The sequence below is a fragment of the Nilaparvata lugens genome, chromosome 3 (genome assembly GCF_014356525.2).
Source record: "Nilaparvata lugens isolate BPH chromosome 3, ASM1435652v1, whole genome shotgun sequence".
NCBI classification, from domain to species: Eukaryota; Metazoa; Arthropoda; class Insecta; order Hemiptera; family Delphacidae; genus Nilaparvata; species Nilaparvata lugens.
Window position 1 is genome coordinate 54,670,878 of NC_052506.1, and position 243,793 is coordinate 54,914,670.

At 35.6% G+C, this 243,793-nt stretch overlaps 9 protein-coding genes across 17 annotated transcripts; 3 read left to right on the plus strand and 6 right to left on the minus strand.

The window, feature by feature from the left end:
• Positions 1-3,125: 3,125 nt before the first annotated feature.
• LOC111053800 lies at positions 3,126-7,623 on the minus strand. The gene is made up of 2 exons (XM_022340725.2): positions 5,344-7,623; positions 3,126-3,443 (listed from the first exon to the last, which is right to left on the minus strand). Exons 1-2 carry the CDS (start codon positions 7,621-7,623, stop codon positions 3,126-3,128), a joined length of 2,598 nt encoding a protein of 865 aa, XP_022196417.2.
• A 31,781-nt stretch (positions 7,624-39,404) lies between these two features.
• On the plus strand, positions 39,405-42,333 carry LOC120350494 (histone-lysine N-methyltransferase SETMAR-like). The gene has a single exon (XM_039424059.1). It carries the CDS (start codon positions 41,890-41,892, stop codon positions 42,298-42,300), a length of 411 nt encoding a protein of 136 aa, XP_039279993.1. The 5' UTR covers positions 39,405-41,889; the 3' UTR covers positions 42,301-42,333.
• Positions 39,779-58,665, minus strand: LOC111058049 (histone-lysine N-methyltransferase set9). The gene is made up of 7 exons (XM_022345548.2): positions 58,226-58,665; positions 56,509-56,675; positions 55,938-56,106; positions 55,083-55,195; positions 54,083-54,269; positions 49,574-49,710; positions 39,779-46,476 (listed from the first exon to the last, which is right to left on the minus strand). Exons 2-7 carry the CDS (start codon positions 56,652-56,654, stop codon positions 45,120-45,122), a joined length of 2,109 nt encoding a protein of 702 aa, XP_022201240.2. The 5' UTR covers positions 56,655-56,675; positions 58,226-58,665; the 3' UTR covers positions 39,779-45,119.
• Positions 58,666-60,277: 1,612 nt separating this feature from the next.
• LOC111061937 (dedicator of cytokinesis protein 9) lies at positions 60,278-169,919 on the minus strand. Of its 5 annotated transcripts, XM_039424058.1 has the most exons (39): positions 169,708-169,919; positions 168,160-168,276; positions 167,046-167,218; positions 166,370-166,439; positions 165,551-165,678; positions 164,954-165,056; positions 158,099-158,270; positions 157,205-157,374; positions 156,397-156,540; positions 155,249-155,431; positions 153,909-154,075; positions 152,965-153,126; positions 152,211-152,290; positions 149,243-149,484; positions 144,850-145,085; positions 142,429-142,516; positions 140,811-140,999; positions 139,621-139,806; positions 136,570-136,761; positions 125,584-125,730; positions 124,133-124,319; positions 121,688-121,866; positions 121,176-121,339; positions 120,664-120,749; positions 119,732-119,885; positions 118,932-119,102; positions 115,453-115,715; positions 114,443-114,548; positions 113,637-113,797; positions 112,801-112,961; positions 112,078-112,198; positions 105,791-105,999; positions 93,952-94,093; positions 92,781-93,043; positions 90,799-90,945; positions 82,005-82,218; positions 79,103-79,275; positions 76,109-76,227; positions 60,278-62,473 (listed from the first exon to the last, which is right to left on the minus strand). In XM_039424058.1, the coding sequence occupies exons 1-39, from the start codon at positions 169,804-169,806 to the stop codon at positions 62,236-62,238; spliced, it is 6,306 nt and encodes a 2,101-aa protein (XP_039279992.1). In that variant the 5' UTR covers positions 169,807-169,919; the 3' UTR covers positions 60,278-62,235. The 5 variants fall into 5 exon arrangements, with proteins under 5 accessions (XP_039279992.1, XP_039279989.1, XP_039279990.1 ...); XM_039424055.1 differs by lacking the exons at positions 60,278-62,473; positions 76,109-76,227; positions 79,103-79,275; ... (3 more) ...; positions 93,952-94,093; positions 105,791-105,999 and adding exons at positions 101,399-101,634; positions 143,754-143,792 and having other exon boundaries at positions 124,112-124,319; XM_039424056.1 differs by lacking the exons at positions 60,278-62,473; positions 76,109-76,227; positions 79,103-79,275; ... (2 more) ...; positions 92,781-93,043; positions 93,952-94,093 and adding an exon at positions 143,754-143,792 and having other exon boundaries at positions 105,764-105,999; positions 124,112-124,319; positions 157,205-157,368.
• A 301-nt stretch (positions 169,920-170,220) lies between these two features.
• On the plus strand, positions 170,221-183,351 carry LOC111063021 (protein phosphatase 1L). 2 transcript variants are annotated; one of them, XM_039424060.1, is made up of 5 exons: positions 170,222-170,747; positions 172,959-173,043; positions 173,365-173,778; positions 174,582-174,712; positions 177,832-183,351. In XM_039424060.1, exons 1-5 carry the CDS (start codon positions 170,283-170,285, stop codon positions 178,201-178,203), a joined length of 1,467 nt encoding a protein of 488 aa, XP_039279994.1. In that variant the 5' UTR covers positions 170,222-170,282; the 3' UTR covers positions 178,204-183,351. The 2 variants fall into 2 exon arrangements, with proteins under 2 accessions (XP_039279995.1, XP_039279994.1); XM_039424061.1 differs by lacking the exon at positions 172,959-173,043 and having other exon boundaries at positions 170,221-170,747; positions 173,280-173,778.
• On the minus strand, positions 183,270-184,640 carry LOC120350253. Its single transcript, XM_039422836.1, has one exon. The coding sequence runs from the start codon at positions 184,638-184,640 to the stop codon at positions 183,270-183,272; it is 1,371 nt and encodes a 456-aa protein (XP_039278770.1).
• Positions 184,641-185,154: 514 nt separating this feature from the next.
• LOC111063062 lies at positions 185,155-188,146 on the plus strand. Its single transcript, XM_022350748.2, has 2 exons — positions 185,155-186,031; positions 186,802-188,146. The coding sequence occupies exons 1-2, from the start codon at positions 185,950-185,952 to the stop codon at positions 188,016-188,018; spliced, it is 1,299 nt and encodes a 432-aa protein (XP_022206440.1). The 5' UTR covers positions 185,155-185,949; the 3' UTR covers positions 188,019-188,146.
• Positions 188,145-217,954, minus strand: LOC111063063 (cysteine protease ATG4B). Of its 4 annotated transcripts, none has more exons than XM_039424065.1 (9): positions 217,770-217,954; positions 213,328-213,523; positions 208,314-208,478; positions 202,193-202,370; positions 201,166-201,245; positions 200,191-200,327; positions 199,122-199,200; positions 190,601-190,927; positions 188,145-188,996 (listed from the first exon to the last, which is right to left on the minus strand). In XM_039424065.1, the coding sequence occupies exons 2-9, from the start codon at positions 213,500-213,502 to the stop codon at positions 188,941-188,943; spliced, it is 1,197 nt and encodes a 398-aa protein (XP_039279999.1). In that variant the 5' UTR covers positions 213,503-213,523; positions 217,770-217,954; the 3' UTR covers positions 188,145-188,940. The 4 variants fall into 4 exon arrangements, with proteins under 4 accessions (XP_039279999.1, XP_039280000.1, XP_039279997.1 ...); XM_039424066.1 differs by lacking the exon at positions 217,770-217,954 and adding an exon at positions 217,523-217,688; XM_039424063.1 differs by having other exon boundaries at positions 188,301-188,996; positions 190,592-190,927.
• A 22,171-nt stretch (positions 217,955-240,125) lies between these two features.
• On the minus strand, positions 240,126-241,252 carry LOC111062470. The gene is made up of 2 exons (XM_039424067.1): positions 241,119-241,252; positions 240,126-240,565 (listed from the first exon to the last, which is right to left on the minus strand). The coding sequence occupies exons 1-2, from the start codon at positions 241,202-241,204 to the stop codon at positions 240,166-240,168; spliced, it is 486 nt and encodes a 161-aa protein (XP_039280001.1). The 5' UTR covers positions 241,205-241,252; the 3' UTR covers positions 240,126-240,165.
• Positions 241,253-243,793: the final 2,541 nt, after the last annotated feature.

Here is a 243,793-nt window from a genome sequence, read left to right on the forward strand (position 1 = left end):
CATTTGCTGATGGTTTTTAGAAAAACTTGTTAACCCACACTTTTTAACAACCGTTCTATTTACTGACGAGGTACACTTTACAAGAACAGCTATCGTTAACGTCCACAACCAACATATTTGGGCAGATGAGATTCCTCATGCCATCAATCCTAATCGTCCACAACATCAGTTTTCAGGAAACATTTGGGTAGGAATCATAGGAGATCATCTACTTCTGTTCGAGCTTCCTCGCAGGTTTAATGGCATAATCTACTTGAACTTTTTGAGAGAGGAGCTATTTATCTTACTTGAAGATGCACCTCTTCAGTTGCACCAAAACATTTGGTTTATGCAAGATGGAGCTCCAGCACACTTCAGTGTTACTGTTCGTGAACACCTGAATCACAGCTTTCCAAATCAGTGTATAGGCCGAGGTGGGCCAGTACCATGGCCAGCTAAGTCACCACACTTAAATCCTTTGAATTTTTATCTTGGAAACACTTGAAAACCTTAGTTTACAATACTCCAATTGATATCATTGAAGAACTCCGATTAAGGATTTTGAACGGAATAGAAATGATAAAGCAGACTCCAGAAATTTGAACGGGTCCGACAATCCATGAGAAGATGTCTGAACATATGCATTAAGAACAACAGAGGTCACTTTGGACATCGTCTTTAATCTCTTGGTATAAGTTTAATGTCATTTAGATATGTTACTTTCATATAAAAATAAAACTCAATAAAAAACCGAATATTTTATTTGCAATCAGCTACAACCTATGAGTTATTAGTTCTCTCCTCATGAAACAGCAATTTTTTTGTGGTGTAATGTACTACATAAGAATACATTTTATTGAACTTTTATTCAAATTGAGTTTACACAGCTTACATGATTCTTTTTAGAATTGAATTCTCTTCAATTTGTATTGAGAAAAATTACTTGTTTACTGGTCATTAAAGAAAGTTATTGGGCATCAAACTTAGAAGTCTGTGTTTTTCTACTTAGATGTTTTGCATATTTCAACTTTTTTCTCGAAAACTACTCACACTACATCTTCCGGACTAGTTTTATTCAATTTTTCAGACATTTTTCCATATGAATCCACCATAAGTTTTTCAAAAACTAGTCCCCAAACAATTCAGCATCGGTGTATTTCACCAGAGGAACTGAATTCCGGGCAAAATCTTTCACCCTGTATAGCTCGCTAATGAAGCGTTTATGAATATATGTTTATAGGAACTTTTTCTCTTATTTCTACCTCTACTATCACGTATTAAATTATTTTACCATAATTATGAATCACTCTGTATATAATTATGTTACAATTATTGGTGTTATTATTGAGAATAGATTCTCCTTTGTATCGTTTGTGAATCGAACTAGGTACCTTACAAGAGTAAAACAAGATATTGGGTTTCATCAATGAAAAATAATCAACTTCGAGCAACATGAATCGCTAATTTTTCTCATTGACAATATTGTTATATTTGCTTACAACTGAACATGCAGGAACAATGAGTTCATCATACTTTCTCTTGGAAAACTGAGTTTATAGAACCGTGCCGACAAAAGCCGATAATATACAGTGATTATTAATATAATAATAAATACTGTAAATTCCAATTCATTCTTAGCTTACAACCAGTGAGTATAGAATGTAATATACAGTATATATAGTAGTATAGAATGTTATATTCCATACTCACTGCTTACAACTCCAATCAAATAGAACAGCTCCATTAACATTGAAATTATACGAAGGAATTGTGGTGACTATAAGCTTATATTTTTCCTCTTCCAGATGATGATAATCTATTATTATATAAATTTCATATTGATAAATAATAAAAGTTTGATTGTTTTTCCACCAATTCTTGTTTTCTAGAGCTCAAGTCCTATCAACTTCCATTAACTAGAAGTATGCTTGAAACAAGCAGATGATAATCCAAATTTTGTATTGAAAACTCTGAAACGTTATGCTGTTCCAATATAAAATATAATATTACTTATTGGAGTACTAATTGTAAACATTGAAATACATATTACATTGAAACTCGAGTAAATGAAACAAACACAAAATAATAGTCTATAGTAAATAAAAATGGAATGAAACTAAATGAAACTGATGAATATGAATGAAGCTAAACTGCCGGAGCGCTCGGCTCAGACGTCTGAGAAATCAACCGACTGGTTTGATCTTGAATCTGTCCGCTAGGCGGAACTACGCCGACCGCCATTGCTGGGTGGAAGAGCCACAGAGAAGAAGTAAACCTATAAAAAAATAGCGCCGCAGTGCAGGATGGTTTCTCACAGCTTGGAGTTGTTGTCATTTGAGATGGGTGTCTGGCTTGGAAGTGTTTCGGCCGCATTGCAGGATGACTGTTAATGGTTACTGGAAGATCAACAGCTGGTTTTTTTTTGTGATAGAGAAATTCTGATTGCAGATTCGTTCTCAGCAGAATGTCAACAATGTTTTTAAATAATTAAAAATCATCATGAAAAGTCATTAATATGTGTTGGAGCCAATGAGGTGGGCTTCTAAACACGTGACTTAGTAGCTCAGAAAATAAAATTGTTACCTTTAAAAGAGTCTCGTTCGGGTATGGCGGGTTCACAGTGGACTGTAAGAGCGTTCTCCACGTTCTGGTAGGCGGTAGCACGTTCAGATAATCAGGACTCACTTGCACTGGTGATGATGAATACATGGGCCCATGTCGCAGCGAAGAGGTTACACAAAGAAGATCCAAATCTAGATATTTAGCAGAGTACTCTCACAATAACTTTTCCTAACTAGTCGCGGTAGTAGTTTAAATTCAAACAAGCGAAGGGGTAATACATTTATAACTTCTTTAAAAAGAGAAACAACCATGTAGCATCAGAACAGCAAGCTTCCTCAAAAGGTGGTTACAAGTAGTGGGGACTGGGGAGCAAAGCGGAAAAGCCAGAGGGAGAACAGTGCCATCTACATATTGAACTAGGCGATCTCAGAGCGGCTGATGGCAGTGGCATGCTAGATGGCCATGGGTGAGCACGGTTGATTCAAATGGCTGGCCCATACATACTCCCCCCAAAAACGAACAGTTTTTAAATCGGGTGAAGCAGCAACAAACACTGTACATTGCGGCAGGGCGGGCAGCAATAACTAGATGGCAATGGGTCTGCGGTCTTGAATACAGTGAGTGGAGAAGTCCAGAGCAATGTGGTGTGAACATGGGAGCATGACGTGAAGACAAGCGGGGCAGCACAGCACAAGTTGCGGAATGCGCGTAGACATGAACTGCAGTGCGGTCATAGAAGTGGAGCTGAGTGTCAACAGAGGTGCGGTCATCAAAATAGCTAAGTGGAGCAAAGCAGCAAACAGCGGTGCAGTCATCAGTATGTTGCGGCAAAGTAGATAACACAAGGCGGCGACAACGAAGCGACGCAGGCAGTCACAGGTTATGGATTGCTTCTTCACATCCTAGGATAAGTGATTTCTTGTAATATTGTAACTAGGATAAGTTCACAATCATTCAAGAATGTCTGCTTTTTTATTTTATTATCTCGTATTTTCTTACTTTTTTTACTTTCCTTCTTTGTATTTTTCCAAATTTAGATGTTAATAGGAATCCACCAATTTTATTTATCTTAGAAATAATTTTGTATTAGTAATAACACTCGGCCCCTGCGCTCAGGTTTTTAACCTTTTTAGGGACTTTCCGTATTTAATAATAATACTATTTTACTTTTACTTATATTGTTAATTGTCAATTGTATTTATGTAATTATACATTCATGTATGCATTGTATGAAGGAAAAATAAACTATTGATTGATTGATTGATTGATGCGGGTAAAACCAAACTATTTACCATAACATTGTTAGATTGTTCTAAATGAGGCGGTGAATTTTACTTAGGTCTCTGACAATATTACCAGAGGCGCATTTGATTGACACTATTCTGACAAGACCATCTCTGCCAGGGTGCAGCACTACAATTCTGCCTAGCGGCCAGCTTAGCGGCGAGGTGTTGATTGATTTGACTACAACCAAATCGTCAATCTGTAAGTTTCTTTCAGAAACCTTCCATTTTGTGTGGTTCATTAGTGTGCATAGATATTCTTTTGACCATTGGCTCCAGAAGAATTGTGTCATTTGGTTACAATGTCTCCAACGGCGAGTTGAAAGTATTTCTTTAGTCTCTATTGGTTGCGGTGGTGCGGTCAGGGGTCCACCTACTAGGAAATGGCCAGGTGTTAGAACAGAAGTGGCTTCTGCGGGCTGTGAAGACAGTTCAGTTAGCGGTCGGCTGTTCAAAATGCTTTCTATGTGGGTGAATATTGTGTCAAATTCTTCATATGTGAGAGCCTTGTCTCCAATACAGCAATACAACAGCATTTTAGCGGATTTGACGGCAGCTTCCCACAAGCCTCCATGGTGGGGTGCATTAGGATGAGTTTCCAATTTATGCCATAGTTGGACAGAAAACAAGTGACATCAGAGGGTAGTGATTCCAAAAGCTTGGCCAATTCATGCATTTTTCTAGTGGCGGATACAAAAGTTTTGGCATTGTCAGAGCATAGCGTATGAGGCGTACCTCGTCGGGCAATGAATTGTTGTAGTGCGGCGATAAAGTGGTTGACCGACATAGAAGACAGAAATTCAAGATGAGTAGCTTTTGTGGCAAAACACACAAATATGCACAAATATCCTTTTGTAGTTTGTGCACGTTTTAGCAGAGATGTCTTGCAGACAAAAGGTCCAGCAAAGTCCAAGCCAGTCACATTGAATGGTTTGTTGATGGTGACCCGTTCGGCAGGTAGCGGGGCCATGCATTGTTGCAAATTTGAGCGGCGAAATCGGTTGCAGATGATGCATTGGTGTATGACACGACGTACCTGATTACGAGCTGATAATATCCAATATTGTTGGCATACTGCAGATTGGGTGGTGCGAGGACCAGCATGACAGCTCATGAGATGCTGTTGTCTAATAATGAGAGTAGAAACATGTTCATTTTTTGGTAACAATAACGGATTTTTAGTTTCACTGGAAATAGGCGCATTCTCCAGATGACCAGATAGGCGGATCAAATTCTCATGATCAATATAAGGCTGCAGAGTCAATAAATGTTTGGGGCATTTTCCCGAGTTTAACTCATTTATTTCCTTCTGAAATTTGACCTTTTGCACGACTTGTATAATGAGCCTTCTAGCAATCTCCATTTCAGAGGCAACAACATCAATAGCAGCAGGGTGCGGTTCACAATCACAAAATTTTTGAATTAATTTGTTACTATAGTCACAGTGGGCGATCTTGATTCTGTTAATGAAGTGTAGTATATACACAAAAATTCGGCATAATTTTCCAAATTTGGATACACATTCACAAGCGGCATATAGCAGGTTTGCTAGCGGTTCATCTTGGGTAGTTGCAAGAATATACAGCAGGTTTGACTTCATCTCAGGTATTGTTTCACTGACAATGTGATTAGACACAGGAAAATCAACAGAGAGGCATTGAAATGTGGCAGAAGCATGCCACCAAGTATGACAGGAAACAAGTTTAGTTGGCAGTAGTCCACAAGAAGCATTATCAGCACAGTTGTTAAGCGAGGACACATGATTGAATAGTTCGGGTTTCACTAATTGAGTGATTTGCTGTACACGATTAGCAACAAAAATCTGCAGTTTGTAAGTAGGCGTATTGATCCAGTCCAAGGCAGTTCTGGAATCAGTGTAGAGACGAATTTCCAGCAGGTTGTATTCTGATAGAGTTGGTAAAATGACTGATACAAGTTGTGCTAACAAGAGACAGCCTTTCAATTCCAATCGAGGGATTGTCAGGGTTTTGAGGGGTGCAACATGACTCTTGGCAGCAATAAGATGACAATCAATAAAGCGGTTTTCAACTTCTTCATGAAGGTACAAGCAGGCGGCATATCCTTTCTCTGAAGAATCGGCAAATCCCAACAGTCTAATTGGGGAATGGGAACAAGCTAACAGTATTGGTATGCAAATCTGGTGTAATTGGTTGATAGTGGTAGCCAAGGATTTCCAATGAGTTAATAGTGGTGCAGGAATTTCATCATCCCATCCAAGGCGTTCAGACCACAGAGTGCGCATGAATAACTTAAACAGTAGAATAAGCGGTGATAGCCATCCCAGTGGGTCATAAATTCGTGCAATGAAAGCGAGTATTGTTCTTTTTGTGCTTTTTTCAGAAAAGGCAGAGATGAAATATCGGAAATCATTGGCAAGCGGACTATACACAATGCCAAGGACTTTGGTGGTTGCAGTATCATCAAACAGGCATTCCTGATTGCTCAAATATTCGGGCGACATATGCTCAATCAACTCAGGTGTGTTGGAATTCCATTTCCTCAATTCAAAGGAGGCGAGTGACAATAGCTCATTGAGTTCTTTGATAAGTGAATGTGCGGTATTCAGGTCATTGCTTCCGCCAAGTATGTCGTTGACATACGCTTGTGACTTCAGTACTTGACTGGCGAGTGGGAAAGCTTCACCTTCGTCCTCCACTAATTGTTGCAGAGTACGCTGAGCAAGATACGCGCTAGAAGATACTCCATAAGTCACTGTTAACAGTTCAAATTCTTGAATTTTTTCTTGGTGGGTGGGTTTCCAAAATATATGTTGATGCTGGCGGTCTTCAGGCCTCAGCAAGATTTGTCTATACATTTGTTTGCAGTCTGCAAGGATGACAAAGCGGTATGAACGAAAGCGGGTTAATACTTGGACTATGTTTGTTTGAAGTTTGGGTCCAGGCAGCAACACATTGTTAAGTGAGAGCCCATTGGCATCTTTGCTAGATGCATTGAAAACAACTCGAATTTTTTGAGTGTTATCGTTTTTCTTGAATATTGCATGATGTGGGATGATGTAATCTACAGCAGAATCAGCGATTTTCAAGTGGCCTAAGTCACGATACTCATGCATGAAGTCAGAGTATTTGGTTTCAAGTTCATCAGATTGACTCAATTTTTTCAGTAGTCCTAACTGATTGCAGTATGCCTTGCTGCGGTTATTGCCCAGAGCGGGAGCGCCAGGTTTGAAAGGCAGTGCCACAACATACCTTCCTTCAGAGGTGCGATAAGTAGTGGATTGGTACAGTTTCTCACACAACTCATCTTCGGGCGATGACTCTTTTCGAATGGGGATGGCCTCTTCGGTTTCCCAAAATTTGTTCATGACAGTGTTGAGCTGTGCTTCCTGTGCAAACATAGTGCAAATGAGCTGCATTTCGTTGAGCGGTGCGGGTGAGTCCTCAATATTCAATCTACCACTTAAAACATAACCAAAGATTGTGGCAAAGGCAGCAGGGTTACCAGGAATAATGGAATTTTCTGTGGATATAAAGATGTTGGAGTATAAATCAGCACCAATCAGTAGGTCGATTTCAGCAGTCTCATCAAAATTAGGATCAGCAAGGTCCAGATGCGCAAACGAATTCTTTAGTGCGGGGTGAAGCGGAAAGACAGGAAGATTACCAGCAATTTGATCTAATACAAGAGCTTCGGTAGAAAGAGCAATATCAAATTGAGGTTCGGACAATATTCTTAACTGCACAATGCCTTTGACAGATGTCCTTTTTTCAGAGATTCCATTCAGTTGGATTTGAGCGGGCACAACAACTAAACCCATTGCGGTGGCGGCTCGGGTGGTGATAATGGAGCGCATGGAACCAGAGTCCAACACAGCACGCAACAAGAAGGGTTGATTGTATTGGTTCAAGACTGTAACGACAGCGGTTCCAAGTAAAGCGGAAGCATGTATGGCCTTCACCTGAGCGCAGCCACTAAAAGTGTGTGGTATAGAAGATACAGAACTGTTTGTTACATATTGTGCACTGGAGGCAGGGCTTGAACTTATGGGCGGAGATGCACAACTGTTGACTGGCGGCGAACTAGGAGGCAGATTAGAGCTGATAGCCAGGTTTGGTGCGCTGCTAGAATGTACATGATAAGAGCTTACTGGCGGTTGCGGTGGGGCAGCGGCAAAAGTCGGCACAGGTAGCGGGCTGAAACCAGAAGGAGGCGCATGGTGCGCGGCGTTTTGGCTAGTACTGGTATGCGGGCGTCCATATTGATTTGGTGCTTGGTGCGGCTCAACAAACCGGTGTTCAGAGCGTTGTTCTGTAACGAGTAATGATTGAGGATTATTAGCATTATTGCACAGAAGCGTATGATGGTTATTAGAGCGGCAATTCTTGCAGCAAATCGTTGAGTTGCAATTTGCTTTCAGGTGAGCCCTAGGCAAACAAAGCACCTTTTGTGTTGCTTTACAATTTGATTGCGTTTGGATACTGATTCTCTTTTGAAAATGTTGCATCTATACAATTGATGTCCTTCTGAACAAAGAACACAAATGCCACCACTGATTGGATACCCAGTTTTAGTTGAAGAGAAGGGCTGCTTTCTCTGTTGATAATGACTTGTGCTAGGTTCAGCTTTAACAGAAACGGGATCTACATATTCAATGCAGGCGCTAATTACTTGGTCATATTTGCAGGTTAGTGCGGTCACTTCCAGAGATTTTTCTTGACTAGCCACAAAACTCAATAAACGGTCAAAAGTGGGAACTTGATCATTTGGTATGGATTCTTCAAATTTGGTGCAGACAGAAAGCGGTAATTTGTGAATACACATCATGGTAATCAAAAAATCAGCTTGGTTCAGGTTCATGTTAAATAGTGATCGTTTGGCTGAGCTGAGCTCGATAGAAAATTTTTTCAAAGTTTCAGCCAGAGTAGTAGAAGGAACAAAGGTATCGAATTTATTATATAAACTATATGCTTGATACCGGATATTGTTGTATCGTTTGTGCAAGCTGTCATAGGCAGCTTTGTAACATTCAGCGGTGTTGGCATAATTTTGAACCAAGGTCAAAGCATCACCACTTAAATATGAAGTTAGAAGATGGTATTTGGCCTCACTGGAATAGTCTTTACTGGTGTGAACAGCAGCATCAAAAACATTTTTGAAAGCATTCCATTCATGAGGTTCGCCTGAAAATGTAGGTATCTGCAACTGAGGTTTCACAAAATTATTAATTGACAGTTCATTAGCGGTAACAGCAGGTTTAGGAACGGTATCAACCAGCTTGATACTATCAAATCTGGTTTGGAATTGGATTTGCAGTTCAGCAAACTCCAAGATTACTTCCTCAGATAGTGACTCTTTATCCATTTCCTCATATTCACTCATTAATTTATCAAATTTTTTATCCAGACCAAAATAAAATTGTTACCTTCAAAAGCGTCTTGTTCGGGTATGGCGGGTTCACAGTGGACTGTAAGAGCGTTCTTCTTGTTCTGGTAGGCGGTAGCACGTTCAGATAATCAGGACTCACTTGCACTGGCGATGATGAATACATGGGCCCATGTCGCAGCAAAGAGGTTACACGAAGAAGATCCAAATCTAGATATTTAGTGGAGTACTCTCACAATAACTTTTCCTAACTAGTCGCGGTAATAGTTTAAATTCAAACAAGCGAAGGGGTAATACATTTATAACTTCTTTAAAAAGAGAAACAACCATGTAGCGTCAGAACAGCAAGCTTCCTCAAAAGGCGGTTACAAGTAGTGGGGACTGGGGAGCAAAAGCGGAAAGCCAGAGAGAGAACAGTGCCATCTACATATTGAACTAGGTGATCTCAGAGCAGCTGATGGCAGTGGCATGCTAGATGGCCGTGGGTGAGCACGGTTGATTCAAATGGCTGGCCCATACAATATGGGAAGTACACCATGTTTCTGGAAACTTTTTACTGCTGGTGACTGGAGTTATTATTGATTATAGGTAACACAAAAATCAAAATAATTGTGAGAAAGAAAACTGCTGATGAACGTGAATAAGACCGCCACTCCATTGTTCTATTGTCTCAGCTTCTTGGCTGAGCCTGGCTGGAGGGATCAAATAACCGACTGGATTGATCTTTCGTCTGTCCACTAGGCTGAACTACGCCGACCATTGCTGGGTGGAAGATGTTACTGCGGCCACTCGCATTCCCACCAACGCTGCTATTATTTGCTGTCTCAGCGCCTAGTCCGAGTCAGACAAGCATCCAGCCTGCACTGCAGAGCTAGGTTAGGGTTGGACAAGGCCTATAAAACAGACCGAACTTATTGATTGAACCGCCTACATGATTTTGAACCGCCTTGACAAGCCGAGAAAAATGAAGTGTAGAGTGTAGTACAATGAGATCCGAGCATTGTGTCGAAAGTTATGTGGTTGAAATTTTGCTCCTTATTTATGCACCTCTCCACTAGGAAAAACTGATATGAAGTGCATCTAACGGGTGATTCTCATAAAGCATAAATTATTGTGACTAAACAATTTTAAAAAGGGTATGGTACTTAGATTTATATTTTTATTTGTACTCATAGAACAAATCTCATGAACTTATATCATCGTGCGAAATATCACTATGAAGACAATTTAGTTGGTGATGATGGTTGAAGCTAAAATAAGGTGTTTTTCACAATACAAGCATTGTTGTCAGGTGTACCTGGAAATCTATATGAGATAGAGTGCACAACCTGGTTCTGGTCTTCTTTCATTTTCATTCATTCATTCATTTATTTTTTTCATGTATCTAAATATATAGGAAAATCAGAACTACAATATAGTGCAAGCACGAATATAAATACCATAGTGACAAATCTAATTTAATCAATGACCGAATAAATTTCAAATCAAATTCAATCTTTTCACACATTGGCCACACAGTGGCATGCAAGCGCCCCTGGTGTCAGGCTGATGAAGCTCGTCCTCAGGAGTGAAATGCATACCTCATCTCATCACAACAAGTGTTTTTTAAATATTTACAAAGATACACAAGTGTCTAAACTACAACAAAGTTATTGTAGTTAGTGTTTTGTCATGGAGAACAACATCAATGAAATTATATTTTTAGTCCAGAATGCTCAAAAAAGGGTATAGAGGGTAAAGTTTGGTAGACAATTTGAGTCCGCAGTTCTGTTTAGGGTAGTAAGGAGGTAAACATATTATCAAAAGTCGCCACCCCTAACCCCTGTGCTAAGGGGATGGAGGTAGTTCAAAGTTACCATTTGTTTGGTTCCTTGCATATAACTCGAAAACTAATTTTTTGGTCATTTTTTGTGTATGTACGGTATTGAAATACTGATTAGAGTACACTAAACCTAGTGCCGCAGTGCAGGATGGTTTCTCACAGCTTGGCGTTGTCATTTGAGATGGGTGTCTGGCTTGGAAGTGTTTTGGTCGCATTGCAGGATGACTGTTAACAGTTGCCGGAAGATCAACAGCAGGGTTTTTTCCGTTATTTTTAGTGATGGAGATATTCTGATTGCAGATTTGTTCTCAGCGACCCCAAGTTTAGCCTGAAGGCTCAGAATGTCAACAATATTTTTAAATAATTAAAAATCATCATGAAAAGTTATTAATATGGTAGTACACCACGTTTCTGGAAACTTCTTACTGGTGACTGAAGTTATTATTGACACACAAAAATAAAAATAGTCGTGAGAAAGAAAACTGCTGATGAACGCGAATAAGACCGTCACTCCATTGTTCTATTGTCTCGGCTGCTTGGCTGAGCCTGGCTCGAGGGATCAAATAACCGACTGGATTGATCTTTCGTCTGTCCGCTAGGCGGAACTACGCCGACCATTGCTGGATGGAAGATGTTACTGCGGCCGCTCGCATTCCCACCAACGCTGCTATTACTTGCTGTCTCAGCGCCTAGTCCGAGTCAGACAAGCATCCAGCCTGCACTGTGGAGCTAGGTTAAGGGATGAATTTCCTATTTTTGACTTATGGTACGATACATGATATTGAACCACCTTGTCGAGCCGAGAAGAATGAGCTGTAGTACGATGAGATCCAATTATTGTTTCACTAGTAGTTCTGCAAACAGTGGACCTCGCTGATGAATACAACTTCCAATCTAATGAGAAGGGCCAGTACAGTAAGTACAGTATATTGTGAGGATTTAGCCATGTCATCTATTATTTTCTCCATTGAAAGTGCTAGAGACACTGTTTCCAGAGACACCGGACTTATCAAGGAGATACCTTTATATTGTCTCCATATTTACTATATTAACATAAATATTACAACTTTTCTAATAACTAATTATAAGAAATTGGTCAACTGACAGAAAAATGGAATATGCAGTAGGCAATTTAGACGATGAATCTCTCACAGATGATGGTCGAGACGGAAAATTATTCTAAATAAGATGGGTTTGTTGGTGACAATGACAGGAGGTTGCTAATGATGTTTTTCATGAAAAGTGGATTCAATCAGAACCTCCTATAAATACTAAATATTTAGGATGACCCAATTTTAAACAGTTATATTTATTTTTTTAAATGGTGTACACAAACCAATTTTACATAAAATTACTCACAGAAGTATCAAGTTAGCCATGTCGTCTCGGACCAAGAATGGTATATAGATACAGAGTAATTCGCATGGATGCCGGTCCAATCGAAAGATAGAGACAGACATGTTGCAACTTCACCAATTGAGATCTGACAGCTTGTAGCTGATAAGGTCTCGTCTAAATACACAACAACACCGTCACACTGATTGATACTATTATAGCTATGTATTAACTTAAAACCCTCTAGACTCACAAGATCACTACAATCTCTGAGCCATGCCTCTGTGAGAATAATACAATTATACTTTATTTTTATACCTTGTAGTAATATTAGCAACTCGTCAAAATTTTTATTATAGCTACGAATATTCAGATGCAGCACTCTGAAACTATTGGACCCACAACAATCACTACCAACACCATTAAAACTGTTATTGTAATCAACAAGATTAGCGAACTCTTTACAATCGATAATCGGTCGCTCTAGATAATTATCGTCATCCATGATACAAATTTTATTTATCTAATTTTATTTATAAATTTTTATCCAAAATTCAATTTTTTTTCTCATCAGCGCATCAGCCAGCCAACAACTGATAAAATTAGGAATGTGTAAAGACTTTTTGAAAGTATTGCATTTAACTTACATGTTACAATCAAGTGAAAAATTATTAGATAAAGTAAACGATGAGATTAATAAGTCTTAATAATGATTTACTAGCACCCAATTAGATAAGGATTGAATTGAGCACGCTATGAAGTAAGTAGAATTGATCATAAATAAAAGACATTCATACAATATAAATATAAAATAAATATGATGTTGAAACAATAATTGAAAAACAAGAATATTTAGAGAAAAAATGACAATTAAAAAGCATCAAAGAGAATAATAAAATTCCACCTAAAATAAAGATATCCATATTTTAAAACAAATATATACATATGATGCTAAATAATCATTGAAAACAAGAATCCATAGGGAGAGAGAGGAAAAAGAAACAATCGAAAACTCAAAGAAAGCAATAACATTTCACCCTGATGTTATATGCTTTCACTATATACTGTATTCTCCCCCCATGTATTACTGTAGTACCTCAGCAATCAGGATGAAATAATAATTATTATTCTTGTTACATAAATATATATTATTGTTAGTAAATAGCTTGAATTTCACGATCTATTGGGTTAAATGCTAGTGATAGTTTATTCAGTTTATTTCACCGCATGGGCTATCTTTAAAACACTCTCACCAATCGTGCTAATGTGTTACTTTTTATAATTATACATATAAAAATATTATTTCCACTGATATCACACTACTCGTGTTTTTGGAATTTTAATGAAGAACTGAGGAAATTGATGTTGTTACCTTGGCTGGAGACACTTGCCTATTGATGTGGCACTCACTTCACTTGACCAGGCTGGCGGTTGAGTTGGCGTTGGTTGCAGTGAGGCGTAGCGGCGCCCCGCCGGCCTGGATGGGGGCGGCGTCTTCCTCGGAGGCGGTTGCGGGTGGAGTCCTCTCCTCCAGGTCCTTTAGACAATTCACTCTGAATGGACGAGATGTTGGAGTTCTCTTGGCCATCACACGTCCATTGTTTGTCCACACGGAAGCCATCTTGTTCTCCTCAATCATGCTCCTTGCCGTTTTGAATAGTACACTTGTATTCTTAGTGAGTTGTTAATTCAAATAAATTTGGACATCTGGAAAATCGTTGTCGATTTCTCTCACCTTCAGGAATCTTTTGTGAAGTCTTGCGAGGAGCCATTCATTTTTAATCAGTCTTGACACGAATGAAACTACAATTGACTGAGATCTCGGCTCGCCCCCCGGACTGGGAGCCAATGGGCAGCGTTGATGTCTGTTTGGTAGTATGAAAGTTTCAGGAGTTCAACTATCTTAATGATAATAGGAAATACATTGGTCCCTTTCGATTGAATTGGGATGCCAGAAATTACTATGTTGTTTTTCCTAGTTTGTATTTGAAGATCGTGAATTTCTCTCTTTGCAACGGCTAATTCTTGATGCAATTTACAATTTTCATCAGCTAGCTGCTGCATCCTTGTTTCTGTACTGGTCGCTTTTTCAACTATTTCATCCATTTTTGTTTTAAGGCAAGTAATGTCTTTGTTCATATTACTCATCTCTTCCTGTATGCTATCCAATTTCTTGTTGTTAATGTCCCACTGGTTCTTCATATCAGTAGATGAATTTCAAGATTTCAGACTGACTTTTTTGCTCGAAATCCCCTCCCCCCTCTCCCCCCTCGTCCATACCGCCTCCCCTTCCAACCGCCCGCAGGGTGGGGGGTGTTCTAAAAATAGATTCCCCCCTCTCTCTCACTCTCTCTCCCTCTCCCTCTCCCTCTCCTTCTCCCTCTCCCTCTCTCTCTTATCTTATCTTATCCAATCTAATCTTATCTTATCTAATCTAATCTAATCTTCCCCTCCCCCAGTGAGGACGAGTGGGATGAAGAAGGAGAGAGTGATCTCTCTCTCTCAGTGAGGGAAAAAATAATTTCCCTGTGAGGGGAGTGAGGGAAAAAATAATTTCCCTGTGAGGGGAGTGAGGGAAAAATTCTCTACTGACAGATTAAAGTGAATCCATTCTCAAATTCTCTACTGTCAAATTAAAGTGAATCCATATTACTACATCTAATAATCTAATGCTGTCAAATTAAAGTGAATCCATATTTCTACATCTAATAACTTATACTGTCAAATTAAAGTGAATGCATATTTCTACATCTAATGCTTAATAATAATAATGGTTTGCTTTCCACCTGACAGTTAAGAAAACTCAATCAATTTATATTGAATTTTTGTGTGCTGTACGAACCGCAGGCGTTATTGTTAAAGTGTGTCACGTTATCCTTTATTTAAACAACGATTAGCCTCCTGCTTGGCATCAATCGGTAGAGCATGAAATATTTGATATAATTATAAAATTAGGTTGTGGTTTTTTAATAGGATTCAGTCTCATAAAAATCTTTATAGGCCCAGATATGAGTTTCCCCTATAACTCTTGTAATTCATTAAAAAATAATATATATATAAATATGATACTTATACTATAGTGTTGAGGAATTAAAATAAATTGCACACCATAAACATTTGATACATATATTAACAAATAATGCAAAAAAATAGATCAAGGCAAAAATATATAAAGAGTGATAAAAATATAATATATAATAAAAATAGAACAATAATTGAAATCAGTAAAATATCACAGGCTAAACTTTATACTCTAGATTTAGGGCACGAATCATTACCATGTGCCTTTATCTTAAAATCATATGCATCCTTTTGCATGTAGCTGCAATATGAGCTTGCTAATACTTGTCGACTTGGACAATTCAATTAAAAATAGGTTCTTCAAGATCAACTTGATAAATTGGCAACTAATAATCCAATATATATATATTAAATTCTCTAGTACTTAGTAGATTTCTTTGTATTGAATATATATTTTATCTCAGGGTGCAAGATTCGGCACCTGATGGAATAGGTAGAGCAATTCATCTAGTGAATTAGAGCTATAACAAACTATCGCAAATTATATTGCAAAAATTAAAGATCATATGAATATGTTTTAATAGCCTAGATTTTATACTTCTTTGATTCAATAGAATTTTCTGAAATGTATTGATTCATTTACTCCTTTAATAAAATACCTTTAATACTATATTTACTTGCGCAAGTATTTTTTATTAAATTCTTAATTTATAATGAAACCCTTTCGACGAGCTAGCTTTGATTATTAGATAAATTCGAAGCACTAGGGCGCCCATCACTAATTCAATATTTCTCACTCACATGTCGAAATCTTCTTATAAGCCGCCGATGTCGATCCAACTCCTGGTGGTCCTGGAATATGGTAGCCGGAATCGTCTCTTCCAAGGGGTTACAAAATTATTTGAAATTGAAAATGACTTCTGCTTTATAAGAGCATCACAAAGTCTTTTAAGAAATTTAATAATTCAATCCAACTTTAGCTTTTACAAGTTATAGCAAGGTACTACGCTCTAAAATATTTAGGGTCCTCTCATGGTGGCATTTGGCTGGCAAGTCTCGATTCTCCTTACTCAATTTTACAATTCTTATTTCCGACTTTCAAATTAACATAAAATTTGAATATCCTAGTCCTCCGCCATTTAAGGTTCAAATAGATTGTACAAAAATATCAAATTATTACTTAGGTTGTGTGTTTAATAATTTCCTTGCCTTCGGGCCATCTCTATAACATAGACTATACAATAATTTAACATAAATCCCAAACATTTATAGAAATATATATAAATATTTTTGAATTGGCATACTATTGCCGCCTATTAACTGCCATTGTGCTATTGGTGCATGCAAATTGTTTCAGTATTCATGCGCTTGGTACCTCCTATTTCCTGAATACACTTAATTATTTTTATTAGGTTTTTTAATTATGCTCTCTACATGCTAGTTAATATTCTATATACTAATATTTATTTCATGCTTCCTAATAGTTAGCCACGTGACCATGTGTTCTTTCAAATTGCATACCGTTTTGTTGCAATAGAGCTCTGCCAAGGGGTTTGGTCAGATTCTACGTTGCTCGATTCGGTCGATCGTTAGGTCGCCGATCACTGAATGTATATACCTAACCTCAACCTTCAAAATATTTTATATAATAATATATTTATTAGCAACAATTCTTTCAATTCCTTTTTAGGTTTTTGTACCGTTTAGCCAGAACAAGCTGATGCTATCTAATCTTTATTGTTATCTATTTGGCGATATTAGCCAGTTACTTTACTCAGACCTATTAATACTTCAGTTAGGGATTTTTATCTACCCAAATTTCCAATACTTTACACGCGCCCCTGGATTTGAATTCAAAATATTTGAGAATCACAATGTTTTTAATGAAAATCCACCCTTCAATACATCGATATCTTCCATACTTTATTTATAAATTATACTCTCAGACTTTTATCACAGTTCGCAGATCTATCTGCTGCACCTCCTTTAGACCTCTATCACATACAATAACAAATTCTCCTCCTCAACACACAAAAAATAAATCATAAATATAATCCCCTAGACACATTCCTCCTTATAACGCTTAGAACATAGTATTTTTAAATTTGCCGCTCGCAGGGCCGCCAACCTAACTACACACATTTCTTGATTCTCATAATTGATTCTTTTCAGACAATAATTTTGATGTACAAAACTTCTGGGCTTATATTTTATAGTAATTCCTAGGTCTTAATATAAATAATTTTCTATACATCAGGTACAATACTTTTCTTTTTCTTTTGCTAATGGCTCTTTGGTTTTGGGTAACTAGCATTCACTTTAGTTTTTTTTTTTTTGGTAACAAACATGGCATAACTAACGGTAATAAATATAAAACATATAAATAAATATACTAACATTAATAAATATAATAAGTAACAGTAATAAATAACATTTTTGGGTTACAATACTTCTTTTTATAATCATGTGTTGAGTGCTACATTTGATTCAGGTGGCTTTGGCCAGCTGACTGCTTGTTCTACATTTATACTGCCTACGTCATAACTGGTTGTCGAAACTCGCAATTAACCTAACTGCTCAATTTTTTCTCTTTAAAGGTAATTTACAAATTTTGAATATTCTATCCCCGCTTGTGTCCTTTTTTATTTGATGTAATTAATTTAATTACATAATTAAAAATTATTCTTTTGCTTGTTGCAGGCTTTGGACAGTTGGAAGGAATCAAAAATCTGATTTGTTGACACGAGGTTGCTTCATCAATATTAAATTTATTAAGAAAGGTCAGTAATTGGCGTGATAGTGGTGTTTTACTTGATTACTTATCATATTTATTTCAAATTCGATGATATTGCATGTAGAAATGTTGTGATTTACTTGCATCTTCTTGCATTCTGCTTGTAGCTATACTATAGGCCGGTTAGGTTATCTGCTGTCCGGTTGTTGAGGCTGTCCTAATTGATAATTTTTTCATCATAAATTTAAAGTCCTTGTATCTGGTGTACTCCTTTAAACAATTCCTTACTTCTTTCATGATAATTCCTTTTAATCCATTCTTTTTTCCAATCATCCTGCACTCTTAACTCATCATTCCTTCCATTTTCATTTAATACTCTCGATTTCGGTTCATTATGAATTAGTAGGCTCAAGACAATAAACATTTTTATAATATTAGCTTCCCAATTTTCAATAATAGATTCTTTTAATAATAACCATATAATATTTTCCATCATATCTACAACACCCTCTTTTATTAATATCACAGCCATTATAACAAACATTAAACACCATAACAAAAACATTTATCATTTTTTCCATAGTATAACTTCTCATCAGATAGTAGCCAGGTACTTCCATTTTATTGACATTATTCCTTATTTCTTTTGATTCTATTAACCACCTTCTGTCCATCAATATCCACAAGTAATCCATTCCATTATTATCCAGGCATGAATCCATATTTGTCCTTCTAATAGCTTCGGTTCTATCCCATTTATTTGATCCGTTTTTCTGGTCACATCGCTGATCGGCTCTCTTGAAGCGTATGTGCCGCAGATGCATACCGTCGGTGGTCTGTCCTCCATCCTGGATTCGGTCCGGTGTCCTCCTTTGCCTCTTGAAGCGTGCATGCGGCCTCCATCGGTGCGCGCGGTACCTCCGTTTCTTCCGCCTCCGGGCCTTGTGATGCATGCTCCTCTTTCTGTCCTGTAGTCTGTCTTCTCGGTACTGATGTCGGTCGGGTGTCCTCGGGCGCTTCCGTCTCCGGGCCTTGCGGTGGGCGCTCCTCCGGTCCTGCATGTTGTCCTCTTGGTCCGGGGTCCTTTGTCTGCTGTGGGGTTGAATGATGCGCAGGTGTGGTGTGCAGGTACATGGTGGCGGTCTCCTCCTGGCGATTGTTTGGGTTCTCCGGCGGTGATTGGTCTTCGGTGGGAAACAGGATACTTAATATGGGTTGATGTTTGCGGGTTGTTTTAATTTTCATGGTGGGCGGCGGTTTTTGATGGTAGGCTGTCTTGTATTGTTATATTGGGGGTATCATGTGGACATAATTGTTTAGATGTAGTTTTCAGTATATCTGGTGGCGGGTCGTTGGGTGCTGGGTTCCGTGTTTTTTGTTGATTTAATCCTGTTGCATGGGCTAATGTATAATTTGTGCTTACTTGTTTAGGTGGTGGTTTGTAATTTCTGTTGTAATTATTCTGAGTGTGACTGTTATTTGAGTTTAATCGATCACGGCCATCATAGTGATTCCTGCGGTTGCTCTGCTGGGCGTAATGGTTGGTTGTGCGATTTTGAAAATTTTCATTATTCCAGTTACCATTTTGCTTGTGCTCATAGCGGCGTTCGAATTGAGGGGCAGATCAGTAGCGATCATATGATACCGGTTCATAATTTTGGCTGTTATACTGATTACTTTTTGAGTTATGTTGATTCCGTGTGTATCTTTGGTCTGAACGGTGGTTTGACATTGCCATCACAGACTGTATGCCATATAAATGATTTATCATCTGTTTGCAATCAGTAATGGGTTGTGTGGCGAGTGCCATTCTAACTTGATACGGTAGTTTCTTTAGAATAATACTTGCTAATGCCAATTCGTTAATGGGCTCGCTCAATTGAGAATTTTTGAACTGTAGGGCAGTGATGAAAGTGGTACATGCACCGTCTAAGTTAGGGTTGAAATCGCATGATATGATGTCCGCTAGCACGTCCAACTGTTTACTTCTGCTCCAATACTGTTCCAGGAAGACAGCTACAAACTCATCCAAAGATGTAAATTCATGGGCTCTACTCCGAAAGAACATCAGGGGTTCGCCAATCAATAAACTAGTCAAACGAAGACGCCACATGCTCCAAGAGGTAGGTGCAAGAGTTTGTACTATTTTTATCTGATCAATGAATGGTTGAGGTTGCAAATGGCGATCAGTATTATCAAATTTGCCCAGTCCTTGCAATATACTATGTGAGTTGATGTTATCTGCTTGAATTCCTTGAGGTCATTGTTGGATATGATTTTCTAATGCTGTTATTTTTTCCTGTGCCATCTGCCATTGACTATTATGTGTAATTTTATTAGCATTTATCTCTTGATCTAATTGAGTCAGAGTGGATTTTTGAATTAGTAGAGTTCCGTTTAAAGCTTTACAGGTTTCTGTGTTTTGATTGATGCTACCTTGCAGTTGGTTCATTTTTGTAGACATATTAATCTGTTTATTTTGTATTTCTTTAATACTGTTAATATTTTTGTCAACTGTAGTTGTTAAATTTTGATTGGCAACGGTAATTTGTTTGTTGATTTCTTGATGGCAATCAGCCTTAATGTTATTTGTTGAATCCTGAATGGGTGTAGTGATTTGTGTGGTTAGGTTATCTATCCTTTCGTTGAGTTCACAGGTAACCGTATCCAACCTTTCCGATAATCCTGCCGTAACTTTATCCTGACTTTCTTTCTGTAGATTTATCATTGCTTTTAATTCTTCCCTATGATTCTCTACTTTAGTCTCAATAGTATCCAACCGTTGTTCTACCGATTTTATAGCGCCTGCTGTCTCTTTCATGCCCTGTTCCACGGTTTGCTTATTTGCCTCTTTTATTGCAGCATTCTCTTTTTTAATCTCCTGCATCATATTATCCATTGTGTTTTGTAACATAATATTGAACATACTGCTAGTTTGTTCCATTATTACCCTTTTAAATGGATCTAGCTCTGTGACTGAAAATAGACTTTGTTTGCTCAGATGTGACTCGGCCTCTGGAGATGCGGGTTCTGCAGGCTGCTCCTCGCCCCCTTCAAAGTTGATCTCTGCTATCCGTTGATTCAATGGTGTGTCAGCGGCGTCGATTCGAGTGGATGATAGAGGTTGCAGACCTTGTGGATCGAAGACTATCGACCCAACACTTCCTGATTCCCTTTCTTGTGGCGTATTGGCATCTACCATGGTGGGGTTTGATGTGCTGGGAGTCGACAAAGTGGGATCTGTGCAACCGCCGTACATATATGAAACTTCAGAGTTTGCGGGAGTGTGATTCATTGTCAAATATGATAAATGCTAATTAAAAAAGTGATAAATAATAAGCGAAAATGCTTAAAAAAGAGACACAAACCGGGACTTACAGTGAAACAGTTATGTGCGAAGTGTTTGGATATTCAAAAGACAAGGTATTTATACTTAAGTTTTTTATAATGCTCTAGCACCCCCAATATTTAATATTAATTCCTGACTAGTTTACAGACTGTGACTTATTTTCCAACTGGCTTAAATACATAATATATTCTTGACTAGAAAGTAATAGCAGTTTAGGCTTATAAAATATAATCTCTCTCTATAAAACATATATTTTTTACAATAACAATAATATAAAATTCTCTTTAAAACATATAATTTCTCTTTATTTAAAGCTATTGATTCCCCAAAAAGTAATACAAAGTTTACTTCGCCTGTTTTCCTCAATACTCATATAAGTTATCTATAATTTCATTATCCATCCACGATAAATTTTAATATAACTAGACTTGTCTTTCAATATTATCTTCAATATGGGTACCTATTGACATCCCTTCTTTTTACTAATTTTTTTACTGGGAAATAACTTCTGAATCATTTGCGATTTAATTCCCCGATTTCGTTCAACATACCCTCTTCGATCTAAATGTATGCCTGTAAGTGTTAAGATTTTTTTATACTTATCCAGATCTCTCTGATTATAAAGATTCGAATTTGGTCTTGAACTGAATAATAACTCAAGTAGACCGTGTGTTAAACGAAATCTTTCATTATTAATATCTATATAACCATCGTCGAATATTACTTGCTGATTTCCAATATAATACACGTCATCTTTAGAATTGTATGAAATTCCATAACTAATTGAATTATTCAATTTTTCCGCATGAAACGTTTTTAGATATTGTGACAGCACATCATCGTTTTTACTAGAACCAAGTAAACTGTTTTCAAATTTAGTCGAGCTTAAAAGATTGTCTGTTGAACTCTCATAGCTTTTATCATAACTCGACTGTTCATCACCAATCTCCATACTCTCCTCTTTTGGCTCTTCCTTTTTTACACCAGAGTGAAAACTAGATTTGTTTTTTCCCAGTTCAATTATGGGCTCTATCAACGGTGAGAGCATTTTCCTATTGTATTCCTCCGATCATTTTTCAAAATTAACTAAGCTTTTATGCTTGTCGCTGATTACTTTTCTCAATTTCTTAATCTTTTCGATTAAACCAACGTTCTTTCTATTCAGCTTCCTGCTGCGTGTTTTAGACAACATGACTGCACAAAGAATTAATCTCTACTGAACGGTAAGAAACGTATCGAGCGAATCTCGGTACTTGCCGCTATTAATTCCACACTCGCTCATAATAGTTACAAAATTATGAGGTTTACGATTCCAAACTTTATGACAAAGTTTAACGAAATCTTTATAAGAAATATCTCCTCCAACATGATCTCTGTGAATTAATTTCAGACTCAATAAATCTATCTTGAAGATTATAATCATATTTGCATTGTCCCTAGTGAAATGTTTCTGTGTAGCTCCATAACTCTGAATTAAATATGCAGTGTCAATATTACGATGTCATCCCATAGTAAAATATTCTCTTATTTGAGGTACATGATTAAGTTCGAAGTCATCAAATATTACTAAAGAATATTGTGATATTTTGTTCGGGTGAGGTATAGATTCGCAATTGCTGTTTATATGAAATTCAACATCTTTCATTTTTGAAAAGACTTTTCTCAAAAACAAGTACTTATCTTGATACTCGCTCTTCGTATGCAAGTATATAGTTTTAAATCTCAACCCATTCTTTGAAAAAATTTAATTAAATAGCAAATTGGTCTTGCCACACCCTGAAGAGCCTATTATAAGGATCCTCGCATTATGAGGTAACAACTTACCATTTTTACACCATGTTGGCATTTCTTTCTCTCTTATAATATTGTCGAAATTTACTATTGGGATCATGTTAGACATGTGTGCAGCACGTGATCTGATAAGGAACTAATCATTTTTCGTAAGTTATCAGTGAGGGAGAGGAGGAAGCGGCTTATCACAGCGGCTTCGCTCGCTCCCCCACTGATAGCTCACTTCAACATATTGTTCCCTCTCTTTCCCGCACCCTCTTGAATGCATCTGTTCCCTTAGCAAATTACGAATCTTTGGATTAAAATGAGAAGCGTTTTTTGAAGGATAAAGAGCTATATATATTTACACCAAATCTTATTTACACTGAATGTATTACAATAGATTATTTTTCATCTAATAGTTGACTACTACTAATATAACTAGGCATTGAAAATCCAATCCACTTAACATACAATCCTTTTTTGTCACACTTTAATATTTTTTCAATCAGATATACTTGTCTCTCCGATTCGTTTAATTCTGTTTTTTCAATTTCTTCTCCGTAAAACCTACCACTAATTACTTCTCCATTTAGATCTCGCAAGCTATACGTTACAGGCTGAGAAGGAAATATAGAATGAATTACAAAATACTCTGCACTCCAATTTATGTTATAAGATTTATCGAAAAGAACTCTTTTCTTTGAGATTCGTACAACATCTCCTAGCTTAAATTTCGGTTTTGAATTTTTCAATTTATATCATCTATTGAATGCAGAATTCAAAGACATTAAAACATGATTACGATCTTCCTCACATCTTTAGGTTTCATTCTAATTGAAGTGTGCATTGTTGCATTATAATCACGAACCAAACTGTCTAGCTCTGATATCCAGTTTTTGGTTCCACGCTCAGTTAAATATCTATAAATGTTTGCTTCAATTGTTCTATCAAACCTTTCAACTATGGAGGCTTTCTTATCGGTAAAAACATGATAATGTTTAATACTGTATCTATCTAATAACGCTTTAACTTTTGAATTAAAGAATTCTGTTCCCTGATCTGATTGAAACAACTTAACTCCCTTATTTTTAGAAATAATTGGCTCGAGCGCATCAAATACAGATCGACTTGTCTTGTCTTTTAATGTTACACAATATGCGAATTTTGAAAAACAATTAATAACAGCTAAGATATACCTATAACCTTTATTAAAACGTGATAAACTGGTCATCTCAATGAGATCGGCTTGAAGCAAGTCTTTTTCACTTTTCAACTCATATTTGCGAGTGGGATAGTTAACGCGTGGTACACTATGAAGTTCTAATGCTATCTTAGATCTAATAATATTCATATTTACAACTTGAAATCAGTGGTGATGGGTGCTTGTCATAGGACATACTGAGCAATCAGTTCAGAGTTGGCACTCTATAATGTCCGAAAGGTAAAGTGTTAACACCGTTCTCAGCAATATATCTCTTATCGTCATAAGGACTCAAACAGATTTTTGCACACTCAATCTGATACATGGTGTGATTATAGGACCTCATCATATTAGATTTTTCAATGTGTTCACAACGTTCAATCAGCGATTTCTTATATAAATTAAAATTGAGTTTTCTACATTTCACTCTGGTCTGTACACCCTTTGCTACACATTTATTTACAGGTTCTTCATTCTTGTTACATACTAAATATGAGTAAACTTTGGATCAAAGCCCTACAAATCTATGGACAGGTTTTGAGGCAGTCTCATCCTTGAACTTTCCTACAACTTTATTTCTCTCCATGGAAAAGCATGGGTGGTAAGGAGAGTAATTACTAGTGTCGAAAAGGCTCAAATTTTCTTTAATCAACTGATACACGTCTTCGACTTTTATGTTTAGAAGAAAACTATCTGTATCAGTCATACAGAGTTATATATGGTCCCACGGTATAATTTTTTGTAATTTGCAATAGAAAAAATCGTACATATGGAATTTACTCAACTCCAGTACAGAAAAGCCGGAATAGACAGGCTTGTTCATTTTTAGTTCCAACTTGCGAGAGAAAACCGCGATCACGTTCGGACTAATTATTTGCCAGCGTTTACATAGTGGATTTGAAATGTACTTATCTAACCATTTTTCATCCGTGATAATTTTAACATTGATTTGCTTACGACTAGATTGAATTGTCTTGCCAAAGATCAGATTGCAACAGACCTTAAAGAAGGATATTTCAAATTTATTTTTTGCGTTCTGTCTATTCCGGATATTGAAGTCGATGTAGCTTTTCAGCCAGGGAGATTGGGAAAAGCTAATGATGCGATGCACTTTCAATAATTGCAAGCTGAGCTGAAGGTAGAGCTTTAAATTGATGTAGTGAACAATGTACTTTTCACAGTCGAAAAGTGTGTTCATGAGCTTTTTGGTTCCAGTTTGACCGTTCTCATTTGTTTGGTAGTTTGACAGCAATTCACGCGGCGGTGTTTGGTGGAGAGGTGCGAGTGGGAAGCTGGCGTGCTTATCATGTAACTCTTGATAGTACTTGAGATCACATTCTATTATATATCCGGTTTCTGAATTGCTGTCCAAATTCGCGAAATCAAGCTTGGAAATTTCTTCCTCAGAGAGGAATTTGAAATTTCCAACAGGTAAGCTTCGGCTCATAGCTTCCGAGTATAAACTGTTTGCATCGATATAAAGCAGATAATTACTCGGTTTTGAAGGGTCGTATGTTTCGGGTAGATGTTTGTTATTCGCTTCACAATAACGTTTACCGATGAATGACACCCCACCCCTCATCCCTGCCTCAAACATAAGATGCATGTCGGGATGAGTAATCAATTCTAGTTCGACTTTAGTGTGTTTCAACATACAATTCCAATTAAAGTGTGCGAGGGAAAGAAAATGGGTGACATCAAGCCCGTATGAGCTAAAAAGCGTAGACCTCATGGATTCAAAAACTTCCGCTAATAGCATCACGTCCAAACATAAATGGAAATCGTGATATTCACTGAGTGATTCCAGCTTGAATGTTGAGAACACTCTTTGCGCATGCTCATATTCTTCGCGAGACAGAGGTGTATCAGTTAAATCATTATGAAAACATTTGATGGGAGGAAGTGATGTTTCCGCGAATTTTTCAGGACAACTCATGTATGAGTAAGAATATATCCCTTTTTTCAACAAGAGTTGTCTGTGTTCGCGTGGGGGGTCATGAAATACTGAAAATAAATGTTCAAATTTCTTTTCCATGTCTGTACTTTGCACTAAATTACACACCAATACTTCCAAGGATTCAGACATAAACTTGTAGGAATCTAAAAATTTAATTTTGCCTACTGAAAGTGTCAAAAATCTCTCTGACATATTTGCGATGCAGGAAATTTCTTTTTTATATTTACCGAGCGCTTTCAGAATAAAATGTGAATCAAACCCGGAGAAATTGTGAAAATAACACGAAATGTACTCCGGAGTACGAGCTGATAAATTACAAGAAACGTGTGCCGCACATAGGTAATTTCCGGTTTTGTGCGCATGGTGACGACATTTAATATCGCTGTCTAAAAACGGTTCATCACAAAGCCCGCAGTTTACCGAATTTTGAAATTCGCGCTCTTGACTTTCGGATAAAGCTTGTATCGGAATTTCTCGTTTCATATCCTCATACAAAATGTCGCCGAGATCTGTAATTTCCTGAAGAAATTTCTCCATGATTTTTTCATCTAAACTACTCGATCTATGGAGTACAGGTCCATAAGCGATTTCCCCGCTCACATCGATAACAACAAAACAATAGCCACAGGGAATATGTCGTGCTGTTTTCTTTGTATAGCTATGGTTGATTTCATCCCAATAGGATTCATCATCATCTCCATTATTATCGATATAAACAACATAAGTTTCTAAATCCGCGTAAATGGTGTACTTTTTCTTCAACGTAGCGCTTAGTTTCTTGAATTCAATTGTCTCTCCGCGTTTAGGATATGAAACTCACTGTGATTGAAACTTGGAACAAAGCTCTTCATGCTTCATCAAATTTGCTTTGTTATCACAATTTTTAGATTTCTTCGATGTAAATCTATGGAAACAAAAATTGCAAATGTTTACTTGTCTGTGGCATTTTGAAAGGTGGGAGAGAAGACGCGATAGCCCGTTTTTCCCGTTCGCGGTATTAACTAAACAGAAATGAGTTTTTCCTGCATTGGCTTTTAGCATTAAAAGGTTAATTTGGTGCTTACGAGTGCGGAAAATGCTTGTGCGGTAGGGGAAAAACTTTTTGTTGTCATACCCGATGACGTAAATTGCAATATCCGGATTTAGCATTTCAAATTTCTTAATATCGTGTGTCGTCACCGGGAAATTTACACCTCACGTATTAAGTGTGTGAGCAAACTTGCTCAAATACTTTACACTCAAGTTGGAGTTCCTTGGCTTCTGATGGAAATACGCGAGCACTGACCATAAAAAGCATTTTTCGTCAGACAGATTTTTGACATTTATAATACATTTTTTGTTTTTAAGAAATTGCGGTGTTTGAATGAAACTGGATGTGAAGATTGGATTAAATTTAATCACGTTCACATCCAGTGACTCAATTTTCTGCAAAACCCAACCGCTGCTGTGTCGAACAAAGTTGTCAAATGATGACATGATTTTTCTCACGGCCAACATGAAATGTTTGTTAAAATCTTCATAGTTCTCAAGCACGTTTAGCGCTATGTTGGAGTAACTATGAAGATTTATTAGAGATGAGACAGTCTCGCTAACCTCATCAACCATCACCACTAATTTATACAGCAAAACATTCAGCACAATGAACCACTTCACGTTCGCGTCATGGCGTGCTGTGTGCTCCCTAATTATATCGAAAACGCGCCGTTTCGATCTCTCGAGCACGTTTTCGATACTGATTTCCTCGGGATCGTTGATGGTTATGTGATGACGCACTGCTGTGGGATTGACACCGTGTAGTCTGCGTTCCCTCGGCATGATGTTAGATTCTGAAAAACAAAAGAATAACGATCAGGATGATATAGAGTACAACAGCAAGTTTAGTTGTGAATTGGCATTGGTAGAAGAAGGCTGTGTGTGAAAATGGTATCTCAAGATCACATAATGTTGTATGAAAGATTAAGATTATTATCTTTTGATAAAAGATGGTCGAAATCTTCTCCGCATTTGTCTATTTTTCCTCTCAAACTGTCCTCCGAGGACAAAGACTGTCCTCCGAGGACAATTTTCCTCTCCTCCACAGAGGATAAAATCAAAGTAAAAATGTACTTACATGTACTGGTTGATGCTGCGTGAATCTCCTCGACTGTGTAGGTGGCTATGGTATGATTGATTCCTCTCAGCTCTAGCTTCCTTTCAGATTGATTCCTCTCAGGTGTGTTGCCTCGACGAGAGCTCAACTGGTTATGAGGTCCGGAACTCAAGTTGAGAAGTGAGAAAATGCTGTGAAAACAATGAAATATTTAAAAACTGAACTGAAATCAATCAAGAGGCGAGAATGCTATTCAAAATATGTTTGAGTGAGCCCTATGTTGAAATGTTGTGGAAACAATGAAATATTTAATAACTGATAATATTAGAAATCAATCGAGAATGCTATTCAAAAAAGTGAGCCCTATGTTGAAATGGTGTGAGAACAATGAAATATTTAATAACTGAACTGAAATCAATAAGCATCATGAGAGCCTATTCAAAATATGTTTGAGTGAGTTGACATGGAGGATTTCAGCTTCTAGCAGGTGTTTTCACTGTCCCATGCAGAGTTCTAGACAAGATTTTTTTTTTTGTCTTCTAACAGATGGATGCTATTCGAAAAATGATTGAGTGACAGTTTTTTGTGATAGGAGAGAGAATACTTACAAATCTGAATGTTGCCGATAACGATGTGGGAGCACGTGTTGTAGGGGAGAAATTTGAATTTTCTTCTCCTTGTAGCACGCTCTCGCTCCTGGAACAGAGAGAGAAACGTATGGTATATAAACAGAAGTGATGAGAGGAAAATTATCATTTACATCTGAGTCTACTTTGAGTGCACTTCACGATGAGTTCTCCATCAACATCTTCTCCATCATACGTGCTGCCGGATAGCCCACCAGCACACCAGCACGTGCTCAACTATTGGCAGCGCAAAGCCGCCATCGCTGCTGCTGAGTCGTCCGCTGCTGCACCCGTCCCCTCACCACTCAACGTGGAACCACCATCACCGGGTGGGGAGATCGTGGTCGGGGACAGCCCTATTCAACGCTTGGCTCCAGCTGCTACCTGGGCACCACGGCAAGCGGTGCTAACTACTCTACCGAACAACAGGCAGAAGCAGGGGAAGCGGAAGTTGACGTTTGAGGAGGAGGCTGAAGTTAGCAGGGATGAGGACGAGTCAATCTTCTCACAAACAAAGGTTAGTTTCAACAAATATTATAAACTTGTGTGTATGCACAGATTTTTTTCCATGAATGATTGTTAAAAAAATCTGTGCACATACAAGTCTTTGATTATTTGATACGAATATTATTTGAAGTGATTAGAAATTGAATGCAAGGAAAATATTATTTGAACTGATTAGAGATTGAATTATGAGATATTATTGTTTAAAGTACTTGATCATGCAACAATTATTTGTTAGCAATATTTCCTTGAAGTGATTAGAAATTGATTGCAAGAAAATATTATTTGAACTGATTAGAAATTGAATTATGAGATATTATTGTTTAAAGTAATCGATCATGCATAAATTATTTGTTAGCAATATTTCCTTGAAGTGATTAGAAATTGATGACAAGGAAAATATTATTTGAACTGATTAGAACAATCATGCAACAATGTTACCAATATTATTTCAATAACTGATATTACTCACTTTATGCAGAGAATGCCAATTCGATGATGTCAAGTTGAGACAATAATCTGATGTAGAGATCAATAATATATTGATCAAGTTCTCTAGTATGATCTGAAACAAATAAGACACTAATCAAATATTTTTCAACAGAAACGTGCTGGAATGGACGAGAACTCGTCCATGCTCCCACTGATGAAGGAGCTGCGACAAAAGGAGGAGGAGGATGAGATGGAGTTCGTAACAATTGTAAATGCACCAACGCCTAAACCATGGATCCCGCTGAGGGAATTGAAGGAGTGCACTCCCCATCCCATAGTTGGCATGAGGGAGCAAACGAACATCCATGGCCGTTGCATAATTTTAAAAATTGTTAATGCAGGAAGCGAATGTGAGGTGTATTTACCTCAAAGATTCGCTTCCTGTATTGACGCGGGAAAGATTCAACATTTTAATAAAACTTGTGAAAATTATGTATTGCTAGTAACACATAAGTCGGCAAATTGGTCGGATATAAAAATTGTTAAGCAATAACAATTTTTATATCTGTATACAATTCGTCGACCTATGTGTTACGAATTGTATAGATGAATGTATGAATAGATGAATGTATGAATAAATTGTAATATTGTTTCTATAAAAATTGTTTTCAATTCTTACCTGTTCACAATGAATAGTAGAAACACACAGAAGAAGAAATGCTGGTTCAGCTGCTCTGTTGTGAATGATATTTAAATAAGGTGAGTGCAGCTTTTATAGTTTGTTGCGAGCATGCTCACTAGTCTTTACCGCTACACACAGCCGTCAAGCGGCTCCCTCCCACATCTGTTTTGGCACGCGTTCCTGCAGATGTGGGTGGGCGCACCTCCCCCTTTTCAAATTGCATTCACCTTTTCAGATTATTTGCTATTTGAAATAATATTCTTATCATTCAAGCAATGTATCATAGCATGTGAATTCATTTCCAACTCAATTGAAAATTAAACCAATTCAATTTTCTTTTGATTAAGTTGGTGTAATGATTAATTAACCTCAGTTAATGTTCAACCATTGAGTTGAAAGGTAAGAAAATGGTATGTAGGAGAAAGCAGAGTTCGAGGAAACGAGGTAAAGGAATCTTGAGTTCAGCGGCAAAACTTTTTAAAGGTGTGTCAGGTTTGGCAGGTAATGTGACATCAACTATTTTAAATAAGGTAATTGATAACCTGCAGGAGGAAATTTACCTCCCGGGGGGCTACCAGTGGTGTGGCCCGGGCACAAAGGTTAATGAAAGGTTAAAGAGGGGTGATCAAGGTATAAATTCATTAGATAGAGCTTGTAAGGGACATGATATAGTGTATATGCAAAATAGTGATAATAAAACTCGAGTGGTAGCTGACAGAGCTCTAGCAAACGCTGCATGGGACATTTTCAAAAATCCTCAAACACCTCCTGCCGAGAAAGCACTTAGCTATCTTGTTACAAACGTCATGAAAGCTGAAGCAGCGTTTGGTGGGTCTTTGAGAAAGAAGAAGAAGAAGAAGAATGAGAGGAGAAGTTATAGTAATGATATTAGGCGCAAAGCTATAGCTCAGTTGAAAAAGCATATTGCAGGAAAAGGGTATTTTTTGAAGCCTTTTCCTAGTATTAGTGGGGGGAGAGTTTTACCCCCTCCAGCACCACCCCCATCATCATATGGAGTGAGTTTATTCCCTCAAGTTAAGAAACGTAGAACAACAAAGAAGAGTAGGAAGAAGACAAAGAAGAGTAGGAAGAAGTAAAAGACATGAATATTGAAGGAGAATTGAGTAATTATGATTTGACTGATTGGTCGAAATTATTACAGATTCGTTTAAGAGGAATATATATGCTAGATGCATTACCCAAAAAAATTCTAAAAAACAAGAATGCCATTGTGAATTTAGCAAGGGAAAGTGAACCGGGGACACATTGGGTAGCATATAAGAAAGTCTGTTCCAATGTTTGGTATTTTGATCCAATTGGAAATTTACAACCACCATACGAATTGGACAAATATTGGAAAAAAGAAATTGGAGTAAATATATTTTATAATGTAGAGCACATGCAACCATTAAATAGCGATTTTTTCGGTCATCTTACATTATTGTTTCTTGCAAATCAGTTGTAATTAAGTGTTTGTGCTGAACGCACACACACAAGATGGTTGTTATTACATTAAGATCTAACACAAGTAACCTCTATGAACATTTACAAGAAATTATAGAATTGGATAAAAATCGTGAATGGGAAATTGGATTGATTAATTTTCGTAGTTACAATAGTATTGCAAACATTAACAAAGGAACAAATTCCAGCTTCAAATATGGCAATAGATTAATTGAGCTGGATACGGGTGCATATGAAGTTGAGGATATTATAAAATCTTTAAAGAATAAATTGAATATTGATGAGAAGAAGAATAAACTCATTATATGCCCAAACGTAAATACTATGAAGATTGAAATTCATTCTGATAAACCCATTGATTTAACATGTACTGATTCGATTGGAAAGATACTTGGTTTTAATAATGTTGTTTTGCAGCCAAATAAATGGCATTATTCTCAGCATTTGGTTAACATAACAAGCATTGGCAGTATTGTAGTATAGTGTGATTTAGCATGTGGTAGTTACTCTGACGGAAAATGAAAACATATAATCTACAAATTTTTACCAAAGGTTCCTAGCGGCTATTTAATAAACGAAGTACCATCACCGATTATTTATGTACCTTTGAATATGCATCGAATTCAAACTATTAATGTAAAGGTAATGGACCAGAACGGATCGTTTATTGATTTCCGTGGAGATACAATTACAATTAGGTTACACATACGTGAAAAGTAATGGGTTATCTTGTTTTCAATCCACGTTCAAATAAGACGTGTACACGTGATGTCATTAGGGAGACGAACGTGAGAGCGTCAACACCTAAAAACAAACGTGCTTTGTCGGCTAAAAGCGCGAGAATATTAGAAAAGTTGGGTTTTATAGTTGATTGGCGGAATGTTAGGAGGAGGGGGAGCGGCAGCAATTAGTGAAATTCTGGACGTGGAGACAGACCTTCAGTTTTATAATGATATAACCAAATTCCAATTTCACACTCATACAGTTTATTTGGGACAGGAAATAAAAAACTCTGATGAGGCACGTATTGGCATAAATTCTTTAGATGTCTATTCTTTACCTTGCAAATCATTCATATTTATTGAGGGAACAGTTAACTGTACAAAACCGGGAACAGACGCAGCCAATGCACCAGTTGCAGCAGACTATAAATTAAGCAGTAACGTAATCGGCAACCTTTTTGATGAAATACGATATGAATTAGCAGGTCAGCAAATTTCTAAATCAAGATTGATTGGATTAACATCCACAATTAAAGCTATTCTAGTGAAGAATACGCTCGATAAAAACACATATCACTTGGCTGGTTTTGACAGAGCAGGATATGAGCTAACGGATAATAAATTCACTTTCTGTGTACTGCTCAAATTAATCCTCCTGTTTTTTGAAGATTTTCAAAGAATAATTTTAAATTTGAAACAGGAACTCGTCTTATTGAGGTCGCCGACAGATCTAAATTGTGTTGAGTCAGCAAGTGGAACAAACGTTAGTGTGAAAATTACAAAACTGCAATGGAGAATGCCCTACATAACTTTAGAAGATCATGTAAGACTGAAATTTTTGAGACTGCTCGATGCTGACACTCCACTGAAATTAGGTTTCCGACATTGGGAAATTTGTGAATTACCAAATTTGCAAAATTCACTTAACCATTCTTGGGCAGTTCACACCACATCGAGTTTTGATAGTCCAAAATACGTTATATTTGCATTTCAAACTGATCGTAAGAATAAAATTAAAAAATCAATATCTAATTTCGATAGCTGCGGTATTTACAATGTTAAAGTATATTTGAACAGCGAGTATTATCCATATGAAAATCTGCTGGGTAAAAAGGAGGTATTATACCGCATGTTCCTGGATTTCGCACCCTCGTATTATAATCATTCAATCAATAGTGAACTCGGAACAGAAATTGACTTTAAAATGTTTTGTGAATCAACACCGCTGATTGTTGTAGATTGTTCACACCAAGCAAGTCATTTGAAATCATTGACAGATGTTCGTATTGAAATGGAATTTAATAGTGCAGTACCTGCAAATACTTCTGCCTATTGCGTTTTAATTAGCGATCGTGTAATGGAGTACACGCCTCTGACGAGCATGGTGAAAGAAGTTCAGTAATTTGCGCACCGGCTATATAAGGTGTGCACTCTGACAAATTTGGTTCATTATCAGTTTCACCTTTGAACAGGTAACATGTCCTATTCTTTGTGTTCTGATATTTTGGACAAGCCGCAAACTCGCTCTATTGGTATTCAGTGCGATCTTGATAGTTTCTATTATGAAGCAAGGTGCAGTACACCGAAGCCGCTGCAGGTGGAGGAGGAGGAGGAGAGACGAGAAGAGGAGGGGAAAGACAAAGGATTCGAGGAGCCCGCCGCCACCGCTGAAGAGAAAGAAGTGGACAAGCAAGCGAGTGCGAAAATTGCTACAGTTGATCTTCACTGGTTTAAACAAGATTGTAATCAAATTATTGTGAAAGAACTTGCCATAATTGATCGGTTTAATAATTATATTGTATTCCATTTCAAATCACCATTCGCAAAGACAGAATTGAGTGCAAAATTGTATAACGATGTAACATGGTTAGAACGTCACTATCATAAAATAAAATGGGAAGATGGAGATTTAGAATACAGTGACTCATTAATACGTGATTACCTTGCAGGTTATGAGAAAATTTTCACAAAAGGAACTGAGAAAGCAAAGTTTTTAAGAAGATTACATACTAATGTTCAATGTATACCTGAGGATTTTCCAAAACCCGATTTCAGCTTTTTCACTAGTTCATGGCGTTATGCTGTGTGTAACATTCATAAAAATAGACCAGATGCTCGCTGTGCTTTGTTCTCTGCCCAACATTATAATTCTTTGTTGTTTAAAAATATGTATCAAACAAATAATTTCTTGTGCGAAAACAATCGAATGCAAAGTATGAAAATGGCGCTGATGTACACAAATTCACAGAAAAGAAACTTTGCTCGTTATGGATTCTTCTACAATGGAAAAGAGATCCAGTGTGTTTATTGCATGCATGCATTGAGACTGCATAAAGCATGTACATGTTGTCTGTCGACAATTAATGAAGAAAGACCGCTTAATTACTCTATAATAGTACCTGCCTACACATAGTTTTCTTCATTCGCCCAACAACATGGATCCGACAAAGTGGTTAGCTGCCGACAACGAGTTGGAAGTGAGGTTGAAAAACTGTATCGACTGGTATGATGAACGCGAAATTGCTATTAAGAAATCATCTCGTGAAAATTATAGTTTGGCGAAACAATTAAAAGCTATTTTTCTAAGCACGGTTAATTTGAACGATATAAGAGACTATTTGTGTTATTACAGTCCTCATAATTTGTCTATAGATAAGTTAATTAAAATTGAAGATGAAGCTATGTATTGTTGTAGTGAAATGTGTAAATAAACTTTTTCTATGTTGAAAACAAATTTTTCATTCAGATATTTCCTTGTGCATTTTGGTTTAGTTTCAGTCTAGACTTGATTGAGCAAGCACGTATCGAAAAAGTTACGCCCACCTCATTTTGCTGTTAGCACGCGAGCTGCAATTAATTTTTTTAGAAGCGAGATACGCCCTCCTCACAGACATCTGTTACAGCTAAGTGCACCTCGTGCCTTATCAATTATAGTTCATAGCAATCAAGGACATGCAGTGTTTTAGCTTTGCAAAATTCAAAAAATTAACTCGGCTCTTGATGTCAATTTCATTTAATGAATTTGATTCAATTGCAAAGAATATCAAATTTTCAACAGGATTCCAAGGTGATGATGTTGATTTAGCGTTAACAAAAACAGAAAATGTACACTTTCCAATTTTATCTGAGATTTTCGAATTACTTGACATACTAGATACAGGACATCTACATTATTGTAGTGCAAATGATTTGTCAACTATTGTTACAAATTCCGACGAACTTTGGAAATGCTTGTATGACATTGCAGATAAAAAATGTAAAAGAACAACTTAGATCATTGACCTCTCTCTGTTGAGATATGTCAGACATCAATAGAGCTTGAGTATGACCCCCAAGTGAAATAGGTCTGAGGATATCTATACCTATTTTTGGATATGCTAGCTCATTCTAAATTACTATAGATATTCTCGGAGAAACACTTTAACAATAACGCCTGCGGTTTGTACAGCACATGAAAATTCAATATAAATTGATTGAGTTTTCTTAACTGTCAGGTGGAAAGCAAACCATTATTATTATTAAGCATTAGATGTAGAAATATGCATTCACTTTAATTTGACAGTATAAGTTATTAGATGTAGAAATATGGATTCACTTTAATTTGACAGCATTAGATTATTAGATGTAGTAATATGGATTCACTTTAATTTGACAGTAGAGAATTTGAGAATGGATTCACTTTAATCTGTCAGTAGAGAATTTTTCCCTCACTCTCTCCTTCTTCATCCCCCTCGTCCTCACTGGGGGAGGGGAAGATTAGATTAGATAAGATAAGATAAGATTAGATTAGATAAGATAAGATAAGAGAGAGAGGGAGAGGGAGAAGGAGAGGGAGAGGGAGAGGGAGAGAGAGTGAGAGAGAGGGGGGAATCTATTTTTAGAACACCCCCCACCCTGCGGGCGGTTGGAAGGGGAGGCGGGATGGACGAGGGGGGAGAGGGGGGAGGGGATTTCGAGCAAAAAAGTCAGTCTGAAATCTTGAAATTCATCTACTCATATCCTCTTTTAAGGCAGCAATCGCTTTCACAATTATTTCATTAACCCGCTCGTAGTCGATCGTTGGTTTAACTATGGTGTCTGTCTGCTCACTGCAACACTACACATTTCCAAGATTTTTGTGAACCACGTGTAACACATTCACTGACACATGAGTTATGAAATTGTGCCTGGCAGCTCACACACGTGCTGCTCCCGTCTTTTGTCAGTGCAATGTCCTTTGTACATTTGTTACACTTCACCATGTTGCTGATTACTAATTTCTACTAAGTAGAAGTTCTACTGATTACTAAATTCCACTAAAATTACTGCTACGAATTAAATTCACTATGATTTTTCACTGCTAATCGGCCGATACGCTGAGACACGCAGCTTAGAAGTTGTTTTTCGACAGCGATAAACTCCGATCAGACTTCATCGGCTGCCCGATAAGAACTGAATGTGCGTCTGTGTACACGATATCTCATCTCCCAATTATTGGAATGACTTGAAATTTGGAACTTAAGGTCCTTACACTATAAGGATCCGACACGAACAATTTCGATCAAATGCGATTCAAGATGGCGGCTAAAATGGCGAAAATGTTGTCAAAAACAGGGGTTTTTGCGATTTTCTCGAAAACGGCTCCAACGATTATGATTAAAGTTATACCTGGAATAGTCATCGATAAGCTCTATCAACTGCCACAAGTCCCATATCTGTAAAAATTTCAGGAGCTCCACCCCATCTATGCAAAGTTTGATTTTAGATTCTCAATTATCAGGCTTCAGATACAATTTAAACAAAAAATTTCGAGTGGAAAAGATTAAGCATGAGAATCTCTACAATTAATGTTCAGTAACATTTTCACCTAAAATTAAAAATAAGCTCGAAATTCGAGAAAATGTGATTATCCAATTATTGCAAACTGTTGATTCTATTAAATGATTCACTATGAAGAGATAGCAGACCTCGTATGTCTCCAACGTTATTGTCCTGTCACCAGCTGGCTTGGATCTTTGTCTATAAGTAGACTTGATATGCGCGAGAACACTAGCGTCAGGTGATCAATTTTCATAACGGCAAGGAAAGTTGTGTGAGTGCGCCACACCAGATTTTTTGTAATATTGATCGAGTGTTACTGCTTGGCTTTGAATTGTAAAATAAATTGTTCTGACAGAATATAAAAAATATTTTGATTCCCAACTAGGAACTGAATTGTTGATTTTTAGATTTAATTGATCGGGAACTTGAAACTCTTTTTGAAATTGGCCTTGCATATTTCTGTCTTGTCCCAATGCCTTTTAAATAATAATTCTTGAGTTACAAGAATAAGAACAATTTTTAATAATAAATAAATGGATAATTGAAGCATTTATTATTAAAATTTCATTATTAAAAAATTGAAAACCTGAATTCACATATTATCTGAACTAGAATATTGTTTCTAAAATGCACAATTTTGTTAATAAGCAAATTGAATTAGATTGGATTTTTAAATGTACCGCCATAAAGACCCCATAAATTGCCGCTCCATAAGTAACATGAGTGTCATCACAGAGAAGAAAGTACATTTAATTCCTTCTACTTTGTGGTGTCATGACCTGTATTTATAGACCTTGTTAAAACTCAATGCGAAAAAGTAGGAATTTGAATTGCTGTATCTTCAAAGACGCTAGATACAAAAAGTACATTCACGATGGAAGTTGGTTTGCGGTTTCTCAAATTACAAAAAAACCGGAGGTCTTATCAAAAATCGTTACACATACGTTTCTGCACCTTGTTTCAAAGAACTTGCATACCAAATTTCATTTATATCGGACAATAACTGCGACTGTAACTGCGGTACAAACAAACAAACAAAAGCCGATAGAGTCGAAACTAAGACCTCAGCTTCGCTTCGGTCAATAAGTTATTAGTGTTTGAAATGTTGATCCTTGAGGTATCCTTATGCGTGCCTCACCACTAAATTAAGTGCATCTAACGGGTGATTCTCATAGATCATGATCTTATGTGATGACAGTGGAGTTGGTAATGATGATTGAAGCTAGAAATTTGGTGTTTTTCAAAATACAAGGAGCATTGTTGACAGGTGTAACTGGAAATCTATCTATATGAGAATGAGATAGAGCGCTCTACCTGGTCACATATTGTAGAGCACAAAATTACGCCAAGAGCGATTTTGAATTATACATTTGAAGATTTGAATGGTAACAAACGGAAGATATTGTTGATCGAAATTGATTTTCTCTTAAAATGTAACTCATTTTTGAAAAAATTCAACTAAGTAAGTACCTACTCATTGAAATTAGAGTTCCGAATGATCTCATTTTATTGGGAATTTCATAATCTAAAAAAAGGCGAGAGCAAATTTTTCTGTCCGATTACAGGATTTGGAGGAAATAGCTGGAAATGGGAAATGAATGGAAAATACGAGGTTTTTGTGCCATTCTGTATTTCGCACAAGGAAATTTTGCTAAAAAAATGGTTCTGGACTTCTCTTATGTATCCAAACAATAAATTAAAAAATCAGAACTACAATATAAATTGCAATGTAGACTATATAGGCTACAATAGTGACTGAACTACTAAGCAATGGAAGACATGTAGATATTATTTTGAAATTCAGTAGTAATTGGTGATGAAAACAAATTAGACCAAACAATTTTAATATTCATATATTAAAATAAATAAAAACGTTTCTTACAGATCAAGACAATAACAATTCACGAATATACAGTACTACAATACGATAATAGTCTAATAATTAATTTATCTACATAATTATCAACTTCAATGTAATTTCAGACTAATTGGAATATCCCCCTCCAGATAATTGAAAATATTCACAACATAAAATTATACAATGTTTTTAGAATAGGTTGAATAATAATAAACAAGGAGTTTTTAGAAAACTTATAGATCATCTTTATTAAATGAATGCTAAGAGTACGATCAGAGAATTGATTACAATTTATGACTGATGCTATAATAGGAACAATACATTAGTTGAATTATTTTTATCCATGTCTCAATATTTATATTTATCGAATACTGTATTTACAATAAACGATTCAGTCAGTAAAACTAGAATCAAGTGCGTTTATATTTAGATTCTATTATTTTTTAATTCAACTAACAAGAATTTGAACAAACTAACTCAATGAAGAAAAGCATTAAGATCAAGAAATCTTCTCAAGAATAGGGTAGTGAGTATTTTCTAAATAACAAAACAATTTAAACTGTTAATTGAATGGAGCAAGCTCCGTACAATTTTCAACATCTTAATCCTATCTAGTCGAATGAAGAAAGTTTTAATAACGGTAGACATCATAGAATTCATATATTTCAGTAAAAAACTTATTAAACCTTGTAAACATTTGGAATTGAATTGAATGAAACAAAGGATTGGTTGATTTTCAAGATACTTTTTGTAAGTAGAAAAACGTGCAATAGGCTTCAATCACAACATTAGCATAAACATAGTAATATATTCCTAAGAAATTCTATAACACTAGAAAATGTTTTCAGTTTTCTTCACTTTGATTTAAAATAACACAGCTAAGATATGAAAAAATGGTAGGTGATCAGTAATCTCATCAATAACAATGATTTCATGACCACTCTTCTCGAAATTAAATGGATGATTTTAAGAGTAATAGAGTAAAACCAGCTTGAGCCTGCCAACGATATAGTCATGGCTCATGGGACGTTACAAACAATCATATTCGAAAGTGATAATGCAATAAAAATTACTATTAAAAATAAATACAAAGAAATCCAAACCAATAGGAATGGTATTGTAAAATACAGGTCAAGAAAAACAATAAATATTGTATGTGAACCACTATCTACTTCAAGTAGATCAAAGTAGAAATATTATAAAATTGCATTCATCATTTTCAACTAAATTTGACTAGACATTACAGACGATTTTATAAATAATGAAATCATGGTTCTTGTGTCTACGTTAATCTGAACTGTGTAAAGGTAATAAACAGATATATGACAATAAAAGATGAATGAAGATACAGTTTTAGGTGGGCTACGAACCACAGTCATTTGAAATTATTTCAATAAATTTCATGTAGCACACTGAAATTAACACAGTAATAACTTACATAAATAAAATTACAAGCTAAGTACTCAAAACAAATTTGCACATCATAAAATGACATATAAAGAGTATGTTTTACCAAATAAAAAAAAAATTATTCATTTTTGAAATGTGATGTAATGAGTTTTATAACTATCCTATATTAGCGTAGGTTTTACGCTTTAAAGCTCAATAAATATGAAACAAATTTATTTTTACCTAATAAAAAAATGGATTTGTAATTGTTGAAGTATATCATAATATAATATCGTATCAATAGTACTGCTAGAGTTTAAGAGCTTCCTTTTATCATCAAAGACAAGCGGTGAGATTTCAAGTAGAGTTTTTCCTCCATTTTTAGTACTAATTAGCAGAGGACTTATTTCTCAGTTACAATTGTTAAGGCAATTTATAACTGTATTGATAATGGACAGGCAATTGTTAAAGCCTAGTTTCCAATCTGGCAATTTGCAATATAATAACACGGAGAGCTGTGCCGGTACGTTAGAGCAATTTTTCCAACTTTTCGTCTGTTGTTTCCATGTCGGCGCAAACTGCATGGAATGACAATGAAATGGGTGCAATGACATCGTAGACGTTATCTTACAACAGAGCTCTAGTGTTCTTCAGCACTATAAAATATACGAGAGGTTATCTCTAAAGTAAAGACCGTTGGGAAATTTCTCGCCGTGAGGTTGGCTAACCTGTGTCGGCTGAATCCAGTCTCGTAATATACACACTGCATTGTTGTCTGCCATTTGTCGCGTTGTTCTATCTTTATTTACGTTTCAGTTATAGCGTTTAGAAATGAATGAGACAATTGATGTTGCCGCTGATTGTGAAATTCGTGGAGTGATACGTTTTTTAAACCATCAAAACGTTAAACCGGTCGAAATTTATAGGCAGTTGGTTACTGTGTATGGTGAAAACGACTGTAAATGCAGAATATTACTGTGAAACACTCTTCAAGTTACGGCGTGCCATTCAGAATCGCCACCGCGGACAACTAACCGACGGCATCATACTGTTGCACGATAATGCTCGCCCAAATGTGGCTGGTAAGACGCTCGATTTACTGAACAGATTTGGATGGGAAATTTTCAGTCACCCACCATACAGTCCAGATTTGGCACCTTTAGATTACCATTTGTTTGGCAAATTGAAAGAATTTTTGGGAGGTAAGCAATTCGCGGGTGATGACGAACTCAAAGATGCCGTGAATCGATGGCTAAATGAACTGGCGGCAGAAGAATACGACGAGGGTATATTAAAGCTGGTGAATCGCTATGACAAATGTCTCAATTCATATGGTGACTATGTAGAGCACTAATGTAAGTTGTGTATTTCATTCTGTATCACTTTGTTTGAACATATTTTTTTACAACTAAACGGTCTTTACTTTAGAGATAACCCTCGTAATATGTAACCAAAACTCCCTTATTTTTGGCTATTGTCGGAAATCTAACTTGAACATGTAGAATTTGGGGGTCCTGGATCAAAATCAGAATCTTTCTATCTTTATTCATAAGTTAGAAGAGAGGTAAAGAGATGAGTAATCAATGTGGTAGGAAACCACAACACTTGCGCCGCAGCACATTGGTCTCGACTACAGAATCAAATGTTGCAGAGAACAATATTCCTAGTTAAGAGTTAAAGTCTGTCCCCAGAGATAGAATCCGGCAACTTTTTGACACTAATAGTACCGTATATGAAATAGTTTAAACGAATGATTAAAATTTGCAAATATGTAAATTCCATCAGTTAAATTCAAACTGATATAATAAATTCACATAATGTAATTGAAAACTAATTTTAGTAAGTGTAGGAAATATACAATATTCATGATTCAATGGTATAAATAATATCGAAGATCAGATAAATAATTTGAAAATATTTTCCTCTACTTCACTATATCAACTATCTACGATAATCAATACAGTATTAGAAATAACAATATTATTGTGCCATTTTCAACCTATTTTTGGATATTATAATCTATGATCCAATAAAATATCCTTATTGCACCAAAATAAAAATTGACAAAGGAAGTTACTGAACAAAATTATAGGGCATCACTCCTAATAATAAAAGTACAAAAGTACCATACACTGCAAATCTTCAAATGAGTGACATGAAAAATGCACTTCATCAGTCAAGAGTTGAGACAAAAAAGACTTAATTCACATTATAGAACCGAGACAGATTCGAGACTAATTACAGCAAATTTATTTCTATCGTGATATCAACGATATAAAGTTAGTACCTGATTAAAATTAATTTTCTGTCCTTGTCTGTCATTAGACAAAGCACATAGCTCTATTCTTTTCTACCTCAGCAATGATGCCAAATTGTTTGCACGGTACTCTACGATATATAATTAACAACCAGTATTTTCAATCTTAATTATTAAAGAAATGCATTATTAAATTAGAATAAATATATTTTCTTGATGAAAAGAATATATTCAAGACAGAATTAGAATTGATCATTCAAAATATCAAGATTCAAAAATTAATATTATTTCACTCACTTATATCGGACTAAATGAATGACAGCTATGTACGTCTAGAAGACGGTGGAAACTCGAAATGTTGCAGCGTCCCTATCATTTCCACAGACTTTATAGTGTTTATCTCACTATAGTGAGGTTGACGTTATAATGGCAGTGGAGAAAGATAGGAGAACAGCGTTGCCAATTCTCTACCTTGCTAATGCCTTCCTCTTGTATAAAATATAGCTGATAACGGTATATCTGATTGAATATTAACTGCTCATTTCTGTTTGATATATTCGATAATATTATATTTGCCCACGAAATACAGTCATGTTTCAATGGTTTTATAATAATTTTCATAATTGAGATTAAACATTTTGTTAATTATATTCCTACAAAATTGAAAAACGATTTGGAAACGTTGCAGAGGTAGAAAAGGAAGGCGCTAACTGCTTTGTCGAATGATAAACAAAGACAGCAAAATCAATGCTAATCAAACTGCCATAAGAACGTGGACTTGACTATATGTTACAATCGCCTGCAATAGTAAACTTTTTTAAAACAAATTAGCTTATAGCGATTGGGTGATCTATCTCTTAAAATTCATAAACGAGATATAAACATAACAGAAAAACTATCTGCAAGATTTTCAATTTATCAAGTTAACAGAATTGTGTACATTGAAGGATTGATTCTTTTTTACACTAAATTTACAACCTAAGTAATTTTTACGAAGGGGACACATTATCTACTGCTTCAGAGTTAGCATTTTACTGCCTATCAATTCATTGAGAATTTAGATGCTTCGATAGCAACAATATTGCTTTAATGCAATAGATTTATTTCAAACTATACGAAGAATGTAACTAGCCTACTCTGAAAATTCCAGAGAAACAAAATTCAATAATGCATGAACTGCATTAGTCAAAATTGTTTCCAAGGGCCACTAGAATTGATATTTTCTTGACGATCAACAAAAAATATAGTAGTAGTAACTAAATAATAATAAAAACAATATTGATCAATCACATCAAGGATTAGATAAATAGAAAATTAATTTTTTTGAAACATTCAGTTTTTATCAGTTTGGGTCGTTTAATATCACATTGAGCCCGGATGAAGCACACACAAACTTGGGTATGTGATAATAACTTTTTGTTGAATTGAGATTGGAATAATCCTTACGTATTGGAAGGTCAATCTATGTGCGTTTTTTCCTATTTAACGTATAAGATTTAGCGTTACAAACATGGGAAGGTTTTTTGTATTTTGGAAAAATTTATTTTTCAGGTCGAAAATAGGAATAGGATGAGATAGAGTAATTCTCTCAGCTTAGGATAAAGTTTTTGATCAGTATTTAAAAAGGTTGTCCAAATTCATTGATGTTTTGTAATATGTTATAAAAGATAAGAATGATTGTGATGTGTGCCAGGCCCAATGGCTGACCAATAAACAGTAAATTATTGCTGATGAAGCAGTGATAAATAATCTGTGCCAATCACAGTAGACAATAGAAATGTACATTTGAGAGCAGCAACAGCAGCAGCAGCAGCAGCAGCAGCAAACTAGGCAGATTGGCAGAAACAGTGGCGACACTGCGGTGCCCGGATGCGGAGGCGGGAACGCGGCAGTCGCCTCCGGGGGCGGGCCCATCATCAGGTGACCGACGTGGCTTCAGTCAACGAGGGAATGTCGATGGTGCGGCTCTCGTCGCCGAATATCAGCTTGACTCGCTTGAGGGGGGGCCGCGACACCAAGGGGGGGCTAGGTGACGACGAGTAATCGCCCTCCCCCTTGTGACGCCGCTTCTCGCGGTCTCTGCTCTTGCGCTTCTTCTTGCGTCGCACCCGTGCGCCGACGCCGGCCTCCTCCAAGTGGTTGTCGACACCCTCGACTCGCAACACCTCGTACTCTGGCTCGTACGAGTCCTCGCTCCAGCTGATGCCAGACTCGATGACCTCGTCGAGCACGGGACTGCGCTTCATGCGCAGAGTCAGCTTGAGCGGTGGCGCCTTGGGCGTCGGGGGCGTCGGCGTCGCCACTGCACGGCGCAACGTCACCGGCTCACTCTCCCCACCCTCGTCCTGATCGTCAAACTCGTACACGTCTTTTTTATTTCCCACCGGCTTTTCACTTTCCACTTTCGAACACTCTACACCTTCCCCAATTGAATTCTCTATCAAATCACTAGTTGAAATGTTGTTTTTTACACCACAGATTGACGACTTGCGGGTCGTACTGGCGAACCGACCGTTAGCATGACGCACAACACTCTTTCTCTCTTCAGACTCAATTTTCCTAGATATTGTTTGCCTACACCTCGACGCAAACGACGACAAGTTGTCGTTTTCCTTTTTTGACGATTCAGTTCGTTTTGTTTTGGCTTCTCGAACGCTGACCGCAGATTCTTTCGCATCCACTGTAGTTCTGACATTTAATCGGTTGTCAAGCTCGCTGTTGCTATTGTTCACTTTTTCGCGCATCACAGTTGATGAGTCTATCACAGGTTCTGATAAGCGTTTGTGGTTTCGCAGGGACATGCGTTTGGTGACGGAGGGAGGGTCGGGAGGTAAGGGTGGACACTCGTCACTGGTCGACTCACGTTTGCGGCGCTGCGGCCTCAGTCTCAGGGCGCGGTTCGTGTCAGTCTCACTCTCCGACGGAGGATGTTCTCTGGCTGTTGACATCTTGCCGTTGGGATCGGAGAACTTGCAGCCCTGAGCAATGAGTATTTCGGCGTCGTACTTGGTCATACCCTTTTGCCGCAGCTCACGTATGCTGAGTGGCGTGTGTGCAGGCGGTGGCGAGGAGGGTGGAGGTGGTGGACTCTCTAATCGCGGTGGAGGTGGTCCATCTTGTTGGCGGTCCGTCTTGTTGGCAGCCGACGGCGGCTTGTCGCAGCGTTTTGTCCGGTTTATTCGATTATCAGTCTCACGCAGCCTGTAGCCGTTCACCACCGCCGTCTCTTCAGTCTTAGATTGTTTGTCCTTAGCATAAGCACCGGTACCTCTCCTATCAAAACAAAAACCTGCATTAGATGCTGACTACATTCATTCAAATATCTATTAAATTGTGTCAATAACCTATAGACTGTGAATTCGCCATACACCTGGGTTTCATCTTCTAAACATATTCTCATTTTTCATTTTATTTATAAGTCTTTAATTTTCCTTATTTCGTTTTTTTCTCTCTTCTTGCTTATATTTTAGTTTTTTGCTTTCAACTATTTTGATGCAGCGCTCTTTAGACTCTTTCGACCTTATAGCACCAACCTATTGTTGTAATAGATTTAATTTATTTTATTTGAAATTATTGTTCAATTAAAGTTTATTTTTTAGGTTTAACAAAAAGAAAAATGTATAAGTTAATTAAGAAATGAATTTGTTAATTTTTTTTTATTTCTCAAGGCTTATCTAGATAAGAATTCTTTCCCCACACACGGATTAATAGTCTAAGTGGGTAAATATATTTCCTTGATTTGTTTTTGTTTGTAATTATTATTGAATATGAATATATTTTCTTGTAAAAATAGATAAATTGAATTGAACTGTCTTTTTTTCATTAGGGCTACTGTTGAATATATTTATAAAAAATAGAAATCTGAGTACCCTATCTGGGTACTTATAAGTCTATTATTTTGAACGAGCATTAGCAAAGTTCTCACTTTTGACTTACTAGAGCCTAAAGTCGTTTTCTGTCTGATTGTATGTTCGAAAAGAACTTTAGAGAGAATTGATCAATTAGCTTCAAATTTTGAACACGAATTCTTTAAACCTTTTTAGAGGTCAAGTTCATTGGACAACAAAATTGACTCACTCCTTCATCCCTTTTCAGGACATAAAAATAACATTGAAAGTGCATAAGAAAAAAATTGTTTTGATTTATCAGTCAGCAGGAATTATTTGCATGCTATTTCTGTAATTTTCAATTCATTTAGAGAAGCTGATGCTATTATTTGGCAGTTGTCAGACAGACTTTATGCGTCGACACATGATTTCAGCTGAATATTACACAAGTTCTGAATAATTTATAAGTTCTATATTAACTCGCTTCCGTTAATGTCTGTCTGCCTGTCTGTAACATACACGTAATTAATACTACATCATATTGTGATAGCAGTTGCTATGAACAATTTTTTCGTCAAAATGTTAAAATGTTAGTAGAAGCTACTATTCTAATAGTGTTCACTAACACTTGAATATTCAATGTATAGGTACCGTACTCATTCATTTCATTTTTGTATAATTTATTAGTACCTTCGAATGTTGAGATCATTGAAACGGTTTGAGATATCGATGTGCGGGTTTCGCCATTAATTTTCCTTAGAAATTCTGTATCGAAATCATGTATCACATGACCACCTTCCCATTTGGAAAAATTAATTTGGATTCAAAATCAAGCTGCAGAAAATTTGAGGCGACAAAAGTTTTGTTTCCAATTGGAATAGGATTCCCATAAAACCTACTACTGTAATATCATACTTGTAAAAGATATATTTTGCTGTTTCCATGATAATTCTCAACAAATATGTCTAATTATTACAAGTTGCGGATCTCAGAGATCAATACAACAGTTCATGAGCGAGATATTCAACTCAGGGGGTCTCTAGTTTTATTTATATCCTATAAACTGTTTATTTTGAATTGAGGATTGAAACAATTTTAGGGGAATGCCTGTTGATTCTTCCCGAATCGAATTTATCACCAATAAATGAATGATATTGACAATGTAGACAACTTCAACAAATCCATTATAAGAATTATTTCACCAACTTTGAGCTCAACGTCCGCAAAAGTGATAAATTTGCTCCTGCGTGGTCATATCAACATAATTTAACCATTTCCGTATTCGATATCTAGCTTATCCTAGTCCTAGATAAAAACAAACCCAATAAAAACAGCTATTTAATATTAATAATACCGGCTGTTTTATAAGTCACTTTACAGAGGTGAACTGAATGAAGCACCACCATGCCACAATCTTACATCGTTAGACCTTTATGATTGGACGATGATTGGAGATAAACGTTTTGCCAAACGGCCCTTAGATGTTCTGCGATTGAGAGTAACTATCGCAAGAGAATTTGAAACCTTCAACTGCAGTAAAAATCCATGCAAACAGGTTGTTACAAGAATGATAACAGCTGTGTAAAAGATATAGAGCATGGTAGAAAGTATTTTGCACAAGTTTAAAATATTTCTGTAGTGTTAATTCAGTTTCAATTGAATATTACTGTATAAATAACATTCATTTATTATTTTCTTCAACACATACTCTTACTTTGTGAACTTACGAAACATCCGGTACGGTATAACAACAGAATACTGTTGGAATAAAAAACTTTAATCCAGATTATGTATATCCTTTCTAGGGTTATTGACAATCCATTCTCTGGAGTTTCTTCCTCATAAACAATATGATAAACTCCGTCAGGTGTTCATTAAGGAAAATCTTTCTCATTTGCATCCAAGATAATTAGATAAATGGGAAATGGATGATGTGATTGCTTATCATATAGCAGCTTTAAAAGGTTAAAATAAAGCATTCTATCTATCTATCTACTTTACACAAGGCAAATTATAATATAAAAATTATGACAATAATTATCATAATATATCTTAATAACCAAGTCTGTAATTAAGAAATAACAAAATTTTTATTAATTCTGATAAAAATAGCAATTTTTCCAAAAGAAATTTCTCGCTACATATTTCAAATAAAACTGGTGATTCAATCGAGCCTAAAAGTGTCTCCTGACTTTTTGACGAAAGGAAGTAAGCTCAGCGAGCCTGCTAATCCTACTTTTGCAAGATCCAGTCGGGGGTCCAGGGTTCCAAGCCCCCTACCTAGAAGGATAAGCCGAGCGAAGCGAGCCTGTCGGCTAGTTATAAATATATAAAAATCAATCCCTTGCACAAGTTTTGAAAGCAAGTACGTGTCTCACTTGAATCTGCATAAGCATTTTTGCATATTTTTATTATTTTAATAAAATATTCATTCAAAAGCGGTCACTAACAATAGACTAAGGAGAATTTGAAATTTAATGACGCTTAATGGGATTGAGGTGTGAGTTTTACAGCCGTTAATGTTGAAAGAATATTCAACTGACCTCTCGCATGTTTCACATTCACAGTACTCGTTGCCCTCACCAAAGAAGTCCTCGCCATAGAAGCAGGTGATCTCTTCGCCGCACTCAATATCTCTCAGTGCTTTCACGCAAGCTGTATCACGACCAGTTGCAACAAACTGCAAAATCAACAACAAAGCTGAAACGGTGCAACGAAATTGGGAACCAAATCGAATTGACAGCAAAAATTTTGTGTAGATTTAAGCTAACAGGTATATTACAGCTAACAGATACTCCTTATCTGATCCCTCCACACATAAAACTTCTTACAGCTCAGATTCTATCTTCAGGAGGTTAAACCGTTTCACCACTGAGCCAGATAATAACTGGAGATAGCTCTACCAGACCAGACTAGTATGATTCTCTGATGTGGGCTATACAGTCCGGCTTCTTATGGCTTAAAAACAGGGTTTCGTGGGCACCTCGTGAAAATGGAAACAGACCCAAATATTCTGATTCTAGGGTACCTCAGGATATCCGAACCTCTTGATGCGCATTTGGGGGTCGCGACTGGGCCGCGTAATGGCCAATTCAAAATGGCGGATCCAGCATTAATTAAAACGGTCATAGAATGGTTACCATCCATGATAGAGACCTCTAGTAAACGCGAATCGAATCACAATGAACTATTCTACCAAGTTTGTTATTACACATTTCCACCTAAAACATGATTTTAACCTACAAAAATGCCTTTTTTCAAAAACATTCAATTTTTCACGATAGTTTTTTCTGAATAACTACTTTCAATGACAATTTTTGGATATAAAGTGCCAAACAAAACTTCTTTGAAATGGAATTTATGATCTATGACCGTTTGTTTCAAGCTTTTATCACCTTTTGTTCTGGAGTTATGATATTTTTATGATGTTATTCTAGCCGCTGAGACAAATTAACTATAATTAAAACTGAACTATAAAATCGAGTCCACAAAAAATCAGATTCAAAGTTTTATTCTAGTTATATCTTAAATGAGAAGACTCTCAAATATTGTTGTATAATTGATTTGAAACTACCAGATGGCGGAATTGATCTGATACCTCAATATCAATAGAATTTCAAGCGAATTCTTGAAAATTTACAATTTTTCCGAGATTCGATTCGCGTTTACTAGAGGTCTCTATCATGGATGGTGACCATTCTATGACCGTTTTAATTAATGCTGGATCCGCCATTTTGAATCGGTCATTACGCGGCCCAGTCGCGACCCCCAAATGCGCATCAAGTGGTTCGGATATCCTGAGGTACCCTAGAATCGGAATATTTGGGCCTGAGGTACCCTAGAATCAGAATATTTGGGTCTGTTTCCATCTTCACGAAGTGTCACGAAATCCCTCAAGTAAACTGACTGATAGAGTATGATTTAAAACAAGCCGTAGGTGCTGTCTAATTTTGTAAGATTGATAGTAAGTGACCCATAAATAGAAAAATTCGATGGTACAGAACAGGTCTCACATCACACATTGTTATTGCATAAATTATAATATTATTTTCAACAATGATTGACCTACATAATTATGTAGAGAAGTTTTTTTGAGATTCTTTTTTATACAATTAAATCACAAATATTAGATATTAGCCTACTGGACGAGAGCAACAGGCCAAGCCCTAACTACGCTACTCTCAAATGTTATGAATAGATAAATTTTCAAAAGACAGGTTGGTTATACTTCCACTTCTAAAAATTTGAGCCCAATTATATATAGGGTGGGTGAAAAGTCCGAGAACGGTTTAATATCTCATACACAGAGGTTATTTGACGGTGGGTGTGATTGGGGATTCTACTCAAATTGAAAATACTACTTAACTATGTCTTAAAAAATCTGGTCCGCCATCTCGGATCCGCCATATTGAATACAACTTTTTTTTATTTAAATAGGAAGGTGGTCATGTAATACATGATTTCGATACGAAATTTCAAGAAAAAATGAATGGTGGAAACCGCATATCGGTATCTCAAACCGTTTAGAAGATATTCACATTATTAATCAATACTATTCAAAGCAGGAAGGAGAGAAAAAAGTGATATTGATTGATTGATTAATAATGTGAATATCTTCTGAACGGTTTGAGAAATCGATGTGCGGTTTTCACCATTCATTTTTTCTTGAAATTTCCTATCGAAATCATGTAATGCATGACAACTATCCAATTTTAAAAAATAAAGTTACATTCAATATGGCGGATCAAAGATGGCGGACCAGATTTTTGAAGTCATAGTAAAGTAGTATTTTCAATTTGAGAGGAATCCCCAATCACACCCACCTTGGAATCACAATCTTTTATAAGATACTAAGCCGTTCTCATACTTTTTTTTCTCCTTTCTGCTTTGAATAGTATTGATTAATAATGTGAATATCTTCTGAACGGTTTGAAATATCGATGTGCGGTTTCCACCATTCATTTTTTCTTGAAATTTCGTATCGAATTCATGTATCGCATGACCTATTAAGATATTGAGATATCGATATGCCGTTTTCGCCAATCATTTTTTCTTGAAATTTCGTATCGAAACCTTCCTATTGACCACCTTCCTAGTTAAAAAAATAAAGTTGCATTCAAAATGGCGGATCCAAGATGGCGGACCAGATTTTTGAAGTCACAGTAAAGTAGTATTTTCAATTTTAGTAGGATCCCCAATCGCACCCACCATCAAATTCCCTTTGTGTATGAGATATTAAGCCGTTCTCGGACTTTTCACCCACCCCGTGTGTCAGAAATGAAGAAACAGAGATTTTGAATTAAGAAGGATGAAGCAGGGTATTAGAAACCAATACTTCATGAATCTCTGAGACCTTGGAAAAAATGTGTTATTTGATGTCATAGCGCATGATCACCAATTACCTTGGACTGCTCTTAGAACCATTAGCTGATATTTTAATTATTACTGATACAATATAATTATATGTATCTAAAAGTTGAATAGTAGCATTATTATTTACTAGCCGGTAGGCTTGCCTTATCCGTCTAGCAAGGGGGCTCCGCCCCCTGGACCCCCCGGCTGAATCATCCAGAGATGAGAACAGCAGACTCGCTTCGCTCGCCTGCATTCTGCATTTAAGCTTGCTTCCTCTGTCAAATAGTAAAATACAGAATAATATTGAACATATTTTGCCAATTGGTTCTTGAAAAATCTGAGAACCCCCAGAAAGAATGCTGGGGAACGCTAGGAAAACCGACTATCTTGGGCGTATCTTTCGCGTAATTCTGAACTCCTCTTGAGACAACATGACTTTTTATCAAAATTTTGAAAAAATGGTACAGGCTCAGCCTAGTTTTTCCTCCATGGTCATAATCATATTATGATTATAGTGTTTTGTTCAATAAATGAAAAAATCTTAAAAATGTAATATTATCAGATACACTAGCCAAACTGCCTAAATCAGAACAGAACCCTGGCCCAACATAATAGCCCTAGCAGGTCCAACATCTCTAGACGTTATTTAGATTTAGGTTAGTGATGTCAAGTGAGTGAGTTTCTTGAACTTAAGGCACTAATCACACTACCGCGACTCAAAGCATACGACTCCAGTCGCAAGTACGAGTTTTTCATACTCGTACAACGTTTGTCAACGTGACATTTTAAATAGTGTAACTAAATTCTTATCTGAATCAAAATTTTTCAATGACAAAATGAGAAATTTTACCACTTTTTCAACAAACTTCAACGTTTTCTAGTTCATATTTATCTTTTTCACTTCAAACCCTAACCTCACTCTTTGAACGTATAGGATACTCAAGTCTCACGTGAGACTCCAGTATTATTAGATGTTCAAAAAGTGAAATAGCGTAAAGATAAACGAGAACACGTTCAAATAAGTTGAAAAAGTGGTAAAATTTCTCATTTTATGACATTAACAAGTATTTTTATTTAAATAAGCCTTTAATTACACAATTTTAAATATGTCAAGTTGAAAGGTCTGGAAAACTGGTACTTGCGACTGGAGTCATAATATTTTTTTTTCTAAAGGTGATGCCCACATGCTCTAAGCTTGTGCGTGGGTAATGAGGCGGATTAATAATGAGAGATGAATGGACCTAGAGTTTCAAGTTGTTTCCGAACAACCGGTTGTTTGAATCATGGTTGTGTGAGTAGAGTCTTACACAATTTTGTGAAATGAGATGCACGTTTTATGCATTCCTTGCTCCACTACAGAATTTAAAAGATAATGTTTTGGAGATCTAGAGCCTAGTTTTAATATATACAGCAAGTAATATATTAAGTTTGTATGATTAATATTAATTCATTTTATTCATTGAATCCAAGTTTGAAAAGGTTGTAGGAATATAATCAGGGGCTTCCAGGCTACATGGTTTCAAAATCTTGAAACACATCCTCAAAGCAGAAACACATTGGAAAAGATTTCTAGTGGGTATATTTCTAGTGGTTTTTCAGAAATTGTGATAGCAAATGATTGGTGAAAGAATTTTACAAGCATCAATCACAATATTGTAATATCGTCATGAGACCAATGCTATCCATAGAATATTCACCTTGCAGTTAGCTCGACAATCGTGATTGATGAAAGCAGCTGGTCCGAGCCAAAGCTGAGCACAGTTTTTGCGACAACTGAACATGACTGAAAAGTCATTTTTACCCGGATGCAGTAGCTGAGCCTCTTCCTCTTCCGTTAGTTCTGCTATGCAGCCGACCAGTGAGGAGATTTTTTCGTTTTTAAACCTGAAATGACAAAATTTATTGGGTATTTCGATTTTGGAAAACCTGCTTAAATTATTGTTTGGAAACAATTATGTAACCCATCAATAATTCATTCATTCGATACTTTGTATAGACTTAACCATAATAATTTTGTTTCTTGTTCCTTATTTAAGCCGTGTCCACACTGAACAAATGTTCGACAAACATGTTTGTTGAAACAGTTTGGGCAAATTTTATTATGTTTGACAAACAATGTTTGCCCGTGGTCAGTGTGGACGCGTCACCAAACAAAATATTTGTAAGTGAGGAGAACAGTTTTTATGTTGTACAGCTGTCAACTCTGAAAATGTTTGGAAAAACAGTAATTTTTTTGACAAACAAAGATTGTCCAAACTTTTTAAAATGTTTGTCACTGAACACCTCAACATATATGTTTGCAGAGCATGTATGTCGAACATTTGTTCAGTGTGGACACGGCTTAAAGTACCTGAGTTATATTCTTTATCAGTTTCATGAGGCTTTAATATAATTAACCAAATATCTCATTTTAAGATGCCTACAAATTTTTGGCACTTTTTCAATAATCTAATTTTATTAAAATATAACCAACTTAGAAACATTTCGTTTCATTTTGAACAATCATCCTGCGTATTGAATATTATGAATTGGAAGAAAGAATTATTATTCAAAATTCTTTGTCTCCCGTGTGAACAGAACTTCGAGATTCAAAATACGACTAAATCAGATAAGTGTCCTTGAAAGTGGAATGTGTGTCAGGAAATTGAACAATGCAAAGTTGATCTGTTTTGTTAAATAATGTGAAAGATTTCCTACCATTTCTTAGTGGCAGAAATTTTGGCTCCCTGCTGACCCTCCAGTGAATATCTGTAACACGGCTCTATAACAAACCCCGAGTCCTTGTCAAACACCCTCAAATATCGATAAATCTGCAAAAATTAAAGACAAAAAAATATAAATGGGCAATAAAAATCTTCAAACATTAATAAATGAATGTAAAAAAAACACTCTACCACACTTTATAATACAGATCTAAATGAGATCCGAAATACCGTAACTTGGTGGGCACAGCATTAGTCATCAATTATCACTAGTCGAATGGGAAGCACTGATCATATTTATAAGGAATGCAGGCAGTAAATCATTAATCTCACTATAAATGATTACATCTAAATAATAATGGTTCATTTTTATTTACTTTATTTGATTGGATACAATACAAAAAAAACACTTAATACCGTATTCAACGGAGCTTAGATAACTCCCTCCACACACAGCACAACAAAGAAGTGTTTGAACCATGATCACAATCTAACCTGTGTTACCAACACATTAGATTCACGCCCGAATGCTTAACAATTAAGTCCTCAATCAGCCAACCAAATTGGAACACATAATAAATACTACTTGCTACAACAGCTTCATTCAATTGGGTTTCAACTGCTATTGAGCATACGAGCCTTAAATAAATAATTAAAATCAATCAACAATTTGATCAAAGATATAATCATTGATCTGACTGTGATATCCAAAATATAGGCTAGCTTTCATATTACAAAGAATCAAAGACATCATGTAATGAGATAAGTTAATAGTCAATCAATTGATACTACTGTATCAGGAAATAACTTTAAAAGTTGTGAGTTGAATATGAATGAACAGATAACTTACATGCTCCTCAAGCCGATGTTGTTGAAGCTTATTTCTAAGATGAGTGGGACTCCTGGGCATCCAGTCTCCCGCCAACAACTTTGAATACGTTTTCCCATAATCTTGCGTTTTAACGAAATCTCCAATTATTTTTTTCAGTTCTTCTTTGTCGGCTTTTAAAGGGCGATACCTGATTAAAAATAATATAAAATTTGATTACTGTCATGTAATAACACCTTGTAATAATAATAATGTCAATCAACATTCAGTTTTCAGGTTACACTATGATCAATTACAGAGCCTCTAACATGATTTGACGAATGTTTTTAGGCAGCAGGGACCGACAATTCAACGTGTTCATTGGAAGCACGCAAGTGGCTCAAGAATAATATCTTGGCCGGAACAGATTAAACCCGGCTAGAGAAATCACTCATGAACTATATTGTACTGACTATGAAATGTTGCAATTTAAAGAGTAATCGTCGATCAAACCCACAAACTGACAACGACCAGAGGCTCTGGTCATCAGTAAGAACTCAATAAGCTGGTTCAATTTTTTTAATCTAGCTATATTCTCGAGTAGCAAACCAACCTTATATTCATCTTATGTGTAACTATTCCCAGATAGGGATCGAGTACAAGCGATGTTGCCAGATCGTCATTGTCTGACAACTCCTTTGGGGTCATTCCCGTTGGAGGCAACTTGTTCAAGTGTCGCATCCCCGAGTCCACCACCATCTTGTCTCCTCTCACTTTATCCTGCAAATTACAATTTTATTACAAGTTGAATCATAATAGTATTAAAGAAATTTTATTCATCATTAAGAAAATGACTGTCATCATCATAATAAGAGGAAATTGATAAACCTAGCCTATACAGAATAGAATACGGCGTTGAGGTAGGAAGTCACAACAAGTTACAATAAGCTGTGGTTTATTCAACTAAAAAATACTTAATATTTTGAACAATAAAACAATGATATTTATTATATATTATTATTAAATCTATAATTTAAACAAACATTATTGTAAATAACTTCTAGCCTAATAATTAAGCTGCCATACATAAAATCCTGTTGTGTTTCCAAAACGTAGTGTGACATGCTCTATTTGATTCTAGAATATTGCTTGGTGGCTCCTCTATGGTGGTCAAGTACGACATAGGCAAAAAAAGACTTTACATTAGTCAAGTTTACAAGAACAAAAACTTGAAACCACTTTACCAATGTGAACCCTTCTTCAAGTTTTGTATATATTGAACATGCTCGACTTTTGGATTAAACTTAATCTTGTAGGTGAAATCTAACATATAAATAGGAAAATAAGATAAAAACGGTTTTTAGTCAATGTCAATATAGAATGAATAAAACCAACTAATTATACAAGTATGATGGACAAAAAGTTTGAAAAGAAGAAACATTTAAAATTAGATTTTTCAATTTATAATTAGCCTACAGTACGGTATATACTTTTGAGGTTATAATAACTTGGATAATTCAAGTAAATTTGACTAGGTTTTCAAAATCACCCATTCAACTCAAACATTAAAAAAACTTGAATCTCAGTAAGAACTTGATTAATGAAACCGCTTCTTTCGAGTCTATTTGAAAAGCCTTTTCAACATATTAGTTGACTTATTTTTAATTGGACAAAGAAATAAGCGGCACCACTGATCTAAATATCTAAAAAGATAATTTTATAGGTTAGACATCAGATCAGAGCATTATTCTATGTCAATAAAATAACAGTGTATCTGAATTATACATATAATTAGATCAATTACTTTCATCAAAGAAGCTCATATAAACACTATAGGCTGATACTTTTGAAAAATCACTTACAATAATAATACAGTGGTTCTAACCTTAGCTCTTGAAGGTTAGTGGTTGGTTGTTTTCTATAAATCAAACCAAAAAGACCAAATTAAATTTACAATTAATTATATAGATGTTTTCCAATTAAAAATTAACTACTGTTATACAACTATACAAGACATTACCTCTTGACAAAACTATTGTTATTTGCTTCCGTAAACCGAACCAAATTTTGGGGTTACAGACGTAACTAAAGTACAGAAATCAATATTCATCGTTAGCCTGAGAAACGAAAAAATATTTTCCAGTTATTTTATCTTACTAATAAAGAATTTAAAATTACTTGAATGCAATAAAATTGAAACCAGATTAAATGTATTTGTCAAAGTTCAATAACTTCTCACCCCACCCATTACTTTTACACAAAATCCATGTAACAAGATGGAATCATTCAATGCATTTTATACTTCATAAATTTTAAAAATATATACCAACCGATTCAAGTGATACACAAAACTAGGAAAAAGGAATTGCCTTTCAGTCACTGGCCTAATATTATGTATAAAGTAACTAGCCATTGAACTTCTTTCCCGTTTGGCAAGTCTTGGCTACACAACGACACTTTTCTCTCATTAGTTTTGGAATATAAAAACACATTGTTTTAATTACACTATAAATTCACACTATAAAAACATTGATTTCAACAGTGAACACATTTTTAAATAACATATATCAATACACTAGCATTGTAACAAGGATTTTGAATCCAGTAACATGAAATGAGAGACGCTCGAAATCAATCATGGCAGTGCTAGTCTTCGGATCGAATAGTAAGCTTAGGAAGCTACAGATCTACTATAGTCTTCTTTGTTATCAATTAAAGCTGAGTTACACGATGTATTAAAAATATCATTCAATCAATTCTTTTATTTTTTCCAGTACGGTATTAATAATAAACAAGAAATAGTTCTCGGCCAAAGCAGATTACGTTATCATCAATAATTCTAAACTGGAAGACAATTCTAATTTTTTGTTTGAGCTTGATTGAAAAAAAAACGAATTACAGTAAAGAGAAAAATTATGATGAATAGGTACTAATGAATAATACACATATTGTGGTAAGAATAATTTATTAATGGCGTTGATGTTTTTTTATCTTGACATAAAGATATTCTAGTCTTTGACATTTATATGAGTAATAATTCATAATAGTTATTATTCATAAATAAAAATATGAAAAGGTGAGTTTTTGAACAGAGTAAATAATTTATTATTCTATGAAAAATTATACATAGTAGTAAGATTTTCAACATTAGAAAACATCAATTAATATTATTTATTAGTTAAAAGAATCCAACAGTCATTTCTATATAAATAGATACATCAAACACTAATAAATGTATAACTAACAAAACTCAACAATAACAGCTTTAATTTCTAATCTATACACTTTACAATAACACTGTTGTGCTATATAAAACAATAAAACTTTAATACGCATAAACCATGCAGCTTACCTACAATTAAGGGTATAATAAGAGTTATTATGTTGATTAATAAGGTTTTAAATACAACAATCAATCCTTATCACACTCATTTTTTATATAAAATTAAAAATATTTACTACATACAATGTTCTATAACAATAAATACTTTATTAATATTTTGAAGTTTATACAATTGGAATACATTACTTGAAAAACTGTAAGTTTTATACTTGAGATGTGATGTATCAGTCTATATTTTTGAAAAGCTTTGAGTTGTGATGTATAATACATACCGACAATATAATACATCTTGTAAGACGTGAAACTGAAAATATTACTAAGGTAGTGAAAGAATGTGATCGCGATTCATTGAGTCATGTGTCTTTGTATTAAAGACAAGTGCTTAAAAACATCGTAGAACCAATAAATAGGCAAACATAAATGCAAAATAAATAGAGATAAGTTTGGTGACAATGATAATAAAGCAATAAGTTATATAAATAATATATATTTAAATTTTTTAAAAAATCAAAAAATGCACAACCATCTTGTGAATAATATTGAAAAATAGGTTTTACAGGAAAATAATATATTGAATCTTTGTTGTTAGACAAAATATAAAACTTCCCTCAATACATGTATAAAAGGAAAAAGCTTACAACCTAAAATTCTTAATAAGGTCTATTAATTGCAAGTAATTGTAATGAGAATGGAACTGGCAAGTGAATTTTGTGACTATTATTTTTTGTAAATACTTGCTTACTTGTCAAGATAGAAAATACCACACTATTTTGACAGTGAGGTAAACAATAATTTAATTCTTAATGTAAGCAACATAGTAACCGTTTAACTGCATAAATAATATACAATTATTTTGATGATATATCAAGATATCTAAGCTTATAATTGTTAAATTAATGTCAAAATTGTTGTCAATAATTTCATATAAGTAGGTTATTTATTCAATAATTAAAGTGTGTAAAAAGAAGAGTTTTTTTGTAAAAACGTTGCTCAAACCAATCTACTGATAGTAAGTATGAATCGTTGAACAAAAATGATATGGCACATATCATCTGGTAGAGCTAGCAATATCATCATGAAGATTATACTCTTAGAATATTTCCAAAGATTTTTTTCCACAACTAATACACTCATGTAAAATATGGTATTATCTTAGTCTCTAGTAATGCATGAGGTAGATAAACCTTTTCCAGTAAAGAACCTCACTTTCTGTTTCATCTGTTGTGAAGAAGGATCACAGCCATATATATATAAAATACATTTACTTCTAAATAACAAGTATGAGACCTGGGTTGGAATACTGTAAGTAATATTGTATTCTAGTACACTTCATGATATTATATGAGCACTTATGTCATGTTTTCAAGAGTAGTACATATACCCAGAAATACAAAAATGACAATTTGAAAAGGAATTTTGTCTTTTTAAAATTTTTACATGAATCCAAACTATTTCTCAAGAAATATGGACTCTATAAATCAAAGCGTTAAAGATGAAATATGATGATGATGTCTCTGGTTGATATTAAATGATCAAACTGACAGCTTTCACAAAACTCAGACTACCTTGAAATAATAAGGATTTGAAAATACAACTGGATTGCTCTTCAATGTAATAAAGAAAACTGCGTATAGTAGTCCCTATAATAAAGTGAATAAAGACAACTAGATAAGTCAAACATGATTTAGTAAAGTATTTGATAGTAAAGCTTTTTTGATAAAAATATTACAATTCAAGATCATTATTATATAAAAACAGATTTGGAATCTATAACAGACAAGGAGCTTATATTTGAGGCAAGATTTGTGCTATTAGTCAAATATTTATTTAGTTGGTCATTTTTAGATACGTTTTCTTATACCAATTCAGATCTTTCAAATCTTTCTCGGAGAATTGGTTATCTGTTGAGAATCATATCGCACTGTTTTTTATTGTCTAAAAAGTGCGGATGTCACTGTACAAGAGTCAAGTCAAAAGACTATACGTACTCTTACCAACTCTTACCACATAAAACTACAGTAACAACGACTTTGGAGCTAGGCTACCTTTCAGATATTATAATAGCTACCAGTCTAAAAATACCTGTGAACGAAGAAATAATTGTGTGAGAAGGCAAAGGAATATGATTGGAGATTCAAGTTCAAGCACCATCCATCTAACCATGACATGTACAGTAGTCTCTTCCAGTAAAGCAAGTTTACTAATTCTGCGCTATTTAGCAATTTACCACTTACAAATCAACTTCAAGTAAACTGCAAAAGGAAGGGTCTTTCAATACCAAATAACAAAACAATATTGAAAACCTTTTTACATTTCCCTTAATTAATTTAGCTTATAGCCAAAAAAGGAGTTTAGTTCAGTTACCTTGAATTTAGTTATCCTATATACCTCAACTTATCAAGTTATCAGGTAACAGAAGCCATAATATTTAGAATTGCCACATTAATGTGAGTTGTCAGGTTCCAGGACTCCACAATATTACAATTCCCAGATTAATTGACTTCACATTACTAGAATTACTGGCTCCCTCGGATTCCTTAGATTAAAGGTGGGTTCCCACATATCAATCAGTATCCATGCCCGGTTCAGAAAAAAATATCTTTCTCAAAGTTCTGATGTGACTATTACAGTCGAAATAATATTTTCACTGAATTGGACATGGAAACTGTTATTGAACGTGGGAATACAGCTTCATTAAGCTGCGTACAGACTTGAGCGCCACGAAAACGCGCATTTCACTTTTCATCAGCTGAAAAGTGTAATATCTTTATCTGTACAGAAACAGTAAGGTACAGGAGTATAATAAGCGTAGCATCAGCTGATGAAAAGTGAAATGCGCGTGTTTTGGCGCTCAAATCTGTACGCACCTTAAAACAAACCATTCATTACTGTACTAGAATTAACTTGAGTCTTTCCTGACAAAATTGGTTCTCATTATGTGAGTGTAGGTTAGCAGCACAGACAGGTCCTGCACCAGTTTGTGGAAGTAGGCAGAGCTTAGGCAGTGCTTGAGCTGGTAGCACTGGCACCCGAAATGGCGGAGAAGAGTGCCTGACTGTTGCGCTTAAATGAGCCAGCCTCACTGTCCGGCCAGAGTGGCTCACTCAGCAGCACAGACAAGTCCTGCACCAGTTTGTGGAAATTGGCCTTGAGTGCCGCCTGGTACTCCACCTGGTCACTGCGCACTACCTGACTGTTCAGCTGCAGCGCCGCGTAGCACACACGCACGAACTCTCTATACAACAATGAAAAACAATCTTAGATTACACTTTGACGTGTCTTATACTGCAGGAGTGTTGCAGTTTCATATGAGTAAGGAAAGGAAATTAGAGTAACAACATTTCGCCACATGTTTGAAACTGCATAGCTAAGGACCGGTTGCACAAAAGCCTGTTGAATTTTAATAATGATTAAATGTCACGAGAACCAATTAGAAAAGGCGTTTCCAGAAATAAATCTTCTCTGATTGGTCATGGTATTTCATCACGATTGAAATTTAAGAGGCTTTTGTGCAACCAAAGCTAAGTTTATTTGTTTCATTTATCCACACAATCTCAAAAACAAATAAATGATGGGGAGAAAATCGACAGGATTAAACCTAAAAGTATTTCTCTTCCGATTTATATATTTGATATAGTCTAAATGAACTTAGTTATCACTTCATGTTCATCAAGATTATGTTGAAACTTGAGGTTTCCGTTTATTTGATCACAGCCGACGACCAAGTAAGAATACAATTGATTGTTATTAAAGGGTTCTCCTTCATAAATTGGCAGGCTACAAAAGAAGAATGGAAAATTTTATTTATTCAACACAGCAAAACAAAAACATCATGCAGTTGAACATCGTCACTAAAATCTAACATTAATACACATTATGAATCTACAAACTAATCAAATACTAAAATCGATATTAATACATATTATATAATTTATGTGAATTCAATGTGAATGCAACGAAATACAATATTAATTTAACAGAGTCAACACGATGTATCATTCATCACATGATGAAACACACTACCTAAAAAACTAATCAAGATATAGACTCTTCTATACGCTGTACAGTGCCTTGGATATGAGAAGACTGTACAGTTCTCGCTTAAATTTATTTATGCATCGGGTGTGCATCGGCATGTGTCTTATGTTCGGAAATGTTGGTGTGTGTGAAAATAATGAGTTTGTACATGTAAAGTGATGGCAGTGTTAGAATGTTCAAGTCCACAAAAGCCTCCCTACACGAATCATTGAACCCAAGACCAGCCAGGTAGCAGATTGCTCTTTTTTGAAGTTTGAATACCCTTTGGAAGTGTATATTTGGACAACCACCCCACAACTCAATACCATATGCTTCAAACCATTCTGGAACCGGATAAAGGTACTAATTTCACCATATTTCTTAATACAAATAAGCCTTTACTTAATCTATTTATTAATTTTTCGACGTGCAAATCCCATGCAAGTTTTGAATCTATCTCTAGACCGAGTAGATTAACAGAATCTGTATTTTCAACAGGATCACAGCCAATGTATATCTTGGGCTCTATATGGCTATCTATGTCTAGGGCTGAAATTTATGAGTTTACTGAGAGGGAAAGAGAATTGAAATATTGAGCTAAACTGTTGGATAATAGATTAATTTTTTTTCACAAGTCCCTCTAAACTAAAATCGGAAAAATTAAGGAGGTGTCATCTGCGTATAATGTGATCTTATTTTGTGGTTGTGGAACTGCAAATGAAATATCATTTATCATTCCTGATATGATTTTAACTAGATTTGATGTCACTAATTCTTTATCACTAGGGATGGAAACATACTGATAACGATCAGTTAGGTATGACTCTACCAGTTTATTTCCTGTACCGCTTATCCCTAGACCAATCAACTTTTTCAAAAGTATCTTGTGGTTCATGCAGTCAAAAGCTTTGGAAAGATCAAGCATGACACCTGTTGTGTAGTTACCTCCTTCTAACTCATGTATCACACCTTTGAAAAATTCTATAAGGGTAGACTTATGTTTTACAAAACCATGTTGATGTGGAGATATAAGATCATTCTCCTTCAAGTATGCTGCCAGTAGTATGAGGATTATTGTTTCAAATATTTTTTAAAGAGCTGTCAATATTGATATGGGTCTGTAATTGTTCATGTCCAGTCTGTCCCCATCCTTGAAAAGTGGAAATACTTTGGCTATTTTTAAAAGATCTGGAAAAATTCCACATTCAAACATAGAGTTAATCATACTAACCAGTGGATCTATTGCTCTCCTGCACTGCTTCAGAACCTTAACAGAGACATCATCATAACCTACACTACATTTCGACTTGAGATTATTGATTATTTACAATATTTCATCTTCATTTTTGGGATGTAGAACAAATTTATTTGATGATGTCTCAGAGCAATTGATTTCGTATTCTTCACCTGGGTTCCCATGAGACTCATTCAAGACAGTACCAACTCTTTTAGCAACAGATGCAGAAAAATTGTTGAATTCAGAAGCGATCTCTTGATGGTCAGTGATATGTATATCTCCAATATCAAGAGTTATTTTTTAAATTTTTCTATTGGAACTTTTCCATCTAAATTGATTGATTTGCTTCCAGCTGGATTTAGATTTGTCTGTTGCATTCTTTATTTTGTTACCATAGAAATCTTTTTTGCATCAATTACTAATAATTGGTCATAGTGTTTTCTTAACTTTGTTTATGAGTACAATGTCGAAGTCAGCGACTGAGTGTGCCCTACATTTTGCGATTTTCAGTAAAATTCTTATTTGTTGAATTTCTTTTGTCATCCAATTTTGTTTAATCTTCCTAGTCTTAGATAAAGTTTTGGTTACTAAGGGACAATGCTTATTATATAAGTAAAGGAAAATATCATGAAAAGCCTCATACTTTTTATTTGTATCTCCCAAATTGAAATTAAAATATGAATTCCAGTATACACCAGCCAAAGATGCCTCCAAACTGTTTATATTATTCGTACTGCAACTCCGAAAAGTAGCAGTTGCACTGTCTGAAACTCCTGCTTTGCGGGAACGTTTCCCCAATGACAATTCAATACACTGAGCGGTATGGTCGGAAAGCCATGAATTTATAACATCCACATTTATCTTTGTTAATGTATCATTAGTAATTATGTTGTCAATTGCTGCACTACTATGAGCAGTTATTCTAGTAGGAACCTTTACATTATAAATTAAATCAAATTGCTTCATTATGCAGAGGAAGGCCCTACGTTGAAGGGAGTCCAACAGAGAATCAATATTAAAGTCACCTGCACAAATAAACTTGATTTCCATGTTCATCAATAAATTCTCAAAAACATTGGTTAAATTACTGAAAAAAAATATTATTTATAGAACGGTGAGTTTTGCGGCCGGTAAACACCGAGCAGAATATATGTTTTCTTTTTTAAATTGAATCTACAACAGGCCAGTTCAATGCAACCCTCAGTACAGTACTCAGCAACATTAACTTTCAGAATACTCAATGGTTTCTGACTAATATTATGATAGATAGAAACCCATCCCATATTCTTATTTTTTCTGCAATAACTGTCAATAAGGCGCATATTATACAGAGTAGTACAACTCAGCTCACTATCCCTTGACCATGATCCCTTAGACCATGCCTGGTTAAAATAAGAAAATCTGGCTTCTCCAAATCAATGAATATTTCTAACCTATCCAATTTATTGTACAGTGATCTTATATTCTGGTGTATAAATTTCAATTTCTCAGACTCCGACTCAGTATTTGTTTGTGCAGACATTTCCTCATCACTCCCTATATCCAGCCGACATTGATCAGTATCAATATTGGCTAAATTGTCTAGTTTTTTAATGGTATTGGCTCACCTACAACAGTATCCACCTTTTCATAGAGCTCATTAAATATCTTAGCTGTAATGTAGTGCTTCCCTAGCCTATTTAAATGGTGCCCATGACGGGTATGGAAACGCTTTCCAAGTCCACTCAACTCCAAAACTGTCACATTGCTAAAATTATCGCAAATTTTTCGCAGCTCAACATTTGCCCACGCCACTGATTTATTCACGCACGACCAGCTGGGGAGATCATGCCTATGAGGAATATCAAAGACAAAGACTCTTGTGTGTCGCATTTCTAAAAATTTCCTACGTAGTACTGTTATGAATGATTTGGCCTCATTTTTTGCAATATCATTACCCCCTGCCGGAAAAACTGGCTAACCCCAGTGTTCTACGTACATCAGCCATTGCACTATGCCTTTCCACTGCAGAATATGCTGCCCCAGTTTGGGCAAACTATGCCAGACATGTTGATACGGCGGTCAATGAGACTGGGAGAATAATTTCAGGCTGTCTCAAGCCCACACCCATTGGTAAAATTTTCCCAATCATAGGAATAGCACCACCACCCATTCGCAGAACTGTTGCAGCAGAAGTGGAACGGAAGAAGCAAATCAGCGACCCAAGACATCCTCTGTTTCACCATCAACCAACGGCAACAAGGCTCAAGTCAAGAAGGAGTTTCATCCAGTCAACAGTACCTCTTACCACAACACCTGAACAACGAAGGTTGGATCTATGGCAGGAGGAACTGCAAAATCCGCTCCTGGAACTGAAAGAAAGTGCTAGCTGTGGTAGTGAACTCCCTTTCACAACTTGGAAGTCTTTAAACCGACTACGCACAGGAGTCACAAGGTGCAAATCAAATCTACTACGCTGGGGTTACATTCAGGACGATGCTGCCTGCGACTGCGGCCTGGAACAAAACTACACTCACCTATTGCAGTGCGAGTTGCTTGACACAAACTGCTCTCATGACGACCTCCTCCAAAGCAACGACAAAGCCCTCCAGGTGGCTAAATTTTGGGAGCGAAATATATAGAAAAATAGAAGACTGGTGATCCTGGACACGGAAAGTAAGTAAGTAGTAATCTGCAATATTGGAAATTCATTTTACCCTTATTACGTGTGCTGTGTGAGCGAACATGTTCATTAAGAGCTGTTTCTGGTTATTTCTTTAAAGAGTAAGCAGCAATTTCAAAGATTTAAAGATTGATGACAGTCTTAATATTTAATTTTATGAATATAGGCTTACAGTGATGCAAGGGACCTAAAGCATTGATAATTCTAACAACTTTCTTTTGCAACCTCAATATCTCTGCAACCCTCGGAGAATTTCCCCATACAAGAAGACAGTATTTAATAAGGGACTGAAAAAACGCAAAGTAAGCCATTCTCAAACTATGTGGAGACACATTGCTTCAGACGTCCAATGAGATAGATGACTCTTGAAAGCCTAGCTTTTAAATAATCGATGTGTTTTCCCCAGGTCAGTTGATGATCTATGTGTACCCCTAAAAATTTAACATTATTTACAATATCCTGTTGAGTATATTCAATATCATATGGTCTCAGACTAAATATAACATTTTCAGTCTTATTAGCATTTAAAAGATATCCATTTGCTCTGAACCAGGCTCCTGCTTCATCAAGTGAGTTATTAACAACATTTGAGAGCTTAGCCATAGCCATATTATTAGAGACATTCAAAAAGGTAGTATCATCCGCATATAATACTGCTCTGCTCAAAACATTGTGAGGCAAATCATTGATACTTATAAGGAATAATAGAGGTCCCAGAGGACGGATCCTTGAGGTATGCCATACTTCACGAAAATTACATCAGACCACTCTCCATTGACGCAGACGGTCTGCTTTCTATTCTTCAGGTAAGACTCAAATAGTGTTAGAGAAACTCCCCGAAAACCGTAATAATGAAGTTTCTCTATCAAGTCACCATGGTCGACGCAGTCAAATGCTTTGCTTAAGTCACAGAATGTAACCTGTGCATAAGACCTATTTTAAAATGCCTGCAAAATATCATGGACTAAACCCTCAACTGCATCAACAGTTGCTTTGCCTTTTCTAAAGCCGAATTGAACTCCTGATAATAAGTTATTTTCTTCCAAAAATACAACAAATTGCTCACATATTATTATTTCAATAAGTTTAGAAAGAACAGGCACCAATGACACAGGACGATAGCTCTCTGGTTTATCTTTAGACCCCTTTTTGAAAATAGGGCACACCTTTGTTATTTTAAGTTCCTCAGGGAATTTCCCCTCTTGCAATATTCTGTTTATGCATGCGGTCAGTGGTTGCACAATGTGAGGTATTATTTTTTTCAAAAAATTGTTCGACATGTTATAATAATCATAGCTGTAAGAGTTATTCAACTGTTTTCCTGCCTTTAAAACATCAATTATTGTGACAGGTCTCCACTCGAAACACCTATTTAGCCTAACATTAACTATATTAATACAATCTTTTACTGATATATCAGGTTTGACAATCTCTCTTTTAACCCTATCAACGGACTCAACACAGTAACTGTTGAATGAATTTGGGGATATCAGTGGTTCAACGCCTTTTGATATATTACAACCTTTTTTATGAGAGCCCATTCAGTCTTACATTTATTATTGCTAGATTCGATAAGTTTACTATTATAAGTAACTTTGGCATTAGTCACCTCTCTGATATAGACTTTTTCAATGCAGTCGACTGGTTCTTAATTTCAACACTGCCTGTGCTTTTATGTAATAAATGAAGTGAAATTATCCTATCCTTTTCCTTGGCTAAATCCTGAGTATACCAATTTTTTTCCTTTTTACTTTGTTTATGATTCTACAAGGCTTAAAAACCAAGAAAACATGTATTATATTGATCAAGATCATGAAAAAGAAGCTGAACATTGCCATTGCATCACAAAAGTGATGATGTGATAACATACTCCAATCAGTAAATCTCAACTTTTCAATAAGTCGTGGAAAGCTTCTCTCTGGGAAAGCATGTTTGAAACTACTTCTAGTAAGATTACTCGGCTCACTTATCAGAGTTATATTAGATATCTTAGGTTTTACTAATCTTACAACTAAACCATCATGGTCTGTGAACGGAAAGTCCTTTACTACCCTACTCTTTGCACGATCAGTATGACAATTAACAAAAATATTACCTAGACAGCTATCACATCTGGTAGGCTGTGAGTTCAAACAATAACAGTTGAATTCTCTAAGTAAATTGAGGAACTCTAAGACTGTTTTCTTTGAGGTCAAAATATCGAAATCAGCATTGAGATAACCCCCGGCTATTACAGTGTAATCTTCCCATTTAGATAAGTGGCTAAGGAGATTCTCAAGAGCACTCAAGAATTCATATGGGTTATATCCCGGAGAGTGATACATGCAGACTACAATAATTTTAAATTTGTCTACTATTACAGCCGAAGCCTCAAATATAAATTCTGAGGTGAAATCACTTATATCCACGGCTCTAGTTTCAATGTCATTAGCTACAAAAATAGCAGTCCCACCCCTAATGTGATTTGTTCTGCAGATGTTGGCAGCACAATAAAAATTATCGGAGAGAGAATAGATCAATTCATCGTGACATAACCAATGTTCTGTTAGGCACAAAAATAAGATAGGAGCCTCTGCGCCACTATTAAAACTTGAAATGTAGCCGTCTAAATGTAATGATTTTCTGCTCAATCCCTGAATATTGAGGAATAAAAATCCGAGCAGAGGGTGTATATCTAAATTTCTATTATCATTCACAGTGTTTTGTTTAAAAAAAGGATAGAGAACTGTCTAAAAAATCTAAGGATTGATGGGAAGACAAGTAAGATTTCTCTGAAAGGACAGTGCCATTAGGGATCTGATTCAAGAGATCTGCAGGAGAACTGGTTGGATTGGGTGTGATAGGGTAGGAACCCAGATAGTGAATAGCGGGATGTTCAGGCAAATGAGGGATCCGCAGCTCATCCGTTGTAGCCCCGCCACCAGTAGTCGCCGATAGATCAATGTCACCCACACCAATCCTCGCAGTATTCTGCATGGCAAATACTTGAAAGTTCTTGGCTAGTTTCAGTTTTCGGCGACGATTGAGATGCAGACCGTGCCTTGTTAAGTGGGATCGCTGGAGGAAATCGTTGACGTCCAAAAAGGAAAGCAGCAGACCGCCCTCATATTCACTCACCACTCTCGATAGATAAGAGTTGGAGTGGAGTATGTTTTCATTTAGGCTAAGGTTGTCATATCTGTACGGTACGCTGCATACAACGATTTTAGATCTCAGCTGAGATTTTAAAAGAGCGTTTATTCCTTGGAGTACAGTTAACTGATGAGGTTCGTCTACATGGAAGTCGTTTGTGCCAGCCAATATAACAATAACATCATCCTTGGTGAAATCCTTAACAAAATCCATGCCATCTTGGATATGTTTTAATTTGGCGCCAGGTTTAGTATAAAAAAAGGTTTCAAAGCTGTCATACAGATGCTGCAGGTATTTACTCAAATGTTTTTTTTCCTTGGCTATCCGCTAGAATTGTCATTCTCCTTTTTTTCAGTTTGAGTTGTTTCAGTAATGGGGTTTTTATCATGAGACGTCTTGGGCAACGCTATAGGTCTGTGAACTTGAGCCTTGACCGAAAGTTTGACCATCACAATTATCACCCTTATTCTGCATAAGAATATCGACTATTTTCCTTCCTTGACTATCCATAAAGAGTTTAATACGCCTTTGGAGACTCTTGTTTATTGGCTCGGACAACTTAGGAATACTGCGACAATCATATCGAAAATAAAAATTTGAAATAGAAGTGTGATCAGATTTTTTACCTACTTTCTCTAAATTTTGTGGTTGGAAAATAGTTTGATCACTTTCTATCAATTTACAGTGTAATTCATCATAGAGCATTCTATATCTATTTGTTTCATTTTTTCATTAAATACATCATTTCTTAGAGCCCGATTTTCTGCCTCTAAAGCCTCAATCGAGATTGTCAAAGACCCAATACGCTCAGTTAAGCTCTTAATATTATCTTTCAAGTTCTGATTTATCACATCTAGTTTGTCTAAATTAACATATTTTTAAATAAAAATATCACTCCATAATTCTGTATTTACACTTTCTTTAGTTAAAAGATGAAACTTCTCTTCCATAGTCTTCAATTTGTTCTCCAGTTTCGCAATATATCTCCTGTTGTGTTCATTATTATCTGGTTTATCACAGTTCCTTAGCAGCATATGCATGATTTTTTTAATAGAATATACTGATGTGTTGTGAGTGAATAGTATAGAAGCAACTTGAGCTCGTTTTGTCCATACTTCCAGATCGGTAAATGTAGGCAATGTGAGTAGGTTTTCATCGACAAATTCATAGTCAGTTCCGAGTATTCTCGAAATAATTGTATCTGTTATTGAAATCAGGTAAATACCACAATCCACTGAATTATTTTGCTGCGGAGTCAATTTAGGCAACAGAGGTATATCATCATTTGTATCAACACGAATATATTTGATCAATTTTATTGTCACTATAGACGCATCTTTAAAATTGTGGTTTCCAATCGAATCAAAATAAAAGTATTTACTTAGAGCCCGCACGTAAACAACAAGACTCAAATGGCAACCTTCTTCTTTCAATTCCGTACTTTTTGCTCCATTTATTGGAATAAATATGTATTTTTTTATAACTAATTTCAATGGTTCTACTATATGAGAGATGTCGTCGAGGCATTTCACCGCTTGTACAATTATAGGGTTAAGTACACATATAGAGAACCTATAATAGAACCTATTGCTGATGGGATCATTCATCAAGTTAAAATAAGTCTGAAGGGCATCATCTGTCACCCATTCTCCATTTAGCATAGAAATAGTCAAATTTATTTTGTTTTCAGTATTCAATCCTATTTCCTTGATATCAGTGTTCAATACAGAATGGTTTTTGTGTCTTATTATTCACTTGTTTAGACGTAATCTTTTTTACAATGGGGCTTTCGTCAATCAATGCTATTTTATTGTTTGCCTCCAGTATCTTCTTTTTAAAATAATTCCTAGCTCTTGGACTAGGAGTCTGTTTAGTGACAGGATCGATTAGTGTTATTTTATTTGCCATTTTATTGGTTGTCCTAGAATTATTCTCCAGTCCTACAATTCTACCCAGGGATAAGCTGCCGACCTAACGGGGCAGGGTTAGGCTACAGCTGGACGGCACTTTATTACACCGCCCTCCCCCGAGGGTCGAGACGTTACAACCTAGGATTGGATGCAAGACCAGTTGTCACAGTTACTGGTAAACAAAACGAAACGAAAAACAGCTGATAGAGAAGTACCGTAAGCAGGCCTACCTTAAGGAGAGCGATAACAACCAGCATGAGTTCCTGTTATCTGTTAATTTGAAGTCACCTCTCCTTCACCTCTCGCAACAAGACAAATTCAATTTACCAATTCAGTTGTTGTTTATATCTCGAAGGAATTTCATGCAAACACTGGAAACTGAAATGGTTCTCTAAAACTGTGTAGTGGAATCGTGTAGTGTAGTATACTCCTTCTTAGCAATGTTGATCACTCATACAGTTGGACTCAGTTGGATACGTTATGCAGGTACATCAAACATTCACAATTCACTTGAGAGTAACTAGATTAGTTTTCTTCAATAATATACTTTAGAAATTTTGAAAAATACGGAGCTCTAAAACCTAGGCAATTTACAGGCAGTTCAGCTCCGCCAACCTGGAGGTATAAGTATGTGCATCCTCATTATAACCAAAGGTATTCTTTCCGACGAAAACGTAACTTTATGTGAAAACTTTAGGTTAGATTAACTTGATAGTAAAAATCATGATATCATTTTTTTAAACTCAAATAATAATTAATTTGAAAGATTATTCTCTTATAAAATGACCTTTATTGAGAAAAAAATCAATGGTAATCGAATTAGTCTTTAGAATTCAAACAGCTTAACTATGCCTTTTTCAGCTGTTACAATAAATAATTTGTAGATAATTTTATTTTTGAATATAAATATATTCATATAATTTTTAATTTCTTTGCCCTATTAACATAGGTAAGGGAAGTATTGCTCTCCGAAAAAAATTAAGGTACCCCAATTACTATATTTCTATACGTTTCAAGGTCCCCTGAGTCCAAAAAAGTGGTTTTTGGGTATTGGTCTGTGCGTGTGTGTGTGTGTGTGTGTGTGTTTGTATGAGTGTATGTGTGTCTTTGTACACGATATCTCATCTCCCAATTACCGGAATGACTTCAAATTTGGAACTTAAGGTCCTTACAATGTAAGGATCCGAAACGAACAATTTCGATCAAATGCAATTCAAGATGGCGGCTAAAATGGGGAGAATTTAACAAAAACAGAGGTTTTCACAATTTTTTCGAAAACGGCTCCAACGATTTTGATCAAATTTATACCTAAAAAAGTCATTGATAAGCTCTATCAACTGCCATAAGTCCCAAATCTGAAAAAATTTCAGGAGCTCCGCCCCATCTATGCAAAGTATGATTTTAGATTCCCAATTATCAGACTTCAGATACAATTTAAACAAAAAATTTCGTGTGGAAAAGATCGAACATAAAAATCTTTAAAATTAATGTTCAGTAACATTTTCACCTAAAATTGAAAATAAGCTCGAAGTTTGAGAAGATGAGATTATTCAATTTGCAAACTGTTGGCGAGTGTTGATTCTATTAAATCATTCACTATGAAGAGATAGCAGACTTCATGTGTCTGCAGCGTTATTGTCCTGTCGCCAGCTGGCTTAGATCTTTGAATAGTAGACTTGAGATGCGCGACACAAGCGTCAGGTGATTAATTTTCATAACGGCAAGGAAAGTTGTGTGAGTGCGCCACACCAGATTTTTTTTGCTCTGCTGATTAAACAAGTGTAATAATGGTGATGATATTAAAATAAATTAATTTATTATGGGTTTGTGTTTCCATAGAGACTAGTAGTTCTGTGAACAGTAGACCTCACGCAGTTTTCTCATTTGATGTCACCTGTTCTAGTTGAATCAGTTGAATCATAATTTACTCTTAAAATGTTATTTGTTTTTCCAAGATCAAAAACTCACTTATGTTAATAAACTCAGTTCACGTAACCTCATATCAGAGTATGGAGGTATCCCTTTTCTTCTCATATTATCCTCAAAATGCGAAATTTCAAAAAAAACCTTGTGTATACATCGACGCGCAGTTGAAGAAGAAATATTCCTGCCAAATCTCATCGAATTCTATCAACGTGTTTGGCCGTAATCGTGCTACATACAGACAGACAAAAGCAAATCGAGTTGAAACATAGACCGCACTACGTTCGGTCAATAAATTTAATATGGGTTTATTTGAAAAGTATAGTATTGGAACCTTCACAATGAGACTTTAGTGATATTGTAGCTCAATTTTCTATGCGAATTTTTATCGTGAGAAATTTATTTTTCTGTTGAGAAATAATTTTCTTGCATTTAAATTTTGCTAACTTGCGTCCGGGAAGACTCCAATTTTTTACAGGGTTGAAGTATTCTCACGGAACTGTATTTCCGTTAGCGATGGAAAATACACGAGTGTTTGGGAATATTTAAAACTTGCATTTTCTTTTCACACGGAATTGTGATCTGTCTCCACGTGGACCGTAATCTTGTTGAAGGGGAACACAATTTGCGTAAAAAAGATTAGTTCATTCATTGCATTAGTTCGGCCGGAATAACATTGCAATCCAGAGGTGACCAATTAACGTGTTCAATTTGTTTGTTGTTCAAATTTGTTAAAATGTATTATTTTTAGCCGTGGACTATGTTGAAATAGTTTATCAATAATTAGGGAAGTTAATGTGTGAATGTTAATTTAAAATACTAGTTAATCAACTATAGTGTAGTGAAAATTCTAATAGTGATAGATGTATAATTTGAACGATGGTGATTGCCATTATATTTGTCTAGCTCATTCTAAAAACCATTGAATGACCGAGTCCCCAATTATAATGTAATAGTAAAATGAGTTAAGTCCACGCTATCTTTGTGAACAGATAATATTCGTAACCAGTTGGCAAAATCTTACAGGCAGTTTTCTTGAATTATAAAATGTTCAATAAATTGTTGCAGATTATTTTTTGACTAAATTTCTAGTGGTTAGTTCATTCAAAAAAATTTAGAAGTTAAGTAGAAAGCAAATGTTTGTAGTTTACAAAGTCCCATGACTCGCCCTCGAGTATTTTAGAGATTTCTTATTGAGTATTTTAGAGATCTCTTATTCTATCCCCCATCTGGGGGCGGTTACACAAGTATACTATTGATACTTATGGAAGCGTTTACACTACATAATTGTGAAAACTCTCGTCTCTCTTCCTGTCCAGTACAACATAAATTCATTGGAAAGCGGTACATTAGTCGCTTTGCACTCCATAACACAAAGCAACCGTAATGAGCAACAGACAACATACTGTAGATTCATGTTAAAAATAAGTTCAAAATAGCGTTTTATGATTTAAGTCAGCCTCTCTGTCAAAGGCATAAAATTAATGTTTGCAGAACATTTATGACTTTATAATCTGAAACCGGAACATTAGTGCCAGCTGCTTCCTATGCAGTTGTGCTCTTGAAGGTTGGCTCTCACAGAAGACTATTTTTCTATCATTTGAAAATGTCCGATGAAATGTTACATTAGTGGCTGGACTAACAGATAAATGCTGGAATATTGTCATAAGTTAAGTTTTATTGAAGATCTCAAGAAGGACGTAAGGATATCATGCCTAAGATAAAGAGGAGCGATATGCCTGTTAATACAGCAGTAATTGTCTTTTTTCTTTAGGGCTACTTTTAATATAAATTGGTAAATCGACTTGAAAATGGCATTAATGTCCGAAGAATGTTGTAATAAAATAATGTAAAGGGATATTAAGATTTATATTTTATTCATACAGCAGTAATACTTTTTAATATGAATTCCACGGAGTTAACTAATGAAAACTTGGGAAATCGTACTGCAGAATCTCCCCAGTGATTCGATTAATATTATTATATTACCTGAAAACGTCTTTCAGTTCTTCAACTTTGTCATCTGGATAATCTTTGCAAACAGTCGGACTGAGAAAGGCATCAGCATAAGCGAGTGGCCCAGCATTCACTTGAACACATACACTACCCTGCAATTTTAATGAAATAAATTAATAACATCCATGTTGAAATATGTGGGATTATACATAGAAACATATTCACAGAAGCATTCTATTTATATTTAGTAGATATTTTTGAGTTCGAGAGAAAAACAATCATTATTAGCAATGCGATGGTTAAAACTCACAGAAAATTTTGTGAAATAGAATAAAAGTTGAGTAACTTTATCCAACTTTTAAAATGAAAGTTTAATACAGTAATAGAATTTCAACGAGAATTTACTTCCTTCGAAACACACGTAACCAAATAGATACATGCCCATGATATTTAATCCAGGAGTTAGGATATTTAATTCAAGATATTTTCCATCAAGAAACTACACAAATATAAAGCTATAATATGATTTCACGGAAATTGACCCACTCAAATACTGGGTCCGGCAGTCAAACCTGACGGTTTTTAAGTGGGGATAGGTGGTGGTGGGGTTGACTGGGCGGGTGGGGATGGGCGCCATCTTGTTCACCTTGAGTGGAAGTTCATTAGTTCAGTAACAATGGAGCGTTGGACCGCTGAACATCGTGCGTTTGTAGTCGAGACGTTTTTTAGAAATAATGATTCTGTGATTCTAACGCAAAGGAGTTTCCGTATACGGTTTAACATTCCCCCTCGTGGTGCGATCCCGTCACGAAACACAATTCTTCTGTGGGTTCGGAACTTTCAGAACACTGCGTTTGGAACCACAAGAAGGAGAGGAGGATCACCTCGAACGGTAAGAACTCCTGCTAACGTTGAGGCTGTTCGACATGCTTTTGAACGGAGCCCTCGTCGCTCTGCCATTCGTCACGCCCAAGCTCTTCGGATCTCCGACCGGTCTGTGAGACGTATTCTTCATGACGACTTGAGCTTCCACCCTTACAAGATTGCTATTGTTCAAGAGTTACAAGCAGGAGATTTTGGTAGAAGGTTGAATTTTGCTGAAACCATGTTAAGAAAGATTGAGGAAGACCCTGGAATCATTGTTTTGACTTCAGACGAAGCTCATTTCCACCTTAATGGATGTGTTAATAAACAAAATTTCCGTTATTGGGCCCCAAATAACCCACGGGAACTTCATCAGCGGCCTCTTCACTGTGAAAAAGTAACTGTCTGGGCTGCAGTGTGTAGGTCAACAGTTATAGGGCCTTATTTTTTTGAAGAGGGTGGCCATACAGTGACAGTGAACTCAGAGCGTTATGTTGCCATGATCCGTGACTTTCTCATTCCTGAGTTACGTCGCCACCGCATACCTCTCAGGAGGGTATGGTTTCAGCAGGACGGAGCTACTGCCCATACCTCGCGGGCCTCCATGGCTCAACTCAGAGGATTTTTCCCAGGCAAGCTGATCTCGCTCAGGGGTGACATTGAATGGCCAGCACGTTCTCCCGACTTGTCCCCTTGTGACTTTTATCTGTGGGGGTATCTCAAGGGAAGAGTGTATGTTGACAAGCCAAGAAATTTTGATCAACTGAAGGAGAATATTCGGCGAGAACTTCGTGAGATCCCGCGGCAAACGTTGGAGAGAGTCATGACGAACTTTTCCAAGAGACTCGTACAGTGTACAGAAAATGGTGGTCAACATTTAAATGACGTAATTTTTGCGCCGTAAGCTATTTTTCAATTTTTTTTAATACTAAATGTAATTTCCAATTCTCCTCTTTACAATAAAACAAAATATATAAATATATCTCAACAGCTTTTGAATTTATCCAATATCAAAAACCGTCAGGTTTGACTGCCGGACCCAGTACAATAGAGTAGGTTGAATGTTTAAGGGAATGTTACTGAGGGCAGCCACTATTGTGTTATTATTATTATTATTTTTGAAGGGACGGATTCAAGGATCCAAAGGTTCAAAGAATCCCACACGTTAACCGAAGCTTATTGTGTTCCCATGTTGTAAGTTAGTTAGGCAAACCGATACCTGTGTCCTTTACAAGAACCAGGAGTTTTTCCCTATGCTAAGATTCCATTCATCACATGGTTGCTTATCGCAATCCAATGTGATATGCTTGGCAGTCTCTTCAGACTGATTAGTCCTCGTGACCTACGTGATTTCCACTCCTGGCCTTCTTTTAAGGTCCTTCCGCTGAGGAAGGGGTGGCCAAGTTGCCTCTAGGGCGCCTGGCCACCCTTGACTCAGCCTCTTGACCCACATTTGTGTCTGGAATTTCACCCATCTCTGGTCTCTTGGGTTTTTCTTTATGCCCCTCCGAAACTCTGCAGGGTCAAAAGACTTGCCTCTCCCAAGACGTTTCGCCTGAATGGCCGCCCTTCTTTGAGCAGTGATGAGTTTTGGCCTCTCCACCCACAAACTCGTGACCTACGTGACTTCCAATCCTGGCTTTCCTGTAGGTCCTTCCGCTGAATTGCCTCTAGGGCACCAGGTCACCCTCGACTCAGCCTCTTAACCCACATTTGTGCCTGGAGTTTCACCCATCTCTGGTCTCTTGGGTTTTTTTTACACCTCCGAAACTGCCCTGATGGGGCAGATCCCGTGGGTTTGAAGGCAAGGCAACTTCTGGAGTTGCCTGATACTGTGGGTGAATTATGGTTTTCAACACATTCTTGAGTACGGTGTTCGAATCAAAGCTCCCCGACCCACAGGGGGCCAGTATTGTGTTATTCATGAGAAAGCAGACAATTTTAAGTGAATCTCACTGTAGAAAATTTTCACAATAGTAGTCTCAGACTCTCTTATCAGAATTATATAATACAAAAGTACACTATTTATGACTACAATACATAAATTTTATTTAACAATAAAAAATGTTATCAATCTGAAAATTAAATAACTGAAAGATAGGACTAGCAGGTAGGCTCGCCTTACCCATCTAGCCAAAATATATACTTGACAAATGCACATACCTGCAAACGTAGCTGCAGTTTCTTGGCATCGGTGGGTCTAGTCAAGACAACGTCGAAAAGCTCAGTGACCCGCTGATTCATCTCATCCAGGGCCACTTCTATGGGACTCAATTCAGTTTCACTTCTGCTCACCACTCTCAGACGCTTCTTCACATACGGGAATGTGTACTCGGCTGCACAAAAATAATAAGAATACCATTTAATTACCTTAATATTATTTTAAATAGAGCAGAAACCACGATAGAACATAAATCTTTCTTGACTTTTCAAGAAAGGAGATCTTTTCCAACAACACTTAACAGCTCAGTGTCAAAAAGTGCTAAAGAAAACAAGAAATTGAAGTTGTGTTATTATTCATTCAATAAATAATGCATTTCAATAAGTTATTCCATTATATCCAAAATTCATATTTTGATATAATATCCACACATCATTTACTGTCATTTGTACAGAAAAAACTGGGGAACCTTGAATATCTCTCTTAAATTTAAATAGATGATAAAATCATAGGTTTTACGGAAAACAAATTAATTTCTAGTTCAAAAAATAGTTATACCAGGAGTTTGGAATCTAGATTTTGGAATCGTGTGGTTTTTCAGCTCTAAATTTCAAGTTTATTCAGTTTTTTGGACATTTTCATTTATTTATTTTTTTATTTCTCTCTAATTCTATATTCATATTAAGTATTTCTAAATTCAAAATTAGTTTGTTTTGTGGTATAATTAATTGTTCTTATCTGTAACTGTCATAGCCTATATTTTTCTACAATCACTCGTAAAGTTCTTCTTTACAAACCGAAAACTAATCATAAAACAGCTGTTTTGTGAGGAGTGATCGAGAATCTATTTTTCCTCCACCTACTGTCTAAAGAGCCTACTTTACTCCCTGAAACATAATACCAATGTGTCACTGTTTCGCTCTCGGGAGGAAAAAGCAGAAAAACTCCCTATAGCGTAAAAGTAACTCCCTTTAAATAAGATGGGAAGCATCTCTATTTTCAAAAAAATCTGGTGTGGCCCACTCACACAACTTTCCTTGCCGGTATGAAAATTGATCACCTGACGCTAGAGTTCACGCGCATCTCAAGTCTACTATTCAAAGATCTGAGCCAGCTGGTGGCAGGACAATAACGCTGGATACACACGAGATCTGCTATCTCTTCATAGTGAATGATTTAATAGAATCAACAGTATGTTGCCAACAGTTTGCCATTGAATAATCACATTTTCTCAAATTTCAAGCTTATTTTCAATTTTAGGTGAAAATGTTACTGGACATTAATTGTAGAGATTTTGATGCTCAATCTTTTCTACTCTAAATTTTTCGTTTAAATTATATATGAGACCTGATAATTAGAAATCTGAAATCAATTTTTGAATAGATGGGGCGGAGCTCCTGAAATTTTCACAGATATGGGACTTGTGGCAGTTGATATAGCTTATCAATGACTATTTCAGGTAAAAATTTGATCAAAATCGTTGGAGCCGTTTTCGAGAAAATCGCGAAAAACCCTGTTTTTGACAACATTTTCGCCATTTTAGCCGCCATCTTGAATTGCAATTTGATCGAAATTGTTCGTGTCGGATCCTTATAGAGTAAGGACCTTAAGTTCCAAATTTCATGTCATTCTGTTGATTGGGAGATGAGATATCGTGTGTGAGTGTGTGTGTGTGTGTGTGTGTGTGTGTGTATACACTTTTTTGGACTGAGGGGACCTTGGAACGTATATAAAAGTAAAAATTGGGGTACCTTAATTTTTTCGGAAAGCAATAGGCTACTTTCCTTACATATTATGGTATAGGGCAAGAAAAGTAAAAACTTACTTTTGAAAAAGGTTAGAAGGTCTAAGCTTAGATGAGGAAGCATATAGAGTAGTCATTAAAGCAACTAAATTCAATACCTTAACCAGACATTTGACAAGTAAGTAAAAACTTACTTTTGATATAGGTTAGAAGGTCTAAGCTTAGATGAGGAAGCATATAGAGTAGTCATTAAAGCAACTAAATTCAATACCTTAACCAGACATTTGATCAATATAATTATGAAATATATGTTTCATGCTAAAATGATTACAAACTGCATATCAGTATACCAGCCAACGAATATTCTTCATCAATATTCCTAATCAAATTTGAAACGGGAACTTCATCATAGTATTGTAGTCGAGTTGGCCATTGTTGTTACAACTGTGTGATTACAAGCCAGCTGTTTTATTTTTAGGTTATGTTGTGACACTTTTTACTGGTCACGTAAGTTTTTAAAAATTATTTTATTTGCAGTTCTTATAAAAATGTAGGTGGAGGAAAAATGTTGTGTACATCACGAGTGAAAAATGTTTTTTCTCCCTCAGGAAAATTGTTGCCCTCGGCTTCGCCTCGGGCTTCAAACTATTCACTCAGGGAGAAAAAACAGTACTTTTCACTCTAGATATACAAATAACTATTACGCTCGCCAGCTGTTTACTTTACACTCACTAACCGCAGCGCATGCGTAGTAGGCTACATTTTTGTGTAAGCTAGATTTGAAGGTTATCATCATCTCAACTCAACAATGAATTCAGCAATGGACATGATCAATGACGAATTAACTATAACTCCACCGGATATTATTATTTTTACATTGATTTATCAAAATAATTGGATGAATTATAAAAAAACTGTTTATTGTATTGGAATCCAATACTGCAGTTGTAGAAAAAATTTGGTATGTAATTCGAGCAAAAAGCTTCTTTATCACTCTCGTCAAAATTACCACGCTCCACTACGCGTCACTTAGTAACTGTTTTGGTTCGAGCGATTAAGTCGCATTTTACGCTCTTAATACATAAATAACTATTATAACGTTCAATTGAATCATAACAGTAATCTAACAGTCGTTATAAGAAGAGAAAATATGATCTTACTGTGAAGCACAGTGCGGCGCTTCCACTGTTCGGCAGGGGAGTTGGCCCTGGCCTTGCCCTGGCGCGTGAATGGCGTCTCGAACATGAACGAGCTGATGTCATGGCTCTGTTCGAACTCGGTTGGTCTCACTTCCAATACATGTTTCGGCAAGTGCACTGTCACATGAGTCACCTGGATGTACGCCAGTTTTGGATCCAGCTCTGATAATTCAAACTAAAAAACATTTCTACATGAATATCATAAAAAGTTTCATTCAATTGATAGACTGCTCATTAACAGATAACTAAGTCAGGCACTGTTTGAAATATAGTCTAGACCGCGATACATAATGAGATTCACTCCAAACTATCATACATTGTTGAATGAGAAGCATTAATTCAATTTATAAGGAATGCTGACCGTTTGAAGTGAGGCCCACTGTAGAGACCATGCGCTTATTTGACCAACTATTTGGTGCTTCTAGCGTCTTCCACATCCGATCATCCAAAAATGCAATAGTTTATTCGAAGTTGAAAACTTCTGTTGGACATTTAAGGCCGTCTTCCAAGCTCGGGATCTATAAAATCTGGGCTTACAGAGTCCAGGACTAAAATAAGCGCTCGGGTCTAAATTGACTTTCTGAGTGACTGAGTCACGGGTTTATCTTCTAAACTCCGGGGTCTATCAAGTTCTCGACTTAATTAAGTCCAGACTTTTAACGCAGTAAACATGAGGGAAATTTACAATATTTTATTGTTGTATTGTTGGCATTATAGCAATACCAAAACAGCTGATTGGAGTGGGATAATTAGAATGAGCATGCTCTCCAAATTCAAAGCAAAACCTAACCTTTTGAAACATGAATGAATAAAACTTGATACTGAGGTGCGACACACCGTTTTTATGGTGCATGTGCTTTATATTCAATCGTAATCGATAGCCGCTCTTTCATGAGCTGTCTCATGGTCTCATAGATGCAGCGTGAATTTGAGCGAGACTCAAATCAAATTTTATTCATCAAAAACAATTACAATACAAATTTGAATACTATAACATTTAATACAATGAAGTTTTATGCATTGAATAATTCCTTAATAGGCATAGATAATTCAATGAATGAGTAAATATACACCCCACTATAAATGATGTGTGTTGGGGTATACGTTATTAGTTGCTTGTAGCGTGTTATAATTACTATTAATTTACAAACTTCATTCAGTGATATAGGATTAAAGTTTTTTATATTGAAATTAGTAAAAATTGATAATACAAACAAAATTATGAAATTAGTAATAATAAATATTAATGTTCTATGTAATTAATAGAATACACAACTACACCTCAGAATGCTGCATTCATTTAAACTGATGCACTATTGTGTGTATAGGGCATTCCTATTGCTTTCTCTCTAAATAAATGAGTCTTCCACAATTAGAATAGGCTAATAATAATAATTATTGTACCTGATAAACTGAAATAATAACTGAAAATTCAGTTAAAAAATGACTGATAATTCTGAATGAAAGAAATTGGAGATTAAAAAAATGTTTATGATGTTAAATATTGTCAACAACTAAAATAGTTGTTGATTTATAATTAGTTGATTAATTTTTATGATGATCCATATTGTCCACAACTAAAATAGTTGAGTTATATGTAACATAGACTGAATTTTTTTATAATTCGAATGCCAAACCAAGTCTTGCCTACTGCGTCGCTACACTTTCCCCACTTCTCACCCTCACCCTCACATCACCACAAACGCCCTCTCCGGCGATGGTTTATGATTGAATACAAAGCGCATGCGTCATAAAAACTGTGTGTCGCTACTCAATGTCAATTATGAATAAACATTTCATTTTACGTTATGGATCATTATATTATCGATCATTGATCCTTGCCATTGATTTTGGAATAAACATTTTAGTAGGCTATTGAGTTGGAAAACGTATATGTTTTGAAAAAATCGGGAATAATATTTTATTATTGTTATATTTTTATTACTAATAGGCTGAATATGACATTGATTAATAACATTCACATTGGAAGATAAAATTCCAAGGCAAGCCTTGTATTTTTCTTCTTGAAAATTTTTAGGTTATGTCCAGTCATAAAATAAGATTAATTTTATGCATAATTTTCTGTTATAAATTTCAAAGTTCTATGAGCTTTATTCCAAAATAGACTTGCAAACTATATAAATTATGAATTTAGATATATTAAACAAATAATTTAGGTATTCAAATACATCTAATCATCTACTCCAAAACAATAGCTGAATTGTGTTTGACTGTTAATCTCGAACTTAAATTCAAACCCTACTCCAGTCGAGGGTTTAAAATCACGCTGTTTTAAGTTCTGGACTTAATGATATTTTATAAATCCTTGACTCAGAAAGAAAGAGGCGAGAATCTAAATCAAGTCCTGGACTTATAAGCCCTTCACTCAGAAAGCGAAATTATAAACTTCAGAGTCTATTCCGAGTCCTGGACTATGTAAACGCACTGACTCGGAAAACCAATTTTCTGACTACAGAGTTTAAGGCGGTTTAAGTCTAGAACTTAGCTAAATCCCTATTACTCTCTATTACTGAGCATACACGTACACTTCTAAAATTCAAGGTTCTTAACTATGTAATTGTATAATAAATTACTTTTGTACGTTTCTTAGCTAGGGCTTTGAAATCACTAATTATCAAATATCAAATCAAATCAAATTTCATTTATTCAAGTAGTTGCATATAAAAGACAAGCTTCACAGCATTGAATCCTCACAATCAATAATAAACACAGAAAGCACAATAGTACACGGAGGAGACGTCAGAGAAAAACAATGCCTTCAGGAGCACCCCCTGGAAGAAATCGATTAATTTCAGTTGATTCAAATGAAATGTTTATTTTGTAATAATTCTATGATATGTGATTTTCTTCCCTCAAGACATCCACACATTCATCCACTGTGTATGGCGCTCTTTTTAACAGAATTTTCCTTATCCTTCCGGTCATATTTGAAAAGTTGGAAAAATCTTTAAAATGATGGGGGAGTCTATTTATAATTTTTATTGCGCAATAGTGTGGGCCTTTCTCCAGAAGGGTTAGTCTATGTGCGGGGTAACCGAGGAGTGAGCCACCACTCCTCGTATTGTAGGAATGATCAAGTAAAACGGATGAGAATGCCCTCCAATTTTTACTAACGTACGTGATGATCTCCAGAAAGTACATGGCTGGCAAAGTTAATATACTCTCTCTCACAAAATAAGGCCTACAGGATGTTCGGGCACTGAGGTTGAAGATTATTCTCAGAGCTCTTTTCTGCCTCCTGAAAATTACCCCAAGGTGTGTGTCATAGCCACCCCAGAATATCAAACTGTAACGAATGACAGACATGAGATAGCCATGATAGATCGCAATCAGGGAATTATACCCTGCTGCTCCCCTCACACACCTCAGCGAGAACAGAATAACAGATAGCAAGAGACGCTGCACCTGATCACCCCATTTCAAGTCATCCTGCAGCTCGACCCCGAGAAACCTCGTCACTTTTGACTGATTGTAGCCTGATAGGTCTACGTTAGGTATATTGTTGTTTAAAGTTCGACGGGATGCTGCGAATTGAAGAAATTTTGTTTTGTTGGTATTTAGTTTAAGGTGATTCTCATTGAGCCAGTGATTTAAGTCTGAAATTGCCGTTTGAGTCTTAATTTGGATATCCCTTTTTGAGCCCTCAACTAGAATTCTAGAAAACTAGAAAAAAGTCTAATGCTTTGGCTGTGACCCCATAATAAGCAAGTTTTTTTAGTAGAATTTTGTGATTAACCCTGTCATAGGCCTTGGATGAATCGCAAAAGATACCCACTATACTCCGCGACCCATCCAATGCTCGGAGGCTGCTGTCAACCACTTCAGATATTGCTTGCATTGTTGATCTACTTTTACGGAAGCAAAATTGTTTATTGTAAAGTAAGTTGTTACTTTCAAAGTAATTGTTGAGTTGGAGGAAAACTGCTCGTTCTATAATTTTAGAGAATATAGTCTGGATTGCTATGGGACGGTAATTTTCAGGACAAGTAGGACTCCCTTTTTTAAATATTGGTTTAACAATAGAGAATTTGAGTTTTTTTGAGAAAATTCCGTTTTTAAAAACCAGATTTATTATGTGAGTGAGAGGTTTACTGATTAAAAACCCAACTGATTTTACCACTTTAGGTGTGATTCCATCCCATCCACCAGTGACTGAGGTTTCAAGATTATTTATAATTTTTAATACTTCTTTTTCTGAGATTGAAGAAAATTCAAATTGAGATAGCAACCGATTTGGGCTGTTGGGTTCAAATACCTGTTGATTGGATCCAGAGAAAGTATTATCAGCCTCTTCGCTTTGTCCTATTGATATAAAAAGATTGTTAAAAGCTTGAGCAACCAGAAGAGGTTCTGAAATTTTTCTATTATCTATTGATAGTTCTATAGGTTGGGAGGATATGTGAGCATAACCGATTTCATCCTTTATTACCTTCCATGTAGCTTTGATTATATTTCGACTCGAGTTAATATAAGTATCATTGCTTTTTCTCTTAGAGACATCAATGATCTTTCGCAGTATTTTTTTTGTATTTTTTTGAAGTAAATTAAGAACTCTGGATCCCTATTTGTTCTTGACTCAACAAGCAATTCTCTTTTTCTAATTATTGAGGTTTTAATGCCATTTGTTAACCATTTTTTGTTCTCATTTTTAACCTGAATACATTTTAGAGGGAAAGAAGATATAAAAATTTTATAGAAATTTGAGAAAAAAAGCGTTGAAAGATTCTTCACAGCATCCACTTTTAAGACAACCTTCCCAAGGTGTTCTATACAGTGAGATAGCAACACATACCAAAGACTTGCACCCAATTTGTAGTGTAAGTTCAATTCCGATGCACTCGAATAGTTTTTCGACTGACAACACTTTTATATCTTCGCGCAGCTTGACACGAGAGAAGTTATAACGATTGTTTATTAAAATACAAACACCACCTCGAGCTGTCTCTTCGCGACCGTAGAAAGCAGCAAGATTATATTCACTTAATTTGTTTAATGCTTCGCTATTATTCAATGGAAGCCAATTTTCACTAAGAGTCACAATTAATAGCTTGTGTTCCTGAAGTATGATATTGAAGTCCTCTATTTTCTTTGCAACACCAGCAATGTTTAAACTGAGCATTGAAGTTGTCTTCATTGGAGATTCCGAACAGTTAATCAACTTTGGTTCATTGTTAACCTCAGCCGAATTATGTTCATTGTCGGGCGATACTAGTTTAAAGAGTGCTCTTGTGTAGACACAAGTTGCTGGGGTGGAGTGGCTGTTGAATTCTCAGAAATTGATTAATGATTTTTCCTACAGATACCTTGAAAATTGAGCATTTGTGCACTGATTGCAGGCCGCAAAGACTTACTTTTCCGCTCTAGAGCGCAAACTATTACTTTGCGTACTACAGATTTGCAGCATGACAACGCAAAATAGTTAGTAGGTTATAGGGAGCACCAGTGCAGGAAAATCAAAACTAAGTTGGTAACACTGACTGTGGTCCACGTTATAATATGGCAGTGGACAACGATGACAGTGGTTGCCACCACATTGCCATGTGCTGCCTTTATTCATTTACATTATTATTATTCAATTTTAAATAAATTAAGGTTTTATTAATAATTAAACAGAAAAACAATTGATGGATTTCAGGGAATTTTACCCATAATTACCCACTTTTCATATTCAATGGTAACTGTAGGAAAAATTTAATGTGAAATACGTGCGCAAAGTTCTTCTGCTGCACTCAAGGAACCATTATTCCGCACTTGCCTACGGCTCGTGCGTAAACGTTTCTTTCGGTGCAGCAAACTGTCACTTTGCGCACTAGTTGCACAAATAACTATTCTCGGCTATCACGTGTTTCCCTATTGAGTTTAGATGTAATCCATGGTGGGTATGAAATCTTCCCAATTTTTGCATTTCTAACATTTCCACATTTTTAAACTATTTGGCTATTAATTCGATTTTTCTATTGGTCTCTGTTACTATCTTATTGATAAGAGATGTAGGATGAAGATCGTGTCGATGTGGAACATTAAGGTGCGTACAGACTTTCGCTCTGCTCCGCAACCGAACGTCACTCCAGCAGAGCGATTTATGATCGACCGGGAAGCAACAGTGGTTCTACCGGGGAACGCGAGAAGATCTAACATCTTCCGTAACGTTCATGATGGGTGCGTGGGCGGAGCGACTGTGGTACGATGGAGGAACGAGGGCGGTACGAAGGCGGAGCGTGCTCGATGCGGGTTGGAAGTGCGTATATGTGTACGCAGCTTTAGAGAGAAGAACTCGAGTATGAGTTAGCTTTGGTAGTAGATTTTTTATAGAGTTCAATAGGTTATTTTGTGTTTATCAATATTTGTTCCTCCTATTAGAATTATCATGTCATTTGAAGATAGGTCTCTACTTTCCTTTAGACATTCGGAAGTTACAGTACTGAAGTTAGCTCCCGGCTTCAAGATACTTGAGAAATGAAAGTTAGATTTATTTGATATTCTATCTCCTATTCCTCTCCCGTGGCTGTCTGCGAGTATTTTAATGATGCCAGGTGTGCTCCGATTGTGACCGCGGATGTTTGAGAGATTGGTTTCTTTGCTTTTGTCAACTGCCGTACAGAAAACTCACAAGTTAAAGGGCGTCTACAGTTTGAATTCATAGGATCCTAGCTTTGCTTGGTGTTTATTTCCTTAATCTGATTTTCAAGGCGCAATACAGTGTCCTTCAATTGATCACATTCTCTCAATAAATCGTTGATTCTGTCATAATTCTTTATTATCTCCTCTTCCATATTTTCATTTAATGTTTGTTTGTTGTTTTGTTTGAATGATACCCAAACCATCACAATCTGGCCTGCATTTTGTAGTTGACAACCCGTAGAATGATTCTGTTTGTGTATAGATGCTTTGAGAATCTTTTATTTGCATAGTTTCACCTGTTTGATGCTCTCCAACATCTAGCCCAGTCTGGGTCTCAGCATCAACGACGCACCTACCAGTCGCTTTTTCTGTTCCAGACCGAACTTCATACTCATTTAAATACGTCATTGAATGTTCAGTCTGAATACTCGCAATGCAAACAGTTAAAGTTTTGTCTAATTCGCGTTAATCATTAGCTATAGATGTATTTATAGCTGCATCATCCCATTGATCCCGCCACGTATCTATCTCCTTTCTCAGCTTTCCATTTTCAGTCATTAATTCTCGAGATGTAGTTTGAGACTGTCGTCATTGTTGCAATATCGGTCTAAATCAGAAATAGAGCTATAATTTGTTGGTGTTGAACAAATCCCATTACAGTTTGAAATCGCTTCCATTCCCGCAAGAGGATCGCATGAAGGGGAATGAGAATGATTATTTTTAATCTCAATGATATCCTTGATCAGCTCGTCCGTAACTAGTCACTTTACATGTCTTCTTCAAGCAGCGCCATACAATTTCCCCAGAAGACTTGACATTACATTTCCTTAAAGAATACCCTTTATAAAAAATCTTTTAATAATAATTTTCTTCATATGATGCGACTTTGAAAAAATAATGTATATTTTTAGATTGACTCAGTCAACTTATTTAGCATGTGATGTCTAGCCCAGTATTTTCATTACAAGGGTAAAAGGAAAGTATAAGGGAAGAGAAAGCGCTAAGAGAGCGGTCAAAGCGGGAGATACGGAAGCTCCTGAAAAGAAAAGAAATATAGGAAGAGGAGGAGAGAATCAAGTTAAAATAGGTGAAACGTAGATCACATCACAGCCGTTCAGACATATAGACAGCCACAAGTAGTTTTCAAAAACTGGCGCCACGTCTGCGCCACTGCCGCCGAACAGCTGCTTTTGATGGAAGCGATCAAGTAAACAATGCTCCGTTACTATGGAAACGAACGACGCCAGTAAACCGTTCAAAGAAGCAATGCTCTATAAACTCAGAACGAGGAACTGTACCGATAAGCTTATCTGGAGCGATAAGTTCACAACACCCGAATTCCAATAGCCCAGATTTTGACAGACGTAATCACCGTTCCCGTTATTCCACAGGAAATCGCCTGCCTGCAACACCACGCATCTGATCTTTTGAGAGCCGGCAGTATAACAATTTTGAGGTTAACCGTAACGTAACAGAAGAACAGATGATTACAATATTAAAACTGAAATCAGTATGAACACAACAGCACCACACATCAGGAAACGCATTCACTACTCACATAAAACTCATGAAAATGACGAGATGGGAAGATCAATTTCGCAAAATGAAAAAACAAAGGCACTGTAACTCGGAACCGTGTAACAGGCAGAAACAGTCCTGCCAACCACAGACAATATCAGACAAGCAGTACCCATCCATTATATTGAACTAAATTGGTTAGGTGAAACTAATGTGATAATTAAAAACTCTAACGAAAGTTTCAAGAAAGTCAATTACATTTTTCCTAAAAATATGTAATCCAGCGGAACCAATGCAAACAAGCTTTTTTCAAGCTAGTTTCTGTTTTTCATAATCAGAACTCAATTATTGTTTCTAAGGGATTGAAAGTGGACATATAAATAAATTCAGTTTTATTTAGAAGATGGAATTGTAATTTGCTAACTTAAAATGCAAATCTAATCTAATCATCTTCTAAATATTTTCCATTGTACTGCTGAACCAACGTTTTAATTGAGGTTCATTGAAAGTTTTCAGAAATTCAAATACAAATATTAATAAATATGGTGAATAAAATTAATGATCCTAAGTTAGAATTTCCGAATGAAATACTTACAGGTGCAGAGTCCATGATCATTTTCACAGATCCTGTTCCAAATTTGTTTGAAAACTGGTGATACAGTCTTTCTGATATTTCTGACAGAGAAGTAACTTTTGGTTCCTTGTAGATGTATTCAACTTCATTATCCTCATCAAAATATGCCTGTTGAAGAAAAAAAAATGATTTGAAGTAATCTCGATTTCAACACTTACTAAATCAAGGCTATCGTGCTACTTCGTATTAATTCATTTTCAATTAGCAGGTAGCCAGTGCTTTGCACTGGAGAAAATTTTGTGGTGTAAAATGCAATCTCTTAATATCCAGGAAACATCAAAAATAGAATATTCATTATTTTAACAAAATTACGTGGATAATCTTTATCAGAGTTGACAAGTTCCAGGAAAGAATGAGTTAAATTGGTTGCGATCACTCAATTTTTCACTCATGAGTCGCGTGTGCTACCAATTAAGATAAGGAACCACTTGGAGAAAGCTCTGTTTGGTTTGGCTTTTATACAAGGTACGCCAGAGAAACTTACTTATTTGAAAGTTCAATAAAAACAAAAGTACTTTAGTTATTGTTTTAATCTTTTTTTATATTAGAATAGAATATCCAAATTTTTTCATGCATTTTTAGAAAATACATCAGATCAATGGCGACCCCATCGCGCATACACTGATGAAGTCGATTTTTGAAATTTGTATCCATTCGTTGCAGTATATCAATCGGTATGTTGGCAATGCGTCGCGAATGTTGTTCTTAAGGTGTGCTATGGTTCGTGGTCGATTGACATAAACCAGGGATTTCAAATAAACCCATAAAAAAATCTCATGAGCTTCATCACTGACATAAATTACCGCGTCTTCAGGCAGGTTGTCAATCAGAATATCACATGCATTTTGACGGGCAACAAAATCGCGTTCAGTGAATTGTTGAACAACAGCCAATTTATAGGCATGAAATTGAAGTTCTTTATGGAAAATTCGTCGAAAAATTGAGTCAGAAATCGTCATAGCAGCTGCGTGTTTGCGAGCCGAACGCCGGGGAGAACGCACAACTGACTGCCTCACTCTTTCGATATTTTCTGGAGTTCTGATTGTTCGTTGAAGTCCATTTCTGGGTTTAGCGACACTTCCACACTCCCGAAATGAGTTGACCCACGACAGAATCGAACTACGGCCAGGAACGAGTCTGTGAGGAGGAATTTCAAATCGAGCGCGGAAGGCACGTTGCGTAGCAACAACAAGTGATCGACTATTAGAAAAGAAGCACTCAACTGCAAACGCCCGCTGCTCTCTAGATCAGAGCATGATGACTACTTACTTGAGGGTGGATAAACTTGGCAACTTCCCCCTCCAGATGCGCCCCCTTCTGCCTCTCTATTCGACCAATTCACCGCGCGGGAATTTTTTCAAATAAGTAAGTTTCTCTGGCGCACCTTGTAGTTGCGTGAATTTTAAATCACAAATTGAATGAATTCTTATTAGTTATTAAATTAGAATCAATTAATAGCAATGAAAATGAGGAAAACCTATATCCATCCTCGGTAAATTCAAAATCTTTATGGAAAATTGCAAGTTAATCAGCTATTAGTTCATAAGTAATAATGCGTAAAATGTGTACCTCCTATCCCGTATATAAGCCAATTCATTTCTTTATTAATAAGATTACGCATGTTTCACTTCTCCACCCTTTGCTTGAAATTTAATTTTTTTTGACCCGCATCTTGTCATCATCTCTCATTTTGCAAGAGTAGAATTTCACACAATTCGTTCAACCTCTCTCCAGACTCATCAAATTAGCCTCGTTTGTCTGCTCAAGTTTCTTACATACCTACTAACCAGTAACTTTGCCATTTCATCCTTCTACCAGTTGACAAAATTATAGTTTCAAGAATCCAAGTTCATATATTATAGCACTCTGTTGCCATTTGTTTTTGTACCCTGTGCCAACAGCAATTATTTATTATAACTTCTAAAGCCAAGTGAATACGATACCTGTCCAAAAAGCGCGACCCGGTAGTAGCGACCGAGCAGCCGCTTGCCAGACCGCTGCACCTGGACGATGTCGGCACAAGACTGAGTGAGCGTCTGGTAGCACTGACCGAGCATCTGGTAGTCGCGTCGCTTCTCATAGATGGGCACGATGAGTCGATAGAGTGGTCCCAGGCATTCATAGCGCTCGGCCTTCTTCAAGTACTCAGCGCAGCACTCCAACTGCGTCACCAACGTTTGTTCAGTGTACTGCACGTCGTGTACTCCTTAGCAACGCAACACAAACACCATTATAACAACTGAACAACGAATATTGGTGAGAAACCATCGGGTGAAATTGGAGAAAAAAAACTAACTAAAAGTAAAAGAAATCATTAAGTGCATGAACAGAGCAAGTAACTTACTCACTATAGTGTGTATTGTAGTTACTTTTTATTTTATTGTATTCTGTAATGTCAAGGCTGAGTGGTGGAGAGGACCAAGTCCAAACTCCGCCAAATAAAGAATGTTTTCATTACATTTCAAAGCCATTGTCATGAAAGCAAACAATGAAAACCATGTATCGAACGATTATTTATTCGAGAGATAAACGGTTACAGTTGAGTCTTGTTTTCTTTCCCAATCATTTCTAGGAAATTTTAAATTTCCAATTGAAATTCGAGAGAAATTACGTATTTTGTTGACCCTGGTACCCTCCCAATCTCATTCCAAGGTTTAGAGCGTTCTCTTATCCTACATATCATTGACTAACTTATTTCGTAATAATTCAATAACAAAAAATCAAAATGTATTTTCATATAACTAGGATTTTTTATGTAATTTGATTATTCAAATAGCCTTTGTAACAAGAACAACACTTCATATTCGCTTTATTATGGACATCACTTTCATGCGAGCATCATTCCTACAAAGACGATTACATCAGAGTTAACAAAATAAAATTGGTATCAAAAAGTAGTATAGATGGATCGATTATATATGTTTTTGAATAGTATACGGATCAATAATTAGAAAGAAAACTACATCATGTCAGGCTGAACGAAATAATATTCAATATAGACCTAAAGTAATTAAATATCCTTCATCAACTTATCCAGATGACAGAATAGATAAGCAATTCATTTGATAAAATGAAAATAAAGGTGGCGTATTGAGTATAAGGTAATATGTGCACCTGAATCAAGCTTCAGTCCGATTTCATCAGTTGAAATGTTGGATGATATGGCAGTGAAAGCCTCAGCTCCCCAATCTTGACTTCCTTTCAACTTCAAATACTGCGCCATCAGTGCTGCTATATGCAACTGACAACATGCTGCCTGTCAAAATAACATGTAATTCAATTTTAGATAGGAAATCATGAAATTGGAGCTTTACCAATAATAAATTGATCTGATACAAAATACAACCAATAACATCAAGATACACCAATTATGAAATTCTTCGTCTCTATGATTAGATTGATTGGATAATAAAATTTTTCTGTTATTTCATGAGAATTGTGCTTTAAATTCAGTGTTAGGCGAGACGGATTATTCTAAATAGCAGCAACATACTAATTTTTCAACCAGATTATATAATAAACTTTTCAAGTTATTCCATGAAAATTGTATTTTAAATACAGTCTTAGGCGAGAAGAATTATTCTAAATAGTAGTAAAGCCTAATACACATATTGGCCCAGTTGCTGGCCCAGCTGACTGCGTTGGTTTTGTCATCCACACTACGTTCCCAATCAAGGCCAGCGGTAGCCAACGTTGGCAAACGCTCCCGCATTAAAAATGACAAATTGAAAATAGAGTTGAAGGTTGAAAATATTAACTAGAAGGAAAACAATGAAAGAGTAACACAATGACAATTCACAGAAAATCAACACAAAAATCACACTCAATTACACAGTACAAAGAAAAATCAGCAGAGCAGACGACAAAAATAGTTATTTGTGCATCTAGTGCGCAAAGTGACAGTTTGCTGCACCGAAAGAAACGTTTACGCCCGAGCCGTAGGCGAGGGCGGAATGGTTTCTTGAGTGCAGCAGAGGAGCTTTGCGCACGTATTTCACATTAAGTTTTTCCTACAGTTACCATTGCATATGAAAAGTGGGTAATTATGGGTAAAATTGCCTGAATAATGTAGTAGTGTTTGAATGGTGGGGGGCAGCTGTGTGGTGTGTGCTGTGGTGGCACTGTGCTGTCGTTGTCCTCCATTATAATATCTACTTAATAATTAGCGCGTTGTGCTTCGTTGCACGTCTGCTCACTATAGCAGCCACAACAGTCATGTTACCAACTTCATTTGATTTTGCTGCACTGTTGCTCCATATAACCTACTAAGTATTTTGCGTTGCCATGTTGCAAATCTGGAGTGCAGAAAATTTTTCCCGCACTAGAGCGGAAAAGTGATTCTTTGCGTTCTGTAATTCTGAATGACCATCGCTTGACAAATTTTCTGTCATTTCAAATCCCTACCTAACCCAGTGTTATTTCTATTATTATATCATTTTAATTTCAAGTATTATGTTATTCACTGTATTTCAATATTAGTTAATATTTCCATATTTTAATAGAATCAAAATCAATGAACTACCTCGGAGAAATTATTGTCTTTGGCATGGTTCCTTGTCATGGTCATGAGCCAGGTGAGCCTGAGTTCGGGCGTGGAGGCATACGAGTTGGCCAGACTGTGCTGCAGGTCGGTGAGCATTTCTGGGTCATGGTGCAAGTCTCGCATCTGAGCAGTTGCCATCAAAACTGTTCGGATTCGTTTCGTCAAGTCCTTCACTTCAACTGGAAAACCTGCGAAGAGATTCCGAATTTAATAGTGGCCTAAAACAGATACAACATATAACTTTTCAAATCAAATAAAGTAATTTGATTTGTTTAATAATTTTTTGGTTTTTCGATAGGCATAATCAACAGGCATTGGCTTCAATCCCTTATTTGAAGTGATCAGTCGAGAAGTTAAGTTCATGTTCCAATTCACTAATAATGTTGAGCAAATTAATGAGATTAGACAGTCATTATTAACAGTACAATAACATTAATAAATAGTATAGTTATTAATAAACAGTTATTGAAAATAATATACAGTTATGAAACGAATAGTCATAAGATTTTCATTTATCCCACATTAGATTTTTAAACTACAGAAACTATTTCTAAATTTAATATTTTTTCTTGTTCTGGAGTGTGAATCGTTCGATGTGACTCATATCCTATATTCAGACTGTTACATAAATGAAAATAGGAACTGTGTTTTTGCTTAAACCTGTTGTTCCTTTCCAAAAGTGTGAAATGAAGAAATTTTCTTCGAACACTCAGAAATATTAAAATTATCATTATAGAAGAGATTATATTAAATTAGAGTTTTTTATTCATGTATTTTACAATATATACTTGTTTATACACTAATTTACATTGAATGACATTATTGCTAATTATTCAACGAATTTGACAAAGTATGAAAAATTAATTAATGATAATAAAGATTGAATGCAATTTAAACAACGATAATATAATATTGTGCACATGAATCGGTGGTGTTACAACAAATGATTGTTGACTCTCTGGAAAGGATATAAAATGATATCCTTCCCATCAACACACGACCGGGATTTGATAGATTAACTGTTGGGGGACATAGAAGGAGCCTCCACGCGAGCAAAAAGCAATTACCAAGCTATATACGAAAAGTTTTTTGCCGGCGTCCCCTGGAAACGTCACTTATATAATCCTTCTACCACCGGACTTTCAAATAAATGCACAACGGAACATCAGGCCCATTTTTGACGATAGTAAGCTTTAATGTTGAAGGCTTATCTAGATCTAAAGAGGATATTTTAGCATTACTATGCAGTGAACAGAAAATAGATGTACTGTGCCTACAAGAAACACACAGGGACGAAAACAGTGCCCGACCTCGAATTCAGGGAATGACTCTAGTTGCTGAGATTCCACACAAAGCCTACGGCAGTGCTATGTTCACCAGAAGCGATTTCACCATCACATCCACTGACACAAAACAACAAGACGACATAGAATTCATCACAGTAGAACTCAGCAACTGTACTGTGTCATCCATCTACAAGCCACCCAGCAGGGACCTCTCTCTTGAACCAACAAACAACTTTCATGCTCAAAAGATCCAGTTTGTGGTTGGAGATTTCAACTGCCACTCCACCTCTTGGGGCTACGACAACACAGACCCAAATGGACACAAATTAGAAGAGTGGGCTGAGACGAACAACCTATCTCTACTGCACGACCACAAACTCCCACACTCCTTCAACAGCCGTGCCTGGAGGCGTGGCTACAACCCAGACCTGTGTTTTGTCACAAGTAGAGTGTCAGCTGAGTGTGAAAGAGTTGTGTATGATCCCATCCCAAGGAGCCAGCATCGACCCATTGGCATCAAAGTTTACTCTGCTGTGAAGACACATGTTATACCTTATAGGAGGCGCTTCAACTTCAGAAAGGCTTGCTGGAACGCTTTTGCCAAAGACCTGGACCAGGCTGTGGCTGAAATCCCACCAACCCCGCAGAACTATGACAGTTTGTGCAGTGCCTAAGAGAGGTGTCATGCAAGCACATCCCACGAGGATGCAGACAACGATACATCCCCGGCGTAACCACTGAAATGAAGGATGCACTTACTGAATACCAGCAACGCTATGAGGAGGACCCATTCAACGATGACACCATTGCACTTGGAGAAGAAATCATGTGGATGACAAGTGAAGCCAGACAAGCCAAGTGGATTGAGACCCTCGAAGGCATGGACATGACACATAGCAGCAAGATTGCATGGAACCTGCTGAAAAGACTCAGTGGCGACAAAGGAACAACTCCACACTCTGGTAAGGTAACAGCAAACCAAGTTGCACACCGGCTGCTCCTGAATGGAAAGACAGAGGGCCGAGCAAAGAAGTTCAAAATGGAGCAACAAGAACAGCCAGACCCCAAGTTACTGGAGGAACCCATCCAAATGGACGAGCTGGAGAGAGCAATAACCCAACTGAAGAATGGGAAGGCTGCAGGAGAGGATGACATCTGCACCGAACAAATCAAACAATTTGGAACTGGGGCTAAAAATTGGCTCCTAAACCTTTTTAATAGCTGCCTGTCATCGCTGTCCCTCCCCAAAGCCTGGAGGAAAGCAAAGGTCATCGCACTTCTGAAACCAGGTAAACCTGCAGACTCTGACTCCAGCTACCGGCCAATTTCACTTCTGTGCCATCTTTTCAAGCTCTATGAGCGTGTGATTTTTCAGCGCGTCGTGCGGTTCTTTGAGGGGAGGCTCATCCCACAGCAGGCAGGATTCCGGCCAGGTAATCTTGTACAAGCCAGATATTGAACCTCACTGAGCAAATTGAGAATGGGTTTGAGGAAGGTGTCGTCACAGGCATGGCCCTAATAGACCTGACAGCAGCATATGACACGGTCAACCATAATCTTTTGCTCTCCAGGGTTTACAAGATGACGGGAGACAAGCACCTCACAAGTACCATCCGTACCCTCCTTCAGAACCGACGATTCTATGTCTGCTTGAATGGAAAAAAGAGTCGTTGGAGAATCCAGAAGAACGGTCTACCCCAGGGGAGCGTTTTGGCACCGCTGCTCTTCAATGTCTACACAAATGACCAGCCCATCACACCCAATGCTCTCCACTTCCTGTACGCCGATGATCTGGCTATATTGGTCAGAGATCGTTCTTTTGAAGGAGTGGAACAAAGACTGACTCATGCATTGGAGGAAATATCAACCTACTACAAGGAGAGTCACCTCAAACCAAACCCAGGGAAAACACAGGTATGCGCCTTCCACCTAAGATCCAGGGAGGCTAGGAGAAGACTGAACGTTACCTGGGAGGGCAAGGCCCTGGAACACACCGACTCACCAAAATATCTTGGCGTGACCCTGGACCGAACTTTGACATACAAACAGCACTGTCAGAATACATCATCAAAAGTCAACTCCAGGAACAACATCATCAGGAAGCTATGCAGCAGCCAATGGGGAGCAAATCCCAGCGTGCTCCTGACATCAGGAAAGGCTCTCTGCTTCTCTGTTGGGGAATACGCCTGCCCCGTCTGGTGTCGGTCAGCCCACACAAAGAAGGTTGATACATCCCTTAACGAGACGTGTCGCATTGCAACCGGCTGCATGAAACCAACTCCCATCGACAAACTCTACAGGGCTGCAGGAATGAACACTCCCAAGATCAGAAGAGCCAACCACGAATACTTGGAGAGGTTCAAACAGACCTTCGATGAGAGGCACGTGATGCACGGTCAGCTGGAGCCATCGCGCAGCCGACTCAAATCCAGGAGAAGTTTCATGAGGTTCACACAGCCAGAACCTCCAGACTGGTATCCACTCCGGGATCCTGAGACCACTGGAACCAGTCTGCCATGGAAATCCTGGAGGGCGCTAAATAGGATAAGAACTGGCGTGGCCCCTGTGAAGACCAACCTAGCGAGGTGGGGCTACTTAGCGGAGGACGATATCTACTGTGACTGCGGAGAGGCACAGGACATCGACCACCTCACACAGTGCCCACTGTGCCCTGTTCACTGCACGAATGACGACCTCTGGAGAGGGAATGCAGTTGCGGAGGACCTGGCCCACTTCTGGGCTGGAAAAATTTGAAAGACCGGACACGAAAAAGTAAGTAAAAAGTAACTGTTCGGAATCTCCAATGAAGACAACTTCAATGCTCAGTTTAAACATTGCTGGTGTTGCAAAGAAAATAGAGGACTTCAATATCATACTTCAGGAACACAAGCTATTAATTGTGACTCTTAGTGAAAATTGGCTTCCATTGAATAATAGCGAAGCATTAAACAAATTAAGTGAATATAATCTTGCTGCTTTCTACGGTCGCGAAGAGACAGCTCGAGGTGGTGTTTGTATTTTAATAAACAATCGTTATAACTTCTCTCGTGTCAAGCTGCGCGAAGATATAAAAGTGTTGTCAGTCGAAAAACTATTCGAGTGCATCGGAATTGAACTTACACTACAAATTGGGTGCAAGTCTTTGGTATGTGTTGCTATCTCACTGTATAGAACACCTTGGGAAGGTTGTCTTAAAAGTGGATGCTGTGAAGAATCTTTCAACTCTTTTTTTCTCAAATTTCTATAAAATTTTTATATCTTCTTTCCCTCTAAAATGTATTCAGGTTAAAAATGAGAACAAAAAATGGTTAACAAATGGCATTAAAACCTCAATAATTAGAAAAAGAGAATTGCTTGTTGAGTCAAGAACAAATAGGGATCCAGAGTTCTTAATTTACTTCAAAAAAATACAAAAAAAATACTGCGAAAGATCATTGATGTCTCTAAGAGAAAAAGCAATGATACTTATATTAACTCGAGTCGAAATATAATCAAAGCTACATGGAAGGTAATAAAGGATGAAATCGGTTATGCTCACATATCCTCCCAACCTATAGAACTATCAATAGATAATAGAAAAATTTCAGAACCTCTTCTGGTTGCTCAAGCTTTTAACAATCTTTTTATATCTGGAATGGTTTCTTGAGTGCAGCAGAGGAACTTTGCGCACGTATTTCACATTAAGTTTTTCCTACAGTTACCATTGAATATGAAAAGTGGGTAATTAGGGGTAAAATTGCCTGAATAATGTAGTAGTGTTTGAATGGCGGGGGGCAGCTGTGTGGTGTGTGCTGTGGTGGCACTGTGCTGTCGTTGTCCTCCATTATAATATCTACTTAATAATTAGCGCGTTGTGCTTCGTTGCACGTCTGCTCACTATAGCAGCCACAGCAGTCACTGTTACCAACTTCATTTTGATTTTGCTGCACTGTTGCTCCATATAACCTACTAAGTATTCTGCGTTGCCATGTTGCAAATCTGGAGTGCAGAAAAATTTTTCCCGCACTAGAGCGGAAAAGTGATTCTTTGCGTTCTGTAATCAGTGCAGCAATGGCCACTTTTCAACGTAACTGTAGGAAAAGTAAAAAGCACGCATTGGTTGACTAGTGGGGAGGGGTGGTTTGCCAGCGCTGGCCTTCATTGGCCTTCATTGGCCTTCGTCAAGGTCTATAAATAGGTTTTTATAGACCTTGGTCTTCGTTGGTCATCGCTCCGATGTTTCGGAGGCCAGCCCAGCGTAGGCCAACGTAGGCTGGCAAACCACCATCCACACATTGGCGCTGTCCGACGATGGTCTTCGTTGGGCCAATATGTAAATGCGGCAAAACATAATAATTTTTTAACCAGACTAATGTTTTTTTTTTCAATATCTGGCTTGAATGTTGCCATTATTAATAGGAACATCGAAAATTCTAAAATTGATTATTAATACAAAATGAGATTATTATTAAACGGCAGTCATAAAACCATTTTCATCTATAACTGTCTCTAAACAATGTGACAAAACAATCCAATTTTCAATTCATATGGTTTCACGTGAAATGCTTCAGAGGAGTAAAGACAATATAATTTATATTACTAGGCTTGTTTAAAAGAGAATGACCATCGCTTGACAAATTTTCTGTCATTTCAAATCCCTACCTAACCCAGTGTTATTTCTATTATTATATCATTTTAATTTCAAGTATTATGTTATTCACTGTATTTCAATATTAGTTAATATTTCCATATTTTAATAGAATCAAAATCAATGAACTACCTCGGAGAAATTATTGTCTTTGGCATGGTTCCTTGTCATGGTCATGAGCCAGGTGAGCCTGAGTTCGGGCGTGGAAGCATACGAGTTGGCCAGACTGTGCTGCAGGTCGGTGAGCATTTCTGGGTCATGGTGCAAGTCTCGCATCTGAGCAGTTGCCATCAAAACTGTTCTGATTCGTTTCGTCAAGTCCTTCACTTCAACTGGAAAACCTGCGAAGAGATTCCGAATTTAATAGTGGCCTAAAACAGATACAACATATAACTTTTCAAATCAAATAAAGTAATTTGATTTGTTTAATAATTTTTTGGTTTTTCGATAGGCATAATCAACAGGCATTGGCTTCAATCCCTTATTTGAAGTGATCAGTCGAGAAGTTAAGTTCATGTTCCAATTCACTAATAATGTTGAGCAAATTAATGAGATTAGACAGTCATTATTAACAGTACAATAACATTAATAAATAGTATAGTTATTAATAAACAGTTATTGAAAATAATATACAGTTATGAAACGAATAGTCATAAGATTTCATTTATCCCACATTAGATTTTTAAACTACAGAAACTATTTCTAAATTAATATTTTTTGTTTGGAGTGTGAATCGTTCGATGTGACTCATATCCTATATTCAGACTGTTACATAAATGAAAATAGGAACTGTGTTTTTGCTTAAACCTGTTGTTCCTTTCCAAAAGTGTAAAATGAAGAAATTTCTTCGAACACTCAGAAATATTAAAATTATCATTATAGAAGAGATTATATTAAATTAGAGTTTTTTATTCATGTATTTTACAATATATACTTGTTTATACACTAATTTACATTGAATGACATTATTGCTAATTATTCAACGAATTTGACAAAGTATGAAAAATTAATTAATGATAATAAAGATTGAATGCAATTTAAACAACGATAATATAATATTGTGCACATGAATCGGTGGTGTTACAACAAATGATTGTTGACTCTCTGGAAAGGATATAAAATGATATCCTTCCCATCAACACACGACCGGGATTTGATGGATTAGAGCTGTTGGAAATTATAACTCAAAGTAATGTTTAAAATTTAAACATTTAATGAGAAACTTGACTTAATAAATTAAGAACTAGGTGATTTGAATCTTGGAATAATGAGATGAATGATATAAAAACGAGTAATAGTGAAGACAATATTGCATTATTGATTGAAAATAGAAAAATGTAACAAATGTTACAGGGTGGGACTTAATTAAGATTATAAAATCAGAATTGACGAAATACATTTGTTCGGACGTTATGAATGCTTCCCTTTCTTGTCTGGCGTTGTGTGGTGGAGGGGGCAATTATACGGTGATGCGCAAAAACATAATTGTGGCCAGTTGCCGTTTGCCAGCCAACCGAACAGCTCACTTCTCGTAATGTCGATTTTTGCAAAGTGATCTATTGATTATTTATTGTGATTTATTACAAGTGTCGTCTCGTCTCGTATCGTGATCTGGACCCGGGATCCTGGAAGCAAGGAGGATTTGGACATGAAGGTAGGCCTATGTTATTGTGCACTTGGCCATTCTAATTGTTCAACTTGCCACCCGACGCCAGACAACCCAAAAGTTCTCGATGTAATTAATGATACAGTCCACAAACCAGATTGCTGTTTGAGCCAGCCTCTGTCGAATAAACATTGGTCCTCCGGGCCGGATTGATTTGTTCATCGAATTTGAATAGGACTTAAGTTTGAAATATTGTCTAATAGGTTTGTCGTTTTTTATGCCTATTTATTCTTGGTTTGTTCTGTGTATATGGCTTGTTTTTGTCGTCGTAGATGAATATACGCTTAATTGTGGTATTCTTAAGAAATTGGGCTCAATTTAAGTTTGAAATTTAAGAAAAAGTTAGTTGTGTGGATAAATGAACAAAAACATAGGTATTTTTCTCATCTCAATGTCTTACCTATCCAGCAACAATGGAAGAAATCAATAAATTGTGTGGTCAAGCGTCAAGAAAACAAACAATTAGTTTACAGATAGGAGGTACAATTGTTAGAGAAGATCAGACTGTAGCTAAGGAGTTCAATAATTATTTTGCTAAAGCAGCGGTTGAAGTAACTTCTTCGGTGAAACCTTTATCTGATGAAAATAAGCAACTGTTAAGGAATAAATTTAAAATAAAAAATTATTACAATTCAAATTCCTTGGCCTTTTCTTTTGATGAAATTGATAAGTTAATTCAGAGTTTAAAGAATGGCAAGTCTCCAGGCATGGATGGTTTGGTGGTAGGTTATTAAAAATAGTGTCTACATCAATATTCCCGTTCTTTGTGACATTTTCAATAGTAGTATTTCTTGTGGAGTATTCCCTGATGCCTTGAAAATAGCCAAAGTTGTGCCTATCTATAAAAAAGGTTCAAAAACTGATATTGCCAATTACAGGCCAGTCTTTGCTTTCAGTTTTTTCTAAAATACTAGAGAAACTAGTAAAGAAGAGAATTGTAGATTTTTTCAATGTTAACAAATTCTTCTACAGTGGCCAATTCGGCTTTCAACAGGGTTTGAGTACTGAAATGCGCTGAATCACTTATGACAAATATTTATAATAGTTTGAATACTCGTGGTAAGATGAAAGTTTCAGGGCTCTTCCTTGATATTAAAAAAGCTTTTGACACTGTTGATCATGATTATTGATAAATAAGTTGTTCATGTCTGGGGTTCGTGGAATCCCCTTAAAGTGGTTTAAATCTTATTTAGAGAATAGGAGCCAATGTGTTAGTATAAATGGTATTAATAGTGAATTGGTTGTAAACAGCAATTGTGGAGTCCCTCAGGGTTCAGTCCTGGGGCCTCTCTTATTTTAGTATATATAAATGACTTATTCTCATTGAATTTTCATGGATCTGTAACATCATTTGCTGACGATACTGCATGGCCTATTCAGCTAATAGTATAAATGAATACAAATGATGTTGCAGTCAGACTTGAGCAATTTGAGACTCTGGTTGATGGGAACAAAATAGTGTTAAATGCTTCTAAAACTAACTTCATTAATTTCTCCCTATCAACGGTTTTGAATTCTCAGTCCTTTAAAGTATCACGAGATAGATTGTCAAGCAGAGTCATGTAGATGTAATAGTATTTATCAAGCTAATTCCTTGAAGTATCTTGGTATGACTTTGGATGACAGATTAATTTGGACAAATCACATAACATTTGAAATGTAGACTTCTTTTTTTAATTAGGAAATTTTATAATCTTCAACAATTCTTACCTAGATATATTCTCCGTCAATTGTATTTGCATTTTTCACTCAAAACTAGATTATGGATTATCTTGCTGGATGTCAACATATGCTTGTCACTATAATCCAGTTGTAATCTACAGAAAGCCATAATACGCATCATTTGTGGTGTTAAAAGAAGGATTCACTCGTTCCCTTATTTCAAAATTTGCAAGTCTGCCCTTAAGAAGCATGTATGTGTTCAAGGTGCTGTCGTTGTCTTTAAAATGAGTGGAACCGAAATATGGGGATTGCGCCTGAAACTCATCCAATGGGTGAAGTGGTAACACGGCAAAGAACAAGAGAGTTGCTAGCAACACCAAGGCCTTATTGTACAGGTATAAAAAGAGTTTTGTATTTTTAGGATGCAAATATTACAACTTGCCCCTACTGACATAAGGAGAATCAATTCTTTGACACAGTACAAAGAAAAATCAGCAGAGCAGACGACAAAAATAGTTATTTGTGCATCTAGTGCGCAAAGTGACAGTTTGCTGCACCGAAAGAAACGTTTACGCCCGAGCCGTAGGCGAGGGCGGAATGGTTTCTTGAGTGCAGCAGAGGAGCTTTGCGCACGTATTTCACATTAAGTTTTTCCTACAGTTACCATTGCATATGAAAAGTGGGTAATTATGGGTAAAATTGCCTGAATAATGTAGTAGTGTTTGAATGGTGGGGGGCAGCTGTGTGGTGTGTGCTGTGGTGGCACTGTGCTGTCGTTGTCCTCCATTATAATATCTACTTAATAATTAGCGCGTTGTGCTTCGTTGCACGTCTGCTCACTATAGCAGCCACAACAGTCACTGTTACCAACTTCATTTTGATTTTGCTGCACTGTTGCTCCATATAACCTACTAAGTATTTTGCGTTGCCATGTTGCAAATCTGGAGTGCAGAAAAATTTTTCCCGCACTAGAGCGGAAAAGTGATTCTTTGCGTTCTGTAATTCTGAATGACCATCGCTTGACAAATTTTCTGTCATTTCAAATCCCTACCTAACCCAGTGTTATTTCTATTATTATATCATTTTAATTTCAAGTATTATGTTATTCACTGTATTTCAATATTAGTTAATATTTCCATATTTTAATAGAATCAAAATCAATGAACTACCTCGGAGAAATTATTGTCTTTGGCATGGTTCCTTGTCATGGTCATGAGCCAGGTGAGCCTGAGTTCGGGCGTGGAGGCATACGAGTTGGCCAGACTGTGCTGCAGGTCGGTGAGCATTTCTGGGTCATGGTGCAAGTCTCGCATCTGAGCAGTTGCCATCAAAACTGTTCGGATTCGTTTCGTCAAGTCCTTCACTTCAACTGGAAAACCTGCGAAGAGATTCCGAATTTAATAGTGGCCTAAAACAGATACAACATATAACTTTTCAAATCAAATAAAGTAATTTGATTTGTTTAATAATTTTTGGTTTTTCGATAGGCATAATCAACAGGCATTGGCTTCAATCCTTATTTGAAGTGATCAGTCGAGAAGTTAAGTTCATGTTCCAATTCACTAATAATGTTGAGCAAATTAATGAGATTAGACAGTCATTATTAACAGTACAATAACATTAATAAATAGTATAGTTATTAATAAACAGTTATTGAAAATAATATACAGTTATGAAACGAATAGTCATAAGATTTTCATTTATCCCACATTAGATTTTTAAACTACAGAAACTATTTCTAAATTTAATATTTTTTCTTGTTCTGGAGTGTGAATCGTTCGATGTGACTCATATCCTATATTCAGACTGTTACATAAATGAAAATAGGAACTGTGTTTTTGCTTAAACCTGTTGTTCCTTTCCAAAAGTGTGAAATGAAGAAATTTTCTTCGAACACTCAGAAATATTAAAATTATCATTATAGAAGAGATTATATTAAATTAGAGTTTTTTATTCATGTATTTTACAATATATACTTGTTTATACACTAATTTAGACCGGGATTTGATGGATTAGAGCTGTTGGAAATTATAACTCAAAGTAATGTTTAAAATTTAAACATTTAATGAGAAACTTGACTTAATAAATTAAGAACTAGGTGATTTGAATCTTGGAATAATGAGATGAATGATATAAAAACGAGTAATAGTGAAGACAATATTGCATTATTGATTGAAAATAGAAAAATGTAACAAATGTTACAGGGTGGGACTTAATTAAGATTATAAAATCAGAATTGACGAAATACATTTGTTCGGACGTTATGAATGCTTCCCTTTCTTGTCTGGCGTTGTGTGGTGGAGGGGGCAATTATACGGTGATGCGCAAAAACATAATTGTGGCCAGTTGCAGTTTGCCAGCCAACCGAACAGCTCACTTCTCGTAATGTCGATTTTTGCAAAGTGATCTATTGATTATTTATTGTGATTTATTACAAGTGTCGTCTCGTCTCGTATCGTGATCTGGACCCGGGATCCTGGAAGCAAGGAGGATTTGGACATGAAGGTAGGCCTATGTTATTGTGCACTTAGCCATTCTAATTGTTCAACTTGCCACCCGACGCCAGACAACCCAAAAGTTCTCGATGTAATTAATGATACAGTCCACAAACCAGATTCCTGTTTGAGCCAGCCTCTGTCGAATAAACATTGGTCCTCCGGGCCGGATTGATTTGTTCATCGAATTTGAATAGGACTTAAGTTTGAAATATTGTCTAATAGGTTTGTCGTTTTTTATGCCTATTTTATTCTTGGTTTGTTCTGTGTATATGGCTTGTTTTTGTCGTCGTAGATGAATATACGCTTTAATTGTGGTATTCTTAAGAAATTTGGGCTCAATTTAAGTTGGAAATTGAGTAGAACAAGTAATATTTTCGTAAATAATTGTGTCGTAGTATTATTGCGTAAGATTGTTGCATTGGCGCCACAACGCTGGACTGGCAAGTTCGTGTCGATAAGTAGAGAAAGACTTATACGTCGTCTAGCTGTAACAGTAACTGGAACTGTTACTTTTTTCAAAGGATACTTGCAGTTATTTGCATTGTTTATTGTCGTTACTTCGTTATTAATAGCAGATATTGTTTGTTCCAAGAGTATCGATACGGTATTATTAGCCTTGTAACCGATCATTTCTACCGAGCATAAGTTGAAATGCTGGCTTGGCTTGTATGATTAGATAAGCCAGCCATTGTTCGTTCCATTGTGTCGCCTGCTCTCGTGTTTTCCCTCTTATTCTTGTTTGGTTCTTTGTCTCACTCTCTCGACGAGCGCTCACTGTTATCGCCTCACTATGGGTGTTATCGAAGATTTGACATTTCAAAGAGATGCATTAATTCGTAAAATAAAACGGATTAATGAAATTGCCGAAGCTGTCGAAAAAGATCCGAAAAATAAAAAAATGAAGAATTTATTGAAAGTTATGGGTGAGCATATCGATCACCACCAGGTGGAGTTCAATGACATAATAGATAAGATGCAGAGCTACTATAACAAACAAAATCCTCGATTGGAAACAAGTGACCTTGAAAATTTGATGAGCCAATTTGATGACACTTTTTTCAATGTCAAGGCTATTCTCGAAACCTTACCATCCACTCAAACAAATTTGAATATTAGTTCTTCCAATGAAGCTTCTTCACCTACAACTGGAAATATCTCGCCAGTTGCCCTACCTAAGCTTCCTTTAATGACTTTTGACAGCGATTTGAAAATTTGGAGTCAATTTAAAGATTTATTCGAAGCCACGGTTCATAATAATGGTCAAATTGCTGACATACAAAAACATATGTATCTTCGGTCTGTACTGAGAGGCGATGCACTGTCAGTCATTTCTGTGGTCCCATTGACAAGTGATCATTATGCTGAGGCATGGAAATTATTATTGAATCGCTACAATGACTCTTACAATCTGACTGACGCATACTTGCAAGCAATTTTTGATATGCCAGCAGTTAATAAGCAACCAGACTCGCTACGAAAATTCATCACTCATTTAGCTGAGTATATTGCAGCACTGAAACCAATTGGTCATGCAGTTAATGACTGGTCGATTCCGTTATTATTTGTCTTACGTAAAAAACTGACTGAAGAATTGAGAGAGAAGTGGCAGAGACTGCTAAGAAATGGAACAGTATCCGATTTGAAAAACTTCCAAATATTTTTGAATGATGAAGCTGTTATTTTAGAGGCTACTAAATCCACTGATCTATTGGGATCATCTACATCGTCAGAAGCCTCCTCACGTAAGCAGTTTGGGAAATCGAAACCAACTATGGGAAATTACAAGGCTTCAGCTATGATTGTTAAATCAAAATCGGGCGAGCTGAAATGTATTGAATGTAATAATTCTCATGAACTGGAAAATTGTGAAGTGTTCTTGAATCTCAAACCATCTGATAGATTAAAACGTGTAAAAGAATGGAAACTATGTATCGGCTGTTTATTGGCAGGGCACTTTATTAGAGATTGTAGAAGAAGGAAGCCGTGCAGTCACTGTAATTCGCGTCATCATTCGTTCCTCCATTTAGAGCCGAGACAGCCGCCTGTTGAAAACACCAACACATTGGCCGGTAATAAACAAATGAGCAGGGTAGATGTGCACGACGTCGCTGATCAAAGCCATCAGACATTTGTTACTGACTCAGCGAAGAAAGTATTTTCGAACGTAAATAGTTCCTTAGTATTGTTACCAACTGTTAAATTGGGAGTTCGAGGTAATCAAGGCAATTATCATAAGGTCAAAGTATTATTAGATAGTGCAAGCACCGAGTCATTCATTACAAGGCGATGCATGAAAAAACTGGGTTTAGTGGTACAGAAAACACATAGTTTGCCAATCTATGGATTATCTGATACTAAACTGGAAGTGACAGATGAAATTACTAACTGTGAATTGGAAATACCGAACTCCCCTTCATTAAAAATTACCGTGTCGGGAGTCAACAAAATAGCAGCTACAAATCAGATAAAAAATGCGTACTGGGCCGTTATTGAAGGACTGGAGCTGGCAGATTCTGAATTTTTCCTCTCAGAGGAGGTTGATATTTTATTGGGTGCTGAATACTTCCCCTTCATTCTGACTGGAAGAAAGGTGATTGGTCCAGCGGGTACACCATCTGCCCTAGAAACAGTATGGGGCTACTGCCTGATGGGTAAGGTATCAGAGGAGAGTTCTACTATCTCAAATAATCTGTGCATGTATTCCAATGCTAATTCAGAAGAGTTGGTGAAGCGATTTTGGGTCGTAGAAGAGCCACCTAGGACAAAAAAATTATTGGAAAGTGAAATGGCTTGTGAGGAGATATACAAATCAACTGTTTGTCGTTTGAATACTGGTAGATACATTGTAGAATTACCATCCAAGGAAACAAATACGAGGGAGATATCGGGATATCTTGAAGTTAAAACTAATGTCGGAGAAAATGTTACCATGATTCGAGAAGAAGAATTGGGAGATAATTTAGAAGAAGTTCCAGGTAAACAAGGTATAGCCTTCAACAGTTATTTACCGATCAACGGTAATTTAGGGAAAGAGTTAAAAGTGATTCATAGTCCACATGAAATCAAACCAATGGGAAGACCCATACTGAAAAAGGAAATTGGAGAAGATGTTTTTAAAAGGGAGAAACGAAATTTGGAAGAGTTAGATGATGATAGACAGGATAATGTTGAAATAAAATGGACAAAATCCGAAAGGGGAGAAGAAATGAAAGAGTATACTCTAACAACTATGTCGTATGGTGTATCATCATCGCCATTTCTTGCCATTTGTACTACGCATCAGTGTATTGAAGTTCAAAAAGTGCTTTCAAAAATTATAAACATAGATTATATTGCAGCTTGGACTTATTCAACTGTGGCAGTGAGTTGGATTCAGTCTTCACCTCATCGTTGGGCTAGGTTTGTGGCAAATCGTGTAAGTCAAGTACAGGAACACCTGTCTACAGAGCAATTCAGATATGTGTCAACCGAATGTAATCCAGCTGATTGTGCTAGTCGAGGACTATTTCTCAATGAATTAATTGGTAATTCTCTGTGGTGGAATGGGTCTGATTGGTTAGACAAACCACTGGAGTGCTGGCCACACCAAACCCACGGTAATGATGATGAAAATTCCATACAGATTGAATTGGAAGCAAGAAAAATTACACTAGCAACACAGAGTAAAGACTCAGAGGAATCAATTCAATCGGTGAAATTGAGAAATCGATGGAGTTTACTCAAAAGAATTGTATCCTCATTCTGGAAACGTTGGCAATTGGAGTATGTATCTAGTTTGCAAACCCGAACAAAATGGTACAGAAAACATAGTAATGTTAACATTGGACGTATGGCTCTCTTAAAGGAAAGTAACCTACTCCCTCTTCACTGGAGACTTGGTCGAATAACGAAGATATTCCTTGGACAGGATGGAATTGTGAGAGTGGTGGAGGTACAGACTGCAAAAGGAAGTCTCACAAGTCTGTCAATAGGGTATGTCTCCTCCCTATTGATGAAGATTAGGCCTTATTGAAGGGAACTTCAATAAGTTTTAGTGGTTAGTTTTTTTTGTTTCTCGTTTTATGTGTGGGAAAGGTTCCCAAGTTGCTTTGTTTCTTGTTTTTATTCTATATTAGTTGTATATAGTCATTTATTTCTCGTCCCATCCTCTCCTTTCCGTGGGCCTCCTACTCCTTTTTTTAAGTCTCCTCAAGGGCCCCTGAGGAGTGAAGATATTTTCCTTTTTTTCCCTAGTCTCCCTAGTAGGGTTCGTTATAGGTGGTTTTTTGTTTTTTGTTATTGGAAGTTCTTCCAAGGTGGGCGGAATGTTCGGAAGTTATGAATGCTTCCCTTTCTTGTCTGGCGTTGTGTGGTGGAGGGGGCAATTATACGGTGATGCGCAAAAACATAATTGTGGCCAGTTGCCGTTTGCCAGCCAACCGAACAGCTCACTTCTCGTAATGTCGATTTTTGCAAAGTGATCTATTGATTATTTATTGTGATTTATTACAAGTGTCGTCTCGTCTCGTATCGTGATCTGGACCCGGGATCCTGGAAGCAAGGAGGATTTGGACATGAAGGTAGGCCTATGTTATTGTGCACTTAGCCATTTTAATTGTTCAACTTGCCACCCGACGCCAGACAACCCAAAAGTTCTCGATGTAATTAATGATACAGTCCACAAACCAGATTGCTGTTTGAGCCAGCCTCTGTCGAATAAACAACATTACTGATGAACAGAAAATATTAGGAATAAGATGATAATTAGTATAATTGCTTAACATGGAGATGAGATATGGAAAATGTACGAATGAATGGATTGTATGAAAGGGATATTAGTTATTTCTATTTGTCATGCAGTGCTCTAGGGCTAGACAGACTCAGTCATTTCTATAAGATATTTTCAAAGACAAGATAAAGCCCGCTCGGCTCAGCTGTTAACTATACATAACTATTAAATCATGAAGGCAAAATCTTACCAGTTCCTTTCATGACTTTATCGCTGTTGGCATAGCTATTGATTAGAGACAACGATTCTTGAAACCTCGCATTGTTCAGTCCAACAACGTTTCCAAGTAATTGCGACACTGATATAATCACCTGCAATCGGAAAGCTTCAATATTAACAATTATTCAATGATCAATGAAAGAATTCAAAATACACTTTTCGATGGATGATTACCAGGGTAAAGTAAGATTTTATTACTATAAAGAGATCCACTTTCGACTGTCAGCATTCCTAACAAATGGCACCAATGCTTCTCATTCAATCAATGCTGACATTTTGAAGCGAATCTCACTATGGTATAGCAAACAGAGTAATTTTGCCACTGAACAACAGAATAATAATAGATTCATGATTATTATAGCTATAACTACTCTGTATTTATGACATTTAAACAAAATTCAATATTGTGTCTCATAATTTTTGTATACATAAAAGAGCAATAACTTGTATCTACGATAATAGAACTCTGAAATTCAAAGCTGGAGATGATAAGGAGAATATATTGAACAGAATCGTTTGATAGAATTGAGTTATAATGAATTACAGTTACCCTGTAACATAATTTTGTAACCTCTGGCGTGTAGTCTAAAGTTATATTATTTCTATTTACTTGAATAGTTTGAACTGTATTGTGTCATTGATTATTGCATTATATGTTTGTGCCATAACATTCAATTGATTTTATTTAATTTACCTGTAAATGGACACGGGTAAGCCCTTTCCTGTTTGAGAATTCGAAATTGCTTCTCATGAGTAAATACAAAATGGCACAGGATTCCTGGCGAATGGCAGACAAACGGCTGTTGCAGCAGCGAAGCAGCTCCAAGCACAATTGGCCGCACAGCACTGCGTTGCCTGTTAAATTGAAGTATCCAATATATTCACTGGTTCAACACATTTTTCACTGTTTAAAGAATATTACAAGTTCAAGAAGTACAAAATACAGCTAGGTTATAAGACTGAGGGTTTGATGCATCATCTCGGTTTGAACTGAGATAGATCAGCTGTTAGTTTAAACACGGAATGTAAAACTTTGTTTAAAGTTAGGTTATAAAACTGAGCACATATATGGTTTTATGCACCATCTGGGTTTGAACGGCGATAGAACAGCTATTAATTTATACTGATAATATTATGTAACACATAGTAACAATAATGCGACCACACATTCGTGCAATCCTAGGTTATCGTTAAACGTGGATGGTGAGAATGACCTGTTGAGAGTATAAGGAATGAGAAAAGCAAATACCTGTAAACAAAACTTACGACAATCGAGATATCAGACTAAACGGTCAACAGTAGTCTTATTTGGTTCGTATGTGACGAAAAGAGAAGAAGATGTTTTCAGGAAACAAGTGGATGCGATCCAGATGGAAAAGACCTACATTTGATCCAGTAAAATGATAAAGATGATATTTGTATGTAATACAGATATATTACAAATCATTCTTAGAATAGTATTATAGCGTTTAAAAATGCTATTTATTAATTAATCTACAGTATTTATAAAAATAGAAGCTCAATAATCACCTTGAAAGAGTGCTAAAGAAAAGTTGTTGATGAAGGCTCTGAGAGCAGCAAAAACATGTCGGAAAAGAGTTTCTGACTGCCCAACCTGAAGAAAACTCAGATAAAGCATGAATACTGCTTTCATCACTGGATTGTCCCCTTCCTCAGCCATCAAAATATCTCTGCAACGAGTACATATCAGAACATTCAATGAAGACTGATGTTCAAAGAACAACGAAGAAGATGAAGCAAAAAAATAAAAATAAAAAAATGAGTTGTTCAAATTTAAATTGATCAATTTTATTCAAATAAAACTTGTTCCAACTATACTAAATTTCACTATTGTACTATCTGAATTTATTGAATATTCAAGAAAACAAAAATTCACTCAATTCTCAACATACTATTTGGAAAAATTCAGTGAGAGTTATCAACATGATAATAGAATCAATAAAAAATATACATTGATACAGAAGATTTCTGATAATTTAGCAGTTGAGTGACGAGAGATTGGAAGAGATGTAGCTTGTAGCCATAAGTGCTGAATAAGAGATCTAGTATATAAGTTGGGAATCGATAAAACACTTAAGGTTAATCATTATCGAAACTTATTTCTAACACATTTGGGCATCATTAATTTTCAAAAAATTACACCCAACAGGCTGAATTGTCATCGACTAAATTCAAAGTTTCCAAAACTAGTCTGAGTATTACTTGAATCCAATGATAAGACATGTTTTGCTAGAACAAACATCTGGTGCTTACTTGTTCTTCAATAATTATTTTACAGAATGGGCATTGTAAATGGGCATTGTAGAGTAACTTACTTGAAATGGATACAGTAGAGACCAAGTGCGTCCAGAACGGTTAATCCGACTTCTGTGGCAAGATTCGCTTCCAGAAGAGCTTGATATAACGAACTTGATTCGCTATCTGCAAATGAACCAGGCATGATAATGAATTCATACTGAAGAGCTCAATTTTCAAGTAAAGAATGCACAAGGTATGCATAAATTATGGTATAATTTGACAATGTATATGATACATTCAAGGATTGATGAATTTCTGATATCTCTTTGCTGTGCTTTAAAAATTCAAAAGGTAGCTTATTAGTTCTAATCTCAAGTCACACTTGATAAATTCATTACACGTACTAATCAAAAAATTCACTTGAATGCTGTGTTGCGAAAAGCAAGAACAAACCTAACCCAGATCAGGTATGATGAGATGATCTTTTGTTCATTTAGACCTGGGGCCTATTGCATGGGAAAATACTAATATTATTAGCTTGTATTTTCTCATGCAATAGACCCCTGGTTCGAGAAACTCAGCCTAATGAATTGTTAACGTATCACGGTTTTTACTAAATTTCATGTTTTTATAATTTCACATGATTTCCACCAATTTGTTTTACAGTAATTAAAAATTACTGTATCTTGTTACATTGTAACTTTGGTTACATGGAATTACAGTAACTTGTAGTTACTAAAGGCATGTTACCGAATGCATGTACCTTAAACCGAGTCAACATGTAGTTTCAACTATGTGGACAAGTACCTTAGCCATGTTACTCATGCTACAGGCTCAAGTAATATGATTACAGAATCTTCTTCCAATAACTAGAGCATGTAATGAATTAGAGAAATCCATACATTAGTGTCAAGAAAGGAATAAAAAACTGACACATTTTTGGTGAGATTTATGATACTAAAAAAACTACGATATTGTCAATTATCATGAAATTTAAGGTTCTTGTACTGAAATACAGTACAGACGCTCCTAAGTAGATGCAACCGAGATTAATATTTGCATGCTAACAACAATAACAAGTTGCTACCTCTGTGATTCTCACGGCCGACACTGTTGGTGCCGCTGAGCAGCACATGCGTGGCAGTGATGGGCTCTGCGCCGGCACCAGGAGCGGCCGAGAAGTCGGGCGGCTGCATTCTCGCCGGCAGAGTCATCGCCTTGGTGGTCACCGGACGTGTGCCGCCCCCGCCTTCGCCACTCCCAACGCTGCCGCTACCACATCGACCACCCCCCACACTGCCGCTCGCTATCTGCCGCTTGCCCGTGTACTTGAACTCGTGCAAACACAGTCTGCAAATCATTCAATAAATACCGGTAATCTCAATTGAAGAATGAAACAATATTATTATGAAGCTTTGGTAAATGATAAGTGAATATCGTGTGAGAGAGTCGGAAACGCGTTGAAGTTTAATTCGATACATGGAGGGCTTTTAGCATAAAGTAAATCTAACCAGCTGAAATAAATCTGAGAAGCTGGTGAACTGAGTCATGCTATGGTTAATGACATACAAGCTTGTGATGTAAGCTTTAGATGTAAGAGGAGAAGACTGGCGAGAGTTGAATATAAATGACTGAATGGAACTAACAACCAAACAGGTTAAAATGGAATTGAGCATCTTGTGAATAATAGTTGAATGATGAATTGAAAAAAGCATTTGTGCCGAGCTCAGTTTTAAATTCAGAGTTTTTCAAAGTTATAATAGACGATTTATAAATAAAAATAGAAATCTGCGTACACTTTTAAAAATATTGGGTACTTCAATTTCTATTTTTATTTATATTCAAGAGTAGCGCTAACGGAAAGAAAACAATAGACGATCTAATATGTAATAGGTAGTTATTATTATAGGCGAGTTATTATTATAAGCAAAATCTATTTTCTCTCTCCTTTTCTAGTTGAACGGCCGTGACACCCAGACCCAAGTAGTTTCCCAGGGTATATATTAAAAAATTGTGGCTCCGAGTCGTCGGGAAATGTAGTTAATAGAATTATCACTCCAACGTAGCATTCCTGGCGCGACATGGAGTGTGAAAAGCCAGAGAATTGCAAGATTTGCCATTATAACGAAATGGAGATTTTGCAGTTCCCACTTGGTCCTACAGCTCTAGAAGCAACGCGATTATTGGCCAAATAATAATCCCCACTTTTTCAATCGACCAATAGGAGACCCGTTTTTAAAGACAATAGTGGAGCGATTCCCCAACCGAGAGACCAGATTGCGTTCGGAGCACACTTTGCTAGGAACAGTGGAGAGTTTTGATGTAGTCTCAATTTCTCTATCGCCCTTTTGGGCAAGTTAACTATTAATGATTTCTGTAGTTTGCTTTTTATTTATGTTTTAAATTGTTTTAGTAGTGCCATGTCCTGAAAATTTTCATTGTGTTTCATCATCATTGTATTTTGAAATAACCGCTAAGGTACGTGGAATAAAGTTAAAATGTAAAAAAGATTTGAATTAATAATTGAAACTTCCATCAGAGTATTGTCAAAGTAAATAATATATTGAAAATACAAGACATATTGATTTTGGCAGTTGTACAAGATAATTATAATTATTTGTAAGAAAAATTACTGGAAGGAAAATATAGTTTTCAGTCAAGTTTTTGTTTTTGAAGATACATTCATATTATCGTAGAGAAAGTGCACCGAACAGCCTTCATTAATTAAGAAGAGTCTTTAAGTTATATTATGTGAGACTTGCTATAGTTTTATATTTTTCTGACTATGTTTTCTCATGGCGTTAAGGCCTTTCAATGAATCTTAATCTGTTCCAATTTGTTAAATCGTCCGAAAACTTTTGAATAATCTGTGAAGAAAGATATATTAATTCCGAAACAATGGAAAAGTAATTTGAATCTGAAAGATTGAGATAGATTGAGAATTTAAACCATCTGAATACAATTTCAAACAGTTTTAGCTTATGATAAATTTTAGGAAGAGTAAGAAATCAATGCTGTAATAACATTTATTTACAGCGGTACATGTACCACCCCTTTGGGTCCGCAACTTCATGTGTTACCACTTCATGTGCCCCCAATTCATGAACCACCGCTTCAAGACCACCACTACGTGTTCAACCCCTTCAGATCATAGGTCCAGGGATGTAAGGTGACGTCACCCTCAAGCCAAATTCAACAGGTAGAAGTTCACCGCGGAAAAAAAGTACCGTAACCTCGACGATAAAATGACGTAAAGAACAATGAGAGTGTAGTGCAGTGAAAAAGGAATAATATTATCAAATTTGAATTGAGCTTTGGAAATACAGTGATGGGTTATCGACGAAAATTTGGGGGTCACTGGATTCTTTGATAATATTGAGTTTTTTGGTGTTAAATATATAAATAGATTTTGTTATTTAATGACTGATATTGTTTGGTTATGTGACACATTATTATCTAGAAAAAGGATAGTAATGCGCCCCGGAATCAGATGAAGAATGTCAACAAAGTAACATGAATTTGTTGTTCCTTTGTCCGATTTTATTGGAGAATTTGTTTATGATTTTTCAGATGTATCAAAGTATAGTGTTAAATTAGCAGAAAGCCATTAAATCAGGCATGGCAAAATTAATTGAAGTTTTCTTGACTCTAGCCCGTTCACCTGCATGGATTAAGTATAGATTCAGGTATTCTCTAGACATGTCGGTCTATTTCAAAATTCTAAATTTTAGTCCAAATTATCTTTTTTATGATCTTCTAAACAGACCCAGCTTACTTTATACACCAGTTCAATCAAGGCATAAACACAGCTTCATACTATGCTCTTCACAGTTTCATTTTATTGAACTTAGAAGAAGAATGTTAACATTTTTTTATAAATTGAGGTCTTGAGAATTTAAAAGAAAAGAACTTTGTCACTTTCTCAATATAATTATCATAATATGTAATATAAGCTTATACATTTAAGGAAATTGAAAATACACAAATACCCGAAATAATTTCATACAGAATCAAAAAAGTTTCATTGTCACAAACAGAATTGCATTGCCAAAGGCATTCATATTAATACAAATATATACTCTGTATACTCTGATACTCTGTATACAGTAATAATTGACCGAACGTAGTATTGTCACTCGACCTCTCTACTTTGAACTCGGGCTGACCTGTTGCCAGTATGTCTTAAAGCCATTAGCTTTTGATGTTAGCATTTTTTATACACCAACCCCAACAGCCATTAGCCGTTTTCACACCGATATCTCGCCGACACGACATACAGGATTCACTCTGATAGACAGTATAAGAGGAGGCTGTGGTTTATAACTGCGTGAGGTCTACTGTTCACAGAACTAGTAGTATTACTAATTCAAAAATATTATTGTGGTGTAATATTACTATTTATGATGCTTATTTTTTCAGTAGTCAATATTAATTTTAACGGAATTGAGAAACTACACTGCCGCTAGATATGCTATAAAACAGAGTTTCAATCTATTTTATTTTGATCAAACCTCATATACCATAAATGCTAACTTTAAGGAAGCATGCAAAATGTTCATAACTTACTCGATTACTTTGAAGAACTTCAATATTTCCGATTCAGAGCAATGATGCCACCATGAGATAAGCTGATCTTGAGCAAGATGTTTGATTACAAAAAGGAAGCAGACCAGGATATCTTTCACCTCTCCTGGCTGCAATTTATCACATCGTATCACCTGGGTACCACTGACAGACCTGCAACAAAACAGGAGGGGTTTTGTTACGTGCACGTGTTCTTACAAGTTTTATGCTATTGACAAACAAATTAATGAATTGAGATACCATACATCTCCAAGGCAGCCCATCTTTACAAATCCAATACAGTCCATTTTCAGCTTCACTCCCTAAGGTGAGTAATCACACAATTACTAAACTTTCACTCATTTTTTGGGTTGTGCGTTTACCAGCGCCAAACTTAACTGTACCTCAAACCTGTGATTTGAAGACAGGACGGGTTACCAGTCTATATTGATGCAACAATGATGGAGACCAATAATTCACTTGACTTGGGCCCGATTGCTCAATAGTGTATATACATTTATCCCAAGTTCAACTGAATGTAAGGTTGAATAAAGCTATGGTGGCATAATATAACACACTGTATAGAGTTTGATAAATTGTAACATGGTTCAATGAATAGATTATGTCTGTGTTTACTTCAAAAATTGTCCAATTTTCGGCCTAAAAATATAAAACCTGGAGATATATTGCTAAACATTGTGAATCTAAAACCAAATAATATTCTATGATTGGATGGAAGTCAATACATGGTATTTGGATGTTTCTGCAGCAATATTATCTTCTTGCAATTTAATAAGTCTGACCTGGAATGGTGAGAGGTGTTGGGAGTGGTAGTTGAACCTCCCTGCTCCTCCCTGTTGATCGCCGTTTCTTGAGACACGGTTGACGAGCCATCTCCAGACACAGTTGACGTTTCTGAGTCCAAGCTGCCAGTCGATCCTACTCCGTTAACAAGAGCTGCAAATAATCAATTATGGACATTATACTGTTGAGCTGTAAGAGCATACATTGACAAGAGAAAGTGATTCCATTGAAACAAAAACTTGGAAATTGAATGTGATAAGCTGTAAACAAAAATAGAGTTCTGCTTGAAAAAGAGAGGTATAGTGCTTAAAAAAAGACCGACTACTCTTACCCCACTACAATTTTAACCTTCTCTTTACTGAACCCTCTATATCCAAAGTGAGATCCACTTCAAACTTTCAGCAATGGTCGAGTGAGAAGCATTGATGTAATTAATGCGGAATACTGACGGTTTTAAATGAATCTCTCTATACCAAGAAAAACTAGAATAATAGCTCAATTTTGCGACTCTTTCCTAATTTATTATGATTTACAAAAATAATCGTTCAGAAGTGGGGAAGTACAAAGTTATTCAGTGAAATATTTCCATATCAAATAACTTGAAACATATTTAATATTAAAAATTCTCTCGACAGAAATTCCATGATTAGCTGTTGTAATAGATAATGTATTTATCTATTAATGATTTATTTTTATAGGTTTTCTTTTAATATTTTTCCCATTTTTTATTGATTTTTTTCATTTGAAAATCCCACAATTAGCCATGTTGTGACTTAGAAAAACTTGTTCATTCAACTATTTTCTACTATCTATGATGATATAATATTTAAAAACAATAACATTATAGATCATGAAACAGTATTGTATGTTTAGTAATTTTATAAAGTTATACAATTACTATTACTTTGGCAAAAATAAAAAAAAGAGTTACCTTGACCAGCTATTGCCGCAAAGTAAGTGGAGTCTCTTAGATGCATAGATGCTCTAGAATTTGGACTATCCTGGTGGAAAGTAAACCTGAAAAACGAACAACACCAAATCATAATTCGCAACAAAAAAGAGACATGTAGCCAGTGAAAAGGCAAAAAATACGAGGATAAAATAAGAATTGAAACTTTTTTATCGTTTAAGATGAAATATGCTCAAATTCTTTCTTTATCGTTGAAGATTTTCATGGAAAGACATCAAAAGACATCCGCGTACTAGAAGAGAGACTGAGACACGATTTCTATTAGATGAACATTATAAAAGTGTTTCGATATAAAAAAATTAAACCATGACAAATGGGAATTTTTCAATAAAATTAATATTCAGTTATTATCGAATAAGTGACAGTTACACTTTCAAATGTTGAAAAATTGAAGACAAGTACCTACAAATAGTTGGAAGAATTCATTACAAGGAGTTGAATTTACATTTTAAAATGTGAACTGTTTTTCTTACCTATGAGAATTTTTTTGAGGTGTTGATGCGATAGACGAAGAGCTCGTAGCTATAGGTGAATTTGAAGATGTGGCCTGACCTGGGTCCGTACTTAATCTTGTCAGATTATCTAGAACTATTCCCAGCCACGGTATGTACAACGTTGCGATTCTTGGTAGTTGACCCTGCAATAAGCAATTTATTATGAAGAATTCCAATCAGTTGGTCAGGTTTCTAATAAGGATTAAGGTGTTATTAAAGAAGTGTATCTGAAATAATTCCTTCAAATTGAAGAGTATTTGTTGCTTTAATTTAATAGAAAACCCCCACATTAAGTTTGAAGTATTCGAATGAGAAGATGAAATCGTACTGAGAAACTTCCATTTGGTTTAAATAGCTTTTCTAATTGGGATTAGTTTTGTATATTGGAGAAATATTTCCAACTGGATATAAATCAAGCTGAACTAATTCAAGGATTATAATGTTATGAGTGCTATAATAATGGAGATTTAGATGGTATTTTTGGAACGCACTTTGCTCTGGTAGCGATCATCCAACTCATGCTTGGCCAAGAGGTCCCTGAGCGACGACACGGCAGTGCGGCGGATCTGCAACACTTGATGCAGTGAGGCTCGCACCTCTTGCAGCAGAATGCCCACCAGGTAGTGGTGCTTGCAGAACTCCTCCGACAGACAGTACTCCGAAGTCAGGTCTGCAATATTAGGCGATACTGTAGTTGCATAATTGGGATGAAATAGTATTAAGAATTAAACATTCCTGATTTGAAAAAGCTAAAAATATTGAATAAAATACTCACTAAACATTATTGATCTAAAAGATTGAACAACTGTGAATTAACTGAAAGAAAAAGATACAATAATTGGAATGAAGCTGAATGGTGGAATTTGAAAAAAATAAAAAATGGATAAATTAAATATCAACCAAACATTATTGATCTACAAGTGTAGATTAATTGGAGCAAAACGTAGAATAATTGATATGAAGATGATTAGTGGAATTTCTACTGATCTTTTCTGATCTACAAAATAAAATGAAGGTTGGATAATTAAAAATGAAATAAATAATAACTTTACTGATCTGAAAAATTGAACAACTAACAGTTGAAAGATTGGAATATGAATGAAATACTCACTTAATGATGGTGGGATAAATTTTTATTAGGAAATGAATAAAAAATTTAAATAATAATTAAATACATAAAAATTGAATATTGAATAAAAAGTTTATTGTAAAAAATTGTATTTGGACAGCAGATAAGTGGACCTTCCAAGAGAGAACAGCAAAAATTAACAAAAACGATTTGCAATAGGATTTTATCCAATTTTTGAATAAATAAAAATATGTACAAATATTATGAAATAGATGAATCAATAAAATGGAGGATTTGTGATATGGGAGTGAATTGTGAGCTTCAAAGTAAATTATGACTAATATTCGACATTAAATAAACTTACAAATTATATTTCAAAGCTTGCAAAATGAATCGAAACAGTGAAAAATATACAGTGACACAGTATTTGGATACAATCCAGGCCACCCACCAAAGTAACGTATCGCCGTACATTTTCGACTATAAAGCAAAGAAACCTGGACTTTATTTGCTTCGACTTAGCAACATTAGTTTTCGTTGCAGTACATTCCAAAATGTATAGGATGAAACGTCTTGTTTATTTATTGTTTTTGAAGGGACGGATTCAAGGATCAAGAGGTTCAAAGAGCCCCACACGTCAACCGAAGCTTATTCTGTTCCCAAGTAGTATGTTAGTTAGGCAAACCAATACCTGTGTTCTTTACAAGAACCAGGAGTTTTCTCTATACTAGCATCCCATTCATCACGGTTGCTTGTTGCAATCCAGTGTGATATGCTTGGCAGTCTCTTCAGACTGATTAGTCCTCGTGACCTACGTGAGTTCCACTCCTGGCCTACTTTGAAGGTCATACCGCTGAGGAAGGGGTGGCTAAGTTGCCTCTAGGGCGCCCGGCCACCCTTGACTCGGCCTCTTGACCCACATTTGTGCCTGGAGTTTCACCCATCTCTAGTCTCTTGGGTTTATCTTTTTGCCCAACCGAAACTCTGCAGGGTCAGGAGCCTCACCTCTCCCAAGAAGGTTTGCCTACATGGCCGTCCTTCTTTGAGCAGTTGTGAGGTTTAGTCACTCCACCCAAAGCTCGTGACCTACGTGAGTTCCACTCCTGGTCTTTATGTAGGTCTTTCCGCTGAGAGAGGGGACGCCGAACTGCCTCTAGGGCGCCCGGCCACCCTCGACTCAGCCTCTTGACCCACATTTGTGCCTGGAGTTTTACCCATCTCTGGTCTCTTGGGTTTTTATTTTTGCCCCACCGAAACTCTGCGGGGCAGAAGCCTCACCTCTCCCAAGAATTTTTGCCTGAATGGCCACCCTTCTCTGAGCTGTGGTGAGTTTTAGTCTCTCCACCCACAAACTCGTGATCAACGTGAGTTCCACTCCTGGCTTCTTTGTAGGTCCTTCCGCTGAAGAAGGGGTCGCCAAATTGCCTCTAGGGCACCTGGCCACCCTCGACTTAGCCTCTTGACCTACATTTGTGCCTGGAGTTTCACCCATCTCTGGTCTCTTGGGTTTTTCTTTTTTCCCCTCCGAAACTGCCCTGATGGGTCAGATCCCGTGGGTTTGAAGGCAAGGCAACTTCTGGAGTTGCCATGAGGTCCATTTTAGTCGCCCCCTACGACAAGCATGGATACTGTGAGTGAATTCTGTTTTTCAACACATTCTTGAGTACGATAATCGACTCAAAGCTCCCCCAACCCACAGGGGGCTGAAAAAATCGTCTTGTTAGTGGCAAGCCTAAAATAAAAACAGAATAAAAAAGGAGGGAAATGGAATCATTCCATAAACAAATCAAAACTCAAAAATAATAAATATAAATAATAAAATGAATAAATAAAAAAGGTGACATACTGAGCGTGTAGAAGCGCGTACCGTTCCTGGCTTTGCTGTGCTGAAGAGGCAGGTTGAAAGGCACAAAGTGCTCGTGTGAGCAAACCACCTGCAGGAAAGCAAACTTCATCTCCTGCATTGTGCGACTCTCACTGGCTGACAACAGGTTCGCCAAATGACTGTTCACTAGCTTGAACACGAATCCGCGATCTAAGAATGTTAAACATTTCTGCAAACAATACAGTAGATTGATTAACATTGATATTCATCAAGATTCAGCAACCTGCTATTAGAAATAACAAACAACATAGTGAAATCAATAAGAGAATTTTTATACTCAGATTCCTGTTACCTATTGTTTTGCTAGAATTATTTAATAAAGAAATGAATATTAGTAAGAACTATAAACAGAAGTTTTGATTAGAAGTTGCATCTCAAATGTTATTGGAAGCTCAAGTTGAGATTTGATTAAACAGTGAGACTAATAAAAATAATTAAAAATTAATAAAACTAAAAATTTTGTAAAAAAGAATAAATAAATCAATAAATAAGAAATAGCATTATTAGAAATTCTATCATTAGACTTGTTTCAAGTGGTTACATTATTTGAAATTGTCAAATTAATATCAAGAATGCCGGTTAGAAATTCTTCATATAAATATTTAACAACAGTTAAGGGACATCACCTAACGTCAAATGAAAGTCATACTACAGTGTAATGACTTAACTTGACCTATTTCAGTTTTAACTGCGCGTCGATGTATACACATTTTTTTAAAATTATTTTGCATTTCAAGGATAATATGAAAGGAAAAGAAATTTCCTCCATGCTCCGTATATCATCTACTCTGAAGATAGGATTAATCACACTATAGAATTTATTATTCATAATCAATCAGCTAACAAATGATTTGAATTCATTGCATGCATTACACAGATGTCTAGAGAAGCTGATGAACAGGTGACACCAGATACTTGAGGATGGAAACACTGTGTGAGGTCTACTGTTCACAGAACTACTAGTATAAATGATAAAGTATAAGAAAATAAAATTTCTTGAAATTGATCGGCGTTACCAGAAGAAACGAAATCATCAAATTCTATAAAAATAGGTTCAGTAACGATAACTCAATGTTATAGGCTATTTAAATAAGATTAAAATACTTTCACAATGCATTTCTCGATTAAAAACAATTATTGGTTACAAACCCGATTTCACAAAAACATGTTAAATTCCAACTGTAATAAAATGTCACGAGAACCTATCACAGAAACCTCCTTTTCAAAAGTCTTCGCTGATTGGTTCTCGTGACATTTGAACATGATTCAAATTTAACAGGTTATTTTTTTGCAACCGGGCCGTAGTGTCCAGTTCTCAACCTGAGTAACTTAAATACTCTATAAATATATTTCTAATGATTGAATAATGTGATTATTTCCAAACACTAAGTCTTGAATGTGGAAAACTTATAACCTGGTAGGCCTACTCCTACCTTGAGAAACGTAGCAATGCTGTTATTGAGCTGCTGCATTTGCTGAGGCATTTCCTTGTGCTTGCTGGCAAGGTAAGGAGTTAGAACTTGCAATAGCGCTTCAATTTTGGCTAGCAGCTCCGGAGAGAATCTCTCGTTCCGCAGCATCTGTAGAGAAAGTTTAGTTCAAGCTTTAAGAGATTACGCTTTAATGAAGCTCGATATTTTAAGCTCAAACCAGACATCATGCATTGAGAACAATTGATATTTACATGTTACTTGTATTTAAAACATCCAAATTTTGCAGGATAATGGCCGCCGAACAAATTTTTTTTTAAATTTAATGATACGAGAACCTATCACAGAATCCTTGTTCTCTAAGGAGCCTTCTCTGAATGGTTCTCGAGGCATTTATCGTGATTAAAATTCAGCAGGCTTTTGTGCAACCGGGCCTAAATAGAAAGAAAGAAAGAAGAAGGAAGAAAAGAACTTTATTTACATGACAATATTATAGCAGTATTGATATTAAATGTGTATAATACGTTAATAAGTGTTCTAAGTTCATTTAGCTTGGCATTTTCTGCCGTCGGCCGAAGTTGAGAGAGGAAAAAGCAATAACATAGAGAAACGATAGCATAAGTAGATATCCCATGGTATAGGGCGTTTATGTCGCAACTTTTACTGTTATCCCAAGCCGATAGTTCACGTGGTTCTTTCCTATGCAGCTGTGTGACGCTGGTAGTCTCTCAAATTGTGCCGTTCATACACTATCACCCCAACAAAACAGTAAAAATTGACAATAATCGACAGTAATCAGCTTGAGATAACATTAAAAGGTGCGACATAAATTCCCTATACCATGGGATATCTACTTACGCTATTGTTTCTCTATGGCAATAACTACTGTAAACTTTCGGTAATCAAAAGAAAACGAGCAATAAATTATATATTAACATATTTCAGTTTATTTCCAAAAAAAACATAATACACGAATAAGAAATACAATATACAACATATTTTGGAATCCCCCTACTGACTATCCATCTGTGTGTAGGGGGGGAGTTCCAATTTATACATAATAAGCTTAATCTGCTCATAGAAGTAAATATAATAGAGAATACACTTATATTGTAGATGTATTATTAATATTCTGATTATAAAATAGATGATACATTGAGCTGATGTATATTTAAGAATGAGTATGTAGGAATATGTATGTAGGAATAAGTATACTTAATACATTGATTGATTAATAGGATAAATAAAGAAGAAAAAACAATATTTTATTGAAGACCGCAGTGGCAGGGATTCCAGAAATTCTCAGAAGAGAGAATGAAAAAAGCATAAACCAGAAAGGCAAAACAGTCAAACCGGTTATATCAATGATAAAATAAATACCAATCAATTGTCTGGAAACCTTGAAGTCGTGTTGGTCACCAAGCATAAGGAGATTGGAGTAGTTCTTCTGAAGCTTCCTAACCAATCTGGTACAGCCACCTGTCCACCCTCTTCCTAAACACTACCAATCTAAACGCCTCTGCTTCCCTAATCACCCCTGGCACATTTCTGTACAAGATATGGGCCAGGTATGAAGGATTTGTCAATTCAGAGCCCTGAGTCAGCTGAGGTATCTCAAAGCTGTAATTGGATCTGTGGCGAGTTGAGTAGCTATGGTTAACTGTTTTTCCCAGAAGTTCCGTTTTGTAGTTTTTGATGTGGATCAAAGATTTAATAAAAAGCTGTCTAACATTCAGTACGGGAAATTCGATAAACAATTGTATTGTTGGGTATCTAAAGTCTCTCTTTAAAATTGTTTTATAATTGATCTTTGGGTGACTGCAAGAGGCTCAATGACTGAGGAGGAAGCCCCTCCCCAAGCTAGAATTCCATATAGTATTATAGATTGGACATAGGCAAAGTAAACTACTTTGCACTGATCCACACTCAGAACATTACTAAGCTCTGAAAATGCGTGAAGCAGCTTTCTGAGCCTATTCTTAGCACACTGGACATGTTGTACCCAACTCATCTTGGAATCCAAGACAACGCCCAGGTATTTGTAATAATCAACGCGCTCAATCATACTACAATTACATCCAGCAGACCTGGGATTATTACAAGAATGCATCGTTAGTGTCAGTGAGCCTGGATCAGCTTGATTTCTTGTAACTATTGGCATAAACTTAGTTTCTTCCACATTTACTGTAAGGCTATTGTGATCAAACCAGTTCTTTATTTTTGACAAATCAATTGAAGCACTCACGTAGGCCTCCTCCCAAGTGCTCCCAGTAGACACTAGTACTGTGTCATCAGCAAACAGATACAACTCATCTTCAACTACTAATTTTGACAGATTGTTGATATAGATTAGGAATAGAATAGCAGTGGCCCAAGGGTGCTTCCCTGGACTACCCCATACTCAACATTATCTTTGTCAATATTTTCACCATTTATACATACTGATTGCTGTCGATTGAGAAAGTAACTCTTAAACCATCGGAGAGAGATATTTTTTATCCCCAATAATTCAAGTTGTTTTATTAGAATTCTCCTGTCAACTGTATCAAAGGCTTTTGCCAAGTCCAAAAAGGTTATCAGCACTTTTACTTTCCTTGCCCTATTACCATAGGTAAGGAAAGTAGCCTATTGCTTTCCGAAAAAAATTAAGGTACTCCAATTTCTAAATTTCTATACGTTTCAAGGTCCCCTGAGTCCAAAAAAGTGGTTTTTGGGTATTGGTCTGTATGTATGTGTGTGTGTGTGTGTGTGTGTGTGTGTGTGTGTGTGGTGTGTGTGTGTGTGTGTGTGTGTGTATGAGTGTATGTGCGTCTGTGTACACGATATCTCATCTCCCAATTAACGGAATGACTTGAAATTTGGAACTTAAGGTCCTTACACTATAAGGATCCGACACGAACAATTTCGATCAAATGTGATTCAAGATGGCGGCTAAAATGGCGAAAATGTTGTCAAAAACAGGGTTTTTCGCGATTTTCTCGAAAACGGCTCCAACGATTTTGATTAAAGTTATACCTAGAATAGTCATCGATAAGCTCTATCAACTGCCACAAGTCCCATATCTGTAAACATTTCAGGAGCTCCACCCCATCTATGCAAAGTTTGATTTTAGATTCTCAATTATCAGGCTTCAGATACAATTTAAACAAAAAAGAGTAGAAAAGATTAAGCATGAAAATCTCTGCAATTAATGTCCAGTAACATTTTCACCTAAGATTGAAAATAAGCTTGAAATTTGAGAAAATGTGATTATTCAATTACAAACTGTTGGCAACTGTTGATTCTATTAAATCATTCACTATGAAGAGATAACAGATCTCGTGTGTATCCAGCGTTATTGTCCTGTCACCAGCTGGCCCAGATCTTTGAATAGTAGACTCTCGAGATGCGCGGGAACACTAGCGTCAGGAGATCTTCATAACGGCAAGGGAAGTTATGTGAGTGCGCCACACCAGATTTTTTTTCTTGATTTAATACTACTTGAGATAGCCCTAGACATATTGAAAAGAGTATCAGATGTATTTTTGGACTTTTGAAAACCATACTGTGAGTTGGAGATGAGATTGTACTCGTTTAAATACTTAGTCAGTTGTATTTTTATACACTTTTCGATTATTTTAGATAATGTTGCCAACAAAGAAATAGGTCTGTAATTGGAGAATATGCCTTTGGGGCCTGATTTATAAATAGGTATTACTCTGGCTGTTTTGAGAGCGCAAGGAAAGTGTCCAACCAGAATGCTTATATTGACTATATGTAGGATAGGATGTATTGATATTTCAATATTGTTTTTAATCACTCTAGTAGGGATTCCATCACAACCTGGAGCTGATCGCCCTTTCAAACTCTTGACCACCTCCTCCAATTCCTGCCTCGAGACCGGTTGCAGCTGAAATTCAGAGTCTACAGCATGTTCATCATCTCTCACTACTGGTGCATCCTGGGTTATTATAGAATTTGCTAGGTTTGTCCCAACTGTGGCAAAATATTGGTTAAATTGGTTGGCAATTTCTTTAGTTTTTTGAAAGTCGATGACTTCACCAGGGCGGGAGAATGCACTAACGGGGAATGATTTACTATACGAGTGATTACTATAGGATTTACTAACGGGCGGATTCAATCTATACGACCTAGATTTCGTTTATAACCGACCAAAATTTTCTAGGGCTACCAGTCGTTTCTTCAACTTTATTTTTGTAATAGTTATACTTGGCTCGCTTGATTGCTGAATGTAGCATATTTCTTCTACATTGAGTAAACTCATTTCTAAGGAGATAGTTAAATGGTTGTCTATTGAGTTTTTTTCTGAGTTTATCACGATGTCGGATAGAATTTACCAGTCCAGCAGTTATCCATGGTTTGAGTTGAGTATTTCTAGATGAAACTTTTACTTCATGTGATTTTTCGGCAATTATGTTTATACCGATTCAATGAAAATATCTGTTGCTTTGTCAACGTTGTTTTGTTCAATGAGTCTATTCCAATTGTGACTAGAAAGTGTGTTCCTCACCTTTTTCCAGACGGTTTTAATAATGACTCTCTGTATTAGGCGGCTTATGAGTTTTTGTCGATAATATATCCAAGCAAATAGCATAGTGATCGGTAACCGAGGACTGCAGAATAACAGAAGATGCATTGAAGAAACGCGGAAGCTTGACAAAAAAGTGGTCAATACAAGTGCCGCTGGCCGGCCGTGTAATTTTGTCAATACAGGGCACAAATCCTGCGTCACTCAAAATATCGATATAACGCTCCTCAACAGAGCCAGGGGCAACATTCAACGTGTCACAATTGAAATCACCTGCCAGAATTCGGACGACTCCTGGCGATTGTTCATTTGAATTTGAATTTATTACTCTTTGCATGTACAACAATAAAGTTATTTGGCAATCGTCACATATTACAAAACGAAATTACACATTACAAAAACAAAATCACAACAAAAAGTCATTCATGTCATAAAAACACTTATCAGCCAGCCAGTCCTTCAATTTTTTCTTGAGCTGCACTCTATTGTCAATGTCCTTAAGATGGTGCGGCAGGGAGTTGATCATTTTTTGGCTCATGTGAATTGGATTTTTCTCGTAGAACGCTGTCCTATGTTGTTGTATTCGATAGGTGTTCCTTGAGCGCGTGTTATAATTGTGTAGGTCAGCACCTCTTGTCCACGTCGATGCATGCTTGAGACCAAATGCTACAGACTCCAGAATATACAGGCAAGGTAGTGTGAGCGTCCCTGTTGATCGGAATAATTCTCTACATGGAGTTCCAGGCGGTTTTTTGAGCATTATTCTAATCACTCTCTTCTGTGCTCTGAATACCCTGATAATTTCCGGTGACGTGCCCCAGAAAAGTAATCCGTAGGTAAGAAGAGGCTGAAAGTATCCATAGTATGCGGAGAAGACTATCTGCTGATGCATTGTTCTTGCTAGTGTAGCAATTGCGAATGTGGCCTTACTGAGTCGTTTAATCAATTCGTCGATGTGATCATTCCATCTCAAACCAGAATCCATTTTCAAACCCAGGAAGCTGCATACATTTGCTGGTTTGACCTGTTTCAAGTCCATATCGAAGTAGAAGGTGTCAGGAGCGTTGAAATGATTTATGGAGAAACTGAGATAGCATGTCTTTTCAATATTCACCTTGATTTTATTTGCTTCACACCAATTTCGAATGCTCTCTACCACCTTTTCTCCCCCACTCTGCATCTGCTGGATAGTATCACCTATGATGAGAAAGTTGGCATCATCGGCGAACAATACACTACTGGCTCCTGGTATATTACTAGGGAGATCGTTGATGAATAAGGAGAATAAAATAGGTGCAATTATTGTTCCCTGTGGTACTCCTCTCTTCAATTTACTGCAATTGGATCTGTATTTATAATTTTCCACATTCCGGTTTTTTGCTTCAATTTCGACCACCTGTGATCTGTCTGTTATGAACGATCTCAACCAATCCAATACAGATCCTCTGAATCCATAATGATAAATTTTTTCCATCAAGATATCGTGATCAAGACTATCAAAAGCTTTTTTCAGATCGATGAATAAGCCTAAAGCCTTCTTATTGTTATCCAGGGCGTCATAAATTTTGAACAGAAAATCATTAACAGCATCAGTAGTGGATTTTCCTGGCTGAAATCCAAATTGGCATGGTGAAACGATTCTATTTGAATCCAGGTGCCTGGATATTGTTATTTCTGCTAATTTTTCAAATAACTTGGAGAAGCAGCTTGTTATTTGTATAGGACGGAAGTTACAAACATCTTCTGTTGATCCCTTTTTATGAATAGGAATTACCCTTCCAAGTTTCAGTTGATGAGGGAAGGTACCTGAGCTGAATGATATGTTTATCAACCTTGTTATTGGAGCAATGATTGGGTTAAAGCATTCCTTCATTATTCTACTTGGTATATCATCCAATCCGCTTGTCATTTTGCTCTTCAATTGTTGCACGACATCAAGTACCTCGAGTTCCGTTAATACAGGGAATCGTTCCAATACATTTCCGACATGGCACACGTTTCCTAGCTGCTCTTTAAAAGAAGAAGTTGTGTTAAATTGGGTATCGGCAGCATTTATGAAGTACTCATTACATCTTTCGGTTATATCATGAATAGAGTTCAATCTTATTCCATTTACTGCTGTTGGGTACGACTTCTTCACAGTATTGACTTCCGTTTCCATTTTAATTATTCTCCATACTGATTTGGCTTTATTCTTGGACGAGGCTAGTATCGATTCAGCATGAGCTTGTTTCGAATCATTTATCATGTGACGGATCAGCTGAGACAGGTGATCGAGTCTATCTTTGAGTGCTGCATTGTTTGGAGATATTTTAGCGAAGAGTAGGAGGTCTCTTTTCTCATCACAAGCATGTTTCAGTAGAGGAGAAGCCCATTCAATTTTCTTATTGCTTGTCCTCTTTTTCTTATGAACGATTGGGAACGATTCATTGAAGGCTTCGCAGTACATATCCAAAAACTTATCAAACTTCCCATCTTGTGAGTTCTCAACATCGATTGCTATTGACCAATTTAAACTTTGTAGCTTTCTTAGGAATTTATGTTTTGCATAGTCTGAGAATATTCTTGTAGCGAATAGCCTATCACCATTATCATTTTCACCAGCCACAGTATATTTGATGATCTGAGCATAATGATCGGAAAGTCCCAGCTCAGTTACCTCCACATCCTCAGTCCATATCTCATGTGAAACAAAACAAATATCAATCAATGTCGATGACGTCCCAGTAACCCTTGTGCAATCCCTGACAATGCCTCTCAAACCGTAAGTCTCAAATAATGATTCTAGTGTCTTACTTCTTGTTGATTGCTTCATGAAGTCTACATTTAGGTCTCCCAGCACCATGTATTTATCGAATTTATTGGCTAGCATTGACAAAATTGCCTCCAGATCATCTATAGAAGTATTGAAGTGACTATTAGGTGGTCTATATATGCATACTATTGCATAATTGTTGTGTTGCATGAGTGCCACTTCCAGGTTTTCATTAGTCCGTCCGAGCTGTAGTCTGCTCGCCTCTATTCCATCTCTGGCGTAAATAGCCACTCCACCTCCCTCTCTATCAATTCTATTGAAAAATGAAATGAGGTTGAAATTGTGAATCTTAACTGTGTTCTCATTTTGGAGCCAGGTTTCTGTCAGGCACAAAAAGTCAACTTTGTTTTTTAATTGATTTTCCTCTATTTTTTCCAACTGTATAGCTAATTCGTCGGTCTTGTTTTTCAGGCTTCTAATGTTGAATGAATTAAGTTGAAGTAATTGTCATTTCTCTTGCTATTATCTAGAACAGTCACGTCAATCAAATTGTCAGAGTTTCTAGTTGTCCCATTTCTAAAAAATTGTTATTTCTCCTCTCAATTTCATATCCTATGACCGGAATTTCCCCTTCTTTGGTAGTTTGGTTACTGATGAGAGTAAGTTCTGAAGCAGGTTCATTGATGTGATGAAGTGTTGAATTTCTTATACTATTTTCTTCTACACAATGATTCAGAAAAGATCCTGAAAATTCTTGAGGTAGCTGTTCATTTATTTCATTTGTTAGCAAGTAAGTGTTGTTGATAATTTTACTTTTTTCATCGTCATTATTCATTGTTTTGTTAGTCTTCTTCATTCTAAGCACTGTGATGGTTTCAATCAATTTTTTTCCAATTTCTCTCCGCCCCGCCTTACTGAATTTCAATCCGTGTCTATTATGCCAGAATCTGGGCACTAACCACAACTCCACTAGTACAACTCTCTGCTTATATACTCTGCAAAAGGTGCGAATAGCATTATTGACTGTTTTTATTATTTTATTTTCTCTGCTGTTCTCTGGAATATCATATCTATATGGAATAGTAGTCAAGATTAGGTTTGTGTGATCGCACTGTACTACCAGCTTCATTATTGACTCAAGATATTCGGTTATTGATTCAGTGTTTGATTTCCAATTAAAATTATCTATTCCAGCACTGAAAATTAGATAGTCTACAGGGGTCAATCGGAGTATATCGTGCATATTATTTTTAATGATTGATCGCGTTGGCGCTCTAGAGTAAATATTGCCTGAAACTTTCATATTATAGAGACTTTCATGTAGTGTTTTTACTACTCCCTCACCTTGAGTATCGGAAATGAAAAGAATTCTGTCAAGTATCTTTTCCGAAAATTCATCAGACTTTCCATGTGTTATAACATTATCGATTCCGATCCGCTGATCATATAAACTTTGATCAGCTAGATCAGAGAATCTTTGTTTAAGAGTGTCGTATTCAGATTTTAAATTCATATATTTTTGTCTCAATTCATCTAGATTCTTCTCCATTTCATCAATTCGCCTGTAACTCTCATTGCAGTTCTCATTCAACAGTCCAATTGTACTTTCTCTTAACAAAATTGATCTCTCGTAATTATCAATGTCATTTGTACTTAAGTCTGATTGTGTCATAGCATTCGTTGAGCCAACAATCACCGGCCCCTCGTCACATACATGTACATCAGTGTTAGTGGCAATACTCCGTACTGTTTTTGAGTTAGAACTGTCCTCCTTCTCTTCAATGAGTAATGTGAGCCGTTGAATTTCCTCCACAAGTGCCGATTGATTATTAGTTAATTCGTCAATTCTCCGTACTAAATCATCCTTTGATTGTAATATTAAATCTTCAGTCTGAGTCTCAATGCTAAAACTAAGTGGCTTGCAAGATCTTCGTAGTAGTAAATGTGAGTCGAGTGAATTCCTATTGGTTACTCTTGAAGAAATCGGATCGATGTATTTGTTTATATTGGTCTGAGTGTTCAAAATATCAGTCGGTGTTTGATGTGGTACGTGATTCTTATGACATGCATTGTTAGTCTTGATTATATCAATCTCCTTTGATGTTGTGATGGAAGCCAGACATCCCGAAGTACAACATCGCCAGCATATGTCACCGTTCACTAAAGTATGGCTCCTTCTGAAGCAGCTTTTTTTATAAAATATCCAAATATTGTTCTTATTAGTGTCAATTCTGTAAGGGTAAATTTGTACTCGTTGGGTTCGCAACAAGGGGTTCAAAGTTCATTTAGCACGAAAAAGGTATTGAAACAGTCTTTCTCTACCACTGTATTGTAGGTTAGAAACATAAGTATTTACCAGAATGATTGCAGTTCCAAATATTACTCACGTTTTTTACACATTACTACAAGTCCATCACTAGCTTTCGTGGAAAAACTAACTTTTAATGATGAAGAACTACCGCGAACATTATTAAATTTAAAGAAAATCAGACGCAGCACTCAAGCAACTATTCAAGATTGGGGATCCCACTCAAATTGCAATATACGTTTAACGCGTTTACGAATGTAGTTAGAATGGGGCTGCGGTAGACAGCCAAGAATTTCGCATGACGTCCCCGCCCAGATAAAGGTGAGGGAGAGACAGGTGGCCAGACCGCCCAGTATATCTTATAATATCTTGATCAGCCTGCACAATTAATTAATTAATCAAGGAACAATACAAACAAACAATGTGGCAAGGCTTGCGTTATAATATTATCGAAAGCATGAAATCAAAATAATACCTAATTTCCTATTCTGAATTGATATTCGCAATTCTACAACTTATTTTTCTGGTATAAATCAGTAATTGAACTCATTTTTTATTTCCCCTCTGTACTTTAATGCAGCTTTCACATATCCCACTAGATTCCTCCAACTTTTACCATTTAAATACTCTATTACCTCTGTCCTTTCCAATATCCATTAATTAAACAATTTTTTTCTTATTTCTGCCAAAATTTTACATCTACCAACAAAATTAAATATATCCTCGTACTCATTACTATTACACATGGAGCATCTATAAGTGCCTTCCAGTCTTTCCGGCCTGAAGTTGAGAGGTAATAGGGCTCCTTTAGTTTTGAAGTGCCGTTTATTACTATCATTGATGTAATCTCTGATTAAAGTCTCATCTTTATTTAAAGCTGCGTACACTGAGTGGAATTGAGCCAAGTCAACTCTGCCTATCCATTCGCTCCTAAATCTTTCCCGTACCTTATCAATCAGGAGCTGACCTATCTCAACCCACCTATCAATTTGTTCCAATGAATCCGGCCAATCCACCTCATACTCCCGATACAACTCTAGTCAATGCTTATACCAGCCACATTCATTTCTTATAAAAATTTCCGAAATAATTCGTGGGAATCTTTCGACGGGCATAGCCAAAGTTTTCTATATATAATTAAAATGCTGGCATAAGGTAGGCAACCGGGCCTAAGTAAATAGATTAGAATTTCTATTCTCAAAATTAATCCTGCATTGATGTTATATGGTGAGATTCCCTTCAAACTGTCAACATAAGTTAAATCCGAAGCATTAATGTTATTATTTGTAAAAAATGCTGACAGATTGAAATTGATCTGACTATTGTCTTTGATTACATAGTAGCAAGTTTAAGAAGCAATAAAAAATTTCTGATTCACGAAAATATTGAACAACTCACTTTTATTCGGCCGGTAGAGAGAAGATGTTGCGCCATGCTTTTAACCATTATCTGAAAGAAGAATCCGGAGTGTGGCAGAAACTTGTTGACTAGAAGGAAATCTGTGTTGTCCGGTCGCAGCAAAGATGGCAGATGCTCACAGAGCTCCTCATGCACTGTTCTCGAGCCTTGTGCAGCACCCACAAATACAAACTGCAACAAAAGAAAAATATTGATTTTCCATAAAAGATTTATACTGTTGGATTACACTCGGAATTTAACACATTCTAACAAATCTGACCACATCGTGTTAATCAAGATTAACTTCAAGACATCACAGTAATTGTATTATTAATTTTAAATGTGTAGTATTCTCAAGTTTTGTTTTCTCTAATCGACTGAGGTTTTTGCATAATTCTTCTTTTTTCCCATGATCAAATTTGAAAGTATGTTATTTCGGGTGTCATTCAACTTTTTCCACGTTTTTTGTGTTTATTATCTAAAATTATAGAAACATTTCAAATAATATCAACTTATTGCCATTTAAAAGCCAAATAATATTAAGTTATTGTCATTTAAAAACCAAATAATATTAACTTACTAGCAGGTAACCCGTGCTTCACAAGGGTCTATTTTAAAACTTTTCAAACTGAAAACTTGACGTAATAAAATATTTGAAATTTGAAAATAGGCCTATAACCATCCTCGGTTAATGGAGAATCTTTATGCAAAATTTCAAATCAATCAGTCCAGTAGATAAGACGTGATGATGCGTCAAACATAATTTTCCTACATCATTTCCCGTACGTAAATGAGCCAGCTCTTTCCATTATTATAGTATAGATGATGGATAGATAGATGATTTATCAGTATCTTTGAATGAGGATAACTTTTGACCGGTTTGAGAAATCGGTGTGGAGTTCACCAATCATTTTCTCTTGTATTTCTGTATCGAAATCAAGTATTACGATACAACCTTCCAATTTAAAAAAATTAAGTTGAATTCAAAATCGCGGAACAATATTTTGATGCGACAGAGAATCAGTTATTTTTATTTGAATAGTATCCCCAATCATACCTACCATCTAATGTCCCTATTAAAAGAAATGTTCTGCTGTTTCTATACAACAACTGGAAGCATGACAAATTGAAAACTTGACGTAATGAAATCTTGAAGCACTGAAAATAGGCTTATAACCATCCTCGGTTAATTAAGAATCTATATGCAAAATTTCGAATTAATCAGTTGAGTAGTTCAGACGTGATGATGCGTCAAACATAATTTACTATTCCTTACGTGTATAAGCCAGTTCTTTCCTTCATTAGGCCTAGGCCAGTATTATAGATAAGTGAAGAAGATACAATACTTGAAAACCTCACAGAATCATAGTATACTGATTTTTTTCAATACATCAATAAATTTTAGTATCGATTAGATCTTCCTCAATTTGAATCAGGCAGCCTTTTGTTTCCCCAATTCCAAACAAAATAACTAAAATATTCGTTTCACTCCGAATTTGTGTCTGATAGTTTATAACTGAAGAATATAAATTATTACTTATTTTATTGAGATCTATTCAATGATACAGCATGAAGCCTATGTTAATTTCATTTTTACTGGTGGGAAAAATTTTACATTAAAAAAAATATTTGATAAAATCCAAGTTCAATTGAAATGAAAACAAATTCCTTCAAAAAATAATTTATAATAATGAGAAAAAAAATTGAAACTTCTTCGGGACTTGAACCGGGTATCTTTCGCTTTGAAGCCGAGCGCTCTACCATTACGCTATGACTGCTGTTGGAATAGATCGTCTTGTTACAACGTTATATCTTCCATCACATTATCCTTTACAATTACTTGAACAGTTTGTGTCATCCCGTAGCCTACCTACCTATCTTTTCAGTGATAGAATGAAAATAAATGTGGCATATTTCATTTAAAAAAAGATTCAATTCGTTTCTGTCTGATAATTCATAACGATATCCATTAATTTTTGCATCTATTTATGAAGTGATACAAATAAATTGCAGAAAATGCCGGCAATATTCAAATATGCTGTTAAATTTTGGACTGCGATTCAATTCGCCCGAAAAATAGCTCGAAAATGATTATTTATAGCCCTTTGTTCAAAATAATCCGACATGTATTATTTAAAATGTTTGTTCAAAAAGCTGTATGCTATATTATGTCTGGTGTGTATCGTCTCTTAGGTTGTTCCTATATCTTGTTGGGTATTGATGGAATGTTCCGCCTGTATTAAATTCATGTATATTTTTCTTAATGAAGCAGATTGTTTCGAAAATATATAGGCTTGGGAATGGGAGAATTTGAAGTTTTTTGAAAAGGGGGCGACAACTTGTTCGAATTGATTCTCCCATCATCACTCTCAATGCCCACTTCTGCATTCTGAACACCTCAACTACGCAGCTTGAATTTCCCCAAAAAATGATGCCGTAGGTCAGGTGTGAGTGAAACAGTGCGAAATAAACACTTCTAAGAGCCCTGGAGTCCAATATAGCTTTCAAATTTCTCAGTACGAAAATTGCTAGTTCAGTTTGTTTTTGAGGTATTCTTGGTGAGGTCTCCAAGAAAGGTCAGAGTCAATCACCACTCCAAGAACTTTTATATCGTTCACGGATTCTACATACGGTACCATACCTAACCTTCATCATACTTGAAATACATCTCTTATGTTAAGAAAAAGTTTTCAATATTTCACCGATTTAGGAATTTGTCAGCGGAACAATATTGTATGTTGGCTATATTATTGTATTGATTTCATTTAAAATCACAACTCTTAAATAATTTTATAACATAATAATTTAACTCAACGGCGGCAGTACCGTAGTGTTGTATAGTAGATGATTTTCAGTATTTAATAACGTATTTAAAGATGACAAAAACAGCTTTTCAAAAATTTAAAAGATTGAGAATCGATAAAAGGAGACTTGAATGCGAGCTCTAGTTGTGACTAGGTGAAAGAAGCTTACGCTGAAATAACTGCATGAGTATATCAAGTGGAAATTTGAAATTCCAAATTTTCATGAGTCAAGTGAATTTGTTTTTACCTTAACATAAGTTTGTAGTGCTTCAGCACAGCCGGCCTCATCGACCAGATGAACGACGTGAATGAGAAGTCGAATGACATTGACTCCGACATCAGGACTGGGCGAACACACTAGAAGGCCCAACAGTTGGTTCAGCAGTGTTGGTAGAAACGCTATTGCCGATCCCACCTGGATTGCATGAGCTGCCTGCAAATTGCAAAAAAAACCATACGCTTATTTTTCAATTATTGAAAAACTTTTTTTGATAAAGCTTTTTTTGATTTTGATGAATATTAATAATATAATTATAATTTACCTTATTCACTCTTATTTAGTATAACCGAATTATAAAAAATATTTAGTAAGTCCATGAAATCACCACATGTCTACTTGTCTGATGATAAAGCTGATAAAGCCGAACAAAACAAGTGAGTAAGATGGAATAATAAGAAATAATACGAGTATTTTCTTATTCAGTATTAATCTGAATTATTTATAGTTTTATCTACATTCATGTTGACAAGGTACATCTTCACTTATCTGAACTGAATATCGGGATGAACAATGTGCTAGCAGCATCCAAATTTTAACGATTCTTATCAATCATAGTGTATTCCATAACAACACACAGAAGGAACTCCAATCGAATTAGCTGAGACAGAACAAAGAAAAGAAAAATACAAAGAAAACCCTTATTAAAAGTAGAACATACTTGAGAATTTTCAATTTAACAATCAAATTTGAGATTTGTCTGTTTTTTGTAGTAATAATAATAATATCGAGTGACCTAGCTGGCTCAGGTCTGGTGTCAGAGTTTTCAGGTCGCAACTGATCAATTTCAGGGAATCTGACATGACCTAACGACTGCTTTTCACGCAGCCGGGACCGGACCGACGACTTAACGTGTCCATCCGAAACATGGGAGTGGCCCGAGATAAATATCTTGCCCGGGCCGGGATTTGAACCCGGGCCTCTGAATCATAAAGCCAGCATCTGATCCACTCGACTACGACCATTCCTATGTTTTTTTGTAGTAAATCAGTATTCGATAACCTAATTATTATTCATTCATAACCAATTATATATACGCGTACATACATAATCATAAATAACCTTTAGACTTCATTGTATTATGTGTGTATAGAATTGAAAAAATAGATAAATAGATTAAAGAGCTTTAGCATGTTGGAGATTTGCACTGAATAAAATACCTTGAGTATTTTGCAGGTTTCAGTTTCAGGGGGCAAAACCACTTGCAGTTTGGGTTCATGGAGACGCTCGGCATGGGCAAACAGGTTGTGAAGATGATGATCTTGAGTAAGAACCGTAGACAGTAGACGGAAGTTCACCGCAAAAATCGACTTCTGCCCATCAATCCAATTTATTTCTGGTCCTGCATACTGTAAAAAAGGAAAATTATCATAATATAAAATTAAATTCCTCAACAATGATATTTCACTACATGACAATGATAATAACAATGGCTGAATGCAAGAAATACTGCAATACTGTACAATGAGTGGAGAAAGTCACCAGTTTTACGTAAATTGCACCATCAGGGTGGCCACCCATTTTAAAATAAAATATTAATGAGTAATTCCCGGTTTTCCAGAGTAAAATTTCAAATTTTCCAGGTAGAGTATCCACGGTATTTGAGGAACAAGATATATTCGTAAAGAATTTATTAGGGAAATCTTCAGTTTGATCTTTCATGACGGATTGCGAATAGCATATTTAGACTTCCAAATATATTGATAATTTTTGACATGACAAAAATATCTATGTTTTTAGATATTTTTTTTAGGTTAGGTAGTTCATAAACATTGCCAACTATATTGCTAGCCATCAAGTTTTTTTTTATTTGAGTTTATTGTCACTGTACACTTTACTAAATTAATTGAAATTTATGAGTAATTGTAAAAATTCATGAGGAATTCACGGTATTTTTCCCGTTTAGCAAAATCATGAGGAATTCAAGGTTCACCCGGTTTTTCCGGTAGGTGGCCACCCTGCCCATGAAAATACATTTTCAAAGTGCAAGAATGCAAAAATACAGTATTAAATTCCGGTTACGGAAAGTGAGTAAATAAAATATTGAACCAGATTAAAATAAATAATAAATATTTTTCAAATGACATAATAAAAAGATTATATATATTTAAAAGAATAATGATTTATTGAAGCATATTTTAACTAAAAAAATAGGAGCTGACTCATGCACAACTGTATAGAATAGTGGCAGTCTGTGAATAATTTAGAAAGATAATAGTACAGTAATTCTGTCATGAGCCGCCTAAAATGAAGCTTTTCGATTTGATTTGAAACAAATTTTTCTAGTCACTAACGAATACATAGCTGATTATTCTTTGTTCAAGTTTACAAATGACACTGATGTAAATCACATTGGTAGATGAAATAAGGTAGGCCTAATCCTTGTGCTATTTTTCTCCCAAATTAAGTAATTTGATAATTAAATGTGAGAACTTTTAATTCTATTTAAAATCCTTTCTTCATATAGTTAATCTACAATAGTTATTTAATTAAGATGAAACAAAGCTGCTGACAATCAATGTGCATATGCAGAATAGGTATAGATACATTTTGGACTCAAAAGTGTGCGAATTAGGTTAATTAATCATTTAAGTTACGTAAGTAGCATAACCTTTAGACTGTGTATTCCAAATTAAGGTTTGAAGCAGTTTTGGGCAAATGCATGTTGTTTTACCTGGATTGTATTTGCATATGGATAAATGAATAATAGGACACAGGTGATAAATGAGTGAAGTTTATAATTAATAGGTTACAAATGATTGATTATAATATTATTACCCCTCTTCCAAGTCCAAGAGGCTGTACAGCAAGGTAACCTGGTGGTAAAGTAGCTGCCACTGGAATACTTTGATCCTCAACATTCAATCTGCAAAGATAACGCAAAATCAATATCAAACAAGTTTTTTAACAACGCATAAAATCTCTTGAGTTATTCGTCAACACAAACAACATATTCGATTTATAGCAACATAGCATTTCAATGAAGTGAAACATAATATTGAATATTCAGTTTTCAAACTTCGAAGAACTCTCGTTTTTCGATGGAATTGTAAGACAATACAAATCGGTTAGTGATGTAGAATATTCATAAAGCATAACAACATAAATTAAAACTAGTAGTTCTGTGAACAGTAGACCTCACGCAGTATTCTCATCCACAAGTACCTGATTGAAACTATAGACCTTATGGAGATACAGCAATTGACTGGCTTCTCCACACATCTGTGTAATCACTTGTCAGCTGATTTATGATGAATGATTCTATAGTCTGATTTTTACTCTAATATTGGCGTATGAAGGAGGCTCCTTTTTCCTTTTATATTATCCTTGAAATGCAACCTTGTAAATACATCGACGCGCAATTAAAAAAGGAACATACCTGTCAAATTTCATGAAAATCTATTACCGCGTTTCGCCATAAATGCGCAACATATAAACATTTAAACATTAAGAGAAATGCCAAACCGTCGACTTGAATCTTAGAATCCTCACTTCGCTCGGTCAATTAAAAAAAAACTCAAAAGTGATCCTCAATTTAACGGTATGATATAATAACTATTAATACAAGTCTTCCATTCAAATGTATTATACAGTAGTTACAGACTTATTCTTGAATGGAAAACTTATAACTGAAACATCCATTCAATAGACAACAGTACACACAACACGTTAAGCACTAGTGCTCAAAGATGAAATGATTACTGTGTATTTGAACACAATGTATAAGATGAAGGATTTACAAGTAAATTGCAGAACAACAAGAGATGAGTGATGTGTGGTATAATACACTTCATCGATTCAATTATATCTACGATATTAACAAGTCTTCTATTAAAATGTGCGATACAGTTATTAAAACGAGTCAAGAATAATAATTATGAGGGTTTTACTTGTACATTGCAGAACAAAAGATGGGTGATGATGGTGAAATGGACTCTATTTCAACACTTCAATTCAATTGTATGATACACCTATTAATACAAGTCTTTAATTAAAATGTGTGATACACTGATTAGAGAAGCTGGAGCAGTCAGTCAGTGTTTTCTGGGTTAGGTAAGCTACTAAGTGACTAGCAGTTGAATGGATGAGCCACCACAGCCTACCTCAATCCTTGCTTGCACAGTAGCGCTTCTGTTCGGGACCTGACAAGAAATGTCAAAACAATTATTAACAGACTTCAGTTGGCACATCAAAGGTGCTTTCCAATGAATTCTAGTGAAATAATAAAATTGGTTCTTATGAGTGTTCACACATTCAAAGACAAAAAACACATTTTAAGCACAGACAAACTAAATGTTTCTGTCGGAAATTATTTTGTTCTTAAAATACCTCTCAAAACAATTCTATTTCTTCCGACCGATCAAAATATACAGTTCACGGTTTAAATACTCTTTGTAAATAGTTTCAAAGTTTTTAAAAAATATAAATTTTTCTACCACCAGGACCAGGATTATATAGGTATAGGAGATCCTGCTAGAACAGACAGACTTCTTTCGTTCTTAGGTTACCTCTATGGCATAACAAAGTCAGTTGATTTGGCAGCAATCTTTTTCTCACTCCAAAACAATATTCGGAAAAATAAGTCTGAATAATTATTATAAAATAAAAATCCCAATTAAATGCTGAGAATGCAATTTGAACAAATGCAATTTCCAATTGATTTCATATGTAAAGTCAGTCTGGTTGTAATACCGTTAGAGGTTATTGTTGTTTTCCATCACAAAATGCTTACTATTAAATAACTTTTTTGTTATTAAATAAAACGACTAGCAGTAATTTTTTTTAATAAATGAATTTATTCACTTACTATGACAACGAGATCTTTCTGCAAGTCTTGGCAACCATCAAGATGGCGGACACGCCGAAAGATCTCGTTGTCACAGTAGATAAATAAATTCATTTATGACTGCTAGTCGTTCTATTTAATAACAAGAAGGTTATTTTACCATTTATTGTTAAGAAGAAGCAGAATTTTAAATTGATTTTGAATATATATATTATAATAGTTTAGCCCCAATCTCTTTTCGAGATTCTCAACATTTATTTCAAATTCAAATCTCGCTTTAGTTTATGTTATCTGCCATATGAGAACACTCTCATAACAATCAATGGTAATATTTTTCTGCTGATTGGGGAGGATCCACTGGAAAGCACAATACATGAGACGTCAATTAATAATGGATTTACTCCGACGCCCACCTTCCTTTGTTGAGCAGAGGCAGCCACGCGTAGCCAACTGTGGTTTCGGGCCCAGTGTCGCGTTTCTTGGATCCCTCGATCGATATGTGCGTGAACGTGAAGAGCAGATGGTGGTTGGCTGTCAGTTTGACCGGCAGGCGCATTTTGATCTCGTCGTACCAGGCAGGTGTGGTTGTGTGGTGCAGTACACAACACGTGGCGCTGCCCACCAGCTTGCCTCCTCTGCCATATATACACTGTGCACAATTAACAACTAAAATCAAAAGCAATCCTAAAGTGTAGTTAATTATTGGGCGACAACTCAATAAAGTACGAGTAAAATGATAAATATTACATTTTAATAATTTGAAATAAGTAAGTCGAAACTTTTCATACAAGCATATATCATTGTTTTGAATGATAATAATTTATTTAGAAACAGTCTTGAATATTTGATTAAAAACTTCTACACTTTTATTTGAAAGGAAGGTAGTTGAAGAATAGCTTAACAAAAGTAGTGCAATAATCTACAGAAAATCAAGTGAAAAACTTTAAACTTCAAGATGCTATGGCCGGTTATGTTATATTTTTGCTTGTGATTTTAATTTCATCAAAGTTCTACTTCATGTTAAAGTCTGGTTAACGAATCCATGAAACCCAAGTGTAAAAGTGCCATGAACGGAATAGTATTATATAGGATTTAAATACCTTGGTGAATGGGTGGCAGTAAATAACAATGAAAAAGAAAGTCTATAGTGCGGTCCACGTTATAATGACAGTATTTGATCAACTTCGGTTTTGCTATCCTTGTCTATTATCCGACAAAGCCGGTGGTACTATCCTTTTCTAGGTCCACAACAATGACAATTATGTTTTTGACGGTGTAGAAATATAATTAATTAATGCAGAGAATTGGCATCGCTATTCTTCTATCTTTATCCACTGCCATTATAACGTGGACCACACTATAGAGAGGAGAGCAACGAAAATGGGCATTGCATTCAGAAACACGAGGACCATTTATAATAAAAATGCATTGTCTTGGCACACAAAAATCAGACATCATCAAACTGCTATAAAGCCAGAAGCATTGTATGGGGCCAAAACACTTCGAATCGTGCAGAGGGCAGGTATTGATAGATTGACATGCTAGGAAAGGTAAATTATCAATGTATAGATCAAGAAAATATAAAATGTGAATGTGTGAAATTAAAAACGTTATTGATTTATGACAGGATATTTATTTATAAAATAATTAGAGATATTCTTATACAACAGACATCGTACAGAAAATCGAAAACATAATCCACAAAATGAGGAAAAGAAGACCTTCTTTTTTGGAAATATATCAAGAATGGATGATGGCCGACTTCTAAAATAAGTTCTTGACAATATAATGAAATTCAAAATTAGGCCAGCATGGTTTGTGCAGACTCTTAAGGATTGTGAGAAGGCTGGTATCACTGCAGAGAACATTCAAAATAGAGAAATCTTCCAAGTGCAGAGTGTGATCTTCGCGGAGGATTGATTGATTGATTGAGTACTTTATTTATGTAGATTACAATATATACTGGCTTATACACTTATATACAATAGCTTGCAATACAGCAAAATTATAGATGAATTTACATAATATAGACTAAGAAAATAATTATTGAACTGTATATGATATGAAAAAAGCAATCTGTAATAACTGTAGATAATTATATTGTTATGCATCTACATAAATTGGCGGAGCTTTGGACATATCAATGTCCATTCTTCGGAAAGAATATTAAAAATATCCTCCCCACTAACTCTCTACCAAAACGTTAATTTCATTAATTAAACTAAGGATTTATTTATTAATGGAAATATTGTGAAAGTTTTAATTTATATGAATATTTAAGAGAAAAAACAGAAAATTGATAAAGTAAAATAAAGGTAGATAAGATCAAATTATTGATTAATAAAATGAAGTAGGCTGAAAGTAGATCAGGGTAATCAACTTTCAGTAATATACAGCAGTATGCAGTGGATAATTAAAATAACATGAGTTTATATATCAGAAACATTAGAGACAAATTTGAAATCATCTTTAAAATAGTTCGGATTACCGTATTTCAAGATATCTCTAACTAGCTTGACTATTCGAAAAAGCCTTTGATCGGGAAGCTTTAATTTTGAACTAGCAATGTGGGCTGGGGTGATATGATCATGGCGTTGGAGAGAGTAGACGAAACTTAGACAGTAATTTTGGCAACGCTGTAGTTTATCATTCAGAGTGACTTGCATATCGTTAAGAACAGAATTACAATACATTAAATGCGGGAAGATGAGAGATTGAACCAATAATAATTTAATGTTTCTAGGGAGGATATCGTGCATTTTCTTCAATGCATTCATGGCTGAGAATACCTTTTTACAAGTTTTGTTCACTTGTTCTGACCAGTCAAGAGTATTATTCATAATAATGCCTAAATTTTTAACTGAGCTACAGTAAGGAATTTCATTACCGTCTACACTAATTTTGTGAATCGATTCAAGGTCAATATTGTTTATAAGACGAGAATATCCAATTATAATGGGTTGTGTTTTGATGGGATTAAGCTTAAGGCCATTTTTCTTTGTCCATTCCACTATCGAATTGATATCCTGATTCATTATTCCAACTGTTTCATTAATTTTTGTTATGGGACAGCTTAAATAGATTTGAAGGTCGTCTGCATAAGTATGGAAACTGGAGAATTTGATAATGGAAGAAAGGTCATTAGCATACAAAGTGAAGAGGAGAGGGCCTAAAATTGAACCTTGTGGTACTTCATGCATAACGTTTTTCCAAGTTGACTTTTTGTCACCGACAGATACACATTGTTTCCTACCTAATAGATAGGATTTGAACCAAACTAACGAGTTGTGACTGAAACCAAGAATAGCCAACTTATTCAAAAGGACTGTATGATCAACAGTATCTAATGCTTTAGAAAAATCAAATAGGTGAGGATGATGCATTTTCTTTGGTCCATAGCTAACCGTATATCATCAGTGACACGAAGCAGAGCTGTCTCAGTTGAATGGAATTTCCTAAAGCCTGATTGAAAGTTATGAAGCTTACTATTGCTGTCTAGAAATTTTACAACTTGAGCGTGAATGAGTCTTTCTAGCACTTTGGACAATGCAGGTAGAATACTGATTGGTCTAAAATCCTCAACTTTATTGGGTGATGGAACTTTATTTAGAGGGCGAACCAGAGCAAACTTCCAGTTTTCAGGGAAATTGCCTTCTTCAAGTGACTTGTTGAAAATGTATGTAATGGTTGGTAAACAGCAAATAACATCTTCTTGATAAAATTAATAGGAATTTTGTCTACACCCATAGCATTACTATGAATACGTTGAATTGCTTTGAAAGTGTCTTCTTCTGAGATTGGATGGAAATGAAATTGATCAGTAATTGGTAAATCTAAGTTTGTAACCTGCTCTTCAAGATCATCCATTAGCTCAGTTGATTAGCAATGACATCTTCGTCGCGTTGGTTAGAGTGTGAAACGAAATGGTCATTTATATTGTTCAATGGGAAGTCAATTTGGGGATTCGATTTCTGTTTGCCTTGCCCGAATTCTTTCATTCCCTGCCAAAGTGATTTAGAGTCTTGTCTATTGTTTGTCATGAACGAATTCAAATGCCTAATCTTTGAGTTCCGTAATTCCTGTTTAACTCTATTTCTAAGGCTCCTATACTCAATCAAACTGTCCAAGTCAAATGTCTTTTTAAATTTTCTATGTGCTTTGTCTCTACGTCCCATCATCTCAAGTATGTCTTCAGTCATCCACGGTACTCGTCGTTTTCTATTAATCCTTCTTGTCACATAAGGTGCATGTTTGTCATACAAAGTCAAAGTCCAATTCTCGAAAGTCTTGACCATGTCATCAACTGAGGGTAACGCTTCAATTTGATGCCATGGAGTCTGAGCCACATCAGTCAGGAAGGCGGCTTCATCAAAGTTTTTGAAGTCTCTATAAGTGATAATTTTCTGTTCTGGAGGAGGAGGAGAGAAGGAGACGTGAACCCCACAACATCGAACAGCTGAGAAAGGATAGATCACAAAGAATGAAATTGATGTGGACACGCAGGTGCATGGAGCTGCAGAACATAACATAATAGTGACCTAATATTTTTCCATTATTTGAGTTAACTCTCAGTGTAAATAGCACCTTATTAGAAGGATAGAAATGAAGAAAATTATCTAGTCTGCAATAACATCACTGGATGCCGCTAATCAATTTAGGCTATTAAGGAAACCCTGTTTCAAACTAGATGACTCAAACCCAGCTCTGCTGAACTTCTGAATTTAAAATCTTCCATTTCAAATCTTTAGCAAATTACTGTTAGACTATACTACTCTGTACACAGTCACCTCCTCCTACTCCACTGACCGTGATGGGTTCGGCACTCTCATCGTCAGTGTCCTTGAGCTGGATGGTGCAGGCGATGTTGCGTGCGCGCGTGAATGTCTTCTGCGCGTCGAAGGCCAGACTGAGCGGGTAGACGAAGAGCAGGTTGGCGAAGGCGGTGTGAGGGCGTGGCTCCGGCTGCAGCTCAGCCACCTCCACTGTCGGCTCGCCGCTCGGCGGCACTGGGAACGGCTTCAGCGGCGACATACAGCTCGTCAAGCAGTCTGCAAACGTCACACCAGTCACAGACAAATGATGTATTTATGGTATAAAGAAACCATTTAAACCGTATCTTCACTCTATGCAGTAGTCTTCAAACAGTTAATATTTCATGACACTAGGATTGTGAAAGAGAGGAGACACTATTTCACCACACTGGGATTGTGATTCGCAAGTCTACAAGATGAGCACTAAAAGGCACAAGAAAGAGCACTATAATAATGTACAAATTCTCATTGAGAGAAGAGCTAGAATGAAGAGCTGAAATAGCAGCTATCCTGTTGTTATGTAAAAGATATACACTATCCATTTACAATAAACTTTTTCACCACTCAGAAGTTTTGCAACCAGCATGCATAGAACAATACAATAAAAATGTTCGCTATAGTGAGATTCACGTAATAAAGTATGCGTATGATTAACATTGATTTACTATTCCTGTCAGTCATTAGACAAAGCAGACAGCTCTACCTTTTTCCAACTACCCACCGTTGCCAAATAGATTGTAAGCTCTGAATATGTATAATGAACTAACAAAATATTTCATCTCTAGATCAGATATAACGGGGTACCTTGAATCACTATGTACTGAAGGCGGTGCAAACGGAAAACTAGCAACAATTCGTTTCCATTGTCTTATTTTATTCCACTGTCTTTATAAAGTGAATCTCAATATACTAGTAGTTCTGTGAACAGTAGACCTCACGCAGTATTCTCATCCACAAGTACCTGATTGAAACTGTAGACCTTATGGAAATACAGCAATAGACTGGCTTCTCCACACATCTGTGTAATCCACTTGTCAGCTGATTTATGATGAATAATTCTATAGTATGATTTTTACTGTAATATTGGCGTATGAAGGAGGCTCCTTTTTCCTTTTATATTATCCTTGAAATGCTAAATTTCCAATATCATTCGTCAACAATACCATAGTTCATAATAATCCGAAAATTCTTAGGCATAGCCGAAGCCGTCAGCCGGAGTTGATAGTCATTTAATCTATATCTCATCCTTATCTTCTAGTTTTTGTCAAAGTTCTCACAGTAGGCTACAGAGTGAACGGGCTACACAATGTCATGCGATAGCACTCAATAAACTTTATAAGGCAACTGGGAAGTTAGCACTAAATATCAGTCACTCATAGCACAGTAGTCCGTCTATGCTTGGAATCTTATCATTTTCAGTTCATTTGAGAAACCTGAATCATTATTATAGGCCTAGAGATGAGCTACACATTGATACAAAGTAAATTATTCTTACTTATTAATCGAACATACAAATAATTCTTTATGAAATGAAGTGATACAATGATAATTTGAACTCATTTGAACAATAAATAATCATCTTCAATAATAAACCGATGAACTCAATCATACACATGTCCAGAGCTATATGTACAGTTTTCGGTTTGGGAACAATATTTACAATGACATATTCATTTTCTATAATCCACAAGTATAATTATAGTACAGCTATTTTTAGAAATTAAATTCATCCACAAGGAGCTTTCTATATCTCAATGTTACATTCACATATCCCGCTAGACTTTTCCAGTTTTTACCATTTAAATACTCTTGAACCATTTCATCCGTTATCACCGAGCTTCCAAACCATTTTACTCGTTACTCTGATAGCACCTTACATTTTCTTATAAAATGATGAATGTCTCAATTTCTTGACTATTACATAGTGAACAAATATAGCTGTTTTCCCCCCTATCTACTCTAAAATTCACGGGCAATAATGACCCTCTCGCTCTGAAAATTATGCTAATCACCCTTCTTTTATTTGAGTCGTTTAAATAATCTTTCATAACTGCGTTATTGGTTCTTAACGTATAATATATTTGATGAAACTGAGAATTTGAAGCTTTCTCCCACCAAGTTCCCAGTACATTACGGCGAATTTTATCAATTATATTGTCGCACGTCATCCTCCACCGATCTGGCTGAGTTATAGGGTCCACCCCTAACTCAGGCCCTACTTTGCCCTTTTTTGGCAAAATTTCCAAAAACCTTGTATATACGTCGACGCGCAATTAAAAAAGGAACATACCTGTCAAATTTCATGGAAATCTATTGCCGCGTTTCGCCGTAAATGCACAACATATAAACATATAAAGATTTAAACATTAAGAGAAATGCCAAACCGTCGACTAGAATCTTAGACCTCACTTCGCTCGGTCAACAAACAAATACAGTATGAATGTATCATGCGCAATTGAAGTTGCACCAAGAAGAGAAACGGGTTGGATCTTGAGGTTGATCCCTTGTTAACCACCAACTTCAGAATAAAGTTATTGGAATGCAAAAAAGAAAAGCAGTAATTTGGATACACACAGAGATCTTAAAATGTCATATGTTGCAGCAGCTATCAAGAGGATGTAAACAAATGATGAGTTTAATAATATAATATCGAGTGACCTGGCAGGCTCAGGTCTGGTGTCAGAATATTCAGATCGCACCTGATCGATTTCAGGATCTGACATGACCTAACGACTGGTTTTTAGGCAGCCGGGACCGACGGCTTTACGTATCCATCCGAAATACGGGAGTGGCCTGAGAAAATATCTTGCTCGGGCCGGGATTTAAACCCGGGCCTCTGAATTATAAAGCCAGCATCTAATCCACTCGACTACGGCCACTCCTCATGAGTTTAAACTGCACCATACTTACAGGCTATCCAACTACTAGCATATGAACATTACTTGAATTGATTAGGTACTCACTTTCCGGTAATTCTGTCAATATTTCTATTTTCATATGAATCCATCCAGGTATAGCTGGTAGTTTATTCATCTTTTCAGGCCTGGAATGCAAAACATCATGCAATTACAAACACATGTGAAATTAGTAGATGCAAAACTACAAACATAAAATCTTACAAACAAAATAGAATCTGGAAAGAATTGCGATTAATGGCTTCAATTGATAGAGCGGATAAAAATATGTAATCTAAAATGTATTAATCAATATTATTCAATAAGAAACATGAAATCGAACACATTTGATAACAGAAACTTTTTACAACTACGGATGAACGATACGAGCAGTCAAATACTGATAAATTATGGAATGATATTAAAATACTTAAAAATCATGTTTGATCAATACTTTATACCAATATTATTTGAATCACTTTTATTGGTGGGGAGACCCTCAAGCTACAGAGTTCCACGTATCCTGATATATATATATATATATATATATATATATATATATATATATATATATATATATATATACCTAAAAGACGAGTACGGTACTGTATTTCTTACGAACACAAAGATTAAAGTACTGTGCAAAATCATAATCATAAATTATCAAAAAATAAATCAACAGACTGATTAGAAAATGTAATAAGAAAAATGCTTTAAAAATTGTATTAAAAACAGTTGAATTTGAAAATTCATAATCAGGTAGCAGTACTTTGTAGCATCAATCTACAAGTCAAATACGATGCCAAAAAAATGATGCACTTACTTCCTGTAGTCTGCTAGGATTTTGAGTAATTCTTCATCTTTGATGCGGTTTGGTTCCTGTCTATATATTCCGGGGAAGTCAGATGTGATGTCAGGCTCACTGCTGTACAAACGAAAGAGGGGCCGCGCCGTCCAAGCAAATGGCATTCTGTACTTCCCTAGCCTACAACAAACACTCCCATCATCAGTCAAACAGGTAACGCAACGCACTGACACACATCACTTTTCAATAGAAATGCATGGTAATTTTGATTATATGCAGAGCCCAATAAGTAGAATAAGCCTTCAAAGTAACAAAACAATATTATGAAAATTACAAGAATTTTAAATCATACAAAAAGAGCATCCAAAAATTTCATTTCAAATGAACAAATAGTAGACTAATAAGTTGAATAGAGAGAAACATTCACTTCTCAGTCCAATAATTTTGAATGCTGCTTGATTGAAATACTAATTATATAAAAATACAAGAGATATTGATTGAAATACAATCATATAAAGGAGACTTCGATCTCAGGATGAAAGTAAAAAGAAAAAGTACACTTCTAACTAATGATACAATAGTATCACTTCTTTGTGAAAAATATAAATACAAATAGAAAAAAAAAATACAATAGTAAATAGCTGACTGTAATTCACTTCAACTCAACAATAGGGCAACAGTAATTACGAGACTGAAATATTAGGCAAAAATTACCAAGAATCATAGAATTGAGATAGTAGGGAAAGAGAATGTCACAGAATTTGATGAAATTTACGAGTGATTGTAAAGGAAAGGGAAACATTAAAAAGGAAAGGGAGAAAGAAAACAAGAGTATCAGATTGACTTAATGAAATGAATTAAATAAGGAAATCGTTGATTATTAAATATTTGTAACAAAAAGAAGCAAAGGAAAACAACTTGAAAAATTGGTTGAGATAATTTTGTAGAACGAAATAGCTCACCTTTGACTGCATGCTTTGACAGCTTTGTGAACTTTGAGACCAAGTCGAGGGTCCTTAGCACTTCTCGTGTAAGGCTCAGCCACATGCATTATCGAGCCTTGAAGTATTTTGTCTATTCGCAACACTAAGTAAACATCTGCATGTGGCCTACTGATGCTGAATACAGCCTAGAACAGATATTCAGTAACATTTACTTAGCACTTGAGCACTTTAGTGAGAATACACTCGGATTGAATAGTTAGTTCACTTGAATAGTATAGTGAGATTCACTTTAAATTGTCAGCAATGGATGAATGGGAAGCATTGATGATATTCAAAAGCAATGCGGACAGTCTTCTTGAATAAGTGTGAGGAATGAAAGAGTGAATGTCATTCTATAGTCTGTCCAAAGAGGCGTGAGCTGAGCTCTGAATGATTAGGCCGACCCACTACTACTCACACACACAAGCGCAGTCCGCTAATGACGATCTACATATCTGCCCGCTAATGATTCTTCTATGAATCGCCTTGTGCTCAAAAAATACATTATTCTAACTGTTAACTTTACTCAATTTTTACTCCAATAATTGAACTCTAAAAACATTATTCCTTTCAAAATGAGTCCAAACACGGTACAATTGTGACAACTCTAAACAGTTCTATAGTCAATAGTTTACAATATAATGAATGAATTGAACTTTTTTAAAAGCTTAAGTTGTCACAAAACACGGTACTGTTTGGACTAATTTTGAAAGGAATGATATGAATATTTCAGTAATTAGAGTACAAATTAAGAGAATTTAACAGTTGGAGAAATGTAATATCGAAGCACAAGGAATAAATACTTGGTGATTCTTGGCACAGGCATTCTATTGGTTTCAATTGTTCTTCGTTCATTTCTAGAAGACCCAATAGCGCAGGTAGGCAGGGCGTGTGTGCCTCAGATTGAGTATTAACACAAGTGTAGTTCACTTGTATTCCCCACAAGTGTAGTTCATTATTCATTAATTACTTTCCTTGTCCTATTACCATAGGTAAGAAAAGTATTGCTTTCCAAAAAAATTAAGGTACCCTAATTTCAAGTTTTATATACATTTCAAGGTCCCCTGAGTCCAAAAACATGATTTTTTACTTTACAAATCACACAATAGAGAAAAAAAATCTGTACAAAATGTTTATTCTTCCTGATTTTATTTTATGTTCAAATAATTAATGCTATTTCACAATACTCAATTCCTCAGAGATTCTACTATACCGTATAGAGCATGATTATACCCAATGAATCTTTTTTTTTCAAATTCAGTGAAAACTAGTCAGTACTTTATGATTCTACAGCAATTAGAAATCTAATTTAGTAGTACTTGTTTAGTTTTGGCAATCCATTGAGGAGGCACAAGGTCGCCGAGTATGGACTCTACTGGCTCGTCGGGGTCTGATATGATTCCATCAACTGCACTGTGATTCACATCCATGTGGAAGTCTTCGGTCAGCTTTTTGCCGTCCTTGGCGTCATACAGAGCTAATGTCGTCAAGTAAGGTTCAACCTGCTCAAAACACAATCAAATTATATTCAATCATGAATTGCCACAATAATAGAAATACAACAAATGCACAAAAGCAGATTTACTTCCAATACGGCTCGAGTTAGTCACTCAAGCCGTCAAACTCTGTCTAAATAATGATGTAATATTTATTTAATAGTATTGAATCGATAGAAATTTATTGATATGTGTGATTCATAACCAAATTGTAATTGCTATTCTGCAACTAACGTACAAAAGTGAAATTATTTGAAAATCGATTTAATTTTTCTTGTATCTGAAGTTCAGGAGATTTTTCTTGAAATTGGAAAAATTACACTAAATATTTATCTAATCTGGGAAGATATTTCCAAAATGTATAAATTATATTATAAATTTTACTGCCTATTGCAACTGACTGCAATATAATGCTGTTACAATTAACTATTGAGTAAACTTCTTGAATATGGTACCATACCGTGGAAGTGACTGGGAAGTTGATGTACATTTTCTTTATCTTGGAATTGGAAATCTTATTTCACAATATCTTAACTAGGATATATTTCAAATTGTAATGAATTTACTTGACTATTGAGGTTCAAGTTTTGAGTATGAATAAATCCTTCCTGAATCATATAGAACCTAAACCTTAGATAGAACATACAACTTTGAAAATATAATAAAGGCGGGAATTAATTTTATCTCCTTTTTACTTCAGCGTGGAATGTGAATCATAAATCATAATTGAAATTGATAATCATATAGTAAAATGGATTAAGAACTATTTTATTATCTCCGTTCATGAATCTTCGATATTCATGGAGTAAATTTAATGAAATGAATTATGTATCTCATTATGTAATTAATCAAAACATCAATATTTTACCAAAATATATTTTGGAGATACAAGGAACCAAGCTTTCTTCGAACTTCTCAGCAATGAAAATATAATTTTATATCATATTATTCATGAAAATCTGAGTAAATACCTGACAATGAGTCTGACTGTCGCCATTGATTGGTGCCTGCAGTCTGAAGCGAATACTCTCGCAGCGGATCAGCAACCGCTGGCCGAAGTGCTCTCTGTACGGCTCAATTGTGCTTTCCATTGTTTGTTGCGCACATTTAGTATGCTGAACAAAAATTATAAATCCATTATTGGATTTGCAATATAACACAATGAACAAGAGTAAAGTTAGAACAGATAAGTAGATCTCCGATTTGAAAAATTTCATTTTTTCAACAATTATCTATTTATTCATCAATGATAAAAACACATAATCGTAGAATGATTGGGACTGGAAAAACAAGCTTTTAGCCATTAATATTATGAAGATATATAAGTGTAACTATAGACATGTTTAACTATATACAATATAGACATTAATATTAATGAGATGAATGAGATAAATAATAACATAAGATTAATAACATGAATGAGATGTCTACATCTCTGATGAGGTTATAAATTTCGCTTATTTATGATTTTTAGCTTTGGATTAATTTTTTTGTTTTTGATTTCTGAAAAATATTAAATCAAGTGGAAAAATGCTGCTATGATTATTAAGAGCAATGCTGCGTTCGAGTACGACATTCTGTCAATTTACTAATAAAAAAAAGAAAACTATTCAAAACCTCAAATCTTATATTCTACTCACCCATTTAATATCATATTGATATTGACACTGAATGGCTTCTATTTTTGTATAATTATTTTTTCCTAGTTTTGAATAGTTTCTATTATACACAACAGACTTATAAATGTGTACAACAGCGCAGCCTAATAACATGTCTTACCGGCATGAATGGATAGACGCTGAATAGTCGGCGCCTGTTGTCCCTGCGAGCCAGGGCGATAGAGTTGTCGGTTTCGCGCGCATACTTCATCAGCTGAGGATTGACGCTCTGCTCCAAGCCTTTCAGAGTGCCGTACAAAGGGATCACACTTGTTTGAGGCGAGGCTGATGCTGCAAATTTAGTAAAACTTTAATTCTGAAACGAGAGTTTTACCAGAATACAAGGTCTAGTGGTGGATGAAGCTCTCAAGTGTTTACTGCGCCTGATAAGGAGTAATTTCATTTCAGAATTTCAAACTCTGTTCAAATCACGTAATTATTTTTTGGTAGTTGAATATCACAGAGGAATGAAAGAAATTAATTATTGTATATGTGTGATTAATTATCACAGACTAGTAGAAGAAAATCACTTTAGCCTATAAATGTTATTCCAATGGCTCCATTTCATAGTTGATTTGAATGTGTTTGTGTGGGATGGATTATTGCGTACCTATTTTTGTAATATTTATTGTTGAATTAATTCTGTTTCAATAGACAAAGCCTGGAAACCATTGCCAAATAAATGAATAAATATCAGACAGATGGAAGTTGTAAGTCCCAGACCATTCGGCTGGGTCGACAATTTTTTTGTGTGGGATACATTCATTTATTTCATTATCAAATAATAAATCAGCATACTGATAGAAGTTCCCAGGTCCCAGAGAACTCGGCAGGGTCGACAATTGTGAATGAGCCAACACTCACAAATTCCCTTACAATAATTTATATCAAGCTACATGAACTTCAAGTTCTTGCATTCTTCAATAATTATGTACTAGGCAAGTTTGTTTTAAATAATTCTTCTCAATAATTACGACAGTTATTTATGATTTGAATACTGAACTGAATAGTGTACCTCTTTCTAAGGACGCAGCACGCTTCTCTTCTTGCACCTTGTTCTGCTGAAGAACTAGCTGCAGTTTGGCCATCCAGTCTTGCAGTTCTGCTTCGGAATCAGCCGCCAGGCAGTAGGATTTGTGACCATCAGCCATATGCAGCTCGAAGCAGAATCTACCTCGCTTCATATTCTATGAGACAAACAAATAAATCACACTATATTACAATTTTCTTGAACAAATTATTTTACGGTGGTTTGGGAGATGAGTTCGGTGTTGGTGGTGTAATTTCTTGGGTAGCTAAGATATTAATGAACTGTTTTTACCAAAGGGTGGACGTGGTTAAAGAAAGCTAATTTTCACTCTATGAAAATTTGTTGTATTTAAACATTTTCTCTACCAAATTTTTACATCAATTTTGACTCTACTCTGGCTGCCTAGCCTAATACAAAAAAAAAAATTGAAAGAGATTTGGAATGGTACAAACAAACAAGAAAAAACCTATCGTTATGCAAAGAAAGTTCGATCGCCCCTTGTCATTTGAGTAGGATTAATATTCGGGACTCACCCATAATGGAGACGCTGAAGAAGTCCATTACACGATGATTTTGGTGATCCACACTCCCGAAACGAATTGATGACTGAGCGCGCTGTGTTCGCTTCAACGGTTAAAACAAGAGTGCACGGAAAGAATGCAATTTTTGTCTCAGGTCCGACTCTTCCTAGGCCTACACGTGGAAAACTAGACTACGGCAGAGGGGGAAGAAGAGCCGGAAACTGTTGATGGGACGAGTGGATGGAAACTATCTTTCCCAGGCTGGGATGCAAGCTAGGCAGTTCCCAACCCTGAGAAAGATCCTCACCTCGTCCATCGGTTGAAAAAATGCAAGCTTTCCGTAGCCTATGCTAGGCAGCCAGCAAATAAAATATTACGTTCTAATTTCACAAATTTCAATAATACTATTTCAATTGCTTCCATTACATCACCCCCTCCCTAGAAAAAGGGCGCACTAGGATTCCCGCGGCTCCTCAGGATCCTGGGTGGGTGGTGTAGAGTCCTCTGCAACATCCATTGTAGAGGGCTGCTCTGCTGATACCAAAGCATCCTTGCTCTGGGCTGAGTGACGGTGGCGGTCCCAGACCAACCCTGCAGCCAGCGCAGCGACAGCAGCAAGGGTGGCTCCAAAGGCGAGTGCTGAGGTGAGCCACCAGCTCCACCCCTCAGCATTGGGTTGTTCTTCCAGGGATGTCAGATGGTGTAGCAGCTGGTCAATGGACACCTCGTCTACCCCAAGTTCACCAGGTTGCAGGCGACCCTCGGTCTGATGATGGTGGATGCCCTCCAGTATCCGCTCTCTAGTCATGCCTGGGATAGTCAGCATGAGAGCAGGAGGCACACTAAGGAGTGCCAAGTGCTTCTGAAGATTGAGGTGCCCTCTGGCACGAGCTGATGGTAGGATCTGGTAGTGGGACGTACTCAAGGTGCAGCCAGGTGTTGCCTTCATGTGTCCAGTTCCATGGAGTGTCAACTCATGTACAATGATCTGGTTACCCTGCTGACACTGCGAGACAACCTGCCGCTTGGATGCTACACTGTAAATCCAGGTGTCATCTTGATCATTCCAGACCCAAGTGTCTGCTGGGTCGGCGGCAAGCACAGTCAGCTGACACTGTTGTTGAGCTGCAGCAAGGTCGTTCAGGAACAGTGCACTCAGGCAGGATGGATGATGTCGGCTGTAGACTGGAGTCATCACTGAGCATACAGTCAATGGCCCCGCTTCACACTGCTCCAGTTGTTGTTGGTGGATGACTGCAAACCGAGCCCGATCAGTGTCATCAGCAAGCGGTGGGCAGGCTTCAGCTGGTATTGTACCATCAGCTGGGTCTGGTTGTCACGAACTGGCAATGCAAAAGCCTGGAAAAGTTCAAATCTCCGTCCAGGAGACATTAATGGCACCGTCACAATCAGTTTTATCAAGCCACCAACAGATACAGCACGCACTCTCATGATATTGTAGTACAGATAAGCACTGGTGGGGTTCGTCCCAAATGGCAACTCCAACCCATCTGACAGGCTTGATTGAACTTTTTCCAAAATATTACTTAACTCAACAGGAGACAATAAATTGATACTTAACCTACCATATGACACTTCATTAATAATCGTTATCAGTTTTCTTAAATCTAACAATGCATTACTACTTGCTAATCTTAATTTCTGTAGGGCTGAGGATGTGTTAATATAGACATTCAAAAGTTCTTCGATCTTAACCACCTTTTGGTTAAGTCTCTTTATTGCAGAGACTATCTCATTAGTGTTCTTTGAACATTCCCTTGCAATTTCAACCAGCTCTCTACTGTTTTCTGCCACTCTGCGACTTAAATGTCGGGTCGGGGTCAAGTGTTCCTTCTCCACATGAATGAGGCCTGCAGTTTGAGTTTGGAGTGCTTCCTCTCTGTGTTTCACTGACTGCAGATCCTCGTCTTCTGCAACTCCAAAGATTACACGAAGAAGTTTTCCTCCCGCATTGATCAGCCCCCTTCTTCCCCTTCCTTGGTACAGTAGATCCATCAGGGTTCGAACGGAGTGAGAGATGTCATCCTGCATATCGCTGATACTGTTGAAGGCTTGCTTTTGAATGTGTAGTGCAGGCATTTTTTCTGAAGCAGTGGTGATGGCATTCTGCATTTCTTGGGTATGATTGTGTAGTTGAGAGAGTTCGTGACTGATTTCAGTGATGTTGATAACTACCAGGATCCTCCAATAGTCACCTGTCATAAGGACATCTGCTTTCTTCTGGAACCATACTCCTTGTGGATTGATGATCTCTCCACATGATAGGCCGATAGCAACTGCAACTGATGAAACAGCTGTGTCCAGTCTTGGAACGGGTTCATGTTCTGTTAGTTAACTCATCTGTACAGTGTCCTTGCAGTGTTAGATATCTGACCCTGATACCCTTTTCTTGCCACTCAATAGTTGCATTCCTCAGCCCAGTTATTTACAGCAACTTACTACTATACCAACACAATTAATCTTATCCTTCTAATATTAACCAATACGATTTGTAATCAAAACATCCAGATAACAAAATACACTATCTGTCAATGGCTCTCCATTGAATATGAATATTTCAAACAGCAACTAAACAATAAATTCTCAACCTAAAGTCACATGAATCTCAATTACTAGATATTGTAGCCAATTACAAAAGTGTTCGATAAAATTCACAAACAAAATTAATCAACAACAAACAATTTGGATCCTCTGAATTTTCAATAAAACTTCAACAACTGCGTATAGCAGCATGTGACCCTCAACAAAGTCCTTGTAGGCTTACACCTTCCCACCAAGGATTGCTCAAACCTCTACCAAACAATACTCGACTCAGCTATGCTTTAGGACAGACACACTTCCTCCCTGCCAGATAGCCATGCTTCTACAGTTCCAGACAGCCGTGCTTCTTCCCTGCCAGACCTCCATGTCTGCAGTTCCAGACAAGTCACGCTTCCTCCCTGCCAGACAGTCATGCAGTTCCAGACAGCTGTGCTTCCTCTCAGCCACATGCTGATGAGTCTCATATTTGAGTTAGTGACACCTTCACTTGCTCCTGATTTTCTCATGAATACCCTAATGAATGTTGTAACCTGCACACCCTAGGCAGTTACCTGTGCACACATCTCATGTGGCACCAAACAATGTTGCTTCTGACAGTCGACTACTTATCTCTGTTACTCTAGGTCGAGAGATAGAAATATTCTTTTCATCTTGGCATTGTCATTAATTTGATACCTTCTGTACTCGTTGGACTCCATCCCAAATGATATACAGTAACATACAAGATAGAACTATTACAATCTTGATCACATGACAACTATACCCTAAAAAGTCTACTGCATTAGTTAAACCATAGATGAAGGATAAGATAAGGATAACTATATTATTCTTGTCTCTGGTTAAACTAAACACTTTACATCATTAAAATTCACCAAAAGCGTTTCAATAACCAATTACCAACAGCATTGCCAAAATACTACTATCCTTGTTTTTTTAATCACTTTCTTCATATCAACATAATTACAAAAAAATTTTACTAAAATTTTCTACTTCTTCATATCTCTTCATCACACTTCTTGTGGCAATCAGCTAACCCAGAGCCAAACAACTCTGCAGCAAAGAATTTCCTACTCGATCCAGAAATTGTTTTTACCCGAATTTATTGGTTAGGTTGCCGACCTTCTCTGACTTCCCGTTGCAAGTGGGGATCTGGGAACATCTCTCTGAATTAGATAAAATAAAATCCTGCTTGTACCGCACATGTGAAGGATCCTCTTATCAGCATGCAAGGCGTTGATGTTGCTAGCAGAAAGCACTCCTTACAACTCCAGATGACATCACAGTTAGGCTCTCCAACTCTGCTGTAGAGCATACTCCCTCTAGGGGTAGGATGTCATACAGCTCTATTGGGCACCGCGAGAGGTGGTGACGTCGAACGCTGTCATTGTCGCGGTCGCTATCGCTAGCGAGCGCAAGAAGGTGGTCTCATCATCTCATCCTCAGCTACCGAGGAAGCGAAGGGAAATTTCTTACCGCTGGAGGGAAACTCCTGAGCGCTGGCCGGAGGGAATTTATCAACCAGAGAGGGAAATTGTTCCGCGCAACCAACCGGCGCACTAAGTGATCTTCTCTTGGTTTTCCTTTCACACACTTTTTCGTTCGTTATTGGTTGTTTCTTTCTGCTCTTCTTCTTCTTCATCTTTTCGCATCGTACGTCCATCCGTAGATTCAGATTCGGTGCTATTTCTCGGAGATCCCACCGCTGCCACCATTGTAATATCTCGGAGATAGATCGTCAACAAGTTCTACTTCTCTCTGTTTTGTTCGGAACTTCGCGTTCTTTTCCAAGCTACAGTCTATAAGCGGGAAAAGCACTGATTATTTTCCACAGAAAATAATCCCACATTGATAATTCTTGTTCTTCAAAAGTTCGGACATCAATCCTCCTATCGCACGAGATACGCCAACAAGCAACAGCATTCTTTGAAAACATTTTTTCCTTCAATTTAATCGTAGACTAATAACGTGTTATATCATCATTTCATAATTACTACTGTATTTTGTTTCCGAAATACAATTCAATTAAATACAATGTATTTAATTTGCGTAGGCAGCCAACTAATAATTGAATTGATAATTCTGAATAAGATAAAAGTAACAATTTTCTCTAATAATTTGCTTTTGGCATTCTTGCAGCCAAATCCCACCGCTGCCACCATTGTAATTTGTTGGGTAGCTAAGATATTAATGAACTGTTTTTACCAAAGGGTAGACGTGGTTAAAGAAAGCTAATTTTCACTCTATGAAAATTTGTTGTATTTAAACATTTTCTCTACCAAATTTTTACATCAATTTTGACTCTACTCTGGCTGCCTAGCCTAATACAAAAAAAAAATTGAAAGAGATTTGGAATGGTACAAACAAACAAGAAAAAACCTATCGTTAAGCAAAGAAAGTTCGATCGCCCCTTGTCATTTGAGTAGGATTAATATTCGGGACTCACCCATAATGGAGACGCTGAAGAAGTCCATTACACGATGATTTTGGTGATCCACACTCCCGAAACGAATTGATGACTGAGCGCGCTGTGTTCGCTTCAACGGTTAAAACAAGAGTGCACGGAAAGAATGCAATTTTTGTCTCAGGTCCGACTCTTCCTAGGCCTACACGTGGAAAACTAGACTACGGCAGAGGGGGAAGAAGAGCCGGAAACTGTTGATGGGACGAGTGGATGGAAACTATCTTTCCCAGGCTGGGATGCAAGCTAGGCAGTTCCCAACCCTGAGAAAGATCCTCACCTCGTCCATCGGTTGAAAAAAATGCAAGCTTTCCGTAGCCTATGCTAGGCAGCCAGCAAATAAAATATTACGTTCTAATTTCACAAATTTCAATAATACTATTTCAATTGCTTCCATTACAGTGGTTTGGAGTTTTGATGACAGTTGAATTAGAAAGGTGTGTGAGTATGTTTAAATCTGATGACAAAGTGAATCACAAATGCTTGTGCCTTGGCATTTCGTTCTCGTGAATGAAGAAGTTTAGAACTTCTCCATGTTCATTCAATTATTCTAATTGTTTCAAAAAAGTATCCTATTTGTTTAATTTCAATAAAAAACAATGTTGTAGCCTAATAAATCGATCAATTCGTTGAAAATAATACTACAAAAATATAAAATATATAAACTACAAAGACGAGATTCTGCAAAGATGTATAAAAACTGTAAATAAAATAGGCAGCAATAATGCTAACCACTTGACTTCAAAGCTGTGCGATGGAGTAGGAAGCTATTATCATAGAGAACCGATAGCATAAGTAGATATCCCATGGTATAGGGCGTTTATGTCGCAACTTTTACTGTTATCCCAAGCCGATAGTTCACGTAGTTCTTTCCCATGCAGCTGTGTGACGCTGGTAGTCTCTCAAATTGTGCCGTTCATACACTCTCACCCCAACAAAACAGTAAAAATGGACAATAATCGACAGTAATCGGCTTGAGATAACAGTAAAAGTTGCGACATAAATTCCCTATACCATGGGATATCTACTTACGCTATTTTTTCTCTATGCTATTATCTTCACCTCAAATATAAATAGCAAATTCTTTCCAAGACTAACGGAGATCCAGAAGAAAGATTGAGAAGTAATCAAATAACTGAGGAGTGGAATAGATGAGATATTCTAGAAACATTTTTCAGGTAATTATTTTGTAATTTTTAATTCACTGTACTTTTAGTTGTTTTTGATTTCGGTAAATTTTCAAATTTCTGAAATTCCAAAATAGAAAGTGTCAGAAGAATGAAAGAAGCAGTGACTTACCCTGACGACATCTGTGCAGAAGTCCATAACTATGGTGGCTTTAGCTTCGCCTTTTTTCTCATCCTTATGCAATTCTAGAATATATGTGCCATCAACTTCTCGCCTGGAAAAGTATTAAAATATTACATGAGAATAAAAGTATCAAGATACTTCATAAATATATAAAAAATTACCTTATATCTTCCACACACATTTTTGCTTAAATGGTATTCCGAAACTATAAAATAAATGTTTCTCAATATGTTTAACATGTGAATAGGATTAGTTTGACGAAGAGAGAGAGGAGATCCGTTTGGTTTTCTCACTTAGCTGATAGAACTTATCGGGCTTGCTGAAAGTAGATTAGCTCTATGCTTAGCAAACCATTATTAGTCTAAATTGCAAATATATACAGGATTATTTCTATGTACGAACATTTTTATATTTTTATAGCAGAAAGATTTGAGGAGCAACACGACAAAAACAATCAAAGTATATCAATGTCAGGCTTATTATGGCCTAGATATATCAACAAATATATTGTAATTATTCTATACTACTAATTAGATACTAAGAAAAATTTTGGAAAATCTACTAAAGGCTTTTTCGCTAATTTACCTGAGATAACAATAACGCCGCTTGAAAGACTTTGAAGCGATATTGCCGAACATTCTATCATTGCCCACCTCTGGACCTTTAAGAAGATAGCCTTGTTTTGTAATGCCATCATTCCTCCCTTCCAGCTCCTGGTAATGAATTCATCGAAACAATTAGTTATAAATAAATGGGTTAGGCCTATTGACTTTTCAACTGAACTATTTTTCGTCAATTGAAATGTAAAGCAATATTCAGCATGACTCGGCGTTTGTGACACGTCCGATCAATAAAAATGTGTCCATTCACGTATCAATTTAAATTGTCATTGTTATTTGGAATAACTCGTAATATAATCTAAGGCAATGGATTCGCACTAGGTGAATGAAGAAACAGAATACAGCAGGAAAATGGTTTTAATGATGAAACGACTGTTTGAGAATAGCCTACAGCCTTGAAGGCAAAAGATCTCACTAGTTTTATCAATGCATGAAATTGATGGTGAATGTTTAAAAGCAAAGAATAAAATTTCATCTCATTTAAATAGAACAACCCCATAAATATAATATAATACCTCTTCTCGTAGGTAAACCAAATCACTAAATACCAACGATGAGCCTCAAATATTATTAAGAACCAGTTATTGAGGGGGAGATTATCTCTAATTATTGGAGGAAAATTGAGAACTGCTCAATCACTCTTATGCCGTAGATGCGGCTTTAGTCTAATAATATATTGAATTCTAGTAGAATTATAATATTATAAGACAGAGGAAGAATAGATCACATGGTCACTGAAGACGCTGGAGGCGTTAAAAAACACTAGTTGAAATTTTTTACTTACTTCATCCAACTGATCAGCATCGGTGTCAACTTCGTAAACTTCATCTTTCAAATCATCCGATCGCATTATCCTGACGTCAAAAAGAAAATTTATATTATAATTGCATATTGAATCTGAAAGCTCATTACTTTTGATAATAATTATATTCCATAGCAATCCACTTTTTCTATGCATAATTAATTTACTCTGGTTTAGTTCCTATTGTACCATTTTTGGACCACTTATACTATACATGAGAAGGTTCAGAGGATAGATACACTTCGTATTGATTCATGAAAGCATTCCATTCCTCAATACTGTAAAAATCTCATTAATTGAAATTATTTAAAAAGCATTAATGATTTAGGATTATTTGACACTTGAAACAATGTCTATTTAATTTATTGAGTGAGCTTGAATTCAATTAATACCTCCGCGAGAAAATCAAGGTGAAAATTTGGAAACATGCTAGATATCTACTGCAGAGAGATTCCAGAAAATGAGAATACCTGCAAGGCAATTCGTGCCATGTATTGATCTCTTAGCACCGATATTCAGCTTTTAACAGATCACATGAATGCAATCATCAACTCAATCGACAATCATATACTATCCATCTCCATTTCATATATATTGGGGTTTAAATTTACAGTACACATTCAACATTACATGGAACTGCTCACCAATCATTACTTACTTTGGCAATTCTAAATAAGTCCCTGAGTAAGCGCTGTACTTATAATGAACTAAGTTCCAGTTGGATGTATAGCTTTTGATGCATTCTCTAGAGAACAGACTGCAATCTTTCGTATCCGAATTTTGTGGAACACTTGTAGTAACAGTCCTGAACCTCCTCGGTAGAACGACTTGCTGAAAAATAACAGATCAAATCTTACCTAAGGATAATAGCAATAATTAATAGATCTCTGGCAATATTCAAGAATATGTGACGTTGAAAATATGTAATTGTATTGTTATAATATTCCAATAAAATTATTTACTGGGATGATAAAATGGCAGATAGTTTTCAATAGGAAAACGCCTGACCATTTGAAATTAGTAATTCTATTCTACAACATGAATTAATATTATACGTTCCTAAAACATGATTGAATTTTTAATACAAAAATGTATTGAAGAATATCAACTTTAATTCAGAATGTCAATATGTAGTTATAAATGTTTGATGAATATTATAGACACACAAATTAGAGATGGAAATACAATCTATCTGATGACCTCGGCTGATAAAAAAACTGGGTTTGGGTCAAAACTATGGAAATCGCGTAAATGTCAGTTTTAAAATGAAATTGATGCACTCAATATCTATCAGTTGAACTAGTTTTCATAAATTCCAGTTTTATTATCTCAACAATTAAAAACTATCAAGAATAATATGTCTACTCATGTTGTAACAAAGAGTAAGTTGAACATTCACAATTCAAGTTGTCGGGTGTAATGAAAACTTTTAAACAAGTTAATAGAAAATTAGAAGTCTGTATAATAATTATAATCTAATCTAGTACTTATACATAATCGTCCTATTTACACCAAGTAGAAGTATGATATTAAGAATAATCTGTGAAAAATAAATTTGGTTAAAAAAAATATTTTGCAAATAGGCGAACATAATTAACTGGAAACGATATTATAGGCCTAGTTTTTCTATATATAGATAAAATATGTATCTCAACCGTGGTGGCAATTTTTGTTTTAAATATTTTAAAACTCTCAATCTAAACCTGATGAATATGTATATTTCACATAATTCAATATTATGACTTGTTATTAGTATCCAATAATACACTTACAGACACATCGTCGGGCGGGTAAAGCAAAAGCTCTCGTTGAGGGTCATTTTGTAGCAGTGTTTTATTTTTCACAATAAAACTTTCATAGTCCAAAGGTTCTGAGTGATTTGCCTTTTGCTGAAAAAAAAATATCAGAATCAATAAACCTGTATAAATGTGAACCGATATGGCATCGTCATAAAATCTTCTTGTATAATCTGGTTTCTAGATGAGGGGACTAATAAGTGTTGAAACATGCTGTAACATGCAGCATTTGCCAGCCAAATTCAGTATGGCATCTTGATATGGGGACATTCGGCGCATACTCCTGTTCCAGAAAAGGCACTTCGTCTAATGATGTTTAGTGAGCATGATGCATACTGCCAGCCCATATTCCAACGTTTGGGAATTCATACAGTTTGGCCTGTAAGTTACATATTGTCATCGCTCTTACACGTCAGGAAAAACATCTGCACACTTACTAGAAGGGATGAAGTGCATTCACAAACTCGAGAGGGAGTTGACTTGGATATGCCACGCTGTCACCTGTCAAGATTGAAGGACAGTTTTCCAGTGTTGGCTGGACACTGCCAACATGTTTAACTGCCTACCAAACTCAGTTAGGGCATTGGAAGTTAAGCCACTTCCAAGTGACTCATTGGAGTCAAAGCTTTGCTGGACTGTGACGCTGCCTACAGCTGTTTATGTACCATGCTTTTAAATTATTTGACACGGTCTATCCAGAAAGACCTTTTTCATAACCTATGGTCCCAAGATTATGGAAGCCACCCAACGGATTTTGTGGATTCCTTTAGTGTCTCACCCGGATAGCCAGCCTGGCAGCTAACTCTGGTCTTTTAATAGTGTCCCAGCCTGCTTTACACTCAGTCACTAATGTATTATCTCTGGCAACCCACTCATAACAACTACACGGCTGAATAAAATACTAGCCTGATTTTTATACGTTCAAGTTAGATAGTTACACACTATGTTAATAATAGTATGCATAAAGTTAATGACACTATGCATAATCAAGAGACTTAGTTTTTATCTAGTTTTTTTTTAAATAATACTTGACAGCTCAAATAGTAAGCAAAAGAGAGGAAACAACCATTTCTGCTACATAAAATGCATATAACAAAATTGTTTAGTTTGCTGGTACAAATGAATGCCAAAATTGAGCCACTAAAACATGTCAGCAGACAGGAACATTCCTAATTGAGGGGTAGTAGATACAAGAATGATTAAAATAAATGCCGAAACTGTGCCAGCTAACCAAGGCAATATGAAAATCTTATATTGCAGCCATGAATAAATGATTTTCAATTTAGAATCAAGAAACAGAAGAATATATAGAAAATAAAAATCCCTCAAGTAAAATGTCAAAAAAGATCAAACTGCTATTAATTTTTCAATTACATCTTAAAAAGTAGTTTATTCCTGTTCGTAGGCGGTGAAACAAAAAGAGTTAAATTATCTCTGAAATGTTTGTAATAAAAAAACAAGTCACTTCATAAATGAATAATAATTATAGTACAATAGTATCAAAGCCGTTAACTTTCAACCTACTTGTACTGTGCTTTCTCTAACTACTTGAGAAACTGTCTCTCTCAATTGAGCAGCCATACCCGGCTTTCCTAAGCCTCTGGAAAATTTTCGTTCACTCATTTTTTACTGACAGTTCACAAACTTAAACTAAAATTAAACCAGTGCAGACTACAAAAATGTTTATATTCATATTTAAGTTTTGAAGGGAGGTTCATGAAAGCCATCTTGAGGCCAATTCGAACAGCTGTTTTTCAAGGCCAAACGATAAACGTGAAAAGTGAGTGAAGTGCACACTTGATAACAAATTTCCCAAGTAAACAATCTATTAACAGTATTTAATGAAATTTCTACATGTATTTGTGGAATATTAAAATTTATCAAATGAATAAGATTTTCTTGAACTTAAAATACATTTTAGTATTTAAAATAATAATATCAAATAAATATTTTACCGAATAAAATGCTGATGACAGTACTCTATTATCTTGCTACTATCATCTAAAAGTGAAAAATGATTTTACAAGGAATATACAGAAGGCGGTGAGAGGATCATGGTCGTCGTCATTCATTCATGAAATCATAAATAGGGGTGTAAAATGGAAGATGAGTTAGAAGATAGAATATTTTATCAAACTTACATCTCCCACATGAAGATTTTATCTAAATTTGCTGTAGGGGTACCCCTCAATTCTGCCTATGTCGCTCATATTTGGCGCATTCTTAGGCTCTACGTATTAAAACCAGAAGTGCTTATATTTAGTGCATTTTTGATCGTGGTTATAGTATACCTTCAAGCAGTAGATTTATGGAGTCGCAGTTTACTAGGCAGATTGTATGTGGCTGTTGGAAAATCTTCTTCTACAAAAGTGCAAAAGTTTCAAATATTTGTGAATGATGGTGGTGATGTTGATAAGCTGAGTTGGGAGTTGAAAGAAAACAATGTTGCTGTTTATGCGGTACAAGGACGTCGACCCCGTATGGAAGATCGTTTTGTCGTAAATGAAAATATAAACAATACTGGAGTTTCTCTCTTTGCTGTTTTTGACGGCCATGGTGGTGAAGTAAGTAATGCTTGTTTTATTTGAGCTTAAGCTTTCATAGTAAAAAGCACTTCTTATCTTTGACTACAAGCTATAATTTATTATAAGCTTGTTTACTATATTTCAACTACTCAAGTACCACACTAGCCTCTTTTTATTGTCCGCTATAACAGCTGAGGTAGGCTATTTTGCTTTTTTGTGTGAGAGATTGATATATTTTCCTGCCCACTCCCAGTTTGGTAATTTCATTAGCATTGACTACAACTTCTGTGTACAGCTACGATTCCTAGGATTAGTGATTAAATTCGCATTTGATCCTTTTATTCTCAACTATTAAATCTCAAGTGAAGAGAATGTTATCAATATTGATGTAAGAAACTGATTTTGGTATCAGGCCTACATAATTAATATGCCAGCCAGCAGCCAGGTTTGTCGAATAGGCCTAGATAGTCACCCTTCAGTCTAGCATTGATTGAATAGTCGTGGATTTGAATCCCACAGGTATGCATTGAGGTTTGATTATCTTAACTATATTTCAATATTGAATATGAGGACATTAAGTCTGCCTAATAAAAACATTTCCTTTCCATTGAATGTCTTATAACCCTATTATAATCTAAGCATTGATTTTATCACTCACGCACAAGCTTACATGTGGGCATTATTCGAAATTGAAAGAAATGGCGTAGTTGACCACTTTGTGAAAGTGGTTGCTGATTGATGTAAGTCATGTTTCATACACTCGAGAAAGCTCTTGACAAACTGTAGGTATATTTAAGGCTGTTTGGTACATTTTTTTAATTAGATAATCCTTTTCAATAATTGCTAAGATCATTATAAGAGTGAGAAACTCCGTTTTCTTTTCTTAATTTAAATAAATAAAAAGTGCAGCCTTGACCAATGCATCATTACCAATGCATCATTACCAATTCATCATTACCAATTCATCTCATTTTCAAATATAGAGCCAGCCGGAATGGCGATTTCTTGTGGTGTGGAGTCGAGGTGATAGGTTGACGTGGTAGGTTGGCATCTCGCACACTCTCTTCATAGTGTCGACACTACATAGTTGTCTCTTCATAGTTGTCAAACCCGACAACTTGACACCTCCTGTACCCGCAGGTGATAGGTTGTCGTGACCATAGACGTCAACCTGGCATCTCGCACACTCTCTTCATAGTGTCGACACTACATAGTTGTCTCTTCATAGTTGTCAAACCCGACAACTTGACACCTCCTGTACCCGCAGGTGATAGGTTGTCGTGACCGTAGACGTCAACCTGGCATCTCGCACACTCTCTTCATAGTGTCGACACTACATAGTTGTCTCTTCATAGTTGTCAAACCCGACAACTTGACACCTCATGTATCCGCAGGTGATAGGTTGTCGTGACCGTAGATGTCAACCTGGCATCTAGCACACTCTTCATAGTGTCGACACTACATAGTTGTCTCTTCATAGTTGTCAAACCCGACAACTTGACACCTCCTGTACCCGCAGGTGATAGGTTGTCGTGACCGTAGACGTCAACCTGACATCTCGCACACTCTCTTCATAGTGTCGACACTACATAGTTGTCTCTTCATAGTTGTCAAACCCGACAACTTGACACCTCATGTATCCGCAGGTGATAGGTTGTTGTGACCGTAGACGTCAACCTGGCATCTCGCACACTCTCTTCATAGTGTTGACACTACATAGTTGTCTCTTCATAGTTGTCAAACCCGACAACTTGACACCTCCTGTACCCGCTGGTGATAGGTTGTCGTGAACGTAGACGTCAACCTGTCACCTTGCGTCAGAGTGTCCCCCCGACAAGTTGTCACCTACTTAGAAAGGAGATAGGTTGACGGGGATGGCTCACGTCAACCTGTCCCCTCGAAACCAGTTTTAAAAGGGGACAGGGTTTCAAGATGTCGGGGTTACACCTAGTCACGTTCCCGTGGTTAGTCAGAATATTTCCCAAATAATTTTTTTTTTCTATTTTTATCATATCTATTTAGTTGATATCATATCCAGTAGACTGAATAACCTAATAATAGTAGGTACTACTGATACCTATAATATATTTTATTGTTATGATTATGATTTATTGTTTGAGATAGTTGCTAATTTGAATATTCGATACTCATACGCAGCCGAACGCGGATCCACACAAACGAAAACTCACCTTAAGTAACTCCTAAGGCTTTGAAAATTTTTTAGGTATTTAAAATGACTTTAATTTTCAGTTTGCTGCCAACTATGCTAGAGACAACCTGATCAATAATCTGAATAACAAGATAATAGAGGTGAAGAGGTTGATAGCAAACGGAGGTCCAGAGAAAAGCCCACTGGGAGTAGACTATTACCTAATAATAGTAGGTACTACTGATACCTAATTATTATATTTTATTGTTATGATTATGATTTATTGTTTGAGATAGTTGCTAATTTGAATATACGATACTCATACGCAGCCGAACGCGGATCCACACAAACGAAAACTCACCTTAAGTAACTCCTAAGGCTTTGAAAATTTTTTAGGTATTTAAAATGACTTTAATTTTCAGTTTGCTGCCAACTATGCTAGAGACAACCTGATCAATAATCTGAATAACAAGATAATAGAGGTGAAGAGGTTGATAGCAAACGGAGGTCCAGAGAAAAGCCCACTGGGAATAAAAGCCTACCAACCGCAAGCATCGCCAAAGCCAGATGCTAAGAAAGTGCAGCAAGATATTGCCAGTGATATATTGAAACGACGTAAAAGCTTCAAGAAAACAGCTTCGCAAACGGCTGATGAGTATGAATCGGGAAACTCTTCTGTATCGGTGACAGATCCGTTTCTATTGGAGAAACTAGATGCGCTGACTCGCCCCATAACCAGAGAGGTGAGGCCTTCGCGCGGCTCGATCTCTGGTGCATCGGTCCCACCTCCCCAGCCACCTGACATATCTGTCTATCTCAATTCGGACTCTTCCATCAATTACAACCGGCTGTTGACTGATGAGGTCTTAGCGGCAGATCGACTTCTCGTCGAAGCAGCCAAGAAGTCCATGGATATTGCTGGTAAGTCATAAATTACGTTTGTCATTCTTGTCGGTGACATATCACTCTCTCGAATCTTGCATATTTGAATATTTTATCCAATTCTGGCAAGAAAGATCAGTCCAAATCCGTGAATTTCAAAATGCTTAGAATTAAATGTACATCATCCCGGTGGGCCTAACCTAGCATAAGTAAAATTCATATAAAATAGAGGTGTATGACTATAAAGTTTGTCTCATGAAAAGTGTAACAGCCGAAGACCATAGATTCTACATGAAATTTGCAACAAAAAGGTTCAGTAAAATTTTCTTATATAGACCTTAGTTTTCGATCTACCGTATGTAATATCTCGAAAACTAAGGTCCTTATAAGAACATTTTACTGTGCATTTTTATTGCAAATTTAATGTAGAATCTATGGTATTCGGCTGTTACACCTTTCATGGGACATTCTGCATTTTTATTGAATAAGAATTTATTAAAATTGCCGTTCTAGAGCAGCGACTCAACTTTTTTTTTCGAAGTGGAATTCATTAAGCCTCCTGCACACCGGTGCAATAGTAGGTAGTGTCCACTAGTAGCCGCCATTAGAGACAAAACGTCATCACACTGGGACATTAATAGCTTCCGAACCCCTTCTCACAAACAGAACCTAATTGGCCTACACTAGTGGCTAGGTCTATTGGACGCTACTATTATCACTTTGTGCAGGATGCTATTGATTAAGTTTTTATGTGAATATTGATGACTGATAAATATACATGAATTCTATTACTTTCACTCACCTTTTTTATTACTATTAAGTGTTTGTATTGCTTGTAACAGGTACAACCGCACTGATAGCTATTGTTGAAGGCAGCAAACTTGTGGTGGCAAATGTGGGCGATTCACGCGGGGTCATGTGCGATAGCAAAGGCAATGCTATTCCTCTCTCATTCGATCACAAGCCACAACAGGTAACAACTTGCTAATAATAATATACCTCGATTTAGGGATTCCATTTTTGTTCCACACAGTAAGTTAGTTTTTATTAGGAACATACAAGTTGTTCTGCTAGTTGTCATAGATTCATGAGTAACATTATGTGATATGCTGTTCATAAAAACTTTTATTTGTACATAATTATTATGTTTACGGTTCACACAAGATACATGTAATACACAAGTAATATGTTCCCCATGGTTTTAAAGCTTTATTTTTAATTACAGATTCATTGAAAACTTTATGAAAGATATGCATGAGTTTGAACATCAGTTTGGTGTATCCTATTAGTATTCTTTCAGTAGTCTACAATCTGTTGAGCATCATAACCTTCTGACCTATTGTTACAAAATCATTAATCACAGTGCTTTATTCCAAATTCTTTTCTGATCAATTCATTTTACTTGGAATAAGTTTCTTTTGCTGAAACCTTCTTATCCTGTATGCCATTTTCTCAAAGTTATAAAGCATTTGAAATTATTATTAAAGCATTTTATTATCAAGTTTTAATTCAGATTCTGTACACTCAGTTTCTCTCACTTGAATGAAAAATATATTTGGTTTGATTCAGGCTGCTTTGTTAGTGAATAATGGATTAAGGCTTTATAATACCATCAGCTTTCGTTTTTATTCATTTATTTAGTTTATGTCAACACAGATGCTTCAGTTACTCATATAACAATAGATTTGATTAAGACACTCACTTATTAATCAGTAATATTCAATCGCTTTTAAATTACAAAACGTTATCAGTTATAACATTAATGTATTGTCATCTATCAAACATTCATGTTATTATGAAAGTTGATGTAGAAATTAAATCGGGCCTAAATGATTCAATTTTCATTCCAATTTATTTCCAAAGATTATTTTGGGTGAAATAAATCTAAATGGATTTGCTTATTCATATCCCATTATGTAATATTTTATCAGTCCTGCCTAGTCTATAGCATAGTATGGAAATTTCTAGTTTCAAATTAATATTATCATCCCGATGTAAAACTGTATTGTCAGCATTCTTGTTCTATACAATTTCCAATATTTCTTAGTATGCAAAATATTTATCTTTTTTTAAGCTCGTGGCTAACACTGACAAAAAAAATAAATTTTTTTGACTTTCTGTATCTATCTTTTAGTGATAACTAGAGAAAAATCATTATTATAGGCTATAATAAAGCGGATTATATCTATTTCTCATCAGTATACTGTTCATATTATAATTCAATTTTCTAGCTTATAAAACTCAGTTGATTTCTCATGCGATTTCTCAATACACGTATGCATCTACCTCACACTTTAATGCATGTGTATTATACAGTGTATATTCTTATTAAATGAAACGCTTATTAGTTTCATATTCACTTTAATCTAAATATTGACGGTTTATCCTCTGTCTATCCAGGAATGAATTCAAGTCTATTAATATTCATTCCTATTTACAGACGTGGAGTAATATCCGCGAGTAGTATTTATTATTCCTGAATCATATTTTTTTTTAAATATTTATGAATGTATCGTGCAAGTTTCGTTTTAAATTCAATTTTATTCATTTTAAATTCATATAAAAGCTCACACACAACACTATGAAAAGCTTTATTGGCATAATTAATACAATCTAATTTCTAAAACAGAAATACTTGGAGGATAACAAAATCTATTGAAGGATAAATCAAGTACGATGTGAGCTGGATCTAATTACAAAATGGAACACTGACTGCCAAATTGATCAAATTAAACAAATTGCGTATGTAGAATGTTTCATAATTTTGTTATGGGTATTCTTTGACTATATTTGTATTCTTTGACTATATCGTTGATTACTATTTATTTTATCTTCGACCACTCTCAAGCAAAGTATAACAAAATGGAGGCATGACTAATTGAAATCTTGACGAACTGAAATCTTGAAGAACTGAGAATAGACCTATAACCATCCTCGGTAATTGAAGAATCCTTATGCGTTATTTGTGAATTTCCTATCTCTTACGTGTATAAGGCGATTCTCTCCTTTATTATATTATAGATGATGAAAAAAAAAAACAGGCTAAGCACTTATTATTTCAGGAATTCCCGAATTTCGATGTAAAATTACTCCGATAAAGAGAGATTCGTGGACCATGTAGATTTTTCGACATGTTTTAGATCCCCTTGTTTAAGTGGGCAGTGGATGATTATTGATCTATCTATCGATTAATATTGGTCTATTATCGTTGAACTAATATTAATTTCAATTCTTATTAAACTAGGTCTTAGGCTGACCACTAGCGGTCGAACATGCATGATAAACATGTCATGTCATGCATGTTTATCATGCACATACACATGTTCATCATCAACGAGAGGCTTCTAACATAGAATAAACAACCAATAATAATTAAAAGACCACTAGAAAATTACAAATTATAATGATAGAAGAATTATTTTACCTCAAATAAAGCAGCAAAGAAAAAATCAACAACAAAAATCGGAGAAACAAAAACCTAACCTCAAAAAATATTGCTCGAAGTGTTTCGCTGTGATGACGCAACAATGTATGACGACTGTGTATCATCACTACCTCCGTAAACAAAGCCATAGTGCATTCTGGTGACGTCAGCACAGGTAGGTCTCCTACACCAATAAAAACACTTGCTGATATAGATCAGCTGAAATCAAAAAAAAATTATTGGTATAGGAGCCCTACTTGTGCTGACGTCACCGGAATGCACTATGGCTTTGTTTACGGAGGTAGTGATGATACACAGTCGTCATACATTGTTGTGTCATCACAGCGAAACACTTCGAGCAAAATTTTTTGAGGTTAGGTTTTTTTCTCCGATTTTTGTTGTTAATTTTTTCTTCGCTGCTCTCTTTGAGGTAAAATAATTCTTCTATCATTATAATTTGTAATTTTCCAGTGGTCTATTTATTCTTATTGGTTGTTTATTCAATGTTAGAAGTCTCTCGCTTATGATGAACATGTGTATGTGCATGACAAACATGCATGACATGTGGTATCATCCATGTTCTACCGCTAGTGGCCAGCCGAACTAAACCATTTTACTATTACTATCCTTATTTAAATTATAATTAATGTGTGTATTGTTTTGTGCAGAAGCGTGAAAGCAAGCGGATAGAAGAGGCGGGCGGCGTGATCACGTTCAACGGGGTGTGGCGAGTGGCAGGCATCCTGGCGACATCACGAGCGCTGGGCGACTACCCGCTCAAAGACCGGCGCCTGGTGATCGCCGACCCGGACGTGCTCACGTTCGACCTGGCCGACCACCGGCCGCAGTTCCTGGTGCTGGCCTCGGACGGCCTGTGGGACGCCTTCTCTAACGAGGAGGCGGTCGCCTTCATCCGCGACCGGCTGTCCGAGCCTCATCACGGCGCCAAGAGCATCACCCTGCAGGCCTACTATCGCGGCTCGCTCGACAACATCACTGTCCTCGTCATCAATCTGCTGCATCACAACTGGGCGCAGTAAGAGTAACACAACTGAATGCATTACCACATTGATTGTTTCACATGCAAGTTCTATGGTTTGATTAACCTCCTTATATCATCAATATATCCCATCAACGGGTTTTATGAAAATTACCCATCATCAAAATTGACAAGCATCTCCTAAATTACAAGTTCAGATGAAAATTTATATGAGCTGTGATTTTTGCTCATGCGTTTTGTCTGAACAAAAATCTATTGATACTTGGACGTTTTTACTTATATTATCCTCATATAATTGTATACAACAAAGAATTTTTTTGATTTGTTTAATTATTAAACAAATTACTATTACCCTCTTTCTACTTTTTTATATTATTTTATTTAATGATTTAAAATATCCGATGAACGCTATATAAATAGAACTAGGGACTTCTGCTACTGCAATTATTATCCGTAGAACGAAATAGCAGAAAAAAATTAGAAGAATGAAACTGTCCAAAAATTGCAATTTTGGGCGCAAGTTTTGGACAGTCTCATTTTTCAAATTTCCTTCTGCTATTTATTTCTTCGGTCAATATTTGTAGTAGCAGAAGTCCTTAGTTCTATTTATATATATCTTTCATCGGATATTTGAAATTATTATTGTACAGTAATACAATATTGTCCTCATATTGTTGTAGTAATATGTGGCTTGGTGCAACAACTACCTATGTCAATTATCAACTTTCTCACAAATCAGCTTGAAAGTTCACCTTGTATTTTCCAACTACGGCATTTCGATAAGGAAATGTAAGTGCTAGAAGTGCAGAAGTCGACATTGGTAGTTCTGGCATGGAGTATAAATGACAATCTGAAAACATATGTCTTCATTTGTAGTTTTCACACTCTGAGAGTGAAATTACTAAATACAAAAACAACTTCTTATTGCTTTGAGATAGGACATTGGCACTTCTGAAACTGAAAATAATCGATATTAGTGATGTATTTGGTGTATTAAACTCCTTTTTGAAAAAATTGACATTGGTAGTTTTTGCACCAAGCCACAGATAATAAAAAAGTAAAAAGACTAGTAATTTCTATGATTAAATCGTATACAAGTCTAAATGTATCTTTACTCAATTGTATATCCCGCACTGAAGACCGACCTCCTCTACGTCAGTCGTTGTCTCTCCTCTCAGCTGATCCTATTCCTATCACATTGTACTTTCCTACCCGACAACAAACAGTTAACAGACATTGGTTCCTATGTTACCAATCGAGATATCCAACAAGTAAGGCAAAATTAGAGTCTTGCCCTCATTATTCGAAATAGCAACTGTCTAATCTCATCACCCAACTACTAAGAATTCAATATCTTATTTGCATAAATACTGTACCGTAATAGGAACACAATTACATTCAAACAGTTTTATTGATCTGACTTAGACTTCTACTGGATATTTATCAGTAGACCAAAGACTAATCCTCTTAATAATCATAAAGCTACTTATTCAGCTTTATCCTGTTATATTTGATGGCTTATACATGTTACCAATTTAAGTTTTAAGCCATATGCATATGATTTAGATTCATATGCTTGTTTAGATTGGAATTTTTCACTTTAATAACAATAATTTTTCTTTACCATAATCGACATCTAATAATTATTACTGTCAATATTGTAGAAATGTTAATACTGAAGCGTGAACTGAACAAGGCTAATACAGTACTTTCAAAGAAAGTTTATTATGATTTAAATAAATATTATCATGATTATTGTATTCCCAACTATCATAATCTGATATGTTTTAAATAAAATCCATAAATTTACCAAATACTATTCATCTATCCTTTAAAAGGCAAAACAATTATGAATAAATTGAAGTTTCTATGGTGCGATTGATATCATGGATTCAATCAAAAACTTTCAGAACACTAATACTTTGAATAACTTTGTATTAATACATTGTAATGTCATACTTATCTGGTGAATTTAATTTCTTATCAATGAATATACGATTTATTGATGAGACGACGTTTGTACAAAACATTCATAACAATTTTATTGATTATTGTAGCAGCTATGGTGGGAGACTTATTATATATTATATATACTCAATAAGAGAATACACACATTATATTCTATACATGCAACATAATGAAGTAAAATATTGTTTTTCACTTTAATTCAATCTTCTATACTTCTGTAAAAGGAGTTTTTATCAGATTCTCCAAGTATATATATTATTCTCAAGGTATTGTCCTTCCTGCTATTGGGAGAATTTTTTCAGTCAATTCCCTTTTTTATATAACTATAGTCTAATATAATTCATTAACATTCATTGTAAATGTTAAATAAATAGTTTAATGCTATTTGTCATCAATATGTAGAAATCAGTCCCAAGCCTATCAATGTCGAACAAAATCGTAACCAATATTATAATAATATTTAAGCTTATCCCGTTATTTATTTGAAAAAAAATATTTCTACTGGAATCTTTGTGAGAAATACTAAGTATCAATTGTTGCTTGCTAATGTTGTGAATTGTAATTTACGCACTTGATGTTGACTGTGATTATAGTTTTATGTTTGAAAAACATAATTTTCTATTATTGTACTATAAATAAGTACAGTAAACAGGATTAATTGGCTTTGTAAAATAGATGCAAAATATTCTACAGTATCATTGTATTGACAATGTAAAAACCACATCAATAGTAGGCCTATAATTGTATTATTATAAATATTCTGGTAATAATGTTTCTGTCATAATCGCGACAATATTTTTTAATATTCATTGAAATTTCTAGAAGGTGTATAAGATATTTTTTTCAATCTTTCTATATTCAATTAATTCAACACTATCTCATTATTAATTATATGTCTATGATTAAATTTTAGTGTACAGCTAAAGAAATGTGTACAAATGTATATTGTTAAAATCTTCAATATCACAATACTCAATGAACAAATGTAATTCTACTGTACGAGCTAAAAATCAATTTTCAATTGAGCTATGAAGGATCGTTATAAATTAACACAGATAAAATTTTTTTCTTGTTTCAAATACACCATATCACTTCCAATAAACATAGGATTATAATATGCATTCAATAAGATTTTTTAATTTGAAATGGTAATTGAAGTAGGAATCTTGTAATTATTTATACGTTTTTTGTCTCTGTAAAAATATATTGGGCTGTGCGATATAGGTACATGTATTGTATGTACATCACTATTTTTTAATATTTGAATTTTGAATAATTTCATGATAAATAATACTTATAAGAATTAATCTGTTTTGGATATAATTGGCTCGCTCCTGTCATTTTGACTATAATGAGAATAATAATGGCTATTGTAGATAAAATGTAAAATCGTTTCATTTTTTTTCAAAAAATCCTAAAAAAATATAAAGCTAATTATTATCAATTTTCAATCAAACTTGAGGAACGAGTTATTTTGTTAATAATTGTTGTACTTTGGTATACCGTTTCGCCTCTAAACCTATATCGTGGTTTTTCTCTCCCTATCATTTTTGACGATGTACTTATTGTATGAATCAGTCAATCAATAAAGTGGGAGAGAGGGCCGGCTGCGCCCCAACTTTGCTCACCAGTTGAAATAAAGGCAGTCTAAAATTATATATCAGTTTCATGACTGAAATTAATCTATCATTTATCCGTAATCAATCATTTTTTATTTTCATCAATCATGATCAAATCCATAAGACTTAGAGTTAAAGTTGAGTTAAAGGTTTCCTTATTATATTTACTACTAATTATTGTCCTTGAGTTTTTCGAATCAATCGTTTCAACTGACAACTGCTATGGAAAGTTCCGTTAATTTTTGTGAAAAATTGAAGTTTCGCAAATCATTGGCAATTGAAGCGATTGTTCGTGTAAGTGGGTAATGCTCCCATGGCCAAAAAATAACACTGGAATTTAATATAATAGGCCTACATAACCAGGAATTAGGCACTTCATCAGGTTTGCTATGAATTACAGATCAGTTTGAAGTACAGTATAATAATGAATTATCACCGAAATCGGGTAGATCATTGTTTTTCAGTTAGGATTGTTATCTCCTTTTCAAATTGGTGATATTTAATAAAAAAATGATTATCACAGTATTAGTAGTACTGTAAAAATATTCAGATATATGATCAATTCCCTTGCTGACCATTCTGTCTTTTAATAAGTTGCACTCTGATTTATTATTATTGTTGATATATCTATTTAATTAGGTAATGCTTCATTGAATCAAACCCGCTTTGTTTCTAGTTGTTCTAGTCTGTTAGTTTGCGTTATTTCCTAGCATTTAATCATATTGTTATGCGTGTTTTAAATTTACATTCTTTATTGTTATTGTTTGAAGCTAAAGCGTTGATGATTGTGAAAGTCTGCTTTTTAATCCAACTAAATTGGCTAATTGTGTATGTTTTTGAATATTATTATCATATTTACATTCTTTCTCTCTCTCTCTCGTTTTATTGAATTTTATGCTAAGAGTTTGATTGTTTTTCATCACTGGAAAATTCTACAATCAATATTTTTTATTTACTATTTGTTATTTTAATTTTTTTATATCCATGCCATGATCATTATAGTGTTCTCATATTCATTTACGATCAAGTTTATCGACAATATATCTTGGATACGAACAATTTATCATTATTATTTCATGTACATTAATATTTATTTCTCATTGTTTACGTCCATGTAAGTTAGTAACTCATCTAATCCATCCATGACTGGAGCAGCGATAGCTCATCAAATTTGCAGCCTCTGACTAACTTAATTGATTTTAGACTTAGTCACATTCACCCAAATTTATTTATTTCATTTTAAAATTTTATATTGATTTTTACTGACATAAAAAATTAATTTACTCTGCATCTGGATTAAATGTATATTTCCTTATAAACCTGTGCTGTTACTATTGTGATATTAATCATCAATTTATTCAAAATTAATAAAAACCCTATTTGAACAATTAAACAGTACCTATTTCATTAGATTCTCTAATAACTAATACCTACAATTACCGTAACTGTAATTATAATAAAACGCATATACTCGGTTGTAAATTGTAAACAAGTTTTGTAAAATATTTTTCTAAGATATTCAATTAACGATTTTGTAAGTTGCCAGTTTAATATTGTTATATTCTCTTGTTCTGTAATTATCATTTTTAACTTGTTCATTTGAATCCAGACTACCTGGCTCATCCACACCTTCTGATATGTCTAATGGGTCAACAGTTGCCTCTGGAGGCCTGGAGTCTGTGGATTCAGATAAAAAAGCATAGTCTGGTATGCGTTCCGCTTCCAAAGGGATTATCCCACATGTTCTGAAACCACTGACCCCATTATCTACATTAGCAGACTTCCCCCAAGCTATATTTAGAAGAGTTCCAAACTGCAGTCGCGTGATTTTCCGTGAAGGATTGTTGACTATGAAATTTGAACATGCAGCATAAAAGTTCATTTTCAGCGACTTGAAAAATGCGCGGTCCAACGGCTGAAGCCAGTGGCTAGTATGAGGTGGAATGCTCATCAGAAGTATATTATTTTCTTCCGCAAACTCCAGCATTTCAATGCAACTCGTGTGCGACGTGTGGCCGTCCAATAGCAGAAGAACTTTTCCTGCTGGTTTCCTAGGCGTAAAATGATTCTTCAGCCAATCAAAAAAAATCTCACTATTCACATAGCCAGACTTGGGAGACATCTTCACTTCTGCACCAGGTGGCAAACCATCACAAAACTCCTGCTTCAAATTTTTCCCTTTCATTATACAAAAAGGTGGCAAGAATGTGCCTTCTCCATTAACACACGCTAATAAAGAAATAGTCTCTCCTTTCTCTCCAGATGTGACAGATGTCACATTTTTCGAACCTTTCAAGGCAACAACTTTCCCAGGTTTGTTGTTGAGTTGTAAACCCGTTTCGTCCATATTAAAAATATTTCCTGGTTTGTCAATGAGACCGTTTGATTCAATAACATTTTTCAAGAGCTCAAAATATTCTTTTACAACTATTTTATTTAAGCCCTTTACTCTTGCTAGTGAGACTCCTTCGGATTGTCTGATGGAAAGTTCAGAGTTACGAGCAAGAAAAGAAGACAACCAGTCATAGCCTGCCTGCTTCTTCTCGTGACTGAAATTGTGCTTCAATTTCAGGTTCTCAGCAAGATAGTAAGCCATGGAGCGTACAGAGTCCCTTGTTGGAGTGAACCCTCGCGATTGGAGTTTTTTAATGTGTCCAACAATTTTTTTCTCATTTTCAATTCCCAACAAAGAACTTTTCCCCATGGAGCCCTTATCGAAATTCTGGGATTTGAGGCGCCGTTTTAAAGTAGTCTTTGGAACTCCAAAAGCTGTAGCTGCTGCATTCACTCCCATCTTCTTCTCTTCGACAGCTTTCACAGCATTCTTCAAACCATCTTCGGTCCATTCTCCTCGCCCAGAAGTTCCTTTCCTCTTGTAGAAAGTAGGCATTCCTATAAAAAATCGAAAAAAAGAAAACTTATTAGAATTTATTGTTAATAATGATAATTTCAGCAACATTCATTGCGGCTTTCATAACATTTGTAATATTTCTTAACATTCAATATAGGCTAAGTAGTAATATTTTTTCATTGTGTATTATTGTTTTATGAGCAATAATAGGGCTGTTAAAACCTAAAAATAAAATTTTTGCATGAAATATAATTCTATTTTACCAGTTAAACAAATTAAGCAATTGATATAGAAAATAAAAGTTTAATACAATACATGGTCCAACTATCCCAGGCTTTTCAAGTGGTCCAACTATCCCAAATGTCACTGGTCCATCTATCCCTAATTGTAGAGATTTTCATGGTCAATCTTTTCTACTTGTAATTTTTTGTTTAAATTGTACCTATCTGAAGCCTGATAATTGGGAATCTAAAATCCAACTTTGCATAGATGAGGCGGAGCTCCTGAAATTTTTACAGATTATAAGACTTGTGGCAGTTGATAGAGGTTATCAATGACTATATTAGGTATAAATTCGATCAAAATCGTTGGAGCCGTTTTTGAGGAAATCGCCGGATCCTTAAAGTGTAAGGACCTTAAGTTCCAAATGTCAAGTTATTCCGTTAATTGGGAGATGAGATGTCGTGTACACAGACGCACATACACTCATATAAACACACACACATACAGACCAATACTCAAAAACCGCTTTTTTGGACTCAGGGGACATTGAAACGTTAAGAAATTTGGAAATTGGGGTACCTTAATTTTTTTCGGAAAGCATTACTTTCCTTACCCATGGTAATAGGGCAAGGCGAGTAAAAAACATACTCTTGGGCTTATGACACGACTAAGTAAAGACCAGATCACACAGCAATAAACGAAAAAAAAATCCCTCCCCAGGTGTTTAAATATTGCAACGCATAGACATTCGTCTGAATGAAGACGTTTGATTTGTTCTTTGTCAGCTGCTGTGTGCATTGGTCTTAAGAAATAGGAACAGCAGATCCCAGATGCTCCTGATTGGTACAACCCAGCATAGTACCTAGTTGTTCATTATCATTACGGTAGTGAATTAACCTTATTTTAGTTTACTTTTTCAATATAAAATAATTCTGTATCTACCTCAAATTGATTAAGATTATTGTAAAAGTCAATTATTATATTGAAAAGACTGCGATTCAAAATTAATCTTTACTCAGATTTTTAAAGCCTTCCAAAATTATCTAACTTTATCGTGTACTGTACTGTACCTAAATTTGGAAGTTTATTATGATTCAATCAGTTCAAAAATATTGTTTATCTATTCATGAAATTTCAGTATATATTTCTGGTGTGTATATTCTATAAACATGTTTTACCAAGCTTAATTGGAAGTCATTGTTCTCAAAGTGAGTATATCTAAATATATTTATAGAGAGTACCCTACTCTATAGAAACTATCCTATTTTACTTAAAGCCATGCGCACACCATGTTTTTGAATAATTTGGCGCGGTTGCACAAAAGTCTGTTTAATTTTAACTGCAATAATTTAAGATGTTTTTTGTTTTTCTAATTAGTTTTCATAACATTTAACCGGATCACCGTTAAGTTTAACAGGCATGTGCAACGGGCATTTTAAATTAAGGTACCTAATAATTAAGGTTGGCCTTTATTATTATAAATTTTACTTGCTTTAAAACTTTATTATCATTAGCCTAATTCAATATAGCTGAAAAAGCTGAAACTGCAAATTAATTTTGCAATAACTTCTAATTTAGTGGAAAAAATTAGAGTGTCCTACGAAAGTCCATTTGACATGAAATTTGCAACAAAAAAATGATCAGTGAAATTTTCTTATACTGTAGCCTATCGACCTTGGTTTTCGAGTATATAGATTTTTCGATGTTTTTGATAACGTCAATGTCTAGAAAAGCATCAATCAAAATCCAATTCTAAGGATATGGTTGGAAAGAAAAATGAATTTCCAATAAGATTAATTTATTTGTTACTGTACTTTTTTGACGTTTTTAAACTTTTTATAAGCGTTTAAACTGTAATCTATTATCTCCGGCTGTTAAACCTGTCGTGGGACACCTTGTATAGGATGGAAAAAGTCTGTGCCATCACCACATCTGTGTGATTTGAGCCTAAGATTCTAGTTACAATGATTATTTTCAGGATGGAATTCAACACAAGACACAACGTTACAAGCTTTGGATGAATTGCCAGAGTTGGAAGATAAAATTGCAAAGAACCCATATGTTAAAACCATAACCAAAAATAAAACCTGCATGGAAGAAAGTACAAAATATGATTTTTTTGAGAATATAAGAGAATCTAAAAAAGACAATATTTCCAAATTGCAACATGGAGAAAATGCAACAAGTTTGGCGGTGCATTCTGGCATTGATAGCAAACCACTAAATAAAAACCCAAGTATTGAGCTTGATTCTCCAAAGAGGGTGTGGCTAAACTTCCCTTTACAAATTGAACTAGAAATGGAAAAGAATAACAATGACAATAGTCTGTATAGGATAAAATCTTTTTTATTTGATAGTGATAGCTTTGAATTTTCTAATCTATTTTATGGAAGAGAATACTCAACACTTAAAAAAATGGAAAATCCAATAGAAATGATTTCACCTACATATAATCCTTTCTCTTCTCAAAGAACTCCGGTAAAAATAACACCTGCCACTAGATTACATTTTCCTTTTCACTTTAAACCACCATTACAAACAAGAGGCTATCCTATAAGTTCAAATGCGGCCAATAATAATGCAAAAACAACACGAACTGTTTTTACACAATCAGGACTTGGTGACAGAGACTTTTATCAGCCGAATATTGCAGTTACTGAGTCTATATTAATATCAAAACCAACTACTGTCACACCAATCAAAACCACAAAGAAGAATAGAAAGCCAACTTTTGCCACGGCGCAAACATTTGGTGATTTCTCCATTGATTCAGGATATCTCCCAACCACACATAGATACCCTTCAACAAACTCAAAATCATTTGATCAGGAACATAAAACTATCTTCAACCAGGAAAATATTAATATACCTTCCTTGGATTATCTCAACTTACCTACAATGACTTATCCTGATATCATCAACCATAAAGGTGTTTTATCAAAACTCAAGGATTACCTGAAAAGGAAATTTGGTAAAAATATTACTCCATTCCCTCTGTATTCAGGAATTGATTTTGAAAATGTTTTCTCAAACTATGATTTCCAGAATAATTTCAATGCAACTTTACCGTTTCCTTTGATAGAAGCAATCACCCTACCCCAAACCCATGAAAAATATTTAAAGAAATCAAAGTTGAAAACATTTCTAGGAAGAATGTTTAGAACATCTTCTGAGTCTATTATTAATACTCTCTGAATATGAATAAAAAATTGAGCTGAGATCAATAAAAAGTAAGACCATGAGAAGACCATGAGACCATTCTATAAGAAGACCATGTTCATTATTATACATCAATTGAAAGCAATAAATTGTCATAATTCAACAAGAAACTGGTTTCATTTATTTACAATCCAACCAAAAAACTAACAGATTTTTATCTAATAATTTCTCACAATAAAGCAGAGAAATTTACGTTTCAGGAACATTGTGATAAAGCCGTTAGTTTGATATAGTTCAACAATGAGAAAAGCATGAAAGTGAATTAAAAACTCCCAATAAAACTTTATTGAATAATAATTTTATTGCACTGTGATGATTTAAAAGAACTATTCTAGTTATAATGGACAAAATATTATGCAACATGTCACACACAACAAAATATTTACAGAGCGGGCTTAAAATAAGCGAGGCACTGCACAGAAAAGATTTCAATTAGAATATTATTCTTTGTTATTTCATCCCTACCCTATCATGTGATAACAATTTTAAATTTAAATTTACTCGTGATGGCTTATAAAATGTGATTTGAAGCATTACTTATTCACAGCAAAATAGTTTATATTTACTTCAACGTATAAAATAGTTTTACCATTTTCACATAATCTCCCAGTGATTCTAGTTCAATTTATCACTATCAGAATATCATATTATACACATGTACAGACTTTTCGCATTGTATGAAATACATACCTAAAGAAATAATTATTTTTACAAAGATTAATTTGTTACACAAAATATCTTTTAAAATATTGAAAACTAATACCACCTAATTAATTTTTGTTTGTACAAAACAATGGATTATAGAGTATTTGTACAAAAAGAAACGCAGAGTTTTGTTCAACAGTACGTGTTAATAATATAATTTATTCACAATACAACTATTCAGATCAGCAAACAGTCAGCCAAGTAGCTCAAAGTCTTCATCAGAATCATCCAATTGCCGGTCAGGGTAAACTGAAAATCGATGAAAGATTATTATTATTGAGTTGGATGATAACGGAACTATGCCAAGAACATGATAAAAGTTGGAAGACTAATTAGTAATTTAAGCATTCTATACAGCAATAAGTTTCAAACTCTTTTAGACAGTTCAAAACGTTCCCGACTATGGAGCAAATATAGAGGATTTGAGTTATGTTGTCCAAAAATCTTGAAAATGACAACTCACTCATTTTGACCTGTTCAATTATTGTTTATGGCCGTCCAGGCTTAAATGTTCATTAAATTAACAGCCAATTATTTTATCCGTTATTCTAGGTTATAATGGTTTATTTCAATAAATATCACATATCTTCAACGATATAATAATTATTGATGATTATCAGAATGATTGGGAGAGAAGAAATAAGTTTAATCTTGAGCTACTTCTCTCTTCCGAATTTTCATGAAATGACAAAGTCCAAAAAAGATTAGGGTTTCAAATTTACACAATTCTCAGTCCAAAAATATTTATACAAAAATACTAAAGATAAATTAAAATAACAAGAAATTAATTCCAAAATGAATTTGATATATTTGACCATTTCTGTAGATAGAACTCAGTTTAGCTAGGGAAATCATCCAACAACAAGAAGCAATTCGAGAGTGCTCTATCTTAATTAACCAAACACGTTTTTCAAGTTGTAACACAGATTCCTTAGAGGTAGCACTACCAACGGTTCAACAATTTCGCTTCATTCTTCAACGTTTCATAAAGCGATGAACTTCGTATAGCATATGTTTGTTCTACGGTCTTTTTTCAACCTCCGATTCGCCAGACATTATAGAGGATAAATTTTATCACTTGAATTAGCATGAACTTATGATTATTCTTCGTCATATCACCGTGAAGACTGTGGCATTTGTTATATAGTCCGGGCCCACTTCCGTGATATTTTTTGGAAGATGTCTTAATTTCTTCGTTAGGACTAGCATAATGATGAACAAGATGATGACAAGTCGAAATCACAGGCAAACACCTCGAAAACGAGAAGGCCGCCAAAATGTTCAGGTGTTTCTTTTATCGCTTATATTTTGATAAACGTTTGATATTCCACCGTCTATTGTACGACAATAATCGAAAAACCTTCATCTACAATTTCCTCTTTCTCTAATCACAACAAAACCCCTATAACCTTCCTCTAATATTTAATTAGTTACAACCTCCCAAACCCCTACAAGAATTGTTTTTCCCAATTTTCTCAAATTTCTATCTATTATAACTTTTTTGTGCAAGAGATACAGGAGAATATAAAAAATCTATGAAATATGATGACAATTCAGCCATGGTAAATGGACTTAGTCTTCAACTAGATGTAATTTTGAAGTTTCGGAAATATTGTACAACACTGTATGAATAATATTAGTGTATGTCTACTGCAAATACATTTCTGTGCCCATAACTTGGCAACAATAATTATTGACGATTTATGCGCGCCGCGATCACAGAGTGTTTGGTGTGGGAGAGACACTCTTAATTTCTGTAAACATGGCCCTCCTAAAGCGTGTCTTCTGTTAGCAATATGAGATCGAAGGTTGAAAAAAATGAATTGAAATGGAATAGACTAGACCTAGCTTACAGGTGGAAGCTGCAGCACCGAGTGCCTCCTGCGCCGTGTCCTCCTGCGGAGTCCACTTCTCCTGCCTGTTGTCGCAGATCTCGAACAGAGGCTGTTTCTCGGGCACGACCAGGTGGTCTCTGATCTGCTGGCACAGCTGGTCGAATTCCGTTTCGTTGCGACAGAAGAAGCTGACAGCGACCGAAGGATCCATGTTGAGTATGTGAAGGCGGCTGGCTTGCTGGCAGTGGTACGAGCAGTCCAACTTCTTTTCGCTGTCTTCATCTTTGTTGTTTATCGAGCCAATTTGTTGAGTGGTGTGTGGGTCCAAAAATATAACATCGTTTCCTATTCAACACAAACAAATTATCAATTATTGGTTTTCATAGAAAAAACAAACTATAACATTTTGGAAATTCCATACAAACAATTTTTTAAGACATAAAACTTCACATTTCACTACTGAATATAAAATGTAAGTTTTTAATAGGATTTAATGTTTGAAAAACGTTTAATTGCAACAAAAAAAAGACATAACATTTCACATTTCAATACTGAATATAAAATGTAAGTTTATAATAGGATTTAATGTTTGAAAAACATTTAATTGCAACAAAAAAAAATGTTTATTGCCATGAAAGAGCTAAATATTTGCAAAACATTAATAGTTATTTTAATAAGAAAACAAAGATATTGTCAAATTTCACTAAAAATTTAGTGAATTTTATGGAGAGATTTTTAGTTATGGAGAGATTTCACATCACCATCAATTCTACTAATTTTATTAATAGTTATTTGTATATCTAGAGTGAAAAGTACCACTATTTCTCCCTGAAGAAAAAGTTTGAAGCCCGAGGCAAAGCCGAGGGCGTCAATTTCCCTGAGGGAGAAATAGTTATTATTTGTATATCTAGAGTGAAAAGTACTGTTTTTTCTCCCTGAGGGAAAAGTTTGAAGCTCGAGGCGAAGCCGAGGGCAACGATTTTCCTGAGGGAGAAAAAACATTTTTCACTCGTGATAAACACAACATTTTTCTCCATCTACATTTTTATAAAAACTGCAAATAAAATGATTTTTAGAAACGTTTTTGACCAAACAATGTGTTACAACATAATCTAAAAAGTAAACAGAAACAGCTGGCTTGTAATCACAGTTCTCCGCCCAAGGTCTATAAAATACAGGTCATGACACTCGTGTTCCTTATGGAGCGGCCATTATGTGGGGTCTTAATGGTGGTACATTTGAAATTCCAATCTGCTCTTAACGAAATCATGCATTATGCTTTTTAAAAACAATATTCTGGTTCAGATAATATGTAAATTCATGTTTTCGATTTTTTATAATGAACTTCTAATAATAAATGGTTCAATAATATTCATTTTTCATTATAAAAATTGTTCTTATTCTTGTATCTTGTTATGATTCATAAGGCATTGGGACACCTTTGAGGTTTACCTCAAAAACAGTTTGAAGTTCTCAATCGAATTTGATGATTTTTTTAGTTGTGTTCGTTATGTTCAGAACCAGATTTATGGCCTATCAAATTTATTAAATCTGAAAATCAACAATTCAGTTCCTAGTTGGAATCGAAATATTATTATTCTGTTTTGTCGGAAGAATTTATTTTATAATTCAAAGCCAAGCAATATCCCTTGAACAATATAACAAAATAACACATCATGATTTTCAATCTATAATGATAACAGCTGATAAATTTGAAAATTGGTGAACTAGAACCCCATAAAATGGCGATTTTGCAATGCATCACGAGATTGTGTCATGACCTGCATTTATAGACCTTGTCTCCGCCGACAGCGCCATGCACTATCTGTCGGCAAAATTTGTAACAACAATGGCCGCAACAAATACAGCTATGATGAAGTTCCCGTTTCAAATTTGATTAGTTAATGAGGAATATTCGTTGGATGGTATTTTGAATAACATGGAATAAAAAAAATGTATACATTTGTTTAGTATAGTGATATGAAGTTTGTAATAATTTTAGCATACAAACATAAATTTCATATATTGAACAAATGCCTGGTTGAGGTATTGAATTTAGTTGGTTTAATGACTACTCCATATAACCCAGTCAATAAAGGTTTTTTCGATCCGGAAATTAAATAAAAGCTAAATCTCTCACCATCGATAGAACCCTCCCAGAGGGTCATTCTCCCAAAAGTCCCAAGAAAACCCCCTGGAGCTTTCCCCCTTAGCCAACCTCAAAGTTGAAAAATGCAGGTAATCACGGAAAAACAATTATCTCTATAACCATTGATCGGAAAGAGTTCTATTATATGTCATTCGATTCGTTACATTATAGACTACAATATCAGATCTCTTCATTTTTTCAATAAAACGAGCAGTTTTCTTGATAAAATAATATATATGTCAAAATTTAGGGGGGGGGGTTGCGATTTAATTTTTTGTTTTCTCCGATTAACTTCGAAGCAAGTGATTTAAAAGAAAAATGAGTCTTATAATTAATGTAGCCACTTCCATTGTGAATCCATTGATGCATATTGTTACGTATTTGCGATTTGATTTGACGCCGTGGAAGGGCAAAAAACAGCCGGCGAGGTACAGCGCGGCTGACTCTCTTCTCCATAGTAAACAGTAAACAGGAAATCAATTATCTCTGTAACCATTAATCGGGGAAAGATCTATCATGTCATTTGATTCGTTACATTATTGACTACAATATTAGTCGTATTCATTTTCTCAATAAAACAAACAGTTTCCTTGGTAAAATAATATATATGAAAAAATTTAGGGGTTTTTCGATTTGATTTTTTGTTTTCTTCGATTAACTTTGAAGCAAATAATTTTAAAGAAAAATGAGCCAAATTATTAATGTCGGCAAATTATCAATTTTTCATTGCAAATCCATTGATGTGTATTGTTATGTATTTGTGATTCAATTTGACACTGTGGAAAGGAAAGCAGCCGACGCGGCTGACTCCCTTCACCATAGTAAACAGTAATAGTACTGCTTTCTACATTGCATCGTATTTACACTTTGGCGCTTGAAACAATCAATTTTGTCTATTGTTTTGACATGTTCTGAATCTAGATTTTCACTTTTCAATACTCTATAGAATATTATAATTTTCTTGATTTAACTACGCTGATGATAAAAATCAGGCTTTCGTTGTATGCTCACAGAATTTATTAATTTGAAGTGTGCCTTCTCAATACGAGTCAGACGTATCACAATTTGATAACTCTAGTTTTAGATATTGATGATCTTCAATGAAGTTTATAGATTATGATGTGTCCAACTTCTTCATCTTATTCTAAATCTGTGAATGCCAAGTCATAAGAAATCATGCTCAATAGATTTAATTTGAATGCTTCAACATATAAATGAAAATTGGTCTATTCTTTTGGTGCCTGATACAAAACCAATATAAATCAACATTAATCGACATCAAGAATAGCTTCTGCCAACCTTGTAATTTTATTCCAGTATGATTCTGCTCATGCTTTACTTCCATTATTATAAAGTTCGTTGAGGCCCTTATATAATGAATGACAAGATGAGTGGAGTTGAGGCATTGATGTGTTAACAAATAATAGAATATGATGAATCATCTTTCAATTCATCCAATACGGTATAGGCTACTTTGTACTTGGTTCATGATTCTTTACGAACTTTCCATCTTCAATAGACTGTACATTTGGTTTTCAATAAATTGAATATTCAATTTTTTATCCTACTTGTTCAACTTGTGATTACGAGAGTAGAATGTAAAACACTTTCATGATTTTTCTACTTCTTATAAATGCTTACTCTTCCTTAATTTGTATGTTTGCATGGCTTTCATCTTTAGAATATACTTGTTTAGATATGTAGATTCAACTAGTAAGAACGGAAGATAAGCTACTTTTACAGAGAGAATCATAGAAAGTTTCAACTCAACAAGCCCAATGTATAAGTTTTATGCCTCAGCCGTCATGTATATTTTGTCTTAACTGTTGGTATATTATCAACTTGGCTTGGAGAATATTAACTGTGGAAAACAGCAAACACTGCACGCTATGATTTTTTAGGAAATTGCCACTGTTAACACTATTGTAATAAAAACACTTATTGACATGGGCTACAATTTAATTAATAAAACAAAATAAAATCTTATAGCACCCTTTATTAAAAAAAAAACTTTAAAATAGTTTAACAACTAGTTTCGGTGATATTAAATAGTTTTCGTAGTTTAATAGTGAGTTTCGTCAGGTTATAAAATAAATAATAAAATTTAAAAAATTATGTTTACTATGAAATTAATACAAAACGAACATATGCTCAATTTCATATATGATTAATTTATTTCTGGTTAAAGTTATGAAATTTAAATTTTGAATTTATAAAATTTTTAGTTTTATTTATTCGCTTTTAATTTTATCAAAAATAGGATTATTTAAGTCAAATTGGATTATATTTATTAAATTATTCATATTAAATAATTTTTTAATTGAAAATAATCATAATTATATCAATATAAATTCTAATATGAAAATATTGAGCATTGGTAATGAAAAATTAATAAATTGAATGTAAAAGAAGAATTTTATAACTATAAAACTACAAAATTGAATAGGAATAATTTAATAATTATTTATAATCCAATTTGACTTAAATAGTCCTATTTTTGATAAAATTCAAAGTGAATAAATAAAATTTTAAAATATAAATTCAAAATTTAAATCTCATAACTTTAACCAGAAATAAATTAATAATATGAAATTAAGCATATATGTTCGTTTTGTATTAATTAGTAAACATTTATTGAATTTTTTTTATAACCTGACGATGCTGTAATATCACCGAAACTAGTTGTTAAACTATTTTAAAGTTTTTTTTAAATAAAGGGTGCTATAAGATTTTATTTTGTTTTATTATTCACTATTGTAATCTATAATTTATCTCTGTTCTTGACATTCATAACTTACGTTGAATTGTAACATAGATTTATGATCATACACACATTTATATAAATATTTATCATATTATGTAATAGTATGAATATCTTATCGGTTGCAAACAATATCTTTGTCTGTCATAGAATGCATGATTAAGCACATATATAACAGCAAAATGATGAGTTAATTATCACATTTCAATCAAAAATGATGATAGACATCAATAATGATGACTGTATTGTAATAGTGGCATTATAATAATTAATTCACTTAGAAAATATCGATTTCCTGAACCAGCAATGACAGCTGAATTGCTGTAATCAACTTGGTTAAATCTCGAAAATTATAATATTTAGAATTTAGAGAATTAAAAAGTGAAAATTTAGTTTCAGCGCATGTCAAAACAATAGACGAATTTGACTGTTTCGAGCGCCATAGTGTAAATGAGATGCAACTTAGAAAGCAGTAGGCCTACTAGGTATATTACTGTTTACTATGATGAAGAGAGTAACCCGTGCCGCGCCGTATCGGCTGCTTCCCCCCTTCCACAGCGTCAAATCGAATCGCAAATACATACCAATACACATCAATGGATTTGCAATGAAATTGCCGACATTAATTATTTGGCTCATTTTTCTTTAAAATTATTTGCTTCAAAGTTAATCGGAGAAAACAAAAAAAATCAAATCGAAAAACCCCTAAATTTTATCATAAATATTATTTTATCAAGGAATCTGTTTGTTTTGAGAAATGAATACGACTAATATTGTATAGTAGTCAAAAATGTAATCAATCGAATGACATATGATAGATCTTTTTTCCGATTAATGGTTACAGAGATAATTGATTTCCTGTTTACTGTTTACTATGGCGAAGAGAGTCAGCCGCGCTGTACCGCGTCGGCTGTTTCCCCTTCCAAGGCGTCAAATCAAATCGCAAATACGTAACAATATACATCAATAGATTCGCAATGGAAGTGGCTACATTAATTATAAGACTCATTTTCCTTTTAAATCACTTGCTTCGAAGTTAATCGGAGAAAACAAAAAAAATAAATTCGCTACCCTCCTAAATTTTTACATATACTGTATATTATTTTATCAAGAAAACTGCTCGTTTTATTGAAAAAATGAAGAGATCTGATATTGTAGTCCATAATGTAACGAATCGAATGACATATAATAGAACTCTTTCCGATCAATTGTTATAGAGATAATTGTTTTTCCGTGATTACCTGCATTTTTCAACTTTGAGGTTGGCTAAGGGGGAAAGCTCCAGGGGGATTTCTTGGGACTTTTGGGAGAATGACCCTCTGGGAGGGTTCTATCGATGGTGAGAAATTAAGCTTTTATTTAATTTTCGGTTCGAAATTGCTTTTTTGAACCTTCATTGACTGGGCTAATATGCTTCCTCATCTGAGCTTAGACCTTCTAATTCATTTCAAATGCACGTTTTTAAAATAGAGATGCTTCCCATGTTATTTAAATGGAGTTACTTTTACGCTCTAGGGAGTTTTCCTGTTTTTTTCTCCCGAGAGCGAAAAAGTGACACTTAAGTATCATGTTCCAGGGAGTAAAGTAAGCACTTTAGATAGTAGCTGGATGAAAAATAATTTTATCAGTGCTAGAAAACGGAATATAATACAATACTTATTGTAGATAATAAAGCTTATAAATAATAAATCTTATTATACGCATAATAAACTCAATTCGATCGAATACTATTCGAACAAATAATAATTTTAAAAAAAGAAACAGGAATTGGATATTTTTTATTACGAATTATGTAAATAGTGGAATTTGATGGACTTTTTGACTAGATGTGAGTTACAACTTGTTCCATTTCACCGACGTCTAAAACAGGGTGATGTTCTAGTCCTGTTACCCAGTTTTTAGTGTAATTTATAAAACGTAAATTCAATTTTAAAGGAAATGTATAGTTGTTATATTATGCAAAAAATAGTTATACTCTACGCATTCGGTCACATTTGTCAGGTGTTGACTGTGGCTCAGTGCAGAACCGTATATAATGTGTATGTTCAATCTCTCCTGGAATATGGCATCCTAGCATGGGGTTGTTCATCTTGAATCTTATTTCTGTCTCACAGAAGGCTATTATGAAAAAAATCCTTGAGAAGAGTGCAAGATATCCCACAAACATTATGTTTCAAGATTTGCCCGTTCTTAATATAAAATGTCTTGCAATTTATTGAAAACAACTATCCGACTTGAAATAGATTACAAATGGAAATTCAGATTGCCAGACTCATCCAACACCTAGATTCATTCAACTCTTTACGGTTGCCTTCCCTGGTTAATGTTGCACCAGCAGGGGCCAGCATTGCTGTCTTTACCCCCGCTGTTTTGGAGGTGGCTGCTCAGCCTTGGACATGAGGCCAGCCAACAACCTGTTAATTAGGTCACCAATATTAATTAGTGTCAATTATTGTTCTCCTCCACCTCATTCTAGAATTTTCAAAATTTCCCTCTCACATTCTTCTCCTGTTCTGCTGGATAACATATGAAAATTCATAATAAATTATTATACTGATCTGCTCACAACATAATTTATTAACACATAAGTTGTTTACTTAATGTATGGTACTCTAGAGCCTGATTATAGCCGAATAAGTAGTTTTAATTTATAAACAGACATTTTTCTCAAGTGCTGAGTGTTACGCAAATTGATTTATATTGTACACGACCCTCCTCATACACAGACTCGTTTCTAGGTGATGAGAACTATTCTATAAAAAAATATTTATAATTTGAATTTCAAATGTTTTTTTGACAAAAATAAAAACTTTTTAATTCATTCAGTCACTGTAGATTATTGATGAATATGCACGACATGTCCACCCATTCAAGTTATATACGCTTGACTCTTTCTACCAAAGTATTTATGTTGCATGGCAAAAGACATTCTATTCATGAGACGATTGGAATTCACACAGAATGTTACACAGCTCAAGGATATTGAGCTCTTACTGTCGTGTTTATAACGATTGAGTAGGGCTATCAACTTTGTGCAACAAAACAAAATTTTACTCAATTGGAAATGAATCAGCACACACTTAAAATAGGGTAACATGACTAAAATAGATCACTCATTGTGAGAAACTGTCGTCAGTATTCCTCATAAATTACATCAATCCTTCCCATTCAACCAATGCTGACAGTCAAGTGAATCTCACTGTAGGACAAGTTCAGTACGTATAATTTTTAGACTGTTGGATTGTTTACATTTACATTATCTCATTGCATGATAGCTTATGGATAAACTGAAACGCACAGTAGTTTTTAATAAATTGACTTGTCTCTTTTGTCACTCGAACGTACTAGTATAGAATTTTTCAATCATCTTCATTACAATATAATTTAAAACTTATTTATTAAGGTAGGCGCACACATATCATCATCGGACGGACGGCACGCATCGGACGGATTGGACGATTAGATTTGATACATTGTTTTTAATTGGAGTGCGCATACCTATACGATGCGGATAGGTATGCGAACTCCAATTGAAAACAATGCATTAAATCTATTCGTCCGTCCGATGACAATTTGTGTGCGCCTACCTTTAGTAAGTATTGGAAGAGTAAATATTATTTTCAACTCACCTACACAACCTACAAAGTATAACGCATGATTTGGTTTTCCTCCTATAACTCCCAATGACTGCTTGAATGTGAAACATGTCTGTAACAAAGTTCACATGATTTTATTTTTCGAAATAAAGAGAGAGTAATGAAGAAACTGTATCAAATGAATAGACATTATAATAGGAAGAAATAGTATTTTCTCATTAATTTAACTTGGCTTCCGAGTGTACATTTTTCAAGTACAGTACAAGAATAGTCTGTACAATAGTATGTTGACATGAGAAGCGATATCAATTTGTATGAGCAGAACTCTAAAATGCTTGTTTGGAGTCGCTCCTTACAGTGAAAAACCGTTTTCACACACACACACACACACACACACACACACACACACACAACACACACACACACACACACACACACACACACACACATACCCAAAAAACACTTTTTTGGACTGAGGGGACCGTGAAACGTATAGAAAAGTACAAATTGGGGTACCTTAATTTTTTCGGAAAGCAATAGGCTACTTTCCTTACATATGGTATAGGGCAAGAAAAGTAAAAACTTACTTTTGAAAAAGGTTAGAAGGTCTAAGCTTAGATGAGGAAGCATATAGAGTAGTCATTAAAGCAACTAAATTCAATACCTTAACCAGACATTTGACAAGTAAGTAAAAACTTACTTTTGATATAGGTTAGAAGGTCTAAGCTTAGATGAGGAAGCATATAGAGTAGTCATTAAAGCAACTAAATTCAATACCTTAACCAGACATTTGATCAATATAATTATGAAATATATGTTTCATGCTAAAATTATTACAAACTGCATATCAGTATACTAAAATAATGTACAAATCTTTTTTTACATTCCATGTTATTCAAAATACCAGCCAACGAATATTCCTCATCAATATTCCTAATCAAATTTGAGTCTATAGCTATAGTCTCTCCTAATAAAATTGAAAAATTGCCAACAAGACTGTCATGTGATATGATATAAGAGAAATGAATAAAAAATGTTTTAATCATTGTATTACTTGTGATTCAATGTACTATACAGTAGATGAATAAATTAAAAATCTTACCTTGAGACCCTGTACATAAACTGGATTTATCTCACTAATTCCTAAACGCAGAGGAATAACTAACAGTAAGGGCTTCCAATAACCACCTCTCGACCTAGCACCTCTACTGTCACTTGAACTTCCACTACATGACTCACCTGAAATTGAAATGAACACTATTTTTTAATTATATTCAGAATACTGTTAAAACTGAAAAATGTTCAAGTCTGTTAGCATAAAATACGTATTTATAGAAGTCTAGATAGTTATGCTATTTTATTCAGGCTACAAATATTTATGGTGAAATAAACGTGCAAGTAGGCTACACTTTAAAGCGAGTAACTATCATGTTGAAACAAGCAAATAAACTGACGTATCCTAGTTTGATCAGTTAGTAAAAAGCATGCTAGTTACGGTATCAGTCGACTTTTCCAAACTTTAAAACATGAATGTAAATATAAACTAATAAATAACTTAACTTGGATTAAGAGCAATTATTTTATCTATCTATGAGAAGCCATTACTAAGATAAGAATACTCTTCTGGTTTGTGTGCTTGCTTGCAGATACTTCTGTATTCTGTAATCCTTGGTAAATCCTCATCCTCTAGTCTTTCAATTTTTTTCTACCACCTGGTCCTATAGTTTTTCCCATGATGAGACATTACCTATCTTCATCCCATCCTATCATAACTATCATCTACCCACAATTTTCAAGTCTGCAAAGAAATAACATGTACACTGATGGATTGATCTCTTCACTTTTCCAGATACCTTTTTTACCCTCTAAGAAGATTGAAGGTTTCATAGTACATGGATAACCCTAGTTGGAGAGCCTTTCAACAGAATATTGCTGTTATTTTATTTGCATGTAAATATTTGTATTGTTATATTGTATCTTGATTGTTAATGAATGAATACATTTGAAAACTTCAAAATGAGAAATAATTTCTACAGAACGTAGGAAAATAGTTCAAAATTCAAACCATAATACTTACGGATTTCATTGATAACCAACGTGTTGTCCAATGCCACGTGAATAACTAAAGAGCTCCACTCATCATATGCAGAGAGTTTCCTGCAATTGGATTTAGGAAATAATTATTTATAATTCAACTTGAGCAATTTCTAACGTCAATATATAAGAATCATTATCATAGAAAATAGGATCAACCCACAAAGTATCAAAAACGTCATGCACCCTAGGGATTTTACAGTTTCATTCCGTTAATTTCTTCATTGACTGTATGAAAATTTTGGTTACCATTGCCAAGCTGGCGGCCCAAAATTATGCATGTAACTACAGGAATTCAAAGGAAGGAGCCCAACAACTTGAGTTACAAAGGGAATCTCACTTATAATCCTTCAACTTGGCGCTGTTCGTTTTCTATAAACTTACAGCGAAGAGATGATCACAAAAAAATGAAATAAGATGGTGTAAAAAGCGATCAAATGGAATTTTATTGAAAACATAAGAGTAGAAATTAAAAAAGAACTGCTGGACATAATATATGCTCCGTCTAATGACGAATTCTAGGCTCAATATGAGATGCAACAAGAAACGTAACCATAGAATTATATCCTTAACGCTTTAAATAATTGATAAATACATATATCCATTTTAAAGTTAGGCAGCTGATACTATAAAATGAAATGAAATTAACTCAATTAGCATAATATTTCAATTACTGGATCTGTTAAATACGTCTTTCGTATGTGTAAAAAACTTTCAAACCCGATATTAAGACCATTAATCCAATTGAAAAACTCATAGACTCAAGATTTGAATACAGCAGTTGAAGATTTGACAAGCGATTCTTTGATACAATACTTTGAGTCCGTATTAAAAAACCTATTGAATTTGATAACTCATAGATTCAAGATTTGAATACGGCAATTGGAGATTTGACGAGTGATTCTTTGATACAATACTATGAGACTGTATTAAAAAACCTATTGAATTTGATAAAATAAATATTTAATAAAGCATTGCCAACTACAAAATCCATTATCTACAATACTTGCCTGAGAACCTGTGCGACGGTGTTGGGGCCGAACCATTCGCCGACCTCCTTTCCCTCGGAGGCGCCGGTCAGCGCGATCTGGTGGATGGAGTAGGGAGCCGTTCTCCTGTCTTCGAACATGCGCAGGATCTTCAAGTAGGTGCGGTCTCTCGTCCCTGGACTCCACACCCAGTCTCGACCTACCACAAACCACATTCATTATTATTAATCTGTTCAGTCTTGTTTTTCGATGAATTTCTGCTATGTTAAGGACCAATTCCGCTGCTATGGCCGCATGCATATAATCGTCGCTTAGGAATTAAGACAGAATTAAGGACCTTAAGACAGACAACGAATACCAATTCTTATGGAGACTACTATTTTTCAAAAGACTACAGCCGTTGGTACAGTTGTCGCGCAGTTACAGCTTAGGAATTGGACCTTAAGTGAGTAGATCTCTTGCAGCATGCCAGTCAGTAATGTAATAGGCTGCACTAAAACAGATGTACAAAACACGGCTTGCTTCAGGTATAGGATAAATTTTCTAGTCTATAGACAGTTCACTTTTGTATCACTCTTGTGATCAAATAGTTTTAAAACAGGCTTTAGATGGAAAACTAGGAAAACTGTAAAAATATCGATGAATGTTAAAAATAATTTGAAGTCGTAATCAGTCGCTCGAGGCGAACGGTTGTTTATCTAAGGAACTCCGATAAGAAAAGTTGAACTGTTATTCTGCTCTGTAATAACCAAAGTTTTATTTTGTTTACATTTATAAAGTGAATTAGAGATGGCGCAGTGTAATTATTGTAATAGTTCATTACCAGCTTCAGGTGATTTTGTTATATGTTCTGGATGTGAAAACAAGTATCATTTCGGATGTAGCTTGAAGGAGACAACCTATCGTAGAATGTCGGAAGAAGAACGGAAGAAGTGGCGGTGTTTCTATGTCTGCAAGAGTTCTGAAGCAACTTCAGGTAACTCTTCACCATTCCCCGACCCTGTTATTGATAATCTTAATGGACCAGAAATGATAAAACTTCTACAGTCACTTAACTCTAAAGTTGCAAACATTGAATCCGTCGTCACTGCTGTTCAGTCAAGTCAGGACTTCATATCCACAAAGTATGATCAGTTACTGACTGAAATTAAAGAGATGCGTAATGAAAATAAGAAACTGACTACTGATATTTTGAACCTAAAAACACAACTCTCCCAAAAGGACGCTATTATCAACGATATGGAGACACAAATGAATGAACTTGATCAATACGGCAGATTAAATAATTTAGAAATTCACTGTCTTGAAGTATCTGAGGGATCTCCGATGGAGGATTTGAGATTGATAGCTGAAAGAATTGACTTATATTTTCAAGTGTAATATTAGTGCGGTTCATAGACTTCCTTTTCGCAAAGCCAAAAATCAAACTGCCGGAAAATCAAACGAAATACAGCCTGTACTAATAGTACAATTCGTCTCAAAAATAACCCGTTCCAATTGGCTCACTAAGGGCCGTGCTGCAAAACTTACAAATAAAGTGCTAGGAAATCCTTCGGATAATATGATCTTCTTCAATGAAAATCTGACACCTTATAATAAAAAACTGTTTAATGCAAGTAAAACGTAAAGCTGACTCCTGGATTACAAATATGTTTGGACATCGCAAGGAAAAATCCTTGTAAGAAAAGAAGAGAAGGCGAATATTTTGCGCATGATATGTTTATCAGATTTGGAAAACATTATTTAGGCTAATGATTTGATTGGACTATAGTATAATGACATTCATTGCAAATTTTATTTTATTCAGCTCCTGTCATTAAAATTAGATGTTAAGTCAAATACTAATTATTTACTATACCATATTAACTTTTCTTTTTCTCAATAATAATAGTTCAATTTTTTCGTTTTTTCAATAATAAGAAAGATAATAATTTATTACTGACAATAATTTCTGAAAACTATGGTTGAGGAAGACTTTAATGTTGAAGAAACCATTCTGCCTTGCAAATTATTTCTGACAATTGATAGCTGGCTTACTGATAAGAGCGATTGTTCGCCTCCTTTCAATTTATCGAGACAGGCCAACTCTCCATTAAAACTTATTTATCTCAATATCAGGTCTTTGAGACAGAATTTCGACGAACTAACCTTGGCCATCAGGAATGCTAACATTGATGTTATCTTGTTATCTGAAATTAATATTCCCGATGAGATAAGTAGTCTTTTTCAGATCACTGGCTACAAATCCCTTTATAAATGTAGCCTAGTTCAAATAGATTCCAACACGGCCTTGCAGCTTTTATCAAAGCAGATATTTTCTGCATTCAAAAATCAGTTACTAGTAACGTAGAAAATCTAAATTATATTTTCTGAACATAAAATTTAAAGATTTACATATTGATATAATAAGCCTCTATAGACCTCACAGTACTAATAAAAAACAACTTTATCACAGATCTAGAAAATTAATCTCTGAATTGGACAATAAATCTGTACAGCTGTACGAGTCTATGCTTCTGTCGTATGGGTCTAAAAAAGGTGTTTCTATTGTCACTAGAGAGGAACTAAGGCTGGATATTCTCACACAGACGTGTATTGATCACTTATTCTTGAGATTTACAAAAAATCTTAGTTCTTCTACCGGAGTGATTAAATTGAAAATTTCAGACCATTATGTTATTAGTTGTAAAATTTACAATAGCTTTTCAGTGGAGAAGGAAAAGGAAGAAGAGCTTAGAAAAGTTGTAATTGACCGAGCGAAGTGAGGTCTAAGATTCAAGTCGACGGTTTGGCATTTCTCTTAATGTTTAAATGTTTATATGTAGCGCATTTACGGCGAAACGCGGCAATAGATTTTCATGAAATTTGACAGGTATGTTCCTTTTTTAATTGCGCGTCGACGTATATACAAGGTTTTTGGAAATTTAGCATTTCAAGGATAATATAAAAGGAAAAAGGAGCCTCCTTCATACGCCATATTAGAGTAAAAATCAGACTATAGAATTATTCATCATAAATCAGCTGACAAGTGATTACACAGATGTGTGGAGAAGCCAGTCTATTGCTGTATTTCCATAAGGTCTATAGTTTCAATCAGGTACTTGTGGATGAGAATACTGCGTGAGGTCTACTGTTCACAGAACTACTAGTAAATAAAACGAAACGGATAAATTTATTGAAAGTGAGTGGAAAAGCTGTGATTTACTTTCCTCCCCAACTTAATTTATAGGGGTATTCAAAAGTTGTTTTAGCCAGCTAAAGTGCTATTTGATAACTCTGGATTGTGAACGCCCCATCTAAAACCATCTGCCATTAGCTAATTGCAGTAGCGATCCAAGCGGATAATTTGTGTAACTCAAAGTTAGTTTGAAAAAGTAAGATAAACATAATGGTTGCCGTTTTAACAGAGTTGTGGACTCAAACCTGCGCTACCTGCTATCTCGTCTGATAATGTTTTTCTAACGTACCACTATAGCATTGAGTTAACACAGACTTAGAAAATAGCTGGAGTTAGCGAATAGCTCGACTTAGCCAGCTAACTCCAACATTGTGAATACCCCTCATGATAAGATTAGGTTCAATTTTGAAAAGGCAACTAATCAATGTAAAAAAGAAATTTCCTTTAAAAAAGCAAATTCCAACTTGAAAAATAACTGGATGTCAGAAGAACTTTTCAACAAACTTAAAATAAGAGACAGACCCTCTAATATCATTTTCAGAGATGAATATCGTAACTATAGAAACAAACTTAATAAAGAAGTCATAAAAACTAAAAGAGATTATATAATTAAACATTTTCAAGACTCTCAAAATAATATAAAACTAAAATGGAAGTGCATTAATGGCATTTTGGGAAGAACCTCCGAAGATTCATTACCGAATCTTAAATGATTTTGCGAATAAAATCCCAGTCACCGAGGTCTGTTCAGCTTTTGCTACTTCCTTTATTACAAATATAAGGAAAACTACACATTTATGTCCCTTGATCCTTGACGACTCAGCCCATGTGCCATCTGAGCATAAATTCAACCTTAAATATGCTAGTAATGATGATATTATTCAAATTATCAATAATATGAGCGCAAATAAGTCTCCAGGCTTTGATGATATTGGTGTTTCAGATTTGCAAGCCCTGAAAGAGCATATGGTAAATCCTCTTTGTCAAATTATGAATCTATCGATTTCTAAAGGCATATTCCCAGACTTTTTAAAAATAGCCATTGTTAGACCAATTTTTAAAACTGGTGCTCGAGATGACCTTGAGAATTTCAGGCCAATAGCTAAATTATCAGTGCCTGAGAAGATATTCGAAAGATTATCAAATTGAAATTGATATTGAAAGAAGCTTATCAATCCATTTAAATCAATACCTATCTGATGATAGTATCCTGTCAAATGTTCAAAAAGGGAAATCTGCAGAAGCACTTCTTTTAAATTTTACCCACAAAATAAATAATTTTTTGAATGATAGATTTCATGTTTTAGCAATATTCATAGATTACTCGAATGCCTTTGATACTCTGAAGCATAATATTCTTCTGGATGAGCTTCATGACATTGGAATCACAGGAAATGTTCTAAAGTTGTTTGAAAGTTACCTGAGTGACAGATTCTTTCTGGTTGAGCTGGGGAACAATCAAAGCGAATTATTCAAAAACAACGATATTGGTGTCCCACAGGGTAGTATCTTGGGGCCTGTCTTCTACAATATATATGTAAACTCAATTTCAAGCATAATCAGAAATGGTGACATTTTTATGTATGCTGATGACACAGCTTTAATTGTTGTGCATAAAAATCTTAAAGTTGCAGAGCAACTGTTGCAATCTGACTATAATAGGATTCTTAGGTGGTCACATGACAGAAATTTAGTCATTAATAAGAAAAAACAGTTTTAATGCATCTTAAATCACCACATATGAGATGTAATGAAACTCCAAAAATTATCAGTCATGACTGCCTCTGTCTTTCTAAATGACTTCAAACTTGTAGTTGCCCATCACTAACCCAAGTTGACGATACCCGATACCTAGGTGTGATAGTTGACAGTAGAATGAGATGGCATCCACACATCAACTACATCTCGAAAAAACTTCAAGCATTAAGCGCAAAAATATTTTACATGCATAAAACTATTCCGGTCGACTGTCTTCACCTAATTTATAAATCTCTCGTAGAGTCTATCATTAGGTATGGTATAGATTCATGGGGCTGTGCAGCTGACTATTTGTTGCTCAGAGTAGAAAGAATTCAATTAAGAACCCTGAAGTGCATAACATCTCGATTGCCTCTTATCAACTTAAATAATCTTTCTAATGTACAATTTTTTACCATACCCTAACTCCAAAGAACTTCTATATTTACAAAAAAATAATATTTTTCAAAAATAATATTCAATACAGATCCTTTGCTCCTCCATATCCTTACAATTTAAGATCACCAGTTATATATCAGTTACCTCGATTTAGAAATATATATGGAAAAAGATCACTCCTCTACATACTTCCTAAATTATTTAATAAATTGCCTCTGAATATTCGTGATTATTCAAAAAGTGATGTTCTTATCTATGTAATAAATAACAATAACCTCATATAAAGAAATAGCTAGCAGAGATTTTGCAGGTACATTAATTTTATTGAGTCACTACCGCCGCCAGGGCGACTACTTACAATTATTTCTTGAAATTCAACTTTCATTTCTCAATTTTTCCCCCCATGTATGTTTATTATAACTTTTGTTTTCATAAATAGTGAATACTCATTTTTCATGATTTATGATTTGATTTGATTGATATTTTTCTTTTACTTGAGTGGTTTATCTAATTTCTTTTCTTAAATTTTATTATTCTAGTTCCTAGATAAGTTTACCTTCCTCACCACGATCCTTCCTTTACATCCTCTTCTTACTTCCCAACTTCCCTTTGCATGCAAAAATTTTTTTCTCTTCCTCTTATCAAATTTGTTAATTTTGTTTCTTTGCAATGTACGATTCTATAATTTACTATGTACGGTATACTTATATAGGCACCTACTGAAAAACCTTCGGGTTTAGTGGGACCTCCAATGTAAAAATTTTGCTCAATAAAACTATAATGATTGATTGAGTTTGTCAAAACTTTCACAAGAAGCCATCTACTCACCCAAGTGTAAAAATAATAGTGCTTGAGCAATGAGCATCTGACCACACCTCAGCATGCATCCCCACCCTTTGTCCGAAGTGAGACCTGTGTCTCCTATAGGCACAAACCCCTTTCTGTAAGAGAACCACAGTCTAGATCTGATATCTCTCCTTATTTGTTCAAGATCTGAAAAATACAAAATCCACTGAAGAAATCATTAAAGACAAATCTCCTTCAGCGCGAAGATACAGTAGAACTCCAATTATCCGAATTAATTGAGACTGGACACCATTCGGTTGATGAAATATTCGGATAATTGGACTTTTCAAAATAAAGAAAACGGGAAATTTATAAAAAAATTATAGAAATTAGTAGTACCCTCTTTATACTTTTTATAAACACAACTAGTTTCGAGCACTCATGCCATTTTCAAGTGCTAAAATGAAAATGGCTTGAGCGCTCGAAACTAGTTGTGTTTATATAAAAAAGTATAAAATATTTAAGTGCTAAAATAAAAATGGCCTAAGCGCTCAAAACTAGTTGTGTTTATATAAAAAAGTATAAAGAGAAAACTAATAATTTCTATACACATTCAAGTAGCCCTATTGAAATAATTCATAAAATATAAATATATTTATATATATTTACTTCGGTTGAATACTTTACACTATAAATTGTATTTTGCTTACAAAAAAGTGTTAATGGTCTTGAACAATAAAAATATTATCTTAAGTTTGCGGTAATCAGCTGAAATTTAACGTACTTTTTTCCAAGAGCGATACGAATAATCGCAGTTGCATAATTGGCTTTTCTACTGTACTTAATGTTAGGATACCGAAACTATAATCAATTTAGTAGAAAAACAGGCAAATGATAATGAATGTAAGCTGTTCGAAATATAATAATAATAATAATCATCATTGATGTAGACTGGCTGGCAACTGACACCGTTGCGTCCCAGGTAGTAGGGTGTTCAGAGGATATTGAGAATACCTGAAGTATCAACTGCGACAATAGGGGGGTAGGGGTTAACAACCCTTACTTCCGACATAATGCTGTTACAAGTAACAACAGTAGAAGAGCCTCTGACCATCGGCTGCAGTCGGATAGCAGTCAGGGATCAGGTGGAGAGGCCAGGATAGGATCCCAAACCGGATTAGATCAGGAACAACAGCAACGCTTTGTGTGGACGGATGACCTTCGGAATGATTTGCTTATATGCCTCGAGGGTAGTTCTCCTAGGCGAAGAGGATATATGGCACGTTTGCAAAGAAGCTGGTTGCAAAAGCATCCAGATCTGCAATTCTCTGCACAAAAACTGAAAGACTATGTATCCTATTTGCGGAAAAGTGGGTACACAGCAGTGAAACCAGTTGTTGGAAATGAGGAGATTAATGAGTTGACACCGCCAGGAGATCAGGTGGAAGAACAGCCCAGAACTGGAATCATTGAGCCCCATTTAGAAGCAGATTTGAGTGCTAGGAGGAAGAACACCAACCTAAAACTCAATCTGAAGCCACAAGAACTGGCTCAGTTGGATCAAGGCCTCATGGAGAGACTCCCGGACAATGTGGATATCCTCACGTTGAATGAAGCTGTCTATCAAATAGTTCTTTCCAGAACTAGGCCAAAGCCTAAAGATGGTGGCTTCATATTCAAAGCCAGGAAGAGGATGGAACAGCTTCTAAAGAAAATAACGACAGCTAGACAGCAGGCATCCAGAGTTCAAAGTGTGATTGACTTCTTGAAAGCAGGAAGAGTATTTACCCCAAGAATAAGGAGGATAGCTCATAAGATAAGACAACAGCATCACACTTTGAATGTGAGAGTACTTCTCACTATCAAACAACATTGTATAGACAGGATACAGGCACTGAAAATTGCTCAACAGTCCTTGAAAAAGAGAGTTAGAGGGGTTGATGATAATGCTACATTCAGCCTCAACCCTTCAAGACTGTTGGAGGGACAAAAACCTGTAGAAGCAAACAATGCACTACCTGCTGTAGAGGAGATTGAAGCTTTCTGGGGGTCAATCTATGAGGTTCAGCCTCTGCTAAATAAGGAGACTCCTGCCTTGGGGGCCTTTGCTGACATGTGCAGATCCATACGGAATGAGAGGGAGGATTGTGCACCAGTAACTGAGGAGGAGGTGAGAGGAGTGATTAGAGGCTTAAGGAACTTCGCCTCACCAGGCCCTGATGGTATTAGTGGGTACTGGTGGAAACATCTGCCTTGTACCCATCGTCACTTGGCACGGATATTCACCAATTATTTGTGTGAACATCACCCCATCCCAGGTTGGCTGGTGGAGGGAAGAACGATCCTCCTACCCAAAAAGGGTGATTTGTCCAACCCAGGCAATTATAGACCAATCACCTGCCTGAATGTCTGCTACAAGATCCTTACAAGGATCATAAGTGATCGAATATTGCAGCACATTCAGCCAGTATGGCAGCAGTGTTTTGAGCAGCGGGGCAGTAAAAGGAACATGGCGGGCTGCAAAGAAAATTTGATTGCTGATAGATGCATTATGCAAGATTCAGTTCAATATAAACGTAACCTGTCCATGGCCTGGATTGATTACAGGAAGGCATTTGATACCACATCACACCAGCTAATAGTGCACTTATTACAATGCCTTTCTGTGCCTCCAAGCATAGTGAGATGCCTGGAAGATCTGTTTGCCCTGTGGAAAACCCGTTTTGAGGTCAGATCACAGCAGAGAATGGTGTCAACTAGAGTGGTAACTTATAGGAGAGGTGTCTTCCAAGGAGATTCATTGAGCCCTCTTCTATTCTGCATTTCACTGCTGCCATTGTCTGCTGCCCTGAAGAAAACAAAGGGCTATTGCTGTGGCACACCAGGAAACAGGATCCATAAAGTGAGCCACCTTTTCTATATGGATGACTTGAAGATTTATGCAGCTAGCAAATCTGACCTCCAGTTGGCTGTAGGTGTGGTGCAGCGATATTCAAATGATATTGGCATGTCTTTCGGGTTGGACAAGTGTGCAGTAACACATCTCCTGAAAGGAAGGTTACAGGGCCTGGTGCAGGAAATGGAGCTTATTGATGGAAGCATAATAAGAGCCCTGAGAGCTGGAGAGTCATACCAGTATCTGGGATTTGATCAGAATCAAGCTCAGGATGCTGTAAAAATAAAGATGGCTCTCTGCAGTGAGTATAAGAGGAGACTCAGGAGGCTCTGGTCATCTGAGTTATCTGGTAAGAATAAAGTTGAAGCCACCAACATGCTCGCTGTGCCGGTTCTCACCTACTCTTTTGGAGTGGTTAAGTGGAATCGGAATGAGCTCCAGGACCTGGACAGGGAAACCCGAAAAAGGATGCACATGGAGAGAAGTTTACATCCCCGCTCTTCTGTTGCCCGAATATACCTGCCAAGGCATGAAGGGGGCAGAGGTCTACTTGGTTTGGAGAATCTGCACAACAGGGTGGCCTTACAGTTTGCCTGCAGCATACAAAGATGCTCTGATCCCCTTATGCAGCTGGTTCATGACCATGAAGTTGCAGGGGTTGGGGCCTTCCTATATAAGGCAGCACAGCATGCGGCAGATACCCTTGGTCTCGATTTTCGCACTGATCGGGAGGAGGAGCATGAGCCTAATCAGCTCAGGGCTAGAATAAAGACTGCTGAGTCCAGACTCCTGTTGCAGCAACATAAGGACAAGTCCTTGCATGGTGTTTTCTACAGGCATGTTGAGGAGCAAGGCTTGTCCAAGCCACTGACTTTTGCTTTTCTGAAGTCAGCAGCCCTGAAATCTGAGACTGAGGGTTTCATACTGGCATGTCAAGATGGTGTCATCAACACATTGTCATACCGCAGCAGAGTAATGCACATGGATGTTCCTGATATCAGTTGCAGGGTGTGTCATAGAGCACCAGAGACGATCATGCACATCCTGTCTTCTTGTTCTGTGCATGCAACTGCAGGCTACATCCATCGACATAATGCTGCTCTGCGAGTTCTCTATTACCATCTTAGACACTCATATGGTATCGACAAAACACCAGTGCTGCCTTATGCCCCAGGGGAGATTGAATCTGTTGTGGGGGATGAGAGGTGCCGAATTTATTGGAATTACTCATTCTCTACCACCAGGCTTTTAAGAGCCACAAAGCCTGATGTTGTCCTCCTTGACATCACTTCGAAGACAATGTATGTCATTGAGTTTTCAGCACCAGCTGAGGGTAACATTGTCACCAAAGAGGAGGAAAAACAGACGAAATAATGGAGCTGCGCAGGCTAAACCCAGGCTACTCTGTGAGAATGGTGGTGTTGATTGTAGGTGTACTGGGAGGCATGAGACCTTCATTTTTGGCCAACCTTAGAACGATTCCAGCCTGTGAGAGACCTGCTGCTGTGCTTGCAGGTCAGATGCAGAAGGCTGTCATTCTTGGTTCATTACGTCTACTCAGAGCAAACGATTTAATGGTAACGGACCCAGTATGATTGTTTACCACATGGACATGTGGAGCACTCACTCTGGAAAAATTGCTTGTCACTCTTCCTTGGGGGTCGGAGCCCAGGGAAAGGGTGGTCAAGCAAAACCTCAAACAACATAATAATAATCATCATAATAAATCAACAGTGATATTGAAGAATCTAGTTGCTGTTATCGCTGGGCAATGAGCAAACAGTTATGACTCACTGTACAATTGCTATTTCAGATAATTTACTATGACCTAGCTTAAGACCGATAATACCTGAACATATTCGAACAGGAAAGTTCTGTTTATGCATAACAAACATCATAATGTGTTACTTATTCTAGCAAATTACGTCAGCCAATTTTTCATCCAAATTTGAAAATCTATTTCAAAATTTACTTGTACATAATAGAATTTTTGTGAAACGTACCTGATAGTAATTTTTTCAATTGTTATAATGTCGATATATAAGGGAAAATTGTAACATTCTATTAGTTGAGAATATAAATGGAAATCAAAAATTGAATGCTTTAAAGAAAATGAATGGGTTGAAAAAAGGATACGGTATCTGAAGGGATTTTACTTACCATGTACTGCACTGTATTTCCTGCCCAAAATCCAGACAGGATTGTTGGTGTGAGGAATGTCCTCTGGCTCAAGGTGCCCTGACTCATGTGTCAGGTACGCCTCAAACATCATATCCATGTTGAGTCTATAAATGCCTCTATAAGTTCGGCGCTTCAGTAGCTTTTTCAAATCCATACATCACTCTTATTAAGCTGCCTGGAAATCACAAAAATTTTATAAGAAAAGAAATTTGGAAAGGTAAGTTATTAATTGAAGTACTGAAATTTAATAATGCATTTCATTTATTTGACCAAATAAGTCCAAATTATCAAAATTATGATGGATTTACTCAAATTCAATTTTCCGATTATTATTCATCACATACATGATAATCATAGAATGTTGGGAATAAACAGGCTTAGTCCTTACTATTGTATTCACAATTTTCAATCATGAATATCTTCAACTGATAAATACTGAATATCTTCAATAAATAGAATCTCTGGCAACCGAGAAATTTCACCGTAAGTCAATGTACGATTAACTCTTAAAATATCTGGTGTGGCGCACTCACACAACTTTCCTTTCCGTTATGAAAATTGATCACCTGACGCTAGTGTTCCCGCGCATCTCAAGTCTACTATTCAAAGATTTGAGCCAGCTGGTGACAGGGCAATAACGCTGGAGACACACGAGGTCTGCTATCTCTTCATAGTGAATCATTTAATAGAATCAATAGTTTGCAATTGGATAATCACATTTTCTCGAATTTCGAGCTTATTTTTAATTCTAGGTGAACATGTTACTGGACATTAATTGTAGATATTCTCATGCTCAATATTTTCCACTCAAAATTTTTTGTTTAAATTGTATCTGAAGCCTGATAATTGAGAATCTAAAATCAAACTTTGCATAGATGGGGCAGAGCTCCTGAAATTTTTACAGATATGCGACTTGTGACAGTTGATAGAGCTTATCGATGACTATTTTAGGTATAACTTCAATCAAAATCGTTGGATTTTGAGAAAATCGCGAAAAACCCTGTTTTTGACAACATTTTCGCCATTTTAGCCGCCATCTTGAATCGCATTTGATCGAAATTGTTCGTGTCGGATCCTTAAGTTCCAAATTTCAAGTCATTCCGTTAATTGGGAGATGAGATATCGTGTACACAGACGCACATACACTCATACACACACACACACACACACCACACACACACACACACACCACACACACACACACACACACACACACACACACACACACACACACACACACACAACACACACACACACACACACACACACATACAGACCAATACCCAAAAAACACTTTTTTGGACTCAGGTGACCTTGAAACGTATAGAAATTTAGAGATTGGGGTACCTTATTTTTTTCGGAAAGCAATACTTTCCTTACCTATGGTAATAGGGCAAGGAAAGTAAAAACGTTTACAATAAACGATTAACTCTTGAAAATATAATAAAATTTAATCCTCCAATGTTGTTTTTTATTACGAACTGCCTACTATTAAATCACCTTTTTAGTGAAATTTCTTCAATTAATTAATTAATTAATTTATCCACTTACTGTGACAGCGAGATCTTTCGGCAGATCCGCCATCTTTATGGTTCTTTTAAGTCAAGACTTAGCTTGTCCATCTTCATGATGACTGACCTCCCGAAAGATCTCATTGTCACAGTAAGTGAATAAATTCATTAATTGAAGAAATTTGACTGTTAGTCGCTCTATTTAATAACAAAAAAGTGGAGGATTTAACCTGGCTGTTGGAATAAAATTATTCTATTTGTTAGTTATGTATGGTGACACAACAAAAAAGAACACCATGACAAAGGCGCAATTCACACAAAAGTGGCGTTGCGCGGACTTTTTCAAATCACATAATTATAAACGTATGTTTCCACCGCAATATCGTTTCTGTGTAAATTGGGTTTAAAGGTGAAATTTCTTAGAGGCGACGTGTCTCCAACGGCGGGTGTCGAGCCGGAACTGTGGCAAGGTCAATCCTTTCACTCTATCTGGCAGCCTGTTATAGATTCGCAGGGCCAAGGCAGGAAATGCATCACTTGTCCTTGTGAGCTGGCGAACATGTACATCCAATAGTCATCTGTGTCTCGTATTGTGGTCATGGAAGTCACTTATTGTACTACACTTCCCAAGGTTTTCATGCACAAACACAGCACACAAGTATACATAGTGACTATACACGGTCATTATTCCAGTGGATGTAAAGAGAGGTCTGCAATGCTCCAAGAATCCACTGAGAGTCACCACTCGAATTGCCTTCTTCTGCAGCAGGAAGACACCACGGCAAGCCGAAGCATGCCCCCAGAGCTGAGAATGCTATGGAAAAGAGCATGATATGCAGTCACAAGGTAGGGCCTGCTCACCATCTGTATGAGTATTCGTAGCAGGTAGGTGACCCTTGCCAGTCTCTTACAGATGCCTGGATGTGATGCTCCCAGGTGAGTCTTGGATCGATGGTGAATCAAAGCAGGGACACTCTCCCTTCAACGACGTTCAGGCTGCAGCTTTGGGAACAAAACAGCCTCTGAGTCTTGGTCACATTCAAAAGCAGTCTGTTTGCCTCCAGCTGCCTCGAACAGGTTGTCAGCTTCCCGTTATGCTATAGCTGGGTCCTGGCCAGTTATCAGCGAACTTCAGCGCACTGCCCCCCAGAACAAGATCATTGATTGCGACCAAAAACAGCACAGGACCCAGCACTGAGCCCTGTGGGATACCCCGCCGCACCAGTTGAGATCTTGATGTAGCACCTCTAATGGAGATCACCTGTCTTTGATTTTTCAAATAAGATCTAATGGTCTGGAGAACAGCTCCCTTTTAACAATAACGTTCAATCTTTCCCAGTACAATCTCATTTGACACAATCAAAGACCTTACTAAGGTTGCATAGGTTCAGGGACACAGAGGCGGCTCTCTCAAAGGCCCCCTGTATTTTGTCCACCAGCTCTGCCACTGAAGTAACCGTTGACTCGTTCTTCCTGAAACCATGCTGCAGATCTGAGAGGAGCCCATCGGATTCAAAAAATTCCACTACATAGCTGTATCTTCATAGCTGTCTTGAAGATCTTAGCAATGACAGGTATCACTGAGATAGGTCGATAGCTACTTATATCAGAAGAGTCACTTTTCTTGTAGATAGGCACAGTACAAAAAATCTTCAACGATTCGGGGAAAATCCCAGTTCTCAGACGCATTTATGATGTTGGTCAAAGGTTGGACAATCACACTTACGATGGCTTTTAACATGAGAGCCTGTATTAAACCATAAATATCCAGGCTGTTAGATGGCTTGAATCTGGACATAATTTTCAGAATGTCAGCAGTTGTGACCTCCCGCCAGTGAAACCAGCTCACAGTTCCCATTTCTACCACTCTTATGGGTCCACATCTGCAGTTGGGATTGCAGAGACAATTTTTTCAATATTTTGCAGAAAAAATCATTCAACTCATCTGGGGTGGCTTCACACGTAGCTTTACATGCCCTCCTAGAGTCTCTGCGTTTATTTATCAAACTCCAGGCTGCCTTGCAGGGGTTCAAAACATTTTCAATCTTAGAAACAATTGCACATTCTTTGGCATCTAAGATCTTATGTTTGTAGATCCGCTTCACTCTAGTGTACAATAAATGCAATCCGATTTTGAACTTGCAGTTCGTCATAGATAGTGAAATAGATGAGTAATAAATGCAAGTTCTCCCTTTCGCTAGGATAGGTAGTGGCTTCATAATTACTTCTAACTGTCAATTGTCAGCATGAGTATTGAGTATAGCCTAAAAAAACTAAAACTACCATACATAACTTACATGTTTGTTTACTCTCAAAACAACTAAAACTACCATACATAAGTACTTACATGTTTGACCCCTTAGAACAAGATAAAAAATATCATTTTGATAGTAAAATCAAGTTAATAGTAGCTTTTCCAAATCATGACCAACAATCAAGAATGAATATTGGCTTAGAATGTACTATGCGAGTTATCAACTCAATCCTAAAACGGTAGGTACTGTAAGTTAAAAATGTGTTAATATTTAAAAAATATAAATTCATGTTCATTCATGATTAAGAGGCGAAGGTTTTAAAAAGTAATGAAATGAATAAAATAAATAGCAGACTACGGATATAATCATAGAAAAGCATCTATCTGGTCAAGGTGAACGTACACTTACGAACATATGTGATGATCATTTAGAATGCCTCAAATTACATATAAATATGTAAAATATATCAAAATTGAAATTAATTTTAAAGAATACGGTACACAACTCATCACCAGATATGAAATTAAAAATATAACCAACGCAAATAAACATTGGTGATTATAAACCTAACCTTATTCTAGTAAAATTTAATCAAATTTATTATTATTGTTTTTCAAGTTTAGATCTATTAAATCTTAAGAGAAATAATAAATACCTTGTAAGGTAGAGATGTTTGAAATTCTAGAATCATCAACAAATAATATGAGGAAATATTAAAATATTCAATGAATAATAAATATTATCTAATGTAAATTCAAGCATATATGATTTTGAGTTTTGACTTTTGAGAATTTTCTTGATTACTGAATACACAGTTGGAAAATAGATAGAGTGCTATGAAAATTATTAACGTGCTACAGTCACAGGATTTACTTTTTGAGAGAAAGCTGTTTAAAGCAAAAGTGAAACACATCTTCAAAAGTTTTCAATTTCATGAGCTTTGATCAATAATTTTGTTTGCGAACTCATTCTTGAAATGCATAACATACAGAGCTACGGGTGACCGTTCTGACAACCGATCAGGAGAATATGTTTTTAACATAAAATGCTTATAAAATATAAAAATGGTGGAGGTGAACTCAAATTTTTCCAAGAGAAACGATAAAATATGGATAGTAATTCAAATGGCTTTGAAAAATCACAATTTTCCCAGGAAAAAGATGATGTAAATATTTTCAACCAATTTCCTTATAAAACTATTATTTTCTCACACGCATTCCACAACTGCATTCTTAATTCAATAGCTAGTCTGAGAACTGCTATTAGTGAGTGGATAAAATCTTCACAGTGTGTGGAATTATATTCAGAATACAGCAGTATGTCACTGTTGGGTCAGGAAAAGATTTTCGAGGATTTTTGCAAGTCTGTGAACTGCAAGGAGGATGACCATCAGTCTGGAAAATGCTATCAGACAGGAATAGGAATTATTTTCTAGATTCGCTAGTCTGACCAACTGTGATGGGAAACCATCAAATTACAAACAAATATAAATTTTCTGTGGGGAAAAACAGCGAGTCAGAAACTGCTACTGGTAGGCTATATCAGGAAATAGTACTTACATAAATACATCACAAGTCCGGTAACGATAAATTACCGCATAAGTATGATTTTTCCTACCCGAAACGTAGTTGAGCTTACATACCATATTTTTTGGCATACTTTTCTCAGAAAGAATAATATTGCTGAAAAACAGTAAGCAGGAACTGCTTCAAGAAAATTGGAGTAGTGTTTATAACAGTTGTAACCTAAATTACAAATATAAGCAATTCATTGATACTCTAAGATTTCACATTAGTGTATGCTGTCCGATAAAAAAAGTCAAAGTAAAAAGTAAATTAAACAAAGTAGATGAATGGATAACTGAAGATATCCTTACTCAAAGAAATATTGTTAGGGAAGCTTATGAGGAATTTAAATTAGTGAGGGATGTTCCGAGTGAGGTCAAATACAAATGTCTAAAGAAAAACTATGCAAAAGAATTGAGGAAAGCTAAGTGTAAGAAAACAGCTGAAATATTAACAACTAGTACCAATTTTAACTCTGCTGTTTGGGAGGTAATTAATAGAAATAGGAGAGCAGCTCAAAAGGATACAGTTACTAATGTCCCTAGGATAATCGATGAACATGGAAATTATATGGATGATAGTATAGACATTTGTAACTTTTTCAATAAATATTATCAACAGGTTGCATATAATCTCCAAAAGTCACTGAACACTAATACTTATAATACAACTACATTAAATGCTGAGCCAATTGAAAAGGTATTTAAATTTCATCCATTATCAAGAGATGAGTTGTCAAGAATAATAAAAAAATTGAATAACAAAAAAACAGTAGGATTGGATGGGGTCTCAAGCAAAATTTTAAAAGTATGTGAAAATGAATTACTGGACCCTTTATTGCATCTCCTTAATACTTCACTAGAGCAGGGTATTTTCCCTGATGATCTGAAACAAGGAAAAATTTTGCCAATTTTCAAGAGCGGTGATTCTGAAAGAGTTGAAAATTATAGACCTATTAGTATTCTAAATGTAATAAGTAAAATTTTTGAAAGAGTGGTTTTAAATAGGTTATTGATGCACCTGGAAGAAATTAATTTCATATGTGATGAACAGCATGGGTTCCAGAAAGGGAAATCTACTAAGACTGCAATAGTATCCCTTGTTGAAAGACTAATAGATATAATAGATTCAGGTGAGAAGGCAGCCGCAATATTTCTTGATTTATCCAAAGCTTTTGATTGTGTGAGCCATAGAATATTATTGGAAATACTAAAAACTGTAGGTGTGAATGGTATAGAACTAAAATGGTTTGAATCATATCTCATAGGTAGAAACCAGTGTGTTGAGCTTACCAAGGTGGATGGGAATGAAATAGTAAAAATTAAATCTCAAAAACTGGAGGTCCAGGCTGGAGTACCTCAAGGCTCAATTCTGGGTCCCTTACTGTTTCTGTTGTATGTGAACCAATTACCAAAAGAGTTAAAAGATCACAGAGCTCTGTTGTTTGCTGATGACACATCGCTTATCTTTAACAATTGTTTATTAGATAGTCTAGAAATAAATGCTTTTACTGGAGTACAGTCAATTGTCCAATTCTTGAAGCAAAGGCAATTAACAATAAATAGTAAGAAATGTAAATTCCTACAATTCAAAAGTAAATATAATTCAGTAGAGGATAGAGAAATAAATGTGTTTGTAGAGGAAAATGAATTAGACCAAGAAGAGAAAGTAGCATTCTTGGGAATTTTATTGGACAGGAAATTGACATGGCATCCTTACATTGAGAGGATATGTAATAAGATATCATCTGGGGTATTTGTCCTGCGGCAGCTTGCTAGGCTGAATGATAAAAAACTACTGTTAACTGCTTACCATGGACTTATACTATCTCATATTAGGTATGCTATTTTAGTATGGGGTAATTCATCTCAACAAAATATGGACAGGGTGTTTAAGATTCAAAAGAAGGCACTCAGATGTATAGAGAAAGTGAATAGGTTAGACTGCTTACCATGGACTTATACTATCTCATATTAGGTATGCTATTTTAGTATGGGGTAATTCATCTCAACAAAATATGGACAGGGTGTTTAAGATTCAAAAGAAGGCACTCAGATGTATAGAGAAAGTGAATAGGTTAGACTCTTGTAGGCCTTCATTTAAAAAGCTTGGTCTATTAACTGTGCCATCTTTGTATGTATATGAAGTTGTAATGCATGTGAAAAAGAGTGGTGTGATCCAGAATTCAGATGTTCATGAGTATAATACGCGAAACAGAACAGATTATCATATAATGGGTCACAATAGTAGGTTATTTGAACAAAAACCAGATTATATTGGTAGGAAATTTTATAACAAGCTACCTCAAATCTTGAAAAGTAATGATGATTTGAAGATTTTCAAAAAACAAATGAAAAAATATTTAGTTGATAAAGCTTTTTATAGTGTACAAGAATTCCTTTCAAACCTAAGCTAGGTTGAACTACTTAGTGTTAGAATTATTATGTAATAATATGACTTGTCTTATACTCCATGACTGGAGTCTTTAGGACGTAATCTAAAAAAAAAATAAAAAAAAAAAAATAAGTTCTGGACTTACAAAGTCCATGACTAAAATAAGCACTCAGGTCTAAATCGACTTTCTGAGTCACGATTTTATCTTCTAAACTCCAGGGTCTATAAAGTTCTCGACTTATTTGAGTCCAGGACTTTAATGTAGTAAACATGAGGGAAATTCACAATATTTTGCTGTTATATTGTTGGCATTATATCAAAACGAAAACAGCTGATTGCAGCGGGATGATTCAAATGAGCATGCTCTCCAAACTATTTTTGAAAATACGTTTTGATTTCTTTGTAGGCCTATTGAAAGCAAAACCTAACCTTTTGAAAGATGAATGAATAAACATTTTATTTTAATTTATGCTATTATTGATCATTGATCCTAACCAGTGATTTTGGAATAAAAATTTCATTAGGCTATTGAGTTTGAAAACGTATTTGTTTTGAAAAAAAATGGAATAATAATTTATCTATATAATTTATCTATATTCTCCATTTGAAAATAGAACTTGCTCACTCGCATTCATCTGAAGAGAACCAAGCAGCCTTGGTTCCCTTCAGATGAATGCAAGTAAGCTTGTTCTTTTTTCAAATGGAGAACCAACCACACTTGGTTCCATTCAACTGAAATGAAAAGTTCTGTTACTGTTATCAACAATATTGGAAGGACTCAATAGTGGTTTGTCACTGCTGTGACAAAGTCCCAAATCTGAATTCAAGAGAATTTTCAAACACATTTTTACGTGTTTTCTTTTTTTCTGTGGGCTGGCTCCTTTCAGCTGAACATTCAGAATCATATTCCCTATCTATATTGCATGATAACTCAAAATGTGGAATTTTGAGGGTTGGTTCCTTTCTGCTTAATACCGTCCATATATAAAAGCGAAATGGCACTCACTCACTCACTGACTGACTGACTCACTCACTCACTCACTTGCATAACTAAAAATCTACCGGACCAAAAACGTTCAAATTTGCTAGTTATGTTCAGTTGGCCCTTTAGAGGCGCACTGAGAAATCTTTTGACAATATTGACAATATTTTAACTCTAAGGGTTGTTTTTAAGGGTTTAAAGTTTGTCCTTTAGCATGTATATTCTTCTTCTCCCAATCTCTTATTAACTATAATTGAAGTTTCCATATCATTTTATGTTACTATAGAACTATAATCTAGATAGAGCACCTCTTTGAAACAGTTGTTAACTGCAAATACCTTAAAGATGAATAGACTCACATGCAGCGCTAGTGTCGTACTTGGAATTGAAATCCGCCATTGAGGGGGCAACCCATAAGATTTTCAAAGACCTTAAAGAGATATGCATCTTTGAGATTATTAAGGTATTTGGATTATTAAGGTCTTTGAGATTATTACATACCAACACTGAACTCTATACTAACTGGAATGGACTAGCAACACAAAGAAAGTGAGGCAGCTGGTAAAGATAGGCAACCCGCATTGCTGTGGGATTCGTCATTTTGTAACACAATGGTTCTTATGGAAAAATGCATTGCACAGTTTCAATTTCTATTTTATTTCTATATTGTATGTCTTATTCCATGGAAGCGTTATTTTTCCTTTATTAAGCAGTTCATTGTTAACTTTTAGGGAGCAAAAATAATGAAATAGGTTGAATATGAATAAATAAAAGATTTTTTTCATTCGTGACTGCAGTAGTTTTAGTATTGTCAACTTTTCACAAGCAAGGGAATAACTTTGGGCCAGTTTTCAGAGAAGCGTATCATTTATTAATTTTTATTTATTTAACAAGGACAAATATGAACTGTCATGATATGATTGGGAATGAAAAAACAGGCTCATAGTCCTTATTATTCCAATCCCGAATTTTGTTTGTACACAGTCCAAAGGAGGGCTGTGTTTAATTGAAACTATTAAACACAGTCTTATGTTTATTTTGATAGGATATACTATTGTTTTTTTTTTGACGTGACAACATCTTATAAATTGGTTTGCTGGGTGACACTTCAAGAAACTGTGTTACACTCCGTGTTATGCACTCACAATGAGAGTGAGTGAGAGCGTTCGTTTTGGTTCACGGTCGTCTGGAAAGAGCACGAATAGGAGCAGTGGCGAGCAATGCAGCAGCATCCCGAAGGCATTCACCTGGAGAGAGAGTGAAACGGAGCAGTCAACCTGCGCAGGCGCCGCAAGCAATCTCCTGCGACTGTGCCACTACTTCCCAGGCTGGCAACAATGAGAGTGAGTGAGAGGCTCGCGTCCCTTCCACTTGAGCACAGTTAGCCCGCCTAAGAGCGAGAGAGACAGAGCGAGAGAGAGAGAGAGAGTGAGAGAGATAGGCATACACACCGGTTCATGTCTTGCACTTCTATTTTGCTTAGGTGCCTGCATACATCAAGTTTACACGTTGCCAGTTAATTATAAAACAATTGTGCATTTCTAATATGAAATTCAGTGCGAGATTCTTTGTATAAATTGATGTTTTTTTTTAAATATAATTCTTTGTATAAAAAAATGTTTTAAATTGTTACTATTATTTCATCCTTCTTCTTACTATATGAATGAATATTCACATTAAAATTATTTTACCACTCAAAGTCGTTGTCATGTAAAACTTTTGCCCGTATACCGACTTTAGAGGCAACCATGCAATTGTTTGGATTATATGATTTGTTGTTATTGTTAAAGGAAAGATTTATGATTTATTAGAAAATATCTCAATTTAATAATATAGGCCTACTTACAGCAGGCTATGAATGTAGAATTATGTAGGTGTGCATTGGTGTAATTTCAAATCATGTAAGAGTGGGAGTTTTAGAAATGAAGCAAATAATGAAGAAACATTTTATTATATTATATGACTATGATAAGCAAACAGTAAAATATGCTACATAATTACCAGAGTAAAATGAACAATTTGAAATTAAAAGGTTTCAAAAATTAATTACAATCAGTAATTATTCAGTAAAAATTAATTCCAGCTGATAACAATCTCATATTTTTACAATAAAAGTAGGTAAATAAAATGAATTATGTGGACTCATAACACATAACACAGGATTATTGAATATGTAATGATAGCAATATACTAGGCATTCTGATAACATTTCATATCATGTAAGTGTGGGAGTTTCAGAAATGATGCAAAGAAATCTATGAAGAAACATTTATATCAATTTGTATTATAATTATGACCATATATGATAAGCAAACAGTGGAATATATATTGCTAAATAATTATTATAATATTGTAAATTGAACGATTATTCATTTCAAACGGAAAGGTTTCAAAAATTAATCACGATTCAGCTGATAGCAATATCATATTTTTCAAAATGAAAGTAGGTACCCAAAATAAATTATGTCATCTCATGATGATAACACAGAATTATTAATCATTTGTTTTTATTCTTTTTCAAATAAGGATTAATTTGCTCTTCAACTATGATTCTTTATTTTTAGATGCTACAAAGTAAGTCTAAATTTTTAATTAGCATAGAAACTATCACCGTATACTAGGAATATAACCAAATTTGTTGTTTTATTTTTGGTCAAATAAACTGATCAATATAGAAAAAAATATTGGAAATGTATGTAAAACAAAAAGGTTTCTTCAAATTAATTAATAGACTAAAAATGTTTGACTTAACTGTGAAATGGTATTTTATTTCCTTTAACATGCCCATTCTTGCATCCAAATGCAACACAATACATCACCATTTCTCGGTAGTATTTTTATTCAGTTCTACACATTTACGACAAATACATCACAATATTCAAGAGAAAAGGTTGTGATCTAATACTGATAGCCCTAATACTCATTCAAATTCGTTTTTCAACTTTAAAAAAATGAATAATCGTACTCAAGAGCAGCAACAATCTGCTTTAATGTATGAGTACAAGAGAGAAGGGAATCCCACACGGTAGGCCTGTCTCACTCACTCCGCCTTACACACTTTTGGCTGTAGCTTAGCATTGGATAGCCCGTTCCAGTTAGTATAGAGTTCACTGCATACCAATGCCACCAATGCCTTTGTGATCTATTGTATTACAAATATATATAGATATAATATCTCGTGCCAAAATACCCCAATGGCGGCCTTCAATTTCAAGTAAGACCTATCATTGGGAAGGCATAGGCATTGTGGGTCCATATCTCTTTGGTTAACTGCAAACCATTGATATATATAGTTAGATGACTAAGCTATACCTTCAAGCGTTTGGAAGCATGATGCCTCCTTCATTTCTCGTCGCCATTGAATATCGGGCAAGAAGTCAGGCGCCCAGACACTGCAGACAGACTTATATGGGAAAACATCGACTTTCATTGCGTTATATCTTTCGACATACCGTACTTGATGGATTTCAATATAATTTTTTTTCAACTTTTCGTCATTTCCATTACCATATGATACAAAATGATTTGTTCATTGAACATTATTTTTAACTCGACCAAACATCTAATTTAGTGAACCTACCTCACTACAGATTTTGATCCATTCTATTAGCAAATGAATCTCTTTTTTTACAATATTTTCCTATTACCATGTATTTAGAATATGGAAAATAAAACATTTATTATAGATCACTAATATTACCGTGTATTTTATTGGATGGCAAATAATTATAAATTAACCATTATCACAATATTTCATGAAAATGTTTCTCATTCGTTTTGCAACTTAAGTGTAGGTACCTAACTATACTCTATACTCCTATATTTAATATAAGATAATAAATAACTACATATTATAAGAACAGGAAAAATAAAACAATAGCAATGATGAAGAATTTATAGACAATTTTAGCAAATAATATTTTTGACGTGACAACGTCTTATAAATTGGTTTGCCGGGAGACACTTCAAGAAACTGCGTTACGTTCCCACGTTATGCGCTCACAATGAGAGCGAGTGAGAGCGTTCGTTTCGGTTCATGGTCGTCTGGAAAGAGCACGAATAGGAGCAGTGGCGAGCAACAAAGCAGCAGCCAGCAGCCACCAGCCAGCAATCCGAAGGCATTCACCTGGAGAGAGAGTGAAATGGAGCAGTCAACCTGCGCAGGCGCCGCAAGCAATCTCCTGCGACTGCGCCACTAATTCAAAATGTCAAGTCAATGGTTGTCTCTAGGTGGGCGCGGGCTAACCATGCCCAAGTGGAAGGGACGCGTGCCTCTCACTCACTCTCATTGTGAGTTATTATTTCATCCTTCTTCCTACTATACGAATGAATATTCACATTAAAATTATTTTACCACTCAAAGTTGTTGTCACGTAAAACTTTCGCCCATATACCGACTTTACAGGCAACCATGCAATTTTTTTTATAATACCAATTTAGCATACAATATTTTCATAGTTCACAAAATATCACAATATAAGACAAATTAATGGAATGGAATATGGATACCTATATTGGATCTATGGAAATAAAATATTTATTATAATATTACCGAAACTTATATTTTATTACTAGGGAAATAATTATAATGAATCAACCTAAGCACATTATTCCTTGAAACGATCATTTGGCACTAGGCTTAGCCTGCATGAAACATGACCGATGAAAATATAAAAATACTTATGTATGAAAAGAAATATTTTTTATCTGGCGCATGCAGATTCGTACATCCATAAGCACTGCATGAAACTACCATACTTTGAATATTTTTTATTGCTGCAATAAAAAAATATTATCATTTGAAAAAGGCTCTTTTTCTACACAGCGAATACAAATACCTGACTTCTTGCCCAAAATTTCTGGTAGCTACACTAGCGCAGTGGCATCATAGCGGACTTCGCTCTTCTTAATCTTATTCTCTTTATCAATGCTGCAAACTAAATTAATAATTTTGTCAGGTTGGCATTAAGTTGAGTTGACTTTGTTAGGTTGGCACCAAGTTGAGTTGACTTTGTTAGGTTGGCACCAAGTTGAAGATTTAAATGCATTTATCGCGGAAAAATTGATTGGGCACTGCTACTTCAATCAGAGCTATTCCTGGGAATATTATATTAGTAGCCATCAGACTCACTTCTCTCACCATATCCGATTAGCCAGACATTTAGTCTGGACCCCCGACTGGATTGTCCTAACATATTATGATAAGAATGCTCAAATGAAAAATGCAGGCGAGCGAAGCGAGCCTGCTGATCTCATTCTTGGATGATCCAGTCGGAGGTCCAGGGGGCGGAGCCCCCTGGCTAGACAGATATGCTGAGCGAAGCGAGCCTGATGGCTAGTTATTGTTAGATTAAAATGTTGAATATGACATTGATTAATAACATTCAGATTGAAATATAAATTCCAAGCCAATCCTTGTATTATTTTTCTTGAACATTTTTAGGTTATGTCACATTCATAAATTGAGGTTAGTTTTTTACACTAATTCTGATACTTTTTAATTCTGATACAATTTTATTCCAAAATGAGCTTGCAAACTATAAATTATGAATTTAGATGGACTAATCCAAATAATTTAGGTATTCCATGACATCTATTTGGCTTTTTATCTACTCCAAAACAATAACTGAATTGTGTTTGCTCAGTTAAGTTTGGAACTTGATTTTAAACCCTACCCCAGTCAAGTGTCTAAAATCACGCTGTTTTAAGTCCTGGACTTAACGATTTTTGATGAATCCTTGACTCAGAAAGAGGCGAGAATCTAATTCAAGTCCTGGACTTATAAGCCCTTCACTCAGAAAGCGAAATTATAAACTCCAGTGTCTAATGTGATCTCTAAACTCCAGAGTCTATGTATTTAAGTCCTCAACTATGTTAATGCTCCGATTCGGAAAGCCAATTTTCTGACTCCAGAGTTTAAAGCCAGTTAAAGTCTAGAACTTAGCTAAATCCCAAGCTCGGAAACCGGCCCTAAATATTGTTACCAATATAACAACAACCAAAGACCTTAAAGAGATGCATCTTTAAGGTCTTTGACAACAACTGGAGACTATAATGCTACCAGCTGGTCATTCAGCAAACTATTTTGGAATAAGGAATTTTGTAGTAGTAGTTGATAAAACTCCCACCTGGAGCGCTGAAGGCAGCTATTTGAATGCTCCAATTTCAGAACTGGGAAACATACTCGACTGTAAAGAAAACAATATGATCTCTTTACAGTATAGTATGCTGTAATGAAAATCACATGTTTTCTTGTTCTGCAAATAGCTGTTTACCGGCTTGATTTGATGCATGGAAAACAGCTGAAATTGAGTAAGTATGACAAGAAATTATTTTTCATGGATTCGCATGTCTGAAGACTGCAATAAGAAAGACAGCAAATCTGAAACTGCTATCATAGAAAATGAGGAATTTCCTATGGGGAAAAACAGTAAGTCAGAAACTTCAATTTCAGGAAAAGGGATTTTCCAAGGATTTTGCAAGTTGGAAAACTTAAAAAAAGAAGACAGCAAATCTGGAACTGCTATCACAAAAAATAGGTATTTTCTACACATAAAAACAGCAATCAGAAACTGCTATTTAGGGAAAAAGACTTTTCCAAGGATTTGCATGTCTGAGGACTGCAATAAGGAAGACAGCAAATCTGAAACTGCTATCACATAAAATTGGGAATATTCTACATAGAAAAACAGCAATCAGAAACTGCCATTTAGGGGAAAGGATTTTCAGGATTTTCTACAGGCTCAAATATCCCAAAGCAACTGGCATTAATAAAAAATTAACCAAAACATTGCAAAGCACAATATAGTCACCAAATTTACAGAACAACTGACCCTATAGTGGCTTGCCTGGAGTAGAGCAGAGGCTGCATAGCAGAGGCCAGGAGTAAAGGGGGTGGTGCTGCAGGGATGATGTGCAAAGAGAAGCATCACGCTATACGATCACGTGAAGGGAAATGATTAGGTTGATGATAATGAAAGAATGAAGTGATGATGAAAATAATGATGATTAGGCCTACAGTAGCCATCTAAACTAAAAAACAACTTTAAGACAGGAAGCATCAGGTCAGAATTCCATGCTCTAGCCAGATATAGTGAGGTCCACGTTAAAATGACAGTATTTGATCAACTTTGGTATTGCTATCCTTGTCTATCCAGGGGTGCCCACAGCATGTTTTGATGTTGCAAGTTGCGGCATGAGGCTGAATTTTGGGGGGGATTTTCGGAAAAAACTAGGGAAAATGGGGGGGGATTTTTCAATATACAATTTTTAAGTACCTAAATGGATACCAAATTTTGAGAATTTTGGGGGTGAATTTCGCCACATGGACCATTGGGGGGATGGGCACCCCTGTGTCTATCAACTGACAAAGCCGGTGGTACTATCCTTTTCGAGGTCCACAATGATGACAATAATGTTTTTGACTGTGTAGAAATATAATTAATTAATGCAAAGAATCGGCATCGCTATTCTTCTATCTTTATCCACTGCCATTATAAAGTGGACCACACTATAGCTAGCTATTTCCCTGATGAGAGTGATTATGATAAGGATGTTGTTGATTTCAGTGTAGGCTGAAATGCTCCTCCACCAGTAAACAAGTCACCAGCAAAATCAGGATGATGCAAATTGAAGAAGTGACCATGATGATGATTTACAAGCAATCTACAAGCAATGATGAAAATAATGATGATGATGACCATGCTCGTACCCTTAAAGGAAGAAATTTATTCAATTGCTATCCAACATAACAAGCCTCCTGCTGTCACAAAATTCACTTTCCTGCAAGGGGCATAAGAAATATAGAGAGCAAATACTGTGAATATCCTCTAACAAAGAGAGGACAATGAGTGATATGATGAATACAGCTGACCTAGTTACCATAGTTTGTTATTTCTTGTTAAATCTCATTTTATCATGTTCCATCACTAGAGTTCAATCCTGTCAATTAAAGCCTATATTTTGATCCAAATATCGGTCTTTTCTATTTCAATTTAATTGACAGAATTAACTCTAGTGATGGAACATGATAAAAATTAGATTTAACAAGAAATAACAAACTATGGTAACTGGGTCAGCTGTATTCATCATATCAATGAGCCAGTCTGTCAGCTCCACAGATGACCCACAAGGCTCTCTTCTTCATACACAGCACATGTCAAACATCCACAGCTCCATCCCAGAGAACCCGGCCATACAATATGATGCTCTGAAAGAAAGCAAAGTAGCATACCTTAAGGTAGTGCATGGGGACACTACCTCTCAGCCCTCTCAATAAGAAAACAGTAGTGGGGTTTTGAGAGAGCTGCCTATCCAATAGAAATCGAGGGGTGTGGCCTCCCCCCTCCACCCCCCCAGCCCCAGTCGGCCATTTTGTCCCCGCCCCCAGCCAATAGGAAGCAAGGGGCGTGTTCAAAATGGCGTCGTGCCCCCACCACCCCAACCAATAGGAAGAGGCCATTGTAGCAGGTGTCCATCTCCCCTACCCAGCATGGGTGTGTTCAAAATGGCGTCCCCCTTCCCTAATGCCCCCACCACCCCAACCAATAGGAAGTGTAGCAGGTGTCCCCAACGGTTCCCCAGCGGCGGCGGCGGCCATCTTTGTTGTAGCAGGTGTTAACTGACATCTGCTGCCCCAGTTAACACCTGCTTAATTTGCATATTAAAAATATCCCCACATTTAAAATCTTTAAAATCTCTCAAACTACACTACTACTACTAATCTATTTCCCAGTCATATTTTTTTCTTTTTTTTCCTGCATCACTTGGTCGCCTATCACTGAACATTCTTTTCAAAAACAACTCTTGCACCTGATCAGAATTCAAATTATGTTGTACAGCTTCACTCATGTCAAAGATGTACCTCTTTTTTACATATTGTGCAATCAAATAGTATGAAAAGTTGAACAACTGTTCATTTAAATATTTCTGAAAATCTTCACCTTTCATAATCATCTGCATAATGTCATCTTTTAGCTTTTGGTGAGAAGCTGAATTTTTTTCATCAAGTTTCTTTTGCACCTCAGCCAACATAATATTGAATGTTGATTCTAGATTAACTACTTTCAAATTATAATCTTGCCTGTTAATAAAGTTAAGTTTATTTTGTGCAATTAGATTGTCTTTTAATTCTTTCAATTTAGTTTCTAGCAAATCTGTATCAACATGTTTTAAACAATTGTTTTTACTTTGTTGTTCACATAATGTCTTCAATTCGTCTGATTTCTGATCAAACAACGATCTACTAACATACTTTAGCTCAATATCATCACTAATTGATTTAGACAATGTTTTCAATTGTGAATCGAAATACTGTTTTTGTTGTGCTATCTCCTTCAATATATCAGACATTGAATGCAATTTACTTTCAAACACTTTTTTAGTAATTAAATCAGACTGTAGTTTTTGGAATATACTAGTTGATATTGCAAGTAATTTGCTGTCTAAATATTTCCTATCTACTAAATCAGATGATTCAGTTTGCAATTTAGTGAATATATTTGTTGATATTTCAAGCAATTTACTGTCCAAGTATTCTTTGTTAACTAGCGGTGATGATTGATCAGTCTGTAGTTTTTGTATTATACTAGTTGAAACTTCCTTTAATTTACTATCCAAGTATTCTCTGTTAACTAGCGACGGCGACCACAATGGATCAGACTGTAGTTTAGTGAATATATTTGATGATATTTCAAGCAATTTACTGTCCAAGTATTCTCTGTTAACTAGCGGTGACAATGGATCAGACTGAAGTTTATTGAATATATTTGATGATATTTCAAGCAATTTACTGTCCAGGTATTCTCTGTTAACTAGCGGTGACAATGGATCAGACTGAAGTTTATTGAATATATTTGATGATATTTCAAGCAATTTACTGTCCAAGTATTCTCTGTTAACTAGCGGTGACAATGGATCAGACTGAAGTTTATTGAATATATTTGATGATAATTCAAGTAGTTTACTGTCTAAATATTCTCTACTTGCTGCCACTAATGATGATGATGATGATGTTGCTGCTGCTGCTGATTCACAACCACTGTTTAAAACTAATGGTGCTGTTGTATTAAACACATGATGTGTCCTACCAAATCGATCTATTGTACTACTCACTGCAGTGGCGCTACTGCCCGACATCTCTATTCTTGTCAAGTGTTAAACACATACTAACGACTAAAAGCAGCAACATTGCCACCTAATATAATACCACTTTCTTTCAGTTCTTCAATAATAGAAGCTATTTCAACTGAATGCGATCTATTTCCTGCCTGCTGTGATGAAAGCAGAATATCTAATCTGTCTATCAGTTCATTTGGATTATCCCAGTAGACATACTGTCGACTAGTAGATTCATTTCTTATAAAACCCATACCGCTAACAGCCGCTGCATCATCAATCCTAGATCTTTTTCTTTTCCTACTACTACTCGATGGAAATAAAGATTGAATAATTTGTGATTTATAGCCTGTATTTCTCTTTACATAACCGCGTCTATCTAAATGAGCAGCGGTAAGCTGCAATATATTACGATATTTTCTTAAATCACGTTCTGTGTACAGTTTCTGGTCAGGCTGTTTTTTAAATAGAAGTTCACACAAACCAACTGTTAAACGATACTTATTATTATTGTCGATAATTAAATAACCATTGGCAATACTAATATCCTTTACACCCATATAGTATTCATTTACTTTACTATCATAACATATACCATAAGATATACAATTATTCATTTTTTCATTATGAAATTCACGTATATACTCATCAATAAAATCCACTGTTATTGTTGTTTTATTCAAAATATCACTTACATTAGATCTATTCAAACCCTCATCCACATCCATTTCCTTGGCCGTATCTTTCTCCTCCTCCTCCTCCTCCTCCTCCTCCTCTCCTCCTCCTCCTCATCGTCCTCTGATTCTTCTTTAAGTCTGCTGCTGCTACTAGTGTGTGCATGTTGTACAAGTGTATCTTTCAATTGTTTTAGTGGATTGATAATTGGTTCTAATGATTTTTGTCTAATCGAATCATTTTCCCTAATCATACTAGTTAATGATCTATGTTTATTAATAATTGACTTACGCAAACCTTTTATCCTGTCAATTACTTTACTAGTATGACGATGATGATGATCACGTTGCACTAGTCCTCGCCGGCGCCCTCCTCTTTGTTTTTTTCTTTTTAATTTAATTTTACGCATATTGCTAGTAGTAGAACGATAATTAGTTCTTTCACCTACACTGGCTCAACAACAAATGATGAGAATTGACACATGTCAATTGGTGCTGCTGCTATACACACTTGGATCAATATACTTACCAAGACAATTACGATATTTACCAGCATCTGGTTTACACTCAGTGAAAATTGAAATAAAACTATGATTTCCGCTTTGCCATACATGTGAACATAGATTTCTGAATGCAACAAATGTCATATCAGTTCCGACAAAATCCCTAAATATTAATTTTAAATTGTGCATATCCATTTTAAAAATAATCAGCATATTTGCATTGTCTCTGATATGATGTTTTGAAATTGCGCCATAGCTTTGAATTAAGTACACACAATCTATGCTTTTGTGTCTGCCCATTGTGAAAAAATTACGTATTTGCGGCACACGTGTAACATTCAAATCGTCAAAAATTATCAGTGAATGAGTGTCGATATCATTCGGTTGCGGTATGCATTCAATATTGTCAGATTTATAGTAGTTTACACACTTGAGTTTTGAAAAAACAATGTCCAATAGTTTATATTTTTCCTGATACAAAGACTTACTGAACAAGTATAGGTTTTTGAATTTTAATCCATTTTTATCGAATATTAAATTCAGCAGTACATTTGTCTTTCCACAATTTGATGCACCGCAAATTAGAATTCTAGCTGAACTTGGCAAAAACTCACCATGCTTTTTTCTATCTAGACAATTTTTGCCGCCCACTTGTTTTGTATCTACAATTAGATTATCAAAGTTAACTATTGCTATTGACTCTTTTGCTGTCGTCATAATAATAACTCTTGCTGCGCGCGCGCTTGCTGTTTACACATGCGTGTCTACAGTTCAACTATGCTGTTAACATCGCTACATCCGATGTGTGTGTGTGTGTGTGTGTGTGTGTGTGTGTGTGTGTGTGTGTGTGTGTGTGTATACTACAAGCGGTTTATGAATGAAGAAAACACGCACATACAATGTTCACAGTTTATTAAAAATACTAGATACATACAAATTTAGCAGCAGCAGCAGCAGCTAAAACAAGCGTATCTTACAAAGTTGACAAAAAGTTGAAAATACATACATTAGTTGACAGCTGCATACATAAAAGGTGAAAATATACATACAAAGTTGACAGCTGCTGCAGTAAGGTAAGTGGCGACAAATCTAGTGATAATACATACATACAAAGTTGACAGTGTTAATATTATAAAAAATTATTACAAAGCGTGTGTCTTTCACATAATACAGTATAGCACCAGCGTCGCACGCATTAATTAAGATTAGCCATTGACATGCAATAATCTAAAATATAAATTAATATCTTTTCTTTCTTCTTATCATCATCTTCATCAGCTACATTAAAGTCTATTGATTTAATTTGCGAGTAAAGTATGTTTAGTTGCATAGAAAATTGAGCACAAATACAAGTATCTACTACATCAAATACGCTGCTTGCATCTTTTAAATTTTTATATGAACATATACCTAAATGAAACCTACTATCATCATCATCATCAACAACAACATTGCTGAAAAATGTTTTTTTACATAAGCCAACTAGAAAGCATTTTTCAATATCAACACGTTTTACACACATCGCTTTAAGCGTACACAAAAGATCAATTAATCTTTTAATAATACTACACGCATCGTTACCATTCAGCAAATAGAACAACAGTGGCGCATCCATAGCCATTGACATTATGTTTATATCATATCTGAAACAATATGCAAATAAATTTAATGATTTTTGCGTGTTGCACGCAGATTCTTCTTCTGTTTTACAGACGGAGTAATAATATCACTCTTATCTATCCAGCTAGTTTTATCAAAGCCTAACCATTTAACAAGATATTTATTGTTTGATTTTCGTATTATTCGTTCAACTAAATATGTATTTTGTTCGGACGGTGTTAAGTTTGTTTTCATCAATTGTTCACTATAAAATCTACCTTGTATGATTTCATTGTTAAGATCGCGAATTACATAGGTTGGCGGTTGTGTGGGAAAAACACCGTGAATTATAAACAGTTCTGGCGACCAATTTAATCTAAAACTTTTATCAAAAACCTGTCGAAACTTACTTATTCGCACTACGTCGCCTATTGCAAACTTTGGTCGATAAACTGTACGCGGCGGCGGCGGCGACTGTTTTGACTTTTTCTTCAACTGTAACATGATCAAATGCTTTTCATGACGTCGTCTAACACTGGCCGGCGTCATGCCAATCGCTGAATGAATAGTGTTATTATATTGATAAACAATGTCCGGCAAAATGTTTAACCATTTTTGCGTACCGTTAGCAGTTAGTCGTTCATACAAACGTGATTTCAGTGTTCGGTTCAATCTTTCAACAAAAGCTGCCTTAATTTCAGAAAATACACTGTAATGATTAATGTTCAACCTATCGAATAGTTGTTTAACATCCTTATTGTAAAATTCGCGTCCTAAATCGCTTTGCACATTTTTTATACCCTTATTTAATACTAATATTCGCGCTAATTTTCGTTCAACTTCTTTTCCCGTTTTAGTTTTTAATGGTTCAGCAAAAGCATAACGTGAAAAACAATTAATTGCAATCAAAACATAACGATAGCCGTTGTTTGCTCTAGCAAATTCTGGCAATTCAATTAAATCAATTTGAATGAGGTCTTTTATTCCTTTTAATATATATTTACGTCTGTTGAATTTTCTTCGCGCTGGACGGTGCAATTCCTGAGCAATTTTCTGTTGCAAATCTGACATATTTGTGGTTTCGATCTCCCCCCTACACGAATGTGCGCGTGTGATTGTTTTTGCTAGAGTTCAGTCACACCTGCAGCACTACTGCTCCAGACAGCGATCTTTCTTCTTCTTCTTCTTCTTTAGACGGATGTTGTTTCTGCCGCCTTCTTCTTCTTCTTCGTGTTCGACACTGAGCTGAGCGACGCTTGTTGAACTGGTTTCATTAATAGCTTCTTGCTCCTCGCTCTCTCTCTCTCTTTCACTCTCACTGCTGCGATCAATCTGACGTAACAGCAGTCCCGCCGCTAGCCGCGTTGCTGCTGCTATCAATATCTTCTCTTCTTCTCTCTTCTTCTATTAAATAATGACCCCACGCTTTCGTATCTATACCGTTTGATTCAATGTATCTTTTTGTGTCAAATGGTGATAATGCAACTTTGGCACACGATATTTGATAAATATCATGCGAATAACTGCGTAATTGTGAAAAGCATTCACGTTGAACTAATCTATCTGTCAGGCATTTCATGTACATGTCATATCTTAGTTTATTGTTTATAATTGTTCTTGCTACGCCTTTAGCTGCGTGCTTGCTAAACTTTTCATAAGAACTAACCTTAATACTACTACTACTACTACTACTACTACTACTACTACTACTGTCACTAGCACTACTGCTTAGTACATATTCAAAACTGTAAAGTTTCGCACGAAGTCCACAAAAAGCCGTAATAATTCCAGATTTTAATTCATCTTTAAATGTGCCAGGCACACCATGGTTCAATTGACTATAACAACAATGTGTGACAGGATAAGCACTTGTGTCAAAATGTTGAAGATTTTGTTTGATAACTGCATAGATATCGTCCGATTTTATATGGTATAGCAACGAGTCTGTATCGGTCATGCACAATTTAACACAGCTTGGATCGAACATTTTCAAGAAAATGTTGTAGTGGAAATTGAACATTGTAAATTTACTCAAATCAAGAATTGAAAAACCGGCATAAATTGGACGATCTAATTTTATTTCTGTTTTACACATTTGTACAGCGACAATGTCTTTGTCAAACACAATCCATCGTTTACAGCTTGGTTTTGCAATCAAACTTTCCAATTTTTTCTGACAAGTGATTAGCCTAAAATCTATTCTTTTCCTATTATTCTCCATCAACTTTCCGAACAGACTATTTGAAAGAAATTTAAAGAGGGTACGTTCAAATGAATTTTTTGCTTCCTTTCTCAGTTGTGCATTCAAATCAATAAACGGTTTAAGCCAGTACGACTGATGAAAAGCGATTACTCTATGTACAGCAGTCAATTTCATGCCCAAGCTTAAATAAAGTTTCAAATTTCTATAGTGGAGTACATATCGTTTACGATTATAAAGGGTGGCTAAAAGACGTGATGACGCGGCGGCGGCGGCGGAGGCGGAGGCGGGAGACGGGCGGCGCGCGGCCGCTTCTCTGCGCAGAGCAACAGTGTTGTCTGTTTGATATGGAGAGAACAGGTTGTAAGGCGGCTGATCTTTTAATGGAGCCAGGGGGAAGCTGTTATGTAATTGGTGTAAATTAACTGGATAGGACAGGTCTGCTTCAATTATATAGCCAGTCTCGGCTTCATCGTGTATGCTTGTAAAATCGCCTAAAGCCATAATTTCATTTTGTGATAAAAATCTGAAATTTGATTCAGGTAGCTTGTAGGCAATCATTGTATGTGCGTATAAGCTTGTACAATCAAGATAGAGCAAAAAACTATTTTCAATAGCCGGGTTATAATTTACGCCCATATATTTATTGTTTGCGACTGCATGACGGTGGGGAATAACTGATAGACCACCGCGTAAACCAGATTCTATGAGCAAGTTCATATCAGCATTGCTAATTAATTCTAAACGTACTTTAGTCAAATATAACATTGCATTCAACGAAAAATGCGGTAACGATACAAAGTGTGATACATCCAGTTTGTAAATTGTAAAAAATACAGTCCTAAAATTTTGAAAAATATCTGCCAGCAGTAAGCAATCTGACAAAAGGTAGAGATCATGATATTCACCCAATGAGTTTATGTTAAATTCGCGCCAAACTTTCTGCGCATGCTCATAATCGTCTACTTGCAATGCTGTATTATTAAGTGTACTGTAAAATGAGTCAATTGTCGGCAATTGCTGTTCTTCAAATTTTTCAGCATCTGTTATGTACTGATACGGGTACACGCCTTTACGTAGTAAAAGTTTTTGTTGATTTTTATCGTTGAATATTTTACACATTACTTTGAAATTAGTATCAATGTTTTCTGTATCACTTGCAAGATTGGCAACAAGTGACTGTAGACTTGAGCTTAAGAATTGATAGCTGTCAAGGAAACGTACAACACGATCTATTGTAATTGTGAGGAATTTTTCCGATGAGTTTGCAATACAATCAATTTTCTCCTTTCGTCCTGCTAATGCCTTAACAATGAAATGACTATCATATCCGCGAAAATTATGAAAAAAACAGTTTAATAGTTTTGGTGCTTTTGCATTTAAATTACATGACTTGTGCGTTGCACCGAGATAATGGCCTGTTGTATGAGAATGGTGCCTAATACGAATTTCGTTGGCTTTAAATTCATCGTTGCACAAGAAACATACTGTACTATTGTTAAAAGCTAATAATTGTTCTTCATTCAATTCAATCATGGGCACTTCTTGTTGCATATCAATGGAACAGTTTCGACCTATGGCAATGATCTCATCAAGAAATTGTTCAATAATTTTCTCGCCAACACTTGTAGCTCTATAAACGCGTGGGCCGTAGAATATTTCACCTGATTCGTCTAAAATAATAAACGCATAGCCGCAAGCAACATGTTTTTGTGTTTTCCTTGTAAAGCTATTTCCTATATCAGTTCCGAGCAAATCATCAACATTTTCATCGTCATCGTCATCGAGCTCCTCCTCACCGTTATTTGTTGGTACAATAAAACTTTCAAAATCGGCAAATGCAATGTACTTATTTTTTAGTGTGTACGAAAAATTTTTAAACTTTAACATTTCACCCTGTTTAGGTAGTACTGTTCTTTGTATTGCAAATGTTGAACACAAATCCATATGTTTTTCTAGATTGGTTTTTCCATCGCAATTGGCATGCCGGTTAGTTGTAAATTTGTTAAAACAATATGGACAAATGAACACTTGACCATTATGCAAAGACAAGTGATGACTCAGTAGCCGTGACAATCCGTTATACCCTTGACGCGTGTTTATCAGAACATAATGCCATTTTTTCGGCGTTGTATCATTTGACAATAGTAGAAGATTGATTTTATGTTCGCGTTGTCTATAAATTGAACAACGGTACGGGAAAAACTTTTTTTTAGCAGCATCATAAGCAATCACTGTTATAGAAATGTTTAAATTTTGCACTTCAAATTTTTTAATGTCATGCACTGTAGTAGGAAACTTAATACCGGTCAAATTTAGATTATTTTCAAATTGCATCAGATAGTCAACATTCATATTTCTACGTCTGTAATGAAAATAGCTAAGTACACTCCATACAAAACATTTACTATCATTTGTGTTTTTTACATTTATAACGGCTCTTTTTGCTTTTATAAAAGCAGGTGTTTCAATGTATGTACTATTTCCGCCAGCTAAAGGATTGTAACGAGTAATATTCAAATCAAATGAAATGATTCTAACTACAGTCCAACCACTGCCGTACCTAATAAATTTATCAAGCGTTGATTCAATTTTCTCTACACCACTAATAAATTGGTCTTGCAAAATATCTAATTGTTCATCAACATTAATTAACAATGACGTATAACTGTAAAACGATGCGTTTGTCATAGTTTCAACGATTTCTTCTTGTTGCGATTGATCGCTGCTGCTGCTGCCGCTATCAACATTTACTTTTTTCAATTGAACAGTTGTAACAAAATACCATTTAATATTTTTGTCAAAATTATCACTTTCTTCAACAATTAATTCAATTACTTTTGGCTTTAAAATTTGCAATAATGTTTGAACAACATCGATGAATAATTTTCTAAAAACAAATCTGTAGCGAACTGCACACGAATTTATGCTAGTACTTCGTTCAATAGTATAATCCATAGTTTTTTGATTTTGCTAGTAGTAGTAATAGTATTAGAGTAATAATAGGTTTTTGCCGTCTTACCGCTGTGAAGAGCTTGTTTGCTGCGGCTCAATGTTTTCAACTTCGTTGTCGATTTTAGTAGCGTTCACGATCCTCGGCTGCGATGAGTTCGTCACATCTAGCAGAATCAGTGACGACGATGATGATGCTTCCGCTTGCTGACCACTATTGCGACTGGACGAGTCCGCGCTCACACCGGCCACATCAATTTGCCGGCCTCTGCCCTGAGCGATGACGCGTCGTTGTTCGGCAAAATAAATGCCGCGGCCCCGTCCGCCACGTTTTGGCGTATCGCACGCTGTGGAAAAGTGCACACGTTTTGGCGGCGGCGATGATTCGCTGCTGTCAACCACGCACCATTCCTCACTTGCCATTTCCACCTCCACCTCCTTGTCGTGCGCTATCGACTCAACCAGGCTGAAAAACAAACATATAGAATGAAATAATTGTATAGAATAAAATGGCAAACGCACAATGATCATAAATCAGATAGTATGTTTTTCCAGTTTACTTCAAGCACAATTATTACCTCCTCCTCCTCAGCCGGCGTTTGCAGTTGTTAGACAATTGTTTTTCAAAATTTATTTGCAAATAATCATAAATCACATAGTATATTTTTCCAGTTTACTTCAAGCACAATTATTATTACCTCCTCCTCAGCCAGCGTTTGCAGTTGTTAGACAATTGTTTTTCAAAATTTAATTGCAAACGATCATAAATCAGATAGTATATTTTTCCAGTTTACTTCAAGCACAATTATTATTACCTCCTCCTCCTCAGTCGACGTTTGCAGTTGTTAGACAATTGTTTTCAAAGTAGTCAAATTGTTTACTGTCGCTTTTTTCAGTTTGATTGTTAGAGTATAACATTTTAATCATATTTGTTTTTCAATCAGTCGATGAAAACACTTGCAAAACTTGTTGCTAATTTTTTACAGTTTATAATTAATTTAAAAAGTTATTATACTTACGTGTTGTTTGATGGTGTGACTGCTGCTGCTGTTGCTTCTTCGCTTGTTGGCGCAGCCACTGCTTTATCGGATTGTTGCTTGTCCATTTGCACTGTGCATGAAACGTCGCACTATAATCGAATGCAAGCAATATCATGTCGCTCGATGCTTTTATAATTTTGCGCCGCTCGGTACCATCAACTGTCAGTTTGTTATCACGCAGAACATGTGGGGGTTGCAATAATTATATAAGTATGCATGTGCACTGCACAATGAATAAATTAATATCTTTCACTCGGCTAGCAGATGTTAGGTCCGTTACAGAGTCATGCAAGGTGCGCACACACATTTTGACCGTTCCTTAAGAAATTTGCAAACGTTTCCTTATCAGTGTTCCGCACATCTGCACTAAATTTCGCATACAACATATGCACAAAACAGATATACTTTCTTTCAACTTCTTACCATCTATATTCATCAAGTTGATAATATATAATGACGAAAAACTGTGTCCTTCTGTTAGTATCAGTTTGAAACTCCAACGATGTCATCAGATCAATCCTCGCCTATGGCAGCGCCAAACAACAGCGGAACCAATGTAAGTTTATTTTCCATTTACTCAACTCACTTGAAATACATTCTTCTAATCCAACAGTAGTTTTCTGTTTGTTGTCAGTTTTCTTCTCATACAAACTAATGTTATCAGTCTTTTGAATACTACTAATGTGCTCCTAAAACTGATTAGCTCACTCTTTATTGTCTTTGTTGTTGTTGTTGTTGTTCACACTTCACTGTTAGTTTTTTCAACTGAATACTTCTAAATAATGTTCTTCTAATGTACCCTAAAACTGATTAGCCCACTCTTTATTGTTCTTCACACTTAACTGCTAATTAAAACTGGAATACTTATCGCACACACTGCTAATAGGTTATGTCTTTATCTTCTTCTTCTTCTTCTTCTTCTTCTTCTTTTTCTTCTTCTTCACGACTTTTTTTAACAAAATCACAATTTGGCGATGATTGTATGTGTAAATCCCTCAATTGGTATTTATTGATCGATGTGTCTGCCCACATACGACAACCACTGCAAATAAGACCAAATCCATTCGAATTTGAAAAATCAATACCGTAATAAAATCCCTCACTTGCTAACTGTTTGAAATTTTTCGGCAAACATTCCATTTTCATAAATGAATTTTCACGTTCGTATTGTTCATTGTAGTCTGGGTTTTTCTGAAAAGTTGAAGTTGTACGAATATTACCAACAAGATAATTGTTTATGAAGCCACACTTTGGCGACCATTTTTTATGTTCAAGAATAGCATAATCACTCACTTCCCAATTTTCCAAAACTACATTGCAAAAAACACATTTTGTTCTATCGAAAACTTTTAAAAAGTAGAAGCCAGCCTCTGCTAAATGATTCGGTTTTGGATATTGATGCGGCCAAATAGTTTTATTACCTTTAAAAAATGAGTCAAGCCTATCGATTTCTTTAAAGTAATTTACCGCTTTCTTCTCATCACTATCGTCACTGTTGATGACGTCACTGTTGTTGTTGGAACAATGAATGCAACGCTTTCTTGCTCGCGGCAACATTTTCAATCACCAACTGAAAACAAAAAAAAAAAAAAACTATATATTTTTGCTTGATTTACAGGACATTTACACTAACGAGTTGTGGACCGAGGACGGGGCAATGGCTATGCTGGAGGCTGAACTATGTAACATCTTAAATCTGGGTAGATAAAAAGCCCTAACAGAAATAGTAATAGGTCTAAAAATAAAGTAATTGGCTAATATCGCCAAGCAGATAATAACCAAGATTAGATAGCATCAGCTTGTTCTGGCTAAATGGTACAAGAACCTAAAAAGGATTTGAAGGAAGTTTATTGCTCATAAATAGATTATTATATAAAATATTTGAAGATTGAGGTTATGTAGATGTATTCACGGATCGGTGACCTAGAGATCGATCAAACCGAAGAACGTAGAATCTGACCAAAACCCCTTGGCAGAGCTTTATTGCAATCGGATGGTGTGCAATGTGAAAAAACACCTGTCCACGTGGCTAATTATTAGGTAGCATGGAATTAATATAATGTAGAGAATATTAACTAGGCATGCAAAGAGAATAAATATATAGATCAATATTTTTAGAAATTTCTATTTAATCAAAGAAGTACGAAATCTAGGCTATTAAAACATATGCATATAATATTTAATTTTTTGCAATACAATTTGCGATAATTTATCATAGTTCTAATTCACTAGATGAATGGCTCTACCTATTCCGTCAGGTGCCGAATCTTGCACCCTGAGATAAAAATATATATTCGATACAAATAAATCTACTAAATACTAGAGATTTTAATATATATATATATTTGGATTATTAGTGGCTAATTTATCAAGCTGATCTTAGAGCACATATTTTTTGATTGAATTATTCAGGTCGACAAGTATTAGCAAGTGCATGTCGCAGCTACATGCAAAGGAATGCATATGATTTTAAGATAAAGGCACATGGTAATGATTCGTGCCATAAATCTAGAATATAAAGTTTAGCCTGTGATATTTTGCTGATATAAAATTATTGTTCTATTTTTTATATTATATTTTTTATCGCTCTATATATATTTTTTGCCTCGATTGATCTTTGCATTATTTATGTAATATATGTATGAAACTTTCAT

Coding starts and splice junctions, on each gene's coding strand:
- LOC111053800 (XM_022340725.2), bottom strand. CDS start 7,623: ATGGGTTTAGTTGTTGTGCCCGCTCAAATCCAACTGAATGGAATCTCT. Junction 3,444..5,343: donor TATATGCCGCTTGTGAATGT/GTATCCAAATTT, acceptor CACTTATCCTAG/GATGTGAAGAAGCAATCCAT.
- LOC120350494 (XM_039424059.1), top strand. CDS start 41,890: ATGGTGAAAACGACTGTAAATGCAGAATATTACTGTGAAACACTCTTC.
- LOC111058049 (XM_022345548.2), bottom strand. CDS start 56,654: ATGGTGGTGGACTCGGGGATGCGACACTTGAACAAGTTGCCTCCAACG. Junction 56,107..56,508: donor ACACATAAGATGAATATAAG/GTTGGTTTGCTA, acceptor ATTTTTAATCAG/GTATCGCCCTTTAAAAGCCG. Junction 54,270..55,082: donor ATTTCTGCCACTAAGAAATG/GTAGGAAATCTT, acceptor TTGTCATTTCAG/GTTTAAAAACGAAAAAATCT.
- LOC111061937 (XM_039424058.1), bottom strand. CDS start 169,806: ATGAGTGAACGAAAATTTTCCAGAGGCTTAGGAAAGCCGGGTATGGCT. Junction 149,485..152,210: donor ATTGACAGAATTACCGGAAA/GTGAGTACCTAA, acceptor TGACGTTTGCAG/ACTGCTTGACGAGCTGTATG. Junction 114,549..115,452: donor CGGCCGTGAGAATCACAGAG/GTAGCAACTTGT, acceptor GTTCATTTGCAG/ATAGCGAATCAAGTTCGTTA.
- LOC111063021 (XM_039424061.1), top strand. CDS start 170,283: ATGGAAGATGAGTTAGAAGATAGAATATTTTATCAAACTTACATCTCC. Junction 170,748..173,279: donor TTGACGGCCATGGTGGTGAA/GTAAGTAATGCT, acceptor TTTAATTTTCAG/TTTGCTGCCAACTATGCTAG. Junction 174,713..177,831: donor TCGATCACAAGCCACAACAG/GTAACAACTTGC, acceptor TGTTTTGTGCAG/AAGCGTGAAAGCAAGCGGAT.
- LOC120350253 (XM_039422836.1), bottom strand. CDS start 184,640: ATGCCTACTTTCTACAAGAGGAAAGGAACTTCTGGGCGAGGAGAATGG.
- LOC111063062 (XM_022350748.2), top strand. CDS start 185,950: ATGAAATTTCAGTATATATTTCTGGTGTGTATATTCTATAAACATGTT. Junction 186,032..186,801: donor TGGAAGTCATTGTTCTCAAA/GTGAGTATATCT, acceptor GATTATTTTCAG/GATGGAATTCAACACAAGAC.
- LOC111063063 (XM_039424063.1), bottom strand. CDS start 213,502: ATGGATTTGAAAAAGCTACTGAAGCGCCGAACTTATAGAGGCATTTAT. Junction 200,328..201,165: donor GTTGGTTATCAATGAAATCC/GTAAGTATTATG, acceptor TTTCAATTTCAG/GTGAGTCATGTAGTGGAAGT. Junction 188,997..190,591: donor AGCTTCCACCTGTAAGCTAG/GTCTAGTCTATT, acceptor ATCGATTTTCAG/TTTACCCTGACCGGCAATTG.
- LOC111062470 (XM_039424067.1), bottom strand. CDS start 241,204: ATGGACAAGCAACAATCCGATAAAGCAGTGGCTGCGCCAACAAGCGAA. Junction 240,566..241,118: donor GTCACACCATCAAACAACAC/GTAAGTATAATA, acceptor TTTGTTTTTCAG/CCTGGTTGAGTCGATAGCGC.